The sequence below is a fragment of the Zootermopsis nevadensis genome, unplaced genomic scaffold (genome assembly GCF_977971745.1).
Source record: "Zootermopsis nevadensis isolate Lab colony 2312 unplaced genomic scaffold, Znev_1.0 Znev_ptg000020l, whole genome shotgun sequence".
In the NCBI taxonomy this organism is placed as follows: domain Eukaryota; kingdom Metazoa; phylum Arthropoda; class Insecta; order Blattodea; family Termopsidae; genus Zootermopsis; species Zootermopsis nevadensis.
Window position 1 is genome coordinate 11,459,919 of NW_028259152.1, and position 203,807 is coordinate 11,663,725.

A 203,807-nucleotide genomic window follows, 5' to 3' on the forward strand; every position below is an offset into this window, starting at 1 on the left:
ACTATAACCTACAATCTACAAATACTGAAAAGCGTGCATTAAAAAAATATGGAATAGTTTTAAAAATAAAACCTGAAGATGATGCTGAGACATCGAAACATGTTGTAATATATAGCGCAAATTGTAACATCGAGGAAACGATGAATAGCGCGAAATATTTATATCAATTTTAATTTTTAACATCAATATTAAAATAGTTTGTGTATAGACTTGAATAAATATATGTATGACAATACATGTTATACAAATACAAGTCATGCTATTATATAACACTAGAGCAACGCGCTCCTTCCGGAGCGCATTCTCTAATCTGATATTTTACTTCTTTACTTCGCTGTTCTTAGTCAGTCAACTTTCTACGATCTATTATTCGATGCAGACGTATTGTTTCTGTTAAAATACTATGAGAAATAACGGGAGGGAATTTTTGAAGGCAATATACCAACACAACAAAGAGAGTAAACAAATGACGTAACATTTCTTATTCTATGATTTTTTCGAATAATAAGAGTGTTACACTTTTACATTTATCGTTAATTTTCTAGATAAATATGTCTGTATCTATCAATTCTTTTCCTCTGTTATCCGTTATCGAAATGTTGGTGTTAAGGTGGCGACTGACTTGTAACATTTACTTGTAATGTAACATTCGCGGCGAGCATGTTACATTACACCACAACTGGTGAGGCGTATCGAATGCTCGTTTTGAACGCTCGGCTCGACTGTGCTCATGTGTGCTCCATTCATTTCATTCAATATGTCGGACGTGGAGTTTGTGTTATCTTTGTTACATTTAATACGCTACTCTTATCTAAAGAACTCGTGAATGCACGTTACGACGCCGCTCGACTGACTGACTGACTTGTAATGTAACACTCAAAGGGATTCGCGAAAAAACCGACAACACGATGGAGCGCCCGCGAGCGTGAGCAGCTCGCATCGAGCGGCTCCGTTCGCTGTCTTTACTTGTGTAATGCTCGATTTGTAACACGTTACATTACAGGCAAATGTTACAAGTCAGTCGCCACCTTTAGAGTCAGGCAAAACAGGAACGGGCAGCCCGGCTACTCTGTGGACAGTGTTTCCTTTAGGCAACAAACTTGCTGCGATACCTGTATAAGCCATCGTAGTGACTTTCTTTTGTCGTCCTACTAACAAATGGTACAATGTTTTTTATGTGTAAGTTTTACTGCATCCTCCTGGACTATCAATGTAGAAGTACGGGTTTTTGACAGTTGGTTTTCCGTCTATATGATTAAGTATTATGTCAACGATTTCCTTTTGTTTCTTGTTCAATGATTTGTACATTTCTTCACCAATTCCAATGTGTTCCTCAACAGTTAATTCTTTGTTACTTACTGTCTGTAATTTTTTAATTTCCTGAGGCAGTGTTGGAAAGTCCTTCAAACTTTTCCCTTCAATAATTAACAATTCATTAATATTAGCATGAGCTTTGTCACGTGCGTCAGAGTCAGAAATTTTATCTTGTTTTTTTAAAGTCTTGCGCCATTATATCTATGAAATCATTGAAAAGCTCTTCGGGGTGTAATGGGTGACAATGGATTAGAATCTGAACAAATAACACACGTAGCTGATAAGGCATTTGGTAGATTGCACCTTCTTGCATGCAACGTTTCCATTCAGCGTCATCTTCGATCAGTCCACGTGCTAAACAGACTTCTGTGAATGTTTGGTAAGTGACAGTGTCGTAAGTCTTTAAGTCCTCATAGTTTTCTGCGCCTTTCACATTCATCAAAAGAACACGAAGATGGAATGTTTCTTGATCTCTAGGGCTTACACTATAAACGCGTCCGATTGTGTGTTTACCATCTCTTCGTGGAAACTATGACTTCTGTTTCTTCAAGTTCGTCTTTTGTTCGTATTCAACAGTGGACGCTCCTTTTTCTTCTTCATCATCGATACCATTCATTTCTGCTCTCCACGTATAGTGCTTTGGAATTTCGAAATGCTAATACTTTCGTGCGTTTGGGTCCCGTTTGTTCAATTCGAAATATTCAAGGAGCATTGTTGAACCGGCAATTGCTTTTCGAATGTCTATGTATGAAGCTTCTTCTCCAAATTCGACGGTTTGTTCGTTCGGCAAATGCACAGGTAGACGTATGATTGCATGACTGCGCCTGTGCATTTCATTTTCAAGAATGCGATGTGCTGCTTCTGGAGCAGTGATCATGCGACTGTCTTGGTAGCTGGTGATCTCGTCGTAGTGAAGCTCATCTCCTTCGATGATTGTATAGTTTGTCAAATCACCACCTTTAGAAGCATATTTGAATAGGTACTTTACTGAAGTAATCGATGATACAGACTCAACATTGATGTGACAGTTTAATTCCTGCATCAAATACGGACAGTATGGAACAACGTCTTGATTTGTTGCAACAAATCCATTTTTTGCGGAGTAAGTGCGTCCATTATTTTGTCGTTTGTAGATTGGATAACCGTCTTCGACGATTATTGTGCAAGCAGAATACTGTTTGGGAAAACCTTTAGTACACTCATTTCCCTTCATGCAACGCGGACTACATTGATGAATCATGTTACGCGTAACAATGTCGTAAAGATTTGGTTGTGTTTCGGGGTCTGGTAGTTCAGCGCAAATGAATTTGTCAACATCTTCATCAGTCTTAATTTTTGATCCTTCTTGGAGGTTTAAAAGGATATGTGCATGCGGAAGTCCTCGCTTCTGAAACTCAACTGTGTACACGTAAGCAAGCGACTTTCCCATAACTGAATGTTTGGTCAGCAAATCCATCAAGAGATTGAGTTTCAACTTGAATACTCTGTCTACGAAGTCGGGTCTGTCTGGTGGTGTTTCATGTGGTTCGAGATTTTCGCGAATTTCACGCCAATTAGGATTGGTCGTAATGGTGATGAACAAACACGGCGTGCCGAAAGCAGCGACCATTGCCATTGCGCCTTGGTACAGTTCCAACATGTAACGTGGCGATCCAACGAACGATGAGTTCAAAACTTTAATGCGCCCGAGTTTTTTCTTCTTTTCTTTTGCAAGCTTTTCCAAGTTTGCTTTCAAACTGCTGCACTTATCTACACGTTTACCTTGTTGGAGTTGATACCTCAAGTAGTTGATAACGTCTTTCTCACGTTTAATTTCAGTATCAACCAAATATTGTTGGAAAAGTTTCCCACTTTTTGTGATTGGATTAAATTCCTTTTCGCGAGTAGCGATTCTATAGCGAGCGAACATTCCTCGTGTTAGACGATCACGAACTTTAGCATCTTTCAGTTTGAGGTCTTTATGCCATTGCATTGTGCCGTAAGGAAACAGAAGGGGATAGACAAAGGGTTCAACGAATGGATTCATTGTCGAAAGACGTCTGAGTCTTTGCTCCTTGGTACTGTAAACAACAACATACGAATCAGGAATGTCACCGTCGTCGGTTTTAGGACACACAACAGCGACGTCATTGCTCCATTTCGGATTGTACCTGTTTTTGTCGTCTCCAGGAAGCATCGACATAACCAAGTTTAGCTCCGGTTCAGACTCGTTATTACGCTCAGCGTTTTCTTTTTCAAGCTTGTATTGGTAGTTCATCATGCGATAGGATTCTGCGTGGACGTTAATGCGCGAAATTATATTAGTTAATTTAGTGATAATTTCTTCTTTGATGTGTTCCACAACAATGCCGAGTAAACAAATATCTGTTGGCATTGTTGATGACGTCATTTTTCGACGACAAATTGGTTGACGACAACGGGGAATCAGAAATTTTTATAGTAGAGAAGAAGAAGAAGATGTATTGTATTATTATGACTTATTCTACATCCTATTGTCATCTGACTAACTTATGGATCCATGGAATGTAATAAAGATGTATGCCGAGTAAACAATTGACGTTTCCAAGGTAACATAACAATGCACTTACACTTTTTCGTTCCACTTTTTGCCGAATGACACTGACCCTAAAATATAGACGTATATACGTCAAAAGATAAATATAGCATCCTAATTGAAGAGCGTTTGCTCTGTTATTGCATCTAGATCTTCAAGTTATGAACGTTGCTCTAAGGCGCGTCGGAAGCTGTGGATGGCTGCACGTTCGGTCACAACATGTACTCTGACCTTTGTGAATAGTGTCAATAACGTCAGAACTGATTGTGTTCAATGGCTATTTCGTCAACGCGATGTATGGCAACTGTTTGGCTGGTTATTGACCTACGTTTAGGCCAAAGAGCTGTACACGTGCAAATGCTTTCGTGATATTTGAAACTGGTGTGAGACTGTGGTCTCAGACTCAGGCTAAACACAAACTGAAGTACTGAAACCATCACACGCTCTTCCTCAAAGGTTGATTTATTTCCCTGGTCAGTGTACTGTCCGTTCTTAAGTAATGTAAAATTTTATGACTGTGTCCACCATTTTGCGTATCGTAAGGCAGTTAAGTCCATTTTACATTTTCACATCCCATTTTCCTAACATCTACCTGCACCTAGGATTCCATATTTGTCTCTTCTCTACAAAGATTTCAAACAATTTTTTAACACTTCCCTCCTCCTCCCTTGTTCGTAATAAATATCTCGCCCATTTTGACAGTATTAGGTTCTGCTTTAAACTCCTCGTTATGCAGTGTTTTACATTCCCTTTTAATTAGTCCAAATACTGTCCTCGGAAACCTGTTACACATCTGCAACAAATATTTTTCGTAATACTTAAAGGTCCCTTTCAGAACAGTTTTGACAAACAATACTTGTAGAATTACCCAACTTCCTGTCGCGTTACATTAATTGCACTGTCCTCCAAACGTTGCTTTTTGCCATGTTCAAGCGCATCAGACATTAAAGAAAACAAAAGTGAGTAGTCAAAAAACCAGTTTGCGTCGTCATTCCACCAGCACAGTCGAATAAACTGTCATAAAGGATTTTTCAAACTCCAACAAAACCCCGCCCTTGAAATATATGTGGATTCTCATGTAAATACAAAGAAACAGGGATACGGCGCCTCTCTAAACCGCCACCCTTCCATTGTGACCAAGAAAGCTTCAGAAAAGAAATTCCCCATGTAATTTTAAAGGAAATCCCCCGCCAACCGCCAACTTCTGTGGCAATAACATCCTGCGATTAATCAATTACCATCTAACACGGCTGAAAGCCCGAGAAGACTTTATTAATGAAAGCCGCCGTGAAAACTTCACATCATATACCTTCAGGTTCTTAGAAATGGCATGACGAAAGAACAAAAGAAACTAAGTTATCGGCAGGGGAAGGGTTTTGAAGAATGAAATTAAGAAGTCGAAAAGGCTAACCGCGTTAACGACAATAGGTTTGAGAAGTTGAACCTTGAAATGAAACATTTAAAAGGTAAATTGTCAGAACCTACTTCCATTGTTTGCAATGCAAATTTGTTACGATTAGCTGATAGCAACGCAGCCAGTCAAAGCAGTTCCCACAGCGAGCCTCCCGAAAACTTGAATAGTCACGTGTCAAGGTCCAATGATATTTCCGGAAATACGAATGATGCTAGTTGTAATGTGAGTCGTGATAGCACGAATGTTCGTCCTTATAATGCACATAACTATTTAAGCGCTGCTGATCTATCCCTACCCATGTTTGAAGACAGCGATAAAATTAACGCTATTTACATTTGAACCCTTTGGATGAATTTATGAAGTTGGAGGGCGTACTCGAGTCATTACAATTAGCTATTGCATTCAAATCAATATCAGACCCTGTGGCTGATCAGTGGATGTCAGCTGTTTCTCATACCTTAAATGACTGTGAGCAGTTTAAAGTCGCTTTCACTAGAACCTTTTGGTCCAAGACGACACAGAGCTGGTTGAAATATTCAGCAAAAAAGCTTCGAAACAAATGTTTAAACTCAGAAAAGAAAAAGGCTGTTTTTTTAAGTGAGAGAAAAGAGAAGGGAGTATGAAAAGAGAGAGATGAAGGTTTACCCACTGGGGTATTCTCTGCCATCTTTTGGCCGATTCTTGGGTCCTAAGTAAAAAAATTGCAAGGCCATGGAAAAACTAATTTATTGAATATTGTTGCCAAATAATACCAGTAACTTATTATAAGAGGTAGAAAGAATAATAAAAATGGAAGCATTGAATCCTTATGGAAAAAAATCATAACGATAGTTAAGTCTTAGTCAGAGTAACGATGGATTGTACGATGTGATTGTCCTATTGTTGGTTTATTTAAGATAGATGACAGTAGAGGTGTGAATGTTTGGATGATTTTTACGTAAACTAGAGCAGGGCGCTCCTTTCGGAGCTCCTAGTTGGTCAAGTTTGTAAAACGCAACCAACCTTGGTTAGTCCAGAAGGGGAGTTGGTTTAGTGTCTTATTTAAATCTTTTAACTCCTGAGTAAGAAACTAAACTAACCCCCCCCCCCGAATGGGGGGTTTAAACACTTGACCAACCCCCCGAAGGGGCTTGGTTGCGTTTTAAAATCTTGAGTAAGACGCTAAACTAACCCCCGTGTATAAACAAATATAAGGTGATATTGTTGATGACGTCATTTTTTGACGACAATGATGGCTAATCCTATCGGAGCGCTTCCTGTAATCTGATATTTTACTTCTTTACGTCGCTGATCAGAGGCCAACAGTTCTTGGTTAGTCAACTATCTACGTCCAACCCCACCCTTGCAAGTCTTCCTTTATTTCTTCAGTTTTTGTTGAATAGTTCTGATGTTTTAGTTCTTTACGTCGCTGTTCAGAGGCCATCTGTTCTTGATCAGTCAACTTTCTACGTCCAGCAACACCATTGCTAATCTTCGTCTGTTTTCCTTTTTCTTTTTTTCCTCTTCTGTTCTTGTTGTATACGTTTTTCTATGTTTATCAATGTAGCTCTCCCTTCGTTTTTCTTTAGTTGTTAAATAGGTCTGATGGATTAGTTCTTTACGTCGCTTTTCAGAGGTTAACAGTTCTTGATTAGTCAACTTTCTACATCCAACCCCACCCATGCAAGTCTTCTTTTTTTTTCTCTTCTGTTTTTTGTTGAATAGTTCTGATGTTTTAGTTCTTTACGTCGCTGTTCAGTGGCCATCTGTTCTTGATCAGTCAACTTTCTACGTCCAGCAACACCATTGCTAATCTTCGTCTGTTTTCCTTTTTCTTTTTCTCCTCTTCTGTTCTTGTTGTATACGTTTTTCTATGTTTATTAATGTAACTCTCCCTTCGTTTTTCTTTAGTTGTTAAATAGGTCTGATGGATTAGTACTTTACGTCGCTTTTCAGAGGTTAACAGTTCTTGATTAGTCAACTTTCTACGTCCAACTCCACCCTTGCAAGTCTTCTTTTTTCTCTCTTCTGTTTTTTATTGAATAGTTCTGATGGTTAATTCTTTACGTCGCTGTTCAGTGGCCATCTGTTCTTGATCAGTCAACTTTCTACGTCCAGCAACACCATTGCTAATCTTCGTCTATTTTCCTTTTTCTTTTTCCTTCTTTCAATTAGTCCTCCTTTATTTCAACAGAGACTCCTTGCCTTACTACAAGGTTCCCACAGTGTCTGTCTGTTTACTGAGAAGCTCATCATAAAATGAGGGCTTGAAAACCCATTTACTCTGATTCAGGATGGTAGCTATAACTGCTATTGGGCCATATAACTCAATTCTTAGGGAATACCCTACCCAATCTAAATAAAATTGCAAACATAACCAAAATTGACTTCACACACATCAAATAATTTTATGCCAAACTGAAAGCTGTATAAGTATATATATTTCTTTATGTATCTATAATTTATTCTGAAATTCTGATCACATTCTGAGCAGAAAGAGCTTAAAAATGCCATTAATTACTGTGAAGATTTTAAGCAATTATGACAACCACATTACAAATTTAACAACAACTTCTCTCCGTGGCTGATCCCATGTTACTGCTAGTTTTATAGCTTCAAACAAGCCATGGTTCATTTACAGTATTATTTTGACACTTGCTGTAAGGGACAAATGAAAATCACAAAAAAGGTCAATATTAAACAGATCTGATACAAAGGACAGAGACATTCTAAAAAAGTAAAATTATCTCGTTTCAAAACACTTGTATTGCATTTTTACACTAAAAAACTGTAAAAATGAATACAAAAAGGTTTCTTCTAAGTAAAATGCCTTACCATTATAACTCTTTCTCTTAATGCATCTAAGTAATTGGTAATTGTTGGCAGCTTGTATTAGTCTTCATCAACAATTATGTGCTTCTTAGTGTTAACCAATGGTGATCTTATTTGGGTTTATAGGCCTACTTTTCTCAAGATTACTGATGCTTTGAATTTAAATACTTTGTAATTGTTATGGGGGCCAAGAAAATGGCAGGGAAGATAAGTCAGCCACTTTTAGTTGTAAATGCAGTAATACTGTTCAATGGACAGGCCTGTGTTTTTTTTCTTTTCTTTTTTTTCCCCTTCTTGGAGTGTTGGGTGTTAAAGGGACTGTGATTTAGGAATACAATTTTAATCTGGTGCATCTAAAAGAAAGCAAACAGCTGAGTTAAAGCAAAGAAATCTAGAATTAAGGAAATTAATTCAAAAACTTTTAAAGAAAATGATGATTCAAGTGTACATAACAAAGATTAAGCAAAGATGAAACTGAACAGCTGGTGGCAGACTTGCATGACTCAGATGAGTCAGTTCTAGAGAGTTTACATATCGTTACAGTTACAATAATTGAAATAACCTCAAATGCCCAGCGTGTATTTTTTCTCAAGAGGCCTTACTAATCAGTCTCACCCAGGGTTTCATATTGGCTTTACCACCACTGAAAAATGTCAGAATGTTTCACTTCCAGTGCAAACACCAGGATGCAATAAATATTATTTGACTCTTGGCTTATTTGACAGTGCTTAATCTATGCTCTTGGTTTATTTAATAATGCCTTGCACGGATTACATAGCCTTAAATGACAAGATGACAACAAACATATGAATGCATGTAAAAGGATATGGTTGCAATTTAATTTACAGTGCTAACAAAGAATAAGCTGGAACGGAATAGGAAAATTTAGAAAATTCATCAGCTCATGTGGTCTCCAGATTCAGGACATCCCTAATACAAAACAACAGTGTTATGGCACTTTCCTCATGAAGAGCACATCCTGCACAAACACACTTTTAGAAAATAAATCAGTCTCATAACTCATTTTTCTTATAGTTAAATTTTTCTGCTTTCTTCTCTCCACAAAGCAAACTTTACTGTGTCCATAACATGAACCTCTCAAAAAACAAAAGGTTTCTCACCCCAGGCATAACAGTGATGTCTGCACGAATGATGTAGGGACTGCTAGGAGCATACAGAGTGAGTGACTCCTTGAGCTATCTTTATAATAAAATATTTTCAATGAGTCTGGTAATGAGACAGAATGGTAAAACTCCATTATTCTCTCTTACATACCCATCTTGTATTGTGCTCTGTCCTCTACACTTCCCTTACTTCTTTACCTGGTCTTCCCCAGTAATAACTTTACACTGCACCCCCCTCAAACAACTCTTCTGTCACCCACCTTTACTCTATTCTTTATCTGACAAACTGTTTCCTTTCCTTGTTCTTTCACATTTTGCTCATTGTCCTAATTTCCTCCCCCTAAAATGCAATGCAGTATCTGCCCTCCCTATTCTAATCCCTGCACTTCCTTGCAAAACCACAGATGCATATCCTACCCAGCAACTTCATTCATTCACTGCACTGCCCTAACCTATCCTACCCTTCTCACAAAGAATGCACTGTCCTGCCTTACCTCCCCACAAGTGCATGTGAATGTGCCAAGACCTTCCACAGACACACTGTTCTTCTGCTCGAGGGGTTAACATCTACTAATATTATCCGAATGAAGTATTTTTAGTAAGCTGGGGTAAAAGTTGTCCCTGCTACTTAACTAAGCACCACACCATGAAGATGTATAAGAAGAGAAAGAACCTTCAGGCTAATGATATACATTCTGTGATATTCATTCATGCTAAACATACAGCTCTTATATGATGACACTCACCACAAACACCTGCCCCAAGTTGCCTGTTTGACCAGTTACACTCAAACAAGGATGTCTCTGTGCCCTTGCATCTGGGTTCTTCAAACAACAATCGAGGTTTGAAACCAGGCTGGCGATCAATCCAGCCCCACCACGCCCCTCCTTGAAACCCAAGCTGCCTACATGCAGTCTCTAGGTCACCTCTTGTCCAACTGAAACACACACATTTCTTGAGTGTCTGATACAGTGGCCCTCCATAAACCCTTGAATTGGGCCCACAAAAGCCTTGGAACAGAAATGTCCTATGTAATTTTAAAGGAAATCACCAAGCGAAATGCCAGCCTAGCTAACTGCCATCCAACATGTGGTAATGCAAACATTCTATTAAGTATCATAATCAAGAATGACAGCACCATGCCATTTTGTTTCTATTGGTTATACAGACAACTTCATGGAATATTCAGTTGCAAAAACACTCAGATACGAAACATCTACAGCAATTTGGAGTGGGAAAGTTGGTTTGTTGTTTGGGGTTACTGGTATAAATGATGACATTCAAAATACAGAAAGATCCAATTTCTGAACCTTTGGGGAGGGGAGGAGGTTGTGGCCATGGAAATCTCTGCAATATGTAACATCAGCTTCAGGTCAGAGCTGCAGCTCTCATCCAAAGGCTGAATTTATACATTAAACTCTGCTTGGGAAAACCTACTGACAACAAATGTGCAAGTTTTGAGGCAAATCATAGATGGTGTAAAATGTTTCTTACCCTCTTCCCATGGAATCGTCATGTCTTCCAAGGTAAAGGCATGCCCACCGATTAAAAACCATGAGTAAAAGGAGAAAGTAACGCTCACTTCCTTGAATTTGTACAGACTGATCGCCACTGATTGTTGTGAAGAATCTGAAGTCTTCCAGCTAGTATGGATGGACCATCCACTAATCGAAGCTGTGGCAGTGTCAGAGATACTTTTGGTTCTATAGGACTTGTTAAAACTATGTGATCATCTGGGAGACCCTGAAAAAGAGGGAATTATACGTAACAACACAGAACCTTATATAATAATTGCAGTAAACACAAAACCTGCCACATGTCATGTTTCTGAAAGATTACATTAACATTATTATCTTCACATAACCAAGCACTAAGCCACGAAGATGTATTTCAGCATGTGGGCTGTAATGTTACCATGGGACTGTATACGTGTCCCACAACAGAATGTCCATAGCTTCACTACATGCTCTTGGGATCATTTTAAATCAAAAAGTTCAAACAAACATGGGTCTGATCTGCAACGGTTTGTCAAGAAAATGCTCCGCATTCACTATGCGCTAGCTGTGATGAGATAAGATGAGTGGCCATATTCATATCCTATGAAATGAGCATCCAGTTCCTATAGAATCAGAAACAGGCACAAAACATGTGCATGATATTTAAGTTCAAGTCTGTCATCTATAAAAAGTAAAGAAAATAGAAGTCCAAACTTAATTTAAAGTGCATGGTAAATTCACAAACTGCAGCAGTGTAACACTAGCATCATAATTTATAGTAAAAATGTTGGTGTTTTTTGTACAGTGTCAAACACAGTTCTTTCTAATATGAGTAAGTGGTTTACTGCTAACAAGCTGGTACTAAATAAAACAAATATAGTAAAATTTATAACAAATAATTAACCATAACATGCATTATTGGTTATGATAAAAAGTACAATGAAATCATTAATACAAAATTCCTTGATTTACAAACATAACCACTTAAACTGGAAGAATAATATTGATCTAATATGTTAATGATATGATATTGTTGCGTCATATTGTGATGAATATATATTTGTTTGATTTTATCAGTCTAATCACAATAAAATATTTATCAAATATTAAAATATTATTACTATTAACATTTAATTTTTTAAAAATATATTAAAATGATGTTCTCATCGAAATGTTCGATTTATATTAGAACATCACTTTTTACACGACATGTTTCGGTTCTAAATGAACCATCTTCAGGTGTATAACCCATATAAACTCAAATGTAATATCCTAAATGGAACCCTTCGTCAGATGTCCATCAAATATCAGAAAGTTATCCACTTCCAGACCTATTGTATTTTAATATCGCATTTGAGGCTGTTTCGTATATGTATGTCGCGCTTAACATGAACTTGTGGGTGAACGTTTTGCTGTAGTTTTTGTATCGGCCTGTAAAGTAAATAATAATATAAAGACTAAATGAATATTAAAGAGTTAGAGATAGAAAATAATATATTGAGACATTTTAATTTGAAACATACCAGAAATGAAGAGTGGAGGTTCGTCCGTCTGGAAGTATTGCCGTGTTTGAACTGAATAGGTTCGTTATTGATCGTGGTTGTTTGTAAGTGGGGTAAGTGAAAGGAGGTTTTTTTTGGGGGGGGGGGGGGTGTTAAGTATTTGAAGGGAATTAAAGATGGGGTTATTAAGATAAATATTATTGTCGTTTAAGCATATATTTTGTTTGAATGTTTGTTGTATATGATATTTTTCAATTGTGTCTCTGTGCCTCTTGTTGTGTACTATTTTTAATATGTCCATTGTGTCTGTTATCGTGCTGTATGCATGTCCGGTGATTAGAATGTGTTTGGCATATGCTGAATTATCTTTATTATGTTTTATTGCTGCAATATATTCTTTATATCTATTTGTGAATGTGCGTCCAGTTTGACCAATATATGTTAATGGGCATTCTTTACATTTTAGTCTGTATATTCCTGGTAAATTGTATTTATTATTTAAGTCTATTGGTGGTTTTAGTTTAAGGAAGTTTTTTATTGTGTTTTTTGTTTTGAAAGCTATTTTTATTTTGTTTTCTTTGAATAGTTTTTTATTAATTTTGTTTATATGGGTTATACACCTGAAGATGGTTCATTTAGAACCGAAACATGTCGTGCAAAAAGTGATGTTCTAATATAAATCGAACATTTCGATGAGAACATCATTTTAATATATTTTTAAATAATTAAATGTCAATAGTAATAATATTTTAATATTTGATAAATATTTTATTGTGATTAGACTGATAAAATCAAACAAAGAAATATGTTAAGTACAGTACGCTATGCAGTTTTATCAGTTTTTTATAACAGAAACACAGGCACTCTCAAATCAATTTATTTTGCCTATTTTCATTCCATAACGTAATATGAAATAATTTTTGCCATTATTTATCTAAGAGTAAATTTCATTAACCTCCACTAACATATGACGATTTTAACATAGATGCTGATTTGCAATTCCATAAAATTCGTCTCCTTACAAACCTGTTAGTGATCGCCACAAACAAGTTATTAGTGTAATATAAGAAATAAAAAATATAAGTATTCTTAATGACAATTGTTTGTGACATCTATATATTTAGCCCAAGTACATTTCCAGTGTTCGTAATACTACTTTATTTTACCTCCAAATAAAATAAATTATAATCACACAGTTAATCATTAAAATATATCTGCTCAGGAATGGAACTCCGACTTCTTAACACAGAGACTAACTCCACGGAGCAAAGTAATTCTTCAGAAGCTAGCAGACACTCAGATGTAAAGACGTTTTCCCTTTTATGGAACTTGAAGGCTCGGTACCATGAGTGCAAGAACCCATCACTGGACCCTATCCTGAGCTATAGTAATCCAGGCAACATCTTCATAACGTGATCCTTCAGTCGACACTGGAATCTTCCATGTGATCTAACTTCAAGATTTCTAACTAAAATGTTACAAGCATTTCTCATTTCTTCCATACATGACACATGCCATCTTGATACTTTTGTTATGAAAATATGTTGTAAACAGTTCCTACAAATTTAAAGATCCTACTCTGTAATTTTCTCCTTCCTTTACTCAGCATTTTGTTCTGAAACATCGTTAATCTGTTCTTTCCTTAGTTTGACACACAACGTTTTACTCCCACACAAGCAACAGGGAAATTATAGTCAAAATTAAACTTTGCAAACATTGACACTATAAGAGAAAAAGTTTCGATACTGCATTGTGCAGTCGCATGTCGCATGTCGCTGTGGCGGGACAGAAAGAACAAACGCTTTCGACACAAATGGCACATGCCTCCAGGGATCAGTGTCCGACATAGTCGTCAAAATTAATTACAATCCTCGTTCACAACCAACACCACCCTTCATATTTTCCTCAGGAAGGTGGCTTTTTTTTTTATTATTATTTTTTTTTATATATATAATCGTCAGCCTCCCTTCTCGAAGGTATCACCACCTTGTCGAAGGCAATCTGCCGGGTGAGGAGGCTTGCGTGCTCAAATGACCCTTAGGGCTATGCCGGCCTGAGCTTCGGCTCATGGTAGGGTCACCCAAGCCGGACAGGTCTAAGGAGATGCGCTAGACTAAGAGTGATACCCTGGTCCTCCAGGTTGGGGGTTGGGTGTAGGGCTAACAACCTTTCACCTTTAAAAAAAATATGTGTTACGAAAAAATCAACCAAGCCTCGGATCAGGACGGACTCTTTGGCACGACCACAGCAATTGAAAAAGGACATGAGATTTGGTACTTGGAACATTAGGAGCCTCTATAGGGCTGGGGCACTGAAATCAGTGTGTAGGGAATTAGGGAATTATAAGTTAGACTTAGTGGCAGTGCAGGAAGTGCGATGGGAGGGGGAGGGCACTATCCCAGTGGACAATTTTACATTTTTCTATGGAAAGGGGAATGACAATCATCAGCTAGGGACGGGTTTTTTTGTTCATAGCAGAATTAGGGCAGCAGTTAAGAGAGTAGAATTTGTTAGTGACAGGTTGTCTTACGTAATTTTGGAAGGACGTTGGTGCGACATCATTGTCCTTAATGTTCATGCCCCAACTGAAGACAAAAGCGATGATATCAAGGATAGCTTTTATGAAGAATTGGAATCAGTATTTGATACATTTGGCAAGTATCACATGAAAATTCTGCTAGGAGATTTCAATGCAAAAATTGGGAGGGAGGATATCTTCAAACCCACAATAGGCAGCGAGAGTCTCCATGCACTTAGTAATGATAACGGTGTTAGAACAGTAACCTTTGCTACGTCAAAAGATTTAATTGTAAAAAGTACAAAATTTCCACACCGTGATGTTCATAAATACACTTGGACTTCCCCAGATGGCAGAACACACAATCAAATAGATCATGTTTTAGTAGATAAGAGAAGGCAGACAAATGTAATTGATGTGAGATCATTCAGAGGAGCAGATTGCGACACTGATCATTATCTGATGGTAGCAAAAGTGAGGGAGAGGCTTTCAGTAAGTAGACGAACTAAACAAAATTTTGACACAGAAAGATTTGATTTGAAAAAATTAAGTGAGGGAGAGGCAAAGGAACAATATCAAGTTGAAATTTCGAATAGGTTTCAAATTTTAGAGGCAAATGAGGATAATGAAAGTGTGGACATCAACAGGGAGTGGGAAAATGTCAGAAACTGCATCAAAATTTCAGCAAAAGAGAAACTAGGATACTACAGGAGAAAGCAAAATAAACCGTGGTTTGATGAAGAATGTTCCAAATTAATAGATCGAAGGAAGCAAACAAAATTTCAATGTTTGCAGAACCCAAACAAAACAAATGCGGATAATCTATGTAACGTGAGACGTGGGGCTAGTAGAACCTTTAGGACTAAGAAAAGGGAATACCTGAAGGGCAAAATTGCTGAACTTGAGACAAATAATAAGGAAAAAAACATCAGAGACCTGTACAGAGGCATTAATATCTTTAAGAAAGGATATCAACCCCAGACCAATTTGGTAAGGGATGATAGTGGCAATTTGCTTGCAGATCCAATAAAAATTGTGAATAGGTGGAAAAATTTCTTTAGCGAGCTCTTAAATGTTCATGATACTGGTGATATTAGACAGATTAAAATGCATACAGCTGAACTGTTGGTGCCAGAACCTAGCTTAGATGAAGTGGAACTAGCCATTGGGAAGTTGAAAAGTTATAAATCTCCAGGAATTGATCAGATTCCAACCGAATTAATTAAAGCAGGTGGCAAAGGGTTGCATATGAGGATCCATAAGCTTATTCAGTTAATTTGGGATAAGGAAGAGATGCCACAACAATGGAAGGAATCCATAATTATTCCTATTCATAAGAAGGGGGACAAGACTGAGTGTGGTAATTACCGAGGAATTTCGCTGCTATCAACCTCATACAAAATTCTATCCAACATTCTTTTGGCAAGATTAACCCCATATGCGAATGAAATTATTGGGGATCATCAGTGTGGGTTCAGACGAAACAGATCAACGATTGATCAGATCTTTTGCATTCGTCAGATACTAGAGAAAAAATGGGAGTTCGGTGTTACCGTACATCAGTTATTTATAGATTTCAAAAAAGCCTATGACTCTGTGAAGAGAGAAGTGCTATATACTATTCATATTAAATTTGGTATACCAAAGAAGCTAGTGGGTCTAATAAAAATGTGCTTAAATGAAACCTGTAGCAAAATTCGAGTAGGTAAATATGTATCTGAGACATTCCTCATCAAGAACGGTCTAAAACAAGGAGATGCTTTGTCTCCCTTGCTCTTTAACTTTGCGCTAGAATACGCCATCAGGAAGGTCCAAGGTAGGCAGGAGGGTTTGCAATTGAATGGGACACATCAGCTATTGGCATATGCTGATGATGTTAATTTATTGGGGGACGATATAAGTACAATAAAGAGGAACGCAGAAGTTTTACTAGAGGCTGGTAGACAAGTGGGGCTGGAAGTAAATTCAGAAAAAACTAAGTACATGTTAGTATCTCGTCATCAGAAGACAGGCGGGCAAAATTATCTTAGGGTGGCTAATAAATCCTTTGAAAGGGTTACAAAGTTCAAATATTTGGGAACAACAATAACAAATCAAAACGATACTTGTGAGGAAGTTAGGAGGAGACTAAATTCCGGAAATGCTTGCTACTTCTCAGTCCAAAATATTTTGTCTTCCCGTCTGATTTCTAAGAACCTGAAAATTAAAGTATACAAAACAATAATCTTGCCTGTTGTTTTGTATGGGTGCGAAACATGGTCTCTCACTCAGAGAGAGGAACACAGATTGCAGGTGTTTGAGAATCGGGTGTTGAGGAGGATATTTGGGCCTAAGAGGGAAGACGATGGGGCGTGGAGAAAACTGCACAATGACGAGCTTAAAAATCTGTACTGCTCCCCCAGTATTGTGAGGGTGATTAAGTCGAGAAGAGTAAGATGGGCGGGACATGTAGCGCGCATGGATGGGACAAGAGGTGTGCACCGGGTACTGGTTGGGAAACCTGAAGGGAAGAGACCGCTGGGGAGACCTAGACGTAGATGGGAGGATAATCTCAGGCGGGATCTATGGGAGATAGGAGTAGAAGGAAACTGGATTTTGTTGGCCCAGGACAGGGTCCGGTGGAGGGCTTTGGTTAACTCGGTGATGAACCTTCGGGTTCGGTAAGCCATCTAGTTAGTTAGTTAGTTAGTTAATCGTCAGCCTCACTAACCAGTGTTTGGAATTGGGTGCATGAGGGCGAGATATAATGACATAAATAATGGAACCCTCCTTTTGTATATCTCCCCCATTACAACGGAAACCCCAATGCAGGAAGTGAAGAACCTAGTGCTAGAGCCGGCTTCAGGCTTGTAACAGACCGAGTGTGAATCTCATGGAACAGTGAGCTACACCACGTTGACCTCATAACAAATAAAGCCCCTACAAAAAGCTGTATCCGGTGTATTAATCGTCGCATCTCGTCTGTGGAATGATTTTCGATACCCACTTCCTCGGCATACAAATGCGGTATGGTCTCGATTTGTTCCAATTTCTGTGAAGACAACAGGAACTTCAAATGAAAGATTCCGTTATCTTCCACTCAGACCAGAAGTGGCCTTCTTTTTGTCTGAAGGGGGGGAGCACTATTTACGTACCATTACGGGATCGTCGAAGATGAGATGAGCTGCAACCAATGAGTAGTCAAACACTGCCGTTCAAATTACACCGGCAAAATAAAAAAGAAGTTGCATAAAATAAGATTAATGCAAGAAAAATCAGGTTCATTTTCTTCTCATCTACGCTCTAAAATAAAATAAACTATAAAATAATACGAAATAACAATTTTTCCCGTTGTTCTGTAGACTACTGTGGTCAATACTAGTAATCCTGAATTCAATGCTGCAATACAGATTGTCATGAAAATAGAAATTCTTTTAAAAAAATCGCCCTGGTTGCTTCTATGCATCAGCCAGTCCCCTGCAGAGAATTTTGAAAATAGAACTAATAATTCAATTAGTTTGCCTAATAATTTAATTTAATTAAATAATAATCTGCCGGATATTTTTCTCTTGGTCACAACATCCTGACCGGTTGTGAAGTTCGCCCAGCCTCCTTTTCAGTGGGTACGGGTCTCAACGAGTTGTCTGGGACAAAAATCGAAACCTCCGATAAGTGCACTGACTTGCAGGAGGAATTTCCCTCAGCCACCCTTTCGCTCTAGGTATGACAATCCATGATTCTACTGGTCACGTAATCAAAAACGTAATCATTATTGCTTTAGTACAATAACCTATTGTACTCTTGAAGTCTGCTATTATGCATGACGCAATAAACTTTACCACGAACAAAAAGCACGTACGTAAGGCGAAGGATGCAGAAGAAAACAAACAACAGTGGGTACTTAATCTTAAATTCTGGACACCCCGAAAAACCAGTGGTTCAACCAGAAGAGCCCTGATGATAGAGGCAATAACCACCTCTGAAACGTCCGTAAAATTCTACCAGACTAAAAAGCGCAACAACCTGTTGTATCCCGAAGGATGGTGATGGGATACGGGAGCGTAGACCGAGCGGAAGTCTGTTGATTGGGTGCGTTGAACACTTAAGAATTGATATTCAAGTCCACTTGTAGCAACACAGTAGAGATATATAGTTGTTTATTGAAACAAAGTTACACCAGTTTATAGCTCGGGTCAGTAAACTATTAGGCGTGATGCAGAGTAGAACGCAACGTTCGGTGGTGAATTCCGGTGCAGTCCGCGTTCTCCTAAAAGACAGTGGTTTATAAAGGGATTAATGTGTGTCGCGTGCTATCGTGCTGCCGGAGGGGGATGAAGCAGACTCATCAACAGCTGCGGGGGTTCATCATAGGTCGACACTTAATTAGAGACGCGTGGAATATTTGTGAAATCGGATTTTTATATAATAATCTTCATATCGCATTTATGCTTCATTATCTCCACAGTCTGGCCCGCAACATCTGTAGCTTAATAACACCTTTAAGAAGAACAGTAATATAACTTGAAGCGAGTCACGTGTTTTCAAATAATAAAATTTACTTCCGTTGACGAATTCATCAGTGGATTGAAAGTTCGTGTGCTACTCTGAGCTGCTGAAAATGCTTCGTTAAATAAACTATGAATAAATAAAAATAATCATGGGCTACTATGACCACAACGTTCTCTTGAATTTGGTTAATGGAAACAATTGTAAGGCAGCTTATTTGGAGACATCTGGTAGCAAACGCGTTAATCAGCAGTACTAAAATATTAACTACTAATAACAAAGAAAAAATCGACAGTGGAACCACGGTTCCGGAGAATCTGACGTAAATACGTCTCTGTATTTAAATTATATTTAAGCAATAAATACAATGAAAGGAAGGTAGCTGAATGTAATGTAATGTAATGAAATGTAATTTAATGAAATGTAACGTCAAAATTATCTAGTCTACGACGCACTTCTTCTACAAGCGATTCACAGCTCAGCTCTTTCCGCAATAACGAAAGCGGATTGTTGGCGGCAGTAATGTAACACAACAATGCCGAGTAAACAGATGACGTTTCATAGTTAACAATACACGCAAGCTGACCATTGTTGTCGGTCCATATTTACACATTGTTGATATGAATCTTACACGTTTTCCTAGGTAACAACAATGCCGAGTAAACACGACGTTCCATAGGTAACCATTGTTGTCGATTTGTTGATATGGATCTTACACGTTTTCCTTTCACTTTTTTGCCGAATGACCCTTCCGTATAGACGTATTTACGTCAAAAACGGCATTACATGCTCGGCTTTCTGATACAAATACGATGCTGGTCTATGAAACTGTTTCAACGTCTGTGCACGGGACGTGCTAAATTGTTCTCTTGTAGCTGAGCCATTATTTCCACATTCACTGAACATAAGTGGGTATGCAAACATTTGTAACAGGTTCGACGTCATTTTATTCTCTGTCATAAAGATTTCTGAAACAATGTTTCCTGCAATTAACACGCCATTAGTATCACGTGAGCATTTTTTTCCCATACAAAACTTACCACAAACACAAGAAACTTTAAGGCAAAGACACAATTCCCTTTTCGTCATATGTTTGCGGTAAATTCTGGAGGGCACCGGAAAACACTTCTGTAGGCATTTTGGTGCTCGCGGTCATCTCGTTGGACTTCCCTGACTTACCCTCCCTACTAACTAATTAACTACCTAGACGGCTTACGGAACCCGAAATTTCATCACCGAATTAACGAAAGCCCTCCACCGGACCCTGCCCTGGGCCAACAAAATCCAGTCTCCTTCAACTCCTATCTCCCATAGATCCCGCCTGACATTATCCTCCCATCTACGTCTAGGTCTCCCCAGCGGACTCTTCCTCTCAAGCTTCCCAACCTCTTTTCTTATACTAGAGCAGAACGCTCCTTTCGGAGCTCCTCGGGGGGGTTGGTCAATTTTTTAAAACGCAACCAACCTTGTGTAAGAAACTAAACTAACCCCCTCGAATGGAGGGTTAAAAACAATTGACCAACCCCGCGGAGGGGGTTAGTTTAGTGTCTCATTCAAGTGTTTTAACCCTTGAGTAAGAAACTAAACTTACCACTCAGAATGGAGGGTTAAAACACTTGACCAACCCCCCTTAAGTAACACACTAAACTAACCCCCCCTTTGGGGGGTTAGTTGCGTTTTAAAATCTTTAGTGTCTCATTCAAGTGTTTTAACCCTTGAGTAAGAAACTAAACTACCCCCGGAACGGGGGTTAAAACACTTGACCAAGTGTTTGAAACGCCAACAGTTCTTGTTCAGTCAACTTTGTACGTCCAGCCCCACCCTTGCAAATCTTCGTCTTAAAATCGAATATATATCGAATGAGTATCACTTTACCTTGTTGGAGTTGCTACTTCAAATACTTGATAACGTCTTCTTTCACTTTCCTGATGTTTTAGGCCAACTGTCAGTCAATATTCAAGAATGCGGTGTGAAACTTCTGGAGCAGTGATAATGCGACTGGCTTGATATTTTTTTGATTTCCTTGTTCTGAAGCGTTATTTGTTTACTCGGCATTGTTGATGACGTCATTTTTTAACGACAAATTGGTTGACGACAAATAGGTTGACGACGACGAAATCAGAAATTTTTATAGTAAGACACGCAGTATAATTGCCTGGATAAACAGTAATGCACTCCATTCCTTTGCCTACGAACCTAATTGTTACGTCATTTGTTTAGTCGGTATTGTTGCATTTCATTGGTATAAATTTCCGTCAACAATCGGCTTTCGTTACTGTGGAAGAAACTGAGCTGTTAGTCGTTTGTAGAAGAAGTGCTTCGTAGAAGAAATACATTTGTGTTGTTAAAAAGGTTTTATAATATCATATATATCGTATATAAGAATTACTAAGCAATTTGTGATACTGCCTTCCACATTTTCCATTTTATTATTGATTCAATTGATCATTGTCTGTGGCCATCGTGAACTCTTCCTCTTGGACAAAGTTTGAGGTAAGGGATTCCTATTTATTATTATTATTGCTGTTCATCACATTTACATGTTTTCATATGCATTTGTGAACTCGTGTAAGAGAATTAGGCTTGTCTTCTCTTTAATACAATTTCAAGTAATAATACTTGACTTCTGTTTGTTCACGGCATCATTTATAATAAAATAATATTTCAGTAGGCAATTAACATTTTAAAGGAATAAAACGTGTTTCGTAGCCCCTGAATCTTGATACATCTATATTATTAATGCGTTTTAGGGAACTGTAAAGAATTTTTATTTCGGTTTCACAAGCCTAATTATCGTCGAATCTCCCTCTTATTATCTTCCTACAACAGCAGGTTAAATCCGGGGAATGCTTGCTGTCACTGAGTGCAAAGTCTTTTGTCCTCCCGTCTCATATCAAAAGAAAATTAAGATTAAAATGAACCAAAGCGTAGTTTTGCCAGTTGTGCTCTGTGGGTGCAAAACGTGGTCTATCGCTTTGAGGGAGGAACATAAACTGAGGATCCTTGAGAACAGTGTTTTGAGGAAGATATTTGCACCCAAAGCGGGAGTGGGGTAGATAATAGAGAAAAGTGCATGCTGAGCCTCACGGCCTGTACTCCTCACCCGATATTTTTAGGGTGGGGTGGGCAGGGGAGGGGTATTTACGAGTAATTGGGGGGTGGGGGTGGCCTGAGGGGAAGAGACCGCTGGGGAGACCTAGACGTAGATGGAAGGATAATGTCAGACGGAATCTATGGGAGATAGGAGTTGAAGGAGACTGGATTTTGTTGGCCCAGGGCAGGGTCCGGTGGAGGGCTTTTGTTAATTCGGTGATGAAATTTCGGGTTCCGTAAGCCGTCTAGGTAGTTAGTTACATCATTCACATTTACAGCTTTGTCATTTTCTATTGACTCTCAACAGGCATTTCTGTAACAAAGAAACAAACTGACTCCATGGAGTCTAACAGTAGCCGAGCTTATCACATGTCTCGCATTTATGAAACATGAAGTTTCATGTTCGTGTTTACAAGACCCCGCCTCTAAACCATATCCTCAAGCAGGTGAAGTCAGTTCACACCTTCATTCCCCACCTCTCTAAGATCCATTTTAATATTATCCCAGCAACGCATTGTACTCTCAAGTGACCTTTTTGTTTCAGGTCTTCCGATTAAAATGTCGTATTTCTTGACTATGCCGTGTGTACTACATGCCCCGCCCATCTCATCACCCTTGATCTGAAAACCTACAATTTATTCATTAGTGAAGCGACCTATAAAGTTCCATTTTATGCCGTTTTCGCCATTCCCTTGTCAGTAATTCTCTCTCAGGACCAGATGTTCTTCTCAGTACCGTGTTCCCTCTCAGACACTCTCAGTTGATATGCACGCGTCAGTATGAAGAAAAACCTGTAACAGCGATGGACTGTTTTTTCAGGAGATGGAGTCAAACCAACATCACAGGTGTTTTCAAGAAGGCGGCAGGTGCAAGTGCACCGAAACATTGGACCCTCTGAACGATTTGAGAGATAAAAACCTCTTCTGTGACGCGGTGTTGAGGTTGGAGGACGGCGGCGTCTTTCGAGTCCACAGAGTGATTCTTTCGATGCGCAGCACATATTTCAGGTTTGTTTCAATTGTGGTTGACTAACAAGTGAAATAAGGACACGATAGACGTCAATTAGTATGTGAAATCTTATAACTTCTTTGTTGCAGAAACCTGTATTGTGATATGGCTATTTGTCTTTTGTTATTTGTTCATTGTCATGAAATCTCACGGCGGTGAGGAAGAGGACGAATGTCTTTGTACGTTTGGCCGTAGAATCTCAGTGGCATTTCAGACGTACTTACTGCCTTCTTTCCTTGATGATGGAGGCAGTGAGTACCTCTGAAACGTCCGATAATTTCTACGAGACAATACGACGCAACATCCTAGAAGACGGACGTAGTTTTTTGTACTAATTTTTAAGTGCGGTTGTACCAAGGTGACAGTCAATCGATCTGGAGGGAGAATTAGAATCCATTTCCAAAACGTCTTGGTTTTAATACATAAAGACGACCGACAAAGTCCAGAAGCAATTTGGTAATGCACCTTTGTCACGCCATTGTCCGTAACATTGAAAGCTGCTGTGTGCTGCTCTGTCTGAAATATAATGAACTGTAACAAAGACCTTCGGGAAATAAGTTTCATTGGTAGGAGAGAATCGTTCGAGAATTTGTGCATACGTTAATTTGCTTGTGTATTAAATAAAGATGCGGTGCGTTCTTGAAATGAGAAATTAATTATAACCGTGAACCATTGTTTCTGTTTTCCAACAGACGTTTCTCATGCCATGTTAAAGCTGTGCCCCTCTTTCAGTTTTCCGAAAATCAAATGTTTCTGTTTGTCTTGCACTGCAAAGCCCTTAATTTGTAATAGGAAATTGTTTGCTGGTTAGTGATCACTTTTTAAAGGCGGTATAGAAAAATCAGCTTTCCTTTTAAGTTGTTTATTGTCGTGAAAAATAGATTTCATATTAAGAACTGATCAATCAGTGGAATGTACAGCCCTTGATGTATGTTCAAATGTTTGTGTTAATTTGCTGATTGGCTTTAAAATTTCTGTAATAGGTGTTATAACCTGAGGTGTCTCTTGAAGGAGTCAAAGGTAATCATTCTATAGTACAAATGATCGCTGCTTGGTAGTTTACCCTGCATTCTTGACAGGTTCCTTTCTGGTACTGACATAAACGCTTTTCTGTCAGCATCCGATTTGTAAGTTATATTCTGTTAAGCCTACGCACGCTGTTCACACCCTCGGAGTTTATCTGGTCACATTAGTACATATTCTGGGAGTTTTTGAAGTATTCAGATAACAAAATTTCATCCACCACGTTGACAAAAGGATACTTTTATTTTTTGCTACGTGAGTTATAAAAACTTAAACTTTATGCGCATGACTTGTAATTTTCTGCTCGCCGTTTCTCGAAATCAGTACAAATTAACAACTACTTCGTGACGTTTCAGGAAACTCTTCTCAACAACACTGCACACCAGTGAGGAGACTGATATTCTCCTCCACGGAATTAGCTCGGACGTCATGACGCCGATACTAGATTATGTTTATTTTCGCGAGGTGGACATCCACTCCGACAACGCGTGTCAGCTGCTCGTGACGGCTGAATACTTCTGTATACCAGGCGTTAAAGAACTCTGCTGCGACTTCCTCCAGGACGCGATGGACGTCAACAACTGTATCGGCATCATGCATTTCGCAAGGTAATTGATTTTAATTTGGCATTTGCTGCGACGTCAGCCTTCGTCGCTGGAGCAAATCAGCTTTACTCAGAGAGCAGCCGAGTGCCGGGTCTGAGATTAAAGCCTCTGACTGAGGACTGGGCGAATTATAATGCGTTGTTGGACAGGGCTATTGACAGGTTGTTATTAACGTGCCTGTAATTTAAATGTTCTGATATAACTGCATACGTTTTGATCGTCATCATGACCAGCAGATGACTAATTTCACCATGTAGAACGTGAATCACGACCAATGCAGGGTCACAATTATTTCTGTCTTCCTCTCGAATTACTTTCCTTCTTTCTTTCTTTCTTTCCTTCTTTCTTTCTTTCTTTCTTTCTTTCTTTCTTTCTCTTCGGCAATCCTTGTTTCTTACATAATCCTCCCAATATCAATGGCAACATTCAGCCCCACATCTTTCTGCACACAGTAAAACCTCTGTGAACCGACCCTCGATTATCTGATTCACGCATTAAGCAACCGAATTTCAACCAGATCGTTTGTGATCGATTTCTGCCAGCGACATTGTGTAAATCGATGTCCACGTGGTACAGTTACTTGATCTAACCTCACACCCAGATTTTGCTGATTATTATGAACACTTCAGGTCATTTAGAGAATTGGTTATTTTCGGGCAAAGACCAAAAGCAACCTGCTGGTTGCCTTAGAAGGAAAACCCCTACTCCTTCTTGTTGAGAACAACAAAGCAAGCATATCAACTGACATCGGCAGAAAGCGATGGACAGAGACTCAGAATGCCTAATAAATTAACTATTTTAATACAGGTACTCCCTCGAACAGCGCTCAAGATTGACTCTTTTGATGTCAACTTGTGCTTGCGAAACGCCCGCATCATCTGCAGCCAAGGAAAGTCTGTATTGAGTCTCTACTTATTTTTTTCAAATTCATGGCCACGTTCCCCTTCCCCTAGCGCATCCGACCTATCGGCTTATCCGACCCGTGATCTCCCCCCCATATAGGTCGGTTAAACGAGGTTTCACTGGATTAACACACACAGTTAATACAATGTCATTTCGCCAAGGTTGATGCCATAATTCAAAATTCTACACTTCTCGTCTCACTGCCATTTTCACTTGCGTACGCCGTGCCCTTCTTTCAACCTATAACTTTATCACGAGAACGTGCGGGCATTGCCTGGGAACCTTCAGAGCCGAAAACTTACTATTTTGCCCCGGTTAAACGGAGCGTCTCTCGCTGTTGCCTCTCCACTTGTTTCTTCTCAGTCTCACTCACTCGGGCTTCAAAGGGCTAAGGTAAAAGCTGGAGGCGAAATACTGTGGTGTGCAAATGCTTGAGAATTCAGTTTTTGCTGCAGTGTTTCATTGTGTCAGAGTTCGAAGGAGATCGATTCTGAGTCGGCCCTTACCCTCGCTGTCGCAGGTTTCACCTCTTCGCCGACCTCGAGACTCACGCCCATCGCTTCGTTCTGCGCCACTTCGTGGAAGTGTCTCAGCAGAGCGAAGAACTGCTGGATCTCTCTGCAGAGGAGCAGCAAGCGATAATCGAGTCCGAGGAACTGAACGTGAAGGACGAGAAAGTTGTGTGGGAGTGCGTTCTCCGGTGGATTAACCACGACCCGGACAACAGGAAAGGCCATATCGTGGACCTTTTGAAGGGCGTCAGACTGGGACTACTTGACGTAAAGTTTTTCAAGGAGACGGTCAGTATGCCCCTGAAATCGTGGATGTTTATGGGAAGTGAAGCCGCATTTTAAATTCCATTTTCGTACGTGTTAGTAACTAATTTATGGAAATCGTGAGCCTTTTTCTTGGTCACTTGTATGGTCGTCCGTCTGTCCGCAGTTCCAGCTCGAGAATGTCTAAACGGATTTTCATTAAATTTGATACTGATGAGCTTTAACCGAATCTGTTGACACATTCCAATTATGGTTAAAATCTTACACTAACAACGTAAAAATTACTCAATGATTTTAATGCCTTATTCCGCGCAAAATTTGCTGCGTAAAAAATACCCAGATTACGTTGGTTACCATGGTTACCACAACTTCCTGTAGAATAGCGCTAGTTAACACACTCGCATATGTGCGCGTGCGAGTTCAAAACAAATATTTGATTCGTCCTTTTTTGTAGATATGTGGTCGGAGTTAATAATCGTCTTTTATTCACCGTCTGTAAGCGGCCGATAATTTGGCAGTCCGTCTGCGCTACAGTCTCAGCGTTTATTAAGATCCATTACATGTTTCAGTTCAACTACAGCATTCCACCGTTAACTACATTCAAACGCCCACTCAGCTTGAATAGGAAAATCCTCCAACAGAGTATTCACGTCTTCTGGCGCAGCGTTCTACTTAACCAAAGATCCACTGCCATAACAAGCGTATCTTAGCTGCTATAATAATTTCACGCATCTCCGACGATATATAGAGTCAACCCAAGATCACTTCAGCGTGATAAGTCCCAGCTGATTGACCACGTAGGGAAAACAGATATCCGAAAAGTGCAGCAACGAAGCTTCGTACTACAGTCAACAGTAAATTACCCGAGGGGCTTGAAACTCATAGACATCTTGAAAATTGTAATAATTTAACCGCCATCTCACGAAGCAGCCATACAACTCACGATATTCTTTCTTCCACTTCAGCGTGCGCTTTAACCTGAGAGAAAAAATGTTTCCAAACTATGTCAAATGTCCTGTGCTTTCAGCCAATCACCTCTTATGAATACGCGTGAAACAATCACATGGATCCATGAAAATCTTATCTGCTTCAAATGTCTTTACCATTCAGCACTCATACCTACTAGTATCGAACCACCTGATGACGACCAATTAAGGTCGAAACATGCAATGTATCTTAATAGACATCGAGCCCATTATCACACACCTTCAACCCAACCAGCAACATGCAGAAAGGATGCCTCCCTTGACACTCGAAGCAACTAATTGTCATAATTTTTCTTTCGTTGCTACGTAATTTTGACGATTAATTAAAGTTATCGAATCAAAAAGAATGTTGTGAACACAGCGTGCATCTTGCACGGGATAGTTTACGTTTTTGAATGTAACTCAAAATGCAACTCTTACTGAAGTATTTAACATTCGGTTGAAACACATTTCAATACATTTCTCTCAGGTCGATTTAACTTTCCCATCCCTTCCTAAAAGTTTATAAGGTCCACATTGAACTGTTCAACAGGTATCAAATCACCCGTACGTGACGGAATGTGAGACGTGCGGGCCCGTGATCTCGGAGACGCTCGCATTTCTACACGACTCAGAAATGATGACGAAGGAAGACAAGGAATTCGTGACACCAAGGTATGCCTACCCGCGAATCCCACAGGACATTCTATTTGCTATTGGTGGGAAACGTAAGAGATACAGGACAGATGTGATAGAAGCGTACGACACACGAGCAGACCGATGGAGCCTGGTGAGTTGCACACAATTCTACTCTTAACATGCCTTGTTAAATGACTCCTCCGAAAATACTATTAATAATTCTCCTCTTGTTTTGCTTAATTTTACTAAGTAATTGTTTGTTTAAGCTTAATCAAAAGGACCTCTTTATTTTGTGTTCTTTATTTGCAATGCAGTGAACCCTTTTTAAGAGTAGCTTCAAAGACATGAATCAAGAAGTATAAATACATAAATCACACAAATGCTGAGTCTCCTGTAAGACGTAAGTTCTAATTGGAATCCACGAAATTCATTAAATTTGCTTTAAATGCCAATTACAATAAGCGTCAACTGTCATGGCAACCTGTCTGCTGATTTGAGACATAAAAGGAAATCATCGTAGATCATCAGTGGATTTCAACGTAATAAATGAAGTACTGATCAGTGTCGATGTTGGATATCTGGGTGGTAACGCCGCGTGAATTAGAAGGCTGACACACGTTTTGGGATGGGGTGGTGGGACGTACTTCCTCCAGTTTTGCGTCGATAAAACCCAAAACACCAATATCAGTCTTCACCATCGTACAAACCTGAAATGTCAGCTATTGATAAGAAATTCTACATTTGTCTGTCGTGCTTGACGAGAGCACTGGTAATGCTGAAGATTCTCTTCGGGTCTTCATGTTTTCTCCGTCTCTCATAATTTCACCGTTGCCCCAAGTTAATTTCTCACGGTCTTTGTCGAGTGCGGTAGGTCCGGACACCCACCACAGTGTAGCAATTTCGGTCCACTGTTGGGGGCTGTACCTCTGCTCCGGTTGTTGTTTGCTTGGAGATCAAATGACCCAAAGGAACATAAAGCCATAACCTGTCGTTCCTGCAGGTGGAGGGGGTCGACTCGATCGGTCCGCGATCCGGCCATGGCACGGCAGTAGTAGGTTTCGACATTTACGTCATCGGTGGTTACGACGGCGAGGAATACTTACGCTCATGTCGCTGCTTCAACACTGTTACGAAGAAATGTCGCGAGGTGGCGCCTATGAATATCCGAAGGTAAGATGCAGATCGGTATAATAACGAAGGAACTCCTTGGTTCAGAGTCCTTCTTAAAAAGCTGATAGTCGATCTCTTAGTCAAGATATAAATGTGGGCAGGAACTGTAACATTTTACAATTGCGATCTGCGAGAGGAAATGCATCTGCATCAGCAATAAATTATTATAGCAGAGCGTGTACTTTTTCTTTTCGTTTCAGATACAAATTAAGTGTGGCTGTTCTGCGAGAAGTAGTGTACGCCATGGGCGGTTACCATGGACTTGTAATTTTCAAAACGGCGGAAAGATATGACCGCAAGAAGAACCAGTGGTCTTCGATCGCTCCAATGAACAAAGGGCGAGCTGATGCAAGTGCGGCTATGCTCAATGGTACGTAAATTCTGTGAAACTGAAATGTGTGAATTAGTGCAGAAAGGCAAGGCGTCTGTCTGTCCGTGCGTCCGCGTATAACAACGCAAGAACAGTTGAAGGAATCGCAGGATTTGAGGTTCTCACGGTGGCGAGTACGAAGATGTCCGTCGTTTGTCATCCACCGACGTTTCAGAGGAACATTATGCCTTCATCATCAAGGCATTTCTCTTCGCTCTTGAACTTAGTTTCCCTCACTCCATTCGCCCGTATTCTTTCATTATCCCTTTCTTTTATCCGTGCTACGTACTACGTTATTTCACAGACTGCAACGGCTTGAAGTTTTGAGGGCGTGATTGTTTCCTCTGCTCTTGTAAGCTGTTCCTGTACATCGTCTTCTGCCTTCGTAGTTTACACTAGCAGTGAATGCAAACAACCATCAAACTATCAAACTGAATCTCATATAATACAGATGTATAATAATTTCTGTCTTCTGGGTTGTTGCGCAACAACCCAGAAGACAGATATCGTCATACTCACCGCTGTGAAAACCTCAAATCTTACAGATGTATAATGTTTTTGAAACACTTAATAATCTCACGTAAATAGCACATTGTATTAAAAATGTAGATCACCGCTTGGTAGCTTGTACCGTACATCTCTGGTACCAAATTTAATCAGATTCGTTTTACAGAAGATGCAACGTACAATCATTTCCTTTGTGCATTAATTTAAGCACTTCATGCTGTATATATTAACTTTTATCAGTTTATTTTCATCCATTTAACTTTTCCTCTGACACGCTGATTGTCTGTATTCGAAACAAAGAAACAGATGAACAGAGACAGCCGTGTCCGTGCAGTTGCTATGACACGAAGGGGGACATTAAATACAATATTTAAGTACGAATTGTCCCATGTCTGTGCTCTGCAGGGACCAGTTTAAAGCCTCTGCCTACACCAAATATGTGTACAGTTCGTGTGATATACCTAATTTGTTTTTACAGACAAAATATACGTCACTGGTGGACATGATGAAAACGGTAATCTAAACTCGGTGGAAGTTTTTGACCCGGACACCGACCAGTGGACGTTCGTTGCACGAATGCTATCTAAACGTGCCAGTTTCTCTTGCGTCGCCTTCCACGGCTGTCTGTTCGCCCTAGGTGAGAATTCTGGGCATTATGAGTGATGCTCCTCTATCCTTCTTATAGCATTTTCTATTGTCAAATGAGTGACTGAGATTTTATGAACATCATTTTTCTCCTGTCATTACAGAGTTAGTTTGACAGTAATTTTAACCCCGATTCGTGGTTTCGATTACATTCTCCACAAAGAACACTTAACTAACTAACTAACTAACTAATTGACAACAGATAATCTCCTGTGGTATCCCAAGTAACGTATGCCCAATTTGTCACATAGTCACAGTATTAAAGGTAAATATTTTGTTCTTGTAGGAAGGAAATTTCAGTTTGTCGTGCTGTTTTCCCCAAAAAGCCGGTGGTTTAAAGCACTCCCTTCGCGGTCTTTGCTTTTCGTCAATTGTTTGTGTAATGCCGTTTACAACAGTGCAGCTTGCGTTTATTCTTGAACGCTATTTTCGCACGCAGTTTCATTAAGCAGAAAACAGATGTCAGGCGCAATTTCCTGATGCTACAAGCACGAAAATAATATTGTAGCTATTTCGTCCTTAATTTCTTTCCTGGTACTAATATTAACACTGCAAAAGGGAATGAATTTTATTTTCTGTATTTCATTCATTACTTCCCTTTACGGAATTAAAAAATTTAAGAGTGTAAAGTCCGTTGGGTAAGACGGACGGAGTTACGAGAAATACAAACATGTAAAACGTCATAATCGGTAATGTTGAAGAGAAGATACCACTTGTGATACATAGATGTAAAAGGAAGGATAATATTAAAATGTTTTTAAGTAACTAGAGTATGTGGAAAGGGTTCAAGTACCGACTTTTGTGAATAAGGTAATGAATCTTGTGGTTCTATAAAAGCCAAACATTTCGTGGTCAGGTGACAGAGTATTAATTATCAAGAAGGGCCCCGCTGAATGTGGTTAGAATAAGTTTATTTTGGTAGCTTTTTTATATACTGTGGCCTATTACGGAATATGTGTGTGTGCGCAGGAGGAACCGAGCTCAGTATCGAAAAGTATGACCCTGAAGAAGACACGTGGGCTGAGATCCACGACATGTGCGTCTTTGATCGAGACGCCCACGCAGAAGTGATCGACGATATGATCTTCGTCATCGGTGAACATAATGACACGTACGCCATCTTCGGTGTCGAATGTTCCAATGACAAGGAATATGGATGGTTTGTTTGTTTGTTTGATTGTTCGGGACTGTATAATCACAAACTGTTACTTTTGAAAAGCAATAGGAAATTAATCAGTTCCGGTCTTGCGGATGCTGCACCGTGTAGTATCGTAGAAACTGACCGACGTTTCAGAGGTTCTTACTGCTCACTCAGGGTCTTGAATACAACGCGCGAATAGTGGCGAGTGGTGGGGCAGGGGAGGGGGGCGATGTTGCTGTCAAGCTGAGTCGTTATCGGGCATTGAAGTCCCATTGGGGGAATTGTTGTTATTGTTTTCTGGAAACAAAATACACGCACCGACATTTCGGTGGAATCCTGAGCCCTTATGTTCAAGTAGTTTTCCATTCTACCCAAAGACAGAGAAAGCCCATTAGGCGTGGATATTTTTAGGTCAACATTTTACGACTCTCTAAGATAATTTTTTAATACTTAATCTGCACCGATGTTGTATCCCGAGCTGGGATAGACCGGCAGGGCGAGCGGATCCCTTGGGAGGCAGTTCAGTGTGATTGAAGTACTGCTTGCTGGAAGTTAACTTGTGAATTTATAACAAATAAATGTAGTACAAACTGGTTGATAAACCCAGGAGTCGGGAGGTGTTGATCTGTCTAAGCATGAGCAGTGCCGACTTCTAACAAGAGTCGAGTTCTTTCCATCGTGGAGACGAGCTAGACTCAAGTTCAGAGAGTAAATAAGGGTGGTCGGTCTTGGTTTTAGGCCTATACAAGTTTGGTGACGCCGACTGCGAGTAGTTTCTAAATATTATTACAAAATAATAGTTTCGTAAAGCTTGTTTCATCTTGGTACTCTGCCACTGTGTATAGGAGCATTAGCTTGTTTTCTATGTGTCCCATCACTGGTCGACCAAGAGGGATTATTTGGAAATCAAGTGGAAACATCCTGCTTTCCCTTAGTAGAGATAACTTGTTTGTAGCCTCTGTTGAAATAGCATTGAGAGAGTACCGATTACAGATTAATTACAATTGCAGCTTACTTCCTATGGTAATAAAGATATAGGACAATATGTCCTTTTAATATGTATTTATATTTGAAAGTAGCCATATTCAACACCGAATCTCTTATATTTTAGAAGGCCAAAAGAAAAAAAATAAGAAAAATGGTTAATTTCTTTACATAAATGCACTGGCATTCAAATTACGTTTCTGTTAATTTTTATTAAGTAAATTAATTATGGTATAAGACGCATTCCTTCATGAGTTATGTCATCTCATGTATTTTCTGTAACTGTGTCTGTGAAATATGATAAAAATTGTCTTTAGTGTAGATAATACTGATGGATGATGAAAAATGGTTTGCCTTCACTTTTAATATTTCAAATTGCAGGCACCAGGTAGCAGAGGTGAATTTTCGTAGAATCTGCATGTCGACTTGTGTCGTAGAGAACCTGCCGAATGCAAGCGATTACGCCTACAAACACAGAGACAAATTAATGGAGGAGAAACGTAAAAAAAATGTTGGATTTGGAAAATCAGTAGTTTCCAGTTGATTACAACTACGATGAACACATTAATTGTAATTAAGTACCTTAAGAAAATAATGAAGGCAAGTGGGACTTGATGTAGCAGCCACAAACAAAAATAAAGAGAAAAATTATTTCACCTCGTTTATTTTCTGCTCAAGAAGTTTTATTGAAATTAATTATTTTAGAGACGTTCACTTTTATCCAAAATATTACTATCCATCAACACACAGCAGTTTCCCTTTGCGTCTTGTATCAAGTCCACTTGTGGCTACATGTTTCGAGTTACTTAACCGTCTTCATGGTATTAGGGGAAGATTAAATGTTCTTGCTCCATGAACATCGTTTACAAAAACTTCATTATGAATGCAACACACTGAGAATTTTGTATTGATTTGTTATCTACGTGTGATATTTGATAAAAATTACAAAATTACATTTGGCTGAGTTGCCGGATAATTGTGCCATGTCCCTGGGTAAGTACCAACCTTTTCAAATGCCATGAAGATACAGACGATTGCTTCAGCTAACAGATGTATTTATTTATTCACGGTATTTTGTAAAGTACTTTTAGGTATTATAATGAATAAGTACAAAATATTACCTCAAAATACACAAAACTAGGAGATTGAATTTAGTTAAGATACCTACAGAGTAAAAGAACACATTACCCTTTTAATTACATAGTGAAACAAGGATTTTAAGCATTATTTTGTGCGTATATAATAACTTTAACATAATAATCTGAATAGTAGCCTTCTGATGATAAATGAGAGGACATTTCGCTATTATAATTAACAATAACTTATTAAACAAAGTGTACGCACATTTCTTTTAAAATAAAGTAATTAATGCTGGGGATAAAGTCACATGTGAGAAAGTGCTAGTCGCTGAGGTGGTCGAGAGCATCCTGCATGCTTTGAAATAGGAAGATTCAATCTGTGTTTATAAGAGGTGGCCAGTGAACTCTGTCAAGTCTAATTCACAGCCGATTAATATTTCTAACGAAGCCTTCTCATTGGAGGCGAACTACTGAATATTCTGACTAATAAGTGATTATTCATTTAACAACACCATCCATAACTCAGAATAAATAGGATCGAAGGAGAGGAAGAATAGTAAATAATTAATTGTTAAGGAATTTGGCAGGAATCTTCCGTTGCCAAATTTATTTTACTATTCCGGGCTTTGCTTGTATAGACTGGGAAAACCACGAAGAAAATCGTCATGTTAGCAGGTCTCCGAGTAGAGTGAAGCCACTAATGAATTTGTTTATACATTCCGGTTTTGCTGCGTGTAAGCCAGCCGTTTTTACTTGACTTAATTACTGGAAGGGAAAAAAGCCAAGTTCACTAGAAAATAATTATCAGGCGTGCCCTGGTAACTAACCTCAATGATTTAAATATGCATCAATACAACAATTTTCGAAAAAAGTTCACCACCATATGTTACGTGTTTATTAATTAAACGGCTTTACGTATATTTATTTGACGTTCGAGGAGTAATGCATCCAAATGACCGCTTTTGTTCTCTATTTCTGGTGCTTCATCGAACAGAATGAACGTTCCCAGATAAAACTGTATTTAATTTCTTTGCAGTTGGTGGATGAATGTAGAAAGTTTCATCTTCTATATTACGGCGTTTAAGACTTTTTTCCTTTCGACCGTATTAAAAGCAACTTTTAACCGGTCCTAGTTTCTTAAGATTTTCACATCTAGAATATACACAAATTTTATCTCACAGTACTACTCAGGAATCTTTAATGTACCCACAATATAAAGACACGCGCCGTCTTCATTAGCGTACAAATGGCCACTTCCAACAACAAATCAAACGAAGCAACGAGTGGTCGGGGTGTGAGTCTCTTGGCGTTCTCTCCTTTCGTTGTCCTTGTATCACGTGATTAAAACATATGATTCAATTATTGACAGCATATAATAATGTACACTGTTGGTAAAATACCAGTAAAATGCCAGACATGGATCAGTTTGTGTAAGATAATGCAAGCGGCGTGCTTACAGTTCGCTGTTAATTTTACATAATTTAATACTGATGTGTATTCTTGGACATTTTATTTTGTCTTCGTTTTTAAAAGCCCCATTAGACACAAGTGAAAGACATTGTGAGACTAATTTCTTGATATGGTGAACAATTACTTGGTAGTAATAGCATTATCACGACGGACGCCCTATGCACCAAGGAGGTAAAAGTAAGGATAGCCATGACCAAGGCCGCTTTCGTCAAGAAGAGGATACTTCTCACTAGCAAGTTGGGCTTGGAGATGAAGAAGAAACTAGTGAAGTGTTACGTATGGAGTGTCGCGCTGTATGGAGCAGACTTGGACACTCAGGAAGAAGGAACAGAAATACCTGGAGAGTTTTGAAATGTGGTGTTGGAAAAGAATAGAGAAGATCAGGTGGACGGATCGAGTGACCAACGAAGAAGTATTGAGGAGAGTCAACCAGCAAAGAAACATTTTGCAGGTGATTACACGAAGGAAGGCTAACTGGCTGGGACATATTATGAGAAGGAATGGATTACTGAGTGACATCATCGATGGCCAGGTTGAAGGAAAGCGAGGACTGGGAAGAAGACTGATACAGCTAACCGACGATCTTAAACAAGGAAAGAAGATGACGTTCCAGGAATTAAAACGAGAAGCCGAGAATAGGGAAAACTGGCGAGCTCTTTTGGGCAGAACAAGGGACCTGTCTTAAGACAGAACACTCAATAATAATAATAATAATAGACTTGTACATGCAATAAGTGACTTTAAGCACTAGTGATATGTGAAAAATTGCTATTAACTCATATTTAAAGTATGCATATTCCATTGCGGGAATTCAGGTTCACTTTTCCACTCATTTTCTTCTCATGTAATTTTTATAACATTTCATCTATATCCCTGTTGTCTGTGTCCAGTGACAGTTTCTGTGTCATATTGTGAAGTTCTGTTCCACTATGGACTACTATTTAACCTTTCTACAGTCAAACTATATTATATAAGAATCACAAGTTTAATTTTTGAAACTGAATGCATTGGTTTAGTGGTAACACTGTAGAGAAGACCAATGATATTCCATAAAATTTGTGTAACACTTGCCTGAGTGCCTCTGTGCCAAGAGTAAGAAGGAAACAACTTTTGCAGATAAAAGATTATGCATGAGTGTACCATCTCATAGAAATCCAAGTACTGGCATTCTATCATGTTAGTCCTAGCAGTGCATGTCCCTGAGTCAATTTATTGGTAGGTAAGGAGTTAATAAAACCATTAATTTAAACTATGTAACTTGTTGAAATGATTACAGGTTGTATTCAACTTCTCATACAATTATGTACATGACAACTGGGGATACCATATTTTGGAGGTGTCTGGGTTTGAGAAGGTGCGACTTCTTATTTACCAGACCACTTCACACAATGGCTTCTACAAGTATGTAACCATGTCTTGTATGCCATGTAGCAGATTAGTCGTAATTACGATTTGATTTATGTCTTCTCTGTGATTATAACATATTCCATGTTGTTAACTTAGTGCAGTAAACTTTGCCCTAAACAAAACCTGAAATAAATGTAATCCTTGTAACCTCAGATCCTACTTAAGAAGAATGACTCATTGTGAATAGTGTTAGAGACTAATTCTGCCATTTCAAAAAAGCTCATGTTTAATCACTGATAATCCATTAACAGTATTCTACCACATCTGATTTATTCAAATGTAGTAAATATTAAATTAATTCATCTGGTAGCATCAGACTACAGTACCTGTGTATGGTTGGCCCTGTTCTGTCCTTTAATGGTAAGAAATGTTTTGTATAAATTGTTGTTCGCTGCCTTAGCGCTCAAAAGCGTTAACATTTTCTTAATGTTTCCTAGTGACACCTGTTGGGGATTTGACTTCTTGATGCCCTAATAGATTTTATGATATATGGGAGCTATGTTGATTTCATGTGTGATTTAAGGTCTTCACATTCGTGAATATGAAGATTTCTGTCTTCTGGGTTGTTGCGCCATGTAATATGGTAGATGTTTTCCAACATTTCGGAGGTCATACTGCCTCCGTCATCAGGGCGATGAATGTGAACATCACTATACTACACGGCACAACAACCCAGAAGACAGAAATCTTCATGTTAATTTCATTGTGTTTTTGGTAATGTATTCATTGTATTTATGGTGCTTCACACAGGAATTATGCTCTGCATCGTGAGTTGCGTGGGACTATTGTGGCAGGAACAGCAGGACAGCAATTTGTTGACAACGTATTTTTCGATCCTGACAATGATTATGAAGTTGTTACTGTCAACAAATCACTGTAAGTACAAGCTATGCACATACTTATGGGTAATGAATTGTCTTAAATAAGTTCCTGTATGCAGACAATAAATCTCAGCAGTTTTATATATTGACCCACTGAAAATTTACCACATGTACACCAAGGCAGTTCATTACTTGTTTGCCTTAATTATCTGATGCAATATGTCTTGCAAAATTTTGTTTTCAATTTTAGAATTCACCTTGTAAAATGTTCAGTAATTTAAGTAAGTGAAATACTGTGAAACACTGTCTTGTGTAGAGAAATCTGCTCTCCTTTCCATCATAATACTGAGGAAAGAAGAGCGACTAAAATTAGGTCTTGGACTTATTTCTCCTTTGTTTCTGTTCTTCCTATCTCAGTAATTTTATGTTTCTAATAATTTATACCAAGAAATAAAATCAAGTTAAATTTTTAGATTATTATGCATGACTTTTTTACAGAAATGCAGAAATGTTTGAATTAGGCTTTCAACATATTTCCACACTCACTTCAGAGGGGCTTGGGAGGGTCTACAAATAATACCATAATACAAATAATAATTGATGAATAATACCGTTTTATTTTATGTGGCTTATGGTATTTATTAGTGTTTGGATGCTAATAAAAAATGAAACTTATGTTATTAATCAGTGTTTTTCATAAAGCACCTTTGATGTTAATTTCACACAATTAAATTAATAATACCTTTTGTTTATTGTAATAAGTTTAATAACTCACTGACTTGCGAAACATCCAATTTATTTATATAATATTTTGGATGTGTGCTAGAAATCTCTCTACTTATGTGCTGCTATTTTACAGAATTTGCTTAGTTGTTTTTAGACTTCTGTTCATACTATGCATCTAGCATGGAACACACATTGCTTGATATATATATATATATATATATATATATATATATATATATCTGCCAGTGAAAACGTACAGCATAGAGAATCGCTCTCTTCTGTGATGGATGGTGTAGATGGAGAAAGATTTCTTATTTACTGAGACAAAATCTGTAGTGTATTCTAACTCTTACCACTGACCTTTTTAAAAGCATGTTTTGGATGTAACAATGGTTCTTCTTTCTTTTTTTGGCTCTGGCTACAATCATACAACAGGGCAGGTATAAATAGGTAAGGAAAAAAGTGATAGTGGAACCACGGTTCCGGAGAATTAGACGTAAATACGTCTATACGGAAAGGAAGTTTATATATTGGCTTTATTCTAAATATTTCCTTTATACATGCTTTACAATTGAGTAAAGTTTGATTAAGACTTTGCTTATTCAAATTGAATTAGTTACGCTTAAGATGGGTCTGTGGTAGCTGAATGTAATGTAATGAAGTATAATGTAAGGTAAGGTAATGTAATGTAAGGTAATGTAATATTTTATAGGTAACAACAATGCTAAGTAAACACATGACGTTTCCTTGGTACCAGTAATGCCGAGTAAACAATTGACGTTTCCTAGGTAACAACAATGCCGAGTAAACACGACATTTCCTAGGTAACCAGGTTACACTTTTTAGTTTCCCTTTTTCGTTACACTTTTTTGCCAAATGATTCTTCCTTATACACGTATTTACGTAAAAAACTTAATTCTTTGTGTTGGTGATGGGAATGCATTGTTTGGAAAACTGATATGTCTTGTTGGTAGTAACATATTTCTTGCTGAATGCCTTCTAGACTAGGACAGCGGCTTTTAGCTTTCTAGATTCACACATCAGTCAAACAGCTGTGGGTGCCATATCTGCCTCACATTTTAAAGTAAAAATGATAGATTATCAATTTGTATTTTGTGACATTTATATAATAGTATGACTTGTATTTGTATAACATGTATTGTATTATTATGACTTATTCTACATCCTATTGTCATCTGACTAACTTATGGATCCATGGAATGTAATAAAGATGTATGTATGTATGTTTAAGAGAGCTAAGTGCAATGTTCCTGTACTGGGTCTTGTATCTGAAGACATAAAATGTTGCTTTTCATCCATCAATGCCCTGGTTGTGCTGTTAGTGGGTGTCTGTCTGAATAGTAATCATCTGTTCTGGATAATATTGCTCCAGCATTAACCCTTTCAAAACATCACATCTTATATTGTTATCATGTAATAAAAGTCTTTTTAAAGTTTTAAACTGCAGTCAAGCTATTGTTACTGCCAGAGGAATTACAGAAGTGTTGTGTAGTTTTGTTAGCATATATTGCCATGCAGATTGAAATTGGAAGTGGTGTTACAACCTAAGAATGTGTTTCTCCTTGAAACGGAAATGATTTATTTTTAAATGTAACAAAGGAAAGTCAGAAACTCGTGTTATTAATTATTAAAATACTGAAAAATTCACATATATTCTACATAAAGTATCACTTTCTTTCAATAAAATGCTCTTGTTATTTACTGAAGTAGTCATCTTTGAGGCTAATCACTTGCTGTTCATGCTGTTTTGTTTGAATCTCAATTTTAAGTCATGCATGACGGTGATTATTGACAGTTCAGCTTTTCCTCTGTAGTTCATAACAACAACTGCGCAATTTATATTCATCTAGCAATAAAATTGACATTGTGTTTGTGTAATACCTAATCATTTTATGTGTGCTAATGTCTGTATTTTGTGCCTTATGAATATTAAGTACTTTATAACACCATTGTTCTTTGTGATGAGATGTGACATGCACTGTTACTATGACTTGAATAGTTTTCTTGTGAAGGAACAGGATGTTCAGTCAGTGGGATTTCTGTTTAAGCATGTAAATCAAGAATAGTTCCATATTAGAATCTTCCTAAGAGAATTGAAATTTTATGCTTGTTCCATTAGTTTTGTTGATTTTATATGAACTAAAAATTGTAAGGAAAATGTAAACATGTCTTGTTGTCTGCATGATGGATGAACATGTGAGTCATGGCTTTCACTGGTAGCAAAAACAGCAAGTGAGTACTTAAAATTATTCATTGTCTGGACTTTTTTCATTGCCCTTTTTTTAAAAGAAGAAAACCATGACGTTTCGGAGATTGGTTGTGTCTCTGTCTTCAGGTGATGGGTATCTACTTAGTTGGGACTGTTAGGTAGAGCTAGTCTCTGTCACTGCATACCTTTCTGCCTAAGCCCTGGCTGCAGCATAGGCCTGGCTACCACAAGCACAAAGGCTGAATTGTATATTACAGTACTCGTGCAACGTGAAGTTCATTTTACTTACCATTTCTTGCTGGTATCTTACTCCCACGGAATGACTGCACAGTACAGCAGTAAGATTATTACTGTGCACAGAGTTTTAAAAATTGTCGACTGCAGTACTGCACAGACCTATCTTCATATTTCCTGTGCCATAAACTTGGTCCTCCCAGAGTGTGATTAATGTACTTGCCCCATTTGATGGTTATGCAAAAATTACTTCTAGAAAATTCTTCCATTTGAATTGTCATTTTGTTTTCAGGTTTCATACCCATTTCCATTGCTATCATGCACCATTCTTCCCACACCGTGTATAATAAGAGTTATGTATGACTACTTTTCTTCAAGTCAAAACTTTAAAGCTAAAGAATTGAGACGTATTCTGTAAACAAATCTTTCTTTTGTAACTCATGGATGACACGTCACTGCTTTAGTAGTTGACCTCTTTTGGAGCTTATCTATCCTGGCTATGTCAGTTGTCAGTGATAAAATAAATTAAATTTTCTTCACCAAATAGCTTTCTGTTGAGATTAACAGACAGGTTAACTTCTATTTGAGACATGTTAACGAGCATCCAGTGCTGTTTGACTAATCTGTTGTGTATGTACCTCTTGCAGCAGTCATGATGTGTGGAAGACCCCAATTGATGCAAAGCACAACTGGTGGGGATACAACGAGACCCTTGCTGTGATGGGTCGCATATGTGACCACAGTGATGACCTGGATTTGCTGGAGGTGGACTTCAGACCATTCCATATGAATAATAGGAGTATCTTAAGTGGAAAATGTCCACCTGGCTGGAGCCAAGTGGGGGATACCTGTTATATCTACATTGGAGCTCCCATGGAATTTGAAGATGCTCGCTCATTCTGTCAGGTGCGCTTGGTTTTATTGGAATATATGTTTGAAGAGGAATTTGTTGCTGTTTAATAGGTTGTTGTGTGTGCCTTGTCTTTAGGCTCTATACCACTGTTTTAGAGGAACATATTACCCCCATCCTCTGGACTGAAAATGGAGGTAGCATATATTTTGTAAATGTTGGTGTACAACCAGAAGATTACATTTGGTGGTCTTCTGGGTTACTGAACCCCGAAGACCACCAGCTGTACTCACACAGGCATGAATACCTTAAACCTTGTTCCACTCTGTTTGCTTCATGGTTTGTTTGACAGCATTTTATCAATTATACAGGTTGTGTAACATCGGATGGAAAGATGATGATGATGATGATAATAATAATAATAATAATAATAATGTACTCAGTTACACTTTAACATATGCAGGAACGCAAATCAGAACAGATAGAACCATCCAAAATAATAAACCTGACATAATAATCAGAAACAAAAACGGAACTTGCCTCTTAATTGACATAGCAATACCGACTGACAGGAATGTGATTAAGAAGGAAGCAGAGAAGATATTGAAATACAAGGACCTTCTCATAGAAATACAGAGAATGTGGAAGGTTCAAGCAAAAATAATCCCAATAGTTATAGGAGCGACAGGAACTGTCTCCAGGTCACTCAGGAAATATTTGGCCAACATTCCGGGTGAACACGACGTCAGGGAACTTCAGAAAACTGCCATTTTGGGAACTTCATACATCATTCGAAAGACGCTGTCGTAAAATAAAATTATTAATACATGCAATACATATTAAAAACAAAATGTATCCCGGAAATAGCTGCTGCCCTATGTACCTTAGGGACAAGGTCTGTTTCGGGTACATAGAAGTACATACCCCATAAAGTGGTGAAGAGATGGGATAATAATAATAATAATAATAATAATAATAATAATAATAATAATTCAATTCAATTCATTTATTTGAGTGCTTGGCAACAGCCAAAAAGGCCAATAACAGCCGAGCACTAACAATACAAAAAAATAATAAAAGTAAACATAGCAATACAAAAACAAATAATGAACTAAATATATAAATGTAGAATATAATAATGATAATAAATCAATTCATTAATTTATGGCAAAATAATGAACAGTAAATGAGCTAAATAATATGCCTAAAAGTGAAACATTAAAATAAAAAACAAACAAACAAATGAACTAATTATATAAATGTACAATATTCAATTCAATTCATTTATTTACGTGTTTGCCAAATTAAATACTTCAATTCTATAATTAAATTCTTTATTTAATGCACTCACCAACAGCTGCTATAGCCAATTATAGGGCAACACAAACAAACAAACAAAATACAAAGACAACACAGAAAAGGGAAGAAAAAAAGACATTAAAAACTTAATAGATAACATAAAAAGCAAATTTAAAGTACAAAAGTAACCAATAAGATCCACTCTAGGTATTATCCCTTATGGAATAAGTGTCATCAAAAGAAACATTGATTATACCAAAAATGTCCAAGAATGTACAAACATAATTAGCAGCAATGACACACCTGGCTGAAGGGCTGTGTCTAAGCGCACCGCACACGCAAAACGTAGAAAATTCTCTTATTTGCCTTGAAGGCACACGAATACCAACAGTATCCATAATAGAATTGCAATTAATTTTGCCCTTAAAAACATTAATAAGAAATAAAGCATCGAGATGTCGCCGCCTGGAATAAAGTGTTCTAAAATTTAACGTAGTTAAAATCAACTCATATTTACCTGAGGTAGTAAACTGAAAAAACCGGTAATTGCACAAACTGGCAAATTTCCTTTGAATATTTTCTAATTTATTAGAATCAGTCTGTGTAAGATTATTCCAAGCGACAGAGGCATACTCAAGCTTTGGCCTAACTAAAGCATTATACAAAACAACAAGACTGTCTAAAGAGGAAAAATTATATGTAATAAATCGAATAAGCCCTAATGTCCTAAGTGCCTGAGAATAAACAAAATTTAAATGAGAGTGAAAGTAAAGTTTACTGTCTAATAGTACACCAAGATCTTTTATACAGTCAGTACGGGAAATTAAAATACCACTTACAAAGTAATTAAAGTAAATACTGTTGGTTTTCCGTGTAAACGATATAATTTTTGTTTTCTCAACATTAAGTTCCATAGAATTATCTTCACACCACTGATGTACAGAATCAATATCGGCTTGAAGAGATTTGCAGTCATCCATAGAATGTATGTCCCGATATAGTTTCAAGTCATCAGCAAATAAGAGAAATTTCGAGAACTTAATTTTGTCACCAATGTCATTGATAAAGATATTAAATAATAGAGGTCCCAAGGTAGAGCCTTGCGGGACTCCAGATAGCACCGAGTAAGGAGAGGAAGACTGCCCTAAAATACGAATAAAGGCCGATCTGGATGATAAATAACTTTGGACCCACTTGACGTACTGAGAGGATAGTCCAAAATGATTAAGCTTTCCTAAAAGAGAGAAATGAGGGACTGAATCAAAGGCCTGTCTGAGATCGAAGTATACAGAGTCAATCTGCCCCTGTGAGCAAACAGAAGGCTGAACATCAGTGAGGTAGGAGACTAAATTAGTTACCGTAGATTTAGATTTGGAAAAACTATGCTGACTAGGGTGTAACTTAAATTTGAAATAAAATAAAAGATGATCATGTACAATACTTTCCAAAATTTTGGAGAAATTATTTAAAATCGAAATGGGCCGATAGTTAGAAACTAAGGCACTGTTGCCTTTCTTAAAAATCGGCACTACAGCGGCTTGCTTCCAAGAAGCGGGAAAATCCCCTCTGAGTAGACTGAGGTTAAATATGTGGCATAAGAGTGGAGTAAATATCTCGGAACAGCCTTTAATAATGAAATTTGGAATCCCATCAGGTCCGGCACAAGTCGTCGAGCGAAGACGACAAATCGCCCGTTTGACATCTGCATCGGAGATGGATGGAATATTAATAAAATCAGAGCAATTATAACCAGAATTATTCTGAGTGTTAACACAAGAAGAAGGTTTAAAAACACAAGAAAAATGGTCAGCAAAGGCTTCGGCAATTAATTGAGGCTCCGTAATAATTCTGTTTCCAACTACAATTTGGGTAACCGACTGATCATTCTTTTTGAATTTAGAAATATATTTCCAGAAGTGCTTAGGTTGAGATCTTAAATTTGCATCGATACGTCTCAACCAAACCAATCTATCAGCCTTAATAGTTATTTTAACTAGTCTACGATAGTAGGAGAAAATACTATAATCATGATCAGATTTAATTTTCTTAAATTTCTTAAAATACTGATTTTTCTTCTTGATATAATATATAAGAGAACTGGAAAACCAGTGAGGATAGGCGGAATTCCTTGGCTTAACAAGAGGGACAGCAAGGTTAATAGCCTCAGACACAGCAGCCGTGAGGTTTTCAACTGCAGATTCAACAGAATTCTCTTTAAGAATGCATGACCAGTCAGTGATTCGCAAAGTCTCATAAAGTAGCAAATAATCCCCTTTACTAAAGTTACGTCGAGGAAAAGTAACTGTATTATGGAAGTCTAATATTAGTTTAAAGTCAATAACAATAGGCTGATGATACTTATCAGGAGCAACCATCGGAGATTTTGAAACAGAGACACCTAGATCGTTGAAATTAGAAAAAACAAGATCGAGCAGTGCGCTATTAGGGACACACTTGTTGTGCTGACTAAGCCCAAGAAAGCATGAGGTGGCGTAAATACAACTGCCTTTAATTTTGTTATAATAATACGAGTTAGGAAGGGGGGTGCCATTAAACCAATCAAAGTTAGGTACATTAAAATCACCTAACATAATTACCCGGCAGAGATTAGAATTTAAATTTAATTCTAAGAATTTGAAATATTTTTCAACCACTTTTACATCACAATCAGGTGGAAAATAATGATTTCCTATAAGTAAATTAAATTTATCCTTAACAGGAATTTCAATCCAAACGCATTCTTCCGTGACCTCCAAATCGAACCTACGTTTGACCCCATATAATGACTTGGAGACAGCCGTAAGTACACCGCCACCACGTTTCTTGTTAGAATTTAAATAGTCCCTGTCAGCACGAAATACGTTGTACGTGTTGGGAAATAAATTGGAACTTAAAAAGGTGTCGTTTAGCCAGGTTTCAGTGATGCAATACACTTTGGACTGGTTAGCATAGACATTGTCCAGAAAATCGCAGGATTTAGTCCGCAGACCTCTAACATTTTGAAAGAATATATCAAAATCACAGACGACATGAGCCATGATCACAGGGGAATAGAGCCTTCCTCCGGCGCAATAGGTATATTCCCTGCAGGCGATAATACCGCTGAAGACTGAGGTGTACTGGAGGAGTACACTTGATCAGGGGTCAGTTTACCGTAAAAGGGAGCAATCAGGCACCCATTTGGCCATACACCAGTGTTATTAATGAGGGGAAAATCCACCTCATTGACAGAGATATGAAACGACGCGTAAGCATCAAATTTAGTTTTAAGTCTAGTGCAGACCAACCGTTTGAGGCTTAATTGCTCCTTTAACGACTTTTCTACATCTGCAGCCGAGACCCCAGGACTAAATCGAGACACAAAAAGGGCCTTAGACCTTTCCCTTTTACACACAATGGGTAGAGCGGCAGAATTCCTAACCCCTATCAGCGGCTGCCTACGTTGTCGAACTGTGTTGACAGTGTTGACAGATGGCATCACGGAAGTGGGCTTCTTTTTATAACTGACTGTTATAAAACCTTCAGACTCAGCACCGGAGACCTTCGGTTTCAAACCAGCCGAAAGGATGTCCTTATAGGATTTGGATCCGGCGTCGGCGCTGGTTGAAGCGGAACAAAGAGCTGGGTCGGCGGCCTTGTGTGCCGCATCATCGTAAACCAAGGGACTAGGCTCCTGAATGGATGGTGGTACTGCAGGAGCAGGTGCACAGGAAGCAAGCTTGGCCAACTGACTCTTCAGATAACCATTATCTTTCCGAAGTAGTTGAACATCTTCGGAGAGTTTGAGAACCATCTGTACAAGATTCTCAACAAGCTTATGAGTGCTAGCACCATTACGCCGCACCATCTCGATCTGAACGCCGAGAGACTCGGGGTCCAAAGGCATACTCGCCCCATCCGGAGATATATCCTTCACAGGAAGCTCCGAAGTTGAAGCAGATCTCAAGCTTCTTCTTCTTGTATTCTTAGGGCTAGAAGCACGACTAAGTAAAACACACGACACACAATTGTATGTGGACTGGCCGTCAACGATAAACAACGAGTACTCGGTATCACTCATGTTGAGGCACGAAAGATGAAGTCTAGAACCACAGGGCCCACTGCATCTGATACATTTCTGCTTTCCATGGAAAGGTCTCTTACACACAGAACAACAGTCCTTGCTGGCAACCATAATGCCGGCCGGCTGCGGACAAAGCACCCTCGCACAAAGATATACACTGTAGGTACGGAGCACACACAAAACACGTCCGTTCACTCCAAAGACTCAAGCCCAATAATAATAATAATAATAATAATAATAATAATAAGACGTGAACGTGGCTACATGTGCGGTGCACCGTCCATTCGTAGCCACAAAGTCACACACCTTTTTTATATGGATGACTTAAAACTTTATGCTGCCAGCGACAGTGGCATTCAAAGTGCACTGAACACCGTGCAAGTATACACTCAGGATATCGGCATGGAATTTGGATTGGACAAGTGTGCAGTTCTGCATTTGAAAAGGGGAAGAAATAGGGATTTCGGCGAAGACGTGCAACTCGTGGACGGAAGCATCATACACCATCTTGATGCCGAACAGTCCTATACATATCTTGGTGTGAGTGAGAGTCACGTCCAGGATGTCTCCAAGGTCAAAGAGGCTCTGTGCAGCAAGTATAGACAAACCCTACGACAGATTTGGAGTTCCGAGCTCTCTGGTAGAAACAAAGTCACTGCCACCAACATGCTTGCTGTTCCGATCCTGCTCTATACTTTTGGAGCAATGAAGTGGACAGTTAACGAGTTGAAAAACCTGGACAGGGCCACCAGAAAAATGATGACCATGCACCGAAGTCTTCACCCTAAATCTTCTGTCCAACGCATATACCTCCCGCGTCATCTTGGAGGTAGAGGTCTCTTGGGTCTGGAGAATCTTCACAACAGGATAGTTCTGGGCACAGCTCATTCCATCATTAATAGAATTGCTCTGACCCCCTTTTGACATTCGTATGTTCGCATGAGTCTGCGGGTGTAGGGGCGTTTATATTTCAGGCGGCAAAGAGAGCAGCAAATGACCTCGGACTTGACTTCGACACCAGCTCAGTTGTACAGCGAAGACAGTTGCCCCTCTTGACACTGACGTCAGATCAATTCAAGGGCACTGTTAAGAAGGCTGAGCAAACTTTGTTGCTCAAGCAACATGCAGATAAACCCATGCATGGGGCCTTCTTCAAAAATGTAGAAAAAATGGGCTTGTCAAAAGACCTGACGTTCGCCTTTCTACGGTCGGCTGGACTAAAGTCTGAAACCGAGGGTTTCATCTTAGCGTGCCAAGATGGTGTTGTAAACACACTTGTGTACCGCCGAATGGTGATGGGTGTGGGGGTAGTGGATACTGTCTGCAGGGCATGCCGAATGCAACCAGAGACGTTGATGCATCTTTTGTCGGCATGTAAACATTATGCCAGCTGCGCCTACATTCATCGACATAACGCTGCTTTACGTATACTCTACTACCACCTGAGACACTTTTACGGCATAGATAAGACACCCGTTTTGCCGTACGCTCCTGGCGACATTAAGTCCGTCGTTGAGAACGACAAATGTAAAACTTATTGGAACTATTCGTTCCCCACTACCAGGCAGTTAACAGCCACTAAACCTGACATCGTTCTCATCGATACCTCTGGATGCACCATGTATGTCATCGAGTTTTCGGCCCCGGCTGAAACCAACATAGTTGTGAAGGAGGCCGAAAAACGGACCAAGTATCAAGACCTTGTGTTTGAGCTAAGACAGCTGTACCCAGGATTCACTGTCAAATTAATCGTCCTCATAATCGGAGTTCTTGGAGGAGTCAAGTCGTCACTGCTGGCTAACATCAAGCTCATTCCGGCATGCCAGCGTAACGCTGAAGCACTACTCAGCCGGATGCAAAAGGCCGTGCTTCTTGGGTCGCTCCGACTACTACGTGCGCACGACCCCAACTCACTGTAGCCGCCTATCTCGTGGTTCGAGCCGTGACTACAGTTTCATCTGGGCTGCAAGCATCGGAGTTATGACGGCAACACGCCTGAAGTTTTTGGCTGCTTGTGGACCAATTAAACAATTCATAATAATAATAATAAGGGGCACAAATCGGATCTGCAGCCTCCTCGTGGCGTGCCCTGGACAGTCTTTGTACTGAGAGATGCTGCCGTCTGTGTGTCGGGCCAACCACCCGGCACGCAGTCTAAACTGGTTCCCAAAAAGAATCATAGTAAAGCCACTTCCAGCCGGCCTGTTTCGGATGTGGGCCCTAGAGGCGCTGGGAGTAGCACAAACCGTGGGGCCGTTCGCATGGTGTGGACGGACGATCTACGGCGTGGCCTTCTTGCGTGTCACGCCACCAGTGATCCTTCGCGGAGAGGATACATGGCACGGATGAATTCCCTTTGGTGCGAGATGCATCCTGAGCACTCCTGTCTCTCGCAACAAAACCTGCGAGACTATGTGAACCATCTGCGAAGGAAAGGCTTTGACTTCAAGCCGCAAGATCCAGTTGCAGCTACGCCGCATAAAGCGGAAGAAATTAAAAATATCGCACCATGTCCCCCAGCTGCGACTGTTGATATCGACATTAAAACGCGGTTCTACCAATTGTTGATCTCCTGTGAATATCTGAAGGACAGGCAGCGAACAGTTCACCACAAGATATCGCTGCGGGCCAAACATCTGGCCGAAATGAACGAAATCTTATATGAATTTCTAAAAGATGATTCTGATCTGCTTACTATCAATCGCGCCGTTTACGCTGCAGCCAGGTTATTAGTAACCCCAGCCCCGTTTAGGGTGGCAGAAAAAGCTGAGCAGCAAACAAAACGTCTGGACGCGAAGTTAAAGTTGGAAAGGCAACTGGTATCCAGAATTCACTGCGTGATTGAGTATGTAAACTCTGGTCGGAGATTTACCACCAAGCTGAGGCTTATCGACCGCTCTCTCAAGGCCAAGTATCACACACTGAACAAGAATACGCTGCTGACCATCAAGCAGCACTCTCTGGACAAAATACGGGCACTAACCGCGGACAGGAAGAAGTTAGTGAAACGTTATAGGGCCGTGAAGGAGAACACCATCTTTCGTGTATGCCCTTCCCGTCTCTTCAGCAAGAACACTCCAGTCGTTCATACCCCACCAACAGCAACGCAGGTCGAGTCATTCTGGAAGAAACTCTACGAAACTAGATTTCCGTTAAACTCAGATTCTCCGGCCATTGGCCTCTTTAGGCAGTTCTGCGATCGCCATTTAGAGGATGATGATGTGCCCCTAGTGATCACCGAACAAGATGTGAAACGTGCCTTTACTGGCAAAAAGAATTTTTCTGCTCCTGGAATAGATGCCATCAATAATTTTTGGTGGAAAACTTTCACGAGCACACACAAACATCTATCTCGTATCTTTACATCTTTTTTGTGTGGTACAGAGCCCATTCCACCTTGGTTAACAGAAGGGCGCACCGTTCTTATTCCGAAGAAGGGAGATTTGTCTAATCCGGAAAACTACCGACCTATTACCTGTCTTAATACTGTATACAAGGCGTTCACCTCCATCTTGAACGAACGCATACTGCACCATATTGACCCTATCTGGAAAGAGGTATATGAGCAGCGGGGTTCGAAACGTGGCATTGCAGGTTGCAAGGACAATCTGTTGATTGACAGATGCATCTGTCAAGATGCGGTACATTATAAGCGCAACCTGTCAATGGCCTGGGTGGACTACAAAAAAGCTTTTGACACAACTTCTCATGAGCTGATTGTCATCTTGGTCAAAGTGCTGAAAGTCCAACCTGACATAGTGAAATGCATTGAAAATCTACTACCGCTCTGGAAAACGCGCTTCATTCTAACATCTGGGAAGCGTGTAGTGTCAACCGAGTTGGTATGCTACCACCGCGGAGTGTTTCAAGGTGACAGCTTGAGCCCTCTTCTTTTCTGCATCTCGCTACTTCCTCTTTCCGTTGTGCTAAGACGTGAGCGTGGTTACATGTGCGGTGCACCGTCCATTCGCAGACACAAAGTCACACACCTTTTTTATAAGGATGACTTAAAACTTTATGCTGCCAGCGACAGTGGCATTCATAGTGCACTGAACACCGTGCAAGTATACACTCAGGATATCGGCATGGAATTTGGATTGGACAAGTGTGCAGTTCTGCATTTGAAAAGGGGAAGAAATAGGGATTTCGGCGAAGACGTGCAACTCGTGGACGGAAGCATCATACACCATCTTGATGCCGAACAGTCCTATACATATCTTGGTGTGAGTGAGAGTCACGTCCAAGATGTCTCCAAGGTCAAAGAGGCTCTCTGCAGCAAGTATAGACACAACCCTACGACAGATTTGGAGTTCCGAGCTCTCTGGTAGAAACAAAGTCACTGCCACCTACATGCTTGCTGTTCCGATCTTGCTCTATACTTTTGGAGCAATGAAGTGGACAGTTAACGAGTTGAAAAACCTGGACAGGGCCACCAGAAAAATGATGACCATGCACCGAAGTCTTCACCCTAAATCTTCTGTCCAACGCATATACCTCCCGCGTAATCTTGGCGGTAGAGGTCTCTTGGGTCTGGAGAATCTTCACAACAGGATAGTTCTGGGCACAGCTCATTCCATCATTAATAGCTCTGACCCCCTTTTGACATTCGCATGTTCGCATGAGTCTGCGGGTGTAGGGGCGTCTATATTTCAGGCGGCAAAGAGAGCAGCAAATGACCTCGGATTTGACTTCGACGTCAGCCCAGTTGGACAGCGAAGACAGTTGCCCCTCTTGACACTGACGTCAGACAATTCAAGGGCACTGTTAAGAAGGCCGAGCAAACTTTGTTGCTCAAGCAACATGCAGATAAACCCATGCATGGGGCCTTTTTCGTAAATGTAGAAAAAATGGGCTTGTCAAAAGACCTGACGTTCGCCTTTCTACGGTCGGCTGGACTAAAGTCTGAAACCGAGGGTTTCATCTTAGCGTGCCAAGATGGTGTTGTAAACACACTTGTGTACCGCCGAATGGTGATGGGTGTGGGGGTAGCGGATACTGTCTGCAGGGAATGCCGAATGCAACCAGAGACGTTGATGCATCTTTTGTCGGCATGTAAACATTATGCCAGCTGCGCCTACATTCATAGACATAACGCTGCTTTACGTATACTCTATTACCACCTGAGACACTTTTACGGCATAGATAAGACACCCGTTTTGCCGTACGCTCCTGGGGACATTGAGTCCGTCGTTGAGAACGACAAATGTAAAATTTATTGAAACTATTCGTTCCCCACTACCAGGCAGTTAACAGCCACTAAACCTGACATCGTTCTCATCGATACCTCTGGATGCACCATGTATGTCATCGAGTTTTCGGCCCCCGCTGAAACCAACATAGTTGTGAAGGAGGCTGAAAAACGGACCAAGTATCAAGACCTTGTGTTTGAGCTAAGACAGCTGTACCCAGGATTCACTGTCAAATTAATCGTCCTTATAATTGGAGTTCTTGGAGGAGTCAAGTCGTCACTGCTGGCTAACATCAAGCTTATTTCGGCATGCCAGCGTAATGCTGAAGCATTCCTCAGCCGGATGCAAAAGGCCGTTCTTCTTGGGTCGCTCTGACTACTGCGTGCGCACGACCCCAACTCACTGTAGCCGCCCATCTCGTGGTTCGAGCCGTGACTACAGTTTCATCTGGCCTGCAAGCATCCGAGTTATGACGGCAACACGCCTGACGTTTTTGGCTGCTTGTGGACCAATTAAACAATTCATAATAATAATTCAATTCATTCAATTCATTTATTAAAGTGCTTGGCAACAACCAAAAAGGCCAATAACAGCCAAGCACTAACAACAATACAAACATTACTATACAAAAGCAAACAAACAATGAACTGAAAACATAAATGTACAATATTGATTTATTGCAAAATAACTAATAAGTAAAAAACTAAATGTTATAGATAAGTAAAGTAATAATTAAACTAAAATCAGTTCAATTTTGGACAAACAACATACAAGATAAAATATTATACTAAATAAATAATAAAAAAGAACAATGATTATTGTTTCAAAAGCTGACTGACATCAGTAAGCAAAATACGATCTTTGTTAAAGATGTCGATGCTCCTGCAGACTGCATTGGCACCAGAAACGCATCTGGCAGAAGGACTGGCCTTGAAATTACGTTGTACAGTAAAGGTAGAGTAGTCTCTGATAGACCTAGTGGGTATGCAGAGACTAACTGTATCAAAAACAGATGAGCAACTAATTTTGCCTTTAAAAACATTGATGAGGAAAAGCGCATCCAAAAGCCTCCTCCTTAAATGTAACGATAAGAAGTTTAATCTAACTAGTATATCATCGTAATTATAGGCACACACGCCATTAAAGAATCTAGTGTGACATAGAGCTACAAATTTCCTTTGAATCCTTTCCAATTTAAAGGAATCAGTATTAGTAATAGAGTTCCAAACAACAGATGCATACTCAATTTTGGAACGGACTAAAGTGCTGTACAAAACCAATAGGCTATCAACAGTGGAGAAGGAAGAAGTAATGTACCGAATCAAACCTAGCATTTTTAAGCCTTGTGAGAATATATAGTTAATATGCTGGTGAAAATAGAGCTTACAGTCCAGTAGAACACCGAGATCTTTAACACAATGGGAGCGTGCCACCAGGTTGTTACACAATTTGTAATTAAAGTAAATACTGTTTGTCTTCCGAGTGAATGATATAACAGTAGTTTTACTTAAATTAAGTTGCATCCCATTCACAAGACACCAATTTTGCACTGAATGAATATCGTCCTGTAACAGTTTGCAGTCATCAACATCGCTAATACTCCGATACATCTTTAAGTCATCAGCAAATAAAAGGCACTGTGAATTATGTATGGAGTCGCAGATGTCATTAATGAATATATTAAAAAGTAAGGGGCCTAGGGTGGAACCCGTTCTCATCGATACCTCAGGATGCACTATGTATGTCATCGAGTTTTCGGCCCCGGCTGAAACCAACATAGTTGTGAAGGAGGCTGAAAAACGGACCAAGTATCAAGACCTTGTGTTTGAGCTAAGACAGCTGTACCCAGGATTCGATGTCAAATTAATCGTCCTTATAATTGGAGTTCTTGGAGGAGTCAAGTCGTCACTGCTGGCTAACATCAAGCTTACCCGGTGTCCTACGTGAGCGATTAAATGCGAGCGGTGCGATTTGCGTGGGTGAAGCGGAAATATCAAACTGGCTGTTTGTATGGCGCTGTCCTAGGTTACAGCGAATCAGTCAAGAGAGTAAAGCGGCCGGATTCCGAGATCAAATATTTTGATATTTTCGCGCAGGTCGCTGCGCTGGCCAGTAAGGCGCATGCGCAGATAAGCTCTGACTGTGCAGTACAGGGAAGTTGCATGCGCAGGAAGGCCGTGTGTTTCTCTCACCTAGGACACAACAAGAGATTCCCTTATGTCATATGACACCCCATGCTGCTTATCCAGCTCGCTTCTTATCGCATATGTAGGACATTGCCTTATTCCGGCATGCCAGCGTAATGCTGAAGCATTACTCAGCCGGATGCAAAAGGCCGTGCTTCTTGTGTCGCTCGGACTACTGCGCGTGCGCACGACCCCAACTCACTGTAGCCGCCTATCTCGTGGTTCGAGCCGTGATTACAGTTTCATCTGGGCTGCAAGCATCCGAGTTATGACGGCAACAAGCCTGAAGTTTTTGGCTGCTTGTGGACCAATTAAACAATTCATAATAATAATATGCATGTAATCAATTCAAAACACGCAAAGCAGTATGGTTTACTTTGAAGGGAGGCAGACCCAAAAAATCGCCTCTGAATTTAAAAAGTGTATCAATGACTTGGTTTGAAGAAAGCTGGTCGAAAGAAACTTTTAATTAACGAGACGTCTCCTCTACCGGAGTACATGCATTATTTTCAACTTGCATTTAGAGAGAAATTTATTTACTCCTCATTTTATTTATTATCGTATTCAAAATACGTTTTGAGGTGGCGCAGAATCGTATAACCTCCAAATGAAATTTCATCCAAATCCGTCCAGTGGTTCTAGAACTGAATCTACTGGACAGACGGTCGATCGGACAGACACGGCCAGCCCAGGTTAAAGCAAAGTAGTCCCGCCGCACGCCATGTAGTCGCTTGAGGGGAGACGAGGTATAGCTTTTACTCATTCTCGACCACGGCACGAGATGGGGTGAATTGTCAGCATCACGCCCCGGCCGCGCTTTACCTCCGGGAGAGGACCCCGGTACCCGTTGGACAGGAGACTGGGTGGGCCCCAGAGCAGGTTTGGACGCAGAGGCTAGAGGAAGAATCCTCTGCCCCCTTCGGGGATCGAACCCCAGTCTTCCACCCGTAGCTAGTCACTATACTGACTGAGCTATCCAGGCTACCAATTTTGTTATGCACTTCGTGCGAAGAACGCATAAGAAGGATAAAAGAGGCTTGTCCTTGAAAGAAAAGAAAGGCAAGTAAAGGGAAGGTTGAAAAATGAAAGAGAAAAGAATAAAGGACGACAGGAAGAAGGGATAATATTAGATAATTCACCACAAACCTCGCTTGTTCCTAGGAATACATTTTATCATGAATACTTTCAAATACAGGTAAAGTCAAAGCAAGTTCCTATAATACAGAATTTAGTAACAATGAAAGTTATTTTTTGTTCTGTTTCCGATAAGAGACGTTCCATTTGCCCAGAAGTTGATTTGTGAACGGAAACCCGTTGCTATGGTACCCAGTCGCAACCACGGTTCAAAAGTTTGAATGAAGTTGGAGGTGGGATGTACCTGGAATCTCATCAAGCAATCGACGTCTGCAGAAGCCATATGGCAGCGTGGATTGAAGACGAAAGGGAAAGAGGTGAGGTTGAAAGGAGTTGGCTGCCAAAGAAAATTCAATGTGTCAAGAAAGGGAGCAGAACAAGCTGGTGAGAACTGTGTTGTTGGGTGTTATGTAGGTGTAATATCATGAGCGATGTCTGTCACGCTGATGCATACTGTTATTATAGCAATTGCCACGGCAACGCTGCTAAGTGGTTTTATACTTTATGGGATGATGTTTGTAGGTCTTAATATGTCTGTTGTGTCATTGCCATGATAATTTTGTTAAGCGATTCTGAAAACGTAGAAACTGCCGACTTTCGACCTGCTTGCAGTTTATCGTTATTTTAAAATATAACGACAGTCACCCACGGACCCTATGAAAACTGGTTTAATAGTAGATCCTTGCTTAAAAGTTGATTCTGAAAAAAGGCTTATATAGGATAACAACAAATGTAATTCATAATATTCTTTTTATTTTTGTAGTTAACATCCCAGTGTGTTATTAATTAGTTTCATATGTATGTACCTAATCTTAAAAATAATCCATCAGAATTATCCATATAGATAGCAGCACTTGACCGTACTCACATCCTTCCTCGTCACACGTAACTGGAACACGCAGAACGCAATACCACGTGCTCAGGAATGCGGCGTAACGAGACATCCAATTTCAACAGACAACAGCAGCAGTATTCAGGTAAGACATAGTATACAAATAACAAATAATTTGAAATTACAAGAATGTTTCCATGACATTGTACAATACACTACTCCTTTGTATAGATACACGCTACGGCTCCAATAAAATAACTAAATCACACTATGAGAGGGTACCAACCTTCGTTAACAAATAAGTAGTTAGAATGTGTGCATATGCAACAAAACGTCATGAGCTTTTGTCGAGCCACTTAGCGGTTTTTAAGTGAGTGCATGTCGACATCTGTAATGATGGCGGCGGTGGTGTGGATTTGTTTACGAAATATTAGGTTGGATTAGGTAAGGTTAGTAATGTGCATGCGCAGAAGATCATGGTTTAATATTGTCATCACTTCGTTTCATGACCTCAAGCAACCGTGCTGTTGGCATTATCGACTACAGAAATTTGAAAATTGGTTTTGCAGTTATCATCTATGGCTTAAGGCCCATGACAGATTTAATTACAGATATTTTGTGGGCAGTAAAAGTGTACATGCAGATATAATAGGTAAATGTTTAACTGAATTAGATTACTTTAGGTTAGATTGTAAATAAGAATAGTTTTATGATTTATACAAATGTGTGTGCGTTCTTACTGTCTCATACTATTTACTTACGAACATTAATAACAGTTCACATATTGAGTACAGTTAATGTAGACATTAGAACGACCTATTTTAGCTTCATCTTGCTGTAAGTTGACGTTGCACAAACTATGATGTTCACGTATAGATCAACTATGTTGGTTCCAGTTATTAAAAGGGCTAGTGCTGTTGTATATGCATAGTAGGTAATATGATATTGTTAATAGTTGTTGCATATTATAATTGTAGCACATGAATATTAAGTCATGTATATGAAAACATTTGCCCAATTCTGTAACTCGGACTTTCATCGATGTTATCCTCTTTTGATAATTAAGTTGTTTTCAAGAAAATGGAGACACTGTGACATTGTGACACCGTCGCCCCACAAATGTACTGTTCCGAAATAATCAATAAGACATCAGCCAGAGTCCGAGAGTGAGGCAAGTGCCAGCTGACACCTTCATAAAAACTTGAGAACATTCTAGAAGCTTTTTATCTATGAAGAGTACGGAGTACACATATTGTACCTGGGCTACGCCCTTGCTGACCAATATACAGGATGAATCAAAAGATTGGGGCCAAACTGAAGGAGCGTATAGAGGGACTCAGAGAGAACAACTTTCGAATAGGAATCCAAGTCCTCCGAAGTTATCCTGAGTCAGTCGAGGCCATTGAAGGTAGAGAAGTCTGATAACATACCGCTGGAATAATCGTACTTTGCTGGCTTAATTTTGAATCGCACTTTTATCCCGGGCGTTGGATAGGGAGAGGAGGGCCGGTTGAATGGGCAGCCTGCTCCCCAAACTCGACACCTCTCGATTACTACTTTTGGGGTCATTTGAATAGCCTCGTTTGACAACCCAGAACAACTTTTGGCCAGACTACTTTCTGCATCTGACGTGGTCCGTGAGACTCCTGGGGCATTTGAAAGGGCGCGCCTGAGTTTCGTTCGCCGATGCAATGCCTGCATTGAATGTGGAGGACGCCACTTTGAACACCTGTTGTAAATTTGGTTTGTAAGATTGCTAATGCAATCCTTGTACATTAACAAAAAACAAAATTAAACTAGTAGAAGAATAGGAAAGTACGATTATTTAAGCGGTATGTTATCAGACTTCCCTACCTTCAATGGCCTCGACTGACTCAGGATAACTTCGGAGGACATGGATTCCTATTCGAAAGTTGTTCTCTCTGATTCCCTCTATACGCTCCTTCAGTTTGGCCCTAACCCTGTATATATATATATATATATATATATATGTGTGTGTGTGTGTGTGTGTGTGTGTGTGTGTGTGTGTGTGTGTATAAAATCACTATGTGAGCCAAAGCCGACTAGCTGACTCCTGGCCTCGCGTTCACATGTGTAAGCGAACGATCATCCAACCAGATGAAGAGTGGCATGTGGTCAGCACGATGAATCTTCCAGCCATTACTAGTTTTCATAACCTTTTCCCAGCGAGTCGAAGGGCAAGTCCAGTAGCAGTGCTGCTGCCTTGCAGCCTCTTGACACGCGGTGTGAGGTGGTATTTACCCAGCCTCGATGGGTGGTTATACGTAAGAGACTCAGTTTGTTACAGTTTAAAAATAAGGAGCTAATTACTTATCAAGAGATTTATGAATCATGTGCTTCTTTCTGGGTACATGGCATTAAAAGAGTCAAGACAAGTCTTATATATAACAATATATTTAAAATTAAAAATACAACAAAATTAAATATCAAACAATTTAATAAAAAACAATCGTATACAGGGTGAGTCAAAAGTATGTATACAAACTTTGTATCCGTGTTCCTGGATACAAAATAAGACTGTTTAAATAAATTAAAGTTAAATTTCGTGTCTGTTGATGTATGAAATGTGTTATGGTAACTGCACATAATCAAGGAACATTCATATTCATCAGTGACTATTTATAAGGATAATTTTGTTACTATAGAATTTTTTTTAAAAAAAAGCATAAGAACACGCTTGCCGTTGAATAGTGCATTTTAGGTTTACGAGCTGCGAGCTGTATAAACCATCTTGCCGGGATTCGAATCCAGGGCAGATTCATTTTCCGGATTGTGATATTCGTTTCTGTGATCTCCTCGTCGAAGCAAACAACTTATTTCGTCATACTTAGTTTCCGATCTACAAAAACCACCCTCGCTGGCGCTCTAACCCAGGAAATTTTGGCGGGTTAGACTTTTCTAAAAATCTCCTCCTGATTTCTTGTCATAAATAAGGAAAGTTTTGGTTAAATTAGCGTAATTCTCGAGATGTAATGGGACATAGGACACCCACAATTTCAATTTCATTTGAAAGAGTAATTAGTATATTTATTTATTTATTTGAATACGTATTTATTCTTCTGAATGCCCTAGTTTCCTAAATAATTTAACTGTGTATCAGTTATGTACACAGTGCGGCAACTGAAAAACGGGACTGATGCTGGAAAAAAATAAAGGTTCCGTGTATGAGCAATCCGAGCATTGTTTATTCAATGTAGCTTCCTCCTGCATCTACACACTGCACACAACGATCATGAAGCAACTGGGAGGACTGGCGCATAGCCGTGTCTGGAATTCTGTTCAGTACTCTCGTTACAGTCCTTTGAATGGTGCCCACGTCATCAAAATAACAGACTTTCAGTTGTGCTTTGAGTTTTGGAACCAAAAAGGAGTCACACGGTGCTAAGTCCGGTGAATACGGTGGATGCTACAATACACATACTTTTTTGGTGGCCAAAAACTCCCTAACAATGAGAGCCTTATGGCTTGGCGTGTTTTCATGCAGTAGGAACCAACTGCCATCTTCTCGATACTGAGGCCGTACACAACGGATTCTCTGAAGCAATCGTTTCAAAATGTCCAGATAGTAGGCAGCAGTAACTGTCTGGTCACTGGGTACGAACTCTTTGAGCACAATTCCCTCGCTATCGTAGAAAATGATTATCTTTGTTTCGATTTTTGATCTTTTTGGCTTGGGGAGATTTTGCTGACTTCAACTCCGCACTTTGTCGCTTTGTTTCGGGGCCGAACTGTAAACACCATGTCTCGTCACCCTTAACAGACAATCAACAACAGCTCCGAGTTGAACACTGCAGGGAACTCACTGAGGCCACTGAAAACAAACCCAACTTCCTGAATTCGATCGTTAATGAATGTAGAACAAACCAAACCGCGCACAGACCTTACTTTTTTCAAATCCTGAGTTATTATTTGTCGAATGGTTTCCTTATTAACGCACAGATCCTCTGAAATCATTCGAAGCGTTGCACCTCGGTCGTTGGTGATTGTTTACCGCACCTTTTCAATCAACTCTGGCGTTCGAATCGTTTTTGCTGGGCCAGGATGTTCATCGTCTTCCAATGATTCTCTTCCATGGCGGAATCGCTTATGCCACTCAAAAACACGTGTACGAGACAGACAATTATCTCCGTACATTTGCTTCATCATTCCAAACGTTTCCGTGGCACTTTTGCCCAGCCGAACACAAAATTTGATGTTCGCTCTTTGTTCCATTCTTGCTTCACAACACACACAAGAGAGACTTCTACTTCAGCTCACACTATGTTCTCAAATGGCGGCAATGTATGATGACCTTCAGTGTAGCACTCTAGCAACAATCCGACTTTCAATTCATATTCACTTCTGGGAGATAGCAGCACCAGTTCATTCCTCATAATACGTCCCGTTTTCCAGTTGCCTCTCTGCGTATACATGATTATAATGAGCCATTTGGGCGTATCCTTCTCATGTGAAATCAATGGGTGGTTGCTTTTTAAGTCACTTCGGTTGATTGTTTTTCACTGTGGTTAAGCATTCTCAAATCGTGGACCCGGATAGGTTCTGGAACCGTAGGGAGCAACCTTGTTGTAATGCACGAGGTTTATCTAAGAAAGCTTATAATGCTTAATAATGGCGTTAGTGTTTTGTTACAAACAGAAAATTCACTACTGAATTAATACATATATGTTTGAAGGTTCCTGTCTTTTGGGTTGTTGCGCTGTGTAGTCTGGTTGATGTTAGCCAACGTTTCAGAGGTCATACTGCCTCTGTCATCAGGGCGATGACGGAGGCAGTATGACCTCTGAAATGTTGGCTAACACCAACCAGACTACACGGCGGAACAACCCAGAAGACAGTGTAATGTTTTTCTTTATCTTTTGTAGTTGTAGTAGATGTTATATTGTCGTTGCTACCAGGTAATCTTGTAGTTGTAGTAGTAGAGTTCCAGATAGGTTTTCTATTGGTCGGGATAATCAGTTGGTACGGTGAGGAAGCTAAGTCCCTCACGCAGGAAACTTTGAGGTGAATCAGCAACAACCAGCGTCCAAGTCCAAGTAGAGTTTATTTAAAGAGTAAGCTGACGTTCCAGCGAACAGCAGTGATAGAATAGTAGTCGTAGAATCGTCCCTCTTCAGCCCAGATAGTGGTTTATATAGGATCAACAAATGAATAGTCATATTATGGTAACGGAAATGAGGCAATTCCCAAACAGACCCTGTGACCGTAGACATCTTGACGTCTGAGGGGTCCGGATGTCCTCCTCAAGATAGCACCAAATTTATGTATCCTTAGTGTAAGATTTATACATCCGTTATTTCCCAAAACATACTAATTTCTACTGATATAAGTTATTCCACTATCTGGTCTGTTCATTCCGTGACTTACATATTGATAATAAGATGTCAAAGGAATGAATACATAATTATTTAGGAGGGGTTCAAGGTACATAGTACAGTACATATTACACCTTCCCCCTTAAGAAAAATTTTTACCTATACTTTTGGTGAAAACTTTCTATCTTTGTTTTCCAATTATTTTACCGAAATAATCTTGGTTTACTTCTAGTCCTAAGAGCTATACTCTCATCACTAGAAGTGTTACTTTTGGCCTTAGGTTGCGTCACTATGGGCAATGACTTTAATGATACTGAAGGTGAGAGACCTTCTGTTTTAGTGTAAGACACCTTCTGAGGGTAATTAAGTATGTTGACGCATAGTCTGTCATGAGTTTGTCTAACACAATCTCTAGGTGACCATTTATCATAAAGCCAAAAACAACCTTCTCGACAACATTTGCAGCAACAAAGGCTACAACAACAACATAAAACAATCATCATCAATATTCCAATAACTGAACCCCATGAGGTGGCAGTGAGAAGCCAATTATCGTATTCTTTTTCCTCTTGTTCTTTTATTAATTTTTCTACTTCCTCTACTTTTAAACTGGCTAACCTCAAGTCATCTGTAGATGACATAATATTTGCTAAAGGTATTTCCAATGGTAACTTTTCAAAATTTTCATTTTTCAGGCTGTCAAAATAACAATCAAAATCAACTGGTGCTGTAGGCATAAAGTCAACAGTAACATTATCAATAATTGTAGAAATAGCATATAAAGTTACATAAGAAGAAAATGCTTTACACCTTGGTTTTAAAGTTAGTTTACCTTCATTTTCAATCTTTACCGTCTTTGTCTGTTGTGGACATATTACGGTTAGAGTGTCAGGTTGAGGTGCTATATATAGCCACTCATTACTCATGTGCAAGGGTATCCAAAATGATTTGTTTAATTTTAACAATCTGTATTCACAGCTTGGGGGAATTTTAGAAGTGGAAGGGTGTAGCAAAGTAGCTTCACAATCTGCGTCTGGAACATAGGTATAAATGGGAATATCTTCTTTACACACAAATTGCAACATGTTTGGTTGATAACATCCAGTTAACTCATTGGTAGTTAATTTTCCATAATGTTGATGGATGGGGTCACTGAACACATATTCTTTATTAGAACTGATGTAAGCATAGGTGGAATTATGACGTTTTACAGGAAAAGGAAGAATTCTATAGAGGTGATACGTAGTAGGAGATGTCAAAGGGATTTCTAACACATATACCAAATATTGCTTATAAGCGTAAGCATGAGGCGTAATAAGTTTTTGTAGTTCAGAGAAAGGAAAGTTAGGTAGTCGAATCCATTTGGCAGCTGTAGTTTAGTCATCAAACTTCTGATTTTCTCTGTGGTTATTAATTGTGGCTGTAACGTACCTTGCTCAGCGTGTACAAAGGCATCTATTAAAATTTCAAACGAGTGTTGACTTTCATCCACACCTCTCTGGACTAATCTGACTTGTTCATTTATTAAGTTTACATTTTCAATTTCTTCTTGTAATTCTCCAAGTTTTTGAGAACTATAATTTGTTAATTTTGTGAAACCATCTTTTAATGCTTTTTCATTTTGATTTACTCTTTGAAGTGTTAAGTTAACCGAACTAATTGTTGATTTAATAACTATAATCTGTTCTTTAGAAATATGTAAAAATTCAGCTTGTTCCTTTTCTAATTGTGATACATGTTTATGATATTCTTCAGCATCTGACTGTGTCAGAGTACCGAATAAAATTTTAGCTATGTCGCCCACGAAATTCAAAACTCCCCTTTTTACTCGAATGTTATTCAAATTGACTTTTCCTGAATTTGGTGTATCTATCAAATATTCACTAATTAAATTCTTTAAATTGTCGATATATCTAACTTTTGATTTCAAGTATTGATCAAAAGCCCCACAATCTGTTAAATGATACCAATTTTTATTATGGACTTTAGAACAAAATTCATTAACTCTACGTTGATGGTCTTTGGTTTGTTTCCACAATTCTCTGACTGGTTCTAGATTAATATAAGTAACTACTTTCCATCTCATAGGATAGAATAACAATGTACCTACTTCATCAAAATATATGCCTGTTTTAGATTTAATTTCTTGTACTTCCTGTGCTTGGAACTGTACCCAACACCATGTGCTGATCACTATCATTGACCACAATTTAAGTAGCTTCATTTTTTGCTACCTGTAATGGAAGAGAAATAAGGTTTTAACCTGTTAGTATGTACTTCGTGATGTTTTCTCTTTCCAAATTCTTGAATTATTACATTTGAACCAATGATTTTCTTTATTTCAAATGGACCTTTCCACAAAGGCTCCAATTTATGTCTGTTTTCTATTCTTAACAATACTAAATCATTTTCTTCAAATCTTATGGCATTGGCTTTCACTTTTTCTCTTTGTTTCTCTTTAAACTGAATTAATCTCTCTCTAGCTACTTTATGACAATTCTGCATTTTATTTTTAATATCTAGGACAATATCATCATAATTATATAATGGTTGAGGTGTTTGTTGTAAATTATCAGGTAAGTTGGCTTTTCTCCCAAATAACATTTCATACGGTGTGTATTTAGTTACAGAATGAGGACTTGTATTGTAAGTAAAGCATGCAAAAAATATCCAGTAATCCCAGTCTGAAGTCTTAGGGTCGCAAAAGCATCTTAAAAACGTAACTAATGATTTATGTGTTCTTTCAAGGGCTCCATTACTTTCAGGGTGATATGCAGTTGTATTTATTTTCTCAATTCTCATTAACTTGCATAATTTCTTAAACATATGACTCATAAAATTTGAACCTTGGTCCGTTACAATAGATGAAAGAATTCCATAAATTAAAATAATATGATTCATGAATGCTGTTACTATTTCTTCTATAGTTTGTGTATGTAGTGGAATGGCTATGACATATTTGCTTAAATTATCTTGACATGTTAATAAGTATTTGTTTCCTTTTCGGTCTGAGGCAAAGGGCCTACAATGTCTAAATAAATTTTATCCCAAGGTTTGGTCTGTGTGTCAGTAATTTCTAAAGGCTGTTTTACTTTTGGACGGGTGTCTTTGTTTACTTGACAAATTTTACATTCTCTTATGAGTTCTGTTACATCGTGTTCAAGTCCAGGCCATGATATATATAAAACTTTATTCTTTCAATTGTCTTCTGTATGCCTTGATGGCCTCCTACTGGACAACAATGCATTTCATTTATAATTTTCTGTTTTCTTTCCTCTGTTATTTCCTCACTATGCGTAATTAAACATTCTACAGGGTACCTACTCAAACTGTCAGCATTGCAGTTTCTTTTTCCGGCTCTATATTGAATCTCATAATCATATTCTTCTAACTGTAGTTTCCAACGTATCAAACGTGAACTAGGGTCTTTAACATTAAATATCCAAACCAATCCACGGTGATCGGTGACTATTTGAAATTTTCTACCTAACACATAAGGTCTAAAATGTTTACATGCCCACACAATTGCTAATAATTCTTTCTCTACAGTGCTATAATTGACTTCTGCACTGTTTAGTGTTCTACTAGCATACGCTATTGGTTTATCCTGTCCTAATTTACCTTGACTTAAAATTGCACCTATAGCATAACCACTGGCATCTGTGGTTAATATGAATGGTTTTGCAAAATTGGGATATTGTAATAAAGGAGTATGCGTTAATTTGTATTTTAACAAATCAAAGCTTGCCTGTTCTGCTTCACTCCATTGCCAATCATGATCTTTCTTCAACAAGTCTGTTAAAGGTCTGGCTATGGCGCTAAATTTATCAATAAATTTCCTATAATATCCTGCTAGCCCTAAAAATGATTTAATATCTTTTTGTGTTTTTGGAGTAGGAAAGTCACTAACAGCATTGATCTTTTTAGGATCTGGTTTTACACCGTTAGCCGTTACTATATGTCCTAAGTAGTTAAGTTCTACTTTCAAAAATTCACATTTATCAGGTTCTATCTTAATATTGTATTCTCTTAATTTTTCAAATACCTCTCGTAATTTGACATGGTGTTCTTCTAGTGTTTCTCCTATAATTAAGATATCATCCATATACACAAAACATCTATTTCCAATTGATTCTCTTAATACGGCATTCATCATTCTTTGAAATGTAGCTGGTGCTGATTTTAACCCAAATGGCATACGTTTATACTCAAAGTGACCATTAGAAGTGCTAAAAGCTGTTTTGCATTGATCTTCTGGATCAATGGGTACTTGTAAGTATCCGCTAGCACAGTCTAATGCTGAAAAATATCTTGCTTTTCCAATTTTATCAAGTATATCTTGAATATTAGGTAGAGGATAACTATCACCTATAGTTATTTCATTAAGTTTACGAAAGTCAATACAAATTCTAAATTTTCTTTTTCCGGAAGCATCTAATTTCTTGGGGATGACGAGTAAAGGGAAATTCCATTCACTTTTACTAGTTGTAACTATACCATCCTCTAACATTTGATTTACTTGAACTTTAATTTCTTGCTGATGTGCTTCTGGAAGCCTATAATTCTTTAAGGTTATTGCTCTACCTTTTGGAATGGATGGAGTGGGGATAGAATGCCTTGCTGCTGTAGTAGTAGTTAATTTATCACCAGGTAATTTGAAAATATCACTATATTCTCTAAAAATTTTCCTGATATCATCTGCTCCCTCTTTTATGTGTTCTAACCTCAAATTCTCATTCAGCATATTTAACCTCGTAGTCGAAAACAATTGTTCACAATTATGTGTTTCTTTTAATTGTGTCGGTGGTTTTACTAAATTAGGTGTTCTATTTATCATGATTGTCTCAGGCGTCGTGTTTACTAATAAACATGGGAAAGTCTGTTCACAACTCACTAAACTAGAAGCACAAATAACACCAGGTAGCAAAATTTGGTGTTCTATATAACGTGTCCCTTTTTCTTTTGTTGGGAATTCTACCAAAGTTTCACTATATGGAGGAATTGCCACTGTTCTTGTCATCATATAACCATTTAGTGAAAGCCAATCCTGACCTAGAATTAAATCTAAATTTCTAGGTAAATTACTTACTACAAAATAATCAAAATCACTTGGTTCTAATGCATTTTCAAACTTTAAGGCTACCTTGCCTTTTATTTTCAGTTTATTTCCTGTTATCCCTTGTACCTCTACATTATTCCTTTTTTCTTTAAATGAAATTAAAGAATTTTCTTTTACCAATGATACCTGAGAACCTGTATCTATAAGAGCTATTCCAAGCCCTCCCTTCAGTTGTGGACATACTACATATATTTCATATCGTCCCAACTTATCTACAGAATCCACAAGATTCACAGAGGCGTCCCCCTGTTTACCAGGATTTCTGTTACCTTTAATATTTAATGACTCCTTGTCATTAATATCTATATGTAATGACTCCTTGTCAATTACCCTATAATTCCTATGTAATGACTCCTTGTCAATTACCCTATAATTCCTATGTAATGAATCCTTGTCAATTACTCTCTTATAGCCTAAATTTTGGACTGTCCTCGGCTGTACAGGCAGCCCTATTGCCTGTTTCCCTGCCTACAATATCTAGTTTCATGACCCTGGCGTTTGCATTTTGTGCAAACAGGTTTATTATTACAATGTTTAGCGATATGTCCATGACCTTGGCATTTATAACACACTGTATTTGATGCTACATTTACTTCTCTTTTAATATGTGGTGTATTTTCTTTCTTAATTGTTCCCGAATAATTTGGCCAACCATAGTTTCCAGGTTGTCTGTATTTTTGTGATCTAACTTCACTTTCCTCCTGAAGAGCAGTTTCAATTAATTGTGCAAGGGAATCATCTTCACTCCTAGCTTTTACAATATATTTTACTTTATCATCTTTAAGTCCTGCCACAAAATTGCCCTTTAAAAATTCTCCAATCAAACTAATTCCACCTTCTACAAAATTTGGATTCAATTTTTCAAGTCTAGTTCTCGCTTCTCTTCTTAATTCAGTTCCCATAGCATCAATACGAGAACCCCATTATGCTACAGTTTCTGTTGGATTTTGTTTTGCTGTGAATAGCTGGCTTGCATAAAATTCTAATGTTCTACGTACAGAATAATTTTCTTCTAAAATTGCTTTAACTTCCTGCCATGTAGTACGTTCAGTTCTAGCCAGTAATCTATCATTAGCCTCCCCTGTTATTTTAGACTCTATAAACTTTAATAAAAGTGGTTGTTTAGCCGGAGCTACTACTTCCCTAGCTGATTCTACTGCTTCACAAAATTCTCTTAAATATTTCGGGTTACCATCAAAAGGTCTGGGAATTAATTTTATCGCCTGAGCCACTGAAACAAATTCATGTTCGTCGTCACTCCTATCCTCGTCTGCCATAATGGATTTGAACTAACCTGTTAAGAAGAAGAGTAGGGTGAACGAAGGCCCTGAAGTTCGGAGGTCCAGTGATGGCCGCGATGGCTCCCCTCAGGGTAGATCTCCTCTCGCGTCAGGTGCTGCTAACGGCTTGTCACCTCGGGATGTCCATCGGGATTCAACTCGGGTCGCTGTTGATAGCCCCTCGCCCACGGACTTGGTTCCAGCAGTCTTCTTCAGGTACCTCAGCGCTTTAAGGATTCCTCTAGAGCGTTGACTCCTCGAAGTAGGCTTCTTCCTTGCCTCGGCAAGAGTAGAAGTCCCTCTAGCCTGGTCCAACTGCCGAAATTCTGGATGTTGGTGATATAGCTCCCTGTTATCCCACCGCTGCCACCATGTAATGTTTTTCTTTATCTTTTGTAGTTGTAGTAGATGTTATATTGTCGTTGCTACCAGGTAATCTTGTAGTTGTAGTAGTAGAGTTCCAGATAGGTTTTCTATTGGTCGGGATAATCAGTTGGTACGGTGAGGAAGCTAAGTCCCTCACGCAGGAAACTTTGAGGTGAATCAGCAACAACCAGCGTCCAAGTCCAAGTAGAGTTTATTCAAAGAGTAAGCTGACGTTCCAGCGAACAGCAGTGATAGAATAGTAGTCGTAGAATCGTCCCTCTTCAGCCCAGATAGTGGTTTATATAGGATCAACAAATGAATAGTCATATTATGGTAACGGAAATGAGGCAATTCCCAAACAGACCCTGTGACCGTAGACATCTTGACGTCTGAGGGGTCCGGATGTCCTCCTCAAGATAGCACCAAATTTATGTATCCTTAGTGTAAGATTTATACATCCGTTATTTCCCAAAACATACTAATTTCTACTGATATAAGTTATTCCACTATCTGGTCTGTTCATTCCGTGACTTACATATTGATAATAAGATGTCAAAGGAATGAATACATAATTATTTAGGAGGGGTTCAAGGTACATAGTACAGTACATATTACAACAGCAATCTTCATACTCATCGCCTTGATGACGGAGGCAGTATGACCTCTGAAACGTTGGTTAACATCGACCAGACTACACAGAGCAACAACCCAGAAGACAGAAATCTTCATACTAAGAATCGTCCTGATGACGGAGGCAGTACGACCTCTGAAACGTTGGTTAACATCGACCAGACTACACAGCGCAACAACCCAGAAGACAGAAATCTTCATCGCCCTGATGATGGAGGCAGTATGACCTCTGAAACGTTGGTTAACATCGACCAGACTACACAGCGCAACAACCCAGAAGACAGAAATCTTCATACTCATCGCCCTGATTACGGAAGCAATATGACCTCTGAAACGTTGGTTAACATCGACCAGACTACACAGCGAAACAACCCAGAAGACAGCAATCTTCATACTCATCGCCCTGATGACGGAGGCAGTATGACCTCTGAAACGTTGGTAAACATCGACCAGACTACACAGCGCAACAACCCAGAAGACAGCAATCTTCATACTCATCGCCCTGATGACGGAGGCAGTATGACCTCTGAAACGTTGGTTAACATCGACCATACTACACGGCGCAACAACCCAGAAGACAGAAATCTTCATACTCATCGCCCTGATGACGGAGGCAGTATGACCTCTGAAACGTTGGTTAACATCGACCTGACTACACAGCGCTACAACCCAGAAGACAGGAATCTTCAGACTAATCGCCTTGATGATGGAGGCAGTATGACCTCTGAAACGTTGGTAAACATCGACTAGACTACACAGCGCAACAACCCAGAAGACAGGAATCTTCAGACTCACCGCTGTGAAAACCTCAAATCTTACACATATATGTTTATATGACTACCTTATTCGGCAGGTCTTACAGCGTGTGCCACTACATTCCGACCAATAAATGCGTATTTAAATAAATATGTGGGCTCCTAACGTTGCAGATATAACATAAAGTATAAACAGGTGTGTCATATAAATAGTAGCTTTCTGTGTATGTATCTACACGTGGTGATGACCACAACGTTCGACACTTGTAGAAGATTTATAAGAGCGCGTTGTGTTGAAGCAATTTCGTTTTATATATACAAACCCAAACTCATTACGGCATACCCTGTTGTGCTGCATTCTGTAAGGTAGGCGAAACGGCTAATATACGGTGATGGTAGCAAAGAAACAAAGTGATCTTGAGGGCCAACATACAGCATTTCCCTCGCCTTGCCATCAATCATGATCACATGCAGCGTCTGCCGCCGTAGCGACAGGACACCCAATAAATTGAAGGCAGATAAATACACGGGACAGACGCATTTTAGATTGGCAGTTAATTTCAAGAGGCTTTAGTTTTAAAGAATTGTTCTACCAAGGTTAACAAGCTTTGGGAATGTACACTCTTGGTTGAGAGATTTCAAGTTTTTTACTTTGATTGATATGCTCATAGATTCTGAGGGTGATCGGCCTAATGATGGATGCAAGCACAGCTGAAACGTCGGTCAGTTTCTACTAGGCTACAAGGTGCAACATCCAAGAAGACAGCCAGCTTAAATATTTATGCACACAGCAATCATCTCTGCTGCCTGCCACATTACTTTTGGTGCCTGTTATTGTTTTGCTGTAAGGTCGACTGCTTAACCACAACACTGGACAAGGGGTCATCATCAGTAACCAGAGCCTTGTCCTTCAGGGTGTGAGCAGAACCAGCGCCGGAGGGTGACGGCGAAACCAGATACTTCTATCTCAACGTGGTGTGTGAGTTGCATCATGATATTTAAGGATAAAAGAAACAAACAAGTGGCAGCGAAACTCCTGCATACATACCAGATTCCATGGTAAATTATAATTTGGCAGATGAGCAAAAGTTTATAAACCAGTGATGTCATTTTATGAATAGTTAATTGTTTTACAAACGTAAGCGTACGGGGTGTGTAGACGCTCCGATGTGCAGGGCGAACCAGACGCGGGTCCACGGAGCCGCGACGCAGGAGAAGGCCAGTTCCCTGAGGGGAAGTGAAAAAAAATTGAACTCATCTATAAAACTGCCTCATTAGTTCCAACATATGACAGATTTTTTACAGCAGCAGGTTCTGCTTGCTGAGCTGCCATGCAAAAGTGCCATTCCACAAATGGATATGTCAACATGCTGCTGCCAGAATAATTAAATCCAAGTGTTACACAAAGAAACTGAACTTTTTAAAAAATACACTTCTCACTAGAATTCTGAATGCATTTACCCCAATCTGCCTTGCAATTCTAAATGTAAAATTTGGAATAAACACACTTACTTTGAAGTCACTGTTAACGACTTCACTAGCAAAATGATATTATAAAAAATTTATTTTCATTTCTGTAGGGATGATACGAGGTGAGATCGGAAAGTTTCAAGAATGTGTTAATAGAGGGCGAACCGGATGTAGCACGAGCTTCTGCCGCTAGGGGGTGCGGCCTACATTCATAGTGAATCAGTGTGCCAGCCGGCATCATCGAATTAGCATTTGTTTCTTAGTTACGGGCGTTTTGGTAGTGCATTACACCGACCCTCCTGCGATTTCGGAATGGCGTGTGCATCAAATTTTGCCAAAGACTCGCCAAAACGGCTACGGAAACCTATGAAATGCTAAAGCAAGCATTTGGGGAGTCCGCAATGGGTCGTGTACAAACTTTTCTGTGGCATTCACGTTTTAAAAATGGCCGAACCTCTGTCGATGATGACGAGCGTTCTGGACGACCATCTTCGAGCACAACGCCCGAAAATGTTACGAAGATTCGGCAGGCCATTCACGAAGATCGACGTCGTACCATCAACGACTTGTGCGACATTGTTGGGATAGGCTATGGGACCTGTCAGCTGATTCTAAAGGAAGAACTCCACATGCGACGCATCATGACAACGCGCCAGCGCACACCGCCCTCAAAGTTCGGCAGTTTTTGGCCTCAAACACCATGGCCGTCATCCCGCACCCTCCTTATTCGCCGGATTTAGCTCCGTGTGACTTCTTCCTCTTCCGAAAGATGAAAATTCAGCTAAAGGGAAGGAGATTTGAGACGATAGAAGAGATTCAGGCAGAATCGCAGATGGTGCTTGACAGGCTGACAAAGAAAGATTTCCAGGGATGCTTCCAGGCTTGGCAGCGGCGCTGGGATCGTTGTGTTCACTCCCAGGGGAACTACTTCGAGGGTGATTGATGAATTTAATACCTGAGATAAGTGTACGGGTTTTTATACGCGCTACCTGGAAACTTTCCGATCGCACCTCGTATATCCACAAGTTGAAAGAACTTGATGTACTGTATATAAAAGTGAAAAATTTCATATTATCCCTCATAAAGTGATTAAAACATGGCAACATTCTCTGAATACATTCCATTTGGCACACACTTAGGCCTGTGCTTCTGAAATTCACAGCACACAGCTTACTTATTAGCAGTGTTTGAGATGGCTTGCAAATACCTCAGCTGAACAGAGCAGAACCATTGTGCCTCCATAACTGAATTTATTTTAAAAACTGCAACTTTAAAACTTTTATGTTATTACCACTGGAACACACTGTGAGTAATAGTTTCTTAGACCAGGGGTCATTTTTGGGATTGCAACTAGGAAAATTTTCTAATTAAAAAATGCCAACGTATGCTTTTCACACACACAAACCTTTGTGCCTTTAAAAACACTACTTTCTGTGATTAAGGGACCAGTCATATTTTATGTAAAAATTCTTTCACAGTTTTTAACCTTATCTCAAAGAAACTGTATGGTGTAAGCATTGACCATTGTATTAATACCTACGCAATGTTGAAGTTCACAGGCAGACAGCGAAACCACGGCTCACCGTAGACTAACAACAGAAACCTCAACTTAGGCCAGTGGACATAAAGCTAATAGCTCGATTTAGACAATACACCATCTCTTGCGCAATTAACGCACAGTGTGTTATTGTTTAAAGTATGGTTTTATAAAGTACGACCTTTTATGCTTTATAACAAACCATCGTCTTATGAATTGTATGATTTAATATGAATTAAATCTAAACCTTGATCAAAGCTAGAAATGTACTCCTCCTCAGAGGATGCAGCCAATATTGCCACATCTTTTCACATCAGTGAACAGTCAAGAAAATATAGTGGATACTGTAAAGTGCAAAATCCTTGAGAGCACTCAAAAACACCAAGCTTCCCATGCGTGTATGGTTGGTGGTCCCCACCTTAAACTATACTCCTTATAAAATGTACTCTGAATGGGACTGCACTTTCCTTTAAAACTGAAATATATTAACAAGAACAAATAAAACTGCACAATATTCTGAAATCACTGACAAATATCTGCCATTTGTTAAGAAAATGTTCAAATTTTTCTGCTGAGAAAGCTTTTGAAGTGTGATAGATTTTGCACCCTTCACATGTCAATGTAAAGGGAACTTTCATAAAAATAAATTAATGTCTTGTCTTCACAATCAATAAATGCAAGCACATCATCATACTGCAAAAGTATACAGTCATTTTGGTATAACTGACAAATTTTTAAAACACAAGTACATAAATAGAACTGTTTTAATAAAAAAGTGATGATTTTAATCACTTTTGCTGAAGACCAAACTACACATAAAAGTGAAATTATGTCACAAATATTTTGACTGCTTCCCAGCATGAGGTCATAGATTTTCTACCTTCGAAACCTAGGCCCACATACACCCTTTGTTATTGAGTCATGAGCTGCTGTTTATAAATGGCAACAATTTTGTAATACTAGAGCAGGGCGCTCGTTTCGGAGCTCCTAGGGGGGGTTGGTCAAGTTTGTAAAACGCAACCAACCTTGGTTAGTCCCGAAGGGGAGTTAGTTTAGTGTCTCATTCAAGTGTTTTAACCCCTGAGTAAGAAACTAAACTAACCCCCCCAAATGGGGGGTTTAAACACTTGACCAACCCCCAGAAGGGGGTTGGTTGCGTTTTAAAATCTTGAGTAAGACACTAAACTATCCCCCGTGTATAAACAAATATAATGTGATATTGTTGATGACGTCATTTTTTGACGACGATGGCTAATCCTTTCGAAGCGGTTCCTGTAATCTGATATTTTACTTCTTTACGTCGCTGATCAGAGGCCAACAGTTCTTGGTTAGTCAACTATCTACTTCCAACCCCACCCTTGCAAGTCTTCTTTTTTTTCTCTTCTCTTTTTGTTGAACAGTTCTGATGTTTTAGTTCTTTACGTCGCTGTTCAGAGGCCATTTGTTCTTGATCAGTCAACCTTTTACGTCCAGCAACACCATTGCTAATCTTCGTCTGTTTTTTCCTTTTCTCTTCTGTTCTTGTTGTATACGTATTTCTATATTTATCAATGTAACTCTCCCTTCGTCTTTCTTTATTTGTTAAATAGGTCTGATGGATTAGTTCTTTACGTCGCTGATCAGAGGCCAACTGTTCTTGGTTAGTCAACTATGTACGTCCTTCCCCACCCTTGCAAATATTCTTTTTTTTCTCTTCTGTTTTCTGTTGAATAGTTCTGATGTTTTAGTTCTTTACGTCGCTGTTCAGAGGCCATCTGTTCTTGATCAGTCAACTTTCTACGTCCAGCAACACCATTGCTAATCTTCGTCTGTTTTTTCTTTCTTTTTTTCTTCTGTTCTTGTTGTATACGTTTTTCTATGTTTATCAATGTAACTATCCCTTCATTTTTCTTTATTTGTTAAATAGGTCTGATGGATTAGTTCTTTACGTCGCTTTTCAGAGGCCAACTGTTCTTGGTTAGTCAACTATCTACTTCCAACCCCACCCTTGCAAATCTTCGTCTGTTTTTCTACATGTGTCGTTAATATGGTCTCGTTTATCAATGTAAGTCTTCTTTCGCTTTTCTTTATTTGTTAAATATGTCTGATGATGTAGTTCTTTACGACGCTGTTCAGAGGTCAACAGTTCTTGTTCAGTCAACCTTTTACGTCCAGCCCCACCCTTGCAAATCTTCGTCTCAAAATCAGTTTTCATAATCGTAATATATCGAATGAGTATCAGTTTACCTTGTTGGATTTGGTACTTCAAATAGTTGATAACTTCTTCTTTCACTTTACTGATGTTTTAGGCCAACTGTCAGTCAATATTCAAGAATGCGGTGTGCTGCTTCTGGAGCAGTGATAATGCGACTGGCTTGATATTTTTTAATTTCTTTGTTGTGAAGCGTTATTTGTTTACTCGGCATTGTTGTGTTCCACAACAATGCCGTGTAAACAAATATCTGTTGACATTGTTGATGACGTAATTTTTTGACGACAACGAAATCAGAAATTTTTATAGTAGATTTCATGACAATATATTTGAACTGCTAGTGGCATACTATCACAAACAGTATCATAAATGAAACAATAAAATTCATGAAGTTACTCTTCATTAATTATTAACTTAAATTAAAATTAAATATGGAATTCAGGCTATAACTATAGTGCATCTGTTGACAAACTTAAATGCATCTGTCACTTCCAAGCTCACAGCAGGAAATGCATAACTCACCACCAAGTGCTAACAGCAATTACTGCTAAAATTATTCTCAAAACAGTGCAACTGTGTTTAACATTGCGTTAAGTGATGGTTAGAGTTATGTGTGTGTGGTTGACAGACTGTTGAACACCAGGTTTTTCTATGTGAATCATGTGAAAAGTGATTCCGCTAGAAAGTGTCAGAAAATTGTTAAAATTTTACAGGATCAGAGTTCCAAATATAACAGGCATCCATAACTATTTAATAAAGTCAGGCCCAATGGGTCACTGCTGGACAAGAAACCAGCTAAAAAATGTGCTATGTGACTACCAAAGAAAAACGAGAAAATACATGAGCCAGGTTAGAACACACACCACTGAAATCACTGAGCTGCCTTATCCAAGTGGCTGGCAACTTGATATCATCAGCAGTCAAAGCAATGAAGCTGCTTGAACTTCAGCCATACAATGAGACTGCAGTTCAAGTTTTGCAAACATGTGACTTGGCCAGGAGGATTAATTTCTGCAACAGCTCATGATGGGAAAGTTGACCCTGATTTGATTTTTTTTATGATGCCATTGTTTCATTTGAATGGACATGTTTGCTCCCAAAATAAGTGGTAATGGAGTTCTATAGAGTATGTGCTTGCACAGGGAGAGTGTTTTCAGCACATCATATAGTTAGGTAAGTTGACATGCTTTATGGAGCAATGCTTGAAATCTTGTAGCACCTGGCAGTGAGTTGTTACTGCTGATACTTCTAGGTGCTGAGAACATTTAACTTTGCTAGTGGACACACTGTATTTTATCATTATGCAGAGTAATATAATATCACAAAATGTACACAGGCTGGACATAAGGCATTGGTGCAATAGGGAAAAAATAAAAACACCTCTTATTTTCTAAATTCTGGCATGATCACTTTGGATCATGTCTTAAGTACTCTGATAATGAAACTATTACATGCAATTATGACAGCGTATTTGAGCAACTCATAGGACACACGCCAACCTCTGGTGACAGTAGATCAGTGGTCTGAGGAAACAGCATCCCTCCTCACCAGGGTCATTATAATAATTATAATTTTTATCAAATCAACAAGACTCAGAATTAACATGCTATCAGAAGTTAATTACCTATGTCCACCATCTTATAAGAAGAAATTTGATTTACTTCCATAGATTGTGGTTTCATGGGTTGTGATACTGTTTAGTCTTATACATAGTTACCAGTGTTCTGGAGGGACATACTGATTCCAACTTCAAGGTAGAAGTGCTACCCTGAAAGAACCCAGAGAACCACAACCTACAATTTCAATGTTTTTGAATAACTATAAAAACTAAACAATGTGTTATATTATAGAAACACGAAAGATATATCAAACTAGTAACACTCGTCTCATTTGATTCATGACGTCAGAGCGTGTGAAAAGTTAGTGATAATGTGAATTTTATTTTTGATTATGAACAATGTGTTCGTTGTGATTTCTGTATGAAGTGCAAAATAAAATCATATAATGCATTAAAATTATTTCTTGTGTGCCGACATGTATAATTCCACAACCATTCTACATACCAAGCAACATCCTTACGAGAAGTGTGATTAGTTCACTTACGATGTCAAAAGGTAAGCAGTGTAAAATCATTATAACATATTGAATTTCAAGTGACGTGACAATAGATTATTCTTTAACATATATAAGAACACTTAAACCCACAAACAATCAAATAATAATGAAAGTACAAATATTTTTGCTTTGCACTGTTCTCACCAGTGCCAAAAAACAAACATTGCCTTACAAAAACAAGTTTCTGTTTTTTGTGTGAACTCTTGCGAACACAATAATACGCCTTCAGGTTCCATAAAAGATGTTAAGTTTGACTAGCTGAGCATATTACCAACTTCTCCAGAAGGATCTGCTCCATGGACCTAGTTAATTATTTCTTTGTCTTTGCAGGAAGACTGTGATAGATATTCAGAGAAATGTCCAACCATAACTACAGAACTACAGTGTACATTATGAATAATCTAGAAAGGAGGGAATCTCTTTATGGTGCATTCTTGGAGCCTTACTTTACAAACAGCTCTGAAGTCTTAACTAAAAAATTGAAAATTAACAGTTTCATGTCTTTATTTACATCACACAGCCATAACATTCCTTGCCTTAGTGTTAGGACAAGGGTCATGTGGCAGCCCTGTCCTTGCAAGTGCTTATCAATGCCTGCACCGCCTCAACCATTTGAAGAGCAACATGGTAGTCCTGATGATCTTCAGGAAGGAGCTGCATTATGAGGGCAAGCAGCTGTGCCAAGTAACTTAGATCAGGGGTGTCACTGCTCTTCAGACTGTCCTTATTCTGCAAAACAATTCCCCTGAACAATCTCATGGAAAGACAGCACACGGCTTAATTACCTTCTCGCCTGAACACAGCAGAATACAGAAAACTTGAAAGAACCCTGTCCCCTCTAGTGTATGAACAGCACTGACTAAATGGTCTCCAGCTGTAAACAGTCTTTCAACCTCTTTATAGGATGTGATACAGCCACCTTGTTGTCAGTTATTAATTAAACCACTGCAGTGAATCTTAATCATAAAGCAATATACTGATGATTGTGATCAAAATAACATCAACATTAAGCCATATACACCTAGAAAATGCATGGAGAATGTGTTTATATGCAATTTTTAGCAGTTCATGAGCCTTAATGAAGATCAAATTGCCACTGGGAAATTAAAATGTTATAAATCTCCAGGCATCAACTCAATCCGAGTGGAACTAGTCAATACAGGTGGTAGAACACTGCACTCCGAGATACATAAGCTTATAGTCTCAATATGGAGCCAGGAAGCACTACCACAACAGCGGAAAGAACCAATCATTGTCCCTATCCATAAAATGGGACAAAACTGAGTGCAGTAACTATATATATATATATATATACACACACACACACACACACACACACATACATACATACATACACACACACACACATATTTTAAAAATTCAACTGCAAAATTTAAAGGGATGCTTTAAAATACTACCATGGTACAGCTGTAACATATAAACTAGTTTGATGGCAGCTGTCCTGCAATTTGCTGGGACAATCAGAAAAAATCTTTCTCAATTAACAATCACAAACATGGCAACCATGCAACCAATCAGTAAAATTTGAACTATGCACTAGTATAATTACATTACATTCTACTTCCTGGAATCTTATGTCTTTGTTAGACAGACCAGAACAAATTTAGATAAGACATCATTAATTCAATATTTCAACATGAACCTACTTACCTAACTTTGAAGCCATATACAGAGTGAAGGATTGAGATATGACAATGTGCATACCACATCTGGAGAGTTCATAACAATCTCACACATGCGATGTCAGACAATCAACAACTGAGAGGTTAACTGAGATGAATCTTGGGCTGCAGGCATTATCTGCATGATAAAACAATGACAGTCAACTTTTATATTTGCCTGTGCTTCCTTGCATTGGAAAGATATAAAATAAAGCTTCTTCATGCCTTTCCCACACACACACACACATATTTTTTTACTGCTCCTTACGCTAATGGTTCACAAGCAATGTAAAGATTACTTGGAAGACAGAGCTGTAGATAGAAGGATAATATTATAACAGATCTAAAAGAAACGTAACTTGAAGATGTGAACGAACTTCATCTGGCTCTTCTTAAAAAATAAGAAACCTTCCAGTTCAATACTAGGTGAGTAACAACCAGCTTCTCAACATAGCCTGTGTTCCATGAGTTAGTTACTGACAACAACAACAACAACAACAACAGTATAATAAACCACTTGTATATCTGGACACAACTCATTCTGTTAAAGTAAGTGAAAACCAAGTGACTAAAGTTTTACCTCCACAGCCAAGGGATCGCAGTCTTTAGAATACAGCTCACTGATTTGGTGTCTGTATAACGTGTCAGTGCTAACTTGCCATACAGATGCAAGGTTTAAGCATTTGCTCATCCACTGATCAGCAAGTTTGCCATCCAACTTTGTCACCTGTTAAGAAATTAGCATGCTAAATTGAAGGCAGAAATATAAAATGCTGTCTGTTACGTAAAAAAATGAATACTTTTTACATTAATTCTAACATGCTCATTGCAGATCAGCACTTAAAACTAACATTTTGTGCAATGAATTTACTTTCAGAACAGCGTTTTCCTTCTTCTTAACTTTTGTATTTTTCTGAGTGCATTTTTACATATGTCAACCACAATATTGAGAACCATGAGAGTAAGATGTTTTATTAGTAATTCCAAGTACATGTTTCTTCATCTGCATATTTCTTTTACTGTTCTGTTACATTTAAACCATAATGTGATAATATGAGCCTGTGATATTTTAACAGTGATTCCAAAAAGTTTAATCTCAATCAGATAACACCTATATTTCAGACTGCATAATATATGATATACAAGTTCATGTATTTTGAATAAAATACAAATTAGAGAATAACAAAAAAACTGTTAATGTCAACAAATTTTGACGTGAATACGTCTTCAAAATCAGACCAACATATGGGGTACCAGGACGGAAACGGCGATGTAACGTTTGCAGGGTGATCCATTCCGACACTATAACTTCGTGACTAATAACACGATTGAAATAAATGTGGTCTCGTTCGATCGGGCATACGACTACGATGCGAGCATGACCTTGAGTTGGCGCCGCGCATGCGCGGGTGGGGGCCCACGGCGACTGGCGGCTAATTTGGGCGTGGGCGAAAATTTCCGGGCACTATATCTCGCGACTCCGATGTGCCAGCGCGCTGATTTTGGTGCCAAACGAAAGATCTCGTCTAGATCTGTCGATTTAAGCCATAAACTTTGTAAAATATTTGTTGGTGACAAATCAAAAATAAGTCGTGAAAAATCCATCTCGTTAATTTCATTTCATTCCCATATCCCAAAGAAAATATTATCCGCTAACGCAGACGTATTCACGTAAAACCCACGGCCTTGTCCCCGACACAGCCACACCCCGAGTTTTTTTACTGTCAATTTCATAATCACCTGGTGCTGTAAAAAAAGTTTATTTTGTTCAGGTTACGAACAAAAAGTAAACATCTGTTGTCCAGTGTAATGATTCGTAAGCACACATACAGAAAACATGAATATCCCAACCTACACACAATTTCTAGTATTCTGCCGAAAAATTCTACTCAAAGCTCCATACTAGGAAACTTCTGCGGATATCTCTCTCTCGCTCTCCTCCCTCCCACACGCACGCATTCGCGCGCGCACGCACGCACGCACACACACAAATTGTAGAAGCTTTGTAGTAGAAAATATGCATAATATGATATATCAGTTTGCCTTGAGAAGCTGTGTGAAAATACTGCTAAAAATGCCAAATACAGCAAAACACCAGGTAAAAATAAAAGTGGAGGCTTTGGATAAAAGTTGCTTGAACACAATTATTTTTCATTACTTTAGCTCTTTCTGAATCTACATAACAGGAAAATCAATGCTTGTGCCCGTTTTGTCACAGTGGAAACATATTCTGGCCAATAATACTGAAATTGAAAAGGGGGCTTTGCATACGCAGGGCATGGAGGCACAGAGAGAACTGTATGTTTGCTGAGTGAGTTCTATCTATACAGCCCTCCGCAATGAATATCTGTGAGTACAAGGAAGAAATTTCAACTAATGTGGGGCAAAATACATTAATTCCAGTACAATTTGTAGGATGTCTGATTCATCCTGTAAGATAAATTTTACTACTGTGAAGATGTTTGTTGTATCATTTTGTGTCTAGCCATCTTCCAAACTTCTTCACTGAAACTTTCTTATAAAGTGTCAGAGCCTTTTATAAATGATATGACCATGCTTGATTTCTATCGAGCTAAAATTCCAAACACAGCCCACACAGATGGTATGACACATGGTTTACGTTGCTGCGAGATACGCCGACTACATGAAGCCAAAACACATGACAGATTATAGAGGTATACTGTATCAGGCTTTAGTTAGAGAAATAACACTGCATTGCCACTTTAAAAATTCCTAGATCTGAGATAAATTTCCTCTTGTTAAACACTTTCATATTTAGTAAACTTTATACATTAATTCTTACTTAATTTCCTTAAAAATGTTATATATCCGCACCTAGTAATGCACTTACACAAATGACTACTTCACTCATAAATCTTAAAAATAATTTTGTTGCAAAGCAATATCTCAAAAGACTACCAAAATACTGTAACAGAACTGGTGATTACACATGGGTACTTCACAACAAAAGATAGAATAATCTCACATGTTTTTACTATTAATAACATCTTCTCCCTTACTGCACTTGAGGTACATTAAGTAACTAACTAACTAACTAACTAGATGGCTTACCGAACCCGAAGGTTCATCACCGAATTAACCAAAGCCCTCCACCGGACCCTGTCCTGGGCCAACAAAATCCAGTTTCCTTCAACTCCTATCTCCCATAGATCCCGCCTGAGATTATCCTCCCATCTACGTCTAGGTCTCCCCAGCGGTCTCTTCCCCTCAGGCTTCCCGACCAATAACCGGTGCACACCTCTTGTCCCATCCACGCGAGCTACATGCCCAGCCCATCTCATTCTTCTCGACTTAATCACCCTGACAATATTGGGGGAGGAGTACAAATTTTTAAGCTCATAATTATGCAGTTTTCTCCACACCTCATCGTCTTTCCTCTTAGGCCCAAATATCCTCCTCAACACCCTGTTCTCAAACACCTGCAATCTGTGTTCCTCCCTCTGAGTGAGATACAATGTTTTGCACCCATACAAAACAACAGGCAAAATTATTGTTTAGTATACTTTAATTTTCAGGTTCTTAGATATCCGATGGAAAGACAAAATATTTTGAACTGAGAAGTAGCAAGCATTTCCAGAATTTAATCTCCTCCTAACTTCCTCATGAGTGTCATTTTGATTTGTTATTGTTGTTCCCAGATATTGGAACTTTGTAACCCTTTCAAAGGACTTATTAGCCACCCTCAGATAATTCTGCCCGCCTGTCTGCTGATGACGAGATACTAACATGTACTTAGTTTTTTCTGAATTTACTTCTAGCCCCACCTGTCTACTAGCCTCTAGTAAAACTTCTGCGTTCCTCTTTATTGTACTTATATCGTCCCCCAATAAATTAACATCATCAGCATATGCCAAAAGCTGATGTGTCCCATTCAACTGCAAGCCCTCCTGCCTATCTTGGACTTTCCTGATGGCATATTCTACCGCAAAGTTAAAGAGCAAGCATCTCCTTGCTTTAGACCGTTCTTGATGAAGAATGTCTCAGATACATATTTACTTACTTGAATTTTGCTACAGGTTTCATTTAAGCACATTTTTATTAGACTCACTAGCTTCTTTGGTATACCAAATTCAATAAGAATATTATATAACACTTCTCTCTTCACAGAGTCATAGGCTTTTTTGAAATCTATAAATAATTGATGTACGGTCCCACCGAACTCCCATTTTTTCTCTAGTATCTGACGAATGCAAAAGATCTGATCAATCGTTGATCTGTTTCGTCTGAACCCACACTGATGATCCCCAATAATTTCATTCGCATATGGGGTTAATCTTGCCAAAAGAATGTTGGATAGAATTTTGTATGAGGTTGATAGCAGCGAAATTCCTCGGTAATTACCACACTCAGTCTTGTCCCCCTTCTTATGAATAGGAATAATTATGGATTCCTTCCATTGTTGTGGCATCTCTTCCTTATCCCAAATTAACTGAATAAGCTTATGGATCCTCATATGCAACCCTTTGCCACCTGCTTTAATTAATTCGGTTGGAATCTGATCAATTCCTGGAGATTTATAACTTTTCAACTTCCGAATGGCTAGTTCCACTTCATCTAAGCTAGGTTCTGTCACTAACAGTTCAGCTGTATGTATTTTAATCTGTCTAATATCACCAGTCTCATGAACATATAAGAGCTCGCCAAAGAAATTTTTCCACCTATTCACAATTTTTATTGGATCTGCAAGCAAATTGCCACTATCATCCCTTACCAAATTGGTCTGGGGTTGATATCCTTTCTTAAAGTTATTAATGCCTCTGTACAGGTCTCTGATATTTTTTTCCCTATTATTTGTCTCAAGTTCAGCAATTTTGCCCTTCAGGTATTCCCTTTTCTTATTCCTAAAGGTTCTACTAGCCTCACGTCTCACGTTACATAGATTATCCGCATTTGTTTTGTTTGGGTTCTGCAACCATTGAAATTTTGTTTGCTTCCTTCGATCTATTAATTTGGAACATTCTTCATCAAACCACGGTTTATTTTGCTTTCTCCTATAGTATCCTAGTTTCTCTTTTGCTGAAATTTTGATGCAGTTTCTAACATTTTCCCACTCCCTGTTGATGTCCACACTTTCATTATCCTCATTTGTCTCTAAAATTTGAAACCTATTCGAAATTTCAACTTGATATTGTTCCTTTGCCTCTCCCTCACTTAATTTTTTCAAATCAAATCTTTCCTTGTCAAAATTTTGTTTAGTTCGTCTACTTACTGAAAGCCGCTCCCTCACTTTTGCTACCACCAGATAATGATCAGTGTCGCAATCTGCTCCTCTGAATGATCTCACATCAATTACATTTGTCTGCCTTCTCTTATCTACTAAAATATGATCTATTTGATTGTGTGTTCTGCCATCTGGGGAAGTCCAAGTGTATTTATGAACATCACGGTGTGGAAATTTTGTACTTTTTACAACTGAATCTTTTGACGTAGCGAAGGTTACTGCTCTAACACCGTTATCACTACTAAGTGCATGGAGACTCTCGCTGCCTATTGTGGGTTTGAAGATATCCTCCCTCCCAATTTTTGCATTGAAATCTCCTAGCAGAATTTTCATGTGATACTTGCCAAATGTATCAAATACTGATTCCAATTCTTCATAAAACTATCCTTGATATCATGGCTTTTGTCCTCAGTTGGGGCATGAACATTAAGGATAATGATGTCGCACCAACGTCCTTCCAAAATTACGTAAGACAACCGATCACTAACAAATTCTACTCTCTTAACTGCTGCCCTAATTCTGCTATGAACAAAAAAACCCGTCCCTAGCTGATGATTGTCGTTCCCCTTTCTATAGAAAAATGTAAAATTGTCCACTGGGATCGTGCCCTCCCCCTCCCATCGCACTTCCTGCACTGCCACTAAGTCTAACTTATAATCCTCTAATTCCCTACTCACTGATTTCAGTGCCTCAGCCCTATAGAGGCTCCTAATGTTCCAAGTACCAAATCTCATGTCCTTTTTCAATTGCCATGGTCGTGCCAAAGAGTCCGTCCTGATCCAAGGCTTGGTTAATGTGTTCGTAACATAGCTTTCTTTTTTCCAGGTGAAAGGTTGTTAGCCTTACACCCAACCCCCAACCTGGAGAACCAGGGTATCACTCTTAGTCTAGCGCATCTCCTTAGACCTGTCCGGCTTGGGTGACCCTACCATGAGCCGAAGCTCCGGCCGGCATAGTCCTAAGGGTCATTTGAGCACGCAAGCCTCCTCACCCGGCAGATTGCCTTCGACAAGGTGGTGATACCTTCGAGAAACACTTGACATAATTGTTCTCAATTAGTTACTCTTCACATCTCAGTCTGTTGCTCCTCTAAATCACACTTGTCCTGTCCACTTCATGACTCATGTATGCTGTACTCTGACTTTGAATCTGCTAGTTTTCACATAAAGACTCTGTCATGACTTGACATTTTGCTTGCCTGTTCTCACAACTGGGCTCAATTCCCAAGCTCCCAACATTTTATAGCTGCAGTAATTGTTTGCCAGAGTCAATGAACGTTCTACCCCACCCTAGAAAATATAAGTTCTGGTGGAAGCTCCCAGAAGGTAGCACATGCAGCATACTGATGTCACGTGTGTGTGTGGGGAGGATGTGTTCTCACTCTGCAGTCCATGACAATATAGCAAGTTTGATAAACAGAAGCACAAAAATCAAGAACTACAAAAATTAAATGTCGATTGGAGTGCACACTGCCATTTTAACTGCTCCACAAAGCTAATGCAAATACAGCCGCTCAAAGAGCATCTTTAAAGAGAAAATTATCCGCCTTACATATACTAAACTGATCCAACATTCAATCTGCTTCAGTGCATAGTGACAAGAGTCCAGCGAGAGTAGGTACCTTTTAATTTAATCCAAAGATACAGTTACCCTAATTTTTTATCTAGACAAAAGAATATACAATGGTAATTATCAGTAAAACCACTACCTTATCGTCTTGACCATTTTCAGCCCATTCCATCTTCTGTATAGTCTGCACAGCTTCAGTGATGACTCTGCACAGGAAATTAGTCCGACTGTCAATAACTGCCTGTTCCAGATTATGGCCTGGTAACTGAGGCTGCGAAGTTAAGTCCGCAAACAATGCTGCCTGACCCTGCAGAACAGAACAATTCATAGTCATCATGGTTAAAAGAAAAGGCTAATGTAAACATTCAAATATTCCTAGTACTTCAAAGTGGGTTTTGATACTATTTGGTTCTAATAGCATGTAACAGCCACTTCACATTTGCCACTTGCCACTGGACATAAATGAAAGATAACAGAAAATGTCCATATGTCTAATGCTTAATCCTTCTAGCCAGTTCAATTTACAGAGCAAGGTGGGCCTTCTGCATAATATGTTGCCTTCTGACATACTCTGTACGTTCATAGCAACAGTAACTTCCAACATAAATTTTGGTGCTAATTTTTTTTAGCAAATTTAATGTGCTGAAAGGCAAAATTATGAGGTTTGTTCGTTAATGATGGCTTTGTGTTTACTACTTTTGTATTTATGGAATTTTTCTAAAATATCTAGCATCTTATCCTTTGGAGCTACTCTTAATACGTCCATGATATCATCCATGGGGCTGTACTCGTGTCCGTGTTCGGCATATTTCGATTTTGTTAAATTGAACCTAATGTCGTGGACGTGTTCTTTAAATCTGGTTTTAAAATCCCTACCGGTTTGCCAACTATAGACCAGCTCGCAGCTTCCGCATTTTAACTGGTATACACCACTATCATTGTATTTGTTATCTTGTTTTCTTGAACTGCATTTGAATTTTATGGTATTGTTAACTTTGTATGCTACTTTTACGTTTGTGTTTTTGAATATTTTAGTTAGTGTTCAAATGCTATTATTAAAAAATGTAAAGCTGTACCATTCTTTATTAGTGGGTTGGGGTGCATTGATATTGGGTTTAGGTGCTTTTATTAGGTTATAGGATCTTCTGATATTAGAGTTGTAACAGTTGTTGTATCCTATTTCTTGGATGAGTTTGGTTTCTTTATCGAATTCTTCTTTGGAGAATGGTATTTTGTGCAATCTGTTCACAAGGAGACTGAATGCAGCTTGTTTGTGAGAGTTGGGATGGTTAGATATTTTGTGGATTACTACGAGGTGCGATCGGAAAGTTTCTAGACTGCGCCTATAAAAACCCGTACACTTATCTCAGGTATTAAATTCATCAATCACCCTCGAAGTAGTTCCCCTGGGAGTGAACACAACGATCCCAGCGCCGCTGCCAAGCCTGGAAATCATTTTTTTTCAGCCTGTCAAGCACCATCTGCAATTCTGCCTGAATCTCTTCTATCGTCTCAAATCTCCTTCCCTTTAGCTGAATTTTCATCTTTGGGAAGAGTAAGAAGTCACACGGAGCTAAATCCGGCGAATAAGGAGGGTGCGGGATGACGGCCATGGTGTTTGAGGCCAAAAACTGCCGAACTTTGAGGGCGGTGTGCGCTGGCGCGTTGTCATGATGCGTCGCATGTGGAGTTCTTCCTTTAGAATCAGCTGACAGGTCCCATAGCCTATCCCAACAATGTCGCACAAGTCGTTGATGGTACGACGTCGATCTTCGTGAATGGCCTGACGAATCTTCGTAACATTTTCGGGCGATGTGCTCGAAGATGGTCGTCCAGAACGCTCGTCATCATCAACAGAGGTTCGGCCATTTTTAAAACGTGAATGCCACACTAAAGTTTGTGCACGACATATTGCGGACTCCCCAAATGCTTGCTTTAGCATTTCATAGGTTTCCGTAGCCGTTTTGGCGAGTCTTTGGCAAAATTTGATGCACACGCCATTCCGAAATCGCAGGAGGGTCAGTGTAATGCACTACCAAAACGCCCGTAACTAAGAAACAAATGCTAATTCGATGATGCCGGCTGGCACACTGATTCACTATGAATGTAGGCCGCACCCCCTAGCGGCAGAAGCTCGTACTATATCCGGTTCGCCCTCTATTGACACAGTCTTGAAACTTTCCGATCGCACCTCGTATGTCTGAGAATGTGGGTTTTCGTAGCCGTAGCTGGTTTGCGGCGAGCTGAAGTTGCGTCGTCTGTACCTGTGACCTCCAGAACAGTGGGTGAGAGCTACGGCCACCGCACCACCGGATAAATAGCTAAATTCAGAGTCTGTTCCTATGAATAACAACATCTGGTGCAGTGTCTTTTAAAATACTTTTTGTCAAATGTCCTATTCATTATTTATTTTCTAAATCAAGTTTGAGCCATTTAATTAAATGAATTGATTTCCCTGATGCCACTGATGATGACCTCTTGAAGTTGAAACGCGTATGGAAATAGTGTCTTTTTTGACGTAAATACGTCTATATTTTAGGGTCAGTGTCATTCGGCAAAAATGTAACGAAAAAGTGTAACGAAAAAGGGAAACGAAAAAGTGTAACTTCATTGTTATGTTACCTAGGGAACGTCATTGTTATGTTACCTGGGAAACGAAAAAGTGTAACTTCATTGTTATGTTACCTAGGAAACGTCATCTGTTTATCAACAAATAAACAACAATGGTTACCTAAGGAACCTTACCTTACACAACATTTCATTACATTACATTCAGCTACCATAGACCCATCTTAAGCATAACTAATTCAAGTTAAATAAGCAATGTCTTAATCAAACTTATCTCAATTGTAAAGCATGTATAAAGGAAATATTTAGAATAAAACCAATATATAAACTTCCTTTCCGTATAGACGTATTTACGTCAAATTCTCCGGAACTGTGGTTCCCCTATCGCTTTTAGTGTTAATAGTTGTTTGTTTGCCTATTTATATTGGATACAGTTTGGGAACCACTGCTTTCAGGAATACTTACAAAATTTTAAATTTATAAACATACCACGTTATCAAAGAGAGATGAAATGGGGTGTGGGAAGGGCAAGATAAAGGATGCCATCATATGCAAAGCAACAGCCAACTGGTGATGAAGATGAAGCAAGTCATAATTGGCTGCTGACTGCACAACAGCCAACTCAACTAATGACGGGGGACCCGATCCTTCACACTTCCAGGGATCTTCACATCGATTCATGTCCAACGTAGCTTGAGCAGCACCCATGGTCGCCTGTTGCAAAGAAAATCCAACACTTGAGAAATCAAGAGTGTAAATACAAGCTGCAATGGAACGTATTATTTTACATATCTCACTGTAGATACCAATCAACTGCTATGAAACTATACCCATTAATTTGAACCAAAATTAAATTCACAAGAAAGTGATCAGTAAAGATCCCAAGACTGATTTTTATTAAAATCAGTTCAGTAGTTTCATAGATGAAACTTGCATACACATGCAGAAAGACACAACCTTCCTTAAAATACTACAGTACTTTTCAATATATATTCTTTGTGATTCATAATTCAAAAAGAAAACTTACAAGTACACAAATATAGTCAACCACTTCATGTCATAAATAACTTGTGATTCATTACATTTCTGTCAAATGTTGCTAGAATAACACACATTTACTTTTTTGACAGAACTGTGAAATTTAAATAATATCATATGTGATAAAAACTATTATGATAAACCAAAAAGATATTATAAATTTGCAAAAATAAAGCTACAAATTTTTACTGCAAGTAAGAAACACATTCAATCAATGATTTCAAAATTATGCAAAAATCATTAATTCCTTTCCCACTTAACAAAGCTATGTATTATATTTAGCTTATTTACAAGTCAATCACACAATTTCATATGGATGACTTGTCTTTTCGGTTCTTGTGCCATGTAATCTGGTAAAAGTTCTTCAGAGGTATTTGCTGCCTCTGAAATGTTTGTGAACCCCTACCAGACTATAAGCTGCAACAACCCAGAAGATAATCATCTTCAAACCTGCCTGCTGCCATAAAACCTGAAATCTCACATAGAGTTTCATATCTATTTTAGCCAAATGAATTTTGTATATAAATACTTAACTTCAGATGTATGATTTATTACTATGTTAGTCTAATTTAGGTTAGCATTATCTGTTACATAGATTCACATGACCTTTCTAATTACAATTTTCATGCTGTCATATATATTGAACATTACATACAACTACAGCTTCAAGAACACAGATCCAAGAACTATAGGAATGTTTATATTTAATAAAATAGTAAATAATGTTGGTATTTCATTATTACTTAACACTTCTTAAACAATGTTTGAGAAGCTAATATTCTAATTAAAGAGTATATGTTGAGAGGAGCACTGTAATCCTCGCCTTTTTTTAGATGCACCCTGATTTGTGTGTAGCAACTTTTAAAATTGTTCTGTGCATCTGTACACATGTAACAACTAAATTACTTAATGAATTTCCACTAAATTTCATACTGAAGTGCTTTACTAATGTATATTCCAACATTTCACTGTTTAAAATCCTTGCTTCCATATTTACTTCCATAAAAACATCCAAGAAGTCCACACACATGTTAAAAAACAGAGGCATCTCCAGGTTAGACATTCCAGTATTCTGCCTACAGAGGCACTCCTTAGGAATTTTACCAACTTTTTCAAACAGCTCAGCAGCTGAGTCAAACCTTTGTCTCAGGTGCACTGTCCACATAAGGCTACTTAATCCTAGTGAGAAAAATATGGATACAATATTACATACTGCAGGACACTTTTCTTGTGAACATGTGACAAATCCAATAATCATGTGAAGAAACAAAAAATAAAATTTTGGATTATGACAAATCAAAGATATTAAAAAATGTTATTGAAAGTATGACAATTCTGTTCTTTTTCTGTGTCCTATTCTAAAAGTGCTCCAAATTAGGTTTCCCTGTCAATCAGTATTTCTGCAGATCAAGAATCACACTTGTATTAGCATAAACATTTTTTAACTCTAAAACAGTTTCCTACATATGTGACTTTGAAATTATGATAGATGTTCATCCTCTTTAATACAAAAAGCAAAGCTGTCAAACTCTCAGATGCAAATGGAACAAATTCACATTGTGGGGTATTTAAAAAGAATCACAGAAAAAGAAATCACTGTTTACACTGAAAACTATATTGTGGCTAATGCCCACAGCTGAAGTCTAAGTGACCTTCCTGCCTTCTGTCAATTTCTGAAATGGGAAGATCTAAAGTTTACAAAGGGTTTCAAAATGCCCTGCTGTGAAGTGATTCGCATTCCTGCTTAATATATGGGAAGGTACTGCAGGCAAATCTCAACCAAAAGACCAGTTATCCTGAATGATGCTTTCTGTGGTCTTCCTCAGTCTCTCCAATCATTTACCAGGATAGTACCTTAGAGAACTTCCTTCCATTGTTCATTAACGATCCTATCATCCATCACCATTAAATAAACCAAAAATAAATAAACAAAATTGCATAAAACAAAATGGGGCAACACTGTGGCACAATGCAGGATAGCAAAGACGCAGTCGCTGAGGTGAGAGAGGGGATGGAGAAGATTGAGTCAATTCAACCACAAGTTGGTCAGCATCAGGAGGCAATTCTTTCGATTCTGCAGGTTCAAAATGACTTGAAGATGTTGCCTTTATAGCCATGAGGTTTGAAGATGAATTTGATTTGTAGAACTTCAGACCTTGCCTGTGATAGCTGGCTTACTCTACAGAAGCAGCACTAGCATTACTTGCTCTAATTTTGGCAGCATTTGCATGTAAGGTACAAAGCATCACTTCATTTAAGTTGGTAACATGGACAATCCCATATGTTTTTCCATCGTTCTCGTACCACTTAAGCACACTGAGTTTTTGCTATAATATTATAACTTTTATACATATCTTATTCCGACCATCAACAGCAGAACCATCAGCATTATTCTAACCCTTACCACACATTATTTCACTCAGATGATAATAAATATAAAAGTAAATTAAATAAATCAATCAATTGGCTGCTTGACACACACAAGACTGCAAACATATGCATGTAAGACAAACACAGAAGGACGCGGACAAACATCCATGCCTTGAGTGGGACTCGAGCCCACGGTCGCAGCAGTCAGGCGCACGACGATCATGCCTCAGACCGCGTGGCTACTGCGGCCGGCCTTCTCAGAACTTACAGGAACAAACCACCACTGTGCAGAAATTGTGTTAAACCAAGCACGTTAGTTTGAAATGAGCCCCAAGTTTTAAAACAGCATTACAACAAAATCATGTTCACTGGGAACTACCAGTACTTATAATTTAAGGTATGAATTCAACAGGCAAAATAAATAAATGCCTAGCTTTATTTATGAACATGACAACTGTGATATTAACCATTTAAATGTGTCTACCCTCTTCTACTAACTTCTGAAACAACTGGCCAATTGATACTTTAACAGTGTGATCTGTGAATCTAATTCTATACACTTCATAGGATGCCCCACCATGTAATGGTGAGAATTTGGGAGCATGTTTTACAGATCATCTGACCTATGAAGGAAAGTTCATGAACAATGGAAAGGATTCGAACTGAATGGAACACAGCATTGTCTGGTTTATGCCAACAAAATTAGGTGAAGACATACTATTATAAAAAGGAACACAGAAATTCTATTAGACAGTAGTATGGAGGTTGGTACAAATATAAATGCAGAGGAAATACACCAGAATGCAAGGCAATCACCACAGTAATGAATTTCTTGGTATCTTAAAGGCACAAATTTGACTATCTAAGAAACTTAGTTCTTTGAAAAGCCGTGCACTCTGGAGTCAGTTACAATGACAGCATCAAATATGAAGTTACGTGTGCAAAATTTCTGGCACTGTACTACTGAATTACTATATATACTACTCTATTTATTTTATACAGATAGGCATAGTAAAAAGTCATCTCATTTCTGCTTAATGGAGGCATTTAGAGAGCGTGTCTGAAGTTTTTCCCAGATACCTCAGTATTTCAGAATACCACAGAATTAAAATTTCCAATTTAAGCTGGCAAAACCCTAGTATCAGCATCTTTCCTGCTTTCAGATGAGGTGATGGAACTGCCTGTAGGCATTTCACTGCAGCATGCAGAGCATTCAATTCATCCACATTGTGGTGCCATGCCAACATGAATTCCCAGCACAAATTGGCCAAAAGAATACTTGATGACAAACTGTATGAGAAGTGGCATTTCAGGATAGCCAGGTTAGCTGCAAAAATAAATCTTCACTAAAGAAGTTTATTCTACATAGTCTGCATCTTATCACTTCAGATTTTTGCTCCATTCACTAGCAGCTTTAGCAAGTAAATTCCTTTTCTATGAGCTAGTAGATCATGGAAATAAGTGGTCTTAATAAAAAATTTCACAATAACTTCAATGTGAAACTGAAACAAAATGTTTCAAGTGAAAATATATCACAAAAACTGACTGGACACACAGTCCACCAGAGCTCACCCCACCAAATTTCTTTTTTTAGGGATTCATGTAGAACATCATCAACTATGACAGAGTGAGAAACCTGCAGAAACTGAGAAACACATCACAAAAGCTATACCACAGATAACCACTAACATGCTGGAGAACATCTGGTAAGACTAAATATCATTTAGCTGTGTGCCAGGCAACATGTACCAACCAAAAGCGTAAATTCGGACACTTTCATCAAACTTCCATGCACACTGATACCAATACACCCACAAGCTTCCTTTGAATTAATTTTTATTACTTGATGGACACCCTGCACAATCCCTTGTCATTCTGTAGTGAAATATCAGTTTTATAAATTTAAGAATAATGACAATTTTAATACAAATAATTTATAAATATGTGACAGGTAAGTAGTGTCGCCCTCGGTGGACTAGTGGTTAACATGCTTGCCACTGGACCCAAGGTTCGCGGGTTCAAACTCGGCCGAGATCGATAGATTTTTAACGATGATAAAAATCCATAGCACAACTTCCTTCGGAGGGGAAGTAAAGCCGGCGGTCCCATGTCGCAGATTTACAGGACGTAAAAGAACCTTACGAGTATAAACTACTGTCCACAGATCACGAGAAAAGCCCTGCGGGGGGAAGTCTTTTCTGGTGTGGTGCGGGGGGAATGTTTACTGTCCGGTGAACTAGAGGGCTGCTATTGGTGGGAAGTATAACATGCCAGAGTTTTATGATAATACACACAGACTGAAAACATCCAGCAGTTGAGATTAGCGTGTATTTAGTGTGTCTGTACTGTGTTCTGTGGGTGTTGTGATAATATTCTATATTCAATCACAGGTGATTTAAAGATGTCGAGTGTACGTAAACAGGGGAAAACTATTCACAGGGAAGCGCGGTAAATAATATCCAGCGTAGTGAAGCTGTGATGAGGAAGCAAGAGCTAAAATTTCCCTTGACGCGTGCAACAGACAGGGCAGCCAGATATGCGGGTGTATCTGAGGATTTAATTAAGAAGGTAAGGCAAGAGTCAAAAGATAGAGACGACAAGGGCACACTGTCACCTTTACACATGCCAGGGAAACACCGGCCTAGACCTACTGATAGGAATGTCACCACTGACTCCTTTCATAAGGTGGATTGTGCAAGAATTTTGCGCAATACAGAAGAAAGTACCAAGCTGCCCCAAGCTACTGCCCATAATTAAACAAAAAATTTACTTTCCATGGGGTGTTGATTCTCTACAGAATATTTTACATAACTTAGGGTTTAAGTGGAAGAAATGTCTAAGTAAGCGCAAGATCCTGATGGAAAGGCCGGACATAGTAAACTGGCGAGGGAGGTATTTAGTGAATATTAAGATGCTTCGCAATGAAGGAAGACAAATATTCTACTTAGATGAAAGCTGGGTAGACAGCAATTTAACTTTCAAAAAATGCTGGCAAAGTACGGAAGTTAAAGGGGTATGCTCTGATCGAAATGCTGGAAAAAGACTGATTGTGGTTCACGCTGGATCGCGTGCTGGTTTCCTTCAAGGCGCGGGACTGATATATAAAGCTGGCTCGGCAAGTGGCAACTACCATGGCCAGATGAACAGTACAAATTTTGAAAAGTGGGTTAGAGAGAAAATGTTACAGAATTTGCCCCCCAGTTCAGTGATAGTACTTGATAACGCTCCATACCACAGTGTACAGGCAGATAAAGCCCCATCAAAATATTCGGTTAAATCTGAAATGATCTCATGGTCACAGCGGCACGGAGTTTTCTGTGATCCAGCTATGAGAAAAGGCCAACTGACAAGGAAACCAAAAGAAATTTTTTTTCAAAATTTATCAATTACTAAACGCCCATGGTCACATTGTAGTTAGGTTGCCTCCATATGTGTGACCTTAGTCCAATAGAACTAGCATGGTCTAAGGTAAGAAACTACGTTCGCGAGAACGTGACAGGGGATGTGTCTTTGAAGCAGCTGCTGGATTTAACAACAGAAGGGATCGCAACTGTGACTGCAAAGGATTGGGAAGGATACTGCCAACATGAGGAACAACTGGAACAACAATACTGGGAACGGGACGGGGTTGTTGCTGACGTGATCGACTCAATAATTATTTCCAATCCAAATGACAGTAGCGATGACGAAGAGACTTCTTGTGAAGCTGTTGAGTCTGAAGAAGCAACTGACTTTTCTGACCCCGAGCTCGCTCGGCCACTGTGAGGTAATTTTAAAGCTATACTCATTAGAACTTATGAAAGCCTTTTGTCTGTTGTTCCTTCAGTGGTTTTGGAACGAATGCTTTTAGGTTGGCTAGTAGCAGCTGGTCACTCACCGCGAAATCTTGCGCATGCGCGTATATCGCATTCATATCAGGGCTTTTCTCGTGATCTGTGGACTGTAGATGTCTCATAAGCAAAATTCAGCAGCCATTTCTCATCCATATCTCTCTGATTCTCTACTAGATGGCTCTAGCAGACAAATAAAGATTGAGTAGAAATTGTGCAGAGGCAGTGGGCTTGTCACTCACTACTCACAGATGCACACTTCAAAGACAAGGAAACCTCCCACATGGGAGGAGGCCAAGGCTGTAGCGCAATTGGATGGATGGATGGATGGATGGACAGGTAAATAGTAAAGCATTTTGTCTATTTTTCTCCATTCCAGCAACTATATACAGGGGCAGAGGAAACTCCCAGAAGTCCCTGTCATTAAATATTTAACCAAAGCTTTTGAGCCCAAAAAAGACAGAACTACTAAATTAAGGCAGTTTATACAAACCTAGTATCTCAGTTTCATGTTCATTTGCTGGCGTGGCTTCTGTCCCTTGCTCGACTTCCAGCTTGCAACCTTCCTTGATGTCTGCAGAAGCAGTTTTCCTCAGACTACTTTCTTCTGTCTGCTCTTGTTCCAAATTTTCAAATTCAACATCAGACATGTCCACCAGTTTGCATGGGTCAAGTCCTGCAGAACTGAGCCACTGGGCAACAAGCTCAGACACTGATAATATGAAAAAACCAAAACAGAAACTGCTGTCACTCTATTAATTTTACTTTAAAATTATTCAGAAAACATGTATAACTACTAGGGCAACAGCCAATTGAAAACAACAGAATATAAAATAACAGTATTGGTCCCATATAAGTTATATTTCATTCCAGAAAAAGGCATCACTTCTAATTAAAATATAATAAATCCAATGCAGAATGAAATCATACATTTCAGGAGTTTTCAGTCTGTGGCCTGCCAATGTGTTGTGAGTCCACACACATATATTTGCAATATTGTATCACCTTGGATGATGAAACAATAGTTATGGCATAATACTTAATTGCCAATAAATAGTTAACAAGAATGACAAATAAGCAAACATGTTAAGAAACTAACTGATGCAAACCTTTTTGCCTAGCTTCTTTAATAAACTGCCATGAAGTTTCAATAAATTATTCACAGTGGTCTATAAGTCAATAAAAATGAGAAATGTGGCCCTTGGTCTTGATGGGTTGACAGACCCTAATACAGAGGACAGGATAAAGTTTAGAAAAGTGTTTTAATAAATGGTAATTTATTTAATGTATATGTAGGTAGTAACATTGTCTCTGTACAATAATGACTTGCCTTGATAATTAAAAATAGGTCAGGAATGAGCCTCTTTGTAACTTATTCCACACATTACATCAACAAAGAAATTTTATAAAGGAAGTAATTCTGCTGAACATGTTAGTGAAGAAGGTCTCAGTGTCTTGATGGGAAGTTTAAAACTTAGGCTTTTTAAATTATTTATATAAAGCATTAGCCTTACAGAACTTCAAAAATAAATATAAATACATAAACTAGAGTGAAATTTTAAGTAATCTGTATATAATGTGATGCAGCTAAAAACACTATACAGAAAGCACACATGGGCAGCATTTACTAAAATACAGCTCATGGTACAATACTTTTATTTTCCGTCGTTTCACAAGCTTATTGTTAAAATCACATAAAATTTCACATAAAATTGTTACATTTTTAAAATTGACGACATGTTTCGATATACAATTCTATCATCGTCAGGTCTATCAAAATTAAAATTAAAATCTGGTGTATCTGTTGCTCTGCTTATATTGATTTTGTTTTTACCCGTTTTTGATTTTATTACATCTCCAGGCTTCTTCCATTTAATTTTGGAGACTGCGCCTGGGTGCCTATATCTGTAAAATCAATTTTAATTTTCATATCGTGATTCTGGCTACCGACATAGGAAATGGAATAATTTTACTCTAATTTTATATTTATTTTAAGGAATTACTCAAATATATCGTATTACAAGCAAAAGAAATGCAATCACAAAATATAAAGTATTATAACATACCGGGTTGTGTGTGATGTGCGTGTCCGTTGTTATTGAATGGCAGACAGCAACTGAGTTGTGAGTATCGTGTGTGGCTATATATAGGTGAAAGTTGTTTAGGGGGTTGGGTCAATGGACTGTAGAATGTTAAATATCGGATTGTTCGTGTAAATGTTGCTGTCGTTTAATGCAAGGTTTTGTTTATGTGTTCTTTGTATATGATATTTCTCTATGGTGTCTCTATGTCGTTTGTTTTGTATTATTTTTATAATGTCCATTGTATGTTCTATTTTGTTGTATGAATGTCCTGTGTTTAATATATGCTTTGCATATGCTGAATGGTCTTTATTATGTTTTATTGCTGTAATATGCTCTTTATATCTTTGATTAAAGGTGCGTCCAGTTTGGCCTATATAGGTTAACGGGCAATCATTGCATTTTAACCTATATATGCCTGGTTTTTCGTATTGATTTGTTGTGTCTATTTGTGGTTTTTGTTTCAAGATGTTTTTTATAGTGTTTTTTGTTCTAAATGCTATTTTTATGTTATTTGTTTTAAATGTTTTTGTTATATATTTGGTTTCTTTTCCTATATATGTGAATGTGGCCCATTTGTTTTGTTTATTTTCGTTTCCGTCTTCATTTATGTTGTTTATATTGTTTATTTTATTTTTGGGTTTTAATTCATAATTATTATATCCGTTTTCTATTAGAATTTGTTTTATTGTGTTACATTCAATTTGTTTGTTTACTGTGGTTATGGGATATGTATTTTTTCTGTTTATTAAGTAGTTAATAGCCATCTGTTTATGTTCATTCGGATGGCATGAAGAGGCATGAATTATGGTGCTTGTATTTGTGGGCTTTCTGTATATTTTGAATTCGAAGTTATTTTCGTTTCGTATTATAGTTAGATCTAAATAATTTAATTTGTTATTTTGTTCTTTTTCTAAAGTGAATTGTATATTTTGATTTATGTTGTTAAATTCATTTAAAACATTTTTTATATCTGTATTTTTTCCATCAAAAATCATGAGTATATCGTCAACATATCTACTATAGTATTTAATTTGATATTTATTTAATATATTTACTATGTAATCATGTTCGAGATATTGTAAGAATATTTCAGATAATATGCTCGAGGTGGGAGCTCCCATAGGTAATCCTGTTTCTTGTTTCCAATATTCATTGTTGAATTGGAAATAATTTTGGTTAATAATAATGTTAGTTATATTTGTAATTTCATTTATTAGATCTGTATTTATATTCTGTCTATTTAGAATATCTCTTACAATATCTCGTAGCATGCTTGTTGGAATATTTGTATACATATTATTGATGTCAAAAGAACAAATTTGTATATTTTTATTATTATGAAAATTTAATTGTTGGATTTCATTTATTAATTTTATAGAATTTGTTATATTAAAGGTATTTGGTAAATTACAATATTCTTTTAAAATGTTTTGTATTTTTATTGCTATTTTACACGAACAATCCGATATTTAGCATTCTACAGTCCATTGACCCAACCCCCTAAACAACTTTCACCTATATATAGCCACACACGATACTCACAACTCAGTTGCTGTCTGCCATTCAATAACAACGGACACGCACATCACACACAACCCGGTATGTTATAATACTTTATATTTTGTGATTGCATTTCTTCTTTTGCTTGTAATACGATATATTTGAGTAATTCCTTAAAATAAATATAAAATTAGAGTAAAATTATTCCATTTCCTATGTCGGTAGCCAGAATCACGATATGAAAATTAAAATTGATTTTACAGATATAGGCACCCAGGCGCAGTCTCCAAAATTAAATGGAAGAAGCCTGGAGATGTAATAAAATCAAAAACGGGTAAAAACAAAATCAATATAAGCAGAGCAACAGATACACCAGATTTTAATTTTAATTTTGATAGACCTGACGATGATAGAATTGTATATCGAAACATGTCGTCAATTTTAAAAATGTAACAATTTTATGTGAAATTTTATGTGATTTTAACAATAAGCTTGTGAAACGACGGAAAATAAAAGTATTGTATTGAGGAACACAAGCAGGATGCAATTAAGATATAAGCAGCTCATGGTATTTATGGAGATATTGTGATGACAAGCAACATTCCATATTCCATTATGCCATTTGAAAACAAAGAGGGACTAATATTGACCAGCTTCTGGTCTATGCTTATCATCTTAATTCAATGGGAGAAATATAACATGAATATAAAATAGAACACAGAAACTCTATTAGATGCTAGTATGGAAGTTGGTCTGAACATAAACACAGAGAAAATTAAGTATATGCTCATGTTTCACCACCGGGACTACAGAACAGAATTAAAATATGCAGATAGCTAATAAATCCTTAAAAATGCAGCAAGTACATTATTTGGGAATGGTGACAACCAAAATTGCACTCATAAAAAAATTATAGAAATATTAAGTCTGGGGAATCTTGCTACCACACAGTTCAAAATCTTTTGTCTTTCCATTTCCTATCTAAAAACAAAAATTAAAATACGTAGGGCAGTCAAAAAGTTCCCGGAATTGTGGTATAGCACGGTAATGGTAGGACATATGGCAACGCTTACCTAATCACCTTCAAAGTAGGACCCATGCGCACACACACACACTTGCTTCATCGATCCTGCCATTGTTGGAAGTACCGGCGGAAGGCTTCGTTTGGAATCTTCCGGAGTTCGGCCGTCGCATTCAACACGTCGCTGGTTGTGCGGCAATTCCTCGCCGAGAAAAGTATTCCCGTCATCACCCAACCACCATACTCTCCAGATCTCGCTCTGAGTGACTTCTGGCTGTTCCCTACTCTGAAAATGGGCCTCAAGGGGGCGCGTTTCACAACCATAGAGGACATCAAATCGAATGCCACGGCCGAACTCCGGAAGATTCCAAACAAAGCCTTCCGCCGGTACTTCCAACAATGGCAGGATCGATGAAGCAAGTGTGTGTGTGTGTGTGTGCGCATGGGTCCTACTTTGAAGGTGATTAGGTAAGCGTTGTCATATGTCCTACCATTACCGTGCTATACCACAATTCCGGGAACTTTTTGACTGCCCCTCGTATATAAAACTGTAATTGAATATGTTCTTTTGTATAGGCATGATAACTTGGTCTCTAACATTAAAGGAAGAACAGAGACCGAAGGTATAGTCCGCGAGCCATGAGAGTAGATGTGGCCTTGTCAGCCGATGCTTGTGCAGCAGGGGGAAAATGGGTTCTGCGCATGCGCTGGTGATGTATTCCTTACCTAAGAACATTGTGCTATCAGTCAGTCTGTACATTAGCTCACGACGTATGGCCTATATAAGCTGCGGGTGTTTTTCGGTCCGCTATTAGCACAAAATTGTACCCCACCTCCCTCAAAGGTGTCAGGTCTACTCTCGTGGCTCGCGAACAATAAAGATGGCTTTCTTCTAGGCTGTTGTTTTGTTTGATCTGGTAGAAGTTTACTGATGTCTCGGGGGTGCTTGAGGAAACGTCCTCTGTCCCCGTCGAGGATCGAACCCCAGTCCATAGCCATTTATACTCTTAACCAAAAATGATGATACAATAAAAATAAAGAATGAGATGGGTGTGGAAAGAAATAAGCATGGAAGAAGTAGGAAATGCATACAATACTTTGGTTGGAAAACCTAAATGGAAGAAACCAATCAGAATACTTGGGAAAAAATGTGAGGATACTATTAAAGTAGTTCTTACAGAATAGGGAGGGAGGTTGTAGAGCAAATTCATTCTGACTCAGGATATGGATTGATATAAGGCTCTTGTGAACAAGGCAATAAACCTTCAGGTTCCATAAAAGATGGCAAATTTCTTGACTATCTGAGCACCTGTCAGCTTCTCAAGGACTCTTCTCTTTTGACTCAAGTTGTTAAAACCATAAACATACTGCAATCATTTCCAAAAACAAGTGTGCAAGAAATTACACTTGGGAATGAGATGAAGTTATGTAAGAAACTGTTAAAACTGTTAAATTCCCAAGTACCCTTTCCTCTGTTGAGAACGTAGCTAACTGACACTGCAGGCCTCCTGTAAGGACAGCAGAACAGCTCAGGTTTGGGTGATATTTGCATTCCACCCTTTTTTCTTGGTGTTGGCTTCCGCCTGGAAAGAATTTAAAATGAGCAAAGGAAAAATCCAAACATTTGTAAACTGACTTGACTTGGTCCACTGATCCAAAGACAGGTGAAGCTAAGACACAATTTTTAATAAAAACAAGACCTCAATATAGGCTATTGTACTATGCCCATGAGTATAAAAGAGCCAAGACAACAAACTTTTCATCTTCAGTGATAGGGCGTTTCAGTACCTCATCCCAGACCGAAATGGAAGCTGAATGCCCCAAGATTGTATGCATTCTTCTTGTTTCATAATTATTTGAATTAGTTGCTGTATTAAAAGATCCTGAACTCATCTGGTATTCAGTTACATTTCCTCTCACTTCATTGTGAGATCCATATCTTCACAGAAACTGTTCTGTTTGCCCTACTTTACATGACATGTCCTCCAATTTAAATGCAGAAAAATTAGCCACTCTCTGAAAACCACTCACCTTCCTCATTATCAATATTGTCACTTACACTTTCTTCCACGACAATAGCTTCTTAAACTGGTAAATCATCAATTACACTAGAATCATCCCGTTCTCTTCACCTAATATTGTTAGGGTGATTAAATCTAGGAGGATGAGGTGGGCAGAACATGCAGCAAGCATGGGGAAGGGGAGGGGTGTTTACAAGGAAGGAGACAGCTGGGAAGACCTAGGCATAGGTGGGAGGATAACATTAAGATGGACCTTGGGGAGATAGGAATCAATGGAGCGAACTGGATGCAGCTGCTCAGGACAGAGTCTGGAGGCAGGCTTTTGTGGACATGGTACAATTGACTTTTCAGAGAATTTCCTGCACCATAGAGTGAGTGAAGAGAATGAAATATTGTCAGAATCAATGTTATTCATTCATAGCATTATCAATGTCCTCACAATACAAAATATTCCTGCTACATGAAGTCATTGCCACAGTAAACTGTTGAGTCTTATCTATTATAAAAATTTGTGATTCCTCGTTGTCGTCAAAAAATGACGTCATCAACAATGTCAACCTATGTTTGTTTATACTCGGCATTGTTGTGGAACACAACAATGCCGAGTACAACACAACAATGTCGAGAAAACAAATAACGCTTAGTACCAAGCCAGTCGCATTATCACTGCTCTACAAGCAGCACGTCTCATTCTTGAATATTGACTGACAGTTGGCCTAAAACATCAGAAAAGTGAAAGAAGACGTTTTCAAGTATTTGAAGTACCAACTCCAACAAGGTAAATTGATACTCATTCGATATATTGCGATTAAGAAAGGGGTTAGTTTAGTGTCTTACTCAAGATTTTAAAACGCAGTATTAAGTATTTTAACTACCATTCGGGGGGCGGGGTTAGTTTAGTTTCTTACTCAAGTGATAAAACACTTGAATGAAACACTTAACTAACCCCCCGAAGGGCAGTTAGTTTAGCATGTTACTTAAGATTTCAAAACGCAACCAACCCCCTATTGTTTTAACTGTCAATTCGAGGCGGTTAGTTTAGTTTCTTACACAAGGTTGGTTGCGTTTTACAAACTTGACCACCCCCCCCCCCCCCCGTAGGAGCTCCGAAAGGAGCGCCCTGCTCTAGTTAATATAAAAATTTGTGATTTCGTCGTCGTCAATAAATTACGTCATCAATCAACAATGTCAACAGATATTTGTTTATACAACAATGCCGAGTAAACAAATAACGCTTCACTACCAAGCCAGTCGCATTATCACTACTCCAGAAGCAGCACGTCGCATTATTAAAAATTGACTGACAGTGGGCCTAAAACATCAGAAAGGTGAAAAAAGAACTTATCAACTATTTGAAGTACCAAATCCAACAACTGCAACAAGGTAAATTGATACTCATTCGATATATTACGATTACGAAAACTATTATGAAAACTGACTTTATGATCGATTTTAAGACGAAGATTTGCAAGGGTGGGGATGGACATAGAAAGTTGACTGACCAAGAACAGTTGGCCTCTGAACAGCGACGTAAAGAAGTAAAATATCAGATAGAGACAGCGGGGTTAGTTTAGTGTTACTTAAGATTTTAAAACACAACCAACCCCCCGAAGGGGGGGGGGGGGGGTTGGTCAAGTGTTTTAACCCTCCATTTGGGGGGGGGGGGTTTAGTTTAGTTTAGTTGGTTGCATTTTACAAACTTGACCAATCCCCCCGAGGAGCGCTCTGCTCTAGTAATATAAAATCTGTGCATGGAGCTTCATACACTAATGGATGATGGGATGCCTTTCTAATTTTTTCCTTCCTCTTTGTGGTGTGATTTATTAGTTTATATTAATGGGACACAAAAGAATCCATTCTTTTATCTTTGGCACTAATATATGTCATTTGAAATCCTGCACCTTTTCTGACAGGGCTACAGAAGTCACATTTCAGATTCTTTTATTAAATCAATAAACTGCAGCAAACATCATGGTATGCAATATGCAAGCATTGCTTGGCAGTACATGACTAGTGATGTCTGGGATATTCAATGGGAAACCAATACGAATAAAAGTAAAATTCACACCTCACTATCTCAGAAAGTGATAAAATTTGGCATACGAGGCTCTTCTTTAATAACTCCTTTGACAATGCACTTAGTGGAACATTCTGGCATTCAGTGTGAAGTTTATGTAATTTTTCTTTCTAGCCATATATAAATACACCTCAGAACTTGTAAAGCTTTAGAGGTAGGAGCAGTCACATGTTGTGAATTTGGAAATTGTAGAAAAGAAGCATCTGAGATTTATTTAAAAGTTGTCATAAGTGTCGGCCATACAGTTGTCTCTAAGTGCTCAAAAAATAATTACGGGATCACAAGAAGGCGCACATTTTTTCAGGTTTTACATTACACAGTACCGTACATAAAAGGAACTGAGCAGTGGACACTTTAATCTCTTGTAAAACAATATTCTGTATATTTACTATTACTGAGATATACTTCCACTGTTTCTCTCAGTAGAAAACTGCAAACAAATTATGACTGTGAACTGTATTCTAATTTTATGGGATGCAAATTTGGAGAAAATGAGCAGTTATATTCACATAAATATAGTACATAAATAATAGGAAATATCTGTTTACCTTAACACTGTGTCCAACAGAGCCACATCTTCCAAATGGCCAATCAGCAAGCTCCAATGACAGGTGTTACAAGACATATTCTCCCACTCACTTGCTGAACTGCGAGCCTCATCGTCTGCTGATGCAGCAGAGGATTCTTGTTGCTGTGAAACTGCACCTTCTGGTACTGCATTTGGAACCAAAACATTATGTGCATGATGATTCTGCAATCAAAATTCATGCAATTGGGGGTGAATGAAAGAGCTTTAAATGCTCACTCACTTGTCACATAGCAAGCCATAACAACTTTCATTCTCAGCATTACACACATCTCGCTAGAGGTTTTGGTATGCATTTTCTGGCTGTGTGCTCCGAAACGTCAAGAATGACAACCTTTGCTTTGAAACTTGCTATATATCTGGTATGAAACGAATTCCTATATAAGACTATGTTTTGAAACATTCCCGGTGTTGACCTTGAAATCCCTTACCTTTTCCACCCAAAGAGCAACAGCTCTGCAAACAATGGCTCCTGTGAGTGCCATGAATGGATTCACAGAATCCATCAGCACACTGCGAACATCACACCACCAAGTTGACAGCTCATTGTACTCTGCACATATCACATTTACATCTGAAATTCACAAACTACATGTTAGAGTAACAAAATTTCAGGCAGAGTGACATGAAAATAGGTGCAACACCACAAGCTCCTTCCCAACCAGCTTTGTCTATCACCTACATTATAAGTGGAAATAAAAATACAATGTTTTGGAAGTTGTATCTTCTTCCTGGTTGAGCTAGCTTATTGAGGGGGCCCCAACAGCTAGGGCAGGGGTGGGGAAACTGCAGCCTTAAGTACACATGTGGCCTTCTAGGTCCTTAAGTGCAGCCATATGACTGAATCCAAATTTTGCAGAACAAATCCTTTTATTTTTATTAATACATTTTCCAAGACGCCCTTAAGGTCACAAATGACGGATACCCATCTAGAGGATCAACTGAAACTGTGGACCTCCATGCTGCAACCAAACATTCAAATGCTTTCCAACAAAAAGCAGACACAAGAAAGTCATTAAAAGATCAGTTAACTTTAAAATTAACAAATAGTTTTCATTTTTTGAAATTATTAAGTACCTAGTAGTTAGATTTTTACAAAATAATGTACATTTTTAAGTATATCTAATTGAAGTTTCTTGAATGCGGCCTTCCAACATGAAAAGGTTCCCCACCCCTGAGCTAGGGTCTCCAACCTTTTCTTCATACTTAAAGATGCAGCTTCTGAAATGTCATATTTCTACATATCTGTAATTTAGAAGATGGGGGGGGGGGGGGGGGGAAAGAAGGAGAGAGAGAGAGAAAGACCACTGCACTAATTTACAAATACAAATAGCATCTCATGGCTGAACCATCTGTTAATGAAATAAAAGCATTTACAGTTTCCTCACAGCTGCAGTTTAATGTTGTCTAACAACATCTAAACAAAACAATGCAACAAAATATAAATTAAATTCTTAAAAAAAATTAGCAGCAGATTAAATTCACAGAATCCTTCTACCATGCAGTTTAGAATCTTACATCTTCCCATCTCCTATTGTAAAACATACACATTAAAATATACAATACACAAATGGGCTTCTGGTTTGCCGCACCATGTAGTCTTTTAGCTGTAAACAAATGTTTTGGAGAAAGAACTGCCTCCATCTTTGAGACTCAATTGAGGAGAGGGAAGAAGTGGATCATTCATAATGGTTTAGCAGAAGGACAAAGCCAGGACACTGGCAAATCATGGTGACCAGATGCAGTACTGACTTTGACAAAACATTAGTAATAGCCAACACCTGCTACTATCTCCACATAATCCTTCATCTCTGCTCCATTTTCTTTAATATTTATAATGTTAAAATACAAGCACTCTGAGGGTGAGCACACTCAGTAAGGCCAGCAAAAAGACACATGTACTTTTTACAGAATTGACCTGCTTGTCTGAAAGACAATGCCAATGAGAACCTGCTAGTGAACAGATGGCTTTCAACAGCTCCATGAAACACAGCATCTCTGCTTCCAATGCTGAACCTTCTCTTTTCTGAAGCCAGAACTGAAGAGCAAGTTGCACGAGGTGAGCCGGCTCAATACAGCTCTCAGCAGCCGCATTCTTCCAGTCTTCCATTTTGGTGTCACCATACAGTGTACCTTGGTATACCAGTTCACCTGCCAAAGAACAACAAAACACATTACCTCTCTCACTGACATGGCAATGTAATCAGTTTCAAGCGCAGTGAAACCTTGAATGAAATAAATAAGATCAGAAGCTTTTCAGCCTCTTGTCATGTGATTTATTTATATAAGTGAAATATATGAGTACAATGTGCTGATAAGCAGCATTTAAAACAATATAATGCATATTTGTTCTAACAAATAAGGCTGCAGGAATTCATCCTTCATGCCCACCCCTAAATCCATGAATTTTATTCAGGCATGTGAGTGTGTTTCCCCTTCTCCTCTCTGGTTTCTTCACTGTGATATGTGGATAACTAAGTAAAATATTATTTATTCAGATTGTGACCTTTTGGCTAATGACATCAACATTTCAGAGGAACATACTGTGATATATTCAATGGTAACCACACCCCAGAAGACCACATCTCAATGCCTGTCACACTGAGAACCTCAAAACTAATACCATATTTCAGTTCATTCCACTTTTGAGTGAAAGAGGAATGGAAGGTCAGTTAGTTACTTTGGTGTTAATTCAGTTTTGCTTATCTCACTTTGAGCACTTTGTTCAGTTTTATTGCAATCTCCGCTTGCTTTATATTCTTAAAGTTATGTCACATCTGAAGAGTTGATTACCTTCATGTTTCACTAACGTCAACATAAAATGTCCATAGAATTCTCACTGTAACTATCTGAATTTCTAATACTATACATTCTACCAAGTGTTGCTCTGACAGAAGAGTTGATCTTTATAGTGCCAACTCATAAAATATAATTCTGCACATTATCTACCATCTTCGTCTTATCTAAACATGTTTCAGAAAATGGATCTCAGTTGGGCCGAACTAGGTATGAACATTTTTCCTCATTTTTTTACATCTGAAGAGGGAAACAAATCCAGTTTTCAGAACACTGTGATAGGAATAAACCGAGACCATGGATAATTTCTACAACAAAAATCATGTTTATTCTATCACATCATCACCAGAAACCTTTATATTTAATTTAAAAGATTTTGAGACAACCTTACAATTCATCAATGCAATTCCCCCCAATGCATGTTGCATGCAGCACCCATCATTTAATACGCCTAGCAAGATCAGGTGAAGAAGCTCTTCACTACGTAATTTTCTCTGCCCTTCTGTCACGTCCTCTTTCTTCGATACAGATATATATCTAACACTCCATTCTCAAGTTTCTTATGTTTCTATGTTTCCTGAAACAGCAAACTCACTGCTTCTTTTCAGTTTGTCTTCAGAGATGCTTTTCTTGAGACAGATTGCTGACGTTTCCTTCAAAGGGCCTCTAATGTCAAAACAAGATAGAAACTCAACAAATGCAGTCTTCCCGTCCTCTCTGAATGCGACTCTTGCCTTTGACTGAGGTTTTTTCTCTACAGCAGCAATCAGTTTCCTCACGCCATTCACTTCCCTTTCTGATGCATGCAAGAGCACAGACAGGGTCTGCAAGAAACAAATCATTCCTCATGATGCAATTCTACAGTGGACCTATTGCAGCCCCCTGACTTTCAGTGTAAAACCACTATTCACGCGCTGAATATTGTCAAATGTTTTAAGTACATACCTCGGCCCTTGTGAAACTGCATCCTGTTACATAAGGTGCGGAAAGTAGTGGTTCTATGCAAATGGATTTCATGTTCTGAATTTTCTGGAGACCAGATATATTTCAAAAGACCTCTGGCTGGCAAGCTCCACAGATTTAATCCCACCAGACTTTTCTTGTAGGTCCTACTTAAGGGATCTATTGTATACATAAATGACCTACCTCCAATAATAAATATCTTATCAGAACCCACAATACAACAATACCAGCAGTGAACATTCAACATCAAACTTGTCACTTTGTAACAAATAACTAGTTTTAAATATGTTGTGACATCACTGATAAAAATATTTTAGAAATTTACTAAAAGTTATATGCATTCAAAAATAAAGAGGAATTTTTTCCTCTGAGTTTTAGAACATGGACTTAAAAATGTTCATCATCCCTGGCCTAGTCACTAATTGAACAATCACAGCAATTTTCATTTACAATTCTTTCCAATGATGAGAAATTACCACAAATATCATGAAAACTGACACTGTTTTCCTCCCCAAAGATCTTCAACCTTCCCACGCCATAGGATCATTGCAAAATGAACATAAGAACCAACGTGAGGGCTTACCTGTGGTGAGTTGAGAACATCAGCTACAACTGTGTTGTACGTTGGGGGTACCTGATGCTCTTGGTGAACAAACTGATAGAAAGACACAAGCCTCTGTAATTTCTAAGCCATCTGAAGCAATGTTTTACTGCTGAAGTCCAGAGAACTGGAATCTGAGTAACAAATGCATACTAATTTGAATGTCAACTTCTACACATTATGCATCTATTCTCTAGTACAAAGAGTTACTTTATATTTGTTCCATATCTAACTCAGCAGAGTCTGTTAGAAACACATAAAAACACTACACAACTGGGACTGGTAAGTGCCAGCCACCCATACTCTTGCTTGAATACGACAAAACCATTCAAGATTGGTCTATAATTGGATGTAAATCATCAAATATAAGAAATAGATTAACTCAGATAGCTCTAATCCTAGTACAAATCAATGACCACACTATTCGAAAATTGTAATATGTAGAATTCAACTGAAAACAGCATGACCAGATTATAAAGTAATGCATTTTAAAAATGCATTACAATCTGTACAGTAGTCCCTCATTTATGCACAGGCATTAAAGCAAAACACTATTAATCTAAACTGAGAAGCTCAACTTGAGATTAAGAAATTCAGATCAATAAATATTTTTTCAGGTGACAGTAAGCACATTGGATGGAATTTAAATCATCCCACAAAAATTTTATTGTACTTCAAAAAATGTAAAATACAGCTATAATAATAAGCAAGTCGCCTACATGTCAAAAAAGGCCATAAAGAGAGCAACATTAAATAAAACAACCAAAACAACTACTTCTAATAGTTTTAGCCCATTTACTAAAATGCAATATCGTCATGTTATAGACTCTAAAATATTAATGAAGTACCCTGCATTCAGCTGTTAACCTTCTCACACAACACTAAAGACAGCGCCTTCTTTGCAACATCTGACATGAACATTTTATTCCAATCTTTACAGTTTTCAGAGTCTACAATGCTTGTTCAAAAACATGGAATCCTTTGTTCTACCAGAAGTACACCTGATATTTCTTGGCACATATTCTTAACCTTTCCAGTGTTATAGAGCAAATAGTTTTGCAAGGACACAGTGTGCTATAACATTTATCTTTCTTACCTGTCAGTAAATATACTGACACAGTTCAGCTTAGGCTTATCGTAATAGAGGGCCATCATTGATTGTCTTACACTTTTCAATTGTAAATATTAGAATGATGTATTGAAATGCATGGGGACAAAACACTGTAAGGATATCTAACCATACACAATATGGTTAAAGCACAGACAACTGATACACATAGTTTCACTATCAGCGTTAAAGGCTACCTGTAAAATTTCATGGCAGTGACAAGCACAGAGACCTACAGTATGACAACAGAGGTGATTCATGATTCACAAATATAGAACTACCTTTCATTCAGCAAGTCACAATCTGGGACCAACAACAAGGATAAAATACACTATATTGCTATGTACTTTGTCACTTATCTCACCTTGTCCAATCAATTTTTCAACAACAACACTTAATGCAGCATCCAGAGCATCGGGAGTAATATATTTACTGGTTGACAATATCTCAAGAGTCTGAGTTCGTACGTCATTGGTTTTTAGTTCCTGTACTGTCTTTCGTACCTCCTCAATCAACTTATCATCAAAATCTTCTTCCTTCAGGAGAACCTTCAGTTTCTTCAGCAAGTGCAGGTCTCCAGCTCTGTTACTATTTTTATCACTGCAACAAAGAATATTTAATGTTGTTGAACAAAGGAAGGATAAGAACTCTTGACTTTTAGGTGCATTCACAACTACAATGCACTTAGCAACTTAACCATATCTGTCTGTCTCCATGTAATGGCTCAGGAACAGCTAAATAGATATTCATGAAATCTGAATGTGCAGTAACAAAATGTATCTGTGACAGAATGCATACAGCCTATAACATAAATTTCATTATAGCAAGCAAAGTCATCAACACTCAATTTCTTAACAATACACATATGGAAAATATCATATAACATAAGAGCTTTCTTCCGGTTCTATCATAATAAATTATAATTTGCTGAGACTTTATTCTAGAACTTGCAATTTTGCTTCCACATGGAGGATTCAATTTTTTAATATTATCAAAGCCTGAGTACTGCCCAGCCCATGCATAAGCTATTTATAGCTAGTTATCCATAAAACTTTTGTTAACCCACATTCTGTGGCTCTCTCTAGTCTATGAGAAGAAATAATGCTTTCCAGAACGTTTATTTGTTTGTTCAGCTGAATGTACAGCAGTATCTTTACTACAAGTATAAAATCAGATGACAAATCAGACACATCTGAACAATGTTAAATTCACACATACCCAAGCACCTAGCAGAATCGATCACAATTATTGCAATGAATAAATTCAGTTTGCACTGGCATGAAACCCAGGAAGAAACACCAATGATATGAAGTGATAATCTTTGGCAAGCCACAGAATCCATCACAAAACAAACTTGGCTGGTGGCAGCAAGGAATAAGGACTAATGAACACATACCTCAGTGCAAAGTGGAAGGGTACAGAGATCTCCTTCACTAAACCACTTGGATCAATAAAAACACAAGAAAACTGGCATCTGTTGCCACCTTTCAATGGAATGTTGTTTAGACCCACAAGGCCATAACCCATATGTAGCAGCCTGCAAGCATGAATGTTACTGCTGTTACATGTCTGTAAGATGGATTTCACAACCTACAGGAAGAACTTAACATTCAGAGAACTAGTCAAAAAATTCCTCACTTTTATAACATATATTTATAGATGCGGACTGGATTACTCTGTCCTTAGGTTTTCATGGCTGATGTATAACTTTGGCTTCCAGGAATGAGGTTGAATGATGAAAATGACCCGTTTTGGCAAACACTACAGTTGCCATTTTTAAGCGAACATGTAATAGCTGATCATCTTTGGAAGACTTATAGCCTGCTCTTCTGCTTCACCAATCAGCACCATCAAATTCAGCTCACTACCTACCACCTGCCCTATATAAGGCTTCCAAAAAGCACCCAACCATTACTTACTCACCCTAAAGATGGCAACAGAAATGTTTGCTGAAACAGGTATTTTCAACAGAGATCATCTATGGAAGCTGAAACAGTATATAAGAGGATCTAGTGGGAGGTTCTTTCAAACATAATAATGAAGATCTGCGTAGAAGTCTGCATGGACCAAAATTTTAGAACTTTACAAGGACCGAAGCTTGATTTCCTTTTAATCTAACCTGGATAAACCCCAATCTTTGTGGCAATTGGCCCTGACTATTGTGTCAACAATACAACTTTATTTTATTGCATAAATGTCAATAACCCTTACTGAATATTTAATGACACTGTAAGAACATCTGGAATTCCCAGCAAATTTTCATGTGTAGTACAAAACTCACGGGGAAATTTGTTAACGAGCATGTAGCATCACATCTCTCTATGCAAAAAAGAATGGCATGAGGATGTTTGATATGTTCAGAATGCCATAAATTGAACCAGGCCTGAACCCAGACATTACCTGTGCTGCCCAGACCCAGGCCTGTGCAGATCTCTGCTTCTGGGTTCCATATAGATAATGTCCTGGCTAGTTAACAAGCTATTAGCTTCTCAAGGACTATGCTTCATGGTGCTAGTTACACCATCAAAGATGAAGTACAAAGCATATGACATTTTTTTTTACTAAAATATTAATTTACTGTATATTTATTTACTTTCTTTGTATTTAATGAGACTGTCAGTAGCTTAAGCTTGTAGTGTTGAAGCTACATAACAAAAACGATGATCATTCAAAACGCCTTTAAAATAGAATGTGTTATCTTGTAAACAATCTGACATGTATAGGGCAGAACACTTAGAACATGTATATGTTTCTAAAATAACAAGTCTCTCAAAGTGAATTCTGGTCCAAGTTAGACTTCTTATCACATGCAAGCAAATAATGCATGGAAATTTGAAAATTTCAGTACCTCATACCTAAGGGGACTGTTACTAATTTGTAAACTGAGACTGAGAATCAAAGCTGAAATTTAATGCTGACAACTGATGAATTATTCTCCATTCTTCCTACATGTACAGCAAATTACAAAAGAATCCAAGGTGTTGTTACTCTGATTAGTTATCAGCACCTTCCACTTTTGCTTGCTGTAAACTTGGCAACTCTGGGTCCCTGCTGCATCGCCCATATCTCTATGATGCCTTGCTTAGGTACGTAGATGACGAGAAACAATGCCATTCGTGGCTGATGAGTATTCCTAGAGCTGATGCCACATTGCCTTGTTTCTTCTTGAACTTCAAGCCACCCACACTGAGCATCACGATACCCTGCATTAGCACACCAAACTACAATTTCTTCATCATATATCTAGACCTAACGAACTGACAAGTCAATGCTCTCTCTTGTAACAGAATCTCTATGTTCATCACCCATTAACACAAAGGCCAGTGAAAAATCCTACCTTGAGCTAGTTCAAGTGAATATAAATTACAATCAGTCCAGGATATTCTCTTTTAACATTATCTACATAACTGTACCAAAACTCCAATAAAAACTGTGCACAAGAAACTTACTTTGTAGTTGGGCACTATTTCTGTTAGTTAACCTATGAATATACAATTTTTCTGTTCATACTTCTGTACCAGAACTAATAATTACTTTAAAAATAGTTCACACGATTTTCATCTTTCTATCACAAAGTATGTAAAAATGAAATTGTTTATTTTCACAGATGTGTAGCTCTGCAGCTTAGTCTTTCATCTTTGTAATAGAATGTGGTTCACAGAAAAATGTTCAAGTGTTTCTGCAAATTGAAAGAGAAAATCAAACTGCAAATCTGATATCTGTTTAGGCCTACAGGTTAGACATAATTTCTTTCCAAAACTTAAATGCTGAAGCTGCTAAAATTCAAGATTGCCTCACATTTAGGTAGTTACCGTAACTGCAAAATGTAATTCAGAGCTTGTTGAATAATACAAAACAGAGAATACAAAATGAAATGATATTACAGTACAACATACCCTTCCACATACGAATTGCCACTCCTTTTAGATTATCTATCAGAATGATTCGTCCCAGGCTGTCCGACACTATGGACAATTTCCTGTTTGGAGATATCACCACCCTATCTCCATGCCTCAATAGATCACACAACCCAAATCTGAAAAAAAAAATCAAGCCTCAAATAAAAAACATCAGAAAATAAAACATAATCTGCACAAAAGCCACAGGTTTTTAGAAGCCAGTCACACAAAGCAGAGAAAGATGCCACAGTTCAAAGGAAAAAAAAAGAGTTCAGCTGTAATACTAAGAGGAGAAAAACTTCATAACAATGATCTTAAAACTTTGCATACCATGTAGTGTATTAGAATATAAAATAAGTAAACAAACAACTATTAACACTATAAAAAAGACACTATTGCCATACGCGTTTCAACCTCAAGAGGTCATCATCAGTGGCATCAAGGAAATTAATTCATTTAATCTAATGGTTTAAACTGGATTTAGAAAATAAATAAGGTGTTTCACAAAAGTATTTCAAGCGTTACTGCACTAGATGTTGTTATTCACAGAAGTAGAACTATGCACTTAGCTATTGATCCGATGGTTCGGTGGCCTAAGCTGGTCTGCTGTGAGCTGTGGTTGCGTCGTCCGTACCTGTGAACTGCAGTGTCGTGGGTGTGAGATTGTCAGTACCAACCAACCAACCAACCAACCGACCAAAATAGCTAACTAAGGGCAGAGTCCTGCGCAAGCACAAGCATCGTCCCTTGCTGCTACTACTACTACTACTATGGTGTAACAGCCCAAAATCGATGCATCTTTTGTCGGCATGTAAACATTATGCCAGCTGCGCCTACATTCATCGACAAAATGCTGCTTTACGTATACTCTGCTACCACCTGAGACACTTTTACGGCATAGATAAGACACCCGTTTTTCTGTACGCTCCTGGGGACATTGAGTCCGTCGTTGAGAACAGCCACTAAGCCTGACATCGTTCTCATCGATATCTCTGGATGCACTATGTATGTCATCGAGTTTTCGGCCCCGGCTGAAACCAACATAGTTGTGAAGGAGGCTGAAAAACGGACCAAGTATCAAGACCTTGTGTTTGAGCTAAGACAGCTGTACCCAGGATTCACTGTCAAATTAATCGTCCTTATAATTGGAGTTCTTGGAGGAGTCAAGTCGTCACTGCTGGCTAACATCAAGCTTATTCCGGCATGCCAGCGTAATGCTGAAGCATTGTTGTATCCCGGGGGATCGGCCAGTCCCGCAGGATTCCAATATTCCCGAGCGGCTAGGAATGATGGTAGGCGATGGTAGGTTTAATACACAGCTTAAAAGGTGACTGCCTAGTCTGACGAGAAGACGTTCGACGATTGATGATTTATTTAATAAGTCAGATGAATACAAAGAAAGTTGGCTATGTATAAATGCGTAGATCAGCAGAGTTTCCTCCTGACGAGTAAAATGAAATGTCCGATGTGTTTTCGAAATGCACGGGTTATAAAGAAATCTCGATATCGCTCTTGTGACGTCAGTGACAGTTTTTTACATGCCAGCTGGTGCAACAAACTGTAACGTGTCGTCCCAAAGCGTGGTTCTGGATCCAATTAGAGGACACGATAACCCCCGGGAACCGCGACCCTTTGCCCTGTCAAAGTTCAGGCGTCTTGACCTCGGCAGGCCTCCTCTATCTGTGACAAATTGGAACCCTTTTCAATAAACTTATCTGGAGCAGACACCATAATGGCTTTCTGTCGCCCCTGCTTACAACAGCTGGAAATGGAAATTCTGGCTGTCTACAATATAACTATTACACTTTATCTAGTAACCTACTGATTATACTTTATAATTAATCATATATGTGATATATGTGATTATCCGTAATTAGCTTATAGGTATACAACACCTCCCCCTTTTCTAATAAAAAAAAATTAAGGACAGTCCATCTATGATCATTAAATTTTTTTTTTCTCTCTAACGTTTATCGGTCGCCAATACTTTGCTTGCTACCCTCCTAGCTTGAGGTGTAGAAGGTGTAGGATTGGATAAAATGGTTATTAATTCCGTTTCTTCTATGGCGTCCTGACTTCTAGTCACGGTCAACCGACCTGAAGGTACAGACAGACTCTCATTTGAGGTGTGAATTTTCGTAACTATCTTGGGTTTAAACAATATAGTGTGGCAAGGCCCCTCTCCATCAAACCACTTCTTAATCTTTGGCCATCCGCACTTACAACACCTACAACAACATACATACATCAAAATACATACAATTACTCCAATTACACACATTCCCACATAGGTGAAAAATGATAAAGATCTTGTTTTCTCTGAATGTTCCAACTTCCATTGCTGTTCTTCAATCATTGCTTCTACTTCTGATATTTTGTAGCTTGACAGTTTTAGCTCATCTGTATGGGTTATAATGGTTTTGATTGGTGTATCTAAATTAATGTTATCTAATTTTAGTTTCTTTCCTGACTTCTCACAACAGTCATATTCCAAAGTTATAGGTGGGATTACGTCTTTACTAGTGAGATTCACTTCTCGACTAGCATGTGCTTGAATTAAAACTTGGTGTCCATAACCCGAACACGGTTTCAAAAATGTAAATTTACCTAACCCGTTAATGGTTACATCCACAGGATCGTGGTCTGGACAAATAATTGTCATGTGTTCGGCATATGGCGCTACATACAACCAAACGTTATCTCCTAATGGTGTCCACAATGTTTCCTTTAATTCAACTATTCTTTGAGAACAAGATTCTGGAATACCAGAACTGTATTGCAAAAGTCTTACTTCACAGTCTGCCACTGAATGTACTATTTGTACTGGGAAATTTTGCTTACACACACGCAGCTCTGAGGTCGCTAGGCTGCACTGACCTATTTCAGTTTGACTTAAACGAGTATAATATTGTCTCGTTTTGTCTATCAATACAAACTCCTTTTCAGGTTGAATGAATGTGAACTTAGCTGTAGTACCATTTATCCTAGTGGGGAAAGGATGCACATGATATACATCATAGTTTAAATGAGAACATAAAGGTAACTTAATAATATACACAAAATAAGTATCTTGAATAAACACATCAAAATCGATTACATTAAGAAGTTGAAAAGAATACTCCGAGCTCAGTGGTAAGGGGAAAAACTGGTCTCTTGGAAAATCATTCTGACTACCTTTCATGATCTGTTGGATCTGTGCTGGTAAAATTAATTGAGGCTGTAATATTCCTCTATGCGCGTGCAATACGGCGTCTACCAATACGGAGTATTGGTCTTGTAATTCATCAAAGGCTCTATCTAATTGTAAAGCATGTTCCCTTAACGTAATTAGCATCGAAGTATATCCTAAAACTGTATTTAATTGTCCGTCTTCCTCAATAATATGTTTTCTTATCTCTGACAATCCCTTTGCCAGAATCTGCTCATTGTGAGATACGTCGCTCAAGGTTCTGTTTACTGTCTTTAGTGTACTTTTAACGACAACTATCTGCTCCTTTGAAAGCTTTAAAAAGTTAACTTGTTCCTGCTCTAACTGAGTAATCTTATCTGAATAGTATTTTCCATCCTGTTCGTCCAACGTTCCGAACAGTGTATGTGATATTGCTCCTATAAATCCAAATAAACTCCTTTTAAAACGATCTGAAATCGAAACTCGTTGGGTCAGTTCTGTTAACGTAATTTTCATAGACTCAATTTTACGTAGTTTCCTGTGTACATGCTTAATTGAAGACCTGCATTCTGTTAAATTTACCCAGTCTGAACGTTCATGCGCTTGACAAAACTCTACAGTGAACTTGGCATATTTTCTGACGTTTTCGAAATTTTCATCAACACGCGCTAAATCAATGTAGCTTAGAATTTTCCAAACGTTACTAGACAGTCTGGCTTCTCCAAGGTGCTCGTAGTAAAGTCCTGGCGATTCCGGAATCTGTTGGAGTCTGAAATCTAGCGTCTCTGCTCCTATGATGACCATACACGCTATCCATGTCATTAACCCCATCTGTAAATCACACAAAGAATGGCTTGATTCTATTTGCATGCACTGTAGTTTGTTTAGATCTCCGAAGTTGTAAGGTAACATTTACCCCTTGTATCTCCTTTATTGCATATGGGCCTATCCAGCTAGGGCCTAATTTCCTAGAACGATTTTTCCGCGGACTCTCATGCTGTAATAAAACTAGATCTCCCACTTTGAACTTGGGTACATGTATCTGTTTGTCGTAATAATCCTTACTCCTCGCTTTGGAGACTTCTAACCTTTCCTTGGCAACCGTGTAACTGTTTTGCAATCTTTGTTTCAACTCCTGAACGTAGCTATCCAAAGCGTAGTTAACACCTTCCGGCGGCTTCTGTAAATAACCCGGTAAATTTGCAACTCGCCCGAACATCAATTCGAACGGCGTATAGTTTGTTGCGCTATGTGGCGTAGTGTTGTATGCGAATACAGCATATTTAATCCAATCGTCCCAGTTGGATTGATCCTTATCTACAAAATGCCTGATAAATTCAATTAAAACGCGGTGGGCGCGTTCCAAAGATCCATTCGTCATTGGATGCACTGCAGTGGTGTTTATTTTCTTCACGTGCAGTAACTTGCAAACATTCTTAAACATATCACTCAAAAAAATTGGCTCCGCAATCTGATAGTAAGACCTGAGGGCATCCGTATATCAAAACTACATTTTCAACAAAATGTCGTGCGATCGTTTCGGCGGTTTGATTTCTCATAGGTACGGCGATCAAATACTTGGTTAGTTCATCCTGCATGGTTAAAATGTACCTGTTCTGTGAGGAACTAACATTAATCGGTCCAACTACATCTATGTTTATCTTCTGCAATATCGAATCGGGTGTAGTGGTTAACTGTAAAGGCAATTTGGTATTTAGTTGAGTAATCTTATTCTTTTGACAGGATTCACACTTCTGAATATATTCCTCTACATCTTTCTTCATGCCTGGCCAATCAATGTATAACTTCAATTTCTTATAGGTCCTATTCATTCCCATGTGCGCTCCTAGTGGAGTCGAGTGAGCTTCGCGTAATATTTCTCCTTTTTGCTCCTGAGTGAGTTCCTTGCATGGTTCTGCGCCTTCTCCTGGCTGTTGCATAACTTGGATTCTACTGAGAGCGTCGGGCCCTCCATTCAAACTTCCCTTTCGGTACATTATCTGATAATCAAACTCTTCTAATCTTAATCTCCACTTTAGCAATCTGGAATTTGGATTCTTTACGCTGGATATCCACGAAAGTGGCTGATGGTCACTAATAATCAAAAATTTTCTGCCATACAGGTACGGTCGAAAATGGGTGCAAGCCCATACTACTGCATAAAATTCCTTTTCTATCACACTGTATACTAATTCGGCTTTTGTTAATGCTTTACTTGCATAAGCTATTGGTTTCTCATCCCCAATAGACCCTTGGCTAAGAATGGCACCTAACGCCGTGCTACTTGCGTCTGTACATAGTATAAATGGCTTTGTAAAATCAGGATATTGCAACAATGGTTCACTTGTTAGAATTTCCTTCAATTTGTTAAACGCATCCTGTTGTGGCTCCTTCCACTCATAATTTACTCCTTTCTTTGTCAGATAAAATAGCGGCTTTGCTATCTGGCTATACTGTGGAATAAAACGCCTATAGTATCCCGTCAATCCGAGAAAACCCTTCACTTGTTTGCGTGTTTGTGGAATGGGAAAGTTCCTTACGGCGGACACCTTGGCTTCGTCCGGCCTTACCCCACCTCTCGTTATCACATGACCTAGGTAGACTACCTGTTCCCTCAAAAATTCGCACTTGTCCAAATGCAATTTTAGATTATGCTCCCTCAATTTGTCAAACACCTCTATTAATCTATCATTATGCTGCTGCAAATCTCTACCATATACAATTATGTCATCTAGGTAAATCAGTGCCCGTACACCCTGGATACCACTCATTATATGATTCATCAACCTCTGAAACGTCGAAGGCGATCCCTTGAGCCCCATTGGCATTCTTTTATACTCAAAATGCCCCTTTTGTGTGGAAAATGCCGTTTTAGGCTGGTCGTCTGGATTAAGAGGAATTTGATAATACCCCATTGCGCAGTCCAGCGTCGAGAAGAATTTGGCCTGTCCTAAAGAATCTAGCAAATCAGTTATCAATGGCAGTGGAAAACTATCCCCTATTGTGACCTCATTCAGATTTCGATAGTCCACGACCATCCGCCATTTTTGTTTTCCTGAAACATCTACCTTTTTGGGTACCATAATTATAGGTGAATTCCATGGTGACATGCTGTGAGTGATAATCCCTTCGGACAGCATCTTGTCGGTCTGTTTGTCTACCTCATCTTTCAAAACTTCAGGTATCCTGTACTGTCTGACATTTATTCCCCTAGTCTTATCGATTGTGGGTGTCGGAATCGAATGCTGAATGGTCTGAGTACAAGACAGCTTGTCTCCCGGCAGGTAGAAGATGTCATTGTACCTAATGCATAAATTTAGAATTTCCTTCCGTTCCTCCCCATTTAAATGATTCAATCGCAGATGTTGACCCAATAATTTGGCTCTTTCTGATTCATAATTCTTACTGACAGTATACATTATCCTCATGTTATCCGATTCGCATTCGTATGGTTCTAACTGTACCTCGGGTGCTTGTATGATGACTTCCGTATCTAGTGTGTTGGCAATACAAATTACGCAACGACCGTTCACTGATTTCGTCAATGATTCTGACATGTAGACTCCTGGTACTAGTTCTTCCTTGGCCGCAATTCCCGTCAGACTCCCCTCATGTAATGTAGGTACTTCGACTATGGTCTCTGATCGTGGTGCTAACTTAATATACATTTGTGCGTTCACAGCACTGTTTTCTAGCCTGTCGTCAAAGTTCACCTTTAACATGCCCATATCTATAGTTCTAGTCTCAAAATCTATCTTAGCTCTCTTGGATTCCCAAAAATCTCGTCCCAAGACGGCGTCACACGGAATGGAAATACAATCGCTGACCACCTGAAATTTGTGTGTTGTGTACATATCTTTCATCTCTAACTGTAACTCAATCGAACCCAGTGTCTGAAGGACAGCTGTTGAAATCCCTTGAATCCTCACCTTGTTCGTACTGTCATACCGCAGTCCCTCCTGTAAACTGGACTCCTTGATTATTGATATGTGCGCCCCTGTATCAATAAGGAACACTAACGTAAGTTTCCTCCCATCTCTTACTTCAAATGACACGGTGTCTAATGCACTTATGCTACTCTTACTACATATGCTGCAACCCCTTAAACTCTCCGAGGCCCCGACTGGCTGCTTGCCTGACCTCTCGGCCCGTTTCCCTGCACCTGGCTCGATACTCCACATTTCGGTTTCCAACCGCTATTACTTCTCTTACAATCACGTGCAATGTGACCCATACTCCCGCAAGCGTAACACCTTACTACATTTCTTTTCTCAGGTTCTGCAATCACATGCGCCTTGTACCTGGGCCTCTGGTACCTCGGTCCTGAGTTACCGCTACTAAATCTCTGTTCATTCTCCGACCTATAAGCTCCTAGGCCTCTTTCTCTGGCGGACAACAATGCACTCTCTTCTTCTAATGCTAACTCCACTGCACTAGACAATAAAAGCTGTTCACCCCTGCTCCTAACGATCGTCTGAATCTATCATTCGACAGTCCCTGGATGAAACAAGCTCGCGCCAAATAGTTGATCAGACTAATGGCTCCCGCCAATTCACGTTCGTTGCACACCTTACTGGTAGCTAATCTCAATTCACTTTGCATCTGGTCTACTCTTGACCCCCAACTTGAAATTCTTTCGTGTTTTTCTTGCCTGCTACTGAACATTTTACACGCATAAAAATCTATCGTCCTCCGGGTTGCATAATTTTCTTCTAATATCGCTTTAACTTGACCCCAAGTGCCGGTTAAATCTCTCACGAGTAGCTTCGATCTCGCTTCTCCCGTAATCTTAGCCTTAATGAACTTCAACAATAACCCATGGTTTACTGGATCTACCAACTCAAAGGCGGCGTCAACATTATCAATAAATTCCTTCAGCTTACTTTTCTCTCCTGAAAATGGTGCACCTATCAGCTTCATTGCCTCTGAAATGCTACAGTAATTTTGAGATGCCATTTCCCCCGTTCCTCCTACAGGCTCCTCTGACTCAGACATTATGCTATACTCCTATTCACCCTTACCCAACAATATACAACAGATCACTCGGGTTTACACTCGTACGTTAATGAAGGGAACGTAAACTGTTTTATTGTTTATTTGCAAATTTGCTTTTCTATTAAAGTTACTTCCCCAACTAACATATATCGCAATTCACTGAAATTTTTAATAACTCCCCGTTAATTCAACAAACAGTTTGCGTTGGAAGAGGATTTGAGCTCAGCTTACCCTTTTCTGGAAGTGCTTGGCTGTGAATAAATTCACAGGGGACCCCGAACTCTTCCTGGAAGAATGAAGATGGTGAAATGTGCGGTATCCTGGACCCTCTGGGGTGGTGATGAACGGTATTCGGCACCCTCTGGCTTCTGACGAAGAGCAGAGACGGAACTCTGAAGTAACCTCGATCGTCTTGCGCCGGGTTTCGTAGTGGAGGCGGCGTCTCTCAGCGGCGGTTGTTGGCAGCCCTCAGGGAAGCACGGTTCTCGGTCCGTTCCACCTGATGAGTGGAGGTCTCCCTGAGCAACAAGGTCGCAAGAGAGGCGATCTTGCACTGTAGCAGCGTAGCAATTCACGCCAGCTATCAATGTCTTCTTGTTCAAGCGTCGTCGGCAGTGTCTATCAGATTCTATCAGGACCGGTAGCTCGTCAGCTGAAGTCTTATAGAATACTGTAGTCTCAGCAGTTCGTCAACTGTTGCCTCTGCTTTTAATTACTTGCTTGAAGTCTTCCGTCGACTGTGTGTATCCCACAATTCTGACACCAAAAATATACCTCCTCTGTTGTATCCCGGGGGATCGGCCAGTCCCGCAGGATTCCAATATTCCCGAGCGGCTAGGAATGATGGTAGGCGATGGTAGGTTTAATACACAGCTTAAAAGGTGACTGCCTAGTCTGACGAGAAGACGTTCGACGATTGATGATTTATTTAATAAGTCAGATGAATACAAAGAAAGTTGGCTATGTATAAATGCGTAGATCAGCAGAGTTTCCTCCTGACGAGTAAAATGAAATGTCCGATGTGTTTTCGAAATGCACGGGTTATAAAGAAATCTCGATATCGCTCTTGTGACGTCAGTGACAGTTTTTTACATGCCAGCTGGTGCAACAAACTGTAACGTGTCGTCCCAAAGCGTGGTTCTGGATCCAATTAGAGGACACGATAACCCCCGGGAACCGCGACCCTTTGCCCTGTCAAAGTTCAGGCGTCTTGACCTCGGCAGGCCTCCTCTATCTGTGACAAATTGGAACCCTTTTCAATAAACTTATCTGGAGCAGACACCATAATGGCTTTCTGTCGCCCCTGCTTACAACAGCTGGAAATGGAAATTCTGGCTGTCTACAATATAACTATTACACTTTATCTAGTAACCTACTGATTATACTTTATAATTAATCATATATGTGATATATGTGATTATCCGTAATTAGCTTATAGGTATACAACAGCATTACTCAGCCGGATGCAAAAGGCCGTTCTTCTTGGGTCGCTCTGACTACTACGTGCGCACGACCCCAACTCACTGTAGCCGCCTATCTCGTGGTTCGAGCCGTGACTACAGTTTCATCTGGGCTGCAAGCATCCGAGTTATGATGGCAACACACCTCAAGTTTTTGGCTGTTTGTGGACCAATTAAACAATTCATAATAATAATAATAATTCAGGAAGGTCATTTAAACGGAAACAATGAAGAGCAATCAGAGCAAGCACATAATACAATTCCTGAGCAGGCCCAAGAAAACATAAACCTAGCACCCCAAGATGAAATGGCTTCTCCACATGAAACACAGTCAAATAAGAAACTGAAAAACGAAATTGAGATTATGTGGCATCAGGTCTCTCAGGTAGAAATTAGAAGAAGACCAAAACTGGAGAAACCCCAAAACATGTTCAAAATAAAAGAAAGCATTAAGAGTGCAAATGCAGTTCTCACAGAAATATTAAGAGAAACAGATATGAGCTTAACTGAACTGAATCATCTTATTTATGCAACAGCAAAAGTGTTAACAGAAGATTTAAATGGACCAAGAAAGTTCATGTCAAGAAAGCAACCTCAATCAATACCACCCTGGATGAGAAGAACACAAACAACTATTGATGTTATTATGAAAGATTTATCAGCTCTGACGGAAATTAAGAGGGAGAAAATGGAAAATCGGAATATTAAAAAGAAACGCCTGCTCCAGAAATATGGAATAGAAAACGAAGAAAACCTGGACCAAATAATTGAAGAGCTTAAACAAAAAGTGTCAGCAAAGTCACAACGTATTAGAAGATACAAGAGAAGAAAAACCCAATATCAACAAAACAAACTATTTAGAACGGACTGCAAGAAATTCTACAGATCTTTAAGACAGAAGAAGATAATTATGTAATTCATGCCTAATAAAGGAGAAATTGAAAATTATTGGAAAGCAATATATGAAACAAATGTCAAACACAACGAAGAAGCCACGTGGATAAAAAATCAAGTTTGCCAAAACCAGAGAATGGAATGGGAACCAATAACAGAGAGGGAGGTAACAGCAGTTCTCAAAGAAACTCTGAATTGGAAGGCCCCAGGAGCAGACCAGATAGCAAATTTTTGGCTGAAGAACCTCACTGGGACACATCAACATTTAGCAAAAGTGTTCAACGAACTGATTGATCAAGATCAGGTTCCGGACTGGCTGACCCTTGGAATAACATATCTTATTCCAAAAAACGAAATTACTGAACTACCAAAAAATTATAGGCCCGTGACTTGCCTCCCTACAATATATAAGTTACTTACAGCAATAATTGCTAGCAGATGCAGCAGTATGTTGAAGATCAAAATTTAATGCCAAAGGAACAAAAAGGGTGCTGCCGAGGATCAAGAGGATGCAAAGACCAACCAATGGTATCGAAAACAATACTGTAAGACTGTAAAAGCAGGAAGAAGAACTTGTGCATGGCCTGATTGACTACAAAAAGGCATTCGACAGCGTTCCTCACAGCTGGATACTTAAATCTTTAGAGCTAATTGGAGTTAATGAAAAGATAATATCTTTCACTAGGAAAGCTATGAATAGCTGGAAAATTAGTATGAAACTAAATACAGGAGATAAAATAACCGAAACAACAGATATCAGAGTAAATTGTGGAATATTTCAAGGTGATTCACTCTCACCATTATTATTTTGTATAAGTTTAATCCCTCTTACAGCAGAGCTCAACCGAATGAATATAGGATATGAAGAACATGAGACTAAAACAAAAGTCTCACACCTGATCTACATGGACGACTTAAAACTGATATGCAAATCAGAGACTGAACTTCAGAAACAACTACATACAGTTAGGACATTCAGTAAGGATATTGGAATGAAATTTGGACTGGACAAATGTGCAAAGGTTGTGTATAAAAAAGGAAAATATGCCGAATCGGAAAATCTGTTAATTGATATGGACACAGAAATACAACAGCTTGAACAAGGGAAAACATACAAATACTTAGGAACTGAGGAAGGAGATGGCATACAACATCTACAAATGAAAGATAAACTGAAGAAGGAATATAAGGATGATACTGAAATCTGAACTGAATGCCAGAAACAAAATCACTGCCATAAATGCGTTAGCAGTTCCAGTACTGAGGTACAGTTTTGGAATAATTAACTGGAGACTGGAAGAACTGAAGAAAATTGACAGAAAAACTAGGAAACTGTTGACAATTTATGGGAAGCATTACCCGAAGGCAGCCGCAGACAGAATTTACGTAAAGAGGAAGGAAGGGGGAAGAGGACTGGGACAGATTGAAGCAGCATACAAAAGTGAAATATTTAATATTGCAGAGTATTTGCACATAAAGCATCAGAAGGATCCATATATTAACATCATAAAATTACACGACAGGTATCAAGCAATAATGAACTCAATAACTAAGACAGCATCGAAAATCAAAGAACTAAATTCTGAAGATGAAATCAATGACACAAATGAAGGAAAACAAATTAAGACATTGATTCAAGACAGTATAAAGAAAAAATGGGAGAACAAAATAATGCATGGACAGTATCTCCGAAATTTGGACAGACAACTTATAAGCAAAGAAGACACGTTTCTGTGGCTAACAAGGAGATCTGAAAGGGGAAACAGAAAGTCAGATTATAGCAGCACAAGACCAGGCACTAAATACAAAATATTATGCAACAAAAATATTAAAAAAAGATACAGACAGCAAATGCAGACTATGTCAGCAGTATATACAACGACATGATCGTGTCTGTACTCAGTTACATTTTAACATATGCAGGAATGCTAGTGTAAAGCTAGAAGAGAAGCACTGATATGAACACATCCTGAAGACAGTGGAGATAAGTGAAGCTGGCCAAATAACTATTTTGTGGAACCAACAAATCAGAACAGATAGAACCATCCCAAATAATAAACCAGACATAATAATCAGAAACAAAAACGGAACTTGCCTCTTAATTGGCATAGCAGTACCGACTGACAGGAATGTGATTAAGAAGGAAGCAGAGAAGATATTGAAATACAAGGACCTTCTCATAGAAATAAAGAGAATGTGGAAGGTTCAAGCAAAAGTAATCCCAGTAGTTATAGGGGCAACAGGAACTGTCTCCAGGTCACTCAGAAAACATTTGGCCAACATTCCGGGCGAACACGACATTAGGGAACTTCAGAAGACCGCCATTTTGGGAACTTCAAACATCATCCAAAAGACGCTGTCATAAAATAAAATTATATAATACATGTGGCACTTGCTAAAAACAATATGTATCTCGGAAATAGCTGCTGCCCTATGTACCTTAGGGACAAGGTCTATTTCGGGTACATGGAAGTACATACCCCATAAAGTGGTGAAGAGATGGGATAATAATAATAATAATAATACCAGGTCAAATAATACATTAGAATCATCGGCGTTTTGTTCGTTAATGATGGCTTTGTGTTTACTTTTGTATATACGGAATTTTTCTAAAATATCTAGCATTTTACCCTTTGGAGCTACTCTTAATATGTCCATGATATCATCTATGGGGCCGTATTCGTGTCCGTGTTCGAGGATGTGTTCGGCATATTTCGATTTTGTTAAATTGAACCTAATGTCGTGGACGTGTTCTTTAAATTTGGTTTTAAAATCCCTACCGGTTTGGCCAATATAGACCAGCTCGCAGCTTCCGCATTTTAACTGGTATACACCATTATCATTGTATTTTTTATCTTGTTTTCTTGAACTGCGGGCGACGCGACCACAGCTCGCCGCAGACCAGCTATGGCCAACGAACCATCGGATCAATAGCTAAGTGCATAGTTCTACTTCTGTGAATAACAACATCTAGTGCAGTAACGCTTGAAATACTTTTGTGAAACACCTTATTTATTTTCTAAATCCAGTTTAAACCATTAGATTAAATGAATTAATTTCCTTGATGCCACTGATGATGACCTCTTGAGGTTGAAACGCGTATGGCAATAGTGTCTTTTTTATAGTGTTAATAGTTGTTTATTTACTTATTTTATATTCATAACAATGAGGTCATAACTGGACGATGGTATGGATGAGAAGGGGCACTGTCTAGCAGCAACACTGCTTTCTGCGATAATCCTCTTTTTTCCAGAAAAGTACAAACTTCCAGAACAAAATGCTTGTGGAACTGATTTCAAAAAGCTCCTTTTCCACCCATGCTCCTTTTTGATCATAATAATGTACAGGAATTCAGTCTGCTTAAGAACCCTTGAACAACTGTGGTTTACTGACTTTTTTAGTTGCTACAAGTTTCAGTTTGTTATTTCCAGTTGCAATTCCAAAACACAAGACCTTAAGGCATTCTTTGGACAATTTATGCCTGGGAGCAGATTTCGATCTTACAAAATACAATGGTTCTTGCTGGAAAGCCTTTCCAGTATAAGACAGATTCATTAGCATTGTATATTTGATCTGGTTGCAAGTTTGCCTCTTGTATTAAAACAATTTTCTTTTTATTCTACGTTGAATGTATCAGCTCTGCAACATCACTGGCACTTAATGTAACTGTACTGCAATTTTACAAATATCAAATTTGGTCAGCAGTCCAAAGTTGGCATTGAACTCATTTTACAATCTGAATGCCTCATGAAAAACTTGGTTTTCTGTTCACACATGGGTCTGGAGACTGATGTTCCTCCTGCTTACTTCTGGTTGAACACTGAAGAAGGGCAACATCCACCTCTTCAAATCAAGGCATTTTCATACTCTTGCAACTTCATTTTGTTGTCCTTAACGTCGCGTATATCATTTGTGTCCCTATCCCACAACTGTTGCTGATTCCCCATTCTCAAATTTCTCAATTAACTTGAGTTTTGTTTTACTGTGATTACATTTCTCAGCCATTTTACTTAGGATCTACAAGTGTCAACTATCAATTTCACCTAACTGATGCACAGTACAATGTAAAGAAATAATGACTGTAAGACAATCATATCTGGAGAAGACCAAGTTCCTGCGCTGCATTCCCTCTCTATACCAACATGTCCACTGAGATAAACCTCCCCTCCCCGCTGCAAATACTGACAACAAAGCATTGAAAGAAGATAAAGGTAATGTTGAAACGCCTTCTGTAGAGCCTCTGAACCTGAACTCCCCACCAAAGTGAACAGTACTGCATATAAAAAGGATGTCTCTACACTTATTGGGGGGGGGGGGGGGGGGGGGGGTTGTGCGTGGATTACCCATGAACCAGATAACCTATACAAACAAAAAATTGGGAGTTTACTGCATTCACCATTTTAATTACAGATCTGAAGGTCAAGTACACACAAGCTCATGATTCAATACAATGAATAATTCCTGCTGTGGAATACATGAAAGAGAACAAATTACTTGACAATTGTGGCCTTCTGAGTTACTGATGTCATGTCATCTTGCAGGTGGTTACCAGTGTTTTGGAGGACCTGAAGACAGAGGCAATAAGTTCCTCTGTAACACTGATAACTCTATCTATAAGATTACATTGTGTCATAATCCAGAAAACCTCACTTCACACTGTCACCACTGTAGAAACCTCAGATCTTAATAATTTACTTACCTACATCCTACTGGAACTGCAGGTTCAAACGGGACATTTTTTTTCACTTTCTCAACAGAACTGCTTTTTATGCCTCCCATTATCCAGCTCCTAGAACATTGCCATATGATTTGAGAAGTATTAATATAAAACACATAAATGATCATCCATTATTGTCAAGCACATATCCATCCATCTTGCACTTCCAGGAGAAATTAAAATCTAAAACTCGGTGCACATACATATAACTGTAAGATGGAATCCAGAAATGCAAAACATCTCAGAAAAGAGCCATCAGTTTGAATCTTGAAGCAAATTCCTTTGAAATGTTCCATAATTTGTACCTCTTACTACAATACAAATATACTTACGAGACTTGACCAATTGCAGACTTCGTTTTACTGACCACTGCTTTGGTAACGCCTGCAGACACAAGTGCCGGTTCTCCTTCCAAGGCATAGTGAAATCCAACATAAGGTGTCTCACCAACAGCTAATATGAGAGAAGTCTGTGGGGCAGTGGAGCAGTAACTTTCATTGAAGCATCCACACAAAGACGCTGTTACTAAATGATCAAACGTGCTGTCTGTAGCTGGACCAACAACCTCCAAGTCAGCCACCCTATCCTGTTCAGTAAACCCCCATTTCTTGTACCTGAGAGGAGGTGGTCTTATCATGTCTCCACAATTTGCTTGCACTGAAACAAAAGTCCAGAAGAAAAAACTTACAAGCAAGAGCCTACAAAAAATACATTACAGCTATTAAATGAACACACTTATATCTGCCTGTACATCTGTCTATCCATTAGCATGTTTCACCTCAAAACTATTTGAGTGTGGAAAAAAAATTATTTATAGATTTCACAGTAAAAGTACCTACATGAATTTAATTTTTGTGCACACTGATCAATTACAATCCCTACCACATATCAATCCCAAAACTGAATTTCACAAAATTTCTTAAACTTGGCTCATAAAAAAAGTAAAATAAACACTCCATTCAGACCTAAAACATGTTCAAAAATAAATAACAAAATACAAGGAACTGTACTGTTTGACTTTATACAGTGTATTGTACATGGTGCTTCACAACCAGTCTGCCATATATCAGGGGGTGATTTGGGATGTAATTCTGAGTAAAACATGTTAATGCAACACTGGTCATATTTCCAACCATTGCAGAGCTATAAATTTTAAGCCACGCCAACGACAAGTGCCTACTTGTGTGTACACTGACAGATGGCAACACTGGTCATGGTTTTGAATGAAGATCTTACCACTACTGACACTCACTTCCTGATAACTGAACTGCTGCTTTTAATGAATGTGCCTCTGAAGACAAGGCATGGGCCTCCATATTTTCTTCACCTTATGGCTTAACTGAATTGGTGTCATGAAAATAATTAAGCCTGTTGTCACGGTCAAATAACTTGTTCACCCAGACCTCTAGACCTAAACCTACTTGATTTCTCTAAGTGGGAATCAATGAAAGAAATAACATACAGGACCAAAGCACATGTATGAGAGGAACTCCTGCATCAGATTATGGATACTGCTGCAAATATATGTGAACACATAAACTGATTAAAAAGACAGTAAACTCACTTGGAAAGGGGCAAGGCTGTGCATTAAAATTAACGATGTACATTATGATCAGTTATAACATGTATCTGATAAAATGTAGCAAGAAATTAATCTGATTAATACTCTTGTTTATTGTTCTCTAAACACACCTTGAAACCATCACTGCTCTGCAACAACTAAAAACAGAACCAATGCTGTGTCAACATTCTTTATTGAAAATTATGTCCCAATCACCCCCTCAATAAACAGCACACAGTACACACACACACAGTTTCTAGCTGCAAAATGTATACCATGAATGATTATATCCTTCTATTCTTGTCTATATAACAAAATATAACCTCCCACCAACAATATCTCCCTAAACAGTGTCATTCTAAAACTTTTACGTTGACTAAGATACTAATAAATACTTTCAGAATAGCTCCACAAAACAATGTAATGAAATAAAAAATTGTCTATGAGACTTGCCATGAAAGGCATTGTCTTTTACGCAGGAAATGACGTAAGAATGGAATGTGTTTACTGTGGTTCATTTGGAAAATACACATGACAAGATAAATAATGGCAATAAATTGTCTCTGTATCATTAAAACTTGTACTAACAGAAACTGGGGCAATACATACATTACAAAGAACATGCAAGGATTGAAAATGAAAAGTAGAGGATATTGGAAAAAGTAAAATGAAAGGAAATTGCTGATGTCGGGTATGGGTTATAATGCTTCATGAACTTAAGGGCTGTAGAGGGAGACAGTAATTTTTCTGAAACATTGGTATTTGGCTACAAGTCCATATGGCATTATAACCCAGAGACCAACACTGTCAACTTCATCACCATTAATAAAAATTTTGATGATTTCTGTTCATCATCAAACATAGTTCTGTCTCATATGAGTAAATGGTTTACTGCTAACAAGCTGGTACTAAATAAAACAAATATAGTAAAATTTATAACAAATAACTCTCCACAGCTTGCTTTAAGTATTGGTTATAATGGGAAGTATATACAAGAGTCAATAAACACAAAATTCTTGGGTTTGCAAATTAATAATCACCTAAATTGGACAAATCATATTGATAAACTGATACCTAAGTTAAGTGGCGCATGTTACGCAGTTAGATCCCTGTTGCATGTCAGCAACACTGACACACTCAGATCAGTATATTTTGCCTATTTTCACGCTATAATGAAGTATGGAATAATTTTTTGGGGTAATTCATCAAACAGTAAAAAAATATTCACTTTACAAAAGAAAATTATTAGATTATTGGCTGGTGTAAAACCTAGATATTCATGTAGAAGTCCATTTAAGAGATTAGAGATCTTAGCTCTACCTTGTGAATACATATTCTCATTAATGAACTTTATTGTAAATAACCAAGAACTCTTTCAAACTAATTCTGCTGTACACAGTGTCAACACAAGGAATAAAAATAAGCTTCATAGACCAATTGCCAACCTCTCATGCTTTCAGAAGAGTGCATATTATGCAGGGATCAAAATTTTCAACAGTCTACCATCAAATCTCACATGTCTTGTAAATAAAAAGGCACAATTTAAACCAGCATTAAAAAGATACTTAATTACACACTCCTTTTACACTGTCAATGAATTTATGTTGTTTACAAATAAGTGATAAATTTTTCTTGTGTGTAATGGGTAGATCTATTTGTAGCTTATCATTTCTTCAGGTGAATACTTTGTTTTGTATTATGTGAAATTTATATAATAGTATGAATTGTACTTTATAATATGTATTGTATTATTATTATTTTTATTATTATGACTTTTTCCACATCCTATTTCCATCTGACTGTCTTATGGACCCATGGAATGTAAATAAATTATTATTATTATTATTATTATTAATAATAATAAAACCAAAAACCTGTAAAAGAATTTGTAAAAAGAATACAGTGACACACTGAAAATTGAAAAGTCCTGCCACTCGCACTGCTGAAATACAAGTGAAGATGCTAAGTAAATAAGTGATTAAATAAATAATCACAACATCTATGTGGCTCCAGATCTTTACAAATTCTTAAGGCTCAGAGAAACAACTACATTACACTCATTAATCCTAAAATACCTAGTGCCTTTTGGTTGCGACAGGCACGCAACATCTCAAAAAGTCCAGAGCCCATCAGAACACATACAGCACTGCAGTACACGACATACAGGTCCTCACTGTGCTCTTGTTCTGTTGAATATCTCGCTGGTTCGAAAGACTGGTACTTCAGATGGGTAACTGGTTCGTTGTGGAGCTGCTCTGACAGAAGCAGATTGCAATTCTGGAAACAAGACATTATCCTATAATGGAAAAACATGCCATCTTAACTGCAGAAGTGTGAACAGTTCCAACTACTCTGGTCAATTTTGAATTTATTTTAAGAAAAGAGTATATATCAACAGAAATTCAATACTGGCCAAAGAGATTTTTATAAAATGTAATAGTAGAACACCTACAGAAAATTAAGTGATGAAATTTAATGTTGGTCCATACTGGATAATTTGGGTTATTACTCTGCATGAAATTGTAATACCATATGTTATTAACCTTTACCACACAGGAACAGAGTATTTAAACACCCATACTACCTGGTGATTTTAACTTGGGTATATAACTAGTAACAATATCAGAGTTAATAAAATGTGCATGTCCATGAAGTTGCTAATGCTAAAATACTGCAGTCAAATGTTTTCAGAAGAAAATATGTTGCCAAATTATATTTTAATATTACAAAATACTTTTTTCCCAAAGCACGTTATAGATTCCTAAACTATATTTAAATATAAAATATAAATAAAAATGTGCAGTACTTATAATTTAGTAAACGTTCTTCGTCCTATGTTGTAACAGACTGGTGATTTAGAAGTTTACTTCCACATAATAAATACCAAATAAAAAATAAAAAGGTGGCTTTGCATTTTCAGCACTATAAGTCTGTAGTAATTCTTTCCCTCTCACTCAATACATAGTAAAACACAAGGCATGAACAAAGCTTTGATATGCCAAATGCTAACCTAACCTACCAAAAAGATGCTTACTACACAGGGATCAAGTTATTCAGCATTCTCCCATGTAGTATTAAACCTTTAAATCATGACATTAAAATATTTAAGCCAGCATTGAAATATTATCATTATCAAACTCCTTCCACACTGTAGAAAAATTGACTTCAATTGAAAATTCTTAAATACTAAACATATTTATGTAAACAGCTGAACAGCTATATAGTTATATATTAGTATTTTATTAGCATAAAGTGTTGGTCTTTATATAACATGTTCCACATCCCTGGCTCGTACTATGAGGCATCCATGGAATGTAAATAAATTCTATTCTATTCCAGTCTATTACATTCAAAATTGTACTAACCTCTGTGTAAAACTTAACAAATCCTGATGATATGCCAACAATGGCACATGTCCAGTCTGGTCCACAGTGGATGCTCTTTCCTTGGGAGATTAATGGGAGACATAGGACTGAGGTTATCTGCTTGCTAAGAGGAAGAAGTATTTTTGTACTTTAAAAAAAACTCACTTCAAAGTGTGCAACATCTATGACAAAGTATCTGAGAACATTATGTATTAACTTACTTTTTATTTTCAGGATATTTTCCACGCCATGTTACATGATACTTAGTCTTGACCTCTCCTTCTTCTTTTGAATCCCATTTTGCTATGTAAAGAATAGCAAACCACAACACAATTTGATCAGAGGCAATTCCTATGTCATTTACAATGTTACACATGTCACTTTGTTACTCTGTTCACAATGCCAATTCCTTTTCAAGTCACACAACTTTCGATAAATTAATCTTCAAATACTGATATTATCAATACATAAAAACAAGCAACACAATTTAAAAATTAATTCTGAATCCTGTAAATGAGTTGCTATCTAAAATAAGGTTACTGTAGTTTCTTAAAAGCATACCACTTTATGAAACAATTATTAAGCTTGTGAATTCTTTGCATGAAATGTATAAAATAAATGCACATATAGCTGATAATTCCTACCCAATTATCTGACTGTAGTGCATGGTTTAGCAGGTTGTGTTAAAACAAATAAGCCACAACTTTAGCTCAGAAATAAATAAATTCCAAGCTTTCACATCTCAACTAACGTGTAAAATTTGGCTACAACCTGCAGAGTTCACCACACTGTAATGCTTTTTGGAAACTTGCTGGACACTTCAATAGACAGGCTGAGGTGGCAGCTGTTATAATTCACGTCTTTCTACTGTCACTGTGCATAGCTGATTCATGAGTTTTAATAAACTCCCTTCTCAATCACATAATACACTGTCCTTTGATATGTACAAGACATGACAGAGCATAGAGAAGTTTTGTTACAATTTTAAAAATAATGAAGAGTTTATTTCATTTCCCCTGTTGGAAATTGTGTACAGATAACAAAAAAGTTCATGGAGTAAAATAGAAGTAAGGAAAAGATAAAGGAAGAGGAGCACAGTCCTTGAGCACGTAAAATATTCACTCAGCCAGTCAACAAATTTACTGCCCTTATTAATGAACCCCAAAGGTTCAATACAGGGCTCACTAGAGCCTGCCAGTGATCCCAATCCTGGGCTAAACAAACACACCGTTTCTTTAAGATAAAATATTTTTATAATATCCTTCCACCTGTGCCTATGTCTTCCAAATGGTGTCTTACCTTATTTCTTATTTCTTAACATCTTTAAAAATGTTGTATAAACTATGTTAAATAATAAATACAGAATTAATCACATAATTACAGCATTTTTTAAAGTTTAGAGCATGGTTATTACCTTGTATGTTACGAATTAAAACGTTCCTGAAACCACCTACATTAATTTCTCAAAACGATCAGAAACAGTGTGATGGTATAGGAGACTCACATGTCAAAATTATCATACGATTCCTGTGGGCAATAACAAGCAACTCCCCTGTTGAAGAAAGTGACAGGCAACATTCTTGTAACCAAGTGTGTTCTTTGCCGTTAAATTTTTGTGAGTCTTCGACTGGACATTCCGAAGGATCGGGAGACTGCATTAATATAAACAATTCCGAAAAGCAACATTATTAGACACATGACATAACACAGTTTTCTCAACTTGGTATAAAACAATTTCAACAAAATTATTTAATTACCACCCCCATTACCCGAAGGAAACAACCACTTTTTAACACTGTCTACGTTAATTAAACTGGCAATTGTTTTAATTTGACACGACATACTAGCACTTTCCAAATGTATTTTTGTAACACACTTCTACCCAACCATATCAAAATCACAACCAACAGATCATTTTCATCTGCCACTGCCGTTTGATCGTAGTAACCGGTGTTGGTAGTAACCGTGGAATATAAACGAACATTTTGTAAGATTTGAGGTTTTCATGGCGGTGACGATAATTTCGTCGGTAGACCAAGGGTTATGAAGATTTATTAAGCCAAAATTTCGTACAGACTACCGTATAATCTAAGGAGAATACATGGCTTCCCAAAAGATAGACAAGTTGTATTTTTCGTCCATAAAAACAGATTTAAGTGAATTAGATTTTTCTTCTCAACTTTTTCAGATCTGGTGTACACATTAGTTACATTATTTAAGTTTATTATTCGACTACAATATTTTCCATTTGCTTTTCACCATGTACATCTCCTTCGTGAACTGGTTGTGCAGGAAGTGCTGCACTCTACTGTCCACAGATAATACCAACATAGCGCTACTGTCTTAATTTATATAGAGAATTTGGGATTAAGTTGAACGACAGAGAATTTAAGTCTGTTTGTTTTATTTTATTTACAGTATCTGACACACTAAAATTTAATTGCAGAGAGTGCAAACGTTAAAAAAAGTTCACAGAAGGAAATGTTATAATTGACATTTCTTGAAGCATGGAAGCTGGAACCATTGGTCGGATAAGCCGATAAGTCGGATGAACGAGGGGAAGGGGAAAGTGGTCACGGATATGAAAAAAATAAGTGGAAGACAAAAATTGGCAAAGTTGTCACAAAAACATGTAAATCATTGTTACAAATACTGAAATATACAGAGATTCAATACAGCTGATGCGGGCGTTTCGCTCGCACAAGCCGACGGCAAAACAGTCACTCGTGACCGCTGTTCGAGGAAGATCTTGTATTAATATAATGAATTTATCAGTCATTCTGAGTCGCTGTCCATCACATGAAGTGGAGGTTCTGGTGTAATTCTGCTGATGTCAGTTGATTTGCTTGCTCGCCGGTAGAAACTGATCGCAACCGATCTGGTTGAAATTTTGTCAGTTAATGCGGTAGTCGTACAATCGAGGGTCGGATAACAGAGGTTCTACTGTACCTACAGTTTGAAACCCATCAAGCTTATCTGGTCATTATTTTGTCTAGCCCTATTGTCATTCTACTGCAGGAGCTCTACAAATCAGTTTTCTGAAAAATGTGTTAGACATTTTTTTTGGTACATGCTTGTGGCTCAGTGAATTGGTCGTTACTCCTTGAAACGCAACAGTCAACATGAACGGATTTTACCACACGTGCAGTTATGAAACTTTTACATAGTTTATCTTACAAATCAGACATTACAACAGAAGTAAGTCATATTCTTAACCAGCACAAACATTTTTTCCCGAAGAATAAACGATAAAGACTCATGCATAATCACATACACACAGAGCCTATAATAAAATATTAAGCAACTGGCATTTTCTAGCCTCTACTGTATTGTATTGACATCCGAAGTAGATGAATTCGACTGCCAGTTATATTTGCCCATTGAACTGCGCAATCTTCCTCTCAAAATACGTGTCAGGAAACTGACAACGCATTAATTTCAAGAACGTTAAAACTTGTGTTTTTATATTTTTTTCAAATGTAATAGGTTATTGAAATAATTCGTTCTATTTTCACATTGATACCATGTTAAAAATTCATCCTGCAGTAATTTTAATTAAGAAGTATGAATAATATTTATTTTTTCATGATAATAATATGTACTCTTTAATAAAGACATTTTCTGTCTGTACTAAGCTGTTATCAATAATGATGAGCGAGTTTTCAAAATTAAATTTGTTTCGCTTAACACTGTACAATAATATTACTTGTTAGCCGTCTAACAGCCTGAAAAATGATTTCTCGCAACTTAATTGCTTAAACTTTGCTTGTGGCTTGTGCATCATGAAAGACGAAGTGTAATATATTTTACTCAAGTGGCAAAAGTTTTACGATCTTTGTCCCGAGATTTGGCTAATTCACTGGAACAAGTCACGAGTCCAACACATTCCCACAGAGCACGTTACATTTCAACGGGATTGCGTTACGGGTTGTCGGTACCCGGAAGACTGACCGCTTTGAAAAAGGTACGTGTTTTCAAACTGGAACTAGGAAAATCAAATGAATTTCACACTTTTGCTTTTGTGACCACCGGCCATGGGTATAACGGTCTTTGTGACGTGTCAGCCTGTTCAGGTTTAAGATTTACAGCTGCGTAGTGCGTGGGTTCACTTGCCCGTATCCGGGAACGTGTTGGAAAAAAGGGCGTAGCTCGTGGAAGTTTAGCGACGTTTCAGAGGTCCTTGCTGCATCCATTATCAGTGCATCAACAACTCCGAAACGTCGGTAAACTTCCACCAGATTACACGGTGCTAGAACTCAGAAGACAGCCATCTTCGGACTCAACGTCTGAAATCTTACATTGTAGGGCATGACTTATACTTAGTATTTGACTGGCTGTCAAGGTTTTATGTTTTGACGTAAATACGTCTATATTTTAGGGTCAGTGTCATTCGGCAAAAATGTGTTACGAAAAAGTGTTACGAAATAGTGTTACGAAAAAGTGTTACGAAAAAGGGAAACGAAAAAGTGTAACTTCATTGTTATGTTACTTAGGAAACCTCATCTGTTTACTCAGCATTATTGTTACCTAGGAAACGTCATCTGTTTACTCGGCATTATTGTTACCTAGGAGGAGGTTCGTCCGTCGTCGTTCGGACGAACCTCCTCCACTCTTCATTTATGACCGATACAAAAACCACTGCAAAACGTTTTACCCACACAAGATCATATTAAACGCGACATACATTACGAAACGACCTTGAATGCGATATTAAAGTACAATAGGTCTGGAAGAGAAAAACTCTCTAATATTTGATGGACATCTGACGAAGGATTGCACTTAAGATATTACATTTGATTTTATATGGATTATACACCTGAAGATGGTTCATTTAGAACTGAAACATGTAGTGTAAAAGGTGATGCTCTAATGTAAATCGAACATTTCGATAGAGAGCATCATTTTAATATATTTTAAATATTTAAATGTTAATTGTAATAATATTTTAATATTTAATAATAATATTTTATTGTGATTGGACTGATAAAATTTAGCAAGTAACTAATTGAAGTTGAATAAGCAATGTCTTAATCAAACTTATCTCAAATGTAAAGCATGTATAAAGGAAATATTTAGAATAATGCCAATATATAAACTTCCTTTCCGTATAGACGTATTTACGTCAAATTCTCCGGAACCGTGGTTCCACTATCACTTTTTATTCAGTCTGATAATGATAACGCCGATACACTGCCTTGAAATAAGCCACGGACACTTCCTCACGTTTTTTTCAAATACATTCGCAATCATTCTGTCAGAATATAATACACAACTGTAGTACTCTTGGAAGTGCCTGAGGTAAAGTTGTTAATCGGCTTCCTTGGATGTTGTGTAATACGTTTGGGATTGTTCAGGATTCGCGGATAAGTTGAAATAACTTGGTATTCCAATTGTAGAAGATAGTCAGTTCGTATTTTCTAATAAGAAGAGTTTTTATTCAAACTCAAGACAAGAACAAAAGTGTACAGAAAAGATGAACAGCAGGTTACACGAAGTTGAAGTTATGACTTCTTGACCACCTTCTGATGCTGTGCCAACCAACGTCACAAGCTTATATACATCAAACGAGATGGCTGAACAGTCAGGTCAAGAGGTATGTCATTCTACTCAAACGCAACAAAAAATGTACCACCCCTAAAGGCCAGCTGCAAGCTACATGGGTCAGACGCACAATTGAAGGCGCCTCATTGTTTCTGCTTAGACTCGCTGCGGGGGACCAGAACCTACCCCTAAAAGCCACAGCTGCAAGTTACATGGACCACACACCCACATTTGAACGCGCCTCACATTGTCCATGCTCCGTCTTAATGCGTGGAACGAGAATCTCTGTTACACCTCCCTTCCACAAAAAAGATTAAAACCATGTTTTAAACTTTGAGTATAATAATACTTAAACTTATTAAAACAATTAAATCGTTAATTGGCACTACTTAAAATGCATATAATCTTGCAGTGAACACCAACAATATCAATAGTGAACGGAATGTGCGCATACATTTAACGCCACAGATTCAACCAATACAATCTGTTTGAAACTTAAATCAGCTAATTGTGCCTGTTTATAGCAGAAATCATTCTCATACTGTAAAAGTGGGAGTTTGTTCTTATGAACAGTTTGTCGGATGTAAAATCTCTCACCATCTGAGAGCGAACAACACTTCACTAAAAGAGATGCTTCTCAAAATATCACAAATTTCAGTTTTTGACGTAAATACGTCTATATTTTAGGGTCAGTGTCATTCGGCAAAAATGTAACGAAAAAGGGAAACGAAAAAGTGTAACTTCATTGTTATGTTACCTTGGAAACGTCAATTGTTTACTCGGCATTATTGTTACCTAGGAAACTTCATTTGTTTATCAACAAATCGACAAAAGCACTTCTACAAAGGAGTAACTGTATATCCACAGTAGCAAATTTGAGTTATCCTTAACAATACATCTTGTTTAAAAATGAATAATACGATTACAATTGGCTATATTTAATGTACTAGTGCAATTGGAAACAAAGAAATAACTTGGTACATACAGAAACAACCCAAGTTTCACAATCATATGAAGAACTTTACTTATTGGCTACTACAGCACTATTACAATCCTTAATCTAATACGGTGTCACATTGTTACTCAATATTACATTCTCAGATATGCATGAGACCAATTGAGAGAAGACCCTCTGGCTGTCTGCTCTTCCAACAGGATGGAGCAGGGCCACGCTTTCACGTGGCTGTGACAGTGTTTCTTGATAAGTAGTTGCTTGAAAGTTTGAGAGTGTGTGGCGGACTGCCACCTTGGTCATTGTATTTCTGGGAAAATAAAGTCGGGATAGCCCGTTCCTGATGGCAGTTGGTCCCTCACAAAGTTTTAATTTACATAGGGGTTATGATCTCTGGTTGTACTTGTCCTGATTATGCGTGAACTAATGCTTAACTAACATTTCAAAACTATGTTGTTTCCTAAATACCCTTTTTCTTTCGATGACGTGGTCATATCATCTTGACCCAACTATTGTGAAACAATACTTTGCAAACTATTTAATTGAGTGAACTTGGCTTCCATATACGTTTTTAACTCTTCACAATCTGTGTAATGCATCCAAACCTTTTGACTGTACCTTCGAAATAATGTGCTACTTGCAAATAACGGGTTTGAGTTTGTTTCCAGAGTTCTTTTACCTTTTCCAAATTCACATAATTGACTACCTCTCACTGTGTGGAATAAAATTAAATATGTCCTATTTCATCATAAATCCCTACCTCAGTTTCTATTTTCTCAACTTGTTGGCTTTTACTTAATTGCATGCACGCTATTATCAGCAGTGCCCATGTTATTGTCATTTGTAACAGAAAAATACTGTTTTATCCTATTTTTATGCACTGTGACATGTTTTCTTTTTCCTAACTCTTGGATAGTGACATTGGGATGATTGATTGCTTTTATTTCATATGGACCTTTCCATATTATATCCAACTTATTCCCTTTTTGTTCATTGTATAACAAAATTAAATCTCCTACATTAAACTCTTTTTTCATTACTTTGACTCTTTTTACGCTGTAGTTCCTTTTTCGTAATTAACCTTTCTTTTGCAGTTTGGTGAACACTCCTTAATTTATGTTTCAATCCTAGCACACTGTCTTCGTAATTGTACAAAGTGTTGGTTCTTTCTGTAAACTACCTTGAATATTTGCCTTTTTACCAAATAACATTTCATTAGTTGTATATCTTGTAATAGTATGAGGTGTGGTGTTATAAACAAAGCTAGCACAACTAATCCATTTATCCCATTCATTATTCTTACCGGAAAAAAACACCGTAAATAATTAACTAGTGGTTTGTGTGTTCTTTCTAGAGCTCCATTGCTTTCAGGATGGTAGGCTGTTGTGTGAATTTTCTTGATTCTTAACATTTTACAAATTTGCTGGAATACGCGGCTCATAAAATTCGTACCTTGGTCTGTGACTACAACGTTTGGAATACCGAAAATGTAAATTATTTTTTCTACAAATTGTTCTGCTAAATCATCTGCACTTTGGGTTCTAAGAGGGTTGGTGATTAAATACTTACTTAAATTGTCATGACATGTTAAAATACATTTAAAACCATTTTCAGTTAAATTAAATGGTCCAACTATATCCAAATATATTTTATCCCACGCCTCTTCACATGTATCTGTTATTTCTAACTTAGTTTTTGTTCGTTGTCCCATAACTCTGTTTTGTTGACATATCTGACAATTCCGGATATATATTTCTACATCCTTATACATGTTTTCCCATTTACAATATAATTGGATTCTTCCTATTGTCCTATTTATACCTTGATGTCCACCTATTGGGCAATCATGCATTTCAGAAATAATACGTGTTTTTCTTTCAGGAGTTAATTCCTGTATTTCTATGTTTAAGCACTGTAAGGGGTATCTACTAAGACAATCCGCATTGCAATGTTTCTTTCCTGCTCTATGAACAATCTCATATTCGTATTCTTCTAATATTAACTTCCATTATTAAAATATCATCCATGAATACTAAACATTGAAACCCTATTAATTCATGTAAAACAGTATTCATCATTCGTTGAAATGTGGCTGGAGCCGCTTTAAGTCCAAAAGGCATCCGTTTATATTCGTAGTGGCCATTAGGTGTACTAAACGCAGTTTTGCACCTATGTTCTTCTTTTACTGGCACCTGAAGATATCCCATGGCACAGTCTAACGCACTGAAATATGTGGATTTACCTAGTTTGTCTAAAATATCTTGGATATTTGGCAACGGATAACTATCCCCTATTATGACTTCATTTAATTTTCTGAAATCTATGCAAATTCTCCACTTCCTCTTTCCTGAAGCATCTATCTTTTTAGGAACAATTATTAATGGAAAATTTCATTCGCTTTTACTTGGAGTTATTATATCTTCATCCATCATCTTTGTAATCTGACTTTGTACTACATTGCTTTCGACTTCTGGTAGCCTATAATTTTTTAATGTGATTGCCCTACCTTGTGGTAGTAATGGAGTGGGAATTGAATGTTCAGCAGCTGTTGTTGCTGTTAATTTATCACCCGGCAATTTAAAAATATCTATGAATTCTGTACAAATTTGCTTAATTTTCTCAGCCCCATCTTGGATATGTGTCAATCGTAAATTTTCATGTAATAAATTTTTTCTGTCTACATTCATTTGTTTCTTCTCCTTTTGACTACTTTGACACGGTGGTTTTATGAGTTGAGGTGTTTGTTTCACAGGGATTCTAACATCTGTTAAATTTAATACTAAGCATTGAAATTTTGAATTTTTACATTCAACCATACTTGTAGCGCAAATTAAGGTGTCATTTAACATTTGTGATTCTACATATCTTGTTCCTTTTTTATGAGTAACAAAATTCACCACCTTTTGGGAATAAGGTTCTATGAACTGAGTTAACATGTACCCTGCCTTTTGTAAATAATTCATGCCCAATATCACATCCAGATTTCGTGGTAGTTCTTTAATTACATAACATTGTATTTCTGTATCATTTACTTTCAGTTGTAATGTACCTAATATCTGTACATAATTTCCACTAATACCTTGTATTGCTTCATTCATTATTTCCTCACAATTATTATATCCTCTTAAACTTATTTTTCTCACTAACGATACTTGGGACCCTGTGTCCAACAATGCTATTCCTAATCCATTCTTTAATGAGTTACATGTAACATATTGTTCGATTTGTTTTGACAGGGTATGGGCGTCCCCAATCCTGTCCTCAAAGTCTTGACAATCTTTCCTCTATTATGGCTCCCTTGAGCCCCTATTTTGAGTCCCTTGACTCCCTATTATGGCTCCCTTGAGCCCCTTGATTCATGGACCTACAATCCTTGGTCACATGTCCTATTTTACCACACTGTCTACATACAGGACGATTGCGGCATTCCCTAGCTATGTGACCCTCACCCTGACACCGGAAACATGTAATTCCGACAATATTTACGTGTGGGGGCTGTCTATTATTTTGGTAATAACCTGATGAAAATCTGTTTGTATTTTGAAACAGTCTGGGTTGCATGAACCCTGGCATATGGGACTGAGATTTAAACCGTTGTGATTTTAACTCCCCTTCTTCTTGTAAAGCTGTTTCTACCAGTTGTACTAGGCTAACATTGTCGCCTCTGGATTTCACTATATATTTAACCCTATCGTCTCTAAGGCCTGCGGTGAAGGTACCTTTCACCAATTCAGTCAATAAAGCGTCTGCTCCACTGAGTAGATCAGGTCGAAAGCCGTTGATCAGGCGCCGCTCTTCCAGTCTAATCATTCGGGCTCTTATTTCCTGTGATAACTTCATGGATAGGGCATCTAGCCTGGCGCTATATTGTACAACTGTTTCGGTATGTGACTGTCTAGTTTGAAATAAACTAGCAGCATAATATTCCAGTGTGCGCTTCACCATGTAGTGTTCTTCCAAACAAGCTTTAATCTCATCCCATGTTTGCTCTGAATTTAGATTAATAATTTTGTCCCGAGCTTCCCCAATAATATTAGCTCTTATAAATTTCAACAACACTACCCTCATAGTGGGTTTTGTAACCTGTATAGCAGCCTCCACATTGTCACAAAAAGAACGCAACTCTTTCGGATCACCCGAAAAAGGTTTCGTTATTAACTTAATAGCTTGGGCTATGGTCACATATCTAGTAGCTTCCTCTGCTTCTAGGGCGAGGAAACCCGTGACAGTGCACACGTAGCGTCATCGCTCGAGCACGCCGAAAAACTCTCACCAGTACTAGATTGGATGGCAACCAAAATGGATGTGTGCAGAAGAAAACGTGTAGTGTTTGCCTATTTCGTTTATGAATACATCCTTAAAAACCGCAATAGGTAGTATTGGACACACCCGTTGATTAGTTCACGGCTGTTAAAAGGGGCGTTCGTGACAGTGTTTATAGATTGAAGAGAAGATGGAAGTAAATTTCATAATTATTGTCGTATGAGTATAAAGTCGTTTGATGAGCTAGCAGCAAAACTGGATGCATCCATCAAAAGTAAAGACTGCGATGAGGCTTGCAATACCTCCTCTACAAATGCTGGTTGTGACTCTGAGGTAAGCAGAGAGTATGTAAGTATTCATATTCTATGTGTTATTTTAATGAATTAACAACTACGATATAGTTTATTTAAAAAATGGATAAATTATATCCTTGCCCCAACGATATAATTTTGTTGTAATCAATAAGCAAGTGCTTTAATGTGATACCCGACAGTATCTATATGTTAAAATTAATTTACTAACGCCTATTTTGGTATCAACTGTAGTAAGCTGTAGTAAATGTAATTTAAATTTTAGTTGTTATTTAGTGTTTAGTAAACCTACAATTTTAGTATATGGCAATATTGTTTTTAATTAACATTATTAAAGTTAAAGATAAAAACAATTAAATATTTGTAGGGCTATAAACCAAGAAGCACAGTTTCTCAAAACGAAGTCTTTATTTCAAGTTTAAGTACAAAAATCAATTATTTACTGTAAGTTACCAATTACAGTCCATTTGGAAACCATTATAAAGTGATCCATTCTATTGTTGGTTTGTGTCGTTACGAAAAAGGTCCATAGAATCTTCACCATCTGTTATCGTGTAGTTGCTGCTGCTGTATGGAGAAGGAGTGGTCATGGTGTAGGGTGGTTGTAGTGAACTGACAGATAAATGAGGTTGAGTAGGTGAATCTGTAAATGATGCACGAGATTGATTATTGAACTCTTGAAAACGATCGATGGGTTGCAATTGCTGAGAACTTCGTGGGGCGATGTATTGGGGATGTTCATTCATGGTCCTGAACCTTTTCAGTAACCTAATAACTTCGCATCTAAACTCCAATTTGGTGTCCAACGGCAAGGTTTTAACAGCTGGAAGCAATGATTCAAAAAATGATTTATCATCGTCCGGTACTTCGCGGGTAGCATTTGGCATAGGAGAGTTCATAAACTTTAATGAGTTATTTTCAATTATCCTGAGATGTTTGGAAGCAGGTGTATTGTCCAAATTTGTGCCAGGCTCACTCTGTACGATCGGGAAGGGGTCATTTTCAGCTGTTGATGTTTCTGCTGTAGTATCCATCTCTTCCAGAGATTCACTACCAGCCACGACTTCGTCATCGACACTAGTTTGCGTGGGACCTGGATCCACTGTCTTTAACAGGAACGACAGCTGGCGGGCATAAATGTACCGTCTGGCAGAATTTGCCCCTTGCCCTGATTTTGTTTGTTTCTTTTCACGTTTTGTGAAAGTATCTTTAATGCCCTTCCACCTCTTCATGAATTTTGAACCTGAAATCAAACACAAACTGTAGTATATGATTCATTTTGTAAATATCTTTTATTTTGTTGAAGCTCACAACTAGGGCACACCCCTACCACTTCGCGTCCTGAACCTGAATTTGCTTCGCTAGTAAAAGATGACTTTTGCCTATGGTCTCAACTAAAAAGTTCAGGGATTCCGAGGGCCCAGGAAAACCAGAGGCCCTGTAGACCCATAAACCAGAGAGCCCGAGCCCAGAACTTACTAGGGTAATGAAAATTATTATTAACACTAAAGTAATGTTCTTCTTTTCCAGATACTTGGGTAGCGGCTGCACTCTAATTGATCTGCATTATCAATACAGAATCGGCCACACAACATTGTGTAAAATAGTAAGAAAAGTTTGTAAGGCAATGTGGGAGATCTTGCGCAAAGAATGCATACCGAAATTCACAGAGGAAAGATGGCTGGAAAATGCTAAAGTTTTTTTAAAAGCGTGCAAACTTCCCCAACTGCCTGGGTGCCTTGGATGGCAAGCACGTGAGAATCGTTAAACCAGATTTCAGTGGTTCTCAGTTCTTTAACTACAAGAAATTCCATTTTGTAGTGCTGTTTGTGTTTGCAGATGCAAACTATCTGTTCAACTACGTGTACGTTGGGTCTCGTGGCAGAGAATCGGATAGCACTATCTTTGAAAACTCTAAGCTGTACAAAATGTTAGAAAATGGCCAGGCAAGTATCCCAAAAGGACAACCTCTGCCAGAAACTACAGGACCTTCGATGCCGTACACTTTCTTGGGGGATGAAGCATTTTCTCTGTCTGATTTTGTCATGAGACCATACAATGAAACATTCCTCTCCTACAAGAAACGGATCTTTAACTATCGTTTATGTCGTGGCCGGAGATATGTGGAGTGCGCATTTGGAATTCTGACGAATAAATGGAGAATCTTTCACAGACCCATCAATGTTAAGTTGAACTGTACTATTAGCATTATCAAATGTTGTTGCATTCTTCACAACTACGTCCGTTCCAGAGATGGTTTTAACTTCGAGGACACATTAAGTATGCATGGGCTATGTGATCTGGACAATGAAACTCCATCAACGCAAGGAGGAAGTTCACTAAACCGTCGAAGAAATGCATTAGCTGATTACTTTGTAAGCAGTGCTGGCAGAGTACCGTGGCAAGATAAATGTATCTAAAACTGGTCGGTAACAAATACAGTGAATGCGGAATCAATTTTCCACCAAACGTGGCAGACTATTGGAATTCAAACTGTATAGTTTTACTGAAATCTGTGTAATTATATGTTAGGCTATTTTGTGGATGATATGCAATAAAACATTGATTATACTAAAACGTCTGGAGGTAATTTATCCTGCTGAAATAACAGAATTTTTATAACAATTATTTGTTAATTATTAGGAATATTATTGTTCTTATTGATTGAAGACTATTTATACATACAACAAAAAGGCCTCTCGCCAGAGAAAAATGCATTTGCCGGTCGGAGGGTTAAATTTTTAAACGGCCGCCATTTTGAAACTTGTGGACGGATTGTTTTGGCTAACGAACTTGACCAAGCTTTTACCAAAAACTATTTATGTCACATTCGAGACAAAATGCCACCGCTAGAACACAAAATAGATAAACAATAATACTTACCTATTTCATTTTTCTCCAGATCCGGTTTATCAGCAAAACCCTCACAAAACTTTTCACACACTTGAAACCACGCGGCTCTCATCTTAATCTTATCATGATACTCCTTACAAGATGTATCCCATATTTCAGGATATTTCTTTACCTCTTCTATAAACAAATCCACATCCAAACCGGCTGCATCCATGACTGGAAGGAGGTAGCTGTTGCGAGGGTTCGAAGCACGTATGCACTGCCCAATGATCTCACACAGACTGCTGCTTCGCGGCGATCGACGATCACACTGCGAAGCAGTGGTTGGCGAGCGCAGATATCTCCCGCGTCCTCGTGGCGTGCTCGCGGCGTCACCGCCATAGTGTGCGTGGCTCCATTGCTAAAACGCGCGACAAAATGACGCGGCGAGCTGGCCAAAATACATGTTAGAATGGTCATGGTCTGGATGGTACTGGCTCTACCAGTGAGGCAAGGGCTCTTTGAAGACACGTAATGCGATTACCCAATCACATCACATGAGTATCAAGGACGAAACGGCAAAACATTAGTCAGGAAAGTTCCACTATAGCTACAAAACGAGTTTATTTTCTCTCGTTAATTTGGTTCAGAATTGATTCTTGTTATTGAACAAGCTTAGTAGGATCCGTGGTTCTCATTCCGTCGAGTCACACATTTGGATCCTCGTCTCTAAGGGAAAAGGATAGTGAAATTAAAAAATTGTGTTTTGTTTAATTATCACCTGAACCAAGTACGTGATAAATATATACTGTGTGGTTAATTTATAAATAAATATATTAAGCGTCATACATTTTTTCCTTTATGCTTAAAATGTGATAATTTAGAAAAATGTTCGCCAAGTTGTTTGTCAAGTGATATCTTTGTAGTACATTATCTACAAATCACCTAATAGGTATTTGATATCTTAATCTTAATTTATAACATTTAAATTCCTATCTGCGATTTTGATAATTCTTAAATCACCATAATTTTACAAAATAATTTACAGGAGAACACATAATGTGTCAGAATTCTAATCAAAGAGCATGTTCCAGATATAATGAAAAAATACAACAAATGTTTCATACAATTATGTTGGGTAGGTCTAGGTAAATATTGACTTTACTGGTGTTCTAACAAATCAGTGTTTCAATAACTATTCGATATTGTGATTCGATTCGTTTTTATGCATCCTGTCTCACTGCATTGTGACTAAAACATTTACGACCTTCTTGACTTGTATTCTTCTCCTTCGCTCACAAGAGCTGCATTGAGCCCCAAATTTTGCTCTGTAACTGCCGGACAACGTGCAATTATCCGGTAGGTACTTTGAAACGTGATCTCCGTAACACTTTATGAATTTATTCTGTGGCTTCTTGGGCGTTGGAATAAAGCATCTGGAGCAAAAGATTAATCCTCACTGATCTTACAAGCTAGCTATCGGTCAGCAGAATCATGAGATCTTCTCACGGGATTCTGGGATGCATTCAACGTGCCACATTCTTGGAAAAGCTTATAACCGCTCAGTGACAGGAGCTTGGCTTCTCGGTAGATACTCGAATCTCCTCAGAGGTGTTACCGGCGTGTAACTCCCGACAACTAGAGGCTGCCGCTATTGCTGAATATTACCTTACCTTACATTACATTAAATAAGCAATGTCTTAAACAAACTTTACTCAATTGTAAAGCAGGTATGACGTATTTACGTCAAATTATCCGGAACCGTGGTTCCACTGACAACTTTTTTACACTATTTATTAGTCAAGAACAATACAGATGATATTTGGCTCTAGCCGCAAGACGATGATATCAGAATTGTATTGGATTTGCGTGCGACTGTGTTTAAAGTTTGTTGAAGAGTCCCTTTAAAAAGAGAAGCGCTGCTGTAAGCGTCTTACATGACCAACACAACATAACAGTCAATGGTTCACTGAACAATTTCTTAAGTATCTATTATCAGCTAAGCTTACATTAGTATTCTTTCACAAATCATCTGCGTTATCAGTATACAATGAATATTGAATGTCAATAGATCACTTTAAATGTTTATACGCATTTCAAAGAAGCTCTCATTACTTCACATAGGATGATAGTGGAACCACGGTTCCGGAGAATTAGACGTAAATACGTCTATACGGAAAGGAAGTTTATATATTGGCTTTATTCTAAATATTTCCTTTATACATGCTTTTCAATTGAGTAAAGTTTGGTTAAGACTTTGCTTATTTAACTTGAATTAGGTACGCTTAAGATGGGTCTGTGGTAGCTGAATGTAATGTAAGGTAAGGTAATAAAATGTTTTATAGGTAACAACAATGCTAAGTAAACAGATGACGTTTCCTTGGTAACAATAATGCCGAGTAAACAGATGACGTTTGCTAGGTAACATAACAATGCAGTTACACTTTTTCGTTCCACTTTTTGCCGAATGACACTGACCCTAAAATATAGACGTATTTACGTCAAAATCATTCAAACATTCACACCTCTACTGTCATCTATCTTAAATAAACCAACAATAGCAAAATCACATCGTGCAATCCATCGTTACTCTGACTTAAGACTTAACTATCGTTATGATTTTCTTCCTTAAGGATTCAATGCTTCCGTTTTTATTATTCTTTCTACCTCTAATAATAAGTTACTGGTATGATTTGGCAACAATATTCAATAAATTAGTTTTTCCATGGCCTTGCAATTTTTTTACTTAGGACCCAAGAATCGGCCAAAAGATGGCAAGAATACCCCAGTGGGTAAACCTTCATCTCTCTCTTTTCATACTCCCTTCTCTTTTCTCTCACTTAAAAAAACAGCCTTTTTCTTTTCTGAGTTTAAACATTTGTTTCGAAGCTTTTTTGCTGAATATTTCAACCAGCTCTGTGTCGTCTTGGACCAAAAGGTTCTAGTGAAAGCGACTTTAAACTGCTCACAGTCATTTAAGGTATGAGAAACAGCTGACATCCACTGATCAGCCACAGGGTCTGATATTGATTTGAATGCAATAGCTAATTGTAATGACTCGAGTACGCCCTCCAACTTCATAAATTCATCCAAAGGGTTCAAATGTAAATAGCGTTAATTTTATCGCTGTCTTCAAACATGGGTAGGGACAGATCAGCAGCGCTTAAATAGTTATGTGCATTGTAAGGGCGAACATTCGTGCTATCACGACTCACATTACAATTAGCATCATTCGTATTTCCAGAAATATCATTGGACCTTGACACTTGACTATTCAAGTTTTCGGGAGGCTCGCTGTGGGAACTGCTTTGACTGGCTGCGTTGCTATCAGCTAATCGTAACAAATTTGCATTGCAAACAATGGAAGTAGGTTCTGACAATTTACCTTTTAAATGTTTCATTTCAAGGTTCAACTTCTCAAACCTATTTTCGTTAACGCGGTTAGCCTTTTCGACTTCTTAAAATCATTCTTCAAAACGCTCCCCCTGCCGATGACTTAGTTTCTTTTGTTCTTTCGTCATGCCATTTAGAAGAACCTGAAGGTATATGATGTGAAGTTTTCACGGCGGCTTTCATTAATAAAGTCTTCTCAGGCTATGAGCCGTGTTAGATGGTGATTGATTAATCGCCGACGTTTCGTTTCCTCATTTTCAAGGCTGTTGACTATGTGGCTCTTAACTCTAGCTCTTTGTAGGTCCCCGAGCGGCGTTTGGAGGGGGAGTGTGGAATGTGCGGCGTGCCGGGGTGGTTGTCTTTGTACTGCTGGAACCCTATGTTGCCGGATCCCATGATCGCCCAAGCGTGAAGCCTCCTTCTCTGTTGAAGTTACTTGGGTGGAGCTGAAACCTTGTCATGAAGCTGAGGTTCCCAACGATAAGATCCAGTTTTCTTCCGTTTCTTTCTGTATGTGCATAACTTAATCTCGTGGCCGTAAACATAGATTCTAAATTTGGCACCACCGCCAAAAGTTCTGCCGGGGACAAGACTCGTGACGCAGTAGAAACAATGCGAGTCTCGCCGTTGTCGGTAGTCTGCAGAAGTAAAGCTCCTATGGCGATCTTACTAGCATCGGTGTAAATTATAAAGGATGATTCTTCATCTGGATGAATGAGGAGGATACTCCACGCGAACTGTGCGCGCAGATCTTCGAACGCTCTCTGCATTTGTTCGGTCCATTTCCATCGGCTTCGTTTCGTCAACAGCGGTGCAACGAAACTTACATAATTAAAAATGAAGCGGTTATGAAAATTGCATGTGCCGAGGAAGTGGCGTAACTGTTTTTGGTTTCTGGGAGCAGGGTAACTCTGAATAGCGGCGATCCGCTCTGGGTCATTGTCGAATTTACTTTTGTTTTGTTGTTGTTTTGTTACTTTTGCTCTGATACTAGAATCCAATTGGGACATTTTCTCCCCGCCTTATTCTTCCATACTTGATTTTACTTAGTCACTTCTCGTTGAAATTTATCTGTATCTTGTCGCATAAGACTAAAGTCACGACTGACCTCAGTTTTGTTCCCTTCAATATTACTTTCCAATGCTTTGGTGCTGGCTTCTGACTCCTGAACCAACTCCTCCTGAACTTCTACATGTCCACCCAATCTATCATTCACTTCCTCTGATAACTTCTGCCAATCTTTTCTAATTTCCTTAATCTCCTGTTTCGTTTCTTCTCTCAAAGGCTTAATAGCTTCTGAAAATTCGACCCCTTTTTCCTCAGTTTTCGACGACAATTTCTCGTTTCCTTCAATAATAGCGTTAAGCATGTTTTTTACCTGTGCTATTTCTTGTAAAATTTGGACCATACTATTTTCAGTTGTTACTTGTACCGACTTTCTTTTCTTTCTTACTTTCTGTTTCCTTTTCTATCGCATCTGCTTCCCTCTCTACGGATGTCGGTAAGCTACTTTGTTGTCCTGAAAAACTCTCTATTTGTGCACTGGGAAGGTCGAGATCACTATTTTCGTACTTCGATCCTTCATCCAGTTTAACTACTCGGTTTCTCAGGGCCCTGTTCGCCATGATTTTACACAGTTTGGACAAACACTTTTACTGACCTGTAATCTTTAACACTTATCTGTAGCTTTCACTGATGCTGAAGTCGCGCGTCTAGATGAAACTTGGGCGTCGTAGTATCTTCCTTCCGTCTACGGTTAATCACTTATTGCCAAAGTATTTTTGTTTTTGCCACGTTTCCTGCATACACCGCGCCAAACGTTGGCGCGCCACTGTTGCGGCAGTAGACCTCGCTGTTCTTCTTATCACTTTAGCTATCGGTGAGAAGAATCATGAGATCTTCTCATGGATACTGGTTTGCATTCAACGTGGAAAAGCTAGTTCTAAGAACTTTATTGAAATCTTTAGTGATACACAGCGACACTGAAATGCGACTGCTCTTGACCAGGAATTAACAGTTAGTGACGCCAACAGTTTATGACGTGGGGTGGGGCAAACCAAAACACCTTCAACGGAAATCCCCACCAGGCTGAGAGCCAGCCCTGTGTTCCTTGAAGAATTCAAGTTTTTTAAAATGACTTCCTTCAAGAAAATGTCCGGCTACAATCCAGTACTCACATTTTTCTCCTGGGGACCTGCTGTTGTCCTCTGTTTTGTGATGGCCATGTAGAAACTGCTAGATATTCTCCTCTGGGTCATTTCTCATGATGATCACGCTCCGTATCTTATCTTGGGTCGTTTTATTCTTTGACTGCGAACTAAAACAAGTGTAGAAAAATAAATATAACATCCTAATTGAAGAGCGTTTGCTCTGTTATTGCATATAGATCTTCAAGTAATGAACATTGATTGCTCTAAGGTGTATCGGAAGATGTGGTTGGCTGCACGTTCCGTCACAACATGAACTCTGACAAGATAGATGTTTGTCAGTCAGTCATCCACAAAAAAAACAACTTTGTTGCAGTTGTTTAAAAGCCTAGAAACCAAAGCACAGAACCACAGCTGAACCGTGAGCATGCTGGTCTCCACGCTGATCGTGTTCCTGGCCAGTGCGATCTTACTGTGGACTTTCTTCAGAAAAAAGAATTATAGGTTGATGAAGTTAGCAGAGAAGGTGCCAGGACCAAAACCACTGCCATTTATAGGAAATGTGCTTGAGTTAGGCACAGGTCCTAAAGGTACGTGTAAATTATTGTATTCAATAGACTTGTAACTACAGACGAATTCCGGTATAAAATTTAATTCATGACTTTTTGTTCTGATTTCGATTTTCATACAATGCTATAGGCTTAATTCTTCGATTTCCGGGGAAAAATTGATAGTGGAACCACAGTTCCGGAATTAGAATGGAGGGAATTAGAAATCAGGCTACACTTATGCGTACATCTTGAAACACAGTTAAAAAATTACTTACAATTTTAAAAATAAAGTGAAATAAATTTGATCTACGTATGAAACAAACCACGGCTTTCACAGGAGCACGGCGAGGATATATTATTAATTATTTATTTTAATATGGCGACGTTTTATCGAGTAAGCCTTCAGTGATGGCTGTCTTCTGGGTTTTAGCTCCGCTTAGTTTGGTATACCACACTACAAGGTGATAAAATCAAGAAGACAGAATATTCGTACTCATCGCCGTGATAGCCTCAAAACTTACAAGCGCTCGATGTTCCGCCGACAAAATGTCAATCGATATGGAATTCAGTATCGCTATAGGAGACGTTCGTATCGATATCGAATTGTCTTATCGGTTTAGAGCTTTGTAATTGCTCCGTTACGCAATGGAGTACTCATATGTCAGTTACGATGGCAAGTTCTACTTATAAGTTATACCTTCAATTTTTTGTTTGCTTTACACTTCTGCCCAAAAATTTAAGCCCTTTTTTCCAAGAACAGAGTGAAAAAACTCCTATTTTCTGCAATGCACACGGAGTCCTGATTTTCTAGTACACTAGTGCCGAGGTCAAGAAAGGGTGAACCTATTCCACCACTACCCCACGTGTCATTAGTAACAGGGACAACTTTAGCTTTAAACCCGAATGAAAGTGGCAAGTTGTATATATAGTAGGATAATAAAAATATAGATCATAAGCCATATAAAGCGGAAGGTGGTGGATTGTATTCGTCTTTCTCAGAAAATAATTCAATGGCAACATGCTAATGACCCGACCAAATTACTTCCATGACTTTAAAATATCGTGAAAACTTATGGCAGCTATAATAAGCTGTAATAAGACTACGTTCCAGTACAGCTATCAAGGTCGCCCTAGCAATGTGCATAATATAACTGAGGTCTGCAACCGCTTACCAATCCATTTATTGTTTTATGTTAATTCTGTACTTGTAATGAATCCAACTTTTATGCGCTAGGTCACTAGGCTTGATATTATCCACTCATTGTCGTGTTTTTGTCGGCTTGAAGTTTGACCCGCGCCAAGTGGGAGTTGTTACATTTCATTTCGGGGCAAAGATTTAAATTTTGATTGTCAAACCGTAAGCATGTTTACGGTGTAAAAGGAGTTTTGCCGACTGTTGCAACACAACACTTTGTGAGCTTGAGAGATGTGGACGTACAGTAAGAGACTGTAATCTTGAGACTTGCAAGGAATGCAGGAAGTCCGAAGAGTTAAAGGCAGGCGCTATCTTTCCTACTTATTCCTCCGCCCCACAAGTCTCAAGATTACAGTCTCTTACTGTACGTGCGGAGGTGGCAGTGATTTGTAGGAGGATTGTGAAATTAATAAAGTGGATGACTGATTTGCTACGAACTGGCCGTGAACACAACTGAGATGAGTCGTTGCCTACCGACTAGCAGAGCTAAGCAAATATCCCTGAGAGATCCCGAAGACCCAACAATCCCTACCAGCAACATCGTAGCGGACGCTGTGATCTACCAGTCCGTGGAAACGAACGGTTACAGGTTGTTACAGGTATAAGCAGTCCACAGCTGTATTCTGAAAATGCAAGATTTTCGAAACAAATGTTTCAACATTGTTACAAAATTACCATAGCTGAGAGCCACCAAAACATAACACTGCGACCTTGAAATTCATTAGATTCTTATCCCGGGAAATTTGCGCTTTTAATCACACATTGAAACACGGATAAACAACCAGGTGTAAGGCAAATGCAAGAAGCCTTTATACATTCGTGCATCTCAGGATATAATAATCAGTCATCTTTTTTGATTGTTATTAATTGCTGTGGAACTCCGATATAATGAATGCTGGTGTCGAGGGACAGCTTCAGCGTTATAAGCTACCTGCGTTACAATGAAATAGACGTATATTTAACTTTGGAATCCCTGATATGATGTTTTAAAGTACATTTAAGACCAGTGCTACTGGCACAGCCCACTGGAAATTACTTACATTTATGCCTTCTTGCGAAAACAGTCATATAATATATTTTGTCATAACTAATGACTGCAGTTTTTTTCAGAATATATTGCTTAATATTAACCAGATACAACAAATGAAGGTGTTCATTATCTGTCTGTTGTTCTAAACAGGTCAGTAGAAGGATGGAGCTGGACAGTAATCTAACACTAAGAGAGGCATTTCTTAACGTTTCTTAAAACACAGATGGTGTCTTACTGATGACACAAACTCATTTTCATAAAAGGGGGCAAAAATATAGCATGTCATTCAAGTACATCACAGGCTGAGAATTCATGTTTACACACTTCAAACATTTACTAATGCACAATGGTTTCAACTTGTTATCACCAGTATAACTGGCTGGCACACAGCAACAAAGTCACTTCTTAGTTACTGGTAATTTCTGCTTTGCTGGGTGTTTTTAAGATATAAAGATTTGTTTGGATAAGGAGGCCAAGTTTACAGCAACTTGGTCGATCACTTCTTGATAGAGAAGCATATATAACCAAAAACAAAACCCAATTTCAGTTTCATAGAATATTTCAAGAGATGTAGCTAAGCTGGATTTATCAAAAATTATTACCTTTCCCCAGTTCTCAAATCAACTATTTATCAATTGCTTAGTGAAAAAACTTTGTAAAACATCATTTATTATGCCTAATGCTCATCACCTTATTGTTTAAGATCATTCTGTCGGATGCCAAAACTGTTGATAAATCTGCATTATATGACGTCCTGAAACCCTGGCTTGGCACAGGGCTTATTACGAGCACAGGTAAGTAAAAGTACTTGAAATATACACTGGCCTACAATCAATGTAAAGTATTGCAGAGACAAAGTTGTCCCACTACAGACTATGCGGGCAAATGTTGTCTGAAATTTAACAAAAGTAGTGAAATTTCCCTTATCAACTATCGGAATCAATAGGTAGATTGTGGTTTACTTAATGAAGTACACAGGAATTAGTAGTACAAATTATCTACATCAACAGAACAATGTGATTTTCAGTATCATGTATCTTTTCTCTACAGCAGCTACGTGAATTCCTTTACAAAGCTTCATACGTATATTTACATGAACAGAGGGTGCTTTATTTCCACGATCAATCATTTACTAATAATGTCAACAGAATACAATACAGGCTGATTCAAAAGGTTAGGGCCAAACAAGGAGCGTATAGAGGGACTCAGAGAGAACAACTTTCGAATAGGAATCCATCTCCTCCGAAGTTATCCTGAGTCAGTCGAGGCCATTGAAGGTAGGGAAGTCTGATAACATACCGCTGAAATAAACAACCCAGGGGCCTCTGTAGAATCTGACGGGATACGTGTGATTCAAAATTAAGGTAGTAGGAGAATATCAAAGTACGATTATTTAAGCGGTATGTTATCAGACTTCCCTACTTTCAATGACCTCGACTGACTCAGGATAACTTCGGAGGAGATGGATTCCTATTCGAAAGTTGTTCTCTCTGAGTCCCTCTATACGCTCCTTCAGTTTGGTCCTAACCTTTTGAATCATCCTGTACGATTTCTGGTATTAGGCATCCAGGTCAACAGAAACAATGTGAGTTCCCTCGCCAAGTATTACACAACCATAATAACAAGGCCTAATTATACCTAGTATTTTCTGTTGAAAAATCAAATCAATAGAAATGAGATTTCCCTTACGAAACATAAAATTTTAGTGTTAACATAGACATCTTTATTACCATTATCTGTAATCGAGTATTGATGTAAACACAAGCAGCATGATTTCCTTTAACGAGTACTGCTCCTGAGTCCTTGAGACTTGGAGTTAAAAACAAGATTATTAATGTAATGAATAGGTTTTAAATTAAATGTTCAATAAATCGACCTCACATTCTTTTTTAAAATCATTTTGGTGACTAAACTACATTTCAGATTTATTTCTTCAGTTTTTGTTCGTGTACAGGTGAAAAATGGAAAGCAAGCCGGAGGCTAATCACACCCACATTCCATTTCCAAATCCTGAAAAACTTTGTGGAAGTGTTCAACAAAAATGCAAGCATTTTTGTGGAAAAGCTGGCTCACCACGTGGGTGGTTCTGAATTTGATATCTACCCATATATAACACTGTGCGCTTTGGATTCCATATGTGGTGAGAGAAGAAACAAGATTAGTGTCAAGATGGCCGTCTTCTGGGTTGCAGCACCGTGTAGTCTGTCAGATGTTTACCAACGATGTTCATCTCCCTCATGGTGGAGGCTGTAAGGACCTCTGAAACTTTGGTAAACTTCTACCAGATTACATGACACTACAGCCCAGAAGACGGCCATGAATGTCTATTTGGCAGCAAGCACTGTTCAGTTGAATGAATAACGTAAGATCAGGACGTAGGAAGCGTCTTACTGATGACCACTTAATATGCAATTTCCAGCAACAGAAATTAAACCAGTATTAAACATCACTCAAGCAGAAGCAATGTCCAAAATCTCACTAACAAGTGCTTCTGTTATAAAAATTGTTCTCTGATATGTTAACCTATTTATAATAGTAAGTTAACAACATGTGTAAATAATTGCCATGAAGTTTAAAAAAATTGTACTAGTTTACGACATTGCAGTCAGTGGATCATTAATCCTTTGAAGCCAAAGCTCATCTAAATAATAGTTAATTATTTAGTCTGTAATGCAAGTAAACATAACACCTCACCATTACAAAGATCATCTGATGCTGTTTAAGGTAATAATGTTTTTTCTAAGAATCATATAAAACCCATAAACACAGTATTAATTATAAAATAAGCAAACAAACAACTATTAGCACTATAAAGAAGACACTATTGCCATACGCGTTTCAACCTCAAGAGGTCATCATCAGTGGCATCAAGGAAATTAATTCATTTAATCAAATGGTTTAAACTGGATTTAGAAAATAAAGAATGTGTTTCACAGGTGTTTGTTACAGGGTTAATTAATGACTGTTAAATGTGTTTGAAGATTCTCGTATATTTACTACTCAACTTTAAACATTTAAGCAAAGTGAATGTGTGGTTGTATCTGAAAAGCTTGAGAACCACTGTATTAAACCATATATGGTCTCCTAGCAGCTGCAAGAAAGAGAATATGAATTTAGTTGACATCAGGCCTAGTTCCTAAATAATAAAATACCAAGACGGACAATTGGATCTGAACAACACTTAAAGAATAAGGCATGGGACATTATCATGCTTTGCAGAGACATTTAAATTCTTTAGATCTTATAAATTTAAAAATTAAATACTTTCAACACATTTCACAGTTACATTTTAAATTATTGTTTTACTTGTCCTGAAGTTGGTGATTTAGAGCAAGAGCATTGTATGGGAGCTTCTAAGGCATTCTAAAGCATTAATTCAATGCCTATACTGATTAGATATATGTACACAAGTCATATACATAGTTATAGTCATGGGCATTAATATTTTCATACGTAGGGTACTATTTACCCAGTGCAAGCATTCGACTAATATTGTACCATCTTTAACTGTTTTCAGAGATCTCAATGGGAGTTAGTACTGAAGCACAGAGGAACAGCAGTTCCAATTACGTGCAGGCAATTAAAAGGTAAATTAAGCAGGATATTTAGTTTTATATGACCTTGGTGTGGTGGCCAGGGTGATATTTACCAATGTTTCTGGGAACTTCTTCTTCTTCTATGGCTCTCCGGTTCATATTCGGTCCACAGCCTCCTCAATTGTCCTCTTCCATTCGGTCCTCTGTTAGGTCCATCTGTCCGAGGCTTTGATCGAGGTTTCGAAACATCTTCCTTTTTACAATGCAAGGTTGTTAGCCTTGTGACCAACCCCCAACCTGGAGGACCAGGGTACCTGTCTTAGTCTGACCTCTCCCCCTCGACCAATCAGTGATCCCAAGAGCTATGCTGGTGGTAGCATAGCTGGGTACTACACCAATGCAACAAAATGCATGGCAGCTACACAATTCTGGGGGAAAGATATGTGTTCGCAAAAGCTTTTACATTGATATAATTCAAAAAAGCTACACAGTGTTCCTTTTAAGTTACTAAGTACTGATAACTTTATAACCTCAAAGTGTAGGTGTATATTTCATGTCACCATTTCCTTTGCTACTGTCCCATATTTAGGAGAACTGATAAAAGTATGTATAGATGATATTACAAGTGATTAATACACAAACAAATCTTTTTAATGTGAGGCTTGACCACCAGATTTTAATGAAATCCATAAAGCAATCTCAGAGATGTGCAAACAAATGGACTGACAATCATACAGCCACGAACCCTCTATTATATATTCTTTTTATGTGAAGGAAACATAAAACAAGAATGATGAAAGAAAGATTTAAAGTAGAGCAATAAGCATACAGCTGACAGTTGCTTATCATTTGTTTGTTGTCTTCACGTAGCATGTGTGATAATTTGGTAGTTCGTGCTTTCAACCCACTGCTTTACCCGGACATTCTGTTCCGCTTAAGCTCTACTGGGAGACAGCATGACAGGAATCTAGTTACCCTACATGGCATGACCAATAAAGTGATAAAGACACAAAGACAGAAGAGTTTTCAGGAATCAGCAGTAGCTGATGAAGTTATCAATGACACAGGTGAGAAGAAGTACAGCCAATTTCTCATATTACCTCTCTCTTCTTTCCAGATCTCCACCCCCACAGAACACTGCAAGCCCTTAGAAACACATTTATTCTTTATTACAATTGTCATTGAAAGGTAGATTCCAATATCTTTTTAAATATATTGAACTTCATGAATACTTATAAACATGTGCTTTGTTTACAAAACTTAATTAAAACTCAGCAAAGTTTGCCATATTTAAGAACATAATTCTCAGGTTCTTTTTGGTGAAATACTGACAAGACAATAAAACTTTCATAACCACAACACACTAAACATAAATCAGAGAGATAGGTTTACATTTTCCATCAGAAAACCTCATATAATTCCTGTATCAAATGAATAATAATATGTAAGACTACACAGCGCAACAACCTAGAAGACGGAAATCTTCAAATAATAATATATTTTGTTTGTATCAAAAAGAAACAGACCAGATAATGTTTACTGACTTTAATGATATACCAAATCTCAAGTTCAAAAATATTTCCAGAGAAATTCAGTAACTGTAACATAAATATATGTAATAATCAAAAAAAAGAAAAACACCAAAATAGTTGACATGAGATATTCCTTGCACAATTTTCACTCCACAGTTGTTAGTTGTTTTTCATAAGCATTAGAATTAAGCCAGTAAGTAAAATACTTCCTCATAAAGTGCCCTACCCTTACCTGATGGACTGATTTAATGGTTGATTCTTTGGTCATTCAATTATACTTTTTGAATGAAGATCTAATATAACACAGAATGACATGGAAAGATCAAAAATGATGAATAATAAATAATGTAGAAGCAGACAGTCATAATCCATTTCAAAGTACTACTTAAATACCTCCTGAATAGAAGTTCAGAGCGATACTTCTACTACACCAACCTGATCAGTCTTACCTGATGAAAGCCTCTGCTGAGACCAGCATTGAAGCGGTTCTCTTTAACTTCATTCTCAAAGAACCTTGTATCCACTTCACCAAGGATTTCAGACTGAGTGTCAGCCCTAAATTCCACCATATACATGCCAGTATTCCTGAAGACAGGATTGTATGCAATCCTCATGCGTTTTTCCATCCCTCTAATGGATATGAGGCCACTCTTACACTGATTGTCTTCGAACACATTATGTGTCAGGTTTAATTGTGCAAAATGTCCATCCACCACTAATCCAAACTTTTTATTGTTCCTCCATGTGTTATTTTTTAGATAAAGGATGTGTGTGAAATTTTCATTGTACTGCCACATATACGGCAGTGAAACATCAAACCCACCGCCATTGTTCCGTTCAATTGTATTGTCTTGGAGGATCCAGTGAAATAAGTTGTTGGAGCTGCGAAGATCTCTAAAACACATTACCAGATATTATTAACCACATGTTGTTCTTCTTGTCCTGTCATGAGAATAACTCGTGTATTTTACTTTTCCACCTGAAAATAAAGGACATATGAAGCACAGTGAATGTCAACAATTTTACTGCTTCCTCCCATCAATGCTAACAAAGTTCCCTTGTATCTATTTTATTCACAAGTTTTTAAGATTTCCAACATAATTTTGCACAATGCTTCTTTTTCAAGAAATGTTATTTCTACACTTAGCAAGGGGACAATACATACTAAAAATTTCCATGCACCAGAGTCCTTGGAATGTGCCTTCAAAGGGACCTTCTAGATATCTCTGATGTTTCTATTTGCTGTGATTAATTATAAAATTTTGACAGTCACTTCATTTATTTTCCTTTCTGCTTCTCTCATCGTAAATTCATAAAAGTTTTTAACAATATCCAGCCTCTGATGTCTTTGTGAATGTATTCTTGACCAAGTCTGTGGTATCTTAAATGACAATGGATCATTTAACTGTTAGATCAAATCTTGCAACACATCACACTCTCATGAATCACAGAGTAATGACAATGTCAAATGAGTGAGAAGTCACAATATGAGACTAGTGAAAAGGTGTTAATGCTCAGTAGTAGGTCTGCTGGTTGTACATAAACAGGGTATCTCAGTGACCAAGAACCACTGCATCTGCTTGAACTCCCAATTCATTATGTTTCTGATAGAAGGATTGTGAAATAATATTCACATACTGCTGTTAATTGACTGACATAAAATATTTTTCTTCCCATAATTTTAACACATCACAGACCAACTGTCTGGTCATGTAACAAACCACAACTCCTTACTTTGCTCATTCACAAATACCACCCAGGTATTCAACAGGCACACCAATTTAAATGCAAATTAAATTGAAACACTGATGCGAGGAAACCCTGGTGTGTACGAACGAATTTGTCAGTCTTGTGTATGTCGTGCTAATGCATGTGTGGAGAATGGAGGAACAACCTTTGAGCATCTGTTATGAAGAAACATCCCTGTCCTTGTACTTGGCAATTAAGGCATACATTGAAAATAATTTTTTGCTAATATTTCAAAAATGAAACATTTGTGACCCCATGTTCATAGGAACATTTTTACTTATTTTTGATCCTGGAACATGAACACAAAGTTTGTAAACATACTTCTGATTCATCCTGTATAGTTCACACAATCAAGAATCACCCGCACATATATTATCTATTGCAGGAGGTGTCAGGCAATTCATCTGCATTGACATATTGTCAAGACACACAATTAATTTCACTGCTTGGCATGTGAAGGCATCTGTACTATGAAAAACTTGGCATCAAGACAAACAACTTAAGCCAGTATGAAGATGCACTTCAGGCTCACAAGGAGGGAACAATTGCAAAGGCTATGTTTAAGTTGGAGAAGCAGTAACACAGTGTTAGAACTCTTAGCTGTAAGAGCCTGTAGACAGTAATGGAATTACTGTAATTTCATCACAACTTTATTCATTTAATTATGCTAAAACAGCACACACATTGCGGCACTATGACACCATTTGCAATGTCCATTCATTATTACCATCAACACATCTGTTATAGATTTCAGTGCATTTTAGTATCTAATAAGCAGAAAGCCTCCAAATCTTTCTAGAGGGAACAAAGTGTAACACATCATCGTCATATTAAGTTCTTGCATCCAGACCTTCTAAGAAACATAAAATTGTAACACTTAAGTAAATTTAAAATGAATACAGAGAGGTATATTTACTATATTGTTGGTATTAAGTTTTAAGTTATGTACTTTAGGTTATATGGTTTTGTAATCTTATGAGTTGTTTTATTTTTTGTGTGGTGTGTTGTTTTGTTGTGTCTTATTGTTTTTATTGTATATTTTTTTGTGTCTTATTGTTTTGTTCTGTCTCACTGTTTTGTTGTATCTCATTGTTCTGTTGTGTCTTATTGTTTTGTTGTGTCTTATTGTAGGACCACTGCCACCAGGTAAAAACCCATTTGCAGTCAATAATAAATAATAATATACCAATATTAATATAAAAAATACCTGATCACTTAAAGCTTCTAAAAAGTAATGTTAATTCTGACCAGGAAGTGAGTAGTCAGAAACAGAGATTACTAGACCTATTGCCCTCTTAATTAAGTATATGATGTATATTGTGTCAGCAAGCACTGTTTGCTTCACAAGCATTATTTATTACAAGTGTTCACTGTGCATTCATCTTATGTATTAACTCACATGTTCCTGAGTGTCAGCTGCAGTTTCTTTCCAGTTATTCGACCCACCAAATGTCTGCCTCTGCCTCTCAGCATCATTACTTTACTACTTATGATCGGAGTGACCCTTGCCCCTTTTAACCTTTCTCAACACCAAGATATATATCAGTAACTATTCCTTCTAAAGAATGATCCCCATAACATTTGTTTTGTTTCTATTCTTCCATCCTTTCTTGTTCTATTCCTGAGAAGGTTAAAACATGGTGCCATAGAAAACAAAGCATGTTACCTCAACTACAGTAATTTGCTGACAATTCAAGTGGATTGAAAATTGTAAAGGAACTGTTTCTGAATGTTTTGCGTCTTACTCTGTTGGATACAGCCTGTGCAGAAAGGAGTTCTAACTGCATTAGTTTTCTTATATGTTTTGAAAGAACTTAAAAATTATAAAAATGGGCAAATATGTAGCATTTTATGAAAAATGTTTATAATCGTGTGTATGTTTCACTGGCAAATAACAAAACATCATTTATTGCATAGATTCAAATCAACTATTAATATCATAAGTTGAATTACAAAGGCACAACATCTGAAAACCGGAGCTGAAATATCTCTCATCACATCCAGAACCTCAGCACAACTGAGAATTTCCTCTTCATTACAACCCATTAGGTATCAGGACTGGAGCTAAGGGCAAGCCTGCAATATCAATAACAAAGGTCAAAAAATTATCAAATAAATTCAGATATAGTGGAACATAATTAATATGGTGTTTAAGAGATAAATAACGATATCTTATTAAGACATGATTATAAAAGTGTACAGGTAGCCCTCGATTTACGCCGGGGATGCGTTCTTGGACGAACCCGCGTAAAATTAATCTGCGTAAATTGAAACTCTTTTATAATGTAAATCAATGACATGCGTTCCCAGCATCCAAACTTTGACGAGTAATATAATGGCATTACATTTAAAGCTCTGAAATAACGTAAATAAAATAAAGGGAATTTAAAAAATATATTTTATACGCTTACAATCGGCAATTCGTTGGTCCCCGCCATTGACTGCGATTCTTTCATGTGACTGATGTGTACAGTCGTCTCTGCTGTTATGCGATAGTTGCATTCATGTAAGACGCCGGCCTATAGAAAATAGCGTAGTAAAAATAACCCCGGTACCTCCGCAGAAACTAAATTAGTCCTTTGAAAGTTTAAAGAATGGAATTTCATAAGAGCAAACTCGCATATGGAAAAGTTTGCATTTCACAAACAGCTTTTACCGATTCATCGATCTCATTGGAGTAAATTCGCGTTAACGAAACATACGTAATTGCAGAGATGACTGTATTTATAATTTTTATTCAAAATCAGCGATGGAAGAATTACGATTTAGTATAAGAATCAGTACGATATACAGTGTAAAACGTTATAAATAATAGTAAAATATATTTTTTTCACTTTTTGACTTGCTGGTTTCAAAATCGGAGTTATTCTGAATCGGCGAAAATTGAACCGGCGCAAATCGAGAGTTACCCGTATTTTTGTTTAAAATGCAGACTAGGCCCATGAAAATTAAACAAATGTCTTCATTATGTGTAAAATCCAGCAGTGAACCTGAACCTGAATTAGCTTAATGTAATTTACATTACCAATACCAATTTATTAAGTCCTCTTTTACCACTGCATGGCACTTCCTCTGGTTGCAGAAAGAGAAGGCATCCAGAAATGGAAGGAAGCTGGAAATCAGGTGGGATGCTAACAAATCAGCACCATAATAGGACTAACATATTGGCTCTCAGAGGGCTGTTACACCATGGATTATTATTTATACAGGGCTAATTTTTTAATCATCTGAGCGTGCTGTCGCCCTTCAAAGAGACTGCTCCAAGAAGTACAAAGTTTTCTGCACATCTTCATCTCTATTTTCCAAAAGGTTTCCTTGACAAAATTCACAACCTGTTAATTCTCGTGAGCTGTTCTTCTTTCAAGGGCTTAATACGTAAGTACAGTGCTGCCAATGCGTATGTTAAGCATTAGCAGACTAAGAGCCAGTTGACAGTCTGACTGCATGCAGCCTTTGTAATAACACTGCAACTGGGAAGTCTCATTCAAAGATCAGGGTCTGGAATAAGGCATGGGATGAAGGAAACAAGAAAGAATGAAGAATGTTAGAAAGCAAGGAACGAAGAAAGCACTCCTGCTTGTATATTAAACTGATGTTTGCAATCAAGAGACTATAATAATGGGACTGTGTACCAAAGAATTTTAAGGCAATGAAAATTGATTTTGTACATGCTGTGTTATCTTTATCTAATTTCCTATCCTCATAATCATCAACCAGAAATTAGGTCTTGGGCACATTGTGATTCAGAAGCAACCTTCAACTCTGCGACTGAACGACTTGCAGGCCTATATTCATAAATTATTTTAGTTATCTTACTGTGCGGATGTTGACAGAGGTTGAAGGTGCTGTTGCCATGAAAATGTTGAGTGTCTGCGAGAGACATAAAAGACTCAAGGTGGGTCAGGTGAAGACAATCCTTCAAGCTTTCTGTCTTCTGGGTTGTTGCGCTGTATAGTCTGGTCGATGGTTATCAACATTTCAGAGGTCATACTGCCTCCGTCATCGCCCTGATGACAGAGGCAGTATGACCTCTGAAACGTTGGTTAACATCGACCAGACTACAAAGCGCAACAATCCAGAAGACAGAAATCTTCATACTCATCGCTGTGAAAACCTCAAATCTTACATAGCTATACCTTGTTGACGTGTGATCCAAATGTAAGGATTGGAAACATGAAAGTAACTGATATTATTGTGCCACATGCCAAGTTACGCAACGGACAAATTGGTGCTGGCGGCTAACTCCGAAGTCATCTGCACACCTGAGTACGATGTTTAAGACAATTATCTCTTAATTATGTATTTCCTCCTACTGTGAAACTATCGTTAAAATTCAGGGTGGAATGCCCTTTGTATACTGATACCTGTAGTACCTCTTAGTATTATACTTTTAGCCCCATTGTTGTTCTGCCCAGTGTTTCTTTCCTGTCCCTTACACACGTCTCCTTAGCTTTTCTCACCCAACCTTGATGTCGTATTCTTCCTAAAAAGTCATACTAATCCAAGACTAATTGGGCCAAATGGGTCGCTGAAAATATGCCGTTAAAGGAGAACGGAGATAAAAGTGGTATCGAGCAAACGATTTGAATTGAGCGCACTCTGTTCGCACTGACATCTCTGGTGAGAGCATACAAACAGTCCAGAAGTGTTTTGGCGGTTGTGTTGGCGTTGTTTATTACGAAAAAGAATTACGTTGTAGGCGCATGTCTTCTAAGTTAGCAGATTGCGCGGTAAGTGTAACTGAGTATTCGTTATCCTTAATACAATTGTTAACATTCGAAAGTACACATATATATGTCTATCCTTCAGAATCTGGGTTCAGGCCGGAACAAATATTGCGTTATATTAACCACTGCTGAGGTGCATTTTCTGGTGCTACATTGGCAGTGTGGCAGCATAAAGTCTTTTTTTCAGCCTCTGCTTATGGTCTATTAAGCAGTTTCTGTAGTTGATTTTACCTGGGAAACGTTGTGAGTTCCCCATATTATCAGAGCAGCCATATTTACTTTTCTCTGTAGGTAATAAATGCAAGTTCCTAGTCACGTGTATTTTGTGGTTATGTTTTGTACTTACACATTAAAATACTTAAAATTACCATACAAAACACGGCGAATAAATAAATGCATCTGTTAATTAAAAGCGTTAGCGTTATCTTGGGTTTTGTATAAGGTGGTATTACCCCAGGCACATAGCAGAATTACTCTGTATGCCTGGGGAATTCCGTCAAATGTGTTGGCATAATTTTGTCAAGTTATCGAACGTAGAGCAGAAATGATGCTTTCATATGCTGTTACCAATTCTTCAGTTTTTGGGAAAAGTCCTCTGATGTTCTGATGGAAAACCAGGAGATTTTCTTTCTGGGTGGTCTCTAAGTTTTCGGTTGAAAGGCCTCTAATGTTCTGATGATATAACATTAAATTTTTACTTTGATTGTGAATTAAAATTTAGAACTGGCTTATCTACAGTGACTTGGATATCTTTCAGGAATTTAGTGCTACATTTGGGCTTTAACCTAAAAAAGGCCTAGGTCTTACACCAGTGATTACAGGAATCTTACCAGTATTTGGTTTGCTCCTAATCTCAATGGCAATGAGTTGCACAAGCTTCTCCTTACCCCTTGAGTTCAGGTGCAATCCATGTCTGGCATGTTCATACCTATTCACAGATGACACATCAATTAATCTAATGTGTGATCTGTCCACTTTCCAAAGCGCATGCTCAAGTCTCACATTTGCACTCCTCACCCACTTACTCGTATGAGGCCTGTCATGACGCTCGAGAAAGCCTACAAAACCTTCATTAGTATGTAAGCTGTTAATGGCAATGCTGTCCATATCATTTTCAATCTTGTAATTTAGGTCCCTGTCAAGGCTATTTCCCGGTCCTCCCACTATAATTACACAATCATCCTTAGTGAAATCTTTGCTTAGTGTTTTTAGTTCCCAAACAACATTGCCAAGTGTAGCATTGGGTTTGAATATATTTGTAACCATATATTCATCCCCTAGGACTGAGTGAAGATGTTCACGTAGTACCCTACCATGACTGCTGTCTAAGAGCAGGACCTTCTTACATTTTTTATTCTTAACAGTTGGTTTTGCATCTTTTTCCTTTAACTGAGCAGCACCTGAAGGTTCCGACACAGTTGAAGCCTCAAATTTGTTGCTCAGTTTCACAGTAAAGTTTGAACCCTTACTGGAGCAAAGACTTTTGTTTTTGCGCTGTGATTTGGCCTTAACTTCAGTGGACGAATAGTTATATTTAATAGTAGAGCTCTTATCAGCTTTCAAACTAACAATCTGATCATATGCCAAAGCCAACTCCCTCCACAGACCCAAAATAGTTTCCTCCTGTTTCCTAATTAACCTGGCCTGGTTACACATCAAACAAAACCATGGCTTAGTTATATCTACATTATTAACAGTTGTGTTGGCACATTCCCAGTGGAACCACCAATTACAGTTGTCACATAATATACCTTTACTGACTTTTTTCTGGCAGGAGCCGAACTTGCCTGATAACTCATTAGACCTATTCTTATCTTTCATATCATAAAACTTACTTAAGACTAAAGAGAACTATTAATAACAGTGAACAGATTGGAGATGTTGATCTAACTTATGTCAAGTTATTATATCACACTTGAACACTTCACTGCACTTACACTTAGAATCACAGAGCACTTTAAATGGAATATGCCATTTTACTGCACTTCACTTGAAATCATTTGATTAATTTCTAGGTTAGGCCAAAATTAATTTGATTTATCTGTAGCTTAAAGATATATAATACAATTAGTACAGTAAATAAAGCATAAAACCCAAATAACAACTATAATTTATGACACAGTTATTACAAAAATATGTTACAGTAAATTCCAAACTACGTGTCTGTAAGTGTAAAACTGTTTGCAGCCAATGGCTGATACTTACTTCCCCAACTTTCAACGAAAGTTACTGTTATGTTGTAGTTATGAAAGTACCAAAATAAGCTAAATAGAGAGTTTCACAATATGAATAAAGTACTTATAAAGACAGAGAAACTAATCACACACAGTTGATAACTCAACTGTGAAATTGGATATTTGGGTAAGTTTCCAAATTTATATAAAGCATTTTTTACATTATACAATTATATAATTACAATTAATATTTTATATAAGAAATATGTGTCTGTACAGTAAGAAATGTTTATAATCTACATATATGACATGTCCCCCTCGTCGCTGCATGGCGCGTCCTAAGGTTGCGGATAGAGGGACGGCCTCCAGGTATGGAGGTTAGCTGCGAATATATTAAATAAGCCAGTGGTGGACAGCGTTCGAGGGGTGGTCCTCCAGCTTGGGGGTTCGGCATAAGGCTAACAACTTTTCACCGTAAAAAAAGCATTGTTACGAACAAATTAACTAAGCCTCAGACCAGGACAGACTTTTTGGCACGACCATGGCAACTGAAAAAGGTTATGAGATTTGGAACTTTAAACATTAGGAGCCTCTATAAGGCTGGGGCACTGAAATCAGTGAGTAGGTAATTAGAGAATTATAATTTAGATTTAGTGCCAGTGCAGGAGGGCACGATCCCAGTGGACAATTCCACATTTTTCTATGTAAAGGGGAATGACAGTCATCAGTTAGGGACGGTTTTCTTCTTCTTCTTCCCCATAGCAGAATTAGGGCAGCAGTTAAGAGAGTAGAATTTGTTAGTGACAGGTTGTCTTACGTAATTTTGGAAGGACGTTGGTGTGACATCATTGTCCTTGATGTTCATGCCCCAACCCACATATGGGAGAAAGGAGTTGAAGGAGACTGGATCTGTTGGCCCAGGACAGGGTCCGGTGGAGAGCTTTGGTTAATTCGGTGATGAACCTTCGGGTTTGGTAAGCCATCTAGTTAGTTTGTTATATGACATGTTCTTTTATTTTTAGGACACTGCTAGACTAAACAGGTTCCAGTCATTGCCTCCCACACTTTATCGAGATGCTCATGGAGCAATTTTGATGTATGACATTACCAGCGCAGAGAGTTTTAACCAACTTGAAGAATACTGGATTGATGAATTGATCAGACACTCAACATACAGTAGCATCGGCAATAAGATTGACAAAGTAGGCTACATGCAATTTTTTTTGTCTTTATCTTTTATCGCAATAATAAGAAGCGTATACAATTTTTTTTCTTCTTTATTTTAGTTTCGTGCACCGGTTCAATCAACATGATTTAGATATCACCCAACCAATAGCTGGAGTTGCTATTAAGCACACGAATATTTCAGATCCTGGCATACTCTTTAAATTGGACATATGGGTACGTTTCCAAATTTATACAAAGCCTTTTTTCACATTATAATGTCTTTAATATTTCATATAAGATATATGTGTCTATACAGTAAGAAATGTTTATAATTTACATGTATGACATGTCCCCCTCATACCACCGCATGCCGCGTCCTCAGGTTGCGGATAGAGGGACGGCCTCCAGGTATGGAGGTTAGCTGCGAATATATTGAATAAGCCAGTTGTGGACAGAGTTTGAGGGGTGGTCCTCCAGCTTCGGGGTTGAGCATAATGCTAACAACCTTTCACCGTAAAAAAAAAAGCACTGTTACGAACAAATTAACCAAGCCTCGGACCAGGACGGACTCTTTGGCACGACCATGGCAATTGAAAAAGGATATGAGATTTGGAACTTGAAACATTAGAAGTCTCTATAAGGCTGGGACACTGAAATCAGTGAGTAGGGAATTAGAGAATTATAAGTTAGATTTATTGGCAGTGCAGGAGGGGGAGATGATAGGGTGTGATCCCAGTGGACAATTTCACATTTTTCTATGGAAAGGGGAATGATAGTCATCAGTTAGGGATGGTTTTCTTCTTCTTCTTCTTCCCCATAGCAGAATTAGGACAGCAGTTAAGAGAGTAGAATTTGTTAGTGACAGGTTGTCTTATGTAATTTTGGAAGGACGTTGGTGTGACATCATTGTCCTTAATTATAATGCCCCAACCCACATACGAGAGATAGGAGTTGAAGGAGGCTGGATTTTGTTCGCATAGGACAGGGTCAGGTGGAGGGCTTTGGTTAATTCGGTGATGAACCTCCAGGTTTGGTAAGTCATCTACTTAGTTTGTTATATGACATGTCCTTATGTTTTTAGGATACTTCTAGACAAGACAAGTTGACATCATTGCCTGAGACCGTCTATCAAGGTGTTCATGGAGTAATCTTGATGTATGATATTACAAGGGAAGAGACTTTTAACAACCTTGAAGAATACTAGATTGACCAAGTTATAAGATATACAGAAGGAACTAACATCGTCAGGATGGTCATTGGCAATAAAATTGACAAAGCATTCTACATGCAATTTTCTTTCTTTATCCTCTTTTACCTGCAGGTGTCAAGGTAAACATTCGTTCATTTAATGTTATTAGACATTTGGTAGGACTCCTTGGACAGGTGATCAGCCCGTCGCAAGGCCTCTACCTACACAGGACAGCACAACATGGAAAGATGTGGACAAACATCCATGCCTTGAGTGGGATATGAACCCATGGTCCCAGTGCCCAAGTGCATGAGGTCTATGGCTCAGACTGGGTGGCCACTGCGACCGGCTATATGCAATAATACTACATGTATTTTGTCAAGTAATTGAAGTGGGAGGTGGTGTGTATGTCAGGAATGCAGAACAAAGTATGGAATGGGATTGAGTTAAGGGGAGAGAAACTCAAAATTGTGGAGAGCTTCAAATACTTTGGAAGTGTAATCAAGAAAGAAGATCGCAATAGGATGGAGCTAGTAAGGAGGGGGCAGCAGGGAGAGAATTTCTACAGAGCTGTGAGAGATTTGCTGTGGCAATGGAAAGTCCCAGTGAGGTGCAAGAGATTGCTGTATTAGGTGTACCTTGTACCAATTGTTACATATGCAGCAGAAACTTGGACATTGGGAAGGAAGGAGATACAGAAAGTAGATGCAGTAAGTGTGAAATTTTTGAGGTGTGCATTGGGTATGACAAGGAGGGATAGAGTACAGAATGAGGAAGTTAGGAAACGAATGGATGTGAGGGGTCTGGTAGAGAGAGTAGAAGAATCAAGAATGAAGTGGTATGGACACGTGAAGAGAATGGGAGAAGGGCGGCCAGCACGACAAATGTTGGACATGAGAGTGACTGGCACAAGACCAAGGGGAAGACCATAAGTAAGGTGGGAGAAGCAGATATAACGAGGAGTGATGGAGAGAGGTGCCAAGTGGCAGTTGGTGGAAGAAGAGGAGCGGTTGAGGGACAGGAATAGATGGAGGGGCTTTACAAAGCGGACCCGGGCCCAGGCTGGAAACAGCAATGGATGATGGTGGTGAGTGTATTGTACAGGACCAGCAGACCTGGTAGAGAACTTTATAGTAATTTTTCACTTTATTTTGTGGAGGGAATAAGTTTTATTCTAAACAGTTATATAGAAAATAATTTATCAAAATTGAAAATAAAGTAATTTCAGTAACCTGTCCAACACTTAATTACACTACTTACAAAATACTTTTCACACTACATATGATGTTTTGTCCAAATTGCCTTGAACTTAAAGGAGACCATAATAAATTATGTAAATTAACTCTTTCATCAGTTATAATACCATAACCTCTAAAAAATCTTTCTTACCTAGTTTGTCACTGAATGCTAGTATTATATACTGTTCCTAGTCCAAACCATTCTGGTCTACCTGTCACTGATTTAGTAAAAGTAGTAGTCCTTCACTTGGGATAATTGGAAGCACATATGAATGATTTCCCCCCCCCCTTGTATGTGGTTTTAAGATCAGCATTTCAGTTTCTAAAATGGTGATATTTTAATTCACTGATGGGGTTAAAACAATGAAATAATTCCCATCAAGTTAAACTCAAAAACAGTTTGAAGCAAAGAAGTGAGCAATATTGATCTCCAGTAGTAGTTTTTCTTGCTGGAAGAGATGATGATTACATTATCATCTGTGATAAGAGAATAGGTTTCAGTTTCACCATCACATGACTTTTGTTACATTTAGTTCCTTTTATTTGTTGGACTTCATTTCTGTTGAGTAACTGGATACAGCAATCCACAAATCTGAATTATATATGATATGAAATGGTAGTAATTATTGTTACAGGAGAATCTGGAAGTGAGCAGAGATGATGGTATGGAGTTTGCAAGAGATTATCGAGCACTCTTTATGGAATCCAGTGTCAACTCAAACCATGGTGTCCAATGTGCCTTTGAAGAATTGGTGCGGAAGGTCAGCATATACTTTTATTCTAATTCATCATAAGCAAGTATAATAGTTGAAGTTATTAATTTCAATAAACCTTGCAGTTCTGACTTGAAAATTATAGGTTCAGAGATCCCAGCTTCTAGGCACGATCTTGAACAGCAGTGCAGATACATCGGCATGAAGTGCCTCCACTCATATCTAATGGATGACATTTAGCATTGGCAGCCCTACACACACAAACAAATAAACAGAAAATATTGGTCTACATTACGCTATACTGTAAACCCATGATTATGCACTCACGTCGCACGAGAGCAAGGACAGCTTCAAAATTCTACAGGTTACACATTGTAACATTCTGGAAGGGCCAGCATCTGACATAGCTATTTAATTGTGAATGCCAGTTGTGATGCGCCTTGCTCACCAATCAGTATCACACGACAAACTCTGCTTTATGTTATGGGTGTATAGGCGCATCAGCTACTTTGGATATTAGCACTCTCTGATGTTAGTATTCTGGAAAAATCATGAAATGTTATACTCAATGTAACTGCTTCAATTTCCATGTGTTGCAAACTGTTCCTTTTAGGTTTGGAATTTTGTGGTTCTGCAGCTGCTAATATCATTGGGAGTCTTTAAAAATGGTTTTGCCCTCAGGCTTGTTAAAAACTAAGCTCCTACTTTAAACCATTTCCCTCAGTTCATAAGAAGAATAGGTCTTGTAGTATTGTATCCATGAGTATGTCTTTTTTTAATGGTTATTGAAATGATTGACTAATTTTCATAAAATTCAATATGAGCTAAAAGAGGACAATACAAGCACTCCAGAAACAGTACATGAGATGACTGTGGTTATGGGGTGGGCATTTGTTGTAATATCAATATGGAATTGTTTATATAAAACTAATTTCTATTATAATAAACCTTTGTTTCTGCTGACACCTCTACAGAGACAGAAATACTTGAAAGAAAGTAGAGTCATGAATTGTTCCCACGCATTGCTCATTCGTGTCAGTACATTAAACAAATCAAATTAAGTTTAAAACTAAAACTGAACTTTTATCTTAACCCTGTCTTTTAAAGTGGCAATTCCTTCATAACAGATATAACAGTTGTTAGCTCAGTAGTGAAACATTGCTCTTGAACCTTACGTATCCAGTATGCTCGCGCAGATTCCAGTTCCAACGCAGTCGGATTGTTACGGAATTTCCTTTTCTCCTTCACAGCTGTTGTGAATCGAAAGACCCAAGCTGTGATATGTAGTAATTTCCAATATGAACTGAAACGTGAAACGTGGAGAAGAGGTTCAGGTGTAGTGACCGTAAGAACTTGGGGGGCTGTTTTCCTTGCTTCAGGTAGTGATGTGGCTGGAATAGTAATGTCATGGGGCCAGGAAGCATGATGCTTAACTAGCCAGTCAGGTCCGTGCCACCATGAATCTAATGAACACAAGCCGTCTGCCTGACGTCCTCGAGAAAGATGATCTGCAGGATTATTCATTCCTGGGCAATGTCACCATTGACTAGGCGTGGTGCAGCTCAAAATGTCTTTAAGTCGATTGCAGATGAAGGTTTTCCAGCAGTTCCGATATCACTCATTATCCACCCTAGTGTTGCTGTCGAGTCACCCCATAGAGTGGCTTTGGTAATATTGGATCCAGTTTGTTGGCAGAAGTAGTGAAGAAGATGCGAGCCTATTAGTGCAGCAAGCAACTCACTCCTGGGGAGTGTTACTTTCTTTATATGTGCTAATCTATTTTTACTGCACATCAGATGCACGGAGCATTTGTTGTCAGTGGTTGATCGAATGTATAACACACGCCATACGCTCTCTCTGAGGCGTTGCAAAAGACGTGAATTGCGGATTTATTGTGCGTCTCCGGTAAACCTATCCATCTTGGAATGCGTATGGAGGATAAGCAGTGTAATTTTGAAATCCAGAGTTCCCATCTCTGTGCGAGATCTGGTGGTAGAATTTCCTTCCAATGCAAGCCCCTGTGCCAAGTATCCTGGAAAAGTATTTTCCCGATGAACAACACAGGTGCAAACAGGCCTAGTGGATCATAGAATTTGGCCGTCATTTGAAGGATGTGACGTTTTGTTCCAGATTTCCCTATTAGATTGCTTGTAATGTCTCTGGGGTCAGTGAAGAAATCATCTGACTCCATGTCCCAATCAACTCCAAGTACACGTGTTTCAGACTTAACTTCTGAACCTTCTGCTTACCAGATATCTTTCAGTGGTTGGGAGTTTGTTACCCATTTTGATAATTGGAGTTTAATGTGTCTGCAAAGTGCCGTGAGCTCGTAATAAACTGACATTACTTGATTATTGTTTTCCAAGCTGGCTGCAAAGTCGTCCATAAATGTACATTTATCTAGTTGTGCTGTCGCCGTAGGGTATCCCTCAGTGTACAGTGCTGCCAACTCTCGCAATGTCGCTTTTAGAAGGAAAGGACTACTGTTAAGTCCAAATGAAAGGCAGGTAAAACGCTAGGCTATGACGTCATTTGTAATTTGATATATTCCATCACTATCTAACTCCACACGATACCAAAGAAATCTTGTCAGATCTCTGTCGTTCTCATTCAGACTCAATTGTAAAAAGGCGTGGTTCCCATCACAGTCCAGTGCCTTCTCATACATCCGGAACCGTAGGAGTATTGCAAGTTTTTCTGGTAGTAGATTGGGTCCCATTTCCAAGGTATCGTTCAAGGATGGAAAACCTTGCTCGTGTGATGATGCATCAAAGACTATTCTGCATTTCGTGGCACCTCTCTTTCCTTTCTTCACGGCGTGGTGAGGCAGGTGAAACACATTGTCGAAAGTTTCATCGGGAGGGACAACCTCTACTTGATTCTTTAAGATGTAATCTAGCATGTGGTTATGGTACATGGATTTGAAGTCTGCATTTGCTTGTAGTCTAATCTGAAGCGTTTGGAATCGCTTTTCTGCCATTGTGCGAATATCCGACAACAATATATCTTTCTTTCTTGGGAGTGAAACTACTCTTCTGCCGTCTTCGATGCGGTATGAAGCATGGAACTCCTGAAGAATAGCAGTTTCCTTGGCTGTGCGCGCACGGTCTTGCGTCTCTCGGATACCAATGGTCTCTAGGTGCCAGAAACGTCGCTGGGTGTCGTCGGACTTCTCGATGTCGTTGAGTGAAATGTGATGTACCATGGTTTTATCCGCTAGTCTGTTCTGTCTTCAGAAGTGTGCTTTTTATTTTTAATTTTAGAGTCAGCAGTTTACAAATGTGTGCAGTCTTATCATAAGGAGGTCTTTTTATTTAAATGTCCAAATTTAAATCCATTCAGTGAGAGGTACAGTGCCTATTTAAAGAGAGTACTACGAATGTTAATATGCTTAACTTGTTATTCATTTTGATTGGTCACTCTCTCATTCCACTTACTTCTGTTTAAATTTGTACATTACTATTTAATGGGGAAAAGGATAATTATTACTTTTTGCCTATATTGAAACACCATCTTTAAGTAGGTACAGGGATGAGGATGGGCTCCGGAGATGTTGGCTCTATGGAGTGCACATCAACTTGTATGACCTGATCAGTTAATCCCATGCTCCCACCTAGCTCGATGTTGGAATGACTTGCGAGCTGTTGCTTGATGGCAGACCTCCTGCTACTACCACCAAGATCTGCACCGGCAGCAGCTCCAAGCAGGCTCGCGCACACCGCCGCGCCCTCCTACTCGCCGGGGCTTCAGCGATAATGCCTTTGCCTTCCGGCATCCATTTTCAGGGCTAGTCTCACAGAAGGCACAGTATGGTTCCAGCGACTGCTTAGTCTTTCATTCATGATGTTTGATGTTTGAGACTGATGGGTTTCTGTCAGTGGAAGATTCAAATTGTTCCCAAAACCTCGACCATGTTTCTATATCTCCTGAAAAGGATTCTAATTTAATGGTGGGCAATTTTATTTCTTGATTAATCGTGGGTTGATTTTTTGCAACTGGTAGTAAACTAACAACAGGCGGTTTAACATCTTCACGTTTCCTCCCTGATAAGATTATTAGCTTTCTGGATTGCGCGCTTTGAAATGTCTACGTATTCGTCACAAGTTTGGACGTCCGTTTCATATTCATCATCATCGAGTAGGTCGTAAATGGAATCATCTAGATTAACTAACTAGATGGCTTACCGAACCCGAAGGTTCATCACCGAATTAACCAAAGCCCTCCACCGGACCCTGTCCTGGGCCAACAAAATACAGTTTCCTTCAACTCCTATCTCCCATAGATCCCGCCTGAGATTATCCTCCCATCTATGTCTAGGTCTCCCCAGCGGTCTCTTCCCTTCAGGTTTCCCAACCAGTACCCGGTGCACACATCTTGTCCCATCTATGTGCGCTACATGCCCAGCCATCTCATTCTTCTCGACTTAATCACCCTGACAATATTATGGGAGAGTACAGATTTTTTAAGCTCATCATTATGCAGTTTTCTCCATGCCCCATCGTCTTCCCTCTTAGGCCCAAATATTCTCCTCAACACCCTGTTCTCAAACATCTGCAATCTGTGTTCCTCCCTCTGAGTGAGAGACCATGTTTCGCACCCATACAAAACAACAGGCAAGGTTTTTGTTTTGTATACTTTAATTTTCAGGTTCTTAGAAATCAGATGGGAAGGGAAAATATTTTGAACTGCGAAGTAGCAAGCATTTCCAGAATTTAATCTCCTCCTAACTTCCTCATGAGTGTCATTTTGATTTGTTATTGTTGTTTCCAGATATTTGAACTTTGTAACCCTTTCAAAGGACTTATTAGCTACCCTAAGATAATTTTGCCCGCCTGTCTTCTGATGACGAGATACTAAGTTTTTTCTGAATTTACTTCTAGCCCCACCTGTCTACTAGCCTCTAGTAAAACTTCTGCATTCCTCTTTATTGTATTCATATCGTCCCGCAATAAATTAACATCATCAGCATATGCCAGTAGCTGATGTGTCCCTTCAGTTGCAAACTCTCCTGCCTATCTTGGACTTTCCTGATAGCATATTCTAGCGCAAAGTTAAAGAGCGAGGGAGACAAAGCATCTCCTGGTTTTAGACCATTCTTGATGAAGAATGTCTCAGATACATATTTACCTATTCAAATTTTGCTACAGGTTTCATTTAAGTACATTTTTATTAGACTCACTAGCTTCTTTGGTATACCAAATTCAATAAGAATATTATATAACACTTTTCTCTTCACCGAGTCATAGGCTTTTTTGAAATCTATAAATAATTGATGTACGGTCCCACCAAACTCCCATTTTTTCTCTAGTATCTGATGGATGCAAAAGATCTGATCAATCGATCTGTTTCGTCTGAACCCACACTGATGATCCCCAGTAATTTCATACGCATATGGGGTTAATCTTGCCAAGAGAATGTTGGATAGAATTTTGTATGAGGTTGATAGCATCGAAATTCCTCGGTAAATACCACACTCAGTCTTGTCCCCCTTCTTATGAATAGGAATAATTATGGATTCCTTCCATTGTTGTGGCATCTCTTCCTTACTCCAAAAATCATCTAGATTAGTTAAACATTTTAAGGTTTCCTGAAGGCGATCGAAATAGTGCTCGAGATCGTCAACTGCTGTGGAGTCATTAAATCCATTTATCAGATTTGTAAAACCCGTAGCATTGGAACGTTGTGTTGTGCATTTACGCTTTAACCTTCTGAGTTATTCGCCGTTCTCGGTCATACTGATCGAGTCGGAAGAATATCTGTGGCCAGAATTTGTTACGTTTCTGCTCCTTTACTACACCCTTAACTGCGTCTACAGGTTCTCCCTCGATTCAGACCAAAAGAAGTGAATTTTTAGACTTGGTGCTTCTTGGTGGGTGGACGTATTTCTTTTGGTGATGGGTGCTAGGGATGGCGCCGTGTAAGGTTTGATGTCCAGAATTGTAGTAGTTGGCTGTGTTTCTCTGGCACGTTGGGAAGTTATCCTATTTTAACATTCACAATTATAACAGTTCATCAGAGTAAGTTCCAAGTACCGTAAAGATGACCGTGAACTATACCAGTGAAGTAGCAACATCCAGAGGAGTTCGTTGTTCTCGGTCATACTGGTCAAGTCGGAAGAATTTCTGAATCCTTCGTGAAATCGTCGTTAGATAGCGCTATAATTCTGATGGTAATGGGTGTTCCCCCTTTGGCTAATAGATGGCTCCGTGTGAAGAAGGAACGAGTTCGAATGGCTGTTTTAACACAAGCAGTCTTGTAGTTTCAAGGCCGATATGCGATCCTTGTTTCTTTCATTAGAACCACATTTATAGTCGACTGTATTATCCCATATTTCACTTTTCCAACAATGCCACGTTGCCGCACAAATCATAAACCTCGTTATGTAAGAAGGTTCTCTTACCTCAATCTTCTAAGGCAATAAATATTTCCTTCAACACTTTGTTTTTCACACACTCGTCATTTACTTCGAAAGAGACCACGTTTCACACACGTACAAAAAACTGGCAAAATGCTTTGTACAACTTCAGAAATTTGCAAAGCCGACAGAAATACGTTTTAACAGTTTTCCTAACATCGAGTGTTTAACACTGGTATTCGGGATGTCCCCGACTTTCGGCACCAAAAATGTCATGGATTAAAGTAAAGTAGCCTTTTTGACATCATACACAGACACTTACTTTATTGAACTAAATCATGGGTACAAAAAGATCAAGTTTTAGTTCAGAGATGGCACGTGTAGGTATTTTAGCTTTCGATCCTCAACAACAGTAGTAGTTCCATAATTTAACCTTCTATAATTAAGGTAATGACATTTTTTATTATGATGCAGACACAATCACACCATTTCTATAATCGACTCCATTTAAAAAAGGCATAATGCATGAAGGTGGGTTTGCCATTATTCACACCCTGGCACTTGCAATCCAGTTTAAAGAAACTGCAGGATGCTGTTCCAACAAGATGGGGCTTAGAACAGATGCTGGCAACGTCCAAACCAACATTTTCCTGGCCCAGTACTGCACCCAGCTCTACATTCAAGTTAACCGGAATTTCGGCACCTCCCACCAGCCCACAAACCCCCGGGACAAGATCACGTTCCTAAGCTTCTCACCTTTTAGTCCCGCAGTTCTTGATCTTCATATGCACCACGTGCTTGCCAACAATGCAACCATCAATCATGTACACATTCATACTACATTATGCATGTATTCCTAAACCTGTTATTGTGGTCCTACTGCATACTTACTGATACTGTTATGATATTTCTTACACAAGAGCTGTTCTGCTAGGGATGTAAATCACACTTCTTACCTACTGAATTTTTAAAAGAAATCACCCAGAAACAATGTCCAAGGTCTCCAAATGTGTGTTCTTGCTATGCTTGATTTTCTTACAACATAACAGGGAAAAGATTCTGTTAGAACTAAGATATTTATGTACATTGTAGTATTACAACTAGAAGAATAGATGCCTCTTGATCTCCAGAACACAAACCTCCCCTTTCCCTAAATCAGTGACAGGTAGACCAGAATGGTTTCGACTAGTAATGGTATTTAATACTAGCATTCAGTGACAAACTAGGTAAGAAAGATTTTTTTAGAGGTTATGGAATTACAACTGATGAAAGAGTTAATTTACATAATTTATTATGGTCTCCTTTAGCTTCTAGGCAATTTGGACAAAACCTCATATGCAGTGTGAAAAGTATTTTGTAAGTAGTGTAATTAAGTGTTAGACAGGTTACTGAAATTACTTTACTTTTCAATTTTGGTAAATTATTTTCTATACAACTATTTAGAATAAAACTTATTCCCTCCACAATATAAAGTGAAAAATTGCTATAAAGTTGTCTACTGGGGCGGCTGTACAATACACTAAGGGTTATAATCTCTGAAGAATGAGAGAGAGAAAATTCTGACAGGTTTCATGATTGTGCTTGGGCACTGGGACCATGGGTTCGTATCCCACTCAGGGCATGAATGTTTGTCCACGTCTTTCTGTGTTGTGCTGGCCTGTGTAGGTAGAAGCCTTGCGACGGGCTGATCACTTGTCCATGGAGTCCTATCAAATGTCTAATAAGATTAAATGAACGAATGTTTACCTTGACACCTGCAGGTAAAAGATAAAGACAAAAAAAATTGCATGTAGCCTACTTTGTCAATCTTATTGCCGATAACCATCTTGACAATGCTACTGTATGTTGGGTGTCTGATCAATTCATCAAACTAGTATTCTTCAAGTTGGTTAAAACTCTCTGCGCTGGTAATGTCATACATCAAAATTGCTCCATGAGCATCTCGATAAAGTGTGGGAGGCAATGACTGGAACCTGTTTAGTCTAGCAGTGTCCTAAAAACAAAAGAACATGTCATATAACAAACTAACTAGATGGCTTACCAAACCCAAAGGTTCATCACCGAATTAACCAAAGCTCTCCACCGGACCGTCCTGGGCCAACAGATCCAGTCTCCTTCAACTCCTTTCTCCCATATGTGGGTTGGGGTATGAACATCAAGGACAATGATGTCACACCAACATCCTTCCAAAATTACGTAAGACAACCTGTCACTAACAAATTCTACTCTCTTAACTGCTGCCCTAATTCTGCTATGGGGAAGAAGAAGAAGAAAACCGTCCCTAACTGATGACTGTCATTCCCCTTTACATAGAAAAATGTGGAATTGTCCACTGGGATCGTGCCCTCCTGCACTGGCACTAAATCTAAATTATAATTCTCTAATTACCTACTCACTGATTTCAGTGCCCCAGGCTTATAGAGGCTCCTAATGTTTAAAGTTCCAAATCTCATAACCTTTTTCAATTGCCATGGTCATGCCAAAAAGTCTGTCCTGGTCTGAGGCTTAGTTAATTTGTTCGTAACAATGCTTTTTTTACGGTGAAAAGTTGTTAGCCTTATGCCGAACCCCCAAGCTGGAGGACCACCCCTCGAACGCTGTCCACCACTGGCTTATTTAATATATTCGCAGCTAACCTCCATACCTTAAGGCCGTCCCTCTATCCACAACCTGAGGACGCGCCATGCAGTGACACGAGGGGGACATGTCATATATGTAGATTATAAATATTTCTTACTGTACAGACACATATTTCTTATATGAAATATTAAAGACATTATAATGTGAAAAAAGGCTTTGTATAAATTTGGAAACGTACCCATATGTCCAATTTAAAAAGTATTCCAGGATCTGTTATATTTGTATGTTTAACAGCCACTCCAGCTATTGGCTGGGTGATATCTAAATCATGTTGATTGAACCGGTGCACGAAACTAAAATAAAGAAGAAAAAAATTGTATACGCTTGTTCTTATTGCGCTATCTCCAAACGAAGGTTGGCGATCCACATGGCGAACATTGTCCTCGAGACTGCCGCTTGAAAGATGTCTATTGAGGTGCATCCGAACCATCTTCTTAGGTCTTTCATGCAGGAGTTCTGGGGTCTACCGACGGATCTTTTCCCTTGGATTTTGCCCTCGATGATCAGTCATAAGATCTCATAATGTACTCCTCTCATAATATGTCCCAAATACCGGCCCTTTCTTTCCTTAATGGCAAGCAGTAGTTCCTTTTGCTTATTCATGTGATTGAGAACTTCGAAGTTAGAGACTTTTTGCACCCAGGGTATTCGTAGTATACGTCGATATAAATACATTTTGAATGCTTTGATTCTTTTCTCTATGGGAGAATCAAGAGTCCAGCTCTCGCATCCATAAAGAAATGTAGAAAACACATAACATCTCAGCATTCAAATCCTCAGTTCTAGACTTAGTTCGATTCTAACGAAAAACTGATAATATCATGTAAAACTACAATAAAGCATCCCCTTGTCTCAATCCAGTTTCCTCTCTTATAACTGGCAAAACTTCACCTTGCACCATAACTCTAGCTGTTGTATTCTCTAGAGTAATTTTAATCAGTCTTATTAATTTTCCTGGAAAGCCAACTTTCCTTAATGCCTCACTGATCCTTACTCTATCCAAACTATCAAACGCTCGCTGATAATGTATGAATAAAAGATGTAGATCTACATTATACTCAAAACTTTTCCATAATTTGGGATAAGGTGAAGATATGGTCAAGAGTAGATCTACTTGCACGGAATCCGCACTGATACTCCCCCAGCATTTCTACCATTTTTGATGCTCGCATGTATAGGATATTAGAGAATATTTTATATCCAGTATTTAAGAGTGTAATTCCCCTGTAGTTATTACAATCCATTTTATCACCTTTCTTATGAACTGGGATAATAATTCCATGTTTCCAACTACTGGGTATTTCCTCTTGATCCCATATTGTACACACTATCTGGTGTACTCTCTTCGCAAGTGCCTCTCCCCCATTCTTAAATATCTCTGCAGGGAGCAGATCTTCTCCAGATGCTCTATTATTATTGAGCTTGAGAATTGCGCGCTTCACTTCTTCCAGTGATGGTCTTTCTAGCTCAATTTCTATGACTTGAGGCTGGCCCTCCTCTACAGTATCTATGGTATTAGATTTATACAGTTCCTGGAAGTGTTCTGCCCATCTTTCCAGACATTCATTTTGATCCGAAAGTAGTTTCCCATCTTTATCCTTACATACTTGTAACCTTGGTAGATATCCAGTACTAAGATTCCTAACAGACTTATACATTTGTCTTATGTTACCCTCTGCCTGATATTCTTCAATTTTCTTTACCCTTTCCTCCATCCATTGCTTCTTTTTCTTTCTACAGAGCTTAGTGGCCTCTTTCCTAGCATGTTTATATGCATCCACTGTGGCTCTTGTTTCTCTCTAAAGTATATTTTTCCATCTCTCATTTTTTTCCTACTACCATTCTACAATCATTATCATACCATTCTCTTTTTTCCAGTCTCTTTCTTTCTCCTAATACCTCTTTCGATGTTTCAGATAGGGTTTTCTTCAAGTCATTCCATACTTTCTCAATATTACTACTTTCGTTATCATCATGCAGCTGTTTACTTATTACCTCTTCAAAAATTCTCTTATAGCTATCTTCACTTAACTTCTCGACTCCCCAGCCAGTCCTCCGTTGTCCTTTAATTTTACCTATGTTGGATAATCGCTGCCATATTACTGTTTTAACTAGATAATGACCACTGTCACAGTTGGCTCCTCTGCATGTTTTAACATCTATAACCGAGGTGACATATCTATTATTCACTAAAACATGATCTATCTGGTTTGTATAGGTCCCATTGGGTGCCTTCCATGTACCTTTGTATATATCCTTCCTGGGAAAATGAGTGCCTCTAACATGTAATTCATTTTGCATACAATACTGTATTATCCTCCAGCCATTCTCACTGGTGGTTGGATGTAGAGAATTTATCCCCGCCACATCTTTAACTTCAGCTTCTCTACCAATTTTTGCGTTAAAATCGCCCAAGATAAGTAACATATCATGTCCATTTATATTTTCATGTAATGAGTCCAGCTTATCATAAAATTTGTCTTTGTCTAGCGCTTCTGCGTCCTCAGTAAGTGCATAGGCGGATATAATGGAGATATTATGAAATTTTCCTTTACATCTTATTTTACACAATCGTTCTTTGACTAGTGTAAATTTCATCAATGACTTTCTAACTTCTTTACTTATAAAACCTGTACCCCTTTGTCCTCTAGTTCCCGCTCCACTAAACATCACCGTGAAATCCTTCTTATCTATCCTGCCACTCCCTGGCCATCTTATTTCATGCAGCGCTAAAACATGCAGTCTATACATCCAGAATTCATCTGCAGTTTTGACAGTTTGCCAACTTGTAGCATTGTTTGCACATTCCATGTCGCCATTCTCAAATCATTTGCCTTAATTCGTAGCTTAGTTCGTCATCATCTTTCATACCTATTCCGAGGCCTATTATCGGGTTTCTGGACAATGAAATATTTTCCGGGTATCAGGTCATCAGCCTAATGCCCCAACCCCCAACTTGGAGGATCAGTGGGCTGCTCTTTGTCTGGTCCCTGCCCTTTGACCTGTCTGGCTTGGGTGACCCTACCAGGAGCTTAAGCTCCCGCCAGCATAGCTCTCAGGGTCGTAGCGGGACACACAAACCTCCCAGCCACGGTAAGGCGGCAGCCTTAGGGGAGGATTTGACAAAATACATGTATTATTGCATGTAGCCGATCGCAGTGGCCACCCGGTCTGAGCCATACACCTCGTGCGCTTGGACCATGGGTTCGTATCCCACTCAAGCCATGGATGTTTATCCACGTCTTTCTGTGTTGTGCTGTCCTGTGTACAGGCAGAGGCCTTGCGATGGGCTGATCACTCGTGCAAGGAGTCCTACCAAATGTCTAATAAGGTTAAATGAACGAATGTTTACCTTGACACCTTAGCAGATTGTCACACTGTCCACGGAAATTGTTCAGTATGTCAATGATGGCATTTGCTGCATTTTTATGTAGCTCTCCGGTCATTTGGGCCTCCTGCACTACTTTCTAATCCCATACGATGGGCAGCCAATGTTTAGAGAGCTTTGGGAATTTAATGCTCAAGTTCTTTATTTTGGTCTTCTCAGTCTCTTCAAGTGGTGTAGTTTTGGAAACCGCTTCTTGGCTCTTGGCGAAATCATGGTGAATGTCATCGCCAGACAAAGGCAGACATATCTCATTGTTATTTGTCGCATCTTACACGAACGGTTATCCTGGAACACAAGTGCAGTTTGTGAAATATACTCATTTGTTTGATACAATATAAAAAAAGTCTTATTACTTGTTTCAAAGACAAATATAGAGTGTATATCACATTAGAACATTACCAATAACCAATAATAGATGTTGAACAGAAGCGGTGACAGAACACAGCCTTGGCGAGCACCTTTTTTGATATTAATACCTTCCGATGTTCTTGCGTTTACCCTGACTTCAGCTGATTGATTCCAATAAAGATTGGCAATAATATTTAAATCCCTTCTGTCTAAGCCTGCGGTCTTTAAGATCTTAATCATTTTTTCGTGTATAACACAGTCAATAGCTTTACGATAATCGATAAAGCATGCATAGATGTCGATATTCATGTCTCGACATCGCTGTGTTAAGGTATTCAGGGAAAAAAGTGCCTCTCGTGCTCCGGCCCCATTACGAAAGCCGAATTGTGTGTGATCTATTTGGTCATCACATTTTCTGTAAATTCTTGTATGATTTATTCTAAGGAATACTTTTAACGCATGAGACATAAGGCTTATCATCCTATAATCGTCGCAATGCAAGGAGTTGGTTTTATTCTGTAATGTGACAAAAGTTGATTTTAGCCAATCAGAGGGAATCTTTCCATTACTATATATTTTGTTGAATAGCGATGTAAGCAGATTCAAACCTATAGTTTCTTGTTCCGCTATCATGTTCAGTACTTCCGCATATACGTATTTTGTCAGGACCGACCGCCTTTCCATTCTTCTGTAATTTTATTGCATGCACAATTTCTTCTTTAGTGATTTCAGTACCTAATTTGTTCAAAACTTCTATATTTTCTAACGGTGGTACAGCTGGTCTATCATCATAATAAAGCGTTTCCACGTATTGCTTCCACCTTTTAAGTTTGTCTTCTATCCCGGTTATTATTTCATTGTCAGCATTCCTTAGGATCTCTGTTTGATATTTACGATTTTTTGTGCCAATTCTTTGACTTTTTTGTGTGGGTTGAAAGAATCATATTTCTCTTTTAGTAATTCTATTTCCTCACATTTTCCTATTACCCACAGTTCTTTGGCCGCTCTACATTCTCTTCGTATTTTTTGTTGAGCTCTCTGTACTTTTCTGGATTAGATGTTTTGTACTTTCTCCTCTCCGTCATTAAAGCCAGAATTTCCGACATCATCCATACTTACTTTTTGTTGTTTTGTATGAATCCTATCTGGTTTTCTTGTACATCAGTTAACACCACCTCGATCGTTTTCCATGTTGTTTCCATCTCACTTTGTTCGTAGCAGTTGATGTTTTTCATTTCTTCTTCAAGCCGAGCTCCTACTTGAGCATTAATATCGGGATTGCGGAGCTTCCAAATATCTATCTTTTCATCGGTTTCTCTTTTTTGACTATTTTGAAACAGCGGAGTCTAAAATCAGCAATAACTGGGTTGTAGTCGGAATTCACGTCTTAACAGATTTCATATACTTTCTTAGATCTTGACTTACTAATATAAAATCAATTTGGTTTCTTATGATGTACTCTTTTTTGTCTCCGGGAGAGATCCAAGTGTATAATCATCTTGGTGATGTTTGAAAAATTTATTAGCAATAAATAAGCTGTGTTCAGTACGAAACTGAACCAATCTGTCGCCTCTGAGGTTTCTTTCACTGAGGCCGTATTTACCGACGATATCACCTTCAGCACCAGAACCAACCTTGGAGTTAAAATCTCCAAGAATGAAGGTTATTTCTCCTCTTTTTGTGACCCGTATGAGTTCTTCTATGCTGTTGTAGAAGGCCTCGGCCTCTTCATCAGGTTTGTCTTTTGTAGGAGCATAGACCTTATATATATTCATCACTCGATGTGAAGTTTGTATTCTTAGCAACATAGCTCGTTCATTTAAAGGAATAAAATCCACGACCGATCTGGCGACTTCCGAAGTCACAAGCATTGCAACACCATATGTATGATGAGTTTCTCATCCACCTGAGTAATAAATACATCCTCCCTGCATTTTCTGAGTACCTGATCCAGGCCATCTAACTTCACTAAGTCCTAAGATGTTAATGTTTAGTCTGTTCATTTCAGCTTCAACATTTGCGAGTTTTCCCACCATGAATAAGCTTCCAAGTAGCTATGCGGATTACTTTGTTGTATATTTTAATAGTAGATGACGGGGAGATTCTTCGCACCCTCTCCTCACTTAAGAGGTGCCACGGACTAAGGGCCAATTAATGTCTTCGTCTGCCATCTAGATTTTTTTGGAAAAATAATACAGTAGAAGTTCCATTTCCTTTCTGTACCACAGTACGAGAACCGTTGATGCTGCTTCAGCTGTGCTTTTCGTTGTTCAATACTGTGCCATTTTGAAGTCAATCTTCTCATGCTGCAGCTTGATAATGATGGAACTGCTGCCTTCCAATCATGTTTTGCCAGTTGTTATAGGTTGGGTCAAATCGAAGTCTGGATCAATGAACCGGAGTAGAAAACTAAAATAAAGAAAAACATTGTATGCACTGCATTAATGCAAATACTTCAACAAAAAAGAGTCAATGACAAGAGAAACTTCATAGCTGAATTATAAATCAAATAAATTCATAACATATCAGTAATTCAATGTAATGAACCTTGTTTTACCTACTCCAGCGTCGCCAAAAACAATAATCTTCAGCTTAAATAATCCCATTTCGGGTCTAACTTATGTATCCTCTTAAAATTTACTTGTAATGACCAAACACATCACTACTAAAAACAAATTTCAAAGAAATTATCAAAGATGGCGAATATGCAGCCCAAAGATGCTCGGCAGTTGTTACCACAATATTTCACAGTTAATACTGATGAACCATTGAAAATTACATTTATCAGAACAGATGCCATCTCTTCTGATAAACAAAGAAAAAGTAAAGGATCCAGGAGCAGTGGCTAATGCCTTCAATAAGTTTTTTCTAACAATTACTGAAAGCTTAAATTTGTATCAAACAGGGATAGAAGATGCTGTTTCATTTTTAAAAGCTGCATTTCCTGTAAAATTTTCTGGTCTTAATATTATTCCAACCACTGAAACTGAGGTGAAAGAGTGTAATACAGTCCCTCAAAAAAGAAACTCATCTGGTTATGATGAAATAACAAGTAAAATTTTGAAAGCTTGTTCAGCTTTAATTAGTCGTCCATTAACCCACATTTGTAATCACTCATTATACACAGGCATTTTCCCAGACTGCCTTAAGATATCAGTAGTACGACCGCTGTACAAGAAAGGTGGCAAAACTAGTATGACAAATTACAGGCCAATTTCACTTTTGACTACTTTTTCTAAAGTTCTTGAGAATGTTATGTACAATAGATTAAGTCATCATATGCATTCTAAAGGTCTTGTAAATATGAAGGAGCAATTTAAGGTAGCATTAAAAAGATACTTAATTACACACTCCTTTTACTCTGTCAATGAATTTATGTTGTTTACAAATAAGTGATAAATTTTCTTCTGTGTGTAATGGGTAGATCTATTTGTAACTTATCATTTCTTTAGGTGAACCCTTTGTTTGTATTCTGTGAAATTTATATAATAGTAAAAATTGTACTTTATAATATTTACTGTATTATTATTATTACTCCATACATAATGTGACTCCATACATAACTCACAGTGCCTTTTATTTGCTGATGACTTAAAGATATATTGGAGTATTAGTGATGTTGATGACTGCAAACTGTTGCAGGACGACATCCATTCAGTGCAAAATTGGTGTCTTGTTAATGGGATGCAACTTAATTTAAGTAAAACGACTGTTATATCATTCACCCAGAAGACAAACAGTATTTACTTTAATTACAAATTGTGTAACAACCTGGTGGCACGCTCCCATTGTGTTAAAGATCTCGGTGTTCTATTGGACTGTAAGCTTTATTTTCACCAGCATATTAACTACATATTTTCACAAAGCTTAAAAATGCTTGGTTTGTTTCGGTACACTACTTCTTCCTTCTCCACTATTGATACCCTTTTGGTTTTGTACAGTGCCTTAGTCCGTTCTAAAATTGAGTATGCATCTGTTGTTTGGAACTCTATTACTAATACTGACTTCTTTAAACTGGAAAGGATTCAAAGGAAATTTGTAGCTTTGTGTTACACTAGATTCTTTAATGGCGTTTGTGCCTATAATTATGATGATATATTATTTTTTATCATTGCATTTAAGGAGGAAGCTTTTGGATGCGCTTTTCCTCATTAATGTTTTTAAAGGCAAAATTAGTTGCTCATATTTTATTGATACAGTTAGTCTCTGCGTACCCACTAGGTCTATCAGAGACTACTCTACCTTTACTGTACAACGTAATTTCAAGGCTAGTCCCTCTGCCAGATGCGTTTCTGCTGCCAGTGCAGTCTGTAGGAGCATCGACATCTTTAACAAAGATCCTGTTTTGCTTACTGATGTCAGTCAGCTCTTTAAACAATAATCATTGTTCTTTTTTATAATTTATTTAGTATAATAATTTATTTTGTATGTTGTTTGTCCAAAATTGAACTGATTTTAATTTAATTTTTAATTTACTTATCCATAACATTTGGCTCATTTACTTATTAATTATTTTGCAATAAATTAATATTGTACTTTATATATTCAGTTTGTTGTTTGCTTGCTTTAGTATTGTAAGATTTGTATTGTTGTTAGTGCTTGGCTGTTATTGGCCTTTTCGGCTGTTGTCAAGCACTTTAATAAATGAATTGAATTATTATTATTATTATGACTTTTTCCACATTTTATTGTCATCTGACTGTCTTATGGATCCATGGAATGTAATAAAATATGTATGTATACCTAAGTTGAGTGAAGCATGTTATGCAGTTAGATCTCTGTTGCATGTCAGCAACACTGACACACTCAGATCAGTATATTTTGCCTATTTTCATGCTATAATGAAGTATGGAATAATTTTTGGGGTAATTCATCAAACAGCAAAAAAAGATATTCATTTTACAAAAGAAAATTATTAGATTAATGGCTGGTGTAGAACCTAGAAATTCATGTAGAAGTCTATTTACGAGATTAGAGATCTTAGCTCTTCCTTGTGAATACATATTCTCATTAATGAACTTTGTTGTAAATAACCAAGAAGTTTTCAAACTAATTCTGCTGTGCACAGTGACAACACAAATAATAAAAATCAGCTTCATAGACCAGTTGCCAACTTCTCATGCTTTCAGAAGAGTGCATTTTATGCAGGGATCATAATTTTCAACAGTCTACCATCAAGTTTCACAAGTCTTGTGAATAAAAAGGCACAATTTAAACCAGCATTGAAAAGATACTTAATTACACACTCCTTTTACTCTGTCAATGAATTTATGTTGTTTACAAATAATTCATAATTTATCTTCTGTATGTAATGAGTAGCTTTATTTGTAGCTTATCACTACCTTAGGTGAACCCTTTGTTTGTATTCTGTGAAATTTATGTAATAGTATGAATTGTACAACATGTGTTGTATTATTAATATAAGAAAATTAAAGGCAGTTGTATTTATGCCACCTCATGCTTTCTTGGACTTAGCACAAGTGTGTCCCTAATTGCGCACTGCTCGATCTTGTTTTTACAAACATCAACGATTTAAGTGTTTCTATTTCAAATTCTCCGATGGTCGCTCCTGATAAGTGTCATCAGCAAATTTTTCTTGACTTTAAATTAATATTTGACTATCATACTATTCCTCGACGCAAAGGGGATTATTTGTAACTTTATGAGACCTTGCGCAATACTGACTGGTCATGTATTCTTAAACAAAATTCTGTTGAATCTACAGTTTATAACCTCACGGCTACTGTGTCTGAGGCTATTAACCTTGCCGTTCCTTTTGTTAAAAAAGGAATTCCACTTATGCTCATTGGTTTTCCAGTTCTCTTATATATTATACAATATTAAGAAGAAAAATCAGTTTTTTAAGAAATTCAATAAATTTAAGTCTGATTATTATTATTATAGTATTTTTTTCGTATTATCGTAGTCTAGTTAAAATTACTATTAAGGCAGATAGATTGGTTTGGTTGAAATGTATTGATGATAATTTAAGAACTCAACCTAAGCACTTGGAAATATATTTCAAAATTTAAAAAGAATGTTGATTGAAGTTGGAAACAAAATTATTACAGAGCCTCAATTAATTGCAGAAGCCTTTGCAGACCATTTTTCCTCTGTTTTTAAACCTTTTTCTTATCTTAATACTGAGAATAATTCTGGTTACACGTGCTCCGATTTCATTAATATTCCAGCCATCTCCGATGCAGACGTCAAACGGGCGATTAGTCGTCCTCGTTCAACAAAATGTGTCGGACCTGATGAGATTCCAAATTTCATTATAAAAGGTTATACTGAGATATTAACTCCTCTTACGCCACATATTTAACCTTAGTTTACTTAGTAGGAATTTTCCCTTATTATGGAAGCAATCCGCTGTAGTACCTATTTTTAAGAAAGGCAACAGTGCTTTAGTTTCTAACTATTGGCCTATTTCGATTTTAAATAATTCTTCCAAAAATTTTGAAAGTATTGTTCACGATCATCTTTCATTTTATTTTGAATTTAAGTTACACCCCAGTCAGCATGGTTTTTGTAAATCTAAATCTAACTAACTAACTAACTAGATGGCTTACCGAACCCGAAGGTTCATCACCTAATTAACCAAAGCCCTCCACCGGACCCTGTCCTGGGCCAACAAAATCCAGTTTCCTTCAACTCCTATCTCCCATAGATCCCGCCTGAGATCATCCTCCCATCTACGTCTAGGTCTCCCCAGCGGTCTCTTCCCTTCAGGTTTCCCAACCAGTACCCGGTGCACACCTCTTGTCCCATCCATGCGCGCTACATGTCCCGCCCATCTCACTCTTCTCGACTTAATCACCCTCACAATACTGGGGGAGCAGTACAGATTTTTAAGCTCGTCATTGTGCAGTTTTCTCCACGCCCCATCGTCTTCCCTCTTAGGCCCAAATATCCTCCTCAACACCCGATTCTCGAACACCTGCAATCTGTGTTCCTCCCTCTGAGTGAGAGACCATGTTTCGCACCCATACAAAACAACAGGCAAGATTATTGTTTTGTATACTTTAATTTTCAGGTTCTTAGAAATCAGACGGGAAGACAAAATATTTTGGACTGAGAGGTAGCAAGCATTTCCGGAATTTAGTCTCCTCCTAACTTCCTCACAAGTATCATTTTGATTTGTTATTGTTGTTCCCAAATATTTGAACTTTGTAACCCTTTCAAAGGATTTATTAGCCACCCTAAGATAATTTTGCCCGCCTGTCTTCTGATGACGAGATACTAACATGTACTTAGTTTTTTCTGAATTTACTTCCAGCCCCACTTGTCTACCAGCCTCTAGTAAAACTTCTGCTTTCCTCTTTATTGTATTTATATCGTCCCCCAATAAATTAACATCATCAGCATATGCCAATAGCTGATGTGTCCCATTCAATTGCAAACCCTCCTGCCTACCTTGGACCTTCCTGATGGCGTATTCTAGCGCAAAGTTAAAGAGCAAGGGAGACAAAGCATCTCCTTGTTTTAGACCGTTCTTGATGAGGAATGTCTCAGATACATATTTACCTACTCGAATTTTGCTACAGGTTTCATTTAAGCACATTTTTATTAGACCCACTAGTTTCTTTGGTATACAAAATTCAATAAGAATATTATATAGCACTTCTCTCTTCACAGAGTCATAGGCTTTTTTGAAATCTATAAATAACTGATGTACGGTCCCACCGAACTCCCATTTTTTCTCTAGTATCTGACGAATGCAAAAGATCTGATCAATCGTTGATCTGTTTCGTCTAAACCCGCACTGATGATCCCCAATAATTTCATTCGCATAAGGGGTTAATCTTGCCAAAAGAATGTTGGATAGAATTTTGTATGAGGTCGATAGCAGCGATTCCTCGGTAATTACCACACTCAGTCTTGTCCCCCTTCTTATGAATAGGAATAATTATGGATTCCTTCCATTGTTGTGGCATCTCTTCCTTATCCCAAATTAACTGAATAAGCTTATGGATCCTCATATGCAACCCTTTGCCACCTGCTTTAATTAATTCGGCCGGAATCTGATCAATTCCTGGAGATTTATAACTTTTCAACTTCCCAATGGCTAGTTCCACTTCATCTAAGCTAGGTTCTGGCACCAACAGTTCAGCTGTATGCATTTTAATCTGTCTAATATCACCAGTATCATGAACATTTAAGAGCTCGCCAAAGAAATTTTTCCACCTATTCACAATTTTTATTGGATCTGCAAGCAAATTGCCACTATCATCCCTTACCAAATTGGTCTGGGGTTGATATCCTTTCTTAAAGTTATTAATGCCTCTGTACAGGTCTCTGATGTTTTTTTCCTTATTATTTGTCTCAAGTTCAGCAATTTTGCCCTTCAGGTATTCCCTTTTCTTAGTCCTAAAGGTTCTACTAGCCTCACGTCTCACGTTACATAGATTATCCGCATTTGTTTTGTTTGGGTTCTGCAACCATTGAAATTTTGTTTGCTTCCTTCGATCTATTAATTTGGAACATTCTTCATCAAACCACGGTTTATTTTGCTTTCTCCTGTAGTATCCTAGTTTCTCTTTTGCTGAAATTTTGATGCAGTTGCTGACATTTTCCCACTCCCTGTTGATGTCCACACTTTCATTATCCTCATTTGTCTCTAAAATTTGAAACCTATTCGAAATTTCAACTTGATATTGTTCCTTTGCCTCTCCCTCACTTAATTTTTTTCAAATCAAATCTTTCTGTGTCAAAATTTTGTTTAGTTCGTCTACTTACTGAAAGCCGCTCCCTCACTTTTGCTACCACCAGATAATGATCAGTGTCGCAATCTGCTCCTCTGAATGATCTCACATCAATTACATTTGTCTGCCTTCTCTTATCTACTAAAATATGATCTATTTGATTGTGTGTTCTGCCATCTGGGGAAGTCCAAGTGTATTTATGAACATCACGGTGTGGAAATTTTGTACTTTTTACAATTAAATCTTTTGACGTAGCAAAGGTTACTGCTCTAACACCGTTATCATTACTAAGTGCATGGAGACTCTCGCTGCCTATTGTGGGTTTGAAGATATCCTCCCTCCCAATTTTTGCATTGAAATCTCCTAGCAGAATTTTCATGTGATACTTGCCAAATGTATCAAATACTGATTCCAATTCTTCATAAAAGCTATCCTTGATATCATCGCTTTTGTCTTCAGTTGGGGCATGAACATTAAGGACAATGATGTCGCACCAACGTCCTTCCAAAATTACGTAAGACAACCTGTCACTAACAAATTCTACTCTCTTAACTGCTGCCCTAATTCTGCTATGAACAAAAAAACCCGTCCCTAGCTGATGATTGTCATTCCCCTTTCCATAGAAAAATGTAAAATTGTCCACTGGGATCGTGCCCTCCCCCTCCCATCGCACTTCCTGCACTGCCACTAAGTCTAACTTATAATTCCCTACACACTGATTTCAGTGCCCCTGCCCTATAGAGGCTCCTAATGTTCCAAGTACCAAATCTCATGTCCTTTTTCAATTGCCGTGGTCGTGCCAAAGAGTCCGTCCTGATCCGAGGCTTGGTTGATTTTTTCGTAACACATATTTTTTTAAAGGTGAAAGGTTGTTAGCCCTACACCCAACCCCCAACCTGGAGGACCAGGGTATCACTCTTAGTCTAGCGCATCTCCTTAGACCTGTCCGGCTTGGGTGACCCTACCATGACCCGAAGCTCAGGCCGGCATAGCCCTAAGGGTCATTTGAGCACGCAAGCCTCCTCACCCGGCAGATTGCCTTCGACAAGGTGGTGACACCTTCGAGAAGGAAATCTAAATCTACAGCAATTAATTTAGTTACCTACCTAAATGATGTTCAGCCATCTGTTTGTTCACAGGAACAGACTGACTGTGTATTTTGATTCAGTCCCTCATTCTATTCTTTTGGAAAATCTTAATAATTTTGGACTATCTTCTCCTTATGTTAAGTGGGTCGAAAGTTGTTTATCTGCTAGATCTGCCTTTGTTCACATTTTAGGAGTCTTCTTCTGCTTACTCGGTGTTATCTGGAGTGCCGCAAGGCTCTACCTTGGGACCTCTCTTATTTAATGTTTTTATTAACGACATTTGTGACAGAATTAAGTATTCTAAATTTCTCGTATTTGCTGATGATTTGAAACTATATTGTGATATAAAATTGGTGAATGACTGCAAATTTCTTCAATCAGATATTGATTCTGTACATCAGCGGTGTGATGTTAACAATATGGAACTTAACATCAAGAAAACCAAAATTACATCGTTCACACGGAAAACCAACAGTATTCATTTTAACTACTTTGTCAGTGGTATTTTAATTTTCCGTACTGACTGTATAAAAGATCTTGGGTGTCTTGTTAGACACTAAGCAATACTTTCATTGTCATGTAAATTTTATTCATACACAGGCACTAAGGACCTTAGGGCTTATTCGTTTTATTACATATAATTTTTCCCCTTTTGACACTCTTGTTGTTTTATATAATGCTTTAATTAGATCAAAGCTTGAGTATGCCTCGTTTGTATGGAATAAGATTGTAATAAATTAGAAAATATCCGAAAGAAATTTGCCAGTTTGTGCAGTTACTGGTTTTTTCAGTTTAATATTGCACATAAATATGAATTGATTTTAACTACTTTAAATTTCAAAACACTTTATGCCAGATGACAGCATCTCGATGCTTTATTTCTTATTAATGTATTTAAGGGCAAAATAAATTGCAATTCTATCTTGGACACTGTTGGTATTCGTGTGTCATCAAGGCAAATTAGAGAATTTTCTACTTTTAGTGTGTGTAGTGTGCTCAAACATAGTCCTTCAGCCAGGTGTGTCATTGCTGCAAATGACGTATGTACATTTTTGGACGTATTTGGTACGAGGCGCGTCCCAAAAGTAAGTTTCCCACTCGTCCCACAGCTAGCAAACCTTATATTGCGCGAAGCGACTGTGCGTACGTGATAGAGCAATGACGTAGCATGGCGCATGCACTAACGGTACTTCCCGCGTTCTCACAGTAGCATCGTTGCAGCTGTTGAAGATGGAGGTTCTTATTCCAGCTCCCGCCGACTGTGAAGTGCGGTCAGTGATAAAGTTTTTGAATGCACAGAGCATAGCGCCGATCGAAATTCATCGTCAGCTGTGCCGGGTCTATGGGCCTAACGTCATGAGCAAGCAGATGGTGCGTCGCTGGTGCAGATAATTTTCAGCAGGTCGACAAAGTGTGCATGATGAGAAGCGCAGTGGGAGGCCATCCATCATTACAGACGACCTTGTGGAGCTTGTGCGGGAACGCATTATGGATAATCGTCGCTTCAGAATTACGGAACTCAGCAGTCATTTCCCGCAGATTTCGCGCTCCTTGTTGCACAAAATTGTCACGGAGCACCTGTTGTTCAAGAAATTGTGCGCCAGGTGGGTGCCGAAGCAACTGACACCAGAACACAAAACAAAGCGCATGGAGTCAGCATTGACATTTCTGCAGCGGTACCATGATGGCGGCGACGAGTTTCTGGACCGGATCATCACAGGTGATGAAACGTGGATTGCACACATTACCCCAGAAACCAAGCAGCAGTCAATGCATTGGCGTCACAGTGGATCTCCCTGTAAGACGAAATTCAAGCAGACGTTGTCGGCGCGGAAAGTGATGTGCACGGTGTTCTGGGACAGACGGGGCGTTCTCCACGTCGACTTCCTGACCAGAGGTGAGACGGTGAATGCTGAGCGTTACTGCGAAACACTGCAGAAATTGCGACGGGCCATTCAGAACAAGCGGCGCGGGATGCTTAGTGCCGGTATTGTCTTCCTGCACGATAACGCTAGGCCGCACACGGCTCGACGGACAGCAAGTCTCCTGCAGGAGTTCAGCTGGGAGGTGTTTAATCATCCACCCTACAGCCCGGACCTCGCTCCCAGTGATTTCCATCTTTTCCTACACCTCAAGAAATTCCTGTCCGGTCAGCGTCAGCGTTTTGAGAATGACAGAGAGGAGGAGATGGTTGTCACACAGTGGTTCCAATCCCAGGCGGCAGACTTCTACGACACAGGTATTCAAAAGTTGGTCCCACGGTATGACAAATGTCTCAGTTCCGTTGGCGAATATGTTGAAAAATAGCTGGACACTTGCTGTATCTGTTGCAATAAATATTTCCATGAAATTGTGTTTTGTTTCTGTAAACGGCCCCAGGGAAACTTACTTTGTAGACAACCTCGTACAAACATTGTTTCTTTCGAGGGCACTTTCTCATTAAGAGAAATGATCTAAAGAGTGGCCTAGATTGGATCTAGCTTGGTTATTTGTTTTAATTTGATTGTTGCCTTTATTTTGTTATCTTGTATTGTTTTAGTATTCTTTTAGTGTTTTACATTTATATTAGTGTTTACATTGCTGTTGGCAAACAATCTAATAAAGGAATTGAATTGAACTTTCCACATCCTGTTGTCATCTATCTTATGGATCCATCAAATGTTATAAAGATGTATGTATGTATGTTTAGATCAATCATGATATGACACCAATAACAGCTATGCTGAAACATCTTGTGAAATTGTGTCCTATAGATGCCTAATACCGTAGAAACATGATTTGAACTGATCTTGGTGATTAATAAGTAATAAATTAATTAATAAGTAATAGATTTAATCTATGTACTACACTTACCCTCCATAGCCAAGTCTTTATTTTCTGTCTGGTAACAATTTTGTCGGTTCAATGCCGGAAAATTGTGATACTATTTCCTCATTTATAGTCGAATGAGAAGGTGATAGTGAATTGTAAATGATGGGGAAGAAAGCATTCTTGGTATAATTTAAGGTACTATCCCAGAATTTGCCTGGAGGGAATAAAGAATCTTCAGGTTTCATACAAACAAAGCATTTTTGATCACCTGAGCTAATATTAGTTTCTCAGGAGGGAGACTGGAGTGAGTTATATATAGGCCAAATTGGAAACAAACATAAGTGCATAAATTATTGCCCATTCAGATCACAAAATTCTTCAATGAGAAATAAATGAAAATGTTTCAGTGTTTTGTGAACTGAAGAAGGACAGAAATGCAGAAATTACATTTCTAAAATTTATTTAAGGCCTGTAACAACAAACATTGCAGGGTTAAATGGAAAATTTTAACATGGAATAGCAAGACACTGAGATGGAATACTCTCACATCATCTGCAATGCACTTAAGTAAGATAACTCAAAGAATTTATGATTGTAGGCCTGCAAGTCGTTCGGTCACAGAGTTGAAGGTTGCTTCTGAATCACAGCATGCCCAATAACTAATTTCTGATTGATTAATTAAAACATCAGTTTTTATATAATACAAGAGTAGGTGTCCTTTCTTCGTTCCCTCCTTCCTTACTTCTTACCTTCTTCCCATGCCTTATTCCAAACCTGATTTTTGAACGAGACAGCCATGTTGCAGTGTTATTAAAAAGGCTGCATGCAGTCAGACTGTCAACTGGCTCTTAGTCTGTTAATGCACAACATACACATTGGAAGCACTGTGTTTACGTACTAAGCGCTTGAAAGAAGAGCAGCCCACGAGAATTGTAACACATTGTGTGGGACTGCATGCCATAAAATTTGAAGGCACAGAACGTTTACCCTGTACACATGGTAGATCAAAGAAAGTTTCACTTCACATGTGCTTTACATTGGCAGATCCCATGGCTACTTAAATTAATTATGCTCCAGGTTGGGAATGGGTAAAGGACGGGATAGAGATCACTTAGCGATGGGTTTCGGACAAGAGGCAGCATGAATTCATAGAGGGAATTCACAGTCAGTTTTCCCTTAGTATACTCACATTTGAGATGCTTGATTCCTTTGGCCACATTCTGAATGCACTGTGAATTTTGTCAAGGAAACGTAATGGAAAATAGGGATGAAGATGTGCACAAAACATTGGACTGCGTGGAGCAGTCTCTTTGAGAGGCTCACAGCACACTCGGCTAGTTAAAAGAGTAGCCGTGTAAATTTCCTTAATATGCTAGTCCTTTTATGGTGAGGAGTTGTTAGCATCCCACCTGATTTCCAGCTTCCTTCCATTTCTGGATGCCTTCTCCTCCTGGAACCCCAGGAACTGCCATGCAGTGGTAAAAGATGACTTATTAAATTTGGTATTGATAATGTAAATTACATTCAGCTAACTCAGGGTCAGGTACACTGACGGACTTTACACATAATGAAGACGTGTTTTAATTTTTATGGGCTTAGTCTACATTTTAAAACAGAGATACATTTTAATTGTTGTGTCTTAATCAGACATACTTTCTTATCTTATAAACAGCATATTAGGTAAGTTCCAGTACGGTTGAATTTACTTGCTAATTTGTGTCTTTCGTTATTGGTATTGCAGGCATGCTCTTACATAACTCCAGTCCTGGTGACTAATGAATCATACTGAAGAGAAAATTCTCAGCAGTGATGAAGTTCGGGATGTGCTGATTGACATTTCGGCTCCTTCATTGTATCAGATGTGCCTTTGGAATGCAACCTCTAAGGTTAACAGTTATTTCCATCTCATGCAATAAATGATATTTACCACTGTAACATGCATATCAATATAAACAGATTGTATGATAAACTGCTACATAATTGATCATTTTTAGGTTCTGCCAGAATATATTCTTATGGAATGTGTTTTATATCTGCAGGTGTGTCATCACCTGACTGTCGCAGTATTATGCCGGAATAAAGACAATTCTGTGACATTACTAAATACAAGTAGGAAAATGAACACAGTTAGAACTCCATTCTTCACAGGCTGTATCCTTCAGAGTAAGATGCACTACATTCAGAAACAGTTCCTTTACATTCTTTCATCCACCTCAGCTGTCAGCAAATTATTGTAGTTGAGGTAACGTGCCTTGCTTTCTATGGCACGTTTTAACCTTCTCAGGAATAGAACAAGAAAGGATGGAAGAATAGAAACAAAATGAAAATGTTAAGATAATCATTCTTTAGAAGGAAGTGTTCCTGATAAATGATAGTATGAAGGATCTTCAAATGGGGCAAGAATCTCGCTGGTCATAAGTAGCAAAGTGATGATGCTGAGAGGCAGAGGTGGGTTGAATGACTGCAGCTGACACTCAGGACCGTGTGAGTTGATACATAAGATGAATGCACAGTGAACACTTGTCATAATAAACAATGCTCATGAAGCAAACAATACTTGCTGACACAGAACACAGCAAAAATACAATTAAGAGGGCAGTAGTTAGAGTCATCATTTGTTGCTAGCTACTCACTTATCATTCTGTCAGCAGATGACAATGTGGGTTACCTCTTTGAAGCTTTAAGTGATCAGGTATTTTGGATATTAATATTGGTATATAGTAAATATCTTTCTATAATCATTTTAACTCTAATTAAATGTTACAATTTTACATTTCTTGGGTGATAGCAGAAGCAGACGCTCTGGATGGAGGAACTTGATATAACGATAATAAGTGTTTCACTTTGTTCCCTCTAGATACATCTGGAGACTTTCTGGTCATTAGATTCTAAAATGCAGTGGAATCTGACCGATATGCTGATGGTAATAATAAATGGACATTGCAAATTGTGTCATAATGCCGTAATGTGTATGTGTGCTGTTATCGCATAATTAAATGAATAAAGTTTTGATGAAATTACAGTAATTCCATTACTGTCTACAGTCTCTTAGAGCTAAGAGTTCTAACTCTGTGTTGCTTCTTTTCCAATTTTAACATGGCCTTTGCAATTGTTCCCTCCTTGTGAGCCTTAATTGCATCTTCATACTGGCTTAAGGAGTTTGTCTTGATGCCAAGTTTTTCATAGACCAGATGCCTTCACATGCCAGGCAATGAAATTAATTGAGTCTCTTGACATATTAATATGAAGGATAAATGCAGATGAATTGCCTGACACCTCCTGCAATAGATAATATACGTAAGTGCAGGTGATTCTTGATTGTGTGAATTATATGTATACTAGAGCAGAGCGCTCCATTTGGAGCGCCTTGGGGGAGGGGGGTGTTGGTCAAGTTTGTAAAGCGCAACCAACCTTGTGTACGAAACTAAACTAACCCCCCCAAATGGTGGGTTAAAACACTTGACTAAGGGGGGGGTGCATTTTAAAATCTTAGGTAACACACTAAACTAACCACCTCTACAGGGGGGTTAGTTTAGTGTCTCATTCAAGTGTTTTAACCCTTGAGTAAGAAACTAAACATTTCTTAAATAGTTTTATGTCGCTGTTCGGAGGCGATGTGCTTCTGCTGGAGCAGTGATCATGCGACTGGCTTGGTAGTTGTTGATCTCGTTGCAAAGCGTTATTTGTTTACTCGGCATTGTTGTGTTGTATAAACAAATATAAGGTGACATTGTTGATGACGTCATTTTTTGA

The 203,807-nt window shown here is 38.3% G+C and overlaps 7 protein-coding genes, 5 long non-coding RNA genes and 1 pseudogene across 22 annotated transcripts; 7 read left to right on the forward strand and 6 right to left on the reverse strand.

The window, feature by feature from the left end:
* Nucleotides 1-8,384: 8,384 nt before the first annotated feature.
* LOC147873288 (protein bark beetle-like) lies at nucleotides 8,385-21,191 on the reverse strand. 2 transcript variants are annotated; one of them, XM_087351753.1, is made up of 4 exons: nucleotides 21,094-21,191; nucleotides 10,712-10,960; nucleotides 9,964-10,154; nucleotides 8,385-8,446 (listed from the first exon to the last, which is right to left on the reverse strand). In XM_087351753.1, exons 2-4 carry the CDS (start codon nucleotides 10,771-10,773, stop codon nucleotides 8,433-8,435), a joined length of 267 nt encoding a protein of 88 aa, XP_087207879.1. In that variant the 5' UTR covers nucleotides 10,774-10,960; nucleotides 21,094-21,191; the 3' UTR covers nucleotides 8,385-8,432. The 2 variants fall into 2 exon arrangements, with proteins under 2 accessions (XP_087207879.1, XP_087207878.1); XM_087351752.1 differs by lacking the exon at nucleotides 21,094-21,191 and adding an exon at nucleotides 12,237-12,330.
* Nucleotides 21,192-21,506: 315 nt separating this feature from the next.
* Nucleotides 21,507-33,790, forward strand: LOC110840136 (kelch-like protein 10). Its single transcript, XM_087351817.1, has 10 exons — nucleotides 21,507-21,711; nucleotides 23,131-23,318; nucleotides 24,699-24,950; nucleotides 26,371-26,650; nucleotides 28,145-28,381; nucleotides 29,231-29,400; nucleotides 29,601-29,770; nucleotides 30,756-30,914; nucleotides 31,892-32,081; nucleotides 33,429-33,790. The coding sequence occupies exons 2-10, from the start codon at nucleotides 23,134-23,136 to the stop codon at nucleotides 33,589-33,591; spliced, it is 1,806 nt and encodes a 601-aa protein (XP_087207943.1). The 5' UTR covers nucleotides 21,507-21,711; nucleotides 23,131-23,133; the 3' UTR covers nucleotides 33,592-33,790.
* Nucleotides 33,791-35,372: 1,582 nt separating this feature from the next.
* LOC147873289 (protein bark beetle-like) lies at nucleotides 35,373-43,449 on the forward strand. The gene is made up of 4 exons (XM_087351936.1): nucleotides 35,373-35,420; nucleotides 36,873-36,997; nucleotides 37,754-37,879; nucleotides 41,662-43,449. The coding sequence occupies exons 1-4, from the start codon at nucleotides 35,373-35,375 to the stop codon at nucleotides 41,972-41,974; spliced, it is 612 nt and encodes a 203-aa protein (XP_087208062.1). The 3' UTR covers nucleotides 41,975-43,449.
* A 12,432-nt stretch (nucleotides 43,450-55,881) lies between these two features.
* LOC147873290 (uncharacterized) lies at nucleotides 55,882-71,937 on the forward strand. Of its 2 annotated transcripts, none has more exons than XR_015535906.1 (3): nucleotides 55,882-56,119; nucleotides 56,580-56,712; nucleotides 70,722-71,937. It is a non-coding gene; the product is annotated as an uncharacterized LOC147873290 (long non-coding RNA). The 2 variants fall into 2 exon arrangements; XR_015535907.1 differs by having other exon boundaries at nucleotides 55,882-56,052.
* Nucleotides 71,938-74,687: 2,750 nt separating this feature from the next.
* LOC110834703 (rab3 GTPase-activating protein non-catalytic subunit-like) lies at nucleotides 74,688-136,732 on the reverse strand (annotated as a pseudogene). The gene is made up of 26 exons (XR_015535904.1): nucleotides 136,240-136,732; nucleotides 136,186-136,193; nucleotides 135,984-136,131; nucleotides 134,701-134,782; nucleotides 134,480-134,603; nucleotides 133,190-133,391; nucleotides 129,886-130,210; nucleotides 129,536-129,625; nucleotides 114,316-114,455; nucleotides 113,427-113,622; nucleotides 111,816-111,956; nucleotides 110,784-111,019; nucleotides 109,294-109,445; nucleotides 108,343-108,571; nucleotides 106,902-107,102; nucleotides 105,383-105,525; nucleotides 104,914-105,116; nucleotides 101,731-101,850; nucleotides 96,156-96,379; nucleotides 92,979-93,159; nucleotides 90,460-90,634; nucleotides 88,914-89,138; nucleotides 85,996-86,163; nucleotides 79,626-79,772; nucleotides 79,035-79,184; nucleotides 74,688-78,092 (listed from the first exon to the last, which is right to left on the reverse strand). The product of XR_015535904.1 is annotated as a rab3 GTPase-activating protein non-catalytic subunit-like (transcript).
* Nucleotides 96,413-97,780, reverse strand: LOC147873291 (uncharacterized). Its single transcript, XR_015535905.1, has 2 exons — nucleotides 97,729-97,780; nucleotides 96,413-97,567 (listed from the first exon to the last, which is right to left on the reverse strand). It is a non-coding gene; the product is annotated as an uncharacterized LOC147873291 (long non-coding RNA).
* Nucleotides 102,828-107,210, forward strand: LOC147873292 (uncharacterized). Its single transcript, XR_015535908.1, has 4 exons — nucleotides 102,828-103,066; nucleotides 103,484-103,671; nucleotides 104,934-105,076; nucleotides 106,863-107,210. It is a non-coding gene; the product is annotated as an uncharacterized LOC147873292 (long non-coding RNA).
* Nucleotides 115,673-124,019, reverse strand: LOC147873293 (uncharacterized). Its single transcript, XR_015535910.1, has 2 exons — nucleotides 122,714-124,019; nucleotides 115,673-118,318 (listed from the first exon to the last, which is right to left on the reverse strand). It is a non-coding gene; the product is annotated as an uncharacterized LOC147873293 (long non-coding RNA).
* Nucleotides 136,733-154,556: 17,824 nt separating the features above from the next.
* On the forward strand, nucleotides 154,557-164,886 carry LOC147873294 (cytochrome P450 4C1-like). 4 transcript variants are annotated; one of them, XM_087351756.1, is made up of 6 exons: nucleotides 154,557-156,263; nucleotides 157,398-157,488; nucleotides 158,649-158,834; nucleotides 160,212-160,281; nucleotides 161,170-161,297; nucleotides 163,897-164,886. In XM_087351756.1, exons 1-6 carry the CDS (start codon nucleotides 156,123-156,125, stop codon nucleotides 163,983-163,985), a joined length of 705 nt encoding a protein of 234 aa, XP_087207882.1. In that variant the 5' UTR covers nucleotides 154,557-156,122; the 3' UTR covers nucleotides 163,986-164,886. The 4 variants fall into 4 exon arrangements, with proteins under 4 accessions (XP_087207882.1, XP_087207884.1, XP_087207881.1 ...); XM_087351755.1 differs by having other exon boundaries at nucleotides 154,832-156,263; nucleotides 161,101-161,297; XM_087351757.1 differs by lacking the exon at nucleotides 163,897-164,886 and adding an exon at nucleotides 162,521-162,659 and having other exon boundaries at nucleotides 154,837-156,263; nucleotides 161,101-161,297.
* On the reverse strand, nucleotides 161,297-165,089 carry LOC110834771 (protein bark beetle-like). Its single transcript, XM_022074256.2, has 2 exons — nucleotides 164,911-165,089; nucleotides 161,297-162,656 (listed from the first exon to the last, which is right to left on the reverse strand). Exons 1-2 carry the CDS (start codon nucleotides 164,985-164,987, stop codon nucleotides 162,188-162,190), a joined length of 546 nt encoding a protein of 181 aa, XP_021929948.1. The 5' UTR covers nucleotides 164,988-165,089; the 3' UTR covers nucleotides 161,297-162,187.
* A 264-nt stretch (nucleotides 165,090-165,353) lies between these two features.
* On the reverse strand, nucleotides 165,354-165,994 carry LOC147873295 (uncharacterized). The gene is made up of 2 exons (XR_015535909.1): nucleotides 165,923-165,994; nucleotides 165,354-165,587 (listed from the first exon to the last, which is right to left on the reverse strand). It is a non-coding gene; the product is annotated as an uncharacterized LOC147873295 (long non-coding RNA).
* Nucleotides 165,995-168,153: 2,159 nt separating this feature from the next.
* On the forward strand, nucleotides 168,154-203,080 carry LOC110834782 (ras-related protein Rab-18-like). Of its 5 annotated transcripts, XR_015535903.1 has the most exons (5): nucleotides 168,154-168,241; nucleotides 172,661-173,855; nucleotides 174,642-174,767; nucleotides 201,796-201,940; nucleotides 202,094-203,080. XR_015535903.1 is itself a non-coding variant. In XM_087351760.1 (4 exons), the coding sequence occupies exons 2-4, from the start codon at nucleotides 173,796-173,798 to the stop codon at nucleotides 201,841-201,843; spliced, it is 234 nt and encodes a 77-aa protein (XP_087207886.1). In that variant the 5' UTR covers nucleotides 168,154-168,241; nucleotides 172,661-173,795; the 3' UTR covers nucleotides 201,844-203,080. The 5 variants fall into 5 exon arrangements, 4 of the variants coding, with proteins under 4 accessions (XP_087207886.1, XP_087207887.1, XP_087207888.1 ...); XM_087351760.1 differs by having other exon boundaries at nucleotides 201,796-203,080; XM_087351761.1 differs by lacking the exons at nucleotides 201,796-201,940; nucleotides 202,094-203,080 and adding an exon at nucleotides 176,099-192,903.
* On the forward strand, nucleotides 170,784-172,783 carry LOC147873296 (ras-related protein Rab-18-B-like). Its single transcript, XM_087351937.1, has 3 exons — nucleotides 170,784-170,789; nucleotides 171,435-171,614; nucleotides 172,661-172,783. Exons 1-3 carry the CDS (start codon nucleotides 170,784-170,786, stop codon nucleotides 172,781-172,783), a joined length of 309 nt encoding a protein of 102 aa, XP_087208063.1.
* Nucleotides 203,081-203,807: the final 727 nt, after the last annotated feature.

Bases quoted from the DNA above. Each gene is read 5' to 3' on its own strand.
- LOC110840136 (XM_087351817.1), top strand. From the start codon at position 23,134: ATGGAGTCAAACCAACATCACAGGTGTTTTCAAGAAGGCGGCAGGTGC. The intron at 26,651-28,144 runs GTCAGTATGCCC...ACTGTTCAACAG, and splicing joins TAAAGTTTTTCAAGGAGACG to GTATCAAATCACCCGTACGT. The intron at 32,082-33,428 runs GTTTGTTTGTTT...TTCAAATTGCAG, and splicing joins AATGACAAGGAATATGGATG to GCACCAGGTAGCAGAGGTGA.
- LOC147873289 (XM_087351936.1), top strand. From the start codon at position 35,373: ATGGCCACTTCCAACAACAAATCAAACGAAGCAACGAGTGGTCGGGGT. The intron at 36,998-37,753 runs GTATGTAACCAT...TGCTTCACACAG, and splicing joins TCACACAATGGCTTCTACAA to GAATTATGCTCTGCATCGTG. The intron at 37,880-41,661 runs GTAAGTACAAGC...TACCTCTTGCAG, and splicing joins GTTACTGTCAACAAATCACT to CAGTCATGATGTGTGGAAGA.
- LOC147873288 (XM_087351753.1), bottom strand. From the start codon at position 10,773: ATGGTTTTTAATCGGTGGGCATGCCTTTACCTTGGAAGACATGACGAT. The intron at 10,155-10,711 runs GTAAGAAACATT...TGTGTGTTTCAG, and splicing joins GACGATTCCATGGGAAGAGG to TTGGACAAGAGGTGACCTAG.
- LOC110834782 (XM_022074293.2), top strand. From the start codon at position 173,796: ATGGAGGGGCTTTACAAAGCGGACCCGGGCCCAGGCTGGAAACAGCAA. The intron at 173,856-174,641 runs GTGAGTGTATTG...TTATTGTTACAG, and splicing joins AACAGCAATGGATGATGGTG to GAGAATCTGGAAGTGAGCAG. The intron at 174,768-174,864 runs GTCAGCATATAC...TGAAAATTATAG, and splicing joins TTGAAGAATTGGTGCGGAAG to GTTCAGAGATCCCAGCTTCT.
- LOC110834771 (XM_022074256.2), bottom strand. From the start codon at position 164,987: ATGATGCTGAGAGGCAGAGGCAGACATTTGGTGGGTCGAATAACTGGA. The intron at 162,657-164,910 runs GTGAGTTAATAC...AATGTGTTTTAG, and splicing joins CAGCTGACACTCAGGAACAT to AGATCTTCGCAGCTCCAACA.
- LOC147873296 (XM_087351937.1), top strand. The intron at 171,615-172,660 runs GTAGGCTACATG...TTATGTTTTTAG, and splicing joins TCGGCAATAAGATTGACAAA to GATACTTCTAGACAAGACAA.
- LOC147873294 (XM_087351755.1), top strand. From the start codon at position 156,123: ATGAGTCGTTGCCTACCGACTAGCAGAGCTAAGCAAATATCCCTGAGA. The intron at 160,282-161,100 runs GTAAATTAAGCA...GTCTTCACGTAG, and splicing joins TACGTGCAGGCAATTAAAAG to CATGTGTGATAATTTGGTAG. The intron at 161,298-163,896 runs GTGAGAAGAAGT...TATCTATTGCAG, and splicing joins TGAAGTTATCAATGACACAG to GAGGTGTCAGGCAATTCATC.